At 38.1% G+C, this 271,434-nt stretch overlaps 1 protein-coding gene and 1 long non-coding RNA gene across 3 annotated transcripts; both read left to right on the top strand.

Moving 5' to 3' along the window:
* The first annotated feature begins 23,047 nt into the window (after nt 1-23,047).
* LOC103564133 (uncharacterized) lies at nt 23,048-50,445 on the top strand. Its single transcript, XR_011526197.1, has 4 exons — nt 23,048-23,329; nt 33,443-33,512; nt 44,677-44,834; nt 45,989-50,445. It is a non-coding gene; the product is annotated as an uncharacterized lncRNA (long non-coding RNA).
* Nucleotides 50,446-65,981: 15,536 nt separating this feature from the next.
* Nucleotides 65,982-244,958, top strand: TDRD15 (tudor domain containing 15). Of its 2 annotated transcripts, XM_070573196.1 has the most exons (6): nt 65,982-66,103; nt 71,656-71,760; nt 74,514-80,763; nt 84,952-85,006; nt 106,261-106,342; nt 238,825-244,958. In XM_070573196.1, exons 3-5 carry the CDS (start codon nt 74,517-74,519, stop codon nt 106,310-106,312), a joined length of 6,354 nt encoding a protein of 2,117 aa, XP_070429297.1. In that variant the 5' UTR covers nt 65,982-66,103; nt 71,656-71,760; nt 74,514-74,516; the 3' UTR covers nt 106,313-106,342; nt 238,825-244,958. The 2 variants fall into 2 exon arrangements, with proteins under 2 accessions (XP_070429297.1, XP_070429296.1); XM_070573195.1 differs by lacking the exon at nt 238,825-244,958 and having other exon boundaries at nt 106,261-107,246.
* The last annotated feature ends 26,476 nt before the right edge of the window (nt 244,959-271,434 follow it).

Below are 271,434 nucleotides of genomic sequence, written 5' to 3'. Positions count from 1 at the left end.
GGCGGCTTTCCCCGACAGGAACCAGCTCCTGGGTTCCTGCTGGGATGGAGAGGCCAGTGAGGAGGAACAGAGTAGTGGAGGGACACAGCATGTTTCTCCTCAACATCCCGGAACCTCCTCCAGGAAACCTTCCCTTCTCTTCTAGGTGCTGTCCATTTCCCACAGGAAACTTTGCCAAGGTGCCCTTCCTCTGCCCAGCTGTGGGAGGTCAGGCACAGAATAGGTATTTCAGCAATGCTGGTTTACAGACCCAGAAGCAGTCACAGAGGGTGACTGTCGGGATGGTGCTGTGATGGGATGGACAAACGTCTGAGATTGGCCTTGTCCCCAAGGCACCTCCACAGTCTGGTTGGGGAGATAAGATGCATAGACAGGAAGCTGCTGGTGAGCAATGAAGGCAGGCTGTAAGCAGCACTGAACTGTGTGGGGTATAGGAGGGGTGCAAAGGAAGGAGTGGGAATGGAGGGGCGCAGGAGCCATGAGGAGGGACTGCGGACTGATGGATACACCACGCGCCTGTTGCGGGTCAGTATTTATTGTTACAATTTGCTATTTAAAAGATATATCCAGATGTAACTACTTGTGAAGTCATCTAATTTTCTAGTGACAAGACTGATGGTTCCAGAAGAGTCATATTCTGAAATGGGGTGTAAAGACTCCTGTTCCCTCTGAGGAGATTGGCATAACCATGTTTGCCTTGCTCCCGGCACGTGGGCCTCCACACTTCTCCTCATTCATGTATTGTTTTCTTGAGCCAGGAACTCCCCATGCGCAGCTAAACTCCCTTCAGTAATTAGCTGCTTTTCATCCACGGTATATTAACATTGTTAAAGGTTGATATCACACAGGTCTCCACCCAAGCTGGCCGTGCCTACACCACTGAATAGTAAAAGGTCTGGAAAAAGTAATTGCCCTGAAATCCCATTTCTCTGAGCATTTTGTTTGAATCTTTTATGTGGACTGACTTTCCCTAGGAGGAGCAGCTGTTAGTATTTCAGGAAATGGTCTTGCTCCTGTGCATATTCACTTTAAGGGTGAGAATATTTAGGTATAAAGAAAAAAAAGGAGATGACTAACTTTAATTTACAATCACATATCCAGGCTTTCTCTGATGGATGACAGATGAAGTCAGAGTCCTATAGTCAGTGTCACTAGAGAACATAATTTTTAGGATTTGAAGATCAAAACCGATCTGATAACTTGCATGCAGGGAAGACTTATGAGGTGTTTGGATGCCCTCGAGCTGACTATTTCCATCTCTAAAGGAAAAGGCCTAAGACTCGGAAGAACTGGGGTCAGCTTCCCTTTCTTTCCTTGATTTCCTCTGGAAAGTCACCCCTGTGCTGGGCTTCCTTCAGCAGCGCTCATCCTCCGACAGGGTCAAGTACACAAGCACTGCAGAGCAAATGTTGAGTTGTTGAGTGACTTGAGTAGATTCACAGAAATACAGTAAGGATTAAGGTACAGATTTTTCTTAAACTATAAAATTCACTCAAGTCTTTCGTAAAGCTATTTGAAAATATAGCATTATTTATGACCACACATGTCACCCTTCATCCCTTTCCTTTAAGCAGAACATTTCTCAGCCCCCCCTCCCAAACAAATTCTAAGTTTCAAGGGACATTGACCAATTTTCAGAGAGACATCAAATAAAATCAGGAGTCAGAAAATTTTCTAGTATAAGCTACTCATTGAACAGAGAAAATATTGGTCCAGGGAGGTGAGCTGACGTAAAGGAAACCAGGTGAGTATTTGACTCAAGAAGACCCAGGACTGAATCCTAGCTGGGTTTCTTTTAGGTTTGTAACCGTGGGCAAGTGACTTCACCTTCTTAGGCCTCTGTTTCATCATCCCTAAAACAGGAATAAAAATATCTACCTCAGGGGCTGGCCCCGTGGCCGAGTGGTTAGTTCGCGCACTCCGCTGCAGGCGGCCCAGTGTTTCGATGGTTCGAATCCTGGGCGTGGACATGGCACTGCTCATCAGACCACGCTGAGGCAGCGTCCCACATGCCACAACTAGAAGGACCCACAACGAAGAATATACAACTATGTACTGGGGGGCTTTGGGGAGAAAAAGGAAAAATAAAATCTTTAAAAAAAAAATATCTACCTCATAGGACATTTATGTGAGAATTAAATGAAACAATTCTATAAATAATTGCATTGATAGAATGATACCTGGCAAAGAACAAAATGACACTCAATAAATGGTGACTTATTACGTGTGTGTTAGAGTGGAAGTGTATTTGTAGGGTACCCATTTGAGCTAGCTGACCACAAAGTATATATAAACAGAGGTTAATAGAACACAGGAAATCAGGCTGAGGAGAGAGCAGAAGCAAAGCTGGGCGTCAGGAGGTCCATGCATTGCTGTGACGGAGAATCCATTTGTCTCTGGTCTCCCAACATTTGTGGGCATTCGAAATCACTGTCCTTCTGAGGGATTGGAGGCCCTCCTACAGCAAGCATACTAGTGACTCTGGCTGAGACACATTCTGGTGTCACCAAGATTAGTCTCAGCTCATGGCTATGACTTATCAGCTCATGAATGCAAAGTCCCATCTGGTGAACCACAGTTGAGTAATCACAGAGCTCTGGGTACGCATTAGAAAGCCACCTGACTAGTGGAATTTCGAGGCATTAGATAATGCTGAATATTCCAGTTACAGTCTCTAGAAGTGAAACTATGCATTCGATTTATCTTCACGTGATCAGAAGAGTCCTGGCCAAGTTCAGGGAACTATGGATGTTATTAAAGACTGCTCACAAGCCAATATTCTGACTTCAGTAGGGTTCACATACTGAAATAGGTGTTCAGTACATAATTTGCTCAATATAAATGAGTGAATCTATGCCATTCAGTTATACCCCATTGCTTCCAGGATATTTATGTACAGTGACCATGATGCTAAATAAATCTTTTCAGTGACATAAAACAAGGAAATACAATCTGATACAAATTATTCCCGGCTATGCTGCTCAAAAATCTCATCTGGCAAGTAGGGACCAGTATTGACAATGATTAATTAGTCTATCTCTTTTCTGCCTATGACAGCATTATAATTGTAAATGATGCCCAGAAACTGGAAAGTAAACTTAGGAATTGTAGATGGAACCATGCCCAGTGTGGTCTTGGCATGCCGATGACAAAGCGTGCACGAGCACATGCACGCACACACACAGGTACGCACACACAAATGAGAAATGTCAAGAGAGAATAGTGCACTTAAGTGAATAATACAGGTGGAACACGATGGGGTGGGCCAGTGTCAGCCAAAGGAAGACATTACTGATGGGTGACTAACCTCCTGTGAGGAAGCAAAAAAAGAAAACTTTCCTACTCCGTCATTCTGCTATCCAAGAGATAAGGGCAGAATGTCGAGCAGCAGCTCTTCCCAGGGGAGAGAAGTCAGAAGTCAGCACTGTTCAACGTGCAGTGACGTTATATGCGTGTGAAATATCACTTCCTTGACTATGCAGATCTCATCCATCGACCCTTCAGGGCCTGCTTCAGCCCCACCTACTTCAAGGAGCCTTTCTCTGGGTCCAGCCAAGTTAGATCTCATGGTTTCTGACCCTGACCTCCTGTCAGTCAGTTTCTTACAGGGCACCTGATTATGAAGGGCCTTCATACAAACCTTCTATTATTGTCCTGCCTGGGCAAAAATTTTTCTCTGGTAATATGATTTAATTTTTCATGTGTTTATATATGACCTTGCCAACCAGAGAGATAAGCTTGGGGGGTAGGAACTGTGTGTAGTTTTCACCTTTGTATCCCTCTCCCTTCTCCCTCACCAACACTGCACACTAGGCTAGGCAGATAGTAGCTAAGGTGTAAATACCGTGATTATAATGTGAGATGGTCTTTGTGAGACAGGTTTTTTTTCCCGCACATGCACTTCATTTTTACTCTTGCATGCTGCTGCATATGTTTATACCTTAATTTAGAATGTACGGTGAATTTGAATCAGTATGAGAGAGAGGCAGGATCTATGAACCAGGAACATGGGACAGTCTCTGAGACTGTCAGTGTCAGTCCCTTTTCTGTGTGACGGGTGGGCAGGACTAGATGACCTCTTAGGCCCATTCCAGCTCTGACGAACTTGATTCTATGAAGACTTTGGAACTTAAAAAACCAATACATAAATTATGCTGGGCTCAAACCTCATTGTGGTTAGGAGCTGTGCCTGAGAATTCTGAATCATTGAGGAGAATGGCTTTCTGGGAGGCCACCTGCCTCTACAAAGACCTGTACTCATGCTGCCTAAGAAATATAACTCATCGCCCACTTTAAATAGATTTCCAAATAAGGAGAGGGTATGTCCTCCCAGAGGTACTGGGGAACTCTCAGGAAGTTCTTCCTCATGTCTAGCTTTAGGCTTCGTCCTTGCCTTGACCTCTAAGCTTGCTTAGATATGCCTTAGCTTTTCTTTGAAAGGCTTTTTGCTGGCTTTTGTTGGCTTCTCATTACTGATTTTTAAGTTTTCCTTATGTTCTCACAGGACTAAGGCTCAGAATGCGCTTCCTGTAGAAGCTAAGACCAGCACTGAGGATAAACAGACGTCTAGCTGGCTAAACAAGCCTTGCCATTCCCACACAACCATTGAGTCTCTTGAAGCATTTAGGGAGGCCCTGAGCACTCTGTCCTCTGAGAACTTACAGAAGAGGAGGAGAGCATGAATACACATCACAGTTAACAACAAGCGTATATAAAGTGCCCAGTGTGGGGTCTATCCAGCTAGATTGCAGTGGTCCGATAGAGGTCTGAGGGGTTCTGGAGGAGGTGAGAGTTGAGCTGGATCTTGGGTGATAGGCAGGATTTGGGTAATTGGAGTGGGTAGTGCCACTGAAAGAGCAAAGGCAGGAAGCTGAGAATATGTTTGACATGTCTGTCTGTAACCCAGGCAGCCAGTTGAGTCCATGGAGAAGGCTGGGAAAAGGGGGACAGGGTGATTGGGAGGGGGCATAGTTTTCTGTGCCCAGGCCAGGAACAGAGCTTTCTGGCTAATTCAATCTTTGACTTAACTGGGGGTTGCAATACAAATTACGTATTAGATACTTAGCATTAAATATACAGCCATGTGTCGCTTAACGAGGTATTTCTTAGAACGTATCCCCGTCGTTAGGCGATTTCATCATTGTACGAACATCATAGAGTGCACTTACACAAACCTACATGGTATAGCCTACTACACACCTAGGCTGTCTGATACTAATCTTAAGGGACCACTGTCGTATGTGCGGTCTGTCATTAACCGAAATGTCCTTATGCGGTACATGACTGTATAGTACATATGGCATTAAGACGCTAGATTGTATAGAACGCCATGAATATTGAGCTGAATTCTCCTTGTCCAGAGCTGTGAAGGGAAATGGAAGAACAGGGATTCATAGGCTGTTAGACATAGAGAGGATCTTAGAGACCGACTCTCAATAATATTCTCATTTTAGAGGGACACTGAGGCCTAGACAGCCTGAGGTGGTTTTTTTGTTCCTTTGATTTTTTTCCCCAAGACAAGGGCAGAGATAGCGCAAGAACTTGGATCTCCTAGTTTATAATCTAGACTATTCATTTTACTCTAATTGCACTAAATCTATGTTAATGACATAAAATTGCTTGGGAATTGCTTTATGAAGATGAATCTTTGATATCAGTGTATTTCCTTGTAATCTATTGCTCATTAAAAATGAAAAACTTAATTGATTTCTTGTGGGTTTGTATTCAGAATAAATATTGCTATGTAACTAATTATATAGAATCACAGAGATTCAGGGTCTCAAAGGGCCATTTAGGTTGTTGAATCCGACTCATTTCCCAATACGTGCCCCATCAATCTGAGAATACCTGGGCGCCCATTAGCAGGCTGCCTAACTGGCAGAATTTTATGAAATTAATAATGCTCTAGTCAGCATAGCAATTAAGAGTCTGTAAAAGGGAAACTTTCCCAGCCTATCTACAGATGGTCAGGTGGGTACTGTATATGGACAGCAAAGCTTTGTGTCATATCTCAGGTCTCTTCTGTTGCTGTCCGCTGTTCAGACACAGACCATCCATTATAAGAGAAGCCGGGAGATGTGCCAGTTTTGGGGTGGAACTTTCTTTGACACTGTCTTTACCTGCATTCTGAAGTCAAAACCAAATAATTGCCAGATTCCTGATGTTGTTTTCATCTATACATCCTTCCCTTTCTATCAGCCTTGGGAGAGGAGTCAGGCTGTCCCCAGAACCCAATCTGCTTTTGGTTACTTAGTCTCCAAAGCAGAATAGAAACATGTACTGTTTGGTATTAGCGGTTCCTTGTCTTTCTTTTCTTAATGGTGGCACTTAGCTTTTAATAAAGTTGTTTAAAAAATAATGGCCACTTTCAGCTGTCCTGAGATCCACCCTGGAAAGGGACTTCTTTTTTAACAGCTTTATTGAGATAAAATTCATACCATAAAATACTCCCATTTAAAGTGTATAATTCAGTGGTTTTAATATATTCACAGAATTGTAACCATTACCATAATCAATTGTCATTACCTCCAAAAGAAATCCTGTACCAAGTAGCTGTCACCCCCTACACTTCCCATCTTCCAGCCCTGGGTAGCCACTAATCTACTTTCTGTCTCTAGAGATTTGCCTGTTCTGGACATTTCATATAAATGGGGTCAGACAATGTGTGGTCTTTTGTGATAGGCTTTTTTACTTAGCATCCATGTTGTAGCATTTCATTCCTTTTTATTGCCAAACAATATTCCATAGTATGGATACATCACAGTTTATTTATCTAGTCATCAATTGATGGATATGTGTGTTGTTTTCCCTTAGTGGCTATTATGAGTAATGCTGCTATGAGCATTTATGTTCAAGTTTTTGCGTGGACATACATTTTCATTTCTCTTGGGTATATACCTAAGAGTGAAATTGCTGAGTCATATGGTAATTCTATGTTTAATCATTTTAGGAACTACCGGAATCTTTTCCAAAGTGGTTGCACCATTTTACATTCCCACCATCAGTGTATGAAGGTTCCAATCTCTCCTCATCCTTGCCAACATTTGTTACTACCTATCTTTTTGATTATAGCCATCCTAGGTGGTATGAAGTGGCATCTCATTGTGATTTTGATTGGCATTTCCTTGATGGCTAATGATGCTGAACATCTTTTTGTGTTCTTATTTGCAATTTATATATCTCCTTTGGAGAAATGTCTATTCAAATCCTGTGGTTTTTGAACTTTTTGATTGAGTTATTTTGACTTTTTATTATTAAATTGTAAGAGTTCTTTATATATTCTGGAACAAGTCTCTTAGCAGATATAGAATTTGCAAATATTGTCTCTCATTCTATGGGTTGTCTTTTTACTTTCTTGACGGTGTCCTTTGAAGTACAAAAGTTTTAAATTTTGATGAAGCCCAATTTATCTATTTTTTCTTTTGTTGCTTGTTCTTTTGGAGACATATCTAAGAAACATTGCCTAAATCAAGGTCAAGAAAATTTACTCCTATATATTCTTCTGGGTAGTTTATAGTTTTAAGTCTTATATTTATGTCTATTATCCATTTAGAGTTAAGTTTGTGTACAGAATGTTCCTTTTGAGCCTTGCTTTTAGAAATTTCTAGGTTCTGTGAGCCTGTACATGGCCCTGAGTAACCTCTTCTGTCTCCCTGGTAGTGGGGCGTGGCTTGTTCCCGATGAGGATGATATTAGTCCTCTTGCTCAACGAGCAGGATCATTCCCTTATCAGGTGCTGCTCGTCCCTGGTGCTTTCCAAGCAGTGACCAGTCACCTGGGGCTGAGAGCCACAGTCACTGAGGAGAGAGGCCCTGAGCCCTTGTCTTTTCAGAAGGAGAAAATCTCTTGAAGCTGAAATCTCAAGCTCCTTTTGGTGTCCATAATGCTCTTTTTCCTTCAGAAAGTATCCAGTGGTTAGAGAAAGAAAACTTTTCTATATTCAAAACAGCTCAACATAAGGAAACATACAAAACTAGTAATAAACAAATGAAATGACATCAGATACCTTAGAATGGTTGCTTTGAGAGTGAAGAGGAAAAGAACAGGAGTTGGAAGTGGGGATGGGGAATTAGAATGGGGAATAAAGAGACAAATAAATGAATCAAGTGAGACAGGGGCCTTCACAGACCAACGATGACAGAGTGCCAGGTGCTGTGGAGGGTGAGGAGTCATCTCTCTGCTTCTGAGTGGCAACAGAACAATAGCCACAGCATTATAAATATTTTTGAAAAACCTGATATTTATCAAGCACCAAAAATGTACCAATCATTGTGATAGTTAACTTTCATAAATTATCCCGTTTAATATTCAAAAGAAAAAACCTACAAAATATATATTTTAATCCCCATTCCTATAAATAATGAAGCCAGGGCTAAATTCTACATAACTCACCAAATTTTACTGCCTTCAATATGTAAGTACAGATACCCAAAAGGGGCGATTAAGAATGTGTGAGAAGATCAAATGAACAACATAAAGTTCATCTCTGTGACTCTATCAGGGGAAAGTTACCCTCTATCTGGGGAAATAAGCTCATGTCTCATTAACAAGAGCTGCAACTGCACAGTGCTTTAAGGTTTGTTCAGGGCTTTGGTACCTATTATTTCTTTTAATCAATCTAATAACCCTGTGAGTTTTATGTATACATCACAAGTGAGGCACCTGAGGCTCCCTAGAGTTAAATGACTTCCCAGGATCGCCTGGCATATAACTAGCTGAGCTAGAACTCAAATTCAAGTGTTCTGACTTCATATCCCAAGTAGTTTGGACTTCACCATCCTGAATCTCAATGAGAGGATTAGGACATCCAGGACTCTTAACGGCATTTACTAGAGCACAAGGCATGGGGCTTCTGAGCCTCAGCTAGCTGCGAGAGAGGCTTCTCAGAAAGGCAACATGAAAATGCCATAGCAATCCACTGCCAGAGGAGGAGATGGGTTTAGTAGCATTTCCTAGCGTATGCCTTTGATAACATCCAGATTTCTGATGAAATGTGCTTAGGGGAGAAACAGAGATGAGCTGAAACACCTGTTGTTGCAGCTCTTGGATGTGTTCTTAATATAAATGCTGTTTATCACAATTTTCCCCTTCTAAATGCCTCATGCATTTTCCCCAAGTAGGCAAACAAGAAGCTGGCTCTGACACCTCAATTCTTTTTCCGTATTCATCCTGTACATAATGGTTTTTGTGTGGTTAATCCTACTGGATTAACACTCTGGAATGTGAGGCACTGCATCATACCCAGAAAATACCTCCCAGAATGAGTCAGAATGAAAGGATGTGTCTGTCCTCTCATTCCAGACCAGATCTTAGGACTGGAGTCCCTTGGTGGAAAACACTGGCTGACAGCATTCTCTATAACTGGCTGACCCATAAGCTTAGCTAAAGTCCATCTATGTCACTTAATTTGGACAAGTCCAATATAAAATGGTAAATTGAGGCAATTAATTCAAATTAATCTATTTCTCTTAACTCTTACATCTTTTTTTACCTGAACATTTTAGTTGAAAATGGTGATGGATGTCTGAATTATCCAGATAATTACTTTATTTTCACTTGATTAATAACAGAGCTGTGTCTTCTTGTTAGAGGCCAGATGAGCTATTTGCTACCTTAATGCTCTGAGAAGCTACAACCTTTATGAAAAGAGCTGGGTAGGGAGGTGGGAGAGCCAGATAACTCAGCAGCTTCCAAGTCCATCCCACTGATGACCAGACCCCGATCTTTAGGGCAGATCGGTAGCTGCCCCTCTTTGACCTCTCTGATGCGTCCGTTCCTTCCTGGAATTCTTCCGTGGAAAGAGCGGAAGCTCTCCTGGTGGGACTTCCTTCTCCTCCGCTCTCCCATCTCACTTCCCTCCCTCTCGCTCTTGCTCTCACTCTCTCTCAGTGTGCTCACTCTCATACCCTAGTCACCAAACCTCAGACCTAATCTCCCCTTTCTCTTTTAAGGTTGTCTGTCCTATTCTTCCTCTTCCTTCACATTTTCTTTATCATCTCCACCATTTTGGTACCTCATTATCTCCGAGTTAATTTGTTTTTTGAGTTATTTTATGGGCCGTGATGCAGGCACATGTGGAATATGCCACAGTGACTCCCAGCATAGCCTGTGTATTAGTCTGTTGGGCTGCCATGACAAAGCACCACAGGGTGGGTGGCTTAAACAACACACATTTATTGTCTCACAACTCCAGAGGCTAGAAGTCTGAGATCAAGCAGGTTGGTTTCTATGGAGGCCTCTCTCCTTAGCTTGTGAATGGCCATCTTCTTGGCTGTGTCTTCACATGGTCTTCCCTCTGTGCATGTCTGTGTCCTAATCTCCTCTTCCTATGAGGGTACCAGTCACATTGGATTAGGGCCCACCCTAATGGCCTCGTTTTAATTTAATTATTGCTTTAAAGGCCATTCTCCAATACAGTCATATTCTGTAGTACTAGAGGTTAGGACTTCAACACATATCTTAGTCTGCTTGGGCTGCCATAAGAAGATACCGGAAAGTAGGTGCTTAGAAAACAGAAATTTATTTCTCACAGTCTGGAACCTGGAAGTCCAAAAGCAGGGTGCCAGCATGATTGAGTTCTGGTGAGAGCTGTCTTCCTGGCTTGCAGACATCTACTGCCTTCTCCCTGCGTCCTTACATGCAGGGGAGTGAGGGTGGGGGTTGGGGATGAGAGAGAGAAAGTACTCTCTTGTGTCTCTTCTTATAAGGGCACTAATCCCATTATGAGGGCCTCACCTGCATGACCTTGTCTAAATCTAATTACCTCCCAAAGGCCCTATCTTTAAATACCATCACACTGGGGATTAGGGCTTCAACATATGAATTGAGCCCATAATAGTCTGAATGGGGACTGCAAATGGAAGTACATGATCTCCTTGTAATGAGCAGTGATATAGACCCACACTTCCTGTGTTTCCTGAGAAAGGCTTTGAAAAGCTTCAAGAAGACCCTTTTAACTGACTAGCTGACTAGGGCCTACGGTCCAACTGGTCTTAAAACTGCTTCAGTGATTTAAGTGTGGCTTTCTCAGTGTCCACGTACTTCCTGAGATGGATTTTGGCCATAGTGATCGCTGCAGTGGAAGGATATTGTTGGCGATTGCCTCTGGGGATACTGCTGGGCATCACTGATGCACTCTGGGGGCCTCACAGCCATGAAATCCTGTGGCATTTATTCCAAGGGTAACACAAATCCAGAAAACAACTGGCCTGGGGCATTAAGACAGCCTGTCAACAACTGCAAAATAACCCAGGAAGAAGAATGATAAAGTTTGTTGACTTTTGCTCTTTAGGGGCTATTTTTCTCGTAGTAGAGTAAACTCATCTTTAGGGAATTAAAGCCAGATTTCCAGAGGGCTATGGACTCCCTTGTACCTGCAGACCAGCAATCCCCTTAGTTCAAGAGACAGTGCAGCCAGTGACCTTGGCCTAATCAGGAAGGGCAGATTAATGCTTTGATACTCTGAATACTGGGGTGGGAAACAGAAATAAAGGTGTCTCTTGCAGGAAAATAATAGGTACAAAAATCTACAAATTAGGAAAGATTCATTTACATGAGATATCGAGCCTTCTTCAAGAAAGTGCTGGAAGAAATATTTTTCTTTAGGAGATTTTTTAAAGTGACCCTATTGACATCAATCAGTCTACGAAGAAGGCACAGTGATAGTACATTTGGTAAAAATGATATCAAAATAAGACAAAAAACATTGTATTACTTGGCTGAGTAGTTTGACTGAACTCAACAGTAGTTTGATTCCATTATGGTCAGAGCATTTACGCTGTACAATTTCAATTATTTTAAATTTGTTGAGGTTTGTCTATGGCCCAGAATATTGTCTATATTGGTCATCGTTTTATGATCCCTTGAAAAAAATGTAATTCTACTGAGTTGGGTGTAGTTTTCTATAAATGTCAATTAGAGACTGTTGGTTGATGGTGTTGTTGAGTTCTTTCACATCCTTGCTGATTTCGTCTGTTGCTTCTATGAATTGCTGAGAAGGGAGTGTGGAAGCACATGACTATACATGAACCTGGGCCTCAATCACAGAAAAAATAAGGTTTCCTCCTGTCAGTCAGTTAATCAATCAGCAAAAGAGCATTTATTGATTACTTTCAGTATTCTCAGCCCTACGCTGTGTGATGAAAGAAAAAGGAGATATGGGCCTAGTTAAGAAAACGAGGTGTTTACATCATGTATGAAATCAGTGGGTATAGGCTCATTCTGATATGCTGGAATGTTTGTAGTTTCTCTTTCTGAAGATTTCCGTATATGTTCAATGAATTCATCTGGTTAGCCAGACTTGGTTCTAGTAACCACACGGACCAACAAGAAGGAAGGCAGGGCTTCCAAATGTTGGATGGTCTTGAGCAGCTACCTCTTGTTGTAGAACAAGCTGATCCCAGCAGACCCAGGAACCGTTCACCTTTCCCAGAGTTGGGTACTGATGCTTCCTCTGCTCACGTAGCTCTTCTGTTTAGAAAGGTGACTAGCAGAGTGGGTAAGTGAAGTGCACACGCTCCAAAGCCAGAAGCCTGGGCTTACACTGCAGCTCTGTCACTCACTGGCTGTGTGACAGGGGGCATGCTATTTAATCTCTTGTGCCTCTGTCTCTTTATCTGTAAAAGGAGGATCATAATAGACGGTTTCTACTTGATAAGGTTTTGTGATTATTAAATGAGTTAGTACAGATAAAGTACTTGGCACAGTTCTGGCGCATGGTAGATAGTCCATAAGTGCTAGTTATCCTCATTGGTCTGTCAGTATACCCTTTCACATTTAGTTCCCTTTCTTTTTCCAATTGTCTGATCTGATGTGCACACATAATGTCTACTTAAGACATTTTCCCAAGATGGATAGAAAGGTTTTTTCTGCAAGTTTGCACTCATAGAGGAAGTAAGACCTCTAAGAATAGCCAGACCATAAGACCAAATATTGTTACCTTAGGAGTGGCACAGCAAGGCTGGGGTCACATGAGGTGGTTAAGGGAGATAAACTGCTATGATCAAAGGCCAAAACCCCTGAGGGATTTTGCAAATAGTTCCTTTGGATGCCCTCTGAATGGCCAATCGACTTTTTTGTGGATACTTATGTTTTACTAAATATGTCTATAATATTTTCTTTACTAGTAGACTTTATCTTTTTATTTGAAGTAGAAACATTAACTTCTCATTTTATAAAAATCTGTTTCAGCTCCTTATCCAGTATCTTTATGTTTTTAATGAAGTTTCTGCAGAAATCTTGAAACTCTCATATTATTTTTTAGGTAGGCTGTCCTTTCTTTTATATTTATAAAAACAAAAAATTATTTTCCTACGTAATTTGTAAAAATATCATCATAAGTATTATCAAGTTTGCCACACAATGAAAATATCCACAGTTGGGCTGAACGGTGAGTTTTCCTTAGAACCTCCTGCACGCTGCGGCAGTGGATGCGGCCGCCTAGGTCTCTAGTCTCCAGTCGGAGGGGGACAGCGAACTCTCACAGTTAAGTTTGTTAGACAGTATTCTTATGTTACATAATTCAGAATCAGAATTCACGGTTTTGTGATTTTTTTACGTAAAATTAATCAACGTAGAATTAGAAGAGTCAGAGGAGAGGGAATAAGGAATCACAGAACCTTCGATGATCTAGTCATACCCCTATACTTTGTGGGGAGGTGAGAAGATCCTTAGAGACTAAGAGACTTGCCCAAGGTCTGAAAGTCCTTTTTTTCTCCTCATGACTGTATCTGGGAGAGTCACAACCTTATGAAGCTTTGGAACAACTGATTAGATTAGCGGAAAGTTAGATGCATTTTGTCACCTCTTATTAATCTTTCGTGAATCTAAAATTTTGGATTTTATTTCTTTATGCAACAAATCACAAAACCATAAAGACTAGTTCAGAATTCTTTTACATGAGAATACTCTCAATAGACTTAACGGTGAGAGTCCTAAGCGGGACAGAAATGACTCCCACTTGGAATAGCTTGGGTGACAGTTCATCCTCTTCTACGGTATAGTTATAACATAAGCCATTGACGGCCATATGATAGTCTTTGCACCCCATCTGCCTCATGAGGGTCTCTAACTTTGAAATTCTAATGATGATTTGTCCAAGTGATGCTTATCAACTTCTAGTTTAACATTAAAACATTTGTATATCTTGGGACTACTTGCTAGGCACACACTAGTGACTGTTACAAAACGCCCTGCTTTCCACGCCAACAGAAACATGGCAAAGTGTTTAAACAGTTAACAGAAAAGGACATCATTCCTAAACAGGTAAAAGATGCTCATTTTTTCTTATAATAAGAAAAATACAGTCACAATTATCCTGAGATTCATGTTTTTACCTGTCAGACTAGCAAAGATAAGACAATTTTGAAAACACATTGTCCTATTATTGATAGAGAAGCTGTAAATCTATCCAGCTTCTGTAGAGGACAAAACGGAAAGACCCAACAAAACACAAGATGTTATACCTTGAGGCCCAGAAATTCTATCTCTAAGCACTTATCTGAGATACAATATGTATCTCTTGATATATGCAATATATCTACACATATAAAGTGATGTGTGCAAAGATATCAAGACAGCATTGTTTGTAATAGCAAAGTTTGCAAACATCTTAAATGTCCATCCATACAAGACTAATTCAAATAAATTGTTGAACAGACATACAGTGAAAAACTATGCAGTTTTATATGTGCATTAACACGGAACAGTCTCCAAGATAGACTGTTATGTGAAAAGCAAATGAAAATAATGGTTATAGTGTGTTATCATTTGCATAAAACTATGTACACATGAAGATATACATGACAACTTACAAATGTGTGGTTGTATGTACTCTTTTTATTAGTCAGGGTTCTTCAGAGAAATTGAACCGACAGGAGATAAATATATGTAATATATATACATACATAATATATATATTTATTTCATTGTATATATATATATTATACATATTAAATCAGGTTTAAGTATTACCCATTAAAAAACAAATAAAATATAATTTTTAGAAAGTGGTAAAGAGTAAGATGGGGATGGTGTTGTCTGGAAGATGAAGAGGAGAGTACAAACATTGCTCAGATTTTATTCTTATGTTTAGAGAGACAAGGAGTAGAGCCTGCTTGTTCCAAGTAAGCCCCACTGTAATCAAGCACCTAGAAGTGTATATCTCATAGGCTCTTTTTTGATGCAAGAAGGCAAGAATGGTAGAAAAGTTTGTGGACCTACTAGTCATTCACACAGAATACCTGGCACAGAGTAAATGTTCAACAAATTTTTAGTGAATAAATAAACAGACAAGTGGATCCCTCTGCCCAGTTACAGCTGATGAAGCTCCTTTGAACTCCAACGAGACTGCAAGGTGAAATAAATAAACTTTCCCAGAGACTGCAAGGGCTCCTGGAAATTCCCTTGGTATTTGAATGGGCTTGCTTCTTCCAGGGCCTCCTCTTTCCCTCTCTTGTCTAGATATACAGATGGCCAACAGGCATATGAAAAGATATTCAACATTACTAATTATTAGGGGAATGCAAATAAAAACTACAATGACATATCACCTTAAACCTGTTAGAATGGTGATAATCAACAAGACAAAAAATAACGAATGTTGGAGAGGATGTGGAGAAAAGGGAACCCTCATACACAGCTGGTGGGAATGCAAAGTTGTGCAGCCACTATGGAAAATAGTATGGAGATTTCTCAAAAAATTAAAAACAGAAATACCATAAGATCCAGCTATCCCACTACTGGGTATTTATCCAAAGAACATGAAATCAACAATACAAAGATATCTGTGCACCCCTATGTTCCCGGCAGCATTATTCACAATAACCAAGATGTGGAAGCAACCCAAGTGTCCTTAAACTGATGAATGGATAAAGAAGTTGTGGTATATATACACAATGGAATACAACTCAGCCTAAAAAGACAAAATTGTTCCATTCTCAACAACATGGATGGAACTTGAGGGCATGATGTTAAGCGAAATAAGCCAGACAGAGAAAGACAAATATGGCATGATGTCACTCACATGGGTAAAGAGAACAGATTAGTGGTTACTAGAGGGGAAGGGGGTGGGGGGTGGGGCTAAAGGGATAAAGGGGCACATGTGTATGGTGACAGATAAAAATCAGACTGTTGGTGGTGAGCACAATACAGTCTATAAAGAAACTGATAAACAATAATGTACACCTGAAATTATACAATGTGATAAACCATTATGACCTCAATAAAAAAAAAGTGGATAGAAAAAAAGAACTTGTATCAAAGTCTGTCTTTTCTGTGGTGAGGATGCTGGGGTTAATATTTTCCCAGTGTTCCCTATTTCACTCTGGCACCCTGTCAATCACAAAACCTAGTCAAGTCTACTTTCTAAATATCTCCACCTGTTTTTCCACCCCTTCTCTACTGCCACTGATCTGGATATGTCTCCCCTGTATTTTTGCAATAGCCTCCTTGCACCCTGGCTACAGCCACACAAATCACTATGTGGTTCCCTGAATAGTTTAAGCTCTCTAATGACTCTGAGTCCTTGAAGATGCCTTTCTCCCCGCCTGGAATGCCCCCTTCCCATTAATTTGACAAACAACCTTAAAATTCTTTCTGTAGCCTTCCCTGATTTAATTGCTGTTTTCAATGCTAGGTGCTTAAATGTGCTTTGAATGTATTTTCATTATGGTAGTATCTGATTGTACTGTAATTGTCCATTTGGCTGCCCATTTCTCCATTACTCTAAGTATTTTAAGGGCAGAGGCCACTCCTTTTCATTTTTGTCATCTTAGTCCCAGGCACGTCAAAACTTCTCTGTTTGGATATTCCACAAACATCTCAAACATGACAGGTTTGTTGAATGAATGAATAAATGAATGAATTTTTTTTTAACAAGTTGGTTTTTTTTTGTTTTTTTTTTTAAGATTTTATTTTTTTCCTTTTTCTCCCCAAAGTCCCCCTGGTACATAGTTGTATATTCTTCGTTGTGGGTCCTTCTAGTTGTGGCATGTGGGACGCTGCCTCAGTGTGGTCTGATGAGCAGTGCCATGTCCGCGCCCAGGATTCGAACCAATGAAACACTGGGCCGCCTGCAGCGGAGCACGCAAACTTAACCACTCAGCCACGGGGCCAGCCCCGAAATGAATGAATTTTTAACAGATCTTTTCCATCTTCTATATCTGGAGTATGGGAAGGAACTATCTTCATCACCTTTGGTGGTAAATATTTAATCACGTGTCTTGATTGATGGAGATTTATAACTTATTAGTTCCCATCTATCATTCACGACTTGTCCCCTTTACAGGTCTCAGTTGCCTATAAGATGTGACAACTAAGACTGTTTTTCATCTAAGGCCGTTTCCATTGTTCCATGGAAAGACAGTCTTTTGAATTAAAGCACGGTGTTAACAGGAATGCTTCCTGGATGCACAGTTGGATTTGAACAAGACATTGGTATTTCAAGAGAGTGTTTTCTTTTTTATCTGGCAGGCATTTATTAACAAAGATAACTTATTTTGCAGAATTATTTACTGTCCACTTTTTTAAAGTTCTGTTTGCATACACACACACACACACACATCATTCACAAATCTCAAAACATTTAGTGAATAAAGAAAATCAACATTATCTTGATGCAATAGATGGTTTTTAGCAACTTCTACTATCTGTCTGGTCAGATTTATGGAGAATGTTCTTCCTTTGTGTCATGTGAAATTCCTCTGGCTCTACACTTTAAAAACATTGTTCTACTCTAAGCAAAAGAACGGAGTCCACTTTTTAATTCTTTTTTATGCTTCGGTAATGAGATGTAATTTTTACTGTAGTGAAATTTTTTGGGATTTAGAAAAATAAAGTAGTTTCGAATTGGAAATATAAATGCTTTGGTACATGGACCACCAGCTCACTTCTTAAGCAGAAGAACCTATCAATTCACACCAATGAAACATACAGCTGGGAAGGGAAGTATATATTTCTCATTTCTCAGCTATCTGAAAAACGTCACTGGGCCACGCTTAATCACCATTCCCATTATCATCTAAATATATATTTGAAATGCAGCATCATAAACTAAATGGGTATTTTTAAATTGTCATGTTAGATTTTCACTGGACATAAAGCTGCCTGATATTATTTTCTATTATTTTGGCAGCCAACCAGAGTTATTTTATATTACTTTTATACAATCTCCCAAATCAACATTACATAACTAAAGTCACGTGGTGTAGTTAACTGTTAACTTTCTCTACCCCTTATTATTTCATCAGTAATGACTCAGTTATAACAGAGATAGTTATTGATTTAGAATGTCAGAAAGAATGAACAGAGGATAACATAGGTTTTCTACAGCTTGAATTTTTCACTTGTTGTCAGACCCCTGCTTTTAAAAGTGGGTGAATTAATGTTGCTAGTATTAATTATCTGTAAGAAACTTATTACTCTAAATAATTAGGTATTTTCATATAAAGAGAAAGAAGCAATACCAATTTAGGTATGGAATTAACATTCTTTGAACTTAGGAAAGCTACAAGCTGTGAAATTAGGTCACAATTAATCTTCTGATAAAAACACCCGGATTTAGATTACGCAATTGTGTAAAAGTTATTTAACAATTTAGCAGGCAATTTCTGGAGGTAAGCTTCCCTCCAGATCCTCAGCAAAAAAGAAAAAAATAAAGGAAAAAAATGCATCTCTCACAACAAAAGCAAAGAAAAACAGCCCAATTTCAAAGAATAAAATTTAGATTTGCTTAGACTAAAATTTTTAAAAATCAGATTGTAAATACACAGTGCAATCAAATAACAATTAGCCAAACAGGACTCTGAATTGCAATAAGACAACTCATAAAGAAACATCATGGCCCAGCTGGATATGGTAAAGCCAACTAGTCCTTTCTCTCCATATTTTCGACAGCAGCAATCATAGTGAGAGACCCTCCCATGGGGCAATCTACACTCCTCACACGGATGACAGGAACAGCGGAACTGGCTGCATTGCACAACAAATTGACTACCTTCGATTGACTTGGTGTTGAACATGCTGCTACAGTAGGATAGAAACTGAAGTGTTTGCTCAAATGGTGTAGGGGTTAGTGACACATGACACTGCATTTCCAGGAAATGAGGGTCAGTCCTTACAGTTGGTCAAAGCACTTGTAATTGATCTTCCACAGGGTACATATTCCTGCTGAGGCAGTCACATCCTGATTACTAGAATCTGCTAACTGACCACTTATTAAGCAGCTGTTCGGGGAGTAAACCAGATCAAAGCCATATTCTGTTACTCAAAAGGCTTTTCCCCCCCATTTTATCCAGGATTACAGGGATACTCTCCATAATATGAGAATATATAAGAATTACAGTTGAGAAAACTAATCATTCTTTAAATTTTGGGGGCACATAACCCTGCCCTTTGATGATCTGATGAGCTAGTACCCTCCTACTATAAAAATCTACAGATGTCCAGCCAATTTTGCACAGAACTTTAAGAGGTTCTGAAGCCCCTGAAACCCATGGACCCCAACAAGTTAAGTTAGTTAAGATGTTTACTGTGACAAGTAAAGGGTCAGGTTCATGCTTTATTCATCTCTGTATCTCTACAGTTCCTAGTGTAGCAACTGGCCTGGAGTAGAGAATAAATAATTACCAGGGATTGGAGTTGATGTTCTCAGTCACAGGGAGCTCCAGAGCACAGGTAGGAAACCTCCTAGAAACTCAGTGCTCTAGCGTCTGTCATCTCTAGAGGTCTAGTGCCCTCCCACCACTGCTTCTTGTCTGTGTGTTCGGGAGAGAAATTGCAAGGGGCCGGGGAAGACTGGGTAGGACTGTGAGTGTTGGGAGTGGGTGACAATCAATCAAGTGACAACAGCCCCAGCCTGACCACACTGGACAAGTCATGAGTGAGGTCATTGCTGTCAGACTGACCCTGTTTTTGGCTCTTTTGCCCATGATATTAGAATATTACTGTCCTTCAATAAATAGCACAGTTAATTGCCTCTGTGAAGTTAATTGCTTCACCAAGCAATTGTCTTGGTGAAGACATCTCTGGAGTGAGCCAGAGAATCAATATGCTGAGTTACAAGTCCAGAATCAATTGTCTTAGGGAATTTGTGTTCTGGGAAAAATGCAGGAAATGACTGCAAACTTAGTCCATACTCCAGCCTTAGAACCAGGTCTTCCTCAGGGTATGGAGAAGATTATTGCTTTGTGTGTGAGTGTGTGTGTGTGTGTGTGTGTGTGTGTGATGGCGGGGGAGAGGGAACAGAGAAGGAGGTCCCAGAGCTATGGGCTCATCCATGCTTCAAGGGATGTTTTGAGTCTAGATTTCCTAAAGCACATGTGACCTGTGACACTACTTTGACTCTTGATCCAGAGCCTTCAGCATCATCCCAGAGACCCACCTTGCCTTAACAGTGCCTTACCAGTGGAGCCACACCAAGTCAGGCAGGCAGGATGTGTCATCGATAGCTCATCAGTGCAGAGATCAAGTTTCAGTGAGAATGCCCTGGCAGCAAAGGTTCACTTCAAGCACAGTACATCAAGAACAGCAATGTGACAAGTCTCAGATTACAGATTGTTCTACTGCCTGTCTCATCTTTTCCTGGCCTATAGTTACTGTGCACAGTGACTGGCTAGGGTCAGGGCTGAGGGGGAGATGATCCAACGGAGAGAAGGTCCAGGCTTTGCTTGTAGAGAGCTGGTAGTTCAGGTCAACTAGGCTAACAAGAGCCCACAGACATAGGAGATTGGCAAGATGTCTACCCTACTTGCATGGTGCCTCCTCTGTAAGCCCCTGTCTCTAGGGTTTACTCTCAATGGACCTACTGCAAATCCTCCCTAACATCTCAGCTGTACCTCCCCTTCTGTGGCCTCCTGTTACTGGAGAGTAATTATTACCCGGTGTGGCATTTAAATATTCTCAATATTCTCTGGTTGTTTTTGGTTGTTCTCCTCCTTAGTTAGGTCCTTGAGGGCAAGATGTCTGTAGGCACTGCCCCAGGGGACTGAGCAAGTGTAGAAATCAAGAAATACTGGATTGAATGAGTTAAGAATCTAACTATTAGAGAATTAACACAAATGAATTCAAATAATTTTATGAAAGTTGGAGTGGAGAGGGCACACAGTCTCCTCAGCGTTTTTCAGATTTTTTGAAAGTGACTCATACTAAGAAATTCTTTTCCCATCACAATATAGTCCATACAAATATATATTATAGAGACAAAAGTTACTTGAAACAAACTTTACATTTACTACATGTGGCACACTCTGATATTTTCTATTCTGTTCCATTTCATTAAAAAAAAATGCCAGTCACCACCCATTAAGTTGATTTCATGATCCACCAGTGGGTGCCAACTTGTTGTTTGCAAAACACTGGCTTGGATTTTGTTAAACCTGATAAGGAATTCTACCCTGCTTTGCATTCTTCTCTAAAAACCATAAAAATATTTTCTATTCATACATAATTTACATAATATCCAAAAGGAATCTTACAATAGTTCTGAATAAAGTTTCACTAGGTTTCACAGTTAATAAGTAGTGAAATTCAGAGCCATAACCAGTCTTAAGATTCCAAATCGAGGGCTATTTGCACTTTACCATTCTGCATTCATCATCTGATTTGTGCATGTCTAGACTCTCCAACTTTGTTATAAGTGTCAAAAGGACCAGGAATGCACCTAACTCCATGCTGGGTGCCCAGGAAGTGCCCAATGAATACCTGATGAGCAGAAGGATATAATAATGGAAAAGGAAGAGTATAATAAGGTTGGTCTGGTTTCGACAGCGTGTTCTGGGGTGTCTTTGTGCCAAAACCGTATGTAATGCTTTGTAATCATACTTTTTATGAGGGATGATTATATTTCATGTATGATATCATATCTGTGATATGCTATGAGCCATTGGTTGAGGGGTTGGCACTGGAAAAGTTTCCCAAGCTTGCAAGGGCTTCTTCAGTGAACAGATAGGAGGTACTGAGAGAGGGACACTATTTAGTTCTTACCAAAGAGAGAGCTCAAAGAGTTCCAGAAAGGCCAATAAAAGCACCAGACAGGATGGTTTTCGTTTCTGCTAGTTTTCCCAAATAGTTGGTTTTCGTAAGGCTATAATTTGTAGATCCGGCTTCTATCAGATCTTGGATCCATGATCAATGGTAAGCTATCAAGAATATGTCCCCAAATCTGCTATCTTGGGCCTCTCCAGCTAAATCCAATGTTCTTGGGGAAACACTAACATGCATCTGTCCTAAGGTATATACATGTGTGTATGGGGAGGTAGGGTAAGGACAGTTAAGACCAAACAGGCATTGAATAATTGTTTGTTGAATGAATGAATATGTGGTTGAAAAAAATCAAAATGTGAATATATGCTATACTTATGTATTTCATATACATATATATGTGTGTGTGTGTATTTTTATATGCAGTCATATGAGGCTCTTTTCCTGGATGACCTAGGATGGGGAAAGGTGACAATAACACAGTCCTGTGGCTACTTGGAAAGGAAAGGACAGATGGAGAGAAGAGTTGAGGGGAGAGAAGGGAAGTTAAGAATGGGAAAGAAGAATGAGAGGGAAATGTGGCTGGAATAGCAGGAAGAAGGCCCAGCAACACTGAATGTTGATCATAATCCTTGTTAGTTCTAGAATTATCTTTATCTTACCTGTTACCCTGTATACTTTGTTGGACTCAAAGTACATGTTTCATGTGATAGAAAGGCCCTTGTTTACTTATTCTTCCTGACTCAGTTTTAAAAGGCTGTTTACCCTTCTCAGTCTGTTTCTTGTAGTTGATATACTTCTGAGCTGAGGTAAGGGATGGGAGGAAGCAGTGTCATGGTGGCTTCCTAAACCCAGCTCACTTGTGTGGAAGAACTGAGAGAGGAAGTCTTCCCTAATAATTAATCAAACGGAACCCTCTCAATAGGAGGAAAACAGGTGATGTTGCAATGGCAGGGCTCACCTTTCAACCTCATGTTTGATAAGGTTTTGGGAAAAGAACAGCATTCTGTCCAAAAGTCAGGTCAAAAGCCTCTTCACATATTGATTTCCCAATCCCAGACCTGTAATATCAAATAAAACAAAGGCCCTTGCCCGAAATAAAGTTATTAGCAAATATCTCTTTGCTCTCCCAGAAACTGTGCTGTCTCACAACATCTTTCTGAATTATCACTTTATTTTTGAGACAAGAGTTTAATCTTTCAAACGAAGTGTATGCTGATGGAAGAGGCCAGTGGTTCTGTAGGCGGAAGAGAAGAGCAGTGCTACCCTTGTGCGTGGGAGAAACATTAAGATGAAGGAAACAGCTAGTGGAGCCAGACTGCCTGGATCTGAAATTGGTTCTGCCACCAGCTATGTAAGTTACACAACCTTTCTATGCCTCAAATGTGGAAGTGGGATAAACATTTTATCTCATACGAATAAATAAGTTAATACAGGCGATGCCCTTAAAACTGTGCCTGAAAATACCAGGCATTCAATAGTCCTAGGTATTAATAGAACACGAGAAAAGAAATTTTCATTTGCTAAATTCAAACTTTATTTTGATAGTTTTTCTTCTTCATTTTAATAAGGACTAATGGTTTCCAGAATGCTGGAATGACAGACCTGAAAGGAATGTTTATTTTACAGATATGTAAAAAGCCCAGAGAGTTGAGCTCTCCAAGGCCACACAGCTACGTAGTGGTAGATTCAAGACTAGAGACCAGGTTTCTTGATTCTAGACCATTCTCCACTGTACCACACTCCTTCCCTGGAGGAGGATGTGCAGGACCAAGGAAGTCCCGTCAGAGCAATAGTAACAACCAGACTGCAGTAGTTCCCCTAAAGGCTCCCTTGTCATTAGAAAGACAATCTTAAGCTGATTCACTCTTCATTCATTCAATCACTCACTCAATCTAACTGAGCCCTGTTAGGCTATCCATGGAAGGTACAGAAAAGTAAAACGCAGTCCTTGTTCTTAAAGGATTTCAATTGGAATTGGAGCAATGAGATAGGCAGAGATAAAATGATACAATAATACAATCATTTTTATAATGTGAAAAGTATTAGAGAGGTTAGCTGTCTTTTGCTATTTAACCAGTCAGAAGTCCAGTAAAAGAGTTTATGATAAGGTTAGTCATTTATGAATGACTAAAATAAATTAAAGCTAGCCCTCATGGCCTAGTGGTTAGGATTTGGTGTTCTCACTGCCATGGCCCAGGTTTGTTTCCTGGTTAGAGAACCACACCATCCATCTGTCAGTTGTCATACTGTGGTGGCTGTGTGTTGCTGTGACGCTGAAACCTGTGCTACTGGTATTTCGAGTACCAGCAGGATCTCCCATGGTGGACAGGTTTCAGTGGAGCTTCCAGACTAAGAGAGACTAGGAAGAAGGCCCTGGCCACTCACTTCTGAAAAATCAGCCATTAAAACCCTGTGATTGGAGTGGAGCATTTTCTGATATAGCTCTGGGAGACAAGAGGATCACGCAAAGAAGACCAGGCAGGGTTCCACTCTGCTGTACACAGTGTGGCTACGAGTCAGAATTGACTCAACGGCACTAACAACAAAAAATAAATGAAGCCAAGCAGGTCTGCAATGAGTTGAGCTGTGTTTAATGTTTGCTGTAGCTGTAGGTGCCAGAGGCTTCAAATGTCTGTAGTGTCTTTGTTTTTGTCTCCTCTGTTGTCTTTGGGTTTACCCGAGAACTCCTCCTTAGGCAGAGTTTGCATTTTACAGCTCCTTCAGCTGTAACCCACTGTTATATCAGAGCCTTGTTGGTGTGGCGATGCGGTGTCAAGGAGGGGAGGCATTCTATAATGTTATGGTTAAATCTCAGTGTTTTATTGTGCCTGCATCCCTGGGATAGGACCTCCACAAGTCTATCTTAGACCCCTCCCCACTTAGGCAGGACAGGAAAGGTAGACGGAGCTGGAGGCAGGGCAGTGTACTTTTCCCAAGTGGAATAAGGCTCTGGGAAAATCTTTCTCTTGGAGAGTAGGGCTTTGTGGTGGAGGATGCTCTGGACTTATTTCAAAATAAGAACTCTTCCCCACCAGCGTTCAGAGCCACAAGGATATCTTTCTTGGCTCTTCACTGTGAGAATCTGGTGGGGCTCCTGGAGATAAAGCCTACGAAAGCATGAGAGACTCCAAAAATCACAGACTCCAGGAGTCTCTCACGCACATGCTCATCCACACTCAGCTCTGGCAATTTGTCAAAATTCCCACATAAGTTTTCCTACCCAAGCATGGCTCCAGTGACTTCTACTGCAGCTACGCAGATCTCAGTGACTCTCTGGATTCTCTGTCTGTTCAGATTTGGGGATGGCTCTTTGCCCTGTAACCTCAGCTCCCTCATGAATCCCAGACAAGTCATCGATTTTCAGTTTGTTCAGCTTTTTCTTGTAAGATTGGGAGTGATGACTTCCAAGCTTTTTACATGCAGGGCTGAAACCTAAAGTTGCAACTTTATTTCCTGCATTTGGATATGCAGTTATACCAGCACCATTTGTTGAAAAGACTATACTTTCGCCATTGAATCTTTTGGCAACTGTTGTCAAAAATCATTTGACCGTAAATGTGGGAGTTCATTTCTGGACTTTAATTCTATTCTCAGTTGATCTATATGTCTACTCTTATGCCAGCACTACACTGTCTTGATTACAGTAGCTTTGTATTAAGTTTTGAAAATGGGGAAGTATGAGTCCTCCAAATTCATTATTCTTTTTCAAGGTGGTTTTGGTTATTCTGGTTCCTTTGCATTTCCATGTGAATTTTAGGATCAGCTTGTCATTTTCTGAAAAGAAGCCAGCAGGGATTTTGAAATGCGTTGTATTAAATCTTTAGATCAATTTGGGGGATTTTTCTCTCTTAGCAATATTAAGTCTTTCAATTCTTAAATATGGGATGTCTTTCCATTTATTCAGGTCTTCTTTCTTTCAATGATGTTTTATAATTTTAAGCATACAACCATCACACTTCTTTTGTTAAATTTATTCCCAAATATTTTCTTTCTTGAATGCTATTGTAAATGGAATTGTTCTCTAAATTTCATTTTTGGATTGTTCATCACTACTGTATAGAACTAAAATAATTGATTTTTCATGTTGACCTCGTATCCTGCAACCTTGCTGAACTTGTTTATAAGTGCTTATGATTTTCAGGTGCTTGTTTTAGGGTGGTCAGTTAAAACTTCTCTATGGTCCAGTGAAATTGGGATAAAGATGTACTCAAGATTTATCAATTAGAACCATCGTTGTACTAAGAAAGCACACTCTTAGTAATATAGCGATGATACGATGAACAGCTAGAATGAGTCATGGGGTCCAGAGGGTTTGTTTTTATTATGGGCCTGACACAAGCATGTTTTATAGGCTGAAGAGAAGGAGCCAGTGGGAAGAAAGTGTTTGATATTAGAAAACAGAAGAAGATGACTGATGAAGAAACTTCAGAAGATTCGGAAGGCAGTGAGTTAAGCACAGGCAGTGGCTTTGAGATACCTTAAGGTTTACTTTGTCTTCTTAGACTTTGGAAAAGGAGTCAAGTGTATAGCTATGAATGAGAATGTGGGCTAAAGTATACATGAAAACTGCTGACTAAAAGCAAGGAGCTGATGAGAGTAGCTTGATGATTTCAATTTCTCCATGACCTAGGAGTCCAGGTGATTCACTGAGGGGAGGGGTTTTGAGAAGAGGGGCGAGGATTTGGAATAATTGTTGAGACAGCTGGAGAGCAATCTGACTAAGGGCAAGTAAAAGGGTTAATAGGTATTGCTAAGGGTCAAATGGAAGCTGAAGTACAAAACATGGGTTGTCAAGTCTATTTGTAGGATGTTCTCTGGCAGCATTTAGTCACCTGTGCACAAGAATAAAGAGATACATAAGTAGTAATGTTAAATCATGGACTGGAGATTTACTATACAGGTGCTGTGGCACTGAAAGTATATTAACAAAAAAGCGTCAAAGATGCTGCTAAAGAATAATTGAGACAATCAATCATGTTATGACAGACTGGGTTGGCAAGGGAGCCTTGGAGGGTCCTCATAGGTTGGGAAAAAATGATGGAGTGAACGAACTGGAGGTCTCTCCGCAGTTGAAAAATAGGTAGAGCGGGAGCGAAGGCACAAGAGAGGTAGAAGGGTAAGATGTTAAGACGCATAGTGGGATAATGGAGTTCAAAATTTCTGATGTGGTATAGTTCCAAGTGATAAGAATCTAGGTGTGACTTGGCTAAAGTAGACTAGAAGTGAAAGCCACTGGAATTATGGAGGTCCAAGTCTGTGCTTCTGGATGGCTCATCTACGTGAACCTTGATATCACTCAGAATTATGATAGTAACTGGGGTAGAAAGAAAGATCCAGGTCCTATCATTGACAGTTAATGTTAATTAGCAGTTAATTAACGACAGTTAATTGTCAGTTAATGAGAAGGAGAACCTGGGAAGTCAGTAGATGACAGTAATAAAGTGAGGCAGAGGTTGGTATACCTGAATGACCCAACTTCATGGAATCAACAGCTTTTACCCAGCACACCTGAGGGTTAAAACACTCCCATTAATAACAGTGTCTCACTCTGCAATGGTTCTTAAGGTGGGAGGGCATCATAAGAGAATCTTTGGGATAAAGCAGGGAGTTGGCCTACATCCTTATTAGAAAAACTCAGCCTGATAATTCTGATGCGCTATTTCAAGGATGGGTATAGAAATCTAGGGAGAATTCCTGAGGGACATATGGCTTTTATCCTATCCATATTCCTTCTTGCTACTGAGGACTATATACAGACATGAATGTAGCTCTCTGACAGATTTTTCCAAGGAAAACACACATATTTTTCATAATTATGTTTAATTTGATGTGAAAGAATATAAATGCACATATTCATTTTTTTATAACTGAGATGTTATTTACAGTGAAATGAACAGATCTTAAACGTAGTTTGGTGAATTTTGACAAATGCATAAGCCCTCACTTCTGTCAAGCTATAGAGTATTCCCATTACTCCAGAAAGTCCCCTTGTGACCCTTCCCACTCAATGTCTGCCCTTCTTGAGGCAACCACAATCCTCATTTCTATCATCATAGATTAGTTTTGCCCGTTTTAGAACTTCATCTTAATGGAAACACAGTAGGTAATCTTTTATGTCTAGCTTCTTATGCTTAGCATAATAAGGTTTAAAGTCAGCATTTGGGGATTAAGGTAAGTCATTCTGATAGAAAATTGTGATTATTATTAGGTGACTGAGTTCAGACCAGAAGGCAGGCAGATGTGTAAAAGATCCCTGCTGTGTTTCCACCTCCTGGACAGTTTGCCAAGAAAGCCTAGGATGAATTTTAGGTCACTTGGCTTTGTGACTCCCTCACCCCCAACCCCTTCCCGAACTCTTTATTGTTTCTTAAATGGATGTGTGAGGAAACAGCTCCTTTGCACACCTCTGAGAGGGATAGTAAACTGGCCATGTGCTTGGTAGGATGATCCTGTTCCTGCCTCAGGGCTTAAAAAGAAAACCCTGGAATATATTTTCCGACCTGAAAATGAAATCCTAGCTTAAACATGAAATCCTGGAATAGATTTCTTAACAAGGGTTTCAATAGTAACCAAAGTCTGAGCATGTATCTTTTCCTTCCTTAAAATTTTGCTTCTATGTGTGGCGGTGCTATGGACTGAATATTTGTGTCCTCTGCAAATTCATATGTTGAAGCCTTAACCACCAATGGGATGGTCTTTGGAGGTGGAGTCTTTTGGAGGTAATTAGGGTTAGATGAGGTCATGAAGGTGAGGCCCCCATGATGAGATTAGTGCCCCATCTACACTACTGTGTTATGGCCACCCGAGCTAAGACGGGAGGTAATATGTATTAAGTACAGGAGGTAATATGTATTAAGTATGTACTAACTACGTGTGAGGTAGTGTGTCACATTTAATCTTTGCAACAAAACCAAGAGGTAGGTATTAATATCTCGATTTTGCCAGGGAGGAAAATAAAGCTCAGCTTCACACAGCTAGATGGTGATGGTAGATATCAAATTGCCCTCCACTCCAAAAAAGCTGCACCATTTATTCTCTCACTAACAATCCCCATACACTTAACGACCTCCATAACTAACCTTCAACCCTTTTTAAAATCCGTGATCTGTCTCACTGTAAGGTACCATTGCTTCCTTTTTTGAGCTAATGGTTGAAATTGGAGACAGCTTCTGAAATTGGTAAAATATTGGCTTCGATGCTTCCATCTCAGCATATACACATCTATGTGAAGATTCTTGGGGAAACAGAAGGGTGCTGGGTACCAGTACAGACAGGTAATAGTGCCTTAGGAATCAAGAGCAACGTTTAGGAGAGAGCTGGAGGGAGGGACATCCTAGTTCTACCCTGTTTATTGCTCACATTATTCTAAGGGGGCCCTGAGCCCAGTGGTGAGATTAGGAGAGCTGAAATTGCTTTGGAATTGAGTGATGTGTTCCTAGTACACTGTAAATTTTGACTGAAGTCTGCCTCTTGGGTGAGGAACTTAGGCTACTCAGAGCCCCACAAAATAGGGACCTAAAACAAACAAAAATACAACTGAAGGAATGACGGAACTAGGACCTCCTGGATCATCCTTCCCCTATTGTCTTCTCAATAAGGAAAGTAAGTAGCATCAGCCCGAGGCGGTGGGATAATGTCCTCATGCTGAAGGCTCTCTTGAATGGTAGCCTCCATGAACACAGGTCAAATATCAAGGTTACAGCTGGGAAGTAGCCGAGCTAGTATTTGAACCTGGTCTCTTTTTTTTCCCTTTCAGCTTTATTGAGTTATAATTGACAAAGTTGTAAGATATTTAAAGTGTACATCATAATGATTTGATATACATATACGTTGTGAAAGGATTCCTCCCAGCTAGTTAATTAACACATTCAGCACTTCACATATTTTTATATGTAATATATAATATGTTATATATATAAGATATGTGTGTTTAGTGAGATCATTTAAATTCTACTCTCAGCAAATTGCAATTATACAATACAGTGTTATCAACTATAGTCACCATGTTATACATTAGATCCTTATTTATTTTATAGCTGCAAGTTTGTACCCTTTTATCAACCTCTTCCTATTTCCCCCACCCCCCCAGAGGCAAACACTTTTCTAGTTACTGTTTCTATGAGCTTGACTTTTTTTTTTAGATTCCACATATAAGTGATACGATGCAATATTTGTCTTTCTCTGCCTAACTTACTTCACTTAGCATTATGCCCTCAAGTTCTATCCATGTTGCCACAAACAGCAGGATTTTCTCCTTTCTCATGGTTGAATAATATTCCATTGTATACATATATCCCATATCTTTTTATCCATTCATCTGCTGATGGACACTTAGGTTGTTTCCATGTCTTGGGACTGTGAATAACACTGCAATGAACACAAGAGTACAGATATCTCTTCAATATCCTGTTTTCATTTCCTTCAGATATATACTCAGAGCAGGATTGCTGGATCATATGGTAGTTCTATTTTTAATTTTTTGAGGAACCTCCATACTGTTTTCCATAGAGGCTGCACCAATTTACATTCTCACCAACCGTACACAAGGGTTCCCTTTTCCCCATATCCTTGCCAACGCTTATTTTTCGTCTTTTTGAGTATAGCCATTCTAACAGGTGTGAGATGATTTTATTGTGATTTTGATTTGTATTTCCCTGATGATTAGTGATGCTGAGCACTTTTTCATGTATCTGTTGGCCATTTGTATGTCTTCTTTGCAAAAATATCTATTCAGTTTCTCCTCCCATTTTTTAATCCGATTTTTTTTTTGCTATTGAGTTGTGTGAGTTCTTGTATATTTTGGATATTAACCCCCTATCAGATATATGGTTTGTAACTATTTTCTCCCATTCCGTAAGTTGCCTTTTCATTTTGTTGAATGTTTCTTTTGTTGTATAGAAGCTTTTTAGTTTGACGCAGTCCTATTTGTTTATTTTTCCTTTTGTTGCCTTTGCTTTTGTTGTCTAATTCAAAAGATCGTTGCCAAGATCAATGTCAAGGAGCTTACACCCTATGTTTTCTTCTAGGAGTTTTACAGTTTCAGGCCTCAAGTTTGTCTTCAATCCATTTTAAGCTGATTTTTGTGTATGGTGTAAGATAGGGGTCCAATTTCATTCTTTTGCATGAAGCTGTTCATTTTTCCCATCACCACTTATTGAAGAGACTATTCTTTTCTCATTATATATTCTTGGCTCCTTTGTCATAAATTGACTATATATGCATGAGTTTATTTCTGTGTTCTCTATTCTGTTTTGTTGATCCAAGTGCCTGTTTTTATGCCAATACCATACTGTTTTGATTGCTATAGCTTTGTTATGTATTTTGAAATCAGGAAGTATGATGCTAAGCCTGGTCTATTTGATTATAAAAACTGTGTCGTTCCTATTACGTAAGTTTTCTCCATTCTGGAGAATTGTTCAATAATGACAACAGTGACATTTTTCCTCTTATCATTCAATATAGAATGCTTTCAACTCTAAAGTATTTTTTTTGAGAAATAATGATAATAATAATCTTAATCTAAAAATCTAAAAATATTTCCTCAAAAATATAGAATGCTAAGAGAGGGAGATTAGTTGCTTTAAATTTTCACTATTCAGGATAAATGTGATTTGCTGACAAGTAAGTCTAAAGTTTGGTAACGTAATTCTAGACTTTTTGGGTTACGTGTGTGTGTGGTGGGCAGAGGGCAACAGTCCTCTGATGGCACATGTTCCTGAAAGACAGCCAGGAGATTTCTATTATGCATTGTTTAGTCAAAATCTTTTTGTTTGAATGTGTGAGCAATCAAGTTAGGCTAATTTAACTTAAAAAGAACTTTCTGGAAGAATGTAGGGTATTGCATGGGTTCCAGGACAAATTTAAACAATTAGTCTTTAGGTACTTTGGGATCTCAGTGTTAAGAGATCGCAGGCTTTCTCTTTAGCATTCTCCCATCAATGCAACTCAACCAAAAATTCCCAGTCCCTGTGTTTCTCAGATTGTGTAGAAAGAAAGATCAGTCTACCTTGGATCAAGCATTCACAGCTGAACCCTAATTATGAAAAGGAAGAGGCATATGATCTGTACTATATCTCTATAACTTGACCTTCTACTTCTAGATGTTCATTTCAGTCACAGATGCCAGAGCTGTTAGAGACCATCTAGTTCAACTCCATTTTTCAGATGATGAAACATGAGGGAAGTTAAACTACACAGTCAGTAGCAGAGGCAAGGCTACTGTAGTATAAATCAAGAGACTCCAAGCTGTATTTCCAATTCTGTCCCTTTTCCCCACATTTCCTTGGCTATCACCTTTGTCTTAGCTTTTACTACCTCAGATCTGACAGATTATGAGAGACTCCTAACTGGCCTTAAGGATCTCCTCAGCCTGATTGATCCTCAATCACCAAAATGGATTTCCCCAAAGCAATTATGGTTGTGCTATTCTTTTAATTCAACTCAGGATCTCTAGTGGTTACACATTGTCCATAGGCCAGATTCCTCATTATGAATGCTAGTTTGGGCACCCGGCAAGAGTCCATAAGAAAGTGGAGGGATTCTTGGGGCCTCATTTCTCTGAAAATAAGATTAAGGGATTAATTAAACACCAGATAATCTCTGAGGTCCCGTTTATGCTAACGTTTTCAAGACCCTATGCCATTTGGCTTCAAATTATCTTTCAAGAATCATCTTCTCTAACTTCTTGATATAAACTTATCTTTATTCTCTCACATGTTTATATATTTTTGATGTTAGAAATATATTTTTATAGCACTTCAGAAAACATAAAGCTCAATATTTAAAAGCTACGGAGCAATGAAACTTTTTTCCTCTCTTCAAATGAATTTATTAATTCAGCTCTTCATGTTTCATAAATTGTCATTGATTTGGTAATTTGATGAAAACATTTATATACAAATATTGCACTAAAGTATAAAATCTACGGACACAAAGAAGTTTATTCAGCCATATATGTAATCTTAGAATAAAATAGTCTGAATACAAACAAATAAATAAGACAGAAGAATACAATTTTAAAAAGCACTTATACTAAAGGAGTTTGATTATATATGCCCCCAGAGATAAAATTTCATTAGAACCACCTTCTCTCTATCCTATTTTGTATCTCATATAGTACTTTGCTTTTATGGTGGGAGTTTATCACTAAACTTAACATTTTTACGTCTTAATTACTTTATTGTCTTTTTTCAAAAAGATTTGACATACTGGAATAAAACCAGTCATTGCCAAGCTTTACAAAAATGTATATAAAATACTAAACTCTCGTAGGTTCTTCTGAATGGTGCTATCCTAGATAGCTGCTTTCTGTATAGTTATTCTTTTTAATGCCAACATTATTATTCACTTTGTCATTAAAAGGAAATCTTTATATAATGAGGACCTCCTCCTCAGATGATAATGAACATAGCTCAGTATTTTCCTTATGATTAAAGTTATCCCCAACCTTTTCCCTTTCTTTCAGAATCATTTACTGAGCAGACATTGAACAAACTGCTGGGGATGCTACTATACTGACTCTGTGTAGGACCTAAGTAAGTACAAGGGGACATGCTCAGGGCACATCTGGAATGGCAGGACACAAGTGGTTGAGCACTGCAGGCCTGGAGATGAAAAGGTGTTGCAAATGCATTGTAACTGATGTGTCTTCATATTTTTTCATTATCGTTCAATACATATCCTTTAAACTAAAGCTAATATCTCCCACTTATGTCCTGCTTTATTCATTACCAGATGTTCATTCTCTTTTAATTTTCAAAAACAAACCAAAAACAAACCTGCAAGATAAATGGGCCTGTAGTACACTTCTCATCTGTAGGTGAGGAACTCTAGGCCCTATAAAACTGAGTGAATGCCTGGACCCCACAACATGTGTCTGGTTGAAGTGAGGATGTATTTGTCTCCTAACTCCTAATTCAGTCTCCTTTCATTATCTTAACCTATTTTCCCACAAAATAAGAGAAGACAGTATTTCTGAGTAAGAATGGAAATTTGGTGAAAAGGAATACATCAGCTCACTTCAAAAAACATCTAGATCCTACAAGGTTGGCAAATCTCCACATGGGTGGGGCAGCTGGAGCACAGAGTCCCGACTCTCATCCTTGGAATCCACTTTCCCCTAAGGGATTTCTTAGTGCCTTGTTACACTGGCCCAGGCAGGCATCCATGTCACTTTCTTAACTCCCCACAGCACAGCTGAGAAATACTTTTTTCATTTTTTTTAAACAGTGATTGATGTATTCAGATTTTCTACTCCATCTTAGATCAACTGTAGTCATTTATATTGTGGGAAATGCATCCATTTCATCTAGTTTTAAAGTGGTTGTTACAGTATTCTCTTATAACTTTCCTTTATCTTTCACATATGTTTACTTATGACCTTTCACTCATTCCTAATGTCTTTTTCTGGCCTCTCTTTTTGCCTTGATTAATTTTGCCAATGGTTTTATTTTATTCAATTAACAACAGAAAGAACAATAGGGAGGGATTATTTGGGATAGATAAACTCCATCCATTAAATAAATTTTTATTATGCACTCTATGCCAGGCACTGATTTGGGGTTTAAATACTGCTGACTGGTGAGGTGACCCTATGACCTGATTTATGCCTATTTTCAGGTGTAATAATTAACAGCACTCCTTTTTACTCTCAGAAGTGTCCTAGATTGCAAAATAATTTGCATGATCAACCCACTGATGGGTCAAATAAAATTAAAGTTGAAATATACAAGTGGTGGCCTTAACAAGATAAGTTTTGGTGGACTATAGAAGATGGAAGTCTGACTGGAAGGGTTTAAAAAAAAATAGAGAACAACCGGAGACAGAATGTTCAATTATTGTGAAGAGTTTTGCCACAAGAGAGAGAAGAAATGAGACAGAAGGCAGAGGAAATGGAGTTGCTTGCTATTTCATCTATTTCTGCTTTAATCATTCCTGTTTCTTCCTTCCACTTTCTATGGGCTTATTTGGGTTATTGCCTAGCTTCTTAGGTTAATGTGTAACGCATTTGAAGTGATGTATATCTCTCCATGAACAAAATATATAGGTTCTGATATGGAATATGGAGTGCTTTCATTTTCATTCATTTCTAAATAATTTGAAACTTCAATTTTGACATTCTCTGCAAGCAATGAATTATTTAGAAGTGACTTAAAACTGTCTAGATGCCTGGATTCAACTTTTTCAAAAAATTTAATTTTAATATACTGTGATCCATTAAGTGGTCTATATATACATGTTTTTTAAATTTTTTGTAAAATCTTTCACCTTCTATAGGGGCAATTTTTGTAAATGTTGTCTGAGTAAATGAACAAATTGTGTGTTGTCTGTTGGGTGAGTTCTATGTATGTCTACTAGCATAAGCTAGTTAATTATATTATTTAAGTACTCTATATTTTTACTCACAGTACATCATAGTGGGAGACTAATGATGTGGATTCATTAATTTCCCTTTGCGATTTTTATCAATTTTTCATGTATTTCAAAATGTTATTTGGAGCATTTAAGTTGATGATTATTATTTCTGCTTGGTGAATTATTTAACAACGTGAAATGTCCTTTTTTGATACTTTTAATGTTTTTGACTTTCAATGCTATTTTGCCTGATATTGATGGTGCTGTTGCCAACTTTCCATTGGTACTTGCTAGGAATGCTTTCGAACTTTGAGTTATCACAGTTTTGGCTTTCTCTAGTGAGCTGCACATAGCTGGATTCTTAAAAATCCAACCTATTTTGTCCTTTATGAAACAAACTTATCTAATTCATATTTATTGTTATTTTTGATAAATTTAGACTTATTCCTATCATCGTATTTTGTGTTTTCAGTTTACCATCCTTTCTCTCATGCTCTTGTTTCCCCTTCTCAGCCTTTTGATGGATTAATGGAATTTTCTTTGTTCCTCTTTTCATTTATTGGTTTGAAAGCTGTACACATTCTGTTTTTATTCCTCTGGTGGTTACACTTAAATTTTTATCGTAAGTGGTTATATTTTTCTAACAGTATCCGAAGTTATTAACTATCCATTGATTTCTTTGATTAATCTTATAATGCTTTCATTTTCCTAAGACCTTCATCAGCACCCTGCTTCCATATTCCACATCCCATGTTGACATAATCTGAAATTTTGGCACCAGATTATTTCTAAAAAATAACTTTATAATCATATCTCATAGAAAAAACAGTTTCATTATTTTTTTGCTAACTATTGCAGCTCCTTGTTAAGTCCTGAATTCATTCTCTTTGTATATTCTCTAGTAGTTTTTTCAGATTTTGGAGAGGATCTATTGGCTTATTAAAACTCTGAATTCTTGGATTTTTGAAAAAAATCTTATTTCATCCTCACAATTCAATGATATTAAGGTTGAATGTAGGAATTTAGATTTGAACTTCTTTACCTTCAGCAAACTAAAGAAATTGCTCCAATGTCTATTTTCATCCAGCATCATTGATGAAACATCTAATGCCAAATCTGATTAGAATTACTTTGAATAGTCTTTCTCACCCTCTCTGGAAGCTTTAGCAGTTTCTCTATCCTTATAGCTTTTAGCATATTGACTATACACTTAATGTTCTGAATTTGCATTACCTTTGTATGGATGTGGGGCCTTTTGTCTTTGTTGTATGTTTATTTATTTATTTAAATCCCACTCTATAGTTGGTGGACCATTTCAATCTGAGGATTTATATGTTTCCTCAACTATAAAAAATTTCACGCTATTATTTCTTCAGATTTTATGTGCCTTCTATTCTCACTATTCTCTATTAGATAGATGCCATGATTTATAGAACTCTTACCTCTATAGAATTTCTTACCTTTGTGCATTCCTAGGCTGTCTTTCAAATATCTAATTTCCTTTTCGGCTGTGCCCATTTCACTTCACATCTGCTGAATTTTTCATTTCAATAATTACATTTTTTATTTCCAAGGTTTGTCCTTGGTTTGTTTTATAATAGACCATTCCTGATTCATTATTGTAACGTCATCCTATGTCTGAAGACACTAACTAAACTTGTTTTAAAGTCCTTTTCTTATCGCTCTGTTAAGTTTCTCATAGTTGGAATTCTTCTGTTGGGTTGTTGTCTATTTTTCATGGTGGCTGCATGCCAGATGGTAATTTTTGACTATAGGCTCATCTTTGTGGGTTGGCTTCTCTATTGAACCGATTATACTCCTATTATATTCCCACAGCCAGCCTTTGGGGTGGTGTAGAAATAGCTATTGAGGTTTGTGCTCTCCACTGTTTTCAGTGAGAATGAGGAAAAGGTGGGACATAGGCTGGGTGATATCTCAAAAGCCAGTGTCCTGGCCTTAGTCATTCCATTTGGGCATTGCTAGGCCCTGACTCTCCTTCAGCACAGCTCCTGCCCACAGACAGACCTGAATGGGTGGAGAGGAGGAGAGTGGGATACACATGGCATGACCAGTGTGGATATCCCTACTCACTTCCCTGCCATTTGCACCGAATCCCTCCTTTCTGCTCCTGGCTCCTACCACCTGTAGGCATGAGGAACTCAGTGATGCTCCCATCTTGTGTGGTAGTACTTCCCAAAAGGCTCCAGCACAAATTCCAGGTTGCGATTACCCTCTTCAAACTTATGCTGTGTACTTTTTGACTCTTAGAAATTTCTCATAATTTTGACTAGCCAAAAATTTCTCTTTGAATTCACAGAACAAAGTACGTATTCCAATACTTAAAAAAGAAATCTAAGGCTTAGAGTGGAAGGACAGAGGGAATTGGGGAAGGAGGGAACATTGCTTTGTACAATTAATTTACCATTTTGAAGGCATTTTTATTGTGGGTTTCCCTTTTTATTATTTATATTAGAGATATTAACTAATTGTTACCTATGTTGTAGATATTTTTTACGTCTTTTAATTTTATTTACAGTTCCTTCTGAGATACAAAATTTTACATTTTTATGAGGACCAATCTGTTCATTTTTTACTTTAAGATTTCTGGATATTGTATCATGCTCAGGAGGCCTTCCTAATCCATAATTAAAACCTATTTTCCTATAGTGCCTTCTAATATTTCATGGTTCGGTCTTTTGTGATTAGTTAGTTCATGTTTAGATATGGATCCATCAGGATTTTAATTTTATGTGTGGTGTGAGATTTCGTGTGTGTCCATTCTCCATTTTCCAAATGTAAGTTTGCATTGCCATTGTCCTTCCCTGCTCCACTAACTTGTTTTGGATGGGTGGGTGTACAGGAGCAGTTAACATTTTTTAATGTCTAGGTCATCAAACCATAAAAAAACTCATCAGAATTTAATGGATTGGACTGTACAGCTCTCAGAGTTCTTAATCTTTGAGATGAATGTGTTAACTGCATGGGATTTTGGGTCTTCTCTTTTGGGGAGGAGATGAATGTGAAGAAGGGAATACATGGATATCCCAGAGAAGCTAACTGTGGCAGAGAGCACTAATTGTCCACTGAACCAATTCTCCAAATTTCCCCTTGGACACGTAACGGGAGTCCATCTCTCTGCCTCCTCACTGTTAGGTATAGCCATGTGAACATGTTCTCCCCAGAGCAATGAGAACAATGTCCACGTCAGGCCCATAAAAAGCTCTCATTTGTGCTCCTTCATCCTCCTTTTTGAAGGCTGGATGTAGATGATGAGGTTCTAGGAGATGGGACCATGAGATGCAAGGATTTTGAATACTTGAAAGACGGACTGTAGGAAAGCTGCCTGCCGACCAGAAACACTCGCCTTGGACTAATACTTGAGTGAGAAATAAGCTTCTTTGATATTTGCCCCAACTGAGATAGGAGATTTAGGTTTCTGGTAGACATGCTGTATCAAGTTAGGGAAATTTTCTTCCATTCCTAACTTACTGAGAGTCTTTCTTGTTGTTTTCACTAGGAATGGGTGTTAAATTTTATGAGGAATTTTTGACATGGATCAAGGGTATCATAGAGATCTCTTTAAATCTCTCAATGTAATAAATTATAATTATTACATTAATAGATTCCTTAAAATAGAACTACATTTAAATAAGATCATGATATGGTATTCTTTTAATGCAATGCTGGACTTGACTTTGTTTATAATTTGTGTAAATTTCTCCAAATGCTTTATTGCTTTACAGTTTTTTAAAATTCTATATTTGTCCACTTTTGTCACTGAGTTTATGTTAGGTACAAATTGAGAAGCTTTTCAGCTTTTTCTTTGGTCTCGAGTAACTTATATACCACGAGTCATCAGGACCTGGTGCCTTTTGGAGGGACACATTTGTTACTATAGTTCTAATTTTCTCTATGGTTATTGATCTACTCAGTTCTCCACATTTTCTTGAATCCATTTTGGTAATTTCTTACAAATTCATCCTTTTTATTCAGATTTTATTTTTTTCCATATCATCAGTTATATTCCTTTTAAAATTCCTGATGTACACTATTCTTGATTACAGTTTCTAAAGGTTTATGTATTTTCAAAGAATGTGTTTTAACAATTTCAACATTTTCTAATTTATTTATTTTTGCTTTTATTTTTATTAATTCTTTTCTTCTACTTTCCTTGTTTTAATTTTGTTGTTCTTTTTCTAATATCTTGTGTGCTATTCATTTGTCTTCTTTTTTGTTGGTTTAATTAGAAAGGCATTTGGGGCTATGAAGTTTTCTATATTCCACAAGCACTGATTCACAATATTCTTGTATTATTTTCCAAATTATCTGTTAATACACAAAATTCTTCATTACATGACTTCTATAATAAGAACTGAAGTGTGTCTTATGCCAGTTACTTACAAGCAGAACATCTTTCCATTTCTCCACGGATTTTGGAGTGTTCTGGGCCATGCTTTACTTTTCGTGACTCCTATCAGGTGGATGAGTAAGGAGCCACGGCATGCCCACATTCCTCTGTAATGTGTTTGATATTCTTAAGGGATGATTTTACCCATGCATGTCTTTTTTAGAATTTTAATCTTACTGTGAACAAAAGGAACGTGAATCCTTATAGGTAATCTAGTTCTTTTTCAGTGCTAATTGGAAAAATGTCCAAACTGAACTATGTCTATATTAAAACTTTTTTTTTTTTTAAAGATTTTTTTTTTTATTTTTTTCCTTTTTCTCCCCAAAGCCCTCCGGTACATAGTTGTATATTCTTCGTTGTCGGTCCTTCTAGTTGTGGCATGTGGGACGCTGCCTCAGCGCGGTTTGATGAGCAGTGCCATGTCCGCACCCAGGATTCGAACCAACGAAACACTGGGCCGCCTGCAGCGGAGCGTGCGAACTTAACCGCTCGGCCACGGGACCAGCCCTATATTAAAACTTTTGAATTATAAAATTATCAAAAATATGAGATCCTGAAGCAATGAAAATTGGTACACTTCCGTCTTTAAGCATTTTAATGACTATATGTAAAAATGAAATATCTTATTAATATGACATGGTGATTTATGTTCCTTCATTATCTTTATCTTTGGAATTAGTTGCTTGATAGAAACTTAAGATGACCATAAAATAACCTTTGTATGATTTGCTATAGGGATTTAAAGATGCATTTGCTTTTGTCTTCTCTAATCATCTCATTATTAAAACCAAAGTTACATCTTTTTATGCCTAATGAATTCATTCTTAGGAGGTGATCAAATATTATCTCTGGACCACGTTATCACGGTTTAGAACATGGACTCTGGTGCCAATATTTATTAGCTCTGTGACATTTGGCAAGTATCTTAACTGTCTGTTCTTTAGTTTCCTCAAATGTAAAGTGGGGATAACCACAGTACCCACCTCATAGGATTTTCCCAAGGGTTAAGAGTTCAAAATGTAAAGTTCTTAGAAGAGTCCTGGGGACAATGCTGCTGCTGTGAATGTTAGCTATTTTTATTATAATCTAGACGCAATCACAGCTACCGCCATTGAAAATTTTTTTGCTGATTTGCTTCTCATTATTAGAGTGCCCTTTATGTATAAGGGATATGATATAATACATCATATACATATTATATAAATTGTTACAATGTTATCCCAAACCCAGTGATGAGGGTATTAGTACTCTCCATATGAGAAGCTAAGACAAGTGAAATAATTGTTCAAATTCATAAGGTAGTAAGTGACAGAACTGGGATTTGAATCCGCATCTGTTACTAGAGTCCATGCTCTTTCCATTATATCACTCAGCATGATGCCACAACTCTCTATAAAATCCACTACTGTAACCTCATTCTGCCATCACCAAACCAGAGCTTCATCTTTTTTGGTACACCGGCAAGATTGTACTTATAGCAGCAATGTGGTACCTCTGTACTGGGGTTAAACTGTAGGTATCTGATGACGTGAATGATTTACTGCTGCTTATCTCAGCTTACCTGAGATAATTTGTCAATCAATACCCGGCCTTTTGGTTTTCTCTATGTCATCCCTCCCAGTTACCAGTTTCACATGAGTGTTTACAAATGCCTATTTCTAACTCTCTGGGCAGTCTCTTGGCAGGAAGGTGATACACAAAATAAAATGCCTACAAATCAATATAATCAATATTGCACAAGATTCCTGGAGTTTAAGTAGGAATGGGAGGCAAATGGCCACTTTCCGAGGTGGGGAGAAGAGGGGTAGTTGCTGGGAACATTCTTCTGAGACCTGAAAATAATGGAGGTTTTGATTGTGCTCATTCAAAGACCTATGCCCCGTCTAGGTCTGGATGTTCATGAAGCCAGCATTCTCCGGTCACTCCAATCCAGCAGGCTCACTACTGCCTCCTCCCACCTCTTATAGTAGCCTTGAGTGATAAAGTACCTGCTTTTAGTCTGGATTGTTTTATGTATTGTCCAATCTATCCAACAAAATGGTAAATTCCATGTCTTGTCTTTTATCCTCTGCCAAGTAGGGACCATGTAGTGACCATTATCTTCATTTTTTCATTATGGTAAGATATACATAACATAAAATTTACCATTTTAAACCATTTTTAAATGTACAGTTCAGTAGTATGAAGCTCATTTACATTATTGTGAAACTTTCACCATCTCCAGAACTTTTTCATGATCCCAAACTGAAACTCTGTACCCATTAAGCAATAACTTCCCATTCCTCCCTCCCCTCAATCCCTGGCAATCACCATTCTACTTTCTGTTTCTATGAATTTGACTACTCTTATATAAGGAGAATCAATCACACACCTTTTGTCCTTTTGTGTCTAGCTTAGTTCATTTAGAATAATGTGTTCAAGCTTCATCCCTGTTGTAGCATGTGTCAGAACTTCATTCCTTTTTAAGGTAGAATAATATTCTATTGTGTGTATATACCACATTTTGCTTGTCCATCCATCCATAGATGGACATTTGGGTTGTTTCCACCTTTTGGCTATTATGAATAATGCTGCGGGGCCGGCCCCGTGGCTGAGTGGTTAAGTTCGCGCACTCCACTGCAGGCGGCCCAGTGTTTCGTCGGTTCGAATCCTGGGCGCAGACGTGGCACTGCTCATCCAGCCACGCTGAGGTGGCGTCCCACATGCCACAACTAGAAGGACCCACAACTAAGAATATAGAACTATGTACTGGGGGGCTTTGGGGGGGGGGAAGGAAAAAATAAAATCTTTAAAAAAAAATAATGCTGCTGCTATGAGTGTTGGTGTACAAAGTTGTGTTTGAATCCCTGCAATCAATTCTTTAGAGCACATACTCCAAGAGTGGAATTGCTGGGTCACATGGTAATTCTATGTTTAATTTTTTTGAGGAACCAATATACTATTTTCTACAGTGCTGCAATATTTTACATTCCCACCAGCAATGCACAAGGGTTCCACTTTCTCCATATCCTCCCAACACTTATTTACCATCATTCTTCTGACTTAATCCTCATTAAAAATGAATAATTACTACTCTAACTAGCTCTGCATTTCACAGTTGACAATTTTTTTTGCGTACGTTACCCCTTTTAACCTTCATAATAATCTTTGGTTTAAGAATTACATTTATATTACAAAGGAAGAAATTGAAGCTTAAAGGTGTTACATCATTTGCCCAAGATCACAGAGCTAATATATGGAAAAGTCAAATACATAACTTTACCCCTAGTTCTTTCTATTATTTGAAGAATTAAACAGTCTATGTTCTTCAAGATTCTTTCCTGCATCCTCTGTTCGCTCTAAATCATAACAAAAGGCAAGCTCATACATCGAGAACAGATTCCAGAAAAGGATACCTGCTGTTCTCTCATATCTCCCAAAGTATCAAAGAAAATAAATGGCTTAATAAGCAGCAGGAAGGATTTAGGTTCGATATTAACTGGGTGGCTGGTTTTGGTGAGACATTAGAAAAGATTACCAAAGGATATTTCGAGATGATTCAACTCTTGAAAAATACTATGGATTGGATTCCAACCCAGAACATGCCTGAGGGCACAGGAAGTAATTCAATGAATCTTTTGTTAATTTTTGAAAGCAGGGGATAAACTGGATGATGTCACTAGCTTCTTTGAGTTCTCTGAATCTATCACAAAGATTCTCCTGAATGGATCTGTACTACTCAAGAAAGTTGCTCTTTGGTATTTGGGGATGGATCTTGTTTTCTTGACCCCTTCATCCTTGATCTCTGGAGAATGCAGATCCCCCACTTGATTCCATTTTATACCCTCAGAGTTCACCAAGCATCAGGGGAGAGGTCAGAGATGACCTAACTCACCTGGGGTCCTGAGCCACTCCTTGGGCAGTTAACTTTTTATAGTATTGTTGATTTGGTTTCAATCTGCTCCCCAGGGAGATTTGAAGGAGTTGCAATTATGGCCTGAGATTAAAGGGGACAGCTTCAATTTCCAAACTTTATGGGTTGTCAGTGCTGTAGCATAAAGAAAGGACAAGGTAGCTGGTTTAAGACAGTAAGCCTAGAAGAAAATAACCTAGTGGGGAAACAAAATTATCTGGGTATTTATCTAGATGCTGCTACCAATCGGCTATCTGCCTTGGAGCAGCAGTCTGTAGGGTATTTAGAAGTTCATGTGATTTCACTCACGCTGGGCAGTCCCTCCCCTCTCCTGCAGAACTGTAAATTGTATACCTTTTAGTGACCCTGTAAGCAAGACTAATTCTGCTTCCTTGATGTGTTTAATATCCATGTGTTCTAGTTTCTTCTCCATTCAAAAGGAAGAATCATAACTTCCCACCTCCCTGTTGCCAGAAAGCTCAATAATAAACCTTTTTGAAAAGTAACATGCATTCCAAGCAATTTAGAGAACTTTTTGGGAGAATGTTGAAATAAGAAAAAACTATATTAGAAATTATTTAACAAAATGCTGGCTGAAAAATTAAGGTAATGTGCTATGCGAACAAAAGTGGTAATAAATGAGTAATGCACATCTGAAACTAAAAATGATAAAAAGAAGCAAATTACTACAAAAAAAAAAAGCAAAAGTACTGCCTTTCACCCACAGCCTCTTTCTTTCCTTTCTCATTCTTTGAAGTTCTCCAACAAGGGGGGCATACCCCTACGCTGTAAATGACCAGCAAAGAACTGGGTTTAGAGGGGCCATCGGGAAGCATCACTTTAGTGAACAGCCCAGCTTTTCCAACAGGCCAGCAGTGTTGACCTGGAGTAGTGATCCCACTGCTCCGGCCTGATGCACGACATTTAGAATGCAGAGATGGGGAGAGTACTCAGTGATGATCCCGTCCAGCCAACCCTGTCATTGTGCAAATGATGAAACTGAAGCCAGGAGGGGTGCCAATTATCATTCTTTTACATTTCACAGTTGGAAATTGAAGAATCCAACGGAAAGCAAGATGAAAAGGCAAGGGTGTACCTATTGATCCCAGATCCAGGGAGCCATCATTTGTCAGTAGACCTGCCTTCAGATGTCCCATAGGGTCTTCAGAGTTTACAGAACAACTTAAGATCACTCCAAACCAGGTATTGTCTCAATAAATACATGGAGTTAAGGCCAAAAGAACCTGGCTTAGCACTTAGCTGATTTCCATTCTCACCAGAACTCCCTTCTAAGCCTGGATAACGTCACATAATGTTAGAAACTACCCTACAAAGATCTGCTTCTTTACCTCTGCAGGGCAGCTGGAGGCTTAAATTGGCAGCCCTAATCAGAGCAAGAGCAACACAAATCCACAAACCTCAGTGACTCTGTTTTCACCCATTCTAGATTGCTTTCTCTCAAATTTAATTGCCCGAATTTTAGTGCCTGTGATAAGAACTCAGGTGTATTATCACACACCTCTGGAATCCCTCCACTGATTAAGGGCTGTGCCCTAGAAGTGACGACAGCAGGATTTGGCTAATAACAAGTGCAGAGTTTTCTCAGCACTGCCAGGATCTTCACAGAGAACGCCCGCTGTGCATACTCCACGGAGCTGGCTTGATTTCACCATTTTTAACACCCTATTGTGATATACTGTTCATCTCGAACAAAGTCCCTGTCCAAGCATGCTTTGATGTTTCATGTAATAAGCTGCAAAATTCAGGATTTAAATATCAAATGTGGAAATCCATATTTTTCTTTTTTATTCTGTCATTTTGTCTTTAATCACAAAAAAGCACGGTGAACAGAGTGGGGTGGGGTTGTGAGAATGTTTTTCTTTTTTAATACTTTTATATAACTTGAAAAATTTCCACAACGAAAATTTATTATATTTATGAACCAGAAAAATGTTTTAAAGAATCTCACCAGGTGTAGTAGGAATTCTTGGGCCTCTGAAGGGCTTTGTGACATTAGATCTTAGTAACTCCCTCACCTCGAAGATGAAGTGAGACACTATGACTTCCAGGTTGTTGGCTACATTGAGGTTTTATGACTCTATGAAAGATCGAAACTCATCATCATTAAAAATGGATTTGTAGGGCCTGGGGGATGTTTTTCATATTCGTTTTATTGTTAAAATGCCCAGATTTGGAGCTGGAACGCTCTGAGACGTCTCTACTTGAGGAGTTAAAGGGAAGGCAGGTGGTCCTCTAGGAGAGGGGGAGGGGGCTGTTATTAACACTCCTGTGATTTCTGCTTCTTTGGTGTTTTCCTCAGTGTGACTAACTGAAGTGCTCTTTGTTCTTTGTTCCAGAGTCAGAGACATCCCTGCCACGTAGCACATAGATTTATAACTCGGTGCAAAGGTTTCTACAAATACGATTTCTTCACTCCAAAGTCCATCTATGCATGCTCCCCAAAATAAAGAACAGTGTATTTCTGTCTGCTGGCCTCTAACCCCAGGACCCTGGGAGCAGGGGCAGGAGGAGTTCCAAAAAAGTCTTCTTATAGCTCTGGCAATAATGACTAGCTCAAACAGGCTGGCACTGCTGTCGAGACATCCAAGGACTTTTTTATTTATCACTCTCTTTTTTTTTTCCAACTGAGATAGAGTCCACACTGACACAAGCAGTCCAGAAAAAAGAAACTGTGTCTCTTGAAACTTTTACTTAGGTGGTGTAAATGGGAAGATCATAACCCAAAGATTTGGTGAAAATACACTTCCTATCCACACAATCCGTTATAATGTTGCAATTGAAAAGTTCTACTCAGAGAAAGAGAATGAGTTCAAACAAACAAACAAATAAAAAAACAGACAAGATCTGGGATTAGGTCTGATGATCTGGAACATAATAAATTTCTGATTCCATATCTGGGATCCGGGTTCATAGTCTGGGACATAAATCTGAATCTTCAGTGGCTGTATTACCCTGCCCCCCACCATCTCCTCCCATGAAGATAGGCAACAGTGAAGGTGCTTGAATTCTTTCAGGCCCCGTGAGTGTCACTGAGCAATTTTTTTCTTTAGCATCTCACATAAACACTGCTGAAATAACAGATAAACTTCACCTGGGTGCCTGACTAGGGGAGTGTAGTTCAAATATCTGAAGTCCACGTGACAATGCCATCTGAGGAAAACTTGACTTAAAGCCAATGTAATGATACTAAACCCACTCTTCTGAGCAATTTTGTATAAGGCATCCATTTGAGAGCTCAGCCCAAATACTAGTGGAACTCAGTATTATGTTACAATCTGACTTACCACAACGTCTTGCAGCAGAGTCCAGGCAGGTATGGTGTTAACCTTTGAATCATGTAATCTGGGCAGGAGCCAACCGGCCTATGGAACCCCTGAAAATGAAAAATTACCCTCCAGAGATGGGAAAGTGTGCGTGCCTTGGAAACTGTGATAAGAGGCTCTTGGAAACTGACAACCACATGAATGCCTACAATTTCTTCTCTATTGAGAAGTTCACTGTCTAGGGGGGAAAGCACATAAAAAATAACAATCATAAAAAAAATAATTTAAGTGCTATATTAAAGGTATGTTCAGGGTGCTGTCAGGACCCAGAAGAGGGACACCTCATCCAGCCAGACATTGAGGGCCAGGGAAGGCTGCCACTATGTCTAGTTATAAGAAATTCAGATACAGTTGGTGCATCTTGCCTTGAATGACACTTGTCTTCCAAATAAATCAAACTCTTCCCAGAACCCTTCCGCAAGACTTAACTCTTCTCATAAAAGCTCTATGTAGTTACTCACCTGCATCCTCAGTGAATGCAAGAAAGGTCAGAAACGTATCCATGTTCAGACACAGGCCAGTGTCATTGCTTTTTAACCCATGGTCCACTGCCCTGTCTACTGAATGAACTACTGAATTAATATTCTTCCCTACATGTTTTTCTTTAAAAAGCCTGTTCTTTCCTGTCTTCCAATCTGAGCCCCTACTTCTCTTTCCATTATTCTTAACACATCTCTATCTAACCACTTAGACAAACTGTTTAATTTCATATGACATTGTTTTTTCTGGAAGATAAAAGCATAATTGCCTTAGATAATCTTTTTTGTTACGTTATGCAAGATTTTACTTCACTTGATATTTGCTATTTTCCCTTCCTCATCTTCTGCTTACTTCCAGGAGGTCTCCTGAATAGTCTGTGCTCAAGCAGCACCAGCCTGGAAGTTATTTTCAGTATTCAGTCTCACTTTATAACTAAAAACCTAGAAAAATTTTCATTTCCTTTCAAGTTACCTGAGTTCAGTGAGCTGAGAATTGGAGAATGGGCTCTATGTGGGGCTGCTTGGAGGCCTCAAGGCCCTGAAAGTGAATGCCATCTTCTAATTGCCTGACAAAGCTGTTTATCTTCCACAGCTTAGCACTTTACATGCAGGACAGGGTCTGACCAGCCTGACTCATGACAAAATTAGGCTGGTTATTAGAAACCTCTTATCCTTTTATCCTTTCTTATTGGCAATGTTCATGTGTTCATTATGTCTCTGGACTAAAGAGGACAACGGAGCTCAGGAATTACAAGGATGGGCCCTTTCAATTGCAGGCTGGGGTTATGCCAAGAGTATCCTCTGAATGTATTCACTGTCCTACAGTGGGTCTCTTAGAGTGCCATGATTTGTTGTTGAATAAGGGCCATACTCAAGGATTTTCAGCCTGAATTTGGACACAATGCAGGGTCACTTCAATTATCTTGGAAATGAGAATGGTGGTAGCCAGTAAAGAGACTATTTTGGAATAAGATAATAACATTATCCAAAATCACTTCTAGTTTGAAAGTAAATATTATGAACCAATTGATATGATTATGCAGATTTTCTTGTTAGATTTGCTAATGTCGTGAATTATACCGACAGAATTTTTAATAGCTCTGTTGAGATATAATTCACATACCATACGATTCACCCAATTAAAACAGAAATTCAATAGTTTTTAGTATAATCACAGAGTTGCATAGCCAGCACCACAATCTAATTTTACAACATTTTTATTACACCAAAAAGAAATCCTGTATCCGTTAGCCATCACCACCCTATTTACCATTTCACCTCAGCCCTCAGCAACCACTAATCTATTTCCTGTCTCTATAGATTTGCCTATTATAGACATTTCATACACATGGAATCATATAATATGTGGTCTTTTGTGACTGGCTTCTTACATTTAGCACAATGTTTTTAAGGTTCATTCTGTTGTATCATGTATCAAGGCTTCATTCCTTCTTATTGCCAAAGAATATTCCACTGTATGGATATACCACATTTTATTCATTCATTCATCAGTTATTGGACATTTGGATTACTTCCACTTTTTGGCTATTATGAATAATGCAGCTGTGCACTAGACTGCTTTAATTCTGATAACCTGGATATCATGAGTAGTAAAAAAAATTTCCTGGACAACACTTCGAAAGCAAAATTGCAAGTAAATTTTCCATTAATCATAACATCCTAAGATTTTTTCCTGATTCAGACAAAGTGGTAGGTAGATTCGCTATTCTTGTAAATTATTTCTACATAGCATGTCTCAGAAGCACTTAGGGAGAAATGGTATAGATTTCAAAATTTAGCGTCCGATCTGAATCTTATAAATCTGGGCTGTCCAATGTGATGGCCATTCATTATACGTGGTGTTTACAATTAAATTACTTAAAATAAAATACTTAAAATTCAGGTTCTCAGTTGTACTAGCCACATTTCAAGTGCTCAATAGCCACATGTGGTTTGTGGCTATTGTATCGGATGTTTCCTTCATTGCAGAAAGTTCTATCAGACAGATTTGTTCTAAAGCAGAGGTTCTCATATGGTGGTGACTTAACCCCCCAGAGAAATGTGGCAACGTTTGGAGACATTTTGTTTTTTACAACTTGGGGAAGGGAAGAGACTACTGGTATCTAGTGGACAGAGGCCAGGAATGCTGCTAAACATCACATAATGTACCAGACAGCCTCCACAATAATTAGCCATCCAAAAATGTCAATAGTGCCAAGGTTGAGAAACCCTGTTCTAAAGCAATGATGTCCAAACTTGGCTAGCTTTTTATCAAAAAATCAAAAGAATCACCTGGTCAGCTTTTTAAAAATCCATATGCCTGAGTCCCACCCCTAAGTTTCTGATTAAAGAAGTACAAAGAGAATCCAGGGATCTGTGTTGTTCAAAAGCTTTCCAAGTGAATCTTCTGATTGGCCACATTCAAGAACTTTTGTGTGAAAGTAGACTGACTCTCAGCTCTTAATTCAGAAGAAAATCACCTGGTAAACATTAGCAGTACTCCCAGACTAGATTAACGGCTCCAAGGCCATTACCTCTTCTGTTTAATTTCTCCAATTACCTATCTCTCAATTAATGGGGTCATTAAGTACTTAAGACTTGCATTAATTTCCCTCCTCTTTTTTTAAATTCTTTCATTCTGCATAAATCCAGTTTGCAAATGATTACATCTTGTTAATCATTGTACACTTTCTGTTTACAAACAGAACAAATGACCTAGAAAATGTTTGGCAGCTGTCTTTGTTCACTGGCGTTTAATGGAAAATAGCTAAGCAAACTGTGCACTAGCCCTGTAGGTGGCACGGCATGACATATTATTGTCCATTCCTTTGCTACCGACTAACTTAATGTATGACAGTGAAATTCATTTTAAATGGTTTGACGTTGTGTACTTTAAGATCAATATAATTCTGCTGAACTTAGAAAAGTGTAAAAATAAATTAATTTTAGCTTTAAGACATTTTTTTCAATTTTCTACCATTCTGTAACAAATTACAAAAGGAAACAGTCCCTGCTCTTTAGAAACTTAAAAGGTAATAATGGCAAATAAGACATAAACACAAGTATTTATAAGAAAAGATGTTAAATATTCTAAGAGGATACAAATTTGAGAGGAAGAGATCCTTCTGGTTGGAGAGATCTGGGAAATTTTCACAGAAGTAGCAGCATCTTTAGCTTTCCTTTCTCTCATTCAATAAATATTTGCTGGTGCCTACCTCATGCTACGTCCACCATTTTAGGAGCTGGGGATAAGTAGGCACAGCCATCCCTCTATTCATGGAATTTCATTTCCTGGAGACTAATTAATCAGCCAAAAATTATTTATCACATGCCTACTGTGAGCCAAGCATACAGACTGGCAATGATGATTCAAAATAACCAGTGTTAAGATATGGGAAGGACATGGTCCCTTTAATTACTGGCTGGATTTTTATCTCATGAATCCGCCTTTCTAAGCACAGACATTTCTCTGACCTCATTTGCAAGGCCAGGGTCATAGAGCACTCACTCACACTTAGCAGTAATTTAATCATGACATTGAATTTAGCAGCCACTGTTTAGTAACATGTTGCAATCACCCAGTGGATGGCTAGTGTTAACTCTGGCATCCTCCAAGGAATCAGAAAGGACTGCAACTAAGACCCCCCTGACAGGATACTCAGTTTGTTAATACCTCTGAGGAAGGTTTCTGATAGAACTAATGAGTATTGACTCTTGTCTGTAAATCTGATAGTCTATTGTGAGATTATTCAGGAATATGATCACTATACGGTGCACTTTGTCATGTGAAGTTGATAGCATGGTTGGCTTTATTCAACCTCAAAATAATTTTAAATTACAAAACATTTTGAATGTACCAAAAGTACAGAAAATAACAGACACCTACATGTACTCGCCATAATGCCTAAAAGATAATAACATTTTGCTTTTTTTGCCTTCAGTTCTGTCTCTTTGTCATTTTCTCTGGGACACAATGAAATGAAATATTAAAGATACAGCTATAAAGTCCCCTTTGCACCACCCACCCCTCCAATTCCTTCAGACTTCCTTCCTCCCAGAGGAAACCAATATCTTGAAATTGTTTAACTGGCATTCTAATTCTCACGTATTAAACGAGAATTAAAAATGAATTTTTTAATTAAAAAATGAAATTTAAAATTTAAGTTAAAATTTTTTTCTATATATGTATGCATGCACAAACAATATATACTATTAGTTAACGTTTACATAAATGTACCATATTGTACAGATCCTTTTGCAACTTATTTTATTTCAAAGTTATATTTTCAAGATTTTTAGGTATATGTAGATTCATTCACTCATTTTCACTGCTTGGCAAGAGTCCCTCCATTCAACCTTATCTGTAGTTCAGGTCTCTTTTCCCTGTAACAGTGTTTATGGGCCATTCCTTTTCTTGATCAGTCCTGCAAGAGGTCTGTATACCTTATTAGTTTTTTCAAAGATGGACTTATTGTTTTTTCTATTTCATTCTTTTTTTTCTATTTATTTATTTGTTTTAAATTTTTTAAATATTTACTTTTTATTGACGTAACATTGGTTTATAACATTATATAAATTTCAGATGTACATCGTTATATTTCAGCTTCTGTACAGACTGCATCATGTTCACTACCAAAAGTCTAATTACCATTCATCACCATACACATACGCCCTTTACCCCTCTCACATTCCTCCCACCCCTTCCCCTCTGGTAACCACCAATCTATTCTCCTCATCTATGTGTTTGTTTATCTTCCACATATAAGTGAAATTATATGGAATTTGTCTTTCTCTGATTTATTTAGCTTAGCACAAAGCCCTCAAGGTCCATCCATGTTGTCACAAATGGCAAGATTTCATCTTTTTTTATGGTTGAGTAGTATTCTATTGTCTCTCTCTCTTTCTCTATGCCACATTGTCTTTATCAATTCATCTCCTGATGGGCACTTGTGTTGCTTTCAAGTCTTGGCTATTGTGAATAATGCTGCAGTGAACAAAGAGGTGCATACATCTTTTCAAATTAGTGTGTTCATGTTCTTTGGATAAATACCCAAAAGTGGAATAGTTGGATCATATGGTATTTCTATTTTTAATTTTTTGAGGAATCTCCATACTGTTTTCCATAATGGCTGCACCAGTTTGCAATCCCATCAGCAGTGTATGAGGGTTCCCTGGTATCCTTTCCAACCCTTATTTCTTGCCTTTTTAATAATAGCCATTCTAACGAGTGTGAGGTGATATCTCATTATAGTTTTGATTTGCATTTCCCTAATACACACAGGCCTACCAAAGGAACAAGAAAATCTCAAATAAACAATCATTAATTCTTGCTCTTTATTATTTTGAATGCCTAAAACATTCCATCTTTACTTTTTGTCAGTTTTATTGAGGTACAATTCACATACAATAAAATTCACTGATTTTAAACGTATGATTCAATGAGTTTTGACAAATGCATAGACTGGTATAACCACAAACACAAACAAGAAAATTTCTATCATCCCAAAAAGTTCCCTCACGCCCTTTTGCAGTCACTTCCCTCCCTCCTATCTGTAAGATCTGGCAACTACTAACCTGCTTTCTGTTATTATAGCTTTGCTTCTTTGAAAATTTCATATAAACAAACAGTATGTAATATTTTGTGTATAGCTACTTTGAGTTAGGATAATGTTGTTGAGACATATCCACGTTGTTACAAGTATCAGTAATTTATTTCTTTTTAGTATTCCATTGTCAAAAGTAACTCTATTCTGTTCCATGCATCTATGTGTCTACATCGATCCCTGTCTTGATTATGCAGCTTTACGGTTTGTCTTGAAATCTGACAGGTTAAACCTTCTCACTTTGTTCCTTGTTTTTTAAAAGCCTATTGTGATTTTGATTGGGATTCTGTTGAACCTATAGATCAATTTGAGGAGAACTGACATCTTAACAAAATCAGATCCATGGACTATCTCATCATTTATTTAGGTCTTTAATTTCTCTCAGAAATGTTTTGTAATTTCCAGTATACAGGTATTACATATATTTTGTTAAATTTATCTCTAAGTATTTCATAGTTTTGATGCTATTATAAATACTTTAAAAAATTTCAATTCTAATTGTTCAATGCTAACATACAGAATTGAGTTTTTTATGTTGACTGTGTATTCTGATATCTACCAAACTTACTTCTAAATTCTAATAGTTCATTTATGGATTCCCTAGGATTTTCCACATACAGGATCATGTTATCTGTGAACAAAGGCAGCTTTATGACTTCTTTTCTAATCTAGATGCATTCCTTTTGTTTGCTTTATTAAACGGGGTAGAACCTGCAGTAGAATGATGAATAAAAATGGGAAGAGTGAGCCTCTCTGCCCCTTTTTCTGATTTATGAGGAAGACATTCAGTCTTTTATCATCAAGTATGGTATTAGCTGTAGGACTATGTAGATGCTTTTTATCAAATTGAGGAAGTTCCCCTCTATACCTAGTTTGGAGTTTTCACCATGAAAGGGAGATGAATTTTGTCAGATGGATTTTCTGCCTTTATTAAGATGACTATATGGTTTTTCTACTTTAATTTATTAACTTGGTGAAGTACATTGACAGATTTTTAAATGTTAAACCAACTTTGCATTCCCAAGATGAATCCCACATGGCATTTTCCCTTTAGATATTTCTGGATTTGATAGGCTAACATTTTGTTAAGGACTTTTGCATTCATGATTATGAAGAACATTGATTTGTAGTTTTCTTCTAATGGCTTTATCTGGTTTTGGTACTGGGGTAATACTTGCCTCATAGAACAAGTTGTGAAGCATATCCTCCTCTTCTATTTTTAGGGAAATTTTACATAGGATTGGTATTATTTCTTACTAAAATGTTTGGTATCTATCATCCACCAGTGAAGACATTTGAACCTGAAGCTTTCTTTGTGGGAAAGTTTTTATATACAAATTCAACTTATTTAAATGGCCTAGGACTAGTCAGGCTATCAGTCTCTCTTGAATGATCTTTGGTAGTTTGTCTTTCAAGGAATTTGTCAGTTTCATCTAAATGGCATAAAAATGGCTCAAAATATTTCCTTATTACTATTTTAAAATGTGTACTATCTGTAGTGCTGCCCCCTCTCTCATTTGTGATATGTGTCTTCTTTCTTTTATACTTGATCAGTCTGACTAGAGTTTTGTCAATTTTATTGGTCTTTTTGATGAACCAGGTTTTGGTTCCATTTTTTCTTTTCTATTTTATTGATTTCTGCTCTGATTTTTATTATTTCCTTCCTTATGCCTGTGGGTTTAATTTACTCTTTTTTTAGTGTTTTAAAGTGAAAGTTTACAACATTGAGAGTATTTAGTAATATAAATTTCCCTCAAAGCACTGCTTTAGCTGTATCCCATAAATTTTGATATGCTGATTTTTAGTTTTAATTGGGTTCAACATATTTTCTAATTTCCCTTGTGATTTCTTTTTTAGCCCTCAGTTATTTTGAAATGTGTGTTTAATTTGCAAATACTTAAAGAGTTTTTCCAGATATCTGTTTGTTGATTTCTAATTTAATTCTATTGCAGTCATAACACATACTTTGTATGACTTGAATTCTTTTAAATTTATAGAGACTTGTTTTATGGTCCAGCATATGGCTTATCTTGGTAAATGTTTTGTGTGCACTTGAAAAGATGGGGTATTATGTTTTTAAGTGGAATTAAATGATAAATAGGTCAAGATGATTGATAATAGTAGTCAGGTGTTTTATACTTTTACTCATTTTCATTTTACTTGGTCTATTATTGTTAAAAATCTCCAACTATAACTATGGAATTGTCCATTTCTACTTTTATTTCTAACAGTTTTTGTTTCAGCTATTTTGAAACTCTGTTTATTTGCATACACGTGCACAGACTATGTCCTCTTAATGATTTGACCCTTGTATCATTATTCACTTACCGTCTTTATCTCTAGTAATGTTCCTTGCTCTGAAATCTAGTTCATTTGATATTACTTTGCCACTCCAGCTTTCTTTGGATTATGTAGGCATGGTATATATTTTTCCATCACTTTACTTTTAACTTATCTCTGTCTTTATATTTAAAGTGGGTTTCTCCTAGACAACATATTATTGATTCTTGCTTTTTTATCCAAAGTGACAACCTGTGCCTTTAATTGGAATGTTTTTGTTTTTGTGTGTGTGTGTGTGTGTGAGAGGAAGATTGGCCATGAACTAACATCTGTTGCAAATCTTCCTTTTTTGGTTGAGGAGATTGTTGCTGAGCTAACATCTGTGCCAATCTTCCTCTATTTTATGTGGGATGCCACCACAGTGTGATTTGACGAGTGGTGCTAGGTCTGTGCCCAGGATCCGAACCTGTAAATTCTGGGCTGCCAAAGTGGAGTGCAGGAACTTAACCACTAAGCCACTGGGCTGGCCCCTTTAATTGGAATGTTTAGACCATTTATATTTAATGTGCTTATTGAGATGGTTAGGTTTATAGCCACCATCTGCTATTTGTTTCTTATGTTCCATATCTTGATTTTTCTCCCTACGTTCCTGCTTTTTCTTTCATTTTCCTATTTACCTCAATTAGAATTTTTATAGTGTGGCAGATTAATTGCAAAAACATCTCTCATCTTTATGCTTCTCTCTGTCACACACTTTGCAAAGTGACTCTGCAGATCTGACCACCGAGTGGAGGAGTTAATTTCCTTTCTCCTTGAATCTGAGCTGGCCTTGTGATTCACTTTAGCCAACACAATTCTGTGGAATAATGATGTGCCCATTTTGAGCCTTGACCTGAAAAGGAGTGTGTGCTCCTACTCTCTCTGAGAACCTGCTATTGCCATGGATACAGGTCCACACTAGCCTGCTGTATGACGAAGAAGAGGTGTGGGAAGAGCTGAGCCAGCAAGCCAAAACCCCAAATATGTGAGCGAGCAAAGCTCACCCATAGATCACACCCCAGCTGACCCCATCCATGTGAGAGGGCCCACCGGAACTGCAGAGGTGATCTGCAGACTTGGGAATCAAATAAATGCTAATTTCTTTATGTGATTGCTTGTTATTCAGCATTATTGTGGCAACACACAACTGATACATATGATATATATATTTTCATCCTTTTAGTTTCAATCTTTGTATATGGTGCTGTTTTGGTGTGTGTTTTGTAAGTCTCATATAGCTAAATTTTATTTATTTTTTAAATATTGCCTATAGGGTCTGTACTTTTATATTTTAAGTTAATCAAGTTACTCTATTTACACTTATATTTTCTTTGCATATTGTCTAAAGCTAATCAATAGCTATAGACTTATCATACCAAATAAAATAATTTTTAATAGGTTTTAACTTCATCCTTATCCATGCCTCTCTTCTTCTCAATTATGTTGACATTGCTGATAGTTTCAATTCTACACAATCATTAAATTTGTTTAAATGGTATTCCACTTTTATTTTGAGGATTCCTCGCCTAATTACATATTATTTCTCAGATGTTACATCAGCAATTATTTAAATTTATGCTAATTACTCAATTAGAAAGATTCTTCTCCTTCTTATTTTGATCCTTCTGATATCAGGAATTCTGTTGGCAGATTCAAAGAGAGGGGAAATAAACTCCTCCACTCGATGGTCAAGTCTGCAGTCATTTTGGATTTTAAGCCTTCTACCATCTATCCACTCTCAGAAAAGGCTACTATGAAATCAGTAGTGTATCTTAAAATGGATGGTGTCTTAGAAGTGAGTTTGCTACATATACATTTTAATGTCAGCTTAGCTCACTTTGTACATTTATCCTTCATTAAGAAATATTTTTTAAAAAAGAATTATTTCAGTACCTGTGCACAGTACACTGTGCTAGGCACAGGAGACTCTAGCAGTGAGCAAGACAGATGCGATTCTTGTCCTTACCTAGCTTACGATAGGTTATAGTCCATAGTCACAAGGTCCTGTCAATGTGACATTCTAAACAATCTTGAATCTGACCCCTCTTCTTTCTGTTTCTTGGCTCTGCTCTAGCTCAAGCCCTTATCATGTGTCATATCTATTACTGCAAAAACCTCTCTCCCCACAAGTCCATTTTTCCACAGAACTCTGTGATTTGACTTCATCACTCCTTAAACTTAAAATGGCTCTGCCATCAGTTCTACGATGAACTTCACACTCTATAATACATCATGCTCTCTCCTCTGTAATCAGGTACCTGCTATCCCTAGGCTGCACCTCAGAACAAGCGTCTCAATTTACCCTCGTCTGCCACTGACCTGATTTTAGTTCTCTGCATTTGTGCTGTTTTTCTCTTCTTTGCCTTGATTTGTATTATCCTGACATGGCTCCTTGTCCTCTGTTTCTGTCTGGCCAACAACTCCTTATCCTTAAAGGCCTAATTCAGTGTCAGCTCCGCCAGAAAGCAGTCCCTAACCTTCTGGTGCCCTACCTCTGTGCAGAAAACCTAGATATGCCTTTAATATTAATCATGTTTTGTTACAAAGATCTGTTTGGGTGTCTGCATTCCTCACAGGCAGAGCTTCTTAAGAGGGGTTCCAACTATTGTTCACCTTATATTCCCCAGGACCTTAAATATTTCCAGGTATGTTTATACTTTATACATCTTTGCTGAAAGTATAAATGAAACAACAAATTGGAAGGTAGATTTCAAGAACCATGAAAGGTCTCAGATTTCACCCCCCTATAAGCTAACAAGTCAGCTTGCCACAGTGTCGTGGATACTGACAGGAGACATGAGACTCCTTGAGACAGACTTAAAAACTATTACTCACAGCAAAAGCAGTAGCTAGAGTGTCAGCATGATTGCACTGACTCCTTGAGCTCCAGTCCCACAGGGTGATGCAGGTGGTCTTAGACATACTGCACACATAGTGGGTTGTGTTACAGGAGAGAAACACCGAGCTTGGGAAAGCGCCCTCTTTACAGCAGCCTTGGTCTGGGAGGAGAGGTTACCACACCTCTCAAGGTTGCTCCTCCCTGTAACTGTGACCTTGAGAAATGTCCAGATAAAGAGTGGTCAGGGCCTTGCATTCTTGGCATAAACAGTAAGACATCTAGGAGTTTGAGTGTTTGGAATAGTGTTTCCCATCAGCAGAGAGGCAGCTAGATGCAGACACGATACCTTGAACTGTTATGACAGCAAAGCAATAAAAAGCAGACGCAAGAGCTCTAACTTTTAACTCGCTTGAGTCATTTAGTAAAGGGGTTGAGTCCCCTCCTTGACCTCCAGTCTACCAGGATGGAAACTCACAATGAAGACCTTGAATTATCCAGTAAAAGTTCAACCATTTAAGAAGACAGGAAGTGTACAATAATATAATAAATCTAATAGAAATTCTAGCCAAAACTGCTTAAAATAAAGATTTGGTTCTTCAGGAAATCAGGTTCAGAAATCTAGAAAGGTAAGTTATATGGGACCACTCAATCCTTGATAATGGACAAAAATGCTCAAAATCACTTATCGTGAGATTTAAGATAACGGTATATTGCTGAAGTTGATATGCATACATATTACTAATAACTTTATTTTCCACATACTTGCCAGATGCTTATGTATATCTTTTTGGCTACTGATTATTATATACTTCAAAAACATTTTTCATTTCATCCACCTTGATATTTTTAGAAGTTGCTAAGAATAGCAGTTAAGGTACTTGCTCTTCTGTTTCATCATCAATAATGTGACCCATGAGCAATGACTGTCTTGTACTTAAAGCGATTCCTTGTAAGAGATACTATAGCTCTAACACATGTGTTAGACATATAGTTTTTCAGCTTACATTAGTTTTCACAATTCAATTTCCGACTTCTAAAATAATTCTGCCCACAAAAACCACAAAAAATTTCAAGTGAGATTTTAGGTTCTGATATAAATAAATTTAGAAAGATGCTTACTTGTATTTTGTCTTATTGCTCCTCTGTTTCCCACTACACTATAAATCATAGAGCTCATAGGAAATATTAACTACATTTTAATTTTCACTTGAGAAATTCACCAATTCTATAAGTCCTGTTCTATGAATTATAGCTCACTTCCTATATGTTTAGAGAAAGAAATTGGCTGGCCACATATTTGTGGCTACTGTTATGAAAAAATGAACACTTTTACCTTATCACTTAGGTAGGAATATTTGGATGACATTTATGATTGCTTTTTAAATATCAAACAAGATACTTGAGGAAGCCAGACTTAAACTAGAGGAAGCCAGACTTAAACAAATTGAGTGGCAAGAAAACTTGAGTCAGCAGTGAGGAGGACTACAAGAGACCAAAGAAAGAAATAGGGAGAGGACATAGAAGGGCCAGCATAAGAAAAGGAAAGTCCCAGGAGAGAACATTTGCAAGGCTGGGGAAGCCAGGCTGAAGCTGAGGGACCAGAGACAGCCGCATGGGGAAGGGCCCTGGGGACTTCCAGGGGTGCTTCCGGTGAGGATCACATGAGTTAGGAACAATTAGGAAAGACTTTCTCTAAGGGATGTGTGCCAGAAAATGATAGAAAAGGAAGGTAGACTGGAGTTTAGGAGAAGGGGCGGAGTTGGGAGTTTCAGAAAATATTAGGAAAAAGGGGCTTGAAGGCAGTGAGGGAGGGCTGTGCTGGCAAGTGGGAATGGGAGCCAGAGCTATGATGGCAGGGCAAAGCCTGGGTCTTGGAGAAGGAACAGGACAGGAAGCTCCTAGTAGAGGATGGAAAAAAGAATGTGGGCTTGTAAGGGAAGTCAGAGCCTTCTAGATCCCTAGGAGGGAGGCCACCCTGGGCCAGGACAGTGTTTCTGGGATCTGGGAGGAGATAAAGGGAAATGGGAACAAACGATGCCCTTCCATGCACCACTTAAAATTGTCCCGTGTACCACATGTTGTGATATATATACCACATTTTTGGAAAACATTTCAACAAGATCATTTTTAAAAGTCATGGTAGTTCATGATATGATCTGAATCCCTTATTGTTGGACATATAAAATTATTTCTAGCCTACGTTATTATAAGCAATGCTGTACTGAATGTTCCTATAGTTAAATCTTTGCTCACAGCCACAATAATTTGCTTAAGAGAAATTAATTACTGGCGCTGGGATAGTGGTTTTGGAAAAGGGGAATGTCACAGCAAAGGATAAAACAATTTTAAGCCTTCAGATATGTAGTTTTCAAATTACCCAAATGAACACTTCTACTACAAGTAAATGGCAGTGTCTACTCCGCACTTCCTCATTAACACTGGGTATTATTTGAAAAAAAAAATGGTCAGGTTTAGTTGCATCATGAGTAGAAACAACAGCTTCCCTCAGGAAGGAACAGGATGACTGAAGATGTACAGGGTTCTAGAGGGAGATCATCACCAAGTTCCTGCTGCCTCCTGGTGGCACCTAAAAAACTGACAAGACAGAAAACCCAGCCAAACTGAAAAGAGACTATCTGAACAAGTCATAAATGTTCATTTATTTAGGGCTAAAGTTCTACAAAGTGGTTGGCAGAAACATAAAAAAAATGGACCTGAGTTTAGGATATTGGAAGATATGGGAACTAGAGGAAAAATAATCTTACTCACAAGTATAGCATGTGGTGTGACATGCATGATGCACTCAGAGATGATTTATTGAACTGAAATAGGAAAAGAAAATTAATTTTTAAATGGCGAGTTCTGAGGAGGGATCACATGCAGCTTCTTTGAAGAGGCCAGGGGAACTACTGTATTTTATTTATTTAATATCTATTCCTCCTACAAGACAGTGAAGACAATGAGACACACCGAGATTAAGCGACTTGCCCGGTGTCACAGAATAGTCTTCTAGGATAACCGTTTCACTGAAAAGAACACTCACTCTTAACAGTAGATATGTACTCGGGGTCGTGGACTGGTTTAGCGAAATAGGGTTATTTTTACTTTTGCATTGTTCCTGTGTGCAAAACACTGTGTTCCCTGTTAGGGATAAAGAGGGAAAGGAAAAGGGAGGGAGCTACAAAGGCAAATGACACAGCTGTGGCCCTAAAAGCAGTTTGATTCACTGCTGTTTTCCAGAGTTCCATCCTCTGCTCTGCTCACATGTTCCTGGTAACCTGCTCCCAGGGCTGCACACACCACTCGCACAGTAATGCACTGGCTCACTCCATCTTTCACTTAAAGATTCACTGAGGAAAAACAATACGTTCAGTATTGTTTCTATGAGATTTGATGTTGTAGGAGAAAGAGACATCAAATAGTCAAATATGTATATACATATTATGATAAAAGTCCAGGCTTCTCTGAGAAAATATAACTTAGTTCAGCAGTTCTTAAACTTTTTTGCTCTCGTATCCTTAACGCTCCATATCCCTAATGATTGATTGATTGATTGAAGACTTGACAAAATTCTTCAATCTTCTTTTTTTTATTGCTAAAATTAGAGACTACTTGACTTGAAGAAGGATTTCCTACCCAGCCATTGGAATAGTCTACTTTCTTAGTCTCTGGTAAATTTAGCAAAAGGGCCTTATCAAAAATTACCAAATTATATGTGTTATTCTTTCACTTAGGTGTGACTTACTTAGCAGATATACTCAGAAAATATACTTTCAATTTCAACATTCCTTTCGAAAGTTTCTTTTTTTCCATTGAGGTATTACATAAAGTGTATTCATCTTAAGTGTACAGATCAGTGAACTTTTAACACAAAGACTGGTAGAAATGAGTCTTCAATAACATTTATATTTTATGTTTTAGTTTCTGAAAAACCCTAGAGTTGAAGATTTGGTGACTTTCTGAAAACTTCACGCATGTAACATAATCACCAAAGTGAGTTTTCATTTTCAAATCATTTAGCTAAATCTGACTTATTTTCTGTCAGAACAAGTCTGATTTTATTTTTCATTTCAAATCAACATGTTAGTAAGTACCTCTATGAAAACCATCTTATTTCTGAATTCTAATTCTAAGATAGATTGTCAAATAAGGAAAAGATCCTTGCCATGAATTTGTAGCCTGGATGAACTAAGTACCTCTGCTTTAAATTTCTTACCTACATTTTTGGGTGTGCTCTAATGGAACTCTCCCTTGGGAACACTGTATTACTTTAAAATGTTAAGGAGATGGAAGAAAAAAATTAAAGTTTTTCTTAATCTTGCTAGGGTTGCCAGATAAAATACTGGATGCCCAGTTAAATGTGAGTTTCAGAAACAAATAATTTTTCAGTGTTTTCGTATATCTGGGGCATCCTTATATTAAAAAAAGCTGTTTTTTGCTTTGAAAGTCAAATTTAACTGGGTTTCTGTATTTTTGCTTGCTAAATCTGGCAATTCTACTCCAGTTTGACACTACATAACGTCTAATTAGTAACAACCCAACATGCACCAAAATACTCCATTTCTAATGCTTTGCCTTTCAGAGAAATATGAGTAATATAAGGAAAGACATAAAGGGAAGTTTCATTGATGCTAATATTTTGAACTACTGCCTATCTGTTTGGTATCTGAGGGCAATTTACACTCCAGGGCAAAGCACAACAATAAATAGAGGTAATAGAGACACGTCTTTATATTATAAAGTGGGAACAAGGTAAAAGAGAAAAGGAGAACCAAACATCTCCTTTGGCCTTGTGGGTAGCTTGGTTCTCGGGCAGATGAATATTAGTAAAGAGAACACACAAAAGGTGAGAATCTGGAAATCTATTCCTTTGAAACTATTATCCCTCTGCCTCCTTGGGAAGTCTTTGGGAATTTCTAAGCGTATAGTAATCCAGTTTGATGACTACTCACCAAGAATGTAGGGAAGCCTTTTCAAGAGGAAGTGGTGTTTAAGCTGAGAAAGGAAAGAGGAGTAGGAGGAAGTTAAGTACAAGGGGCACATGGTCCATGAGATGTTCACAGAAAATCCTCCCAGCAGATCTCAGGAAAAATCATAGAAGTTAGAAAGAAGAAGGTGATAATTCAAGCTAAAATGTCCCAAGGACCTTGTATTGTTTAGAAGGAGGGTAAAAATATTAACCTCAGAATTTGTTCAATTACATAAGTATTACAAATTGTAGGATGACCAACAAAAGATAGTACCAGAGTGAATAACTTCCCAAGTGGTAGAGAAGAAAATGGCATGTGGAAGTGGGGTGAGGTAGGGAAAGATAGGTTAAAAAAAATTTTAATCTCAAAGCATTAATGGAGAAACCTAGAAAAAGCAGCAAAAACCTAACACAAAATAAAGTGGTAGGAATGAATCACAAAATATCAGAAATCACAATCAACGTCAGTGGACCAAAGGTAAAAAGAAGCTTCTAAGGCTGAGTAAACAAACATCAAAGGAACAAACAAAAAACTAGTAAACAGGGGCCTGCCCGGTGGTGTAGTGGTTAAGTTTGTGCACTCTGCTTCAGTGGCCCAGGATTCGTGGGTTCGGCTTGCAGGCACAGACCTACACACCGCTCTCAAGCCATGCTGTGGTGGCATCCCACATACAAAATAGAGGAAGATTGGCACAGATATTAGCTCAGGGACAATCTTCCTCACACTCACACACAAAAAAAGAGGAAGATTGGCAACAGATGTTAGCTCAGGGCCAATCTTCCTTACCAAAAAGCCCCCAAAACTAGTAAACAAACATAGAGTCAGGTATTTATGAGAGACACACTTAAAACATAAGGAAACAGGAAGTTAGTAGGTAAAAGGATAGAAAAAGAAACCAAGGCAAATACCAACTAAACAAAAGTTGACATGGCTAAATCATTATCAGGCAAAATAGACTTGAAGGTAAAAATCTTCTGCACATGAAGGATATTACAAATGGATAAAATGGCAAATTCATCAGAAATAAATTTTAAACCTTTATGTACTTTACAAAATAGATTCAAAATATGGAAAGGAAAAATTGGCAGACCTACAAGAAGCTGACAAAAATCACTTTCTATACTTGAAACAGCTGACAAAAACATCAGTGAGCATATAAAACACTTGAACACAATTATCAACTTGATCTAATGGATATATAGTTTAAAAATGACCAGATACTAGGCCATGAAGTAAGTCTCAAGAAATTTGAAGTAACTGGTATCATACAGACCACATTCTCTGACCACAATACAATGAATGCAAGTAAGTTATAAATGGATATCAAAAAGCCAACAATACACTTCCACATATCGGGAATTTAAGAAAAATTATCTTTGACCAATGGACTACAAAAGAAATCTGAATAAGAATTAGAAAAGTTTAAAACTGAATGATAATGAAATTATGCCATAAAAACTTAAGGGATACAACTAAAGCAGTATTTACAGGAGAATTCATAGTTTAAGTACACTTTTTAGGAAACAAGAGGTTAAAAATAAAGACAGTAAACACTAAAAAACAGTTGAAAATGAATAATAAAACAAACTCAAAGAAATTTTAAAAAGGAAAGAATACAGATAAGGAAAGAAATATGAAATAGAGAACAATCAGAACAAGAAAAACTAATAGAGAAGACTAACAAGATTTGTCAAGAAAAGTGAGAAGATATAAACAAACAAAATACAGAATAAAGGAAGAAATGGTAACAGACACAGATTTTAAAATAATACACTTATGTTATTAAAACTATACATTAATAAGTTAAAAAACCTAGGGGAAATGGATAAAGTGATAGAAAAAATAAAATGACAAAATTCACATAAAAAATACAAAATTTGACTAGACCTGTGAGCATGAAAGAATTTCTATGGAAGTCAAAAATTTTGTATTCCCCATAATACCCACATCTAGTTGACTTTATAGCTGAGCTCCTTTTTCTTTCAAGGAACTGTTAATTACTGTGTGATATAAACTGCTACAAAATATAGAAAAATAGGGACAGTTCCACAGCTCATTTTATGAGGCTGGTGTAATTTTTTAATTAACTTTTACTTTTTTCCTTTGAAATAATTTCAAATTTACAGGAAAGGTACAGGAAGAGTAGAAAGAACATGCTTCCCTCCCAGCCCAGTACTTTGAGAGTAAAGTATTGACATCATACCCATTCATTCCCAATACTTTAGTGCCTGTTTCCTACAAGCAAGGACTTTTTCCTACATAACCCCAATATACCCATTGGGATCAGAAAATTAACACCATAAATTACTAGTATCTAACGCATAGATTCAATTCAAGTTTCTCCAAACTAGAGAAACAGAACTAAATGCACTAACATAACAAATACCTGATTAACAGGTGCACAATAAATGGTCATTACTTTCACTAACCTGAAAATTCACTGGAGGCTCCCAGGTTTCTATCATGGGCAGCCACAAGGTGAGTCTGTCTGCATGCTGTGCAACCCTTGCACAACCAGGATAAGTCGGGTGACCCCACCGCAATGTGCCACATCTACACCACAAGCTACATCTTCTATACCACCCTAGCCCTGCCCAGAGCCCCCCACAAAGCCCTAACCCAGGCCTTAACCTTTCCCTGAGAGATAAGGCCGTGAGGTAGCCCACCTGGAGCTTGCTCACCTGCAGCTTGGAGCTCAGATTGACCACCGCCCTGGGCCCAGGCAGCCTCGGTCCTGGGCTGGAGCAACTGCACCCACCTGCAAGCCTCCCTCTCAGCCCGCGGCCTCCATGCTCTGCGCATGCGCGCTGGGGGCCTACAAGGGGCGAGGACGGGCCTCAAGTTTGCTGCCATCTTGGACCGTGGCGGTCTTACTAGAGCTTCGAGAAGGACGGCCTGACCTGCGGTGGGCGCTGTGCGTAAGTCCAAGCTCTGCTTATTTACCGTCAGCCTGTTCTAGGCAGTATTGTTTTACTTGGCGGCCCCTCCACACCCCCTTTGGCCCTTCAACCGTCATGGCCTTGGCCTGACCGGGGTGGGCGCCAGCCGTGTGCCGTCTGCGGGGCGCTCCCCTCGGCGGCCCCGCCCCGCCTCTAACGGCGTCCCTCTTGGCCACCCGTGGGCCCGGCCGGCGTCCCTGCCCCGGGAGGTGCCGGTGGCTGGGCCACGGCCCGCGCTGCTGGCCGGGTCATTTTGCTTGTGGAGAGCAGGAGACATCAAGTCAGAGGATGGGAGGGCTCTTGCGCAGAAATTTACTTTTGCGGAGTCACTTAATTGTTGGAATACTTTTAATACACACTCAAAAATAACTGTATCGTTGGGAATTTTCAAAAAGAAATGCAAGCCCCCTTCTGTTTCCCCAATTCCGTCTCCCGATTTCTTCATCACACCTTCACCTGTTTGCGTACAAACACTTCGTTTACGTAAGTGGGATGTCATTTTAGTGTTTTATACACATTACTCCGGCTCCCCTGACAGCTGAACAGGATTCCTAACACTGCTTCATCAGAGCCAATAAAGATAGCGTTGGCTTACTGTTTTTTAGTAGTAATTAAAGGAATAACAGATGCTCTATAATTTATTCCACCGTTAGTAAACATTTAGGGGGTGTATATGTGTTTCACAGCTTTACTGAACTGTGAGGGACAGCAGATTGCACATGGAGTCTCCAATTTGATGATACTTGACATGTATACACCCATGAAACCACCACAATCAAGATAATCGACATATCCATCACTGCAAAAGTTTCTTCTGGTCCCCATTAGTTTGCATTTTCTAGAATTTTATATAAATGGAATACAGTGTCTATTCTCTCTCAGCTTTCTGTCGCTCAAAATAATTATCTTGATAGTCATCTGTGTTGTGGTGTGTATCAATACTTTGGTTCTTTTTATTGCTGATTAGTTTCCATTGTATGGCATACAACCTTTATATGGTTCCATTTTTACTTCAATAACAGACAAACTATGATTATTCAGATTTGGGTATTTTGCAGACATTTTCTTGAAATGACTGAAGCAAGTTTGACGCTTTAAGGAAAACACATGACAGTGATTGTTAATGACAAAATTCAAGCTTTAAAGCCAAAATTAGAAAGTTGGAAAACTTGTGGGCATCACTGCAAGCTTGATGGCTTTCCAATATTTATGAGTTTTCTGATGAGGTTCGTGGTGATATTAATTAATTTAATTTTGAGATGTTGGGTAACACAATATGTCAATATATGGAAGCTCAGCATTACTCTGAACCAGTATTTTCAAGTGAATAAATGTATCTTTAAAATCATTCATGTTAGAAATTTCAAAGTGCAAGATAGACCAAGGGATTTTAAGGTAACAGAGTAACAAAATTTCTTTTATGTCGTTTAATATTCCATATTGTAAATAAGTGCTAAGAAACCACCACTCATTGAATTTTTATGAATATTGAAGAATGTCCTCAGTTATATAAAAGCTATTAAAATAACCATCCCTTTTTTAACTGTATATCTATGTGTGGCCAGATTTTATTCATATACTTTACCCAATACAACCTATTGCAATGCACTGAATTCAGAACCAGCTATGATAATCCAGCTATTTTCTATGAAGCAGATACAGATATTTGCAAAAATTGTAAAACCATGTCATTCTTCTCACTAAATTTTTTGGTTTTGAAAATATTATCTTTCATGAAACTAAATTTAATGGGCTTGTTATTTTAAAATGAATTCCTAAATGTTTTAAAAATTTCAGTTTTTGTTTCTAATATAGTAAATGTTGACAGAAGTCACATAAACAAATGTTCTTTGGGTTCTCTCTTAGCTCGGGTTGCTATAACAAAATGCCGTAAACTGGATGGCCTATAAACAACAGAAACTTATTTCTCACGGTTCTGCAGGCTGGAAAGTTTAAGATCAAGGTGTTGCAGATCTGGTGTCTGCTGTTTCCTGGCTTATAGATGCCTGTTTTCTCATTGTATCCTCATAAGGCAGAGAGTAGAGAGAAGCAAGTTCTCTTGTGACTCTTTTTGTTAAATTAATTTTTATTTATGTATTTATTTTGAGGAAGATTAGCCCTGAGCTAACATCTGCTGCCAGTCCTCCTTTTTGCTGAGGAACACTGGCCCTGAGCTAACATCTGTGCCCATCTTCCTCTACTTTCTATGTGGGACGCCTACCACAGCATGGTGTGCCAAGCGGTGCCCTGTCCGCACCCGGGATCTGAACCTGTGAATCCCGGGCCACTGAAGCAGAATGTGCGCACTTAACCTGAGCCACCCCTCTCAAAAGGAGCCGGCCCCTTTTGTGACTCTTATAAGGGCACTATTCACATTCATGGGGGCTCCACCCTCATGACCTCTTCTAATCCTAATGATCTCCCAAAAGCTTTACCTCCTAATATCATCACACTGGGAGGTAGAGTTTCAACATATGAATTTGGAGGGGGGACACAGAAACTCAGTGCATGACAGGATCATCATTATTTTTTATGGGTATAAAAGGGTCCTGAGACCAAATATTTGAGACCCCAGTTTAACAGAACTTTTTTGGCGCTGGAGAGAGGTTAGGGAGGGGCCTAGAGACTACTAAATTAGAGGAAGTTTGCAGTTTTAAACAGAGTGGTCAGGGAATGGTTTACCAAGAAGGAAATGTTGTGACAAAAACTTGGAGGTGAGGGAGCAAGCTGTGCTCTGAAAGCAAGAAGCCCAGGGCACGGAGGCAAGAAGTTCAAGGAATGGCAAGGCACTGTAGCTGTGGTGTAATGAGTGTAATAGGAATAAGATAAGAAAAAACTTGGGGGGTCCTGGTGGTAGTGGTTGGATCTTGTAGGACTTCATAAACCGCTGATGGCTTTAGTTTTTGGTCTGAGTGAAATTAAGACCTACTGAATTTTTGGAATGAGTAGTGCATGTTGTGTCCTTTTAAAAAGATCATTCTGGTTACAGTGCTGAGAATAGTCATGAGTGGGGTAGGGTTGAAGACAGAAGCAGGAAGACAAGTTAGGAATCTATATTACAGTTGACAGAGGAAGGTAATTTGGACCAGAATTGTAGCAGCAGAGATGAAAGAAAGTGTCACATTTTTTTATATGCTCCGAAGATGAACCCAGTAGGATTTCTTGATGGATTGTGTGTAGGAGCAAAAAGGTGGAGTCAAGGATAACTGAGGATATTTGACCGTAGCAAATCTTTTATGTGGTAGATCATATTGATTGTAATTTTGTCAAAGCTTCATTTTTTTTTTGCTTGTGATTTTAAAAGTTTTAATATTTGTCTTTTTTTGTAGCCTCTAGGCTTTGCTCTTAAAGTCGTCTTTAATGTAAGATTAGTAAAAAAAAAATTCTCATATTTCCTCCTAATTCTTTTAGGTAGTTAAAAAAAAATTAGTTCTTTTATGTGCCTGGTATTTGTTTTTGTTTTCAGTCAAGCTGAGTTTCTCAGCTTCTGCACTGATGACATTTTGGGCCGGGTAATTCGTTTTTGTTGGAGGCTCCTCTGTGCCCTGTAGGATTTTTAGCAGCATCTCTGGCCTCTACCTACTACATGCCAGTAGCAACCCTTGCCCCCACTCCAGCCCAGTTATAAAAAGCAAATGTATCTCCAGACATTGCCACGTTCCCTGTGGGACAAAATAGTCCTTGGTTGAGGACTACTTCAATAAAGTATGTTAAAAAAAACCCTGAAGCCCTGACTTTGAAATATGCAGATTAAAAAACACTATTTTATTTTCACCACATCAGTGTCCTTAAAAACCTGAATCTAGAAACCACTCTGAATATAGGGAAAAGATAGGAGGAGGAAAACCATGGTGCAGACGCTTAACTTGAATCAGAGTATTATGGAACATGGTATCCTTGCCGGAGTTCTGGTCAGTTTCACTACAACTGTCTTAAATTTTGTTAAAGAAAGAATTAATAAGCTGATTCTATCCCAGAAGGATGCTTTCCCTATTTTTGTTTGTGGATGTGTCTCTTTCATTTTTGTCTTAGTTATTGCCCGTGATTGTGTGGTTTAGGTTGAAAGAGCAGTGTGAAACAGTGAGAATAATGTCCATAGAGAGCTTGACTGAATCAGAAAACCTAAATGCAATCCCTTTAACCTTCAATTTATTGATATAAAAAAGGAAAATCTTATTGTGAAGATCAGTTAAACGAATGTACTGAAAACCTTTTAAAAATATTTAAAGCATTATATGGGGCTCTTAATATAAGGAGCTATTACTTTATCTGCTTTAAAATTTGACTAAATCTATTAAAACTTGAAAAATTGTGATTCTAGACCGGTACCCTTTAATACCATAGTCATTTGTCATACATAGCTTTTGAGCACTTGAAATGTGATTATTCTGAATTGAGATGTACTAAGTGTAAAATACTAGATTTTTAAGACTTATATTAAAGTCAAATATATTAATATTTTTATATTGATTACATGTTGAAACGATAATAGTTTGGGTATATTGAGTTAAAATACATTGTCAAAATTAATTTCATTTGCCTTTTTAACGTTGCTACTAGAAAATTAAAAAATTTAAATTTTAAAATTACATATCTGACTCAACTATATTTCTGTTGGACCCCACTGGTCTAAACTTATTAGATGTGAATTCATAGAAGACAAATCCAAAAACAGTAAAAGTGACACCATATATAATATGTATTCTATAGAATCAGGGTTTTCGTGTCAATTTTAATAGTGTTTGTAGACTGTGTCTTCTGCTAACCTTAGGGGAATTGTGATGCTGTGAATTTTTTATTTAATTTTATTCAGAAGTTTTTAAACTTTTGAGTTTAATTTTTTAAAATACATGCAGTTATGCACTGCTTAATGACAGAGATGCATTCTGAGAAATGCATCATTAGGCAGTTTTGTCATTGTGTGAACATCATAGAGTGTACTTACAAAAACCAGATGGTTTAGCCTACTGCACACCTAGACTATATGGTACTAATCTTATGGGACCACTGGAATATATGTGGTCTGTTGTTGACCAAAGTGTTATGTGGTGCATGACTGTAGTCTTTTTGTTTTTTTAAAAAAAAGAAATAAAACATTCAAATATGTTGTACTAAATTTAGGAGAGAAGAGCACTAATTAGTGCCATCAGATTAACTTATTGATTAAGTTGTGCCTCTACCATATCTTTATTTGAACCTATCTGTATCTGATCCTGTGTAATTGTGGAACTATTGCATATGTCTGAGCCTGATTTTCCCAATACTGTAATACAGTAATAAGGCAAATTATATGATAAAGCTGCTGTAAGACTGTGTTCATCAGAATTGTTTTATTATTCTCATTTACTGGCTTTATGATAAGTAAATTGTCTAAATTTATGGAATTATTAGAATACCACTTATGAATCCAATTTATAGATGTTTTATGTTTTCTATTTACTTTTTGCATCTTATATTAGTTTAAGAAGGGTTTCTGCTACAAAAACGTGGTTTGAAAAAGCCTAATTTAATTCAGCCCTCTCATTTTACAGATTTAGAATCTGATTCTAAGAAAAAACAGTTCCCCAAATTTCACACAGTTAATTGAGTCTCAAGTAGAACCAAGTTTCCTGATGTCCTAATCTTGTGTACACAGAGTAAGTACTTTTTTGAATATAGTAGTCTAAGGAATATAATATTGAGTAAAGGTTGTTGGATCTAGAACATCTTAATTTAAATTATGTCTTTAAATAATATAATTGTACATTGGATAAAATAATTGATTTGGTTTTAAATTCTGTTTGTTGTTTCTCTAATTTTCACCATATTACAGTTTAATCTTCAGATACACAAGGGCAGGAGCTTTATCCATGACACTGGGAACTTTCTTCATGATCCTATTGAGCAAGCTTTGGAGAGGCAGGTGAAGGAGGCTGATTGACATCCATGCAATAGGTTATTCTGTCTGCCTGATTAAGAATCTTTTCCACAGTGAAGCCCTTTCATGAGCAACACATGGGACCTACAAATTTTCTTTTTATGTGTCAATTCTTAGAGGCTCATCCATATTTCTCTTCTTCACACTTCTTTGTAATAAATTTTCCAGTCTTGCTTCTTCTGAATTACTGATCATCCTGAAGACACTAGTAGCTATTGTCCACTAATATGCATAGATTCTTAACTCAAACAATTTCTTCTTCAGGCAGTGTAGAGGTACTGATAGGTCTGTCAACAGTGAATATTTTCTTTTGTTTCTCAGGCAAGACCTCCCCTGGGTTGGGGTACAAAGTCTCAGCAGTCTATTTCTGGATGTCACTATCACTAGGTGAGAGCATGAGCAAACCAGTCTAGATTTTTTTTCTCTTTCTGCTGTGAAACTCCCCATGAGTTCATTTGTATTGTTGAGGGAGGGAGAGCAGTATGGAGGAGTAGGCTTCTGGTAGCTTGAGTGACTGATCATGCAGCTTCCTTGTGTCTTTGGACTTTCTTTGGTTTATATTGTGTGTATCACCTTCATTTAATGGAGTCCTTTTGGCTACATATGCTTTTTTATGCCTGAAAAGAGTAGCATGGTTCCTGACAGACTTATATATCTTTTTCCTTTTCCCATTTACTTGTGTAAGTGGTTGCGTGACCCTTTGGGTGAATGCCAGGAAGAACGTTCTTGGTATAATCCAGCACAAGATTCTTTCTCAAGAGTCCTATAAGGAATTATAGGTCTGTAAATTGACTAAAGTCTGGGAATTGGGTAAAGGCCTGTGCCATTAAATAATGGTGGCTTAAGAAAGCCTTCCTGTCTTAAAGTTTCTTGGTTTATTCTAATGAAAGTCTTTAGTGTGTTCACTATTGATTTTGTTCTTAGAGACTACAGGATCAAGTAAGCATAGCCCAGAATCTCTCTAGATCAGACCATGCTGATTACCACAGCAAATTAATTATCTAGGAGGAAATAAAAACCATAATCAGTACCCAGATGTCCCTAAATCTTATCTCTTTCTCTAGCTTTCCAGTGGCCTGTTTCAGTTTGTGGACTTGGGTCTTAAGTCTTAGAATGGGCTTCTGTTCTGTTGTTTTATCTTTTTCTGAGATAACATTTATACTTTGATATGATTATATATTCCTCTCCTCCGTGCTCTTCTTTTATCTTTTATCTTTTTCCTCTGAGTTTTGGGGTATTCTCTCAAAATTTTCTTCTACTTGATTTATCTTTATTTTGTGTTGACTTTCCCCATTGTGGTTTGAAATTTCTTATGTATGTATCCTAATCTTACTACTTAGTCATATAAAAATACATTATTCTCTTTGACTTTTTTGAAAACAAGAATCAGACTTTTGAGAAACGATTCTTTGCTGTTTCCTTCAATACATTTATTCCTGAGGGGAGCATTTTCTTGGTTTCTTTTAAGTGATCCCTTCATTTAAATTTTTTTTTCTTAGATCCAGTGTTTCTCTCTTTCATTCTCATCAGAAATTGATATATTTGTCAACTGTTAACTCAGAGTCAAGCAGGAGTTGCGTAGTGTCTTATTACCAGTTGGTTCTTGCTTGAATTTGGGGAATATTTTATACTACTTGAATATTTACCATACCAGTTTTAGAATCCTGACAATCTAGAGAAGATTAGCTGGAGCCATAGTTACAGTAGAGAGGTTTGCCTCTGTGCTAAAGATTTCTTCTCCTTTCCCCTTCCCTCCACACTTTTTGTGGCCAGCCATGCCAGTGACAAGGCCTGGATGTAGCTAACCTGCCTCAGGGTCTTTCTGTGCCTGGCTTTTCTTAGTGGTGTTCAGGACTCAGCCTGTTGCCTTCAAGCAAAGAAGAATCCTGGAGTTGTACAATGAAGCTAATAGAGTCCAAATATTGCTAAATTGACACCGAGTGGAGAGTGCAAACCGTGTGTCCCTGGTTGGTTCACCCTCTGCCCTTGCCTCTAGCACCCACCCTTTTGAGTTATGGGTTGCTGGAGGGAGTCTGCATGAAGGAAAGCAGTTTTCTCACAAGAGGAGAAGGAGGTCTCCAGTGGGCTTTATTTGGCTTCCTTCTGTTATGCCACATGTGTCCAATATCTAGTAGAAATTTGTTGGTTTCTGGAAAAGGAAGATTGCTCTTCTCTGTTTTCCATGATTAAATATGTTCTCCCTGTTTTTTTGTTTTTTATGATTTCTTGGCTTTTTCAATTGAGTTTTTTTGAAAGTGTGGAAGGCAGTGAACAGTTAGATGCATTTTGTTTATTTTGCTGTCATCTTGTCCAGTTTATAGAATTTTTACCAACGTGTTCAATTTGATAAATACAGACATAGAATTATTTTTAAGGTTTATTTTTCCATATCAAATTATATAAGGCTAGTTTCACTTAATTCCGACAGCTCTCTGTCCAGAAACTAATTAGTACTTATTATTTGCTTTTTAGAGAATGGATTCTACATCTCTATTATCAACATTTTTAGATGTGGATCTGACAATATCACATATAGAATGTTTTCCCAAGGACATTGTGGTGAAATTTCAAGGCAGAAATAATATTGAATGTGAGTTTGACTACCATATATTGCAGAGGGAAATACAGCATATTCCAAAAGTAAAAAATAATGTGGACATTGATGAATTTTGTTTGGTAGAAGAAAGAGTATCTGGAGAATGGCAGAGAGGAAGAGTTGTGGAAAAGAAAAACGAACTCTATACAGTGCTTCTTATAGATCATGGAGAAGAACTAAGAGTTGATAGTACACAAGTTGCTTCAGCCTGTGGCAACTTATTTGAACTACCACCACGGGTAGTATGTGGTGTTTTTGCCAACATACTACCAATTGGGGAAAAATGGTCTCCTAAGGCTTTGAATTATTTCAAGTCATTAGTAGGACTACAAGTGAAAGGTTGTGTACAAGCTATTTTGCCTCTTCAAATGATTCTTCTTGAAGTGCCAAAGATTATATCCCAGGTTCTTGAATTACAATTTGGAAGACTTATTGATGGGGATTCATTTCGTCTTATTGTGGATATGTTAAAAGAATTCCCACAGCCAATGCCAGATTTATTACAACATAAAAGACCTGAATTATCATTAAGTAATAATGATACTTTACTTGATATTCAACATGTTCTGGATAATTTACAGCCACCTTTGTCAGCAGGCAGTACTGAAAGTGTAAAAATATCATCTGCATTGAGCCCAAGTAAATTTTATTGTCAATTAATTAAAAGGATTCCAGAATTAGAAAACTTGACAGTATGTATGACTTTGCATTATGATATTATCAGTCAAGAAAGTGGTCCCATGTGTGATAATTTTGGGCTACTTTGTGTTGCCAAAAGGAGAAATGGACAGTGGCATAGAGGAATTCTTCAGCAACTCTTGCCCAATAATCAAGTTAAAATTTGGTTTATGGATTATGGCAGTAGTGAGGCTGTACCCTCAATTCATGTAAAGAAACTTAAACAAGATTTTATTTTAGTACCATTATTTTCATTCCCATGTTCTCTGACATATTTACACAGTCCAGATAGAGATGTAAGAAAATTTCAGCTGAATGTATTTAAACAAGCCTTGTTAGGACAGATAGTATATGCGCACATTGATTGGTTCAATAAGGATGAGCATTTGTATTATGTGACATTACAAACTCAGGAGTCTAAAATTAATTCTGAGTGTCTGCTGAAGACTGTAGGCACACAGGTACTTTGTCCAGTGTCTGATTCAAAAATCTCTAATACATTGAGAGAGACTAGTGCTTCTGATCTGAACAGCTTTGCAGTTGAGAGTTTTATTGGAAATATTGAACGATCAGTAGACTCTCTGAATGAAAAAGACACTTTGAAAGTAGATTTTCCTGTTAAAACTGTAGGAATGGAGATACAGGCTGCCTACATAGCTTTTGTAGCATATGTATTAAACCCATCAAATTTCTGGGTACGCACAAATGAACATCAGAATGAATTTCAAGATATAATGAAAAATATAAACAAATTTTATGATTTGTGTGAAAATGATGAACTGATTCTGAGAAATCCAGAACCTGGTTTATTTTGTTGTGCTAGATACAGCAAGGACAGACGTTTTTACAGAGCTGTCATCACAGAAATTAATGGATATAAAATTGATGTTTATTTTTTGGATTATGGAAATACTGATTCCATATCATTTTTTGATGTAAAAATTTTGCTTCCAGAGTTCTGTGAGTTGCCTGCCTTAGCCATGTGCTGTTCACTTGCACACATATTTCCTGTTGAAGACTTATGGGTGAAGGCAGCAACTGATTTTTTTAAAAAAATTGTCCTGAACAAAGCAATTTTGCTTCAAGTTATCGCAAAAAAAGATGACAAGTACACTGTAACTATTCAGAGTATTGAAGCCTCAGAAAATATTGATGTTGTTTCTCTTATGTTACAAGCTGGATATGCAGAGTATTGGGAAGTAGAACCAGAATATTATTCAGAATCTGTAAGTGAATGTCCAATGTTAAATTTAAAATCTAAAAACAAAGTTACTATTAAAAAAGTCATATCTGCCCTTCTTGAAGGACCTAAGCCTAAAAAATACCATTCAAGTAAGCGAAAAGAAAGTAACTTATCTTTGTTAAAGTCCCCAGCTGTTAAATTCTCAGATTTAAAAAATCCTTCCACCTTGTCTGTGGGATCTGAGTCACCACGGCCTTATAAAGAATATATGTTTAAACCAGGAACAGTCCTTGAAGTTAAATGTTCTTTTTATTATGGCCCAGATGACTTTTCATGCCAACTCCAATGTAAGTCAGAAGACCTAAAATTACTAATGGAACAAATTCAGAATTATTACAACATTCATTCTGATGCTTATCAGACTGGACAGATCGCTTGTGTTGCTAAGTATTCCAAAGATGGGAGGTGGTATAGAGCGGCTGTTTTGACTCAAGTATCAGAAAAAGAAGTTGATGTAGTATTTGTTGATTACGGTTACCAGGAAAGAGTTTTAATTAAAGATGTTTGTAGCATTAACCCACATTTTCTTTTTTTAGAAGGCCAAGCCTTCAGATGTAGTCTTAATCATTTAGTTGAACCCGTTAGTTGTAAATTAGTCAGTTGGACAAGAGAAGCATGCAGAGACTTTGGGAATTTTATTTCTTCGTCTAGAGGGTTATTGACTTGTGTCATCTATGCCTTAGTTCTTATACATCCAAACTATTTATATAATTTAGTGGATTTACAATCTCCATTTACTAGTGCAAAAGAATTTCTTATTAACCATGGCTCTGCACAGTATAGCATATTATCACAGCCGTTCCCATCTTCAGTTAGTCTTTACAGTTACTGTTATTCTTCCTTTAATATAAAAATTGGAAGTGAAGAAGAAATATATATCTCTCACATATATAGTCCCAAAAAGTTTTATTGCCAGCTTAGTAGAAATAATAAAGACCTGAAGATGATAGAAACAAAAATCACAGAGATTAGTAACCTCAGAAGTTATCCAAAATATGATTCTAGTAAAATGAGATTGTGCATATCTAAATACATAGAGGATGGTCTCTCTTATAGAGCTTTAGCAATGCCAACAGATTCGTTATCTAACTTTCTGGTCTATTTTGTGGACTTTGGAAATAAGCAATTAGTAGAAGAAAGTATGTTGGGGGCTATTTCAGATCAGTTTCCAGAGTTGCTGTTTACACCTATGCAGGCTATTAAGTGTTTTTTGTCAGATCTTAGAGATGTAGATATTCCAGCAGAAATCAGTAGCTGGTTTGAAGATAATTTCTTGGGAAAACCATTAAAGGCAGTAGTATTGTCCAGGGAGTCAGATGGCCAGCTTGGTATAGAATTGTATGATGGATATCAACATATAAATCAAAAAATTAAAACGTTGCTTAATGCATATGGAAAAAAACATTGTGACCAAGCACACTGTGTGGAAAAGGGTCATAAAATAAATGAGAATAAGAGACTTTCTGTTTCCCTGAAAGGCAAAATAGAAAACGACTATCACCCTAATATAAGTAAAACTAGTCTGGTAACATATTCTGAAAGCAAAATAGATCAATTAATGAATCCCAAAAGTGTGTCTGCCAGGCTTTTGAGACCATCAGTTTGTTATAAAATTGAACCTGTGTCAAAAAACAAAGTGAAGAAGCCTTTGAATGATGGATTTAAGAATAGAGGTATGAAAATTGTCCCTGGATCTGCACATATTGTTGATAAAAGTGTCGTGGGTCAGAAATCAGTAAGGGTTGTATCACAGTCTTTTATCAGAGAACTAAATCAAGCAGCCTCACAAAACCCATGTAATCTTACCAGACCACAGATCAAAGACCTTCCTCAACCCAAAATTTACTTGAATGCCAAAGTTAAAGGATATGTTTCTAATATCAGTAATCCAGCAAGCTTCCATATTCAGCTTGCTGAGAATGAAAATGTAATCATCAGACTTGCAGATACTCTAAATGAAAGAAGAGCAAGTATAGTGAGAGAGAGACAATCAGTTAAACCTGTGGTGGGAGATCTTGTAGTTGCAGAATACTCTGGTGACAAAGCCATTTACAGAGCAGTTATTAAGAAAATTTTGCCAAGAAATTCTTTTGAAGTGGAATTTATTGACTATGGTAACACTGCAGTAGTAAACACATCTAAAATTTATGAACTTAAGAGGGAATTCTTAACGATTCCTCAGCTAGGAATCCATTCTTTTCTTAGTGGAGTAAAATGGAACGAGCCTGATGAAGTTTGGGACAGCAAAACTGTGAATTATTTTGCTTCAACAGTAATTAACAAAACAATTTCTTGTGAATTTTTGAAAAAGCATGAGCAGAAATGGGAAGTAAATATAACTTGTGATGAAAAATGTGTCATTAACGAACTACTAAAATGGACAGCATGTTCAAAACTACATAAAACAGTATTGCCAATGCCTCAGGTTCTCTCTCCAAAAAGCCCTGGTGGTGATAACGAAATGAAGAAAGGAAGATCAAATGGATGTGAAGGTTCTACAGTTCTTCAGTCGTCCTACCAACAGCTGGGTAACATTCCTTTTGAAGAGTTAAAACCTGGGCAACTTGAAAAGGCTGAAATACTTTATGTTTCAGAAAGTGGGACATTTTATGTGAAGTTATCTAAAAATAAAAAGATTTTATCAGATTTAACAGTATTAATTAGGGAAGAAGTGAAAAAACCTTTTTTATCAATGGAAAATATTGAAAGAGGCTTGGAATGCTTGGCAAAATCTAAAAAAACTTTGACGTGGTATCGCTCAAAAGTAGAAAAAAACTGTGTTGATGAGAAAGTGCTTGTTTTTTTAGTGGATTGTGGTAGGTTTGAAATAGTACCTTTATGTAATACCAAGGTGCTTAGTAGTGAAATCAGAAATATTCCAAGACAAGCTGTGCCTTGTAAATGGATTTGGTTTGAAAATTTTAGGAACATGCCATTTGAGTCTTTTGTGTGTTTATTTGCTCATATGGAAATAAACATCCTTTTCCTGAAATATTTAGACTCTGTCTGGGAAGTAGAAATTTTGGTAGATGGCCTGTTACTTTTGGAATATTTCAACACAGTTCATTTTGAAGAAAACAAACTTAGATCTTCACAAATTTTCAACGTGGAATCTAAGACTCCGATGTCATCATATACAGTAAGATCATTTACTTGGGCACAACTCCAAAATGGTAGACAGTATTCTGGTATTGCCACTGCTGTTTCTGATCCATCAGATTTTTGTGTTCAGTTAGAAGATTTCTTTGACACAATGAAATCTCTCTTTGTTTTGCTGTCTGATCTACCAGAAAACTTACAAACAGTGCCTCAGGAGCACATAATTCCTGGTTCTAGTTGTTTGTTCAGATATAAATTGGAGGACCAGTGGAACAGAGTAGAAATTTCTAAAGTCTCTGATCAGTCTTTACTTCTTCTATTGATTGACTATGGATTTTCTGTTTATGTGCCTTATTCAAATATAAAAAATCTTAAAGTCGTCCCTGAAGAACTTATGAATTTGCCGAGGCTGAGTTATCCTTGTATCTTATATGGTATCTTACCTGCTAAAGGGAAATATTGGAATGAAGAAGCCAAAAGTTTTTTTCAAGATTTCCTAAGTAAACCAGGCTTAGTCTTTCAGTGTAAGGAATACCGTTTTGAAACAAAACTGAAAGTAGATGTCATTCATGAGAAAAACAATTTGGCAGATATGTTAGTTGCATCTGGTCACGCAGTGTATTCTAAAGAGTCAGATCATCTTGATGCAGTTACTCATAGGTCTACTAAAATCTGGTATAAATTACAGAGTGAGCCTGCTTTCCCAGTATTAGATCAAAATTGTTATAAAAGAGAAGATATAAATTGTGCATGTACTGAGAAACAAAAGCTAAAAAAGAAGAAACCTATAAAGAGGAAAGATGTCTGTAAGAACTTCTTAAGAAAAAGCTGTATTAGTAAAAGATTACAATCTAGAAATTTAACACTGAAGAAGAAGCTTGATAGTGGAAAACATAATCCTCAAAGTACCATTACATTTGATACACGTGCAGCAGCTTCATTTTTGGAACTATCTAATGGTTTGAAGAATAACATCAATTACATTACAAGTGCTTTCGAAAAACTAGTAACTGAAGGAATAGAGGAAAATAACACAGTGGACTTGAGAACAGCAGTAAAAGCGCTACATGTTAATGAAAAAATTGTATCAGAAGAACGCTTAAAAGGTAAGTAATCATTTTTAAAAAGATTGTTTTTCGCAGATTCTACTTTTGATTCTTTAAAAGTTTACTATGTACTAAAATTATCCAAATTGAAAATATACTGCAGTATAACTTACTAGAAAATCTGAAACAATGAGTAAACTGGGACTGATCACTTGAATTATAAAATGATGCTCACTGCGTTTACCTTGTGTGAATGATGACCTTTGAGACTGTAATGCTAGTAGAAGATTTTAACCACATGTGCATGCACACATGCATGACATTTTACAAATAGTTTCAAGGGTTTCACAAAACTCCCAAAGGTCCATAGATCTCAGGTTAATACATCTTGCTGCTCTTTGTGAGCTTCCTGGGCTCATTTTGAAGAATCAGTTTTCTGTTATTTATGTTATCAGGTGAAATATATCTTTATCTAGGTTTTTCTGAGTGTGCTTCTACCTTATTGCTAGTGTAGTTAAATTTATAGAATAAACTGACTGGAGCATATTTCCTCCTAAAAATTTAGATGTCAAACTGATTCTAAAATATTAAGATTTTAGTATTTTATGTGCTATAGTATCTGATTTTGCTTATGCAAATTATACTTATTTTCTGTATGGATTAGTTACTGAGGATTTTGTAGGCTATAAAGAATTTTCTCTGCTTAATGAATATTCTGACTTTATAAATTTTTGTATGTTATTCCATATTATAACTATTGTCATAAGAGGTTACATTCTTTCAATGAGTGGAAGTGCCTTGTTTTTATTGATGTATTTTAGAGTTTTTCATTTGAATTCATCTTTAGGTGCTTTATAGTGAATTGCTAAGTGCTTTAAAATTGGCTCTTTTTTCTTCTTATTTTTGAGTCGTCTTTTATTATTGTAGTAGTTATGGTAGAGTGCTTACTACGTTCCAGGTACTGTGCTAAGAGTTTTGTATGTATTATCTTATTTAAAGCTTACCCCAACTCTATAAAGTAGGTTAATATTAGGTTTAAATGGAGTCTAATACTAGTACTGTGCTTCTTTGCCTGAGTTCTAAATCACTTTAGAGAGAGAGACAAGGAGAAATACAGTTGGTGAGCAAATATCATGTTTATTAAAAAAAATAAAAAACAGGGCCTGGCCCTGTGGCCTAGTGGCTAAGTTGGGGCATTCTGCTTTGGTGGCTTGGGTTTGGTTCCTGGGCACAGACCTACACCAGTCATTGCCGACCATGCTGTGGCAGTGACCCACATATAAAATAGAGGAAGATTGACACAGATGTTAGCTCAGGGCGAATCTTCCTCAGGAAAAAAAAATCAAAAACAATATTGATAAATGTGTCTTATAAACATGGGCAAATGAGTTTACCAATACTGAATCAATTATTTAGACTACGCACACATGCAGGGAGGAGAGCTTCTCCATATGGGGAGCCTACCCATGTAAAACTTACAGCTTAAGGCAGTTATCTCCAAAAAGAAGGGAAATAGGAAGAAGAGGCTGATCGAACATATCCTTTCTCCTTCTAAATAGACCAATCAGATTGCCCCTACTCCTGGTGTGTGAGTAGGGGGGCAGAGAGTCCAGAGGAGTTATGCTAGTAGAGTGCCTCCCGCATGAATACTTTCACATGGAAGGGAACAACAGGAATGGGAGGAAGTACCACCCTCCCAAAGTTGTTATCACTATTTTATGATGGGGTGCAGGGGAATTAAGTAAATTGCCCATGGATATAAAGCTGGTGAGTAAGGAACTGAGATTTTAAACTCAGATGTCTCCAACTCCAAAGTCTGCTTTGTTCATTATTTATGCTACCTTTTGAAAGGTAGGTAAATTATTTGAGGAAGAGTTTTCTGTAACCCTTGGCCATCAGACCATACATTTTGGCACTCATATAATATCTTTTATTTTTCCTTTACCTGTGTATATTTCTGCCGCCTTTGTTTTTCCCATCAAATTCTTTTGTAACCCACTCTTGGCCCCTACCTCCATCTCACGTCCTGCATTCCCAGCACACAGTGAATCAATAGTGAATTAAAGTGAAAGTGGCTGTTAACAAAAGCAGTTAGAGCACCAAACATTAAATTACACTCCTGAAAAAAAAATTGAAGTCCTACTTAAGGAAAAATCATAACTTTGAAACAAATATAAGAAACATGGTCTCGTGGACTAAGAATAGACTGGTATACTTGTTATAATCATAGTTTTAAAACAAAGTAAAAAAACACCACCTTAAAACTAGTTTAATTGCCTTGAATACTATCCAAGCTCTTGCCATCTCTCTTACTCATCTAAGGGCAGTAGTGACCACTGCTGCTGCTGTTATTGCCTGCAGGTACTCTGAAACTAGGGCACAGTGGTTTTAGTACTTCTTGGTTGAAGACATTAATACTTGAAACTCTCATGCTTATTTAAAAAGTTGGAGATAGAGCTCTAACAACAGTGCTTTTCAACCTAGGCTTTGCATTGGAATTAAGAAAAGAAGCTTTAAAAAATTCTGATGCCTGGACCTGTCTTTTAGAGATTCTGTTTTAATTGGTCAGGCTATGGCCTCACCATTAGGATTTTAAAGATCTCAGGGGATTCTAATATACAGCCAAGTTGAGAGCCCCTGTTCTAGAGAGTATGGTGGGTAACTTCCTCAATTTTTTTTTTGAGAGAAAATAATAGTTCTGAACTTTATCTGTGAAAACTCTTAGAATCTGTCCCTCCTGTCCAGACTGTACATAACAAGTCAGAGTAATTTTGTGCTAAGTTTAATTCGGAGTACATATAATAGTAAAAATGTCACCATGTTGGAAATGGCCTAGAGGTATAATACATTTATATTATCTTTCCTAGGAATTATTTTAATTATAAAAGTTCCGTCCCTTTACGTTTAGAAGATTGGCTTAACTTTTCCATAGTTTTAGCCTACTAAAACGTATCAATATGTATTCAAGGTGATTGTTTTATTTGCAGACTGTTTTCTTCAAAATAAAAATTACTAGTCTTTTTCTAGGATGTTTTTGCAGGAATTTTTTCCTTTTTTTGGTTGGTTACTTGCTCACTCATTTATTCTTGCCTGGAAGTCTTTGAATAGATCATTATGGGAACTAGAGAATGTAACAAGCCAAAGCATGAAAATGGCTAGTCACTTTGGTAACAAGGCAGTGCTTGATGCTATGTGCTACCTTCCTACAGTTTATTTAACTAGAAGACGTCTTTGAAAGAAATCTGGAATGGTGACCCAGTTTTAGAGTAGAATTTTGTCTGAGATTTTAAATTTGAGGTTAATATCTGGACATCTGAAGGGGAATTGCTGACAGGCATGCAGAATGTCCGACTGAATTTTGAAAATACAAGACTAGTAAATGATACAGATTTATGAATCACTTGCATTGGAACTAGCATGGTAGTTAAAAGTGGGCATTGTGGCCCTATTCCCTGAGTTTGAATTCCTGCTTTATCCCTTATTAATTGTGAAACTGTGGGTAAGCTTTTCTAACCTATCTGTGCCTCAGTTTCTTCATCTGTAGAATGGAGATCATAATAACTACTCCTTTTGCTGGTTGTGAGGATTAAATAAGTTAGCATGTAAAGCATTTTCACTTACTTGGTACATAGTAAATGCTCACTAACTGTTAGAAATATCCGTAATTAACCTAGTAAAGCCACTATATTTGTTGTGAAAATATTTTGTAAAACAGTAACTTAAAAAAATTCTGATGCTGCCTTGCAAGAAACTGAAATATTTAGGACAATGTATACATACATACATAATATACACATATTTGCAGTTTAATGGTTAAATTTCTATTTTGAGGATAGGATTCATGATTAAGATTTATCTAATTTTATTAATATTTAATTTTAAAAATTTATTTAATTTTTATTTTTAATTTTAGTTTTTATTTAAGATTAATCATAGTTCTAAAAAACACTAGAGTAAGTTATATATATATTTTCCAATGTGGGCATATATTACTAATTGTTTAAGAAAAGGTGTTTTTATTTGTACGATACGTATAATTATATGTATATATTATATATGTAATTTGTTTATGCCTTATTTTGTTCCTTCTTTACCTGTTATATTGTGGCTTTTAGGAATTTTACGTAAGAAGAAATTCTGTTTTTATTAGGAATTTTCAAAATAAAGTCTTGAGTAACTCTTAGTAAGATCTGTAATGCTTTGAAAATTGTATTACAACATACTCATTATTTTCTGCTTGTTTTTCAGTAGAGGGAGACGAAAGCTCAGATCGTTTGTGCATCAGTTTGGCAACAAATGATACGTAAGATACTCAGTAGTTACTGTTTTGTTTTAGGTGCTCCAGATCTATTGTAAAAGTGGTAAGCATAGGACGACTTCTAATATTAAAGCACGTTGAAGGATTCCGGATTGTTCAGATGATTGCCTCTAGGAGACAATGATTAGAATGTTAGAGAAATTTTATGTTACCAAGAATTTTGATGATTTGATTTCAGTAAGATTACTTAGGAAATGTGGTTTACTCCTGAAGTATCTTGAAAACATTTTATTTGATAAACTGTGATTTGCATGTGGTTTGACAGTCATGAGATGGTGTCATTTTACCGTTACCGTCTGACGTTTTTCGGATGTCTCTCCTGACTACAGCCTTGGTTTCAGTTGCTACTTCATAGAGTCATGATTGCAGTCATGTGTAATATAGGACAGTTAATGAGTCCATGTTTCTGGAAAATATAGCTGCTTATGGGACTGACGTTAATTAAAAGGATATAGAAGAGAGGTCAGACTTAATCCCATCCTTCCCTCTCTTTAGCTCATGCATGGTATTTTTCTTTATTTTGTAGTTATATCTATTTTAAATTTGGTTTTATATTTTTGGTTTTTTATTAGTGTGGATATTTGTGACATTCAAGGACACTACTACCTACTAGTGGGGTAGATATTTTGTTAGTGTGTTTGTCAGTGAAAATTCCTGTGATTTGGAATTTATTTTGCAAGTATACAATTATTAAGCAAATTCAGAGTATTGTTTTGGTGCAAAGATAGAACTATAAAATTATACCAGTGGACTTAAGAGTCAGTGTTAGCCAAATAGTTTTGAAGAACTAGAGATTTGGTGATTTAAAAGTATTTGGGAAAATTTAGACATTTCCTAAGCTACCTAGGGACAATCTAGTTTACCATCTGTATGTATTTTTTGAATATGCTGATATTGTTGTCATTTTTTTGAGGTTAGGAAATAATTTCTAGAAATATTGTTGTTCGTGAATATGAATGAGTTTAAATTTGGTATCGTAAAGATTATTGAAGGCAAGGAAATGTTATGTATATTTTTTACATCACAAGTTAATCTCTAGTTTGTGGTTATTTGAGAACATAGAATTTAACACTTATTCTTTGTAAACTAATTTATTTGAATAATTTTGTGTCATTTTCCCCCAAACCTTACCAGATCTTAAAGATTTTTTTCTACAGTTTATAAAGGTGCTTTTATTGGAAAAATAATTCACTTAACACCAACTTCCATGACTGTTGTGTTACTAGGTAGCTTTTGTTGTTTTGTTTTGATATCATAAAATATGGCAAAGTTAATGATGTGGTTAGTTAAAAAAACAATGAATTTGAATTTCAGAGTAAAATAAAGTAATAATATTGGTTTTTTTGGTACCAGTTTTGTCAGAAGGGGCCTCATACCACTTCAGTATTTCAGAGTTCTTTTAACTTCAGTTACATGTCTTGATGCATAGTATTTTATGTTTGGAAATGATAGAAATAGACAAACTTCAGCAATTTGTTTACAGCATTTAAATTACTAAATACTGTAGGGAATGATATTTTTACAAGTCTACATTTCACTTAGTTCCTAATTGATTTTTTTTCTGTTTGGACAGAAGTCTAATACAGAAAGCAGCGGAAAATATGATTAAAATTAGGTTTTCTTCTTTTAAGATAAATAGTGCTTAAATTAAAACTAACTTTTGTTCTTATTTTTTATTTTGAAGCTACATTACTTACTTTTTGCCCTACATTAGCTGTTTTATTACACTGTAAAATTACAAGATGGAGGATGTTAGTAATAGCATAATTTTATTCAGAGTCCTTTCAAATAAAAAACAAAAAATAGCCCTTTCATTTTAGAATTTATATTTTCTTAGGCTTAAGTTTTATTATATTTTGCAGATAAAAGAGTCAATATTAGAATAATGCTTTTTTCCACTCTACAACATTTGTATTAAGTTAGTAGCATGTGTTATTTTATAAATGTTGGCAACAGACTTGATTGAAAATTTGAGGAGCAGAGAACATTTAATTTCTTAGATTAAAATATTTCAAAGTTTAGGCTTGTTAAATTTTACATTTTAAGTGTTCGTTTCTTTCTAATTTTGCTTTATTGATATAAATTAAGGAATATTTTTCAAACTTGTAAAATGGTTTATAAAAATGGAAAAATATAACTCATTAGAAAATTATAATTATTATTTGTTTTTTAAGAATATTCACATGTACTTTTCAAGGCTATATATTGATATGAAATAAAAATACTCATCTGAAACTGTTATATAAACACAAATTATTCAGCTGTTTGTATTTTTCTGGCATGATCACTTTGATTCTAAATTCTTCTGTTGTGAAATGCTGAGTTCGTTAAATTTTAGTGTTTGATTTTTTATTTTTACTTTTTTATCTGTGTATTAATATAACTTTTTCTGGTTTTAATAAGAATATTGAACTCTAATGTCACTTAAAACTTGTTTTGTCATATTGTTGCTGAATTTGTGTACACCCAAGGGAAATTATTTTTGTTTTATATATTGAATGTTTTGAGTTAAAAATTTTTCACAATAAAATATTTTAAGTGTAATTCCCTAAAGTCTGAAAGTGTGTGTGTGTATGTATGTGCTTTATAAGGGTAATATAACGTTAAAAAAATCATACCATGTGCAGGTTATGATGAAAATTTAGTTCGCTTTAAAATTTCCTTCACTAAAGATAGTCTTTAGTCAACTTAAACACTTACTACAATTTTTATCTTATGTTTAAAAGTATTTCTACTTATTCTCAAAACGTAATTTTTAAAAAAATTTTCATCTTTTCCCTTTTAAAGAATGCTGGATTTTTAAAAATTACAAATCTATTTATTTATTGGGTCTACAGTTATATAATTTTCATCCTTTTTCAAAAGTCTCCAACATTATATTTGTTTTTTTCTATTATTGACTAGAATTTAATATTTAAATTGTATTTAAAGTGTATTTAAGATTCTAGTAGTTCCAGTTTGGCTATGATACATCTTAGGGTGAATGCTAAGTAACAATTTTAATGTATTTCCTTAGTTTTCTCATACTTTCTTATCATAAAGTGATGAGTTATTGATTTGCTTTTGTTATCATAATGCTTTTCCATAGCACAATATTTGTTTATCTTTATGTCCTTGAACATGCTGACATCTCTGAGTACCTTCTCCTTATTATGAAGTCATCATCCTTTATCATCTTGTCACATTCTCCTGTATGGTGCATTCATATTCATTCACAAATGTTTTGGAAGTCACTGTATTAGATATAGGAGATAGAAAAATGAGTAAGTCTAATTATGATTCTTAAGATATTTCCATTACAGTGGTGGAAACAAATTAATAAGAAATTATAATAAAGAATGGTATGTAATAAAGGCATATAATAAGTGTTTTAGGACCAGAGGACAGTGTGCTTAGCTTTCTGGGATTGAAGAATCACTTGAAAAAGATTTATAAAAATATGACCTGTGAGCCTGATTCTTGAAAGATATGTGGTATAGTTTACCAGGGCATTTAGGCAAACATACAAAGAAGGAAATTATAGAAAGCATGGTACAACCACGCAAAGTTGACTCATTACAAATACACTACTTTTGTCTGAAAAATATTACCTCTCTATTTATGAATAGTAGTTTCAGTAAATAATTAGCAGTTGATAGCTTTTTTGTCTCACTATTTGAAGATTTTGTTCCACTCTCTTTTTGACTTCCGCTTTTGATGCTGAGAGGTCTGCTCTCTGTTTAGTGGTTATCCTTTTTAGGGAAGTGGTCTTTTCTCTCTGGGTCCTTTACATTTTCACTTTGTATTTGGTGTTCCACACATACAACATCATTTATTAATATTAATCATTATTTATTTTTCTTTGTCCTGTTTGGGATACTTTGGCATTCCTAAATCTAACGATTGGTATCTTTTTGTGAATTCTGGAAAATTCTCAGTCGTTATATCATCTTTGAATGTGGATTCTTGTCCATTGTATTTTTCTTTTTTGCAACTGATTTGACATATGTGAGTTTTTATTGTTATTTTATGACTGTTAACATTTTCCGTGTATTAGTCTCTTGAGGTTGCATTCTGGATAGTATCTTTAAATTTGTCTTCCAAAGAAATTCCTTTCTTCAAGTAAACTCTAGCACTTGTTTATCTCTGTGGAATAACACCTTCTTGTGGTTTCTGAAGATTTCTTTTACTTTCCTCCATGTATTTAAAAAAGATATTTTCACATTTTATTAAGCATTTTAAGTACGTTATATCTGGAGGATTTTTCTGGAATCTTAGCCTTCCATGGTGCTGAAAATGGAAATTCATGGTAGATATTACTTCTAAAATTAGAGACTATTTTATACCTGTAGAGGAGTGAACCTTTTTTACTGACTTTGCATGTTTGTTACCTTTCTGTGATAACGTGGTAGACAGAATAATGGTCCCTCCCCTAAGGCTTCCATGTCCTAATTCCTGAAACCTGTGAATATGTCACCTCGCATAGCAACAGAGAATTTGAAGATAGGATTAAGTTAAGAATTTTGCAGTGGGGAGATTATCTGGCTTTTCTGGATAGACCCAAAGTAATCACAAGGGTCCTTAATAAAAGAGAGGCAGGACATTATAGTCAGAGAAGGAGATGCAGTGATGGAAATAGAGTTCAGAGTGATGCAGGATCCTGAGCCAAGGATTGCAGGATGCCTCTAGAAGCTGGAAAGGCAAAGAAATTCTCCCTAGAATTTCCAGAAGTAATGTACCCTGCTGACGCATTTTAGACTTCTGACCTCTAAAACTTAAAGATGATAAATTGTTTTGTCTTGAGCCACTAAGTTGTAATAGGATAGTTTTAATGATAGGAAACTAATACAGGTACTGTACAGAAAAATGATTATAGGTTTGTAGGTATCGACTGGCTTTCCTACAAAGTATATGTCTCCTGTACACATCAAGATTAAAGGCGGCTGTTTGGTGGTAGTATGTCCTGACTCGATTTTTCGATATGCGCTTTTTGATTCAGTGAGAGTGTGGAGAAGAGACAGAGCTCTTGTCAGAGTTCTGGAACTTGGGCTTTGAAACCCAACTATCTGAAATATAAAATTCTTATCTGAAGAGGAGGGCCTTGAATGATTTTTTTTTCCTTCTTCTGTCCCTCTCAGAACATGTGAGAGTGAATAGGTTTAAAAGAGGCAGGATCATTTTGGCCTCTGGTGACAGTCCTTTAGCCTGATTTTCCTTGTTAGAGTTGTCATAAAATTAGGTATATAAATCCTCAGTCCATGTTTTTCCTCCCTTAGTAATGCCTTTATCTAGTTATTTTCAGTGTTTTCACCTGGTAAGGAGACCATTCAAGACATAAACTAGCAACGACTGCCAGAAAGTTACCAACTGGCAAATAAATCTGCTCAATAAGAAAAGATCAACAAATTTCTGGTCCAGGTCCATTTTTGATCTTTGGTCAAGATCCAAAAATATTTCTCAGTCAGTGTCGAAAATGAGAGTCCAGGGTGGAATTGGAATTGGTGATACTGGCTGCTTGACGGTGATTCAGGTTGGCAAGGTTGGTTTAAGTCCTCGTATATCCCTGAAGAGGTAGTGCTTTGCTATGGTTTATAACAATGTCATCTTTTTTTATGAATGTCTTGTAAGTGAATGGCCTTCAGGGATAGTGGAAAAATTTTGTCTCTGTCATGGCTCAAGGTGATATGAGAGTAAATTGCCAGGAGAATCTGGTTAGTGGTCTAGCATAAAATGTAAGGAGAGCTCAACAAACTAGGAATAGAGGAAATTTCCTCAAATACAGAGCATTTATGAAAAAGTCCAAAGATAATGTCGTTTATAATGGTGAAAGACTGAATGCTTTCCTTCTAAGGTCAGGAAAAGCACAAGGATATTTGCTTTCACTACTTAATTTAACATTGTACTGGAGGTTCAGTCCCAGGCTAATTAGACAACTAAAAGAAATAAAAGGCATCCAGATTGGAAAGGAAGAAGTAAAAGTCTGTTCACAGGTGACATGATCTTATATACAAGGAAACAAAAATCAGTTCTATATACTAGCAATGAATACTCCAGTAATGAAATTAAAATCCATTTATAATAGCATCAAAAAGAATAGGAATAAATTTAACAAAAGTGTAATACTTGTACACTGAAAGTGCAAAATATTATTGAATGAAATTAAAGAGAAATAAATGGAAAATTCATCCATGTTCATGGATCAGAAAAATTTAATAAATGGAAAAGACATCCCATGTTAATGGATCAGCAAATTTAATTTTGCTAAGATAGCAGTATTCTCCAACCAGTTATACAGATTCAGTGCAATCACTACCAAAATCCCAGGTGGGTATTTTTCAGAAATTGACAAACTGTAAAATTCATGTGGAAATGCCAGGGAGCAAGAACAGCCAAACAATAAGGAAAAAGGAGAATGATGTTGGGATACTCACGCTTCCTGATATCAAGACTTAACCATAAAGCTACAGTAGTCAACAAAATGTTGTATTGCCATAAGACTAAACATATAGATCAATGGAATAGAATTGGATCTAGAAATGAACTCTTATATTTATAATTTATTAAAACAAATTTTTTTGCTTTTTTTTTTTTTGGTTTTGTGAGGAAGATTGACCCTGAGCTAACATCTGTTGCCAATTCTCCTCTTTTTTTTTCTTTTCCTCCCCAAAGCCCCAGTGTATAGTTGTATATCGTAGTTGTAGGTCATTCTAGCTCTTCTGTGTGGGATGCTGCCACAGCATGGCCTGATGGGCAGCACTAGGTCTGTGCCCAGGATCCAAACTGGTGAAGCCCAGGCTGCTGAAGCAGAGTGCATGAACTTAACCTCTCAGCCATGGGGCCAGCCCTCTGATTAATTGATTTTTGATAAGGATGCCAAGACAATTCATTGGGGAGAGAATAGTCCTTTCCACAAATCATGCTGGGATAAACTGGATATCCACATCCAAAAGAATGAAATTGGACTCCCTGCCTCACACCCTACATGCAAATATGTACATGTAAGAGCTAAAACTAAAAGACTATTAGAGAAAATATAGGTGTAAATTTTTGTGAACTTAGATTAGGCAGTGGTTTCTTAGACATGTTAAAAGCACAAGTAACAAAAGGAAGAAAATAGATAAATTGAACTTCTCAAAGTTTAATACTGTTGTGTTAAAATACACCATCAAGAAAGTGAGAAGACAACCCACAGAATGGGAGAAAAATATTTGCAAATCATATATTGGATGAGGGACTTATAACCAGAGTATATAAAGAACTTTTACAAGTCAACAATAAAAAGACAACCCAATTATAAAATGGTCGAAGGATTTGAACAGACATTTCTCCAAAGAAGATACACAGTAACCACACAAAAAGATCCTTATCATTTGTAACTATAGAAATGCAAATCAAACCCACAATGAAATGCTGTTTTATATCCAGTGAGGTGGCTAAAAGAAAAAGGACAGATGATAACAGGCATTGGCGAGGATATGGAGAAATTAAAGCTCATTCCTTGGTAGTTGGATCGTAAAATGGTACAGCTATTTTGGAAAACAGTTTGGCAGTTCCTCAAGATGTTAAACAGATTTGCTCTATGACCCAGCAATTCTACTCTTATGTATATAACCAAGAGAATTAAAAAAATACATCCATACAAAATAGTGTGCAGGAAAATTCATGGCAGCATTATTCATAATAGCCCCAATGTGGAAACAGCCCAAATATTCATGAGCTGAAGAATTAATAAACAAAATGAGTATATTCATGCAATGGAATATTTACTCAGCAATAGAGAGGAATGAAATATTGATACATGCTACAACTTGAATGAATCCTGAAAATAGTGTTAAATGAAAGAAATCAGTCAGAAAAGGACATATATTGTGTGATTATATTTATATAAAATGTCTAGGTTAGGCAAATCCATGGAGACACAGAAGGTTAACTTAGTGGTTGCCAAGGCTGAGGGGAGCTGAGAAGATAGGAAGTGACTACTACTGGGTATGGAGTTTTTCTTTGGGATGATGAAAATGTTCTGAAGTTAGATGGTTGCACAACTCTGAATATACTGAAATCCTTTACAGTATGCTTTAAAAAGGTGAATTTTATGACAACTGAATGATATTGGTAAAGCTGCTTAAAAATTACATGCATGAAGCTTATGTATAGCTTATGAAGTCAGTAAGCTATCCCTTGAGACTATTTAAAGAAGAAAAGAGAAATGTAGTGAAGAATTCTGATATCTAGTGCAGGGATTTAAAGGGAATGGAATCTCAAATCTCAAAGTAAAAAAAAAAAACAACAAAAGGAAAGAGAGACCTAGGAAGGGGAAAATAGTCTCCTTAGCCCAGAACATGTCATCATTAACTATCGGTGTGTAACACATTTTTAAACCCTTATTATTTTTAAATATAGCGTACATAAAGAAAAATGCACAAAACAAAGATATACTATTGCTGGAGGGTTTATTTCTGATTGAACACCCGTGTAAACGCTACATGATTCAAGAATAGAACATTGCCAAGACTCCAGAAGCTCTTTTCCTGTCTTCAAATATTTATGCCAGCCTTGGTGGTCTAGTGATTAAGATTCAGCACTCTCACCACTGTGACCCGGGTTGTTTGCTAGTCAGGGAACCACACCACCTGTTTTTTGGTTGTTATACTATGGCAGCTGCATGTTGCTGTGATGCTGAAAGCTCTGCCACTGGTGTTTCAAATAGCAGCAGCGTCACCTGTGGTGGACAGGTTTCAGCCAAGCTTCTAGACTAAGACAGACTAGGAAGAAGGATCTGACCACCACTTCCAAAAAAAATGGGCCATGAAAATCCTATGAATAGCAGCAAAACATTGTCTGATATAGCACCAAAAGGTGAGAGGATGGTGCAAAAATACTGGACAGAGTTCTGCTGTTCACTACACAGGGTCTCTAGGAGATGGAATCGACTGGACAGCTCCAACAACAACAAATATTTATTTATGCCCTCCTCTCCAAGGAACTATCTTGACTTTTGTGGTACTACCTTTTCTCCTCTTGTGTTTTCAAAATAGTTTTACCACCTAATCTTGCCAACAACAAAGAAATAGTTGTTTTTTTTTCTTTTAATGATTATATATGGAACTGATGGTATGCTTTTATATCTGGTTCTTTTTTGCACTATTTTTTAAGCATATGTGATATTCATCCTTTTTTTATGTGTAGTTGTGGTTTGCTTATTTTCATTTCTGAATAATATTTCATTGTATAATATCAGAATTTATTCATTCTACTCTTGATGACTTTTTTTTTCCAGTTTTCAACTATTGCAAATAATACTTGTATGAAATACTGTGTGCCATTTCATGAACATATATATGCATTTCTGTTTGGTGTGTGCTGAAATTTCTGGGCCTGTACACTAGTGTGGCTAAGGACAGGAGTAGTATGACACCCACTGGGTGGGTAATTCTCTTCACCTGGTTGCTGAGTGTATCTTCTGTGGTGGATGCCTTATGATGAGCATTAGCATGAATCACCAAGATTCACATGGCCGTTACAACTGGCCCATCCATATGCCTCTTCTCCAGATTTTCTTGTCTTCATCTTTGAGACTTGCTCCTTCTGAGCCCCAATCAACCAACCTAGCCAGTTACCACTATATGGAAGTGTGTATATATACTAACCTTAGGTTTCTTCTGTTTCTATTCAAAAAGGATGTAGGCTCTGCCCAAAGGGAGAGTTTCTTCCTACCATGGTTCTTGAAAGATGTCCCTCAATGGGGATGTGGTTTAGCTGTGGTTCGTGTTGGCTTCCAATGACATATTGAGTTGACTGTTTTATGAGTTTGGCTTGATTTTTAAAAAATTCTCTGTCAACTGGTCATAGGAAACCTTCCCATGAAGAAGACAAAGAGAGGCATGTGATTTTTGAGTGTTAAATCAACCTTGCATTCCTGTGATAAGTCCCCCTTAGGCATGTTTGTTGTGTAACCCTTTTAAGGTCTTGCTATGTTTGGTGCTCATGTTTTTTTAAGGAATTTTGTTTGTGAGGAATATTGGTCTATAGGTTTTTTTTTCTTATGATGTCTTGTCTGGATTTGGTATCAGGGTAACACAATGAGTTGGGAAATATCTCCTCTGTTGTCCAAAAAATTTTATGTGGGATTGGTTTTGTGTCTTCCTTAAAAATTTGATAGAATTCACCAGTAAAGTAATCTGGGCATGGACTTTTCTCTGTGGGAATATTGTTAATTTTATGACTTCAGTTTCTTTGCTTGTTATAGATGTGTTCAGATTTTTTATTTCTTCTGGGTCAGTTTTGGTTGTGTCATTTTAGGAATTTGTCCATTTCGCTTAAATTGGCTAATTTGTTTATGTAAAGTTACTTTTAATATCCCTTAAAATTCTTGGATTTCTTTAGTGTCAGTAATGATGTTTCTAGTTTCATTCCTTATTTTGATAATTTGCCTTTTTTTCAATTTTTTAAAACTGGTAAATGCACAAAAAATTTACCTTCTTAACCATTTTTAAGCGTACAGTTCAGTGGTATTAAGTACATTCACATTGTTGTGCAGCCATAACCACCATCCATCTCCAGAACTCTTTTTATCTTGCAAAACTGAAACTGTATACCCATTAAACACTAACTCTCCATTCCACCCTCCCTACAGTCCCTGGCAACCACCATTCAATTTTTATTTTTATGACTTTGTCTCCTCTAGGTACCTCACATGAGTGAAATCATATAGTATTTGTCCTTTTGTGACCAGCTTATTTCACTTAGCAGACTGTCGTCAAGGTTCATCAGATAACATGTGTCAGAGTTTCCTTCCTTTTTAAGGCTGAATAATCTTTGGGTCTAAAGTGAGTCTGTTGTAGACAGCCTATATTTGCATCATGTTTTCTTTTTTTTTCTGCTTTATCTCCCCAAATCTCCCCAGTTCATAGTTGTATATCTTAGTTGCAGGTCCTTCTAGTTGTGGCATGTGGGACACCGCCTCAACGTGGGCTGACGTGGGGTGCCACGTCCACGCCCAGGATCTGAACCGGTGAAACTGTGGGCTGCCGCAGTGGAGCACGCGAACTTGACCACGGGGCTGGCCCCTGCATCATGTTTTTAAATCTTTTCTTCCAGTTTCTGTATTTTTATTGGAGAGTTTAATCCATTTACGCTTAATCGCTTGTAAGAAAGAACTTCTTTCATGTTGCTATTTGTTTTCTATATGCCTTACTGCTCCCCCTGCCTTTTCCTGCATTACTTTTGTCTTCAGTTCATTTTTTTATAGTGAAAAATTTTAATTCTTATTTCTTTTTGTGTGTCTTCTATAGCTCTTTTCTCTGTAGTTACCATGGGGATTACATTAATATCCTAAAGTTACACAACTAATTTGAATTTATGCCAGCTTAACTTTAATAACACATAAAAATCCTGCTCCTATACAGCTCCATCTCCATCCTTTTTCAGTTATTGATGTCACAAAATTATATCTTTACACATTGTATGTCCAAAAACATAGACTAATAATTGTACTTTTAAGTGTTAGTCTTTAAATCATGTACAAAACAAAACGTGGATTTACAAACCAAAGTTACTATAATACTAGCTTATAAACTGTGTTGTTTTAATGCATTAGTCTTTTAAATCATGTAGAAGACAAAAAGTTACAAACCAAAGTTACAATAATACTAGCTTCTATTATTTCTCATGTATTTACTGTTACTAAGATGTTTATTTTTTTGTATGGCTTCAAGTTATTGGCTAGTGTCCTTTTATTTAAACTTGAAGGATTCCCTATAGCATTTCTTGTAGGACTGGTTTAGTTGAAACAAACTCCCTCAGTTTTTGTTTATCTGGGAATGCCTTAATTTCTCCCTTACTTTTGAAGGACAGTTTTGCTAGATATAGCATTTTTGACAGCTTTTTTTCTTTCAGCACTTTAAATGTATCAGCCCACTGCCTTCTGGCCTCCAAGGTTTCTAATAAGCAGTCTGCTGAGAATCCTATTGAAGATCCCCAGTATGTGATGAGTTGCTTCTCTTGCTGCTTTTGAGATTCTTTGTCTTTTGACAGTTTGATTACAATGTGCCTTAGTGTAGATCTCTTTGAATTCATCCTAAATAGAGTGTTGAGCTTCTTGGATGTTTATATTTATGTATTTCATCAAATTTTGGAAGTTTGGCCAATTATTTCTTCAAATAAACTCTGTTCTCCACTTGGACTCCCACAATGCATCTGTTGGCACTCTTGTTGATGTCCTATAGGTTCCTTAAGCTTTGTTCACTTTTCTTGTCTGTTTTCTTTCTCTTCCTTAGCCTTGATCATTTCAATTGTCCTATCTTCAAGTTCACTGATTCTTTCTTCTGCCTGCTCAAATGTGTGTTTGAATCCCTCTAGTGAATTTTTCATTTCAGTTATTATATTTTTCAGCTCCAGAATTTATTTTTCATGTGTTTTTATGTTTTCTGTCTCTTTATTGTTATTTCCATTTTGTTCATACATTATTTTCTTGACTTTCTCCACATCTTGCTTTAATTGTTTTAGCATCTTTAAGATAGTTGTTAAAAGTCTTTATTAGGTCCACCAAGTGGTCTTTTTCAGGGGTGGTTTCTGTTGATTTATTTTTTTTCTTTGGATGGGCCATGCTTTCTTGTTTTTTTGTATGCTTTGTGATTTTTTTGTTAAAAACTGGACATTTGAATCTTTTAATACAGTAACTCTGGAAATCAGATTCTCCCCCTTACCCAGAGTTGGCTTGTTGTTGTTGTTGTTTTGGGCTCTTTCTGTGTGCAATATCAGCCTGAGATATAAACTTCAGGTTTTCTCAGGTCTTTTCTGAGCCTGCACCATTCCCTGGGCATGTATGACAGGTTTTTAAACTCCCCTATATATGTGGCTGCTTGTGAATGTCCTAGTCCCTAAATATTTGGCTCCCAAAAGGAGAAAAAGAGAAAAGGGAGGAATAAAAGAACATAAAAAAGCTCCGGCCCTTTAAATATGGTAGTCCCTTCAGTTGGAGGGGAAGGGGCTTGTAACAATGGCTTCCCAATTCTGTGTCTGCACCTCCATGATTAGAAACAGGAATCAGTGATTAGAGCACAAATCTCTGATATTTGGAGGACGTGGTCCTCATTGCCCACCCTGGCTCCTGCAAGCTGTGTGTAAGTTGTACCAGAAAATGTGTAAAGCTGCCTGCCAAGGGACTGGGAGGTGGAGGATGGGTAGCTGCTACTATGCTAAGAGCTGAAGTTGACTGCAGTTCACCATCCAACCCTTCCTTTGGTGGTTGTGGGCATTCAGTAGACTCCAGGGTTTCAAAAGAGTTACATCAGGTAGAACTGGCCAGTATACTTGTTGTCTAGGTGGGGAGAGGGATTTGCAGTTCTTCCTACTATACCATCTTCCCAGAATCCTCTCTCTGATTTCATTCTTCTTGGTTGTGCTAATGATTTATCAATTATTGATCTTTTCGAAGAAATATTTCATTGTTTTTTCTATTGTTTTTCCACTACTTCATTATTTTTGCTTTGATTTTTACTGTTTCCCTCCTTCTCTTACTGTTTTTGATTTGCTTTTCTTTTTCTAGCTTCTTGAGGTGGAGAATTAGATTATTTATTCTTTCGGTACTAGAAGTGATGTAAATTTCTTGTTAAGCATTCTTCACCTACATCCCATAAATTTTGATGTGTATTTGTTTTCATTATTTTATTTATTTATTTATTTTTGTGGTGAAGATTGGCCCTGAGCTAACATCTGTGCCAATCTTCCTCTTTTTGCTTGACGAAGATTGTCACTGAATCAACATCTGTGCCAGTCTTCCTCCATTTTATGTGGGATGCCATCACAGTGTGGCTTGATGAGCAGTGCTAGGTCTGTGCTTAGGATCCGAACCTGTGAACCCCTGGCCACCGAAGTGGAGCAGGTGAACTTAACCACTATGCCACTGGGCTGGCCCCTGTTTTCATTATTTAAGTTATTTTTAATATTCCTTTATTTTTTATTAATTTGGATCTTTAATAAGAATGAATTTTCTCAGCTATTTTTCTGTGAAGATTTTTTTTTGCCATTGTTTTTGAAAATAACTTTAATGAGGCATATTTTCATATTATATAATATACTCTTTTCAAGTGTACAATTCAATGATTTTTTTGGTAATTTTAATGTTTTGAATTGTCACCACAAATAACTTTTACAACATTTTTATTATCCAGTATCATTCCTGCTGCATGTTTCCTGTTAAGCCCCGTATCCTTTTCCCACCCGCACTCCCTGTTTCAGGCAAACACTAATTTCCGTCCTTATAACTTCTCTTTTTTGAACATTTTGTGTAAATGGAAGCATACAGTATGTGGTCTCTTGTGTCTGGCTTCTTTCACTGAACAAAATGTTTTCGAGGTTCATCCATGTCATAGCATGTATCAGTAGTTCTTTTTTGTTTTTAATTGCTGAATAGTGTTCTGTTGAGTGAATATACTACTTTTATGTTGTTCCTAGGTTTTGGCAATTATGATTAATGCTGCTAAAAACATATGTATACAAGCCCTTATGTGAATATATATGTTCATTTCTCTTGGATATATACCTAAGAGTGGAATTACTGGGTCATATGGTAAATTCATGTTTAACATTTAAAAAATTACCAAACTGTTTTCCGAAGTGACGGCACAATTTTTACATTCCTACAGGCCATATATAAATGTTCCTGATTCTCTACATCTTTGTCAATATTGTTTATATTATTATAATTTTTTTACTATTGCTGTTCTAGTGGATGTGAAATTCTATCTTCTGGTTTTAATTTATGTTTCACTAATGACTGATGATATTGAGCATCTTTTCATGTACTTATTAGCCATTTGTATATCTTCTTTGAATAAAAATGTTCAAAATTTCTCACCATTTAAATTTTTTTTTGTCTTTTTATTGAGTTACAAGAGTTCTTCATATATTCTGCATACAAGCTCCTTATCCTGTGTATGTTTTACAAATATTTTCCCCCATTTGGTGTGTTGTCTTTTCACTTTCGTGATGAGGTCTTTTTGAAGCACAGCTGTTTTTAATTTTGATGGAGTCCAGTATATAGATTTTTTCTTTTTTCACTTTTGCTTTTTGTGTCTTATATATAGGAAATCATTGCCTAATCCAAGATCATGAATATTTACCTTAAAAAATTTAAGGTAAATTTTTTCCTATGAGTTTTATAATTTAGCTCTTATATTTATGTTTTGATCTGTTTTGAGTTAATTTTTGTATGTCTTGTGAGGTGGGATCTGACTTCATCTTTTGCAGTTTTTACAGCACCATTTATTAAAAGAGACTATTATTTGTCCATTGATTTGTCATGGAATCTTTGTCAGAATCAATTGACCAAAAATGTAAGGATTTATTTGTGGACTCTTAATTCTTTTCCACTGATCTGTATGACTAGCCCCATTCCAGTACCTCACTGTTTTGGTTACTTTAGCTTTGGAGTATTTTGAAATCAAAGTATAGGTTCTCATATTTCTTCTTTTTCAAAATTATTTTGGCTCTTTTGGGCCCATTACATTTCTGTATGAATTTGAGAAACATCTTGTAAATTTCTACGAAAAAGACAACAAGGAGTTAATTATAGCAATTGATTGAATCCATATATCAATTTAGGGAGAGTTGCTATTTTAATAAAATTGAGTCTTCTGATCCATGAAGAGGGAATATCTCTCCTTTTATTGATCTTTAATTTCTCTCAGCAATGTTTGTAGTTTTTAGTGCACAAGTTTTGAACTTCTTTTATTGTATTTCTTTCCAAATATTTTCTTTTGATGCTATTGTAAAAGATATTGTGTTCTTGGTTTCATTTTCCAGTTGTTCATTGTTATCTATGGGAATACAATTGATTTTGAATTTTGATCTTGTGTCCTGTGATCTTGCTGTACTTTTTCATTAGTTCTAATTTTTGTGTATGTATGTGTGCATTCCTTTGGATTTTTTGCATAGACGATCATGTTATATGCAAAGAAATAAAATTTTGTCTTTCCATTCCAATTTGGATGACTTTGTTTTTTTTTCTTGCCAGGTTGCAATAATTAGAACCTCCAATATAATGTTGAAAAAAAAGTGGTGAGAATGGACATCCATGCCTTGTCTGTATATTAGGGAAAGGGTCTTCTGTCTTTCGTTATTTAAGTATAATGGTATTTTAAGCTTTTTTTACATTATTTATTTAGTACAGTATTTAACTTATTTAATACATTTTTAAATTTAATTTATTGAATTTAGTAAATTTAATAAATAAAATAATTGATTTCATAACTTTAATTAATGATTTAATACATTATTAAGTATAACTCTCAGAACTAAGACCATCATCCCCTAGTTTTTCATTAATTGTTAACCTTTGGACATAGAAGACAATCACTTGGATTCTGGGCATATGCTTTTTTGGGGCTCTTGTTTAATATCTACCCTATTTCTCCAGTATAAGCTGGATCAAGCACACTAACTGGTGTAGCAGCTCTCTTCTTCTTTACCTATTCAGTCGGTGGCATGAGGAATGCAAAGTGGCCAGGTGGCAGTTTCACCTGTCAATTCAGTACAACATTTGTTGAGTTTCCTGATGGAAGCATTCTTCCTTTGAAAATCAGGACCTTTAAACCAGCAGAACCTAGAGTTGTAGAAATGGGAAGTGTGGGGGACTGGAATTGGCCACCCCAAGATATGTCTCTTTGGCATGAGGATTATCTTGGGCTGGTTACTTTTAAAAAAACTGCAGACAGGAAACAAACCCTGAAAAGTAGAGTTTACTTACCCTTTGTTAAGAGACATTTACATTGTAAAGGAAATCTCCATCTGTAAAGGTGTCTCCCTCTCTGTACCAGGAAGAAGCGGGGGATGACCTTATCTCTAGAAACTCTTATCAATGTGGAAGGCAAGAACTTAAATCTGCATAATAATCTTACTCCTGTTTACTGTACTTGTCTGGTAACATCCTCTAACTGACTCCCCCCGCCCCCAACATCCTCCTTTGTCTTTAGCTGAAGATGATATTTAAGCTGGTGGCTTTGGCCATTTTGGTGAGTTGCTCAGGTTGCCTGAGCCTCTCCCATGTATACATGTAATAAAGCTTTGTTTAATTTTCTCCTGTTATTCTGTCTCATGTGAATTTAATTAGTTCTCTGGTCAGAAGAACCCAGAGAGGGTAGAGGAAATGTCTTCCTCCCCTACAGAAGCATAAAATTTTCTTGCTGGTAATAGAATTTCCTAAGCTACTAAAGAGACATTCAGGAATTGGGCTGTAAGGTTGGGCTGTAATACCACATCCATTTACTTTTGAATCATTTCAGTCTGTCTTGTAGAACTCTCTCTAAATCAGTCCTGAAGTTCTTCTTCCTCAATCTCTGTTCATAGGGAATCCCCTTGAGTCCGGGTATGTATTGAAAGAAGGAAAGCAGTGCAACAGCAGTGTATGTCATGGGTGCCAAACAATTTATATACACAATATACATGCCTTCAGGACCTGTTGGATCCTGGTCTTATATGCAGTAATTGCACTTGATGAAGCTGTCGTGCTTGTCAAACTATGGCGTTGTGAGTCAGATACTCATTTTGTAATGGGCAGCTCAGGTTGTGTGGTAACTTGGTTGTCCACAGTCAAATGGTCTGGGTATTTCTCTTTCCCCTGTACACAGACATCCTGGTAAATAAATAGCTTTGAGTCTCTCTGAGCAAGCTAGGAGAAACACTTTCAGCAGAAACTTTTGGCAGTGTAGCAGGGCCTTTTCTCAAGAGGACCCAGTGTCACCTTCATTCATTATGTTCTCAGTTTGTGATCTCCGGTGTCGGAATTGGATGAGGAACAGTGACTCTATTATGGTGATTTAGGCAGCTCTCTATTTACCTCACTTAGTGTTTTTTGCAGCTCAAATATAAATCAAAGGAAACTTTAGTAGACTGCCTTCTATTTTACCTGTAGGAATATCATGATCAATGAATCACTGCCACATAGTTATGTGCGTCTGACCATTTTAATTGTTGTTCTTGTCTCCCCATTATAGGATGGGTGTCTTGTCATTGATGGTTAAGAGACTCCTCTTGGTTTCTGTCACTCTGGGATCCCATCATTCTTACTGATTACAGTGAGCCTGTACAAGGGCAGCATATTTTACTATCGTTCCTGTCATGCTGATAATAGTCACTACAGAGCCTTTACCAATGTATTTCTCAAATCAGTGGTGAAGGGAATGTTCTCTGGATCCTCCTGGGGGACGTAGGGAATCAGTAAGCATGTTACATAATATACTTGCACTCCTATCTCCCTGTGGCTTTGGATTTCTTCTTTAACAGGGATTTTCAAACTTTTGCACGTATCTCCTGGAGGACTTGTTGAAACATAGATATCTGGGTCCTAGTGCCAGTTTCTGTTTTAGTAGCTCTGGAGCTGGCCTGGGAATTTTAATTTTTAACAATCCTCCAGTGCTGCTGGTGCTGGTCTGGAGACTACTTTTTGAGACCCATTGTTCTATATTATGCCAAGGGAATTCTGGGCATCTTGATTTTAATGTAGGACACCATTGTGTCCACATTTTACTCAACCAACTGAACAAGCTGTTAGAACCATTCTCAGTTACTTGATATAACGTTGCAGCAGTTACACAGGACCAGATAAATGAAAGTGCTCACAAGATTTTTGTACATTTGTGCAATACTTTAATAGAAGTAAAGGATACAGTATGGCAGAAGAAAGAAAGCACAGGCAAACGGGTGAAAGACTTTTCTTTCAGTCACCTGGGACATGCTTCATATTTAGATTGTGAAAAATGAAAATACATGTGAGATTCCTTTGACTCAGGGGAGCCACATGCTCATCTGAGAAAGGATCTGTCATATCCCTGTGGTTATCTTTTATAGATCTATGTTTTGTTTCAATGATGCAAAAATAATGTTTTTTCTTAATGTTCACTTTTCCCTTTGCTGTGTTGGTTTTGTTCTCTGTATTTCATGTTAGAGATTTTCCTCAAATACCTTTTTTGTCCACTTGTGTTGATTAGTGAAGGGAGTAAAACAATGATGGTGACTTCTCTCTTCATGGGGTGATAAGGACAAAGCATTTTGTTATTGTTGGTTCTCTTTGATCTGTTTCCTCTGTTAACAATCCTCTTATCCCCTGCTGGATGGATATAAGCCAGCTTCCCAATTTGGGAACTGAATTAGGAAATAGGTTGAAACTGTTACTATTCAATTCTAAGTAGAATTCTAAGTATAGAATTTCACTTTTTCTCCAAATTTTGAGCACAGTATACTACCCATGCCCTCTGTTGTACTTAGTGTCACCAAATTAGGAGCCTGTCTTATTTCTAGTGTAATTTCTCTAGAGCAGTGGATCACAAGCTTTTGATCTCCAAGTTCCTTTGATAATCTTAAAAACTTTTGGGGATCCCAAAGAGCTTTTGTTTATGTGAAATATATCTCTCAAAATACACTGTGTTAGAAAATAAAATTGAAGATTTAGAAAAGTTCACTATAAAATAATTATATTTTAACAGTTTTATAGTTAACACATTTTATGAACAATGATTACATTTCTAAAGCAAAAAAGTGAGAAGAATGGCATTGTTTTAAATTTTTCTAAATCTCTCTAGTGTCTGGCTTAGTAGAAGACAGCTGGATTCTCATATCTGCTTCTGTGTTCCATCTGTTTCTATATCACATGTCATGTAGTTCCTGGAAAACTCCATGCCATACTCATGAGAGAATGAGAGTGGAAAGGGCAAATCATGTCTTGGTGTTATTATGAAAATATTCTTACCTCACTGACTCCCTTGAAGGGTTTCAGGGCCCCACTGGTAGTACCCAGACCACAGTTTAAGAACTCCTACTCTAGAGTAATCTATCTTTTACTGAGTAGTGGAGAGAGAATTACCTAGGCATTTGGAGTTGAGCTGGAGTCATTGGACTAATTTCTTCTATATCAGAATCTCAATAAATCCTGTTTTCTTTTGAGCCTCATCCTCAAACAACTCACCTCCTCTGCATAGCAATAAAATCCCACTATAAGTTATGTGCTTAAAAATGCTATTTCAAATATGTGATGATTGGCTCTCATCCTTCACCAAGATTCTGTTTTCAAAGAACTTGGGCTAAATTTATTACCTTCCTAGCAGAGGGAGAGGAAACAGAGAGCAAGGGAAAGTTGAGGGGGGGTGGGCAGGCAAACTTACTAGGAATGGGATGGAGTATGTCTCTACTTCCGTGGTCATCTCCCAGCAAAATCTCCCCAGACAAGACCATTGGAATAGGTATCAACTAATTTTCTACCATTTCCGTTGCTGATCTTTTTTGTCCTTTTGGATTTTAGCTTTGTATTTTTTTCATCTTATTTCAATAGAGGTTTGAGAGGCAGCAAAGATAAATATATGTATTGCAGTTCTTTCTTCTATCATTATGCATGTTGACAATAGCAGTTTGGTCTCTCTCACTGCTTATTTCTTGATAAACTGGTGTAGAGGATTTTATTTTCCAAGAATGGCCACAGGGCTGTCTCCTGCCTCCATTATCTTCTTCAAAGAGTATAGAGAAGTGATGCTGTGTGACTGCCAAGGTTGGGCCGTATAAGGCTGTGTACCTCTAACTTGTTCACTGGAATACTTGTGCTTAATGCTGAACTTGCATGTAAGAAGTCCAGTTACCCTGAGATTGCCATGCTGTGAGGAAACCCAAGCCCTATGGAGAGGCTCTATTTAGGTTCTTTTTTGATAGTTCCAACCTATGACCATTTGAGTATCCCTAGATAAGACCTAGACATTGTGAAACAGAGGCAAGCCAACCCTGCTGTGTCCAGTCTGAATTTCTGACTCATAGAATTTGTGAGCATAATATCATTTTTATCACTAAGTTTTGGAATAAGTTATCTATGTTAATAATAACTGCAACAGATTTTTGTACCAGAAGTGATATGCTGCCATAATTTTTGGACTCAGCAGTGGGCAGACACTGGAAGGGCCTTCCAGAGAGGTAACCTGACAGGCCTCAAGGAAGCTGTCAATGAGGACTTTGAGGAAGTTGAGGAAAATGTTGGCGGTAGGAGGAGAGGAGACTGGAGACCTTTGTTATATATAGTAAAGGGAATTTAGCAAAATTGCCTCAGCTGTAATATGGAAAATTGAAAATGTACCTAATGAACTGAGGAATCAGGCTAAAAAGATTACCAAGTGATTAATATATGCCTCCTGGTTCTCCTTTTTTTCTGAGAATGCCTATAGAAGTAATTTTATGCTTGTCCCACAGTAGTTGTGTGTGGGCTAACATACCACTTTGTTTCATAGGTCTTCAGATCAAGAGGAGCTGTACTTGAGGAACCACTTCTGGGGAGCCTAATCTGCATTTGGACCTGATTTAGATATTGAGGTCTGAGACTGTCCCAATGCCATAATGGAATGAAACTTTGAAAGTCTTGGGGGAGGGTGTAGTATATTCAGCATGTGGGAATGTTGTGAATTGTTGTGGCACACTGTGTTACATTGTGTTATCCAAAGATTGTCGCAGTAATATTTCCCATCTGACATGCACTTATCCAGTGTGACCTTGCCATTCTCTGTCTGAGGTGGAGTATAATTACCCTTCCCTTGGATCTGGGCAGGCTTGTGACATCTTTGACCAAAGCATAGGGTAGACGTGAAGCTGTGTGACCTTATAAGCTGGGTTATAAACTGATGCAGTTTTCACCTTATTTTCTGAAATGCTTGCACCTGGTGCCCTGCACCATCATACAGGAACTCCAACCACCACATCCAGGGCATGAGGAAACCAAGCCACATAGGGAGGCCATGTAGAAGGACTCCCGTCCACAGTTCTAGACCCCAGCCGTTTGAGTTATCCTTGCTGAGGCCATGGGCGTTATGCAGAGACAAGCCAACTCCACATGTGCATTATGTCCAAACTCCTAAATTGCAGGATCCATGAACTTAATAAAATACTTGTGGTTTATACACTAAGCTGTGAGGTAGTCAGTGAAACAACGGGATAACTTAAAAGCCACATTATAAGAATCATTAGACCTTTTGTTTTATAGTAAAAGTGAAGAGGCTGGGTAATGAGTAAAGTATGAATTTCAGTGGAAAAGTTTATACACACATTTTAGCTGTCTAATGGTTTATTTACTCATTTATTTGGTTTTAGGATACTGAGTTATGTGGCTATATCTGTGTTATAGGTAGTTGATGTGCCACTGTACTTTAGTTTGTACTGGTTAATTTGTAAACGTTCTATTTAATTTTGTTCTCCTACTTGATTAAAAACTCAAATATCATTATTCTTTCATTTTGCCTCCGTATTTTACACATAATAGATATGAGATAAATGCATATTGGTTGAATATTAAATTTTGTCATCTTTTCAGAAGGCATAATTCATGAGTTTTAAAAAATAATGTGAAAATGTTATAGATGACTTAGGAAATAGGGAGTTAGATATCAATATTAATGCCTTTATTAATAAGAGTTATAGTCTGTCTTTTAAGGAACTTCATTCCTGGTAATCTACACATCTAATTTGAATATTTTTATGAGGTAAAGATTATAGATAAAAGAAAATTTTTCTAGCAGTTAAGAAAAATGTTTTTATAATTTTTTGGAGGGTTTTACTGACATCTAGTGGCATTCAGTCCCATATGGTTTAAATTCCTGTAGCCTCTACTCATCTTTTCATGATTATCTTCTCTTAATTTTTAAGACTTTTTTAAAGGAAAAAGATATTTCAGGTACTTACAGTGACCAGTAGCATTTTTTGGAGGCTGCCTGATATTGTACCTCATATATGATTTAACGTGAATGAACAAATATGATCATGTCATTCATTCTTTAGTTTTTGCCTGCACTTTTTCTTTTCCTTCATTTGCTTGGATTTCCCTCCCTTTCTTTTTTTCCTATTCATTTGATTCTTCCACCCCTGCCATAAGGTAGGTCATGACAACAGCCAAGATTTTCTCCCTGTGCATGCAGTTCAGTGCATGATTGAATATAATTATGTAGATATATAAGTACAATGTACATATTTTTGTTATATGTTTTAGAAAAATAAGATCATATATCATTTTCTGCATTTTGCTTTTCTCACAGCATATCTTAGAAATCTAAGGTAAATAATGTAGTTCTATTTATTCTTTTAAATGTATGCATAATTTTTAACAGTATGAATGTATTTTAATTTTCAGCAACTTCTCTGTCTTTGTGGTTTATGCCACCTTGAATATAGCTGCAGTACACATCTGTGTATGTCTATCCTTATGTAGGGGTAACTGTGTTTCTCCAGGATAGATTTTTAGCAGTGATATTGCTGGGTAAAAAAATGTATTTTTTAATTTTGATAGATATTACCATATTGCTTTCAAAAATAATAGCTAAAATGTCAGTGAGCATCAGTACATCAGCTACATCACCATTAGTAGCTTCTTAAACATTTCTGCCTCTGTGAGGGGTATAAAGTGATTTATTATTTTAATTTTAATTTCCTGACTACTAGAGAATTTGAAAAACTTTTTATGTGTATATTGACTCTGAATTTATTCTTCTATGAATTTTCTTTTTTTTCCCCAGTAATTTTATTGAGATCATAATGGTTTATAACGTTGCATAATTTCAGGTTTACATTATTATTTATCAATTTCTGAATAGACTTCATTGTGCTCACCACCAGTAATCTAATTTTTGTCCGTCACCATAAGTATGTGCCCCTTTATACCTTGCCCCATCTCCCAAACCCATTCCCATCTGGTAACCACTAATCTGTTCTCTTTATCAATGTATTTGTTATCTTCCACATATGAGTGAAATCATGCAGTATTTGTCTTTGTCTGGCTTATTTTGCTTAACATCATACCCTCAAGATCCACCCATGTTATTGTGAATGGGATTATTTTCTCTTTTTTATGGCTGAGTAGTATTCCGCTGTATGTGTATACCACATCTTCTTTATCCATCCATCCATAGACGGGCACTTGGGTTGCTTCCATGTCTTGGCTATTGTAAATAATGCTGCAGTGAACATAGAGGTGCATAAATCTCTTTGGATCATTGATTTCAAGTTCTTTGGATAAATACCCAGTAGTGGGATAGCTGGATTGTAGGGTATTTCTATTTTTAATTTTTTGAGAAAAATCTCTGTGGTGTTTTCCATAGTGGCTGCACCAGTTTGCATTCCCACCAGCAGTGCATGAGGGTTGTCTTTCTCCACATCCTTTCCAACGTTTGTTGTTCTTTGTCTTGTTAATTATAGCCCTTCTGACAGGTGTAAGGTGATATGGTGATATGGTGATATCTCATTGGAGGGTTTTTCTTTTTCGTGAAGAAGATTGGCCCTGAGCTAACATCTGTTGCCAATCTTCCTCTTTTTTTTTTTTTCCCTCCCTAAAAGCCCCAGTACATAGTTGTATATCTTGGTTGTAAGTCCTTCTAGTTCTTCTATATGGCATGCCACCACAGTGTGGCTTGATGAGCAGTGTGTAGGTTTGTGCCCAGGGTCTGAACCAGCAAACCCTGGGCTCCCCAAGTGGAGAGTGTGAACTTAACCACTATGCCACTGGGCCGGCCCCTCGTTGTAGTTTTGATTTGTGTTTCCCTAATAATTAGTGATGTTGAGCATTGTTTCATGTGTCTGTTGGCCATCTGTGTATCTTCTTTGGAAAAACGTTCATATCCTCTGCTCATTTTTTGATTGGGTTGTTCGTTCTTTTTTGTTGTTGTTGAGCTAATTTTAATTTTTGCGCTTAGTATAAGATGGTAACCCTTTGTCATTCAACTTACAAATTTTTTGTATAGAAAAAAATATATTATAACAAAGTTTTAACTCTTCATGCAATTAAACCTATCTGTCTTTTGTTTTTGAGACTGAGTTTCCTAGATGTAATTAAATCGGTCTCCCTCACACATGGATTACATTCTTCCTTGTTCCTTCCCTCCCCTTTTTATTTTGTGAACTTTCTGTTGGCTGAGCTTTGCATTTAAGTCTTAATCCATCTGTAATTTAATTATTTTAATAAACTTTCTAAAATTGAAGGATAATATATACACAGTTAAGTGCAGTATTAAAGAATTATCGCAAAGTGAACAAAGTTGTGTAATCACCAGCCAGTCACTCAACAATTCCTGTCCCTTCTTAATTACTAAGCTGACTGTTGCCTTCCTGCTTCTCTTCTTATTTTTGCCTCCTAAGCTGGATCCCGCAACATTGTAGTTCAGTTTGTTGGTCATTGACCTTAATATAAATAAATTCATGTTATATGTATTTTTTTGTATTCAATATAATTCGCTATCGGATATCTTAACGTTTTGTTTGTTTTGTCTACCTGATGGTGTGTAGCAGTTCATTCATTCTGCTTCATATATGGTATTCCATTGTGTGAATATGTGACTCCTTATCCATTCTACTGTTGATGGATATTTGGGTTGCTTTCAGTTTATGGCTATGTGGAATAATGCTTCTATGAACGTTCTTGTACATTACTCTTGATGCATTTGTATGTACATTTCAGTTGGATATATATTTCAGAGAGAAATTGATGGCTCATAGAGCATATAGATGTCCAGCTTAAGTAGGTCATTAATTACTGCCCAAAATGTTTTCCAAAGTGGTAACACCTGTTTTACACTTCCACCAGTGGTGTAAGAGTTTCAGTTACTACGCATCTTCATCAACACTTAGCGTTGTCTGTCTTTTTTATCTTAGTCATTCTGATGGGTAGGTAGTGGTATCTCATTGTGGTTTTAGTTTGCATTTCTCTGATAACTAATGAAGTTGAACAACTTTCCGTGTTTATTGGTCACTTAATTCTTCTCTTATGAATTGCTCCTTCTTGGCCACTTTTCTATGAGGTAGATGTTTTCTTATTGATTATAAAAATTATTTATATATTCTGAATACATAAAGGCCCTTTGTTGCAAATATCTGTTCCACTTAGTGGTTTGCTTTTTTACTCTTAATGTGGTAGTTTATTATAGTTATATTTTTTATTAACAGAAACTCTAAATTTTAATTTGTTCAATTTATGCATTTATTTTTCTTTATGTTTGGTGCTTTTTGTGTCCTATTGAAATCTTTACATGCCTCAGGTTCATGAAAAAAGTTTCCTAGAAGAATTTTACTTTGCTTTCAAGTTCAATGTACAATTCAGTTAAAGTTAATTTTTGTATAAGATATGAGAAATGGGTCAATATTCACTTTTTACATATAGATAATTCAGTTGACTCAGTTGCATTTATTGAAAAAGACGTTTACTTGCCCCACTGCACTGTTGTATCCCCTTGGACATAAATCAAGGGTTTATATAAACATGGGTTGGTTTCTGGACATTCTCTTTCTCTCATTGGCCATACCATACTGTCTTAATTACTCTAGCTTTATACTAAGTCTTGATATCTGTCAGTATAAGTCCACTAGCCTTTTTGTTGTTAAGATTGCCTTAGCTCTTTTTGCCTTTTGCATTTCCGTAAACATTTTAAAGTTAGCTTTTTAATTTTCTAAAAATTTTCTAAAAATATGCTGTTGTGATTTTCATTGAGATTTCATTGAGTCCATAGATCTTTAAAGAAGAATCTTTATAATATTGTGTTCCAGTCCATGAATATGATATGTTCTTACATTTACTTAGATCCTTTAAAATTCTTTAAAAAATACTTTATAATTTTCAATATAGAAATATTGTACATCTTTAATTAGATATATCCTTGGTATTTGATGTTTTAGATGCTATTGTTTATGGTATAATTTTTAAAATTTTATTTTTAGTTCATTTTACATTTTTATATTGATTTGGTTTCTAGTGATCTTGCTACCTTTGTTCATTGATTTCTAATAAAGTTGCTTCTGAAAAATAAGTTTATTTTCTTCCTTTTTCATTCTTATATCCTTACATTTTTTTCTTTAATGCATTTGATTTCTGTAAGTGTGGAATAGAAGTAGTGATTGTGAGCATCCTTGTGTCATTCCCAATCTTGGAAAAAACTTTTAGTATTTCAGCATTCACCAAAAATCCAAAAACAGGTTTTGGATTTTTTCCTCTATAATCATTATAAAGATTTGCCTACACCTTTTCTTTCTTTGAATAACCTTAGAGGTTTGATGTTAAGGTTAAATTGGTCTCATAAATTGGAAAATATGTTTTCATTTCTATTCTCTGAAAGACTTTGTATAAGATTTGTGTTACACTTTCGCTGCATATTTGGAAGAATTCACCAGTGAAGCCGTATGAAACTGAAGATTTCTTTGTAGGGAAATTTAAAAATAGAGATTTCATTTTAAAAAATAACAGGATCATTCAGATTCTCATTGTGTCAGATTTGATAAACAGTTTTCTCCAGTTTTTGCAAATTTTCAAATTTATTGGTATAACTTTGTTCATAATGTTATCATCATCTTTTAAATGATTGTAGGATCTTTGTGGTCTTTTTAAATATTTTCTGATGTTGGCTGTTTCTTTTTGTGATAGAGATTATGAGTGTTTGGGAGGAAGACTACTGAGGTAAATTGTCATTTTCATCATGTTATATCAAGGGTACATGCTATTAATATGACTTATCACTAATGATGTAAAGTTTGTTCACTTGGCTGAGGCAGTGTTCATCAGATTTCTTCTGTGTAAAGTTGTTCTTTTCCCCCCCTTTCCATATTCTTTACAAGGAAGTCACTATGTGCATCCAATACTTAATGGGTGAGAAGTTATGCCCCACCTCTGAGGAAGGAGTACCTAGATAAGTTAGTTGAGATTCTTCTGTACAAGATATTTGTCTATTCTCTTCTGTTTAATTATTTGATCATTTATTTGTATCAGTATGGACTCATGGATATTTATTTGATACTTTAGGTTATAATCCAGTACTGTGTACTTTATTTTATTACTCAGATTGTTCCAGCTTTGGACATTGGGAGCTCTTTCAGTTGTCATGTGTTTCTTTGACATAATCCCATTGTTTGTTTTTGAGCACTTTTTTTGCTTTTTGGCACTACGAGATGCTCTGAGTGCATCTTTTATATTCCCTGCCTTAACCATTTCTCCAAAGAGCTCTAGTTTCTTTTATTTGAGAATGTTGTATTAGACATCAAGATTTGGGTGCTGGGTGAGTACATTATTTTTATGTCATTAAATTCTGCTCTTATTTATATTCCTTTTTATAAAGAAGGGTTTAATTTGCTGTTATTTTACTAACTTCTTGAGATGGATATATGTTATTTTCAATATCATTCAGTTTAAAATGTTTTCTACTTTCGATTTCCATTTCTTTTTCAAACCATAAATTATTTAGAAATGTATTACTTAATTTCTAAACATTTGGGCATTTTCAAATTAGTTTTTCTGTTATTTATTTCTAGCTTAATTCTGTAGTGGTCAGAGAACATGCTTTAATAATTTATAGTCTTTCAAGTTTGTTAAGACTTGCTTTATGAACCACATATAATCAATTTTGTTAATCTTGTATGTGCACTTAAAAAACTATGTACTATATGATTGTCGAGTGCAGTGTTCCAAATGTGTCATTTAGGTCATTTTTGTTAATTGTGCTGTTTGGATGTTTTACATCCTTACGAATTTTCTCTATTCGGGTTTTTATATTAGAGAGAGAGATGAGATTCTCTCACTTTGATAGTGGATTTGTCTACTTCACTTTTTAGTTACCATTATGTTTACATATTTTGAAGATATGTCATTAGGTGCATACACATTTGTATCTACCTGGTGGTTTCACCCCATTGTCATTTTAAAAGACTCCTTTTTACCTCTGGGAGTGCTTCTTGCCTTAATGCTAGCTTTGTCTGATATTATTATAACCACACCAGCTTTTGGCTTTTGTTTGGTGAGTGTTTGGAAGATTTTCCATGTTATGCTTTTTCTCTCCTTTTACTTTCAAACTTACTTCGTCCTATTTAAGGTATGTCATATGCAATTTGTAGTTATTTTCTTCCTGTCTGACTATATTTTTCTTTTAAATGGAGTATTTATTCCATTGACATTTACATAATTAGGGATATATTTGTTTTGGTTTATATATACTATTTGTTTTCTATTTGTCCTACCTGTTTTCTTTGAATCAGTTTATTTTTTTATTACATTTTTCTCTGTATTAGTTTGTTATAATTATTTCACAGTTCCTTTGTTACCCAGAGATTATCAAATGTATCCTTGATTTAGTAAGAGTCTAAATTAAATTATTTTTCTACATCCTAGGCAATGATAGGGTCTTAGAACACTTTATCTCCATTTACTACTTCTTGCTTTTTGTGTTATTGCTGTCATGCATTTTAATCTCATGAAAAATTGTTTTGATGGTGTTAAACAATTACTTACCCACATATCTACCATTTCATTTGGTCTTCATTTCTTCCTATGTTGGTGTTTCCTTCTGGGATCTTTTTCCTTCTTTCTGAAGAACTCATTTAGAATTTCCTTTAACACATAGCATTTTTGTCTGTAAATGTATTTTGCCTTCAATTTTGAAGGGAATTTTCATTGGTATAGAATTTTAGAATAGTTATTTTGTAACTATAGAATAGAATTTTAATTTTAGTGGAATTTTAGAATAGTTATTTTTTTCAAACTTTTGAAGATATTTTTCCATTATCTTGAGACTTCTTTTTATTGAGCAGTTAGCTGTAAGTATTATTGGTTTTCCTTTCAAAGCAATGTGCTTTTTTTCTCTTTGGCTGTGTTTAAGAATTTTTTATTTATCTTTTCTTTCAAAAGTTTTTCTGTGATGTGCCTGGAACATTTTTTTGTGGTCTGTAATTACCTTGTTTGGGATCTGTACCTCTTTTTCAATCCTTAGCTAGATTTTTGGCGGTCAGTTTTAGTAAATTATCAGTCACTATATCTTTAAAATTTTTTTGGCCCTTTGTCTCTCTGCTTCCCTTCTGGGATTGCGACTATGCTCATGTTAGAGGTTTTCGCTTTGTCACATATGTCCCATGGCATTTTCTTTGTTTTTCATCTTTTTCACTTTCTGTGCTTCAGTCTGCATACTTTTTACTGACATATCTTCTGGTTTGCTAATCCTTTCTTTAGCTATGTCCAACCTAACATTACATCACGTGTTGAGTTCTTAAATAGTGTATTGCATTTTCAGTTCTATTATTTTCATTTGAGTTTTTTCATTTTTTCCCATTCTATGTTAAAATTAATGCTTTGAACATGATAATCAGTTACTTTATAATCTATACTTAATAACTCCTTTTTCAGATTTGCCTCTGAGCCTGTTTTGTTTGTTGTTTTCTGTTGGTTTTCAGTCAGTGCTGTCTTCTAGTTTACTTTTGACTTACTATATGGAAATTATGGATGCTACCTTCTTTCAGATGATTTTCTTTTGTTTCTGGTAGGCAGAGAAGCCAGTGGCAGATCACCTCAATCTAGTCAGGCACTGAGGTGTTTTGAACATAGGCTACAGTTGTTTTGAGGGTTCAGTCTTACTAGTTCATTCTTCTTAATTGTAGCTCTCTGGGTCCCTGCCCTGTTGGGGGACCCTAAGCTTCAATATATCTCCCCGCCCCATTGCTGAAAGCTCTTGGACTCTCAGTTGCTGCTTTTGGCAACTGGCTGTCTCTTCTGGGTAAAGTTATACCAAGTTCCAGGCTCTTTGTTGTTGTCCTTTCTGTTTTCCTGGACTTTGGCTCTGCACGTTTTACTGCTTTGGTTGCTCTCTGATAGCTTCAAACAAATGTATCTGATATTTTGTTCATGTTCTCTAGATTTTCTTAGTATGACCCTTGATTCAAATCAACTTGGAATGCTACTACCAGCTATAATTTATTTTTACCTTTGGTATAAATAAGGGATACAATTTTAATTTTTTTTGCAGCTTGAAGGCGGAGTTTGCCAGGAGAGTTTATTAAATAATCCATTCTTTTCTTATAGAATTCAACTACGTTCTTTGCAGAGAATTCAACTTTGTAGAGAATTCAACTTTTTATAGAATTCAACTACAACCATTGCAATATATTAAATCATATATTCTGGAATCTGTTTTTGGATTTCTCTTCTGCTCCATTAATCTATTTATTGCTAAACAAATACCATTTATTTTTCATGGTTTTATAATGTGTTCTGATTTTCAGTAAGGCAAGTTCTTTGCCTCTGTATTATTCTTCCTCGTACGTTTCTCGAGTATTTATTCTTCCATGTAAACTTTAAGATCATGTTGTCCATTTTAAGAAAAAACCTTTTGGTGTTTTCATAAAAATTATATTGAATTTAGATCATATTTTGGAGTACTCAATATTTTTATGAAATTAAGTTATCTCTTCCATGAACATGGAAGCTTTTTTGGATTTTCTTAGTAGGAGGCTAAGCAAGCTAGACTGCTATTTCTTTTTGTATTATCAGATCTTAAATTATGTCTTTAAATGTGATTTCAACCTTATATTTATGTAGATCCTATATTGTTTTTGTTAAATATATTTTAACTATTGAAATGCAATCTTTTTCTTATTTCTACTTCCAGGTGTTTTTTGTGGGATTAAAGGATCTGTTGATTTTTTTTGGTATATTTTGTGTTCTGTTTTATTAGTGTATCAAATTATTTTGTTGATAATTTTTCTTGGTTATAAAATTATGTCACGAATAAAAGAAATATTTTAAAATAATCTTTAAATTTCTTTTCTTATAGCATGTGTTAAAATTTCCAAGAAAATTGTAAATAATATTAACTGTGAACACCCTTCTAGTTACTGATTTAAATTGAAAAGGATTTAATTTTAACATACAGGATGATATTTACTGTTTTCTTTTGGTTTTTTTTTTTGGTAAGGGGGATTGTCCCTGAGCTAACATCTGTTGCCAATCTTTCTCTTTTTGCTTGAGGGAGATTGTCCCTAACCTAATACCTGTGCCTGTATTCCTCTATTTTGTATGTGGGACACCGTCACAGCATGGCTTGATGAGCGGTATGTAAGTCCACACCCCAGATCTGAACCTGAGAACCCTGGGCTGCCAAAGTGGAGTGCGCAAACTTAACCACTATATCACTGGGCTGGCCCCTGCTATTGGTTTTTTAATACATAGTTTTTATTTATATTTAGTTTGTTTCTACTTATATTTTACTTAGAATTTTTATTGTGAAAGGCTACTGAATAATATTAAATACCTTTTCAGCACCTATTGATGTAGTCACACTGTCTTCCTCCTTTAATTTGTTGATGTGACCATTTATATTGATAGGTTTCCTGATTTTGAATCATCTTTACATGCCTGAAATAAATTCTGCTTGGTTAATTAGGTAAACCTCAGCTGTGGTGCCATATGGTCCAGCCTTTTAAAGTAAATGTTAAATATAACATACATAAAAGAGAATGTTTTACAGTTATATACAGTTTAAATAACTAATATAGAATAAAGTGAATGTCACCTTCTAAGACCAAGAAGTAGAACATTATTATATCACAGAAGCCTCCTAGGTGCCCTTTTCTCCAAAACAGAACCATTTTTCTAAATTTTGTGTTTATAATTAATTATGAAAATAATTTGTTTTTACCACCTACGTTTACATCTCTAAATAATACATTTTTAAATTGTATCTTATTAACCTTGTAAAATGGAATCCTACTCTGTTATTCTTCTGGCTTGTTTGGTCATTGTTAGGTTTTTTGAGGTTTATCCACTCTGATACATTTGATGGCTCGTTCATTTTCATGCTGTATAATATCATACTATATGGATATACCACAATTTTTCTGCCCCATTTTGTTTGTGGGCATTTGTGTTGTTTCTGGTTTTGGTATTCTACAAATAATGATGCTGTAACACGTTTTGTGTATATCTCTGATGGCCATGTGCAAGAGTGTGTCTTGGGTGTGTTCCTGGGACTACAGCTGCTAAGCCATATGGTGTGGCCATGCATAATTTTATTAGTTACTGCCAGACAGTTTTGCAGATTTTCAAAATTATACTCACACTAGTAGTTTATGAAAATTGCCATTTCTCCACATCCTCACCAACACTTAATACTGTTTGGCATTTAAATGTTTACTAATTTGGGAGTAAAATGAATCTCATTATAGTTGTTTAAACTTTTTATTTTGAAATAATTTTAAAAATTAAAGAAGTATTATAGGAATAAAATTGTTCCTCTTAACTCTTCACCCAGATTTCCTAGTTCACCATGTTTGCCCTATTCTCTCTCCCTCTGAGTCTGTATGTATTTGTGTGTGCAGTCCTGTGCTGCATAATGACGTTTCAGTCAATGATAAACTGCCTATATGACAGTGGTCCCTGCAGATTAGTACCTTATAGCCTAGGTCTGTAGTGGACTATACCATCTAGGTTTGTATAAGCACATTCTGTGGTTCGCAAAATGACAAAATTAACTAATGATGCATTTCTCAGAAGATATTCCTGCTGTTAAGCGACACATCACTGTATATGTATGTGCGTGTGTGTATATAGTATGTGTGTATATATATATATATACACACACACACAGAAATGATTAGCTTCTGGTTATGCATTTTGCCATGAATTCCATAGGAATGACACTCTGTTCTTGTCTACTTATATCAGGAGGTGCACAATATTACTTTGTCCCATTACTGATGATGTTGACTTGTATCATTTTCTTAGAATGGTGTCTTCCAGGTTTATTTATAATAAGTTTAATGCTTATTGATTAATGCATAATTAAAAACTATTTTGTGAGGCTGTATATAAATAGCCTCTTCCTCAAACATTCACCTGCTGGTTTTAGCATCTTTAATGATTCTTGTCTAATCAAATACTACTTTAATGGTTGCCAAATGATGATTTTCTAATTCCATCATTCCTTCTACATACACAAATTTATTTATTTACTTATTCATTCCTTCATTCATTTACTTAGATCAGTAATTACTCATGGATTTTTCTTTCATTACTACCGTTAGGCATTTTGATGCCTAAGTTGTCACAGGATTGGCCAGTGTGAACCCCTTCAAGCTAATTTTTCTATTTTGATATGTCCCCATAATTATTTGAACCCTTCCTTACTTTAGGGTACCCCAGCCTTGGAATCAGCCTTTTCTCCAAGGAGCCCTGCTATTTGTTAGTGAAAAATAATAGCTATAAACTGAGATCTGGGCCTTGGTGTGTTCATTTATATTATTGCCTTTCTTCTATACTCTCTCAGTGGACAGAGTTATAAATATAAATATATATATAAAAAATATATATTCCTTGCTTATTACATATATACATATGTCAGTCTACATATACATTTATATTTATTTCCACATAGATTCATCTCTATATATTAAAAGTCATAAGTTTATACCGAACTCCAATTCTAGGCTTCCCCTTTTTCATATTTATGATTCTCCATCAGTGAGAAACCTGGCTCCCGTAATCCTCAATGTATTTACTTATTTGTTCAATCCCATTTTAAGTAACAATCCCCTGACCAGCAGGCCCTCTTTAGCATTTCAGTTCTTCAGACGTGGTGTCCACAAGACCTAATTCTCCTGTGTCTTTTCACTGTGGCTGTGTTCCCACTGTGGTTTTAATGGGCATTTCTTAGATTACAGATTATTCAGAGTTTTAATTTATTGGCCATTTATGCTACCACTTTTGTAAGATTCCTATTCCTTCCCCCCCCCCCACCTTTTATTGGATTGTTGTCATTTTCTTATTGATTTTGTATATAATACTTTCTCCTTAATTTGCGTTGCAGTTGTTTTCTAGATTCATTGGTGTTCTTGAATCTGTAAATTGATGTCATTCATAAATCTGGAAAATTCTTGCCATAATCTATTTCAGTATTTCTTTTGCTCCATTCTCTATTCCTTTGGGAACTTCTTTTAGATGTAAATTCAATGTTCTCATTTTAGAACCTATTTCTTTTAAACTGCCTTCTTTACTTTTCATTTCTTTGTCTCCGTTCTGGATAATTTCTATCAGTCTGTCTTTTTGCTCACCAGTTCTTTCTTCAGATGTTAAAACCAAGCCATTCAGCTTTTGTCTCCTGTTTAAGAACTATTTGACTACTGTAGGGGAGGCAGACATTTCATTTACCCACTCTGGGTTCTTCTGGCTGGAGAATGAATTAAATTCACATGAGACAGAATAACAGGAGAAAATTAAACAAAGCTTTATAATATGTATACATGGGAGAGGCTCAGGCAACCTGAGCAACTCACCAAAATAGCCAAAGCCACCACCTTAAATATCATCTTCAGCTAAAGACAAAGGAGGATGTTGGGGGTGGGAGAAGTCAGTTACAGGATGTTACCAGACAAGTACAGTAAACAGGAGTGAGATTATTATGCAGATTTAAGTCCTTGCCTTCCGCATTGATTGAGAGTTTCCAGAGATAAGGTCATCTCCCCTTCTTCCTGGTACAGAGAGGCAGACACCTTTACAGATGGAGATTTCCTTTACAATGTAAATGTCTCTTAACAAAGGGTAAGTAAACTCTACTTTTCAGGGTTTGTTTCCTGTCTGTAGTTTTTTTAAAAGTAACCAGCCCAAGATAATCCTCATGCCAAAGAGGCATATCTTGGGGTGGCCAATTCCAGTCCCCCACACTACTCTATTACCACAAAGGTAATCTAGAGTTTGTTTCTAAAATCCTTGTTGTGCTACCTTTCACATTTATGTCTGAAATAAATTTTTTAGTATGCTGTGAGGTAGAGTTCAAGATAGATATTTTTGTGTATGGATAGTCACTTGACCAGTGCTATTTATTGAAAAGCACATCTTTTTTCTATTCCATTATAATAAATGCAGTCAGCTGACTGTATACTTGTGGGTCTGTTACTGAGCTCTCTATTGTCTTTCATTCGTCAGTTCATCTTCTTGCCAATACCAGATTGAATTAACCACTCTAGCTTTGTACTAGATCTCAATAAATAGTATAAAACTGGAGGCAGTTTTGTTCTTCAGGATTGCTTTGGCTCTTGTTGGATCCATTGTGATGTTTATTTCTAGGATTACTACTAGGTTCTGTTTAAAACCAGCTTACTATTTATTCTTATTTTTTGAGATTCTCTTTTTTTCCTTTTGCTCTCTGTCACATCTGACCCCATCTCTCACCATTTCCATTTCTCTCCTTGTCTTTCTCTCTCCTGGTTTCTCTCTCTATCCCTCCACCATCTTTCCCCCATCTACCCTTTTTTCCTCTCCTTTTTCCATAAATAACGCTTCAATGAATATTTTCTTACATGTTCCAGGGAAGGATCTTTGTCATAATTTTTAATATATATAAATGAATGGAATTTCTGAGAAAGAGAATACATATATTTATGTTTACTGACAGGTGTTATATTGCTTTGCAGAATGGCTGCACAAGTCTGTGCTCCTACCAGCAGTGAATGATCATTTCTCTATCTTTACATTCCCACTAATACATGACATTGCCCAACTTTCATTTTGTTAGTATTAATGGCATTATAGTAATAAAATGTTTTAATTTTATTTCTCTTATTACTACTTTTGAGGATATTTTTTATGCTTGTTAACCTGTATATATCCTTTTCCTATTTTACTATTTCATGTCTCCCCCATCCCTCTGCCCCCTTATTGATTTGCTTGAGTTCCTTGTATATTCTGGGTCAAAAATATCCAGTAGAACTTTCTGTCATGATAGAAATATGTTATTCTGGTATGTCCAGTACAGGGACCAGTAGCCACATGTAGCTATTGAGCATAGTAACTATTGGCTACCATGACTGAGGAATTGACTTTTTAATTTTAATTGATTTAAATTTAAATCGTCACATGTAGATAGTGGCTCATGCACTGGATAGTGCAGCTCTAGATCTTACTTCTTTGTCATTTTGGGGCACTGCAAATATCTTCTTATCAGTGGTGTCGTACTTTGTACAAAAATGCTTAATTTTTATGTAACAGTATATAATATTTTGCTTTATGGTTTATGCTTTAGAATTTTCATCATGCATATCTCCTTTAGTCCTTTGGTTAAGATTCTCTAGTGTATTCACACGTGAATGGAATTGCAGGACCATGGAGTATGGGCATACTTAATTTCAGAAAACATTGCCAGATTGCTCTCCAAATGGCTGCACCAGTATATACTCTCTCAGGGAAAGTTCCTTTCTTCGTCTCTTTGCAAGCCCCTGACATTATTTGACTTCCTAATTTTTGTTGTAAATGTACTCTGGCTTCTCCCTCTTTTTTATATAGAGGGCATAGTGATGGATATTTGCAGTGATAGCTCAAAGTCCTCAAAAATGTTTGCATTTTGTTTTTTATATCCCATTTTAGATAGATTTTTGTTGGGAAACTGAGGTAACTTGGATGTTTTAGGCAGGCACAAAAGAAACAAGAAAAGTTTTATTACGAGACTTTGGAACAGTAAGCTTTCATGTGAATTATTTCTGGACTGTGTGAATCAGGAATTCAACAAACAAATATTGTACTGCCTGATTGCTCTATGTTTGTTCTCCAGACTAAACCCATGATGATAAGGTTCCCTAATCCCATGCTAGAGTTACCTGCCCACCTATAAAAAACTGTCCTCCCTTACACTCTGAATATTACCCTCAACTGAAGGTAGAGGCTCTATTCCTTATAAGGGGCCAAGAATCTTTATAAAGTTAACTGTTTACTCAGCAAACATTTATTAATTGAAATCCTGCCCCATCTCCACCCTAGACAGTTCTCAGACTCAAATGTAATTTATTTGTTGATATAACTGATTCTATGTTTATTTCTTGAGGATAGAGAATATCACCTCAATTTTTAATGCTTAGTATAGGGCTCAGTATATATTAAACATTCAACAAATATGTGTTGATCTAAACATATACCATTCAGCAGAAATTATATTAGCCACAATATATCTATCATTCTTTTGTTTTTCAGCTTTGAGTATACTTTTTTGTCTAATTATTTTATTGAAGTCTTCTCTTCGTCAGCAAACTTGACCTACCTTATCTCCTAAGAAGAAAGCATCACATGGTGTGCTTAGATTTTTAGTGTGTAGAGTACAGCCTTTAATCATTCATTAACTGATAATATTATTTTATCAGCACATAAAGTTTACATCGTGAGTTTTACAGCAGCCAGCTAGAGCAACAAATGTGGCCAAGTTCAGAAATGTCATTCTCAAGTCATTTAAAACGTTACTTATCTGCAATGTGTTTTTACTTGACTGTTTTACGTAATTGAGATGTTAATAATGTGATTTAATATTTGGAGTAGTTTTCCTGAATATGAAATAAAATTATTAAATGTAATTTGTTTTTGAAAAAAATGACATTGTTTTGTTCTTCCATAATTTGGCTTTCTGGTCATATCCCCACCATTGTCTTTCTGGCCTTTGTCACTTTATGTACTTCCTAGTTATCATCACTGATTCTCTTCTCCTACTGTCCCGCTCAGTCTTATATATTGCTTGTTTTCTGTTATTTTTTATTAATTTGTCTTGTCACTCTACTACTAGAACTGAAAACTTCTGTACAGTGACTGAAACTTTTAATTTCTTTATACACCACATTGCCTGGGATATTATGGTCAACGCGTAGGCGGAGCTTTGAAACTAATCAATTATAAAATTTACCCACCCATTCAGAATTATTCTGCCATAAATTTGCCATATATTCAGCTCGTTCTGGTAGATTGTATTGAGTGAGCCATTTCCCTTTTCCTATTGATCAACAACGGAAATTAGAAAACACTTGTTTGCGGTTTATATCTCCATTTCTTACATTTCCCTTGAATTACAGTACCATATGTTCTACTCTGCCCTTGAAATATTTAACTGGATGCCTAATAGCCAATTTCAACTTAACATATCTAAAATTAAATTCTTATTTTTCCTTCCCAAACCTGCTCTTTCCCAGTGTTCTTCATCTTAGTAATTGGCTTCCTATTCACCTGGTTTTCATGACGTTATCCTTGATTGCTCTTTTTCTTTCATAACTCACTAATATCCCTCTTGGCACCACCTTTAAAACATATCTCTCTTGCCTTTTACTCCCTGCACTGCTACCATTAGAGTCTAAGCCACCACGATTTCTTACCTGGATTACTGCAGCAGACTTTTAACTGGTCTCCCTGCTGCCTCTTTTGCCCTCCCTCCACACATACCCAGTCTTTTCTTCTCATAGCTGTCTGAATGAGCCTATTAAACCCCAAATCTGTTTATGTCCAAAACCTCCAATGACTTCCTCGCACATTTAGAATAAATGCAAAGTCCTTATGTAGCCTATAAGGCCCCACATGATCTGACTCCTCACTACCTCCCTCATCTTCTTCCACTTTTCTCTTCACTCACTATTCTCCAGCCACACTGTTCCACTTAACAGTTGTGTTTCTGCCTCAAGCGCTTTGTATGTACTATTCCTTAGCCTAAAATGCTTCTTCCTTAGGAATGCATAAAATTTTCACTTTATTCAAATTTCTTATTTAACTATTACTTTATTATAGAGGCCAGTCCTGACTATTCTCTATAAAGTAACATATTCTCACTTCTATAACTCTCTATCCTTTCCTTATTGTACTTTATTGTTCTTCATAACATTGATGACAAACTGATGTTATATATTTATTTGGTTATTTTTATCTTTCTCTCACTAGAATGTAAGCTCTTTGAAGGGTAGAAATTTACTTGTCTTGTTCACTGTAACTCCTGCACTTGGGGCAATTGTTGATATATAATATGTGCCCAATAAATATTTGCTGAGTAATGAATAAATAAATGAAATTTCTGACTGTGACAGAATTTCTCTCTGCTGTCAATTCAGAGCATATCTGCTTTTTTGTTCTTCTTGCATGAGATTCTGCTCTGCAATCCTGTGTTGCTTAATGACAGGGACATGTTCTGGAAAATGCACCATTAGGTAATTTCATTGTTGTGTGAACATCATAGAGTGTGCTGAAGGGGAACAACCTCTCCAAAATGTGTCTCTTTAATATGAGGATTATTTTAGGTTGATTATTTTTGAGAAGCAAAAGACTCTCCAGAAAGTTTTTCTTGTTACCTCCCCCTTAACTGCCTAAAAGAATTCAGATAAAAACTCTGTCTCAGGAAGAGAGCTGTCATCTTAGCATAACATGAACTAGGTGGTAGACAGGGAAGAATCTACAAGAACCTGTTTGTTGGGCTCCCCTTTGTGTTCTTCTGTTTCTGTGTGGCCAAACACTTGTTTTCCAAAAGTTTGCTCCTTTTCACCTGCCTGTGAATTTCCTTCCTTCCCTTTCAAGTCCCTGCCTCTTCCCACCCACACTATCTTCTTTTGTCTTTAGCTGAGGATAATATTTAAAGTGAGGGCTTCAGCCATTTTGGTGAATTACTTGGTTTTCCTGGGTTTCTCCCCTGTGTACATGTTATTAAACTTTTGCTTTTCTCCTATTATTCTGTCTCATGTCAATTTAATTCTTAAACCAGGCAGAAGAACCTCGAAGGGTAGAGGAAAATTTCTCCCTCCCCTATCATACTTACACAAACCTAAATGGTATAGCCTACAACATATGTAGTCTATATGGTACTAATCTTATGGGACTGCCATTGTATACATGGTCTGTTGTTGACTGAAATGTTGTTATGTGGTGCACGACTGTATTCTTAAGAATGCTGGACTTTAATTTCTGTGTATGCCTTTAATTTGTGCATTATCCAACTTATAGTCTTCTGAATTATTGATTAAATGAGTTTGTTCATTCTTTGTAGGATAATGCATCATGTCTTTTATCTTTTGTAATTCACTCTCAGGAAGATAGACCGAAAAATAATGAGATCCTTTAGAATTTAAAAGTAGAAATTTTGGCCACCAGATGGAGACCCAATACTGACTTTTTATGCTAGGCTGACTGAGAAGTAATCATAAAAATAAAAAATGCTTAGACCAAATGCTTTAATTTCTTCCCTCCTATTTTGTATATTTCTAATAATTTTTACTCTTTAGAGATATTCTTATCTATATTCAGGAAGGTTTGGTGTGGTTAGCATGTTGTAGTAAAAAGGAATCATAGAATATGATTATTTTCATTCAAAGATCCATAAAAAGATCAGGGTACTTGGCTAATTCTCAGTAAGAGTGAAAGAGCACAGGCTGTTGAAGAAAGTCAAAATGTGTGAATAATGCTGAATGATAGGATTTTAGGAGTAAGGGATTTGTATTATTGGGAAAAAGGGCTAGTCATAGGAGAATTTAAAAGGGAAAATAACTCATGATACAATAGGTGTAACTAAAGAGTGCTTTCCTGGTACAGTGGAGTAGAGAGGCAAGGAAGGTCACAAAGTATGAGGCTTCCAGAGATTTGTCAGTGACAAAAGGCTCTGAGTGATTTTCTAACTGGCTGGGCAGGTTGGATTCTGCTTGTTCTTTCCTTGATGAATGGAGAAAGTGGGTGATTTTATCACTTTATCGCTTTTATTTTTGGTATCATTTTTCCATAGTGTCATGCAATTTGGAGACTGCATGTGTCACATATGAGATACCTAAAGCAATAGATGTTTTCCCCAAAGGTCTTAGCAAGTATGATTTTCTCATGCCTGAAAGAAAAAAGACCCAGGAAGAGAAATAATTTTTCTATTTTCCCTCAATGGGTTTCATTTACTTTGCTACCAGAGATGGCAAAGAAAGAAAGGTGGAAGGAAGGAAGGAAAGAAATAAAGGGAAACAAAGAAAGAGTCTTTTTATGTCAATCGTAGGAGGAAAAAAATATTTCATGGCCTATATGCTTTTCGACCTGAACATTAGAGGGAAAATTTGCCTTTTGTTTCACTGTCACCTCACGGAGAGGTTGATGAATTCTGCTCTAGTTTTCTTTTACCCCCACAAATGCCAGTCACCTTTTAAATGATCTCTCTTGCCTCTAGTCTCTCTTCTGTCTCATTGGCCTTCTATAATCCTGTCAGACTAACGTGACTAAACCAGAGATGACCTGCCTAAGTCTGTCAAAGACTGCCTTCAGTGCAGGGTAAAATCCAGACTCTTTAGCATGGTGAGGTCTCCCATAACCTGACCCTGCCTGCATTCTGGACTCAATGGCTCAGCTCAGGTGTAACTTTTGAAGCCTTCCTTCCTTTTTCTGAACAAAAGTGACATTGCCCCCTCTTTTATGTTCTCATGTTTTTGTTTGTATTATTATTACACTTATCACTTACATCGTATTTAACTTTATTGATTTTGATCTTGCATAGATTTTGAGTTCCTTGAGGTCTGGAATCCTATCTTATTTCCCAAGATCTTTAATGCCAAAATGAGGGCAATTAGTAAATCTGTAAATTTTTTGTTCAACCTTTCAGTTTTCTTTTTGTGGAAGCATGTAGAATCATTCATGTCCTGCAGGCCATACTAAAGACTTTAGATAGCTAATTTGATTTTTTAAATTCTCTTCTAATGCCCGAAACCAAAATAGCTTCTTTAGCAAAATGACAAACCAAAGAGGGCATTATCATTTTAATTTCTTAAAATGTAATTGGTTGCTTTTATATTACATGATGGATAATATTTAATAAAATTTGTAGCTCTTTTGAAAGTTATATGCAAATTGGACACCAATAAAGTCAATTCATACCTTCATAGGATTAACAAAGTTGAAGAATTAGTCCCTATGTGCGCCTTCCCTCTCAAAAATACCTACACAGAACACACAGAAAACAGCAATATACACACTAAAGTATAGTGAGACTCTATTAGTATATCCAGTATTGAAGAGTGCTTTAGGATTCATTCATTTATTCATTTATCAAAAGTCTGTTGAGTACCTATTATGTGTCAGGCACCATTCTAGGTTCTGGAGAACATCTCTAAATAAAGTGGTTAACTTTTAACACTCATGGAGCTTGCCATTTTATGAGGAAGATAGACAATGAGAAGTAAACAATGAATGAGCAACATGATTTTGAATAATTGTGGTTGCTCTTAGGAAAATCAGACAGAGAAATAGTTTATAGAATAGGTGGAAGGTCAAGGAACGCTTTTGCTTTTATTTTCTCATTTAAAAGATTGTGTAAGCAATGATGATAGATTTTAGTGGTAGTGGTAAATATCAGAAAAAAAGTATATGTACGTAGGATATATTTTGTAGGTTGAGGCACCAAGACTCGCTGATGGATTTGATGTGAGAGGTAAAGAAGAATCAAGGATGATTTTAAGTTTATTCTTTCTTTTGCTTGAGTACCTACAGACTTTAGAAAACTAGTTTGATTTTGAAATTCTTGCCTGAATGTAGGAGTTGACTGAGCTGAGAGGACATTCTTAGAGATATAGAGTGAAAAGGAGTGGAAGACCCAAAGTACTCCTCAGCCCTAAATCCCTTGCTTACTCTTCAGACCGTTTTCTGCCTCTTCCATAGGCAATGTTGTATCTTTTTGACATTATCAAATAATGTTGTAAATCTTGACATCTTAACCCTAAAAACCATTGCCATCTAAACCTGAAAATGAACTGACTAATGAGAGAATATGCTGTTAGAATATGCTAGATATTTTCTGTTTTTCCCTCCAGTTTTACTCTTCACTATTTTTCAACCCACTCTCTTTCCCAGAAAATTACTTTTGTGGACTGCATCAATAGGCTGTCTTACCCTCTGGCTTTTGTGTAGGTTTGGTCAATGGGATGCACTGGCAAGAGATTAGAAGGTAGGAAGAGAGTGAGATTGGTGTGTTTATTTACTTTCTTCCCTCACTATCTTGCCACAAGTTGTCTGTGTCCACCTACTGAAGGCTGCTGCAACTGATTGGTCTGTTTCCACAGTTACTCTCTTTGGGTTCCAGTGAACAGTCTGTCTCCTTGTTGGTTCAGCGTTAGGGGGCTTCTTGGTTTTGCTAGTCCCAGGGTAATACACCATTCTTTGTTGATTTCCTTAACTCTTTAAATAAACCTTTATTTAAGTCTCCTCAAAAACCTCTAACTGTGCCATTTGTTTCCTTCTGGACTCTGACTGAACACAGCGTCCTTATGTGAAAGCCAGAGAAGCTGACACTGGCTGACTAAGCAATAAAGGAGTTAATTATAAAGGGTATTAGATATCTAATAGAGTTATCCAAAATCATATTGCCTAATTTGCCTGATTGGTAGAAAACTACCAATGTTGTTCTTGTCTGCATGTAACCCTAGATGAAATTGTTGCTGCAGTCATTGTTTCCCACCAATGCTATTTCTGCATGAGAACAGAACCTTATGATCAAGAAATAGCCACTCCTGCCACATATGTCCACCCAAAAACTGAAGTTTCATGCACAGCTGGTTTTCTTATATTGCTTTCTTCTGATTGATCAAAAATACGATAGGCCCCTTCTGTTCTTTGATTACCTAATATCAATAAACACTTATGTTCCATACCTAAATTCTCAAAGGACGCAGATATGCTTTCTTAATGTAATGCAACTATAATTAAAAAATATAATGAATACACGCTCATAATATCCTTAAAAGGGGCAAGCCGAAGTCTCCTAAGTTAATTCATTCAGCTCTGAGTCTGGCATCTCTGAGTGATGTCCATTTCTTTCCTAGTTGTATCATAATTCTGTTTTGACATTTTATAATATAAGGACTAGAATGTTAAATTAACCATTATCAAAACACCATAGATAAAAATACTAGTGAAACTGGAGGGGGCAAAGAAATCAGATAAAATACATAAATATGTTAATGACAAAGCAAGGAAGAAAATATGGCTAGATGATACAGTTCTTGTTTCTTCAACTAGTTATAAGTCCATAGCAATATAAAAAAACCAGCTGTGCATGAAACTTCAGTTTTTGGGTGGACATAAGTGGCAGGAGTGGCTATTTGTTGATCATAACTATGGACTTCTTTTTTTTACCATGAATATCATGTTTTCCTTGCTCTTAGCCAGTACCTCAGCTGGATGATTTCCTTATATGGTAGGGGATACAAACCGTTGTTTCCGAGGCACCTGAGCATTTGTGGTTTTGCCTGAATAGCATTGCTCTAGTCTTTTTAGACAGTACTAGGAGGCACTCCAGGGAAGCTCGAGTTCTATTCATTGTTCTTCTGTCCCAGTTGTGTAGAAGCACCCATATTTTTCATTGAAAATTAGGAACAACCACTCTAGCCAACACCATTATAACCCCACTCCCCATCTTTAAAAAACCTTTTAATTCAATGGTTCTAGGAGTATTGGGTATCTGAAATGGTCAGGTAGCAGGCTCCCTCAGTTTCTAATTCAATAGTAGACTGTGTCCCCTAATAAAACCATCCTCTTGGGTAATGAGAACCTCTAAACCAGAAAAGCCCAGAGTAATAGGGATGGGACACAAATGTTTAATAAGTCATTAGTTGTAACAGTGAGATGTGACTTCCACCATTTAGTTCTTGGAACTTTTTATTCTGGCTGTGGGAAATATGGCACCAATATAGATGGCTAGTTCAGAGCATATTCTGTATCCCTAGTACTGCATCACAACCTCACAAGGTATTGTCTTTTGGCTAGAATGAGAAGTAGGTCTTCAGTAAATGAATTCACCATTTTTTATGAGCAGTTGCATTTATGGGATAAGTTACCTGTTAAGACCATGAATCCTGTGAACAATAGCAACTACTCTTACTTCTTTCACTTTAAAATGAGTTCATTGTTAGAAACAAGATGTGTGGAAGATTATGAAATAAATTACTTATTTGGTAAGAACACAGATGATAGAGTTGATGGCAGAAGAATGGAAAACAGGGAAAACAAATTCAAATCCAGAGGAAGTGTCTCTTGGTATGGACAAATTACTAGTCTTCCATGATGGGAGATTTCAATGTAGTTAAACTGTCACCAGGTGGCTGATTGGTCCCCTGAGATATAATGCCTTCTTGGAAGTTTGGTGTCAGTCTCTGTTGCTTGCAAATTTTTTTCTCAGTAATAAGATCATCCTGGGTGAGGTGAAGTACGTACTGCTGAATTTTTGCAAATCTCTGTTTTTGCCATTGTGGCCATTTTGTTCATAAATTTATTAAGAAAGTACTGGATTGTCTGGGAAAGGAAGTTGACTGACATTCGCAAGTTGCAGTGTCTTTTCTACATTGTTGTGCAGAGGTGGCATCCTGGTGATCATCATCACATGGGACACGAATATTTTCAAATCCTTTGCTCACTCTGGGAGATCTGTCCATGTGCTTCTTTTTCAGTACTCTTCATGTCTAATTCTTTAGTCATCTTATTTCAAAGATTTTGATCATCCATGTGGACATTTTACATTTCTCACTGGTGGGATTTTACATCCTCCTTGTTCTCTGCAAGGCTACTTGAGTTAAGTTTGCTGCAGCAATCTGATCTTTCTCAGTTAGGTGGTCACTGGGAACTTTCCATGAGGCCCTAGATATGGATTAAGGGGGAGGTGGCGGTGCAGCATACAGTGTGCACTGCCTCCAGAATCTAAAGAAGCCCTCCAAGCAGTATACTTTTTTCTTGGCAGTGGAGACAAAAGATATGGAAATTTGCCTTTTGCTTTGTAGGGAATATCCCAGCATACCTCAGATCACTGGAGTCCAGAATCTTCACTGAGGTTTCAGGCCTCAATGTGTTCATGGAATTTATCTTGGAGTCCTTGCTACTCGTGTCTTAGCAAGCTATCTAGTTTACCTGATGCTTCTTCCTCTCTAGATTCCGTCACTGTGATTCTATTAGTATAGTGCCCCAGAGTCATGTTCTGTGGAATAGGAAAAGAATCAAGTTCCACATAGATTACATTGTTTTACAGAGCCAGAGTTGGCCTACTCTGAGGCAAAATAGTGAAAGTTACTACTGTCACTGCTAAGTGAGAGCAAGCTGCTTTGAGTATTCTTTTGTCTGTTGGAGGGTAGAAAAAGAATCTGCCGGAGCAGTAGCTGCTTGCCAGGTGCTAGGAGTTGGGTTGATTTACTTTAGTGAAGAAGCCACATCTTTATCAGCAGCTTCAATTGGTATAATCACTTGATTAGGCTGTCCTTCTTTAAGACAGATCTTGGAATTACACAGGGATGTGTTAGGAATCCTTCCCTCAGCAACTTTCAGGAATTTGCTGGTGGCGCTAATCTCTGTAATTCTCCAGAGATATCTGGTGTTCCTATAAATATACTATTTAGGTAGGGAGACAGCACTGCAGAGACTTTCACTAGGTCCTTCCTACAATAGAAGACTTCATAAGAGTTAATGTGAGGAGTCTTCTATTTTCTAGTATGTCTGTTCCAACTTTATATTAGGGACCTGGAGAAATGACCATAGGATGAGTCCATGGTCACACTGAGCTGTCTGCAAGACTGATTTATTTCTGAATTCCATTTATCTTTGACTAGTTGACCACACTGGCTTTCTGGGGTAATAGCTTTTAACGTTAATTCAAAGCTAATGTGCAGCAGTGCTTCAAAGATCTAAGTAGTTCCTTACCCCCAATGCCTCGTGTCCCCTTCGGGAAAATGAGGAGGATTTATGGAATGTACTTCAGGTAGCTAACCACCTCTTTATTTAAGGGACTAATTCAGATTTAAGGATTATGTGAAGGGCTCTTACTCTGTTTTAGTAGCTCATGTCAGGTATGTTCACCAGACCCAGAGGTTTTTGAACTATACAAATCACTTAGAATCTTAGAAGGCTGCTTATTCATCTCAGTCCTCTCATCAATTATCTAATACTAAAAGTCACCACTACTCAGAACATCCTGACTACCACTCTGACAATAACTATGTCCTCTTTTCTTTGAGTGGTTGAGTTAGCTTCTAGGCTTATACCATCCTGAGATCTGATCAATCCAATTGAAATCATGGTATCTATGTCACCTGTGATATCACCAGCATTCTTGATCTGCAGAGAACAAACACTATGACACTTTTCAAAGATGCTTCCATTCCCCTCAGCCAATATATTTCTAAATTCATTGGTTAAATATCTTCTAGGTTCTCATGGGGGACATAAGAGGATAGGTAAGTAGATCATTTTTAATGAATGAACTCCAGCATTCCTATTGCCCCAAGATTTTGGATTCTTTCCTATGTATTATACCAGGAATTCTCTGGCATTTCAACTTCATTAATGTAGTTATGTTGAGAGGTAGGTTTTTTTGTTTTTTTGTTTTTTTTTTTTTTGAGAGTAGAGGGGGCTCTACCAGTACAGTTAGGTGAAAGCCACTTATAAATAGAGGGTACCCAGAGTACTGTGAAAATAGGTGGTGTTGGGGGTGGTTCTAGAGTGTTACACACTGGACAAATATTCAGTAGCCAAAATAGAGTCTCAGCTTCTGGCTGTCATTCTTTCTTTAGACTATGTGAAATTGTTAAGAAATAAATATTTAATCAAGCCAAATTGAACGTTTTTAATGACAGCCATTTAAAAATCACTGGATTTGGATGAAGTCTGAAGTTACTTCTAGGTTATTTTTTATTATTAAAAATGATTATAAAAATAAATGAAACTGTTCATTTGAGTTGATCTGCAACTCAGTTTTTTAACCTATTGTGTTGTGGACATCTTTCCAAGTCAGTGGATGAAATGGAATTGTAAGGCTTCATGGGAATAGATAAAGGTCTTGGTCTTTGACAGAAGGAAGGTTAACTCCTCCACACCCTGAAAGCTGATGCAGTCTTTGGCCACTTCTGAACTTTGTTTCCCTGACTATATTTCTATTTTGCAACCCATCCTACTTCTGTTAATTATTGTGGACTTACATTTGTTTGTTTGTTTGTTTGTTTTAATGACTGGCAGTATAAATCTTATTTCACTTTTTATGGAAAATTTTTACGCTTATTATTACCTATTTATGCTTCCAGATTAAATTTAGAACTTGATTTATTTTAAAAAAATTGAAATCCTAATTGAGATTGTTAATTTCAGAAATTTATATGGGGATAGTTTTCATTTTCTCTCTCTTTTGTGGCCATCAGGTAGAAAGAATTGAATTTATATTACTTCTCAGTTCATAGCATGTTATTATTCTCAATCCATGCCTTACCTTCTCTTTGATTTCATGGGTTTTTGTTTTTTCCTTCCTTCCTTCCTTGTTGCTACTCTCCTGATAGGAATCCATCCTAATATGTTTGAAATATGTCCTCAAATGCATATGTATCCTTGTATATTTCTAGTGACATTGTGAGTGTATGTGTTTTAATTTACATAAATAAGACTGTACTGTAGATACTTCGTACTTTTTCACTCATGACAATGCCTTTGGGATCTATCCATGTTGCTATATGTACATGTAGTTTGTCATAGTTAATTGTAGAACATCTAGTTTTAACTGCTGGATAGCATTTTATTTTATGCATCCATTACAGTTTACTTCTTCATTTCCCTACTTGTGGCTACTCAGCCTCCATTTTCTGCTATCTAAAGTACACTGCAGTGAACAACCATGTATTTGTCCCTTCTTGGAACTCTGTGAGCAAGAACTTGTCTGTAATACATCGTCACACATGGAATGATTAGGTCATAGGTCAAATACATACTTCCTAATTGTTTTGGCGTAACATCTATCAGCAGTACTTGGGGCCTCAACTTCTAACAGCTTTGCCAACACTTGGTATTTGCCTCCTTTGAAATTTTTGTAAGTCTAACTGTATAAATTGGTATCTCATTGTTGGAATTTGCATTTCTCTGGTTACTAGTGAGTTTGAGTCTCTCTTCATTTGTTAGCCATTCTTGCTTTCTTGTTTCAGGGAATTGTTTATTATTTTTGCCCATCTTTAAATTTTCCTCTTTTTTACATGGTGTGTAAAATCCCCCCTATATTCTAGATATTAATACATTATTGATTTTAGATGCTTCAGTTATCTTCTCTCAGTCAGTTAATGTTGTTTATGGTTTTCTTTGTGGAATAGAGTCTGATGCATCATTTTTTCTGAAATGTGTGATTTGTACTTTTTGAATCTTATTTAAGAAATCTGTAGCATTAGTTCATGTAGATATTTATTAACATTTTCTTCTTTTGAAATTCTTATGTTTCACATTTTTATTTTTGCCCTTCACATTTGGATCTTTGATCCTTCTGAAGTTCAGATTATAATATAATGTAGGGACTTCTTTCTTTATATGTTTTCTCCTTTAATTTCTCTACTCTTTTTTGGTTGTACCAATTTATATTCCCATTAACCTTTTATCCTGCACCGTGGCCTACATTTGGTATTATTTTTAACATTTTTTTGTCAGTTCACTAGATGATAAATGATGCTTTGTTGCAGTTAAACATTTTTCCTCTGTTTATTAGGCATTTCTAATTCTTTTGAGTGTGTGTGATTTACCATTCACTTCTTTTTCCGATCTTGGTTAAAATGTCACTACTCAGTGAGGCCTATGTGACTATCCTATTTTAAAATTGTAACCCCATCCATTCCTGATCCTTCTTAAACTACTCTGTTTTTAGTTTCTTCCATAGTGCCAATCACCTTCTAATATATAATTTATTATATTTACTGTTTATTGTCCATCTCTCATGGACATCTCTATAGAATGTCAGCTCCGTAAGGCAAGGATTATTGTCTGTTTTGTACATTGGTATGCCTAAAACAGTGCCTGGCAAATAGTAGGTACTTGTTACAAGCTACCTTCTCCCCACTCTTCCCCTATTCATGTGTTGAAGTCCCCAGTATATCGGAATGTGACTGTGTGACTGTATTTGGTGAGAGGGTCTTTAAAGAGGTAATTAAGTTAAAGTGAGGTCATTAGGGTGGCCCTAACTCAATATGACTGGTGTTCTTATGAGAAGAAGGAATTTGGAAACAGATGTCCATACAGAGGAAAGCCTATATGAAGACACAGGGAGAAGACAGCCATCTACAAGAGAAGGAGAGAAGCCTCAGAAGAAGCCAGCCCTGCCAACACCTTGATTTTGGACTTCTAGCCTCCAGAATTGTGAGAAAATAAGTTTCTCTTGTTTAAGCCACCCATTCTGTGGTACTTTGTTATGGAAGCCCTAGGAAACTATGACAGTGCTCAATATATATTTGTTGAGGTGAATTATGTATTTTTCTATTGGAATGTTTGTCTTCTGTTTTTTAGGAGCTCTTTATGTTGTAAGAATATTTACTTTCTCTTTCTCATGTTGAAAACTGTTTTCCTAGTTTCTTTCTTGCCGTTAAGCTTTGTTTACATTTGATTACTTTTTAACTTTGTTTATAGTGAGGTTTTAAAGTTGTTGTACACGCATTCTTAATATCAATGTAGTCAAATCAATCATTTCTTAATATACTTTGAGTTATTTCTGGGATTTTTAATGTATTCATTTCCAATATCTGTTTATTCTGGTGGTAGTATCATACTTTTTAATTATCATAAATTTATGGTATGTTTTAATATCCTTCTCTATTATTTTCTTCTTTATAGATGTAGTATTTTCAAATTTGCGTGAGAACACTAAGTTAAGATTTAATATTGTCTTGATTTCTGCTGCAAATCTGCTTCATAAAAGTGTATTTATTTTAATTCCTTTAGATTGATCATTTTCTTTTAAACTACAGAATTCTCTCATACGGCTGCCTTTAAAAAACATTTACTGTTGTTTCTCCTGTTATTAATGGTTGTGTTTGGGGTGGGGGAAGTATATATTTGTCCAATATTGGAAGTTATATAATTTCTTATTAGTGAGAAAGAAAAAATTAGAATTGCTTTAATTTTATTACCTAGATTAGAGGTCTAGCTGATTTAAAGGTGTGAGGAAAGAGAAGGCAGCAGCCTCTTGGCACTAGTCTCACCATTACACTGATGGACATCTTTTCAGAGTATTTGTTTTTACTTTTTAATGCAGCCCAAATAGTTAGACACTTAGAGACTAGTGTGAGGCAAGTGAGTGGCCTTTTGGGCTTGCAGGACCCAGAGAATCGGTGCCTCCTAGGAGCTTCTCTTGCCTCACTCTTGGCTCTTCTAAGGGTGGGCTGGGTGTGAGTATCAAAGGCCACACTTGTGTGCACAGGAATAGGTGCCTTTCCTTGGAGCTGCTGACGGAAATTGGTTTTGGAACTGTCAGTGGAGATTTTGCTTGGGATATCAGTACCATCCGTTTACTTGCAAGTTAGGAATTTCCTTTACATATAATAGTTTAAAATTTGCCTTTTCTTTATTCTGGTCTCTCTTGTGGTAATGTTTGACGGAAATTTCTGGTATGTGGTGTATGCCCCTCCCTCCTTCTGAAATAGGAGGAATCCGTTTACATTTAGTCATTTCAATTTCAAAAAGAAAGAGTTAAATATATTTGATAATTTTATGATCTTGAAGGCTACGATTAGTACTTTGGTGTATTTTCTCCCAATCTTTTTCAAAATATATATTCTATAGGTAGCTGAAATCAAAATTTCATACAATTTAATTTTCCACTTTTTTCACCCAGCATTATGTCAGAACATTTTCCCAACTGTAGGGCCTGGGCTTTGCTTGCTCAGCAGAAACCCCCAGGCCCACTGCAACCATGTGTCCTTCTGGCTCCCTTCTGGGCAGGCAGCCCAGCTACCGGGATTTGTAACGATTTGGGCCTGGCCAGCCTGGATCCTCCCTTATCCCATGAGAAAAACAGTGTGTCTTACGGGGACACAGAGCCCCTCCCTGTGAGCTGCTGTTCCTGGGAACGCTGGTTGTACCAAGGATAGCCCTTTGGCCAGCATGCAGCCTTTGTTCCTCTGCTTACTTAAGCAAGCTTCTCCTAGGGGGAGGTTGCGGACGTAAGCATACTTCTGTCCAGCCAGCTGCCACTGGACATGCTCCTGTAAGTAGGACCCAGTAACCCTATATGTCTCATTCGCGGTCTCTGGGTTGTTTCTTCGGTCTCTTGGTGCGATATCCTGCCTCCCTAGCCCAGCTGGGCCTGTGGCAGAACACCAACTTTTGGGAAACATATTTTTAATGGCTGCACAATACTCCAGTAAACAGATAATATTGTTTTGCCCTGCCATTTAAATTCTGATTGTTTCTGTGTAAGAGATCTTATAGGCTTATTGATCATTTAATTTGCTTTAAATGTATATCTACTCTACGTAACACTGTGTGTTTTATATCCCTGGTGATGGTGGTAGGGACATGTGTAAGTGAGAGTTTGAATTATAAATGATAATGAAATGCATACAAAATGCTTTTGGAACACTGAGGAGGGAATAATTTATTTGGACTTGGTATTTGGGGGTATGGCTTTACTGATGAGTAGCATTTAAAAGTCTTGAAGGCTTAGTAGAATTTTCACCGAGTAAGGAAGAAAGAACATTCAAGGCAGAAGAAACAGCATAAATAAAGGCATGAGTAGAAAAAACATGGAATTCAATGCTGACCTGTTTTTCTGTGCTTATGGCAATCCACTGATAGTCTAGACTATATCCTAGCAAATACTTAACTATATCCATTTTTGGATCCTTATAGATGCTAAAAAAATCAAGTCAATTATGTTATTTGTATATTATGTCTACATATTTCCTCTTCTCTCCTTTCTCTGATGGCAGCTGTGAAAAATAAAATGGTTAGGCAACTGGTTCAATATGTGTCTTTTGTCCTCTTGTAGTCTGAGTTTAAATTCATTAGCCTTATAAGGAACTGTTTTGGGAAAAGGCAATAGCCATAGAGAGATAGGAATCAACCTGAAAATGTCTGCAAATTCCTGTGTGGAAATGAATGGATAGGTTTTCAAGAAATAATTGTGTTTTTAGCTAATGTGAAAACTAGAATATAACATAGACTAAAATCATTTTTTGATCTTTCTTCCTTACTTGCGTACACTTCCCTTAACATTGAGAAGATTCAAGAACTGATGAGAGTAAGAATTCTGAGAACAAAGAACTTATACATATTGTAAGCTTTAAGTGGACATTTTATATGTGTTTTAATGTTACCAGAATATATATTATGGGTGGAAATCACCAACTCTGGAAACAAGGATTTTTATCAAATTAGTAAAAGGGCAGTGAGATTTGTTAAGGCCAGAGATGTGATGGTTAGATAATATTATAAGTCTATGGAGAGCACTAATTGTAGCAAGAGATTAAAGTCTCTGTTGAAGTCACTTACAGCTCTGAAGATTTGTTGAAGTAAATCAGAACAGTGCTCCATGTCAGCGCGATGAATGAATGGCATTTGCTCCTGCTTTCTGTCTTGAGTGTTTCAACAATTGTCCTGAGAACATTGTGGCTGTGGTTATCATACTCAGGAAGATTAAGAGCTTTGCACCTCCAATGGCAAAGCTACAATTACCCAATGGTGGAAGACACTGCAGATTAAGTACAGCAAAAGGGAGATCTGCATTATCTTAATTTATCCAAGCCACCAACCTATTAAAGCTACGTAATAAAATAATTCTGAACTTTACCCAACACAAAACTTTATGGCAGTCATCTTTTAATTTGAAAATTAGTAAGTAGCCTTTCTGGTATAACCATGGATGCCTCCACCCCACCCCAACTCTTTTTTTACTCAAAGTTACTTTAGAAGGGAGATGCTTTCTAGAGTTAGATATAAGTACATTGCCTTTTAGATGAATTCCATCCACTTTCTGGTAGAGTGAATAAGAATACTTTTCCTAGAGGCTGGCCCCGTGGCCGAGTGGTTAAGTTCACGCGCTCCGCTGCAGGCGGCCCAGTGTTTCGTTGGTTCGGGTCCTGGGCGCGGACATGGCACTGCTCATTAAACCACGCTGAGGCAGCGTCCCACATGCCACAACTAGAAGGACCCACAATGAAGAATATACAGCTATGTACCAGAGTGGCTTTGGAGAGAAAAAGGAAAAAACAAAACAAAACAATACTTTTCCTATACTCAGGGAAATATAAGACTGTTGAAAACCACACTTTGAAATTAAGGTGCTGGTGATGCAGATGTTAGGTATTCTTTGATTTTGAGCTTTGTAGTTCAAAAAATCTTGTGTCAAGATTTTAGGATCAGACGTGTAAAATGGCAGTCAACTTGAGAGACATGGGGAGTGTTCCGCCACAAGCCCAGCTGGGCTAGGACGGTGGGATATTGTGCCAAGAGACCAAAGAAACGACCCGGAGACTGCAAATGAGACTTAGAGGTTTACTGGGACTTACTTACGGGGAGAGTGTCCAGTGGCAGCCAGCTGGACAGAAGTATGCGTATGCTGGCAACTGCCCCCTAAGAGAAGCTTGCTTAAGTAGGCAGAGGAACAAAGGCTGCATGCTTGCCAAAGGGCTGTCCTTGGTACAACCAGCATTCCCAGGAACAGTAGCTCACGTGGAGGGGCTCTGCGTCCCTGTAAGACACGCTGTTCTTCTCGCAGGATAAGGGAGGATCCGGGGTGGCCAGGCTCAAATCATTACAAATCCCGGTAGCTGGGCTGCCTGCCCAGAAGGGAGCCAGAAGGACACATGGTTGCAGTGGGCCTGGGGGTTTCTGCTGAGCAAGCAAGGCCCAGGCCCTACAGGGAGAATGGATTTTTTTTTAAAAGGGAATTTTGGATAAAATTTATATGAAATTTTTATTTTAAGGACTTATTTAGGATTAATGATATTTTTTTTGCTTTTTCTCCCCAAATCCCTCCAGTACATAGTTGCATATTTTAGCTGTGGGTCCTTCTAGTTGTGGCATGTGGGATGCTGCCTCAGCATGGCCTGATGAGCGGCGCCATGTCCACGCCCAGGATCTGAACTGCTGAAACCCTGGGCCACTGAAGTGGAGCACGCAAACTTAACCACTTGGCCACGGGGCCAGCCCCTAAGTTTAATGATGTTTATGAATTTGTGAGCACAAATATACTTCATGTTAGAACATGGCTTATAAAATTATCATTTTTTAATGTATGGAGATGTAAAGTCCTATAGAAAAATACCTCATATTCTTTGTATTGTTTCTAACTTCATATTTTTTCCAACTTGGGGAAATATTACTTCTCTTAAAATATATATAAAACCCAAATGTTTTCCATGACTTTTATATAGTACAGCTTTCTAAAGGTAGTAACCCATTCTTAGTAAAACAAACCCCAGAACTTAAAACAAAAAAAAGAAAAAACTTGAAAGAAAAATCTTGGATATGGAGGTGTGGTGGGGATTATTTTTATTGTTCCTAATTTCGTCTCTAAAATTTTTTCCCTTGGGATTCTCTCACTTGGGTACTTCCACCATGCTGGTTATAAAGTGTCTTCAGGGCCACATCAAGACTTTAGAGGCCCTAAATACTGAAAAAATAATTGTAGGGGCGATGGTACATGGAGAGTTTTATGTCATTATTAAAAACACTGAAGAGAGAGAGAGTAAAGGTGTCTATTTTTATTTTTCTAATGATGACCACTTCAGTGCTCTCCACACACCCAGGTGTGTGTGTGTATATATATATGTATGTATGCATATATGTATGTAATGTTTCATATGTATATATAAAACATAAAATGTATTTAAAATATTTTTGATGCCCTTGCTTTCATTTGCTTAATATAGCACTGGCTGCCTCATTAGAACTCAAGCATAAGATGTTTTTTTCACGTAACTCCTTCTGCCTAAAACTTTCTCGGAGACGTTATGGCCAATACCACACTGATAGCCTTTAAGCTGAAATCAGCCCACTGTACCTATATATAATATATTATACACACACACGCACAGTAGTACAGCTTCATTTGATGTGTCTGTTAGGGTCTCCAGTGTTTTAAAACTGTAAAACTAGTGTTGCAGCAATATAATAGGAATAGATTGGAGGGAGAGAAAAAAAAATTGGTTGTTACCTCTCTACTTTGGAAACATGAAGATTTTACTTGAAATGCCCACCTTGTTTCCTTGCATTAAATTACTACCAGCAAGTGAAATTTGTTACCTGTGTAAATAGACTACACTTGTCTCAAATACCATGATTCCAAAAAAGATCTTGTTCTCGAATCATTTCCCTCAGGGACTCAGAATTGATTCATTCTACAGATATTTTGGTGTGTCTGCTGGATGCAAATCATTCCATAAATATTTATGCAAGATCTGTGTTTGGAACACAAATGAATAATATCATTCCTGACCTCAAGAAGTTTATTTCTGATAGGGGAGATGAGAAAATTAGAGTTATCTATAATAAAAGGTGGGCTACAGTAAGTTCTGCATTAATGTCCATTTAATATTTAAGGAGTAGAGCAGAGTAGGATTTAGTGTCACAAATGTATTTTAATTTTAGCTCAGACCAACAAAGACATTTTATTTTTCATTCTTGTGCTTCATGGGCATGGAGGTAAATTTATTTCCGGAAAGAACACTGTCACTTTGCCATTAAGCAACAAAGCAATTAGATGAAGAGTTTGAAATTCTTCTGTGTACTTTGCCATATAGGAAGTTATCTTGCTCTTCCCACTCAAAGAATGAAAGCAAACAAACAAAGGATAACACCTGCTAATTTCACCTCTAATTGTGTTTTCTTTCATCCTGGACCCCAAGGACCAGATTTAGTCAACAGCTGTGCACCATGTGTGCCCAGAATCTGTAGAAATTTGTGCCATGGATCTGCAGAGCACACTCTAATTCTCGCCGCCCCCCCCCCCCCACTCACCCCATGGAATAGCCATGATTGAGTTTAGTGTATTTTTTCCATTTTAGTGTTTGAGTATGCATGATGAGAAATAATACATACATGCATGCATATATATAAAAATGATCTTTTAAAGCACAATGGAAATACTATCATGTCCATTTCTTAATATTTGGCAGCTACAAAGGTATGTGAAGAGTTGCCCTCCCTGTGGCCTACTTTTTCATGGAGAGAGGAAGAGGTCTAGCTGCTTTCACAGTGATTAATCTGCAGACTTTAACTAGGGAATCATATGCTGTGGAGTCTTTATGACCGTGTTGGGGATGTGGAAACTTCATTTTTGCAAGCAGCACTTTGCTGAGGAAAATAGAGCTATGCAAGGGTCACAATTTGAGTAGTCATATTTCTTGGATATTTTAGGTGGTATGTGCTAGAGCTGGTATTTAGGTGTTCCTCATAAAGGATTTAAAATGTTATCGGCTTTGATACTGTGAATCCTCTTGTTTCACATGGAGGTACAGAGCTGACTTGTCAACTTAATGTGCAGTAAAAGAGAAACATAACCTTTCTAAAGATTCTGTGGTGAGTTCATCCTTATTTGAGATTCTGCCTTGCTGGAGGCTCCCAGTTCTGTTCAGGTGCTTGGGTAAAGTGCTGGGCCACAGCACTTTTGCTAGATTATGATTGAGTTTATTTGTCTTGTTTTAAATGTGCCTTATTTTAAGACAGCCTACATTCTTTTTTTTTTTTTTTTTTTTGGCGAGGGAGATTGGCCCTGAGCTAACATCTGTTGCCAGTCTTCCACTTTTTGCTTGAGGAAGACTCATCCTAGGCTAACATCTGTGCCTATCTTCCTCTACTTTGTATGTGCGATGCCACCACAGCATGGCTTAATGAGCAGCATGTAGGTCCATACCTGGGATCTGAACCAGTGACCCCTGGTTCGCCAAAGCAGAGTGCATGAACTTGACCATGCCACCAGGCTGGCGCCAGCCTACATTCTTTTTAAACAATGCCCCAACACCAAGTAAATCAAGGAATTAAAAAAATGAGAACTCAAGATAACGTCAGTCCAGTTTTTCAAAGTCCTGATGTGGTGGTGGTGAAAAAAAGCAGTCGCCACTTATGATAAGTGACCAATTAAAAGTAAATGGCTAGGGGCTGGCACAGTGGTGCAGTGGTTAAGTTCGCATGTTCTGCTTTAGTGGCCTGGGGTTCGCCAGTTCGGATCCTGGGTGCAGACCTACGTACTGCTTGTCAAGCCATGCTGTGGCAGGTGTCCCACATATAAAGTAAAGGAAGATATTAGCTCAGGGCCAGCCTTCCTCAGCAAAAAAGAGGAGGATTAGTGGCAGAGGTTAGCTCAGGGCTAATCTTCCTCAGAGGAAAAAAAAAAGTAAATAGCTAAATTGCTTAACATTGTCCTGTTTTAAAATCACTTTTATAAATTCATGAATGGGATCATATTATCATCCTGGTAATCCAGCAGACACACTATGCTATATGGATTCATATTTTCACCAAGAAAGAACTTGAACTCTTTCAAGAGGTTTTGAAATTAGTAAGAAAATAGTTGATTTGTTCTACAGTAGAATCATAAAAGGTTTTAACCTTTTTAGTTTTTATTATTCATTCTTACCTTTGATTGATGTTATGTAGTCTTTGAGGCACTTTTTGTAAGATTCATTTTTGAGCTTGTTTCTTGTAATTGATACTTCACGACTATATCAACACTAGTGATTACTGCAGTATATACTTCTTTTCCTTCTGGACTTTCAGCAGAGGCATCCAGACCAATGAGCGAGACATCATTGTTACCCTCTGTCCTGCTGATCATCTTCCCAGCCTGGCAAGGCACAGCCCATTAGTGATCTCATGAGGAATGTTAGAGATTATTTCCATAGATAATCATGAGGCTGGTGAAGGGAAACAACAGGACACAAATTCTGTAGATATTTTCCTTGATATAAATTATATAAAAATAAAAGTTGTAATAGATGTGAAGCCTCCTGACTTTATTAATCAGACATTTCTAAACTTCATAATAAAATTAATGGATTTGAATTTTGATGAGAGTATGGCCTACTCAATTACATGTGGTAATGAAGATTATCAATACGAGGAGGAGTATTTTGGTTGAGGTTTCCACTCGACTTACACATGAATCATTGGTACACTTCTATTTCTTCTCAGCCCTTAAAATTCCACAAGGCATGCGTTGTTCAGGAAGCTACTCTTTAAATTGCCCATGGTAGCCAAAATGTTGGAATATCCTCTGGGCCGCTACACTGTCTATGTTCGTGATTTGGAAGACTTCATATCCTTGATGAAATAGAATTCGTAGCAGTGTAGTTAGAGAAATCCTGTGCCTAGTGATGTTGTTACCTGTGCATGTCCCTATTTACATTTAGGTGTTGTCATGTTGTAGAGTGTTTCACATAGACCATATTATTGGATTGTTAGCACCTGTCAGTTGCTTACTTCTTTTCTGTGATAACTTTAATACCAATTTAGAGGAGAAAAAAAGTCTGACCCTAACATATTGGCATTGATTTAGATTATATTTACTGTTATTTCCATGTTAATGCTTTCAAATATCACTACATTTGTTAACAAAATAGAAGTTTTTATATCTTTTCTATTTTGCCTTTTGCTTCAACCCTTTTCTATTTGCTGATGTCATTATTCTCAGAAGGTTAAGGGCAGTTCTGTAGAACTTCTTTTTGTATTCTTTGTCGAGGGAATGCCTTTTGATAAACAGATGTATCTAGGAGTTTTCCTGTGTCAAATTTAGTGATCAGCCTGTTAGAGTAGGATACACTTTCATAGTTGTGGAGAAGTGAACATGCTGACTTCACTTCTCAGATTCTCTTGAAAAACAGGTAGTTATAAACAGAAAACCATATTGAATATTTCAACATTTGTTTTTTGATTCATAGAGTTTTATGGCTAATATAAAAATTAAACTTCAATCTTCACTGTTCAAACATTTGATTTCCTTTTTCCTTGTTTATTTTTTGTTATTGAGTAGATGGGTTGGGTTGGGGGAGAATAAAAATGTACTCATATAGGAAGAGATTCTGAATAAAGAATGTTGTCAGCACTGAATCTCTTATCCAGCTTTGAGCTTTCAACAGTCACCGTTTATTTCAGTTGTACGTTGTTTAGTTAAAATGTGGTAGCTCTCTCTGCGGGAAGAGAAAACATCTTGTGAGGCCTGTGCTATTTTGTCAGACTGTTTGTAGCAGAAGTTTATGATATGTCTAGAGAAAGAAAAAAGTTCTGCTAGCCTTAGCTTTGCTTAATTATGGGTATATTTTGACGTTTTTCCTGAAAGTTGCTAGTTCCTGTTAAGGAATTTCAGGATTTAAAAAATCAGATTTGTTGTTTAAATAATTGAAAAACAGATGGATTTTTCCTGTGTTTTAACTAATAGCAATAAAAAAAATACTCATGCCTTTGATTTGAGAAACAAAGCATCACCAATACCTTTGAAAGTCTCTGTGTGCCTCACTCCAATTAATTATTTCATCTTCCTCCCTTTTAACATAACCACATTCCTGATTTTAGTGATTATCATTCTAATGATTTTCTGTATAGTTTTTACCACATTTGTGTCTGATCCAAAAATATACTGGAAGTTTGCATTTTTCAGTTTTTATATAAATGACTTGTTTTTTCACTGACTAGTGTATTATAGAAGTTCATCCATTTTAATGAATGTAGCTGTACTTAATTTGTTTCCCCATATTGATAGTTTGTGTTTCTGTATTTATTTGTCTTACTAGATGGTTATCAACTTTATTGATCTTTTCAATTCAACCGATCACCTTTCGATTTCCTTGATTTTCTCCATTGCTTTTGGGTTTTCAACTTTATTGATTTTTGCCCTTTGTTATTTCTTTTTTGTGCCTGCTTTGCTTTTATTTTTCTAGTTTTTAGTATAAAGATTCAGGTAACTGATTTGAAACCTCTTCTTTTTTTCATATGAGCATGTAATGCTATTTATTATCCTCTAAGACCTGCTTTGTCTGTGTCCCATATGTTCTTTTACATTGTGTTTTTATTTCATTTAACTAAGCATATTTTCTGATTTTCTTTGTGATTTCCTATTTGATCCCTGGTTATGTAGAAATATATTTTTAATTTATACGTATTTCAAATTTTTCCAGATATCTTTCTGTTATTGATTTATAATTTAATTTCTTTGTGACCAGAGAATACACTTTGATGATTTGAGTTCTTTTAAATTTGTTGAGGTTTGTTTTATTGGCTAGAATATGTTCTGTCTTGGTCAGTGTTCATGTCTACTTAAAGAAACTTTGTATTCTGCTCTTGGGTGGAATGTGCTATAAATGTCACCTAGGCTAAGTTGTCAACTAGGTTAGGTCTCCTTTATCCTTAACTGATGTTTTATTTCCTGTCTTTATTGATTATTAGAGAGAACTATTGAAGTTTTCAACTACAGTTGTGAATTTTTCTCTTTTTTTAGTTCTGTTGTTTTTGTTTTATGTGTTTTGAAGCTCTGTTCTCAGGTATGTAGACATTCAGGATTGTTATATCCTCTTGATGAATTATCCCTATTAAAATAATGTAATCCATCTCTTACACCTGGTAGTATTGCTTTATATCAGGTCTACTTCGTCTTCTAGAATGACTCTTGCTTTCTTTTGGCTAGCATTTCTCAGTATATCTTTTACCATACTTGTACTTTAAAATTCTCTGTGTCTTTATAATTAAAGTTGATTTCTAGTAGACAAAATATAGTTTGGTCTTGCTTTTTTATCCAATCTTTCAATCTGTGTCTTTATTAGAATTGTTTAAACCATCTATACTTAATGTATTTTTTATATGGTAGAATTTAAAAGCTACCATTTTGCTAGTTTTTCACTTAATACCATCTCTTCTTTGTTCCTTTTTTCCTTTTTTTCTGTCTTCTCTTGGATTAATTCTATGTTCATTAAGAATCCAATTTACTTTCACTATTGGCTTATTAGTTATATCTTTTTGTTTAAGTGGTTGCTCTAGGGTTTGCAATACATATTTTTCATATTCCTCTTTTATGTAGTATTTTTAGTGGAAAGAACTGTTTGGATTTTATCAAATTTTTTTTGGTATATATTGATATGATTATATTGTGTGCTTTTTTGTTAAGAAAATTAATTTGATAATTTTTGTAAAACTGAACTTTATCATATTATATGTATCCTTTTGCAACTTGCTTCTTACATTCAGTATTTTGTTTCTGAATTTTAACCAACTTGATAGATGAAGATGAGATTTATTCATTTCAATGACTTCATAGTTCATATTCAAAATGTGAATAAAGCACAGTTTATATATCTGATTCTCTACTTTTGGACAGTTAGTTCTTATTTTTGCTATTATAATCGGTGCTGCAATGAATGTTTTTGTATGTGTCTCCTTATATTTATTACTTTGTTGACTAGAAGTGAAAATAGTGGGTAGCTTCATTCTCTAAATGTCAACTACGTCAAGTTTTTCAAGTCTTCCAAATGCTACTGATTTTCTGTCTACAGTCCTAAACATTTATGTCCTTAATAAGAAAGTTTCATAATAAATGAAGGAAAAGACTGACAGAACTACAAAAGAGAAATAATGCACAATCATAATAGGATATTTCAGTACCCCAATGTTAGTAAGGATATAGAAGACCTGAGAATACAACCAACCAACTTGACCTAGACACTTACAGAATACTTCATCCAAGAACTGCAGAATATATCTTCTGAAGTGCACATGGGATAGTCACCAAGACAGACTATATTCTGGGCCATAGGAAAATCTCATATTTGCAAGAATTAAAATCATGCTAAGTTTGTTCTCTGACTACACTGAAATGAAACTAGCAATCAGTAACAGACATCTGGAAAAATTTCCAAAATTTTAAAAATTAAACAATACAATCCATAGGTCAAAAAGGAAATTACATGGAATGTTTAAAAATATTTTCCCTTAAATGAAAACAAAAGTATAACATATCAAAATTTGTGGGATGCAGGGGCCAGCCTGGTGGCACAGTGGTTAAGTTTGCATGTTCTGCTTCAGTGGCCTGGGGTTCACTGGTTCGGATCCTGGGTGCAGACCTATGCACTGCTTGTCAAGCCATGCTGTGGCAGGCGTCCCGCATATAAAGTAGAGGAAGATGGGCACAGATGTTAGCTCAGGGCCAGTCTTCTTCAACAAAAAGAAGAGGATTGATGGCAGATGTTAGCTCAGGGCTAATCTTCCTCAAAAAAAGAAAAAAAAAAATTGTGGGATGCAGCTTAGAGCACTTCTTAGGGGAAATCCATAACATTAAGTATTTGTCTTAGAAAAGAATAAGCATCTCAAATCAGTGATTTAAGATCTATGTTAAGAAAAAAAAAAGAACAAATATAACCCAAAGCTAGTAGAAGTAAGAAAATAATGTAAATTCAGAAATAAATGAAATTAGAATCAAAAACAATAGAGAAAATCAATAAAAAAGACTAAGAAAAAAGTATAGAGAAGATACTTTTACCTATATCAGGAGTTAAAAGAGGAACACCAGTATAGATCTTTCAAATAGTGAAAAGACAATAAATCAGTATTATGAAAAACTGCATGCCTATAAATTTGGTAATTTAGATGAAATTGACAAATTCCTTGAAAGACACACACTACAGAAACACCTTCAGGAAGAAATAGATAAGCTGAATTGTTTATCCATTAAAGAAAGTGAATTCATAGTTAAATGCATTCTAATAATGAAAACTCCCCACCCAGACAATTTCACTGGTAAATTCTGTGAAACGCTTAGGGCAGAAATAATATGAATTCCATGTAAATTTCTCCACAGAAAAAAACTTCCCAACTCAGTTTTCAGAGGTAAGCATTACCTTGATGCTAAAACCAAAGACGTTACAAGATAAAACTATAGACCAACGTCCCTCATGTATGTGCTTGAAATTATCATCAAAATGTGTACTGTCATTTTAGCAAGTGTCTGCTGTCATTCTCCCAAAGTATGTACTGTCATCCTGGGAAGGATTTGAGGGATGTAAATTTAAACGAGATTTTTTAGCATCACACATGTTAAATTTGTTTTGCTCTATTTAAAGCCTGTCTCAGATTTTGACATTTGGACTTTCAATTAAAGTCAGACCTTTTGTTAAGTTTGAGTTGATTAACCTTTTGCAGTAGATAACTTTCCCTTCAATAGTGCCAAGAGATTCTCTGAGGAAAGAATCTATGAATACTTATTTTTAGTCATAATACTACAGTTCATCAGTTTTTATTTTACATGAGATTAAAGTATTAACTATCAAGAAAAATTAAGCTTACTTTAAAGTTTTTTCTTTTAACAAAAACAGTAAGAGTCAAATTTTTTGGCATTGCATGTAGAGAACTTGAAACACTGAGACATTTATCTGAGACAGTGTAAAGTGTTAGCTCCTTCAGTTGGGGTTTAGGTATAATTCAGTCTGACCCTACACTTAGTTTATAATAATGTGCTGTGTCAGGTCATGCAAATGTATTCTGATTTTAGACGTGACACTGAAGTATGGAGTGTAGTTGACTTTTCAGTTTGGCTCATAGTTACAATTATATTCGTCACAACTCCAACCAATAAAGTGCATCTGTTACTGATCACCCACTTTGCCCAGGACTGGGAGGGGTTCCCAATATGTGAGAGTTTCAGTGTTAAAACTGGGAAACACCTGAGTAAACTGGGAAGAGTTTGTCATCCATATTCTAAGTTTTTTTTGTTTTTGATGTCCCTTGCAATGATTAACATACTTTCTTCTATGTAGTAGATGAGAAACAAATAATATCTGAATCACTGAATACATAGCTTTATCCTCAAGATTTTTCAAATGTAATAGAAAATCACTTTCATATTGCTTGTGACATGCCTTTAAGTTGCTAAAAAAATGTCTCCAGGAACCACTTGTACATGCTTGTAGATACCACTGTGACCATGTAGTTGTCCTGATGTGAACATACTGTATGCCATAGTTTCTGGGGCAGGAAAACATAAAACATTTAATCTTGAAATATTGTTTTCCCTTATTTTTCTTTTCTGGGAAGAAAATGATACCAAGAGAATTTTTAGCCATTAAAAAAGAACAGAGAAGTCTGTGTACATGGAAGATATCAATGCTAGCTTTATTTACCATGTGCTAGAACACTCGATCATGTATAGTGACTACCCATTAAATTACCTATGAAAAATAGCTCTAGCCCATGTGAAAGATGTTTCTTTTGCTTTTCCTTTTATGAAAATCTCTACTTTTGGTAGATTTCCTAGTATTTTTGTTCTTCTTCTTCTAGTCCTTTAATCCAGTGATGGCTGGAGAAACAGGAAAGGGGCTGATGAGTCAGGAATGAGGCAGAAAGAAGCAGGAATGAGGAAGCATGAGTAAACACAGGAGACTTGACACTAACAGGAAATTAATAAGTGATTCAATCCAAAGATTGAATTCAGTCCCCCATCAACTCAGGTGTCGACTTTCTATTCTACTTCCCTCTTTAGGTGGGCAAAAACCTGGTGGGTATTATGGTATGGGTAAAGAAAACATTCTTAACAACTCGAGAGCAGGCCTACCTCTATAGGCTTCACAAGAGTTAGCTTTCACCTTTCCTTAGCTCAGGGCTCATTTCCCAGAGTGATATCTACATGTTTTATAGCAAGTGAGACAACATGGATATAAAACTTTATTTTTTACCTCCATTAACCTGGCCTGACTCAACAAGAGAAGCAAGAGGTCATTCATACCTGAAATCCTCTCAAGTGCTCAAGCCCAAGGTAATCCTTTTATGTATAACTCAAAATCTTCTACCTTATGGTCTTGTTTTTTTGCTGTACAATCCGTTCCAGTCATACCCAAGCTTTCCACTAAGGTGGAGTTAACCAGACCAAATGTAACCCTGCCCCGAATCAATGTTTGCTTTATTTGCATGTAGTTTATTCTCATTATAATTCCATTATATAAGGCAAGGAGTCCTGTTGCTAGGATAACTAGAAGTGGAATATGCACATTTCTCCTGTGTTAGGTTCTTCTTTGATGGGTTCCTACTGTGATCTTGACTTCGCTTCCTTATGTGGTTTAAAGAGGGCAAACCAGACCCTCCTTATTGGTACTGTCCATTGCCTGTAAAGTACTTTATAGATCACAGTAAAATGATAAGGCATGACCTCTCCTGTTAATTAACTTAAAATCTTCATTCATGGCTTCAAGAATAATACAAAAGAATCAGATCAAAATTAAGAGGTAAACTGTAATTTTTTATTGGGTTCATATTGGTTTATAACATTAAATAAATTTCAAGTGTACATCACTATATTTCTGCTTCTGTATAGACTGCATACTGTTCACCACCAAAAGTCTGATTGCCATCCATCACCATACGCATGTGCCCTTTTACCCCTTTCACCCTTCCCCTGCCGCCTTCTTCCCTGGTAACCACCAATCTGTTCTATCTTTGTGTTTGTTTATCTTTCACATATGAATGAAGTCATATGGTACTTTTCTTTCTCCGTCTGACTTATTTCACTTAACATAATACCCTCAAAGTCCATCTATGTTGTTGAAAATGGCAAGGTTCCATTTTTTTTATGGATGAGTTGTATTCTGTTGTGTGTATATACACACCACATCTTCTTTATCCATTCATCTGTTGATGGACACTTAGTTTGCTTCCAAGTCTGGCTGTTGTGAATAATGCTGCAGTGAACATAGAAGTGCATATATCTTTTCAAATTAGTGTTTGCATGTTCTTTGGATAAATACCCAGAAGTGGAATAGCTGGATTATATGGTAGTTCTATTCTTAATTTTTTGAGGAATCTCCGTACTGTTTTCTTTTCTTTTTTTTTTCTGTTTTTACATCCCAAATCCTCCTAGTACATAGTTGTATATTTTAGCTGTGGGTCCTTCTAGTTGTGGCATGTGGGACACCACCTCAACATGGCCTAATGAGCGGTGCCATGTCCACACCCAGGATCCGAACTGGCGAAACCCTGGGCCGCTAAAGCGGAGCACACGAACTTAACCACTCGGCATAGGGCTGGCCTGACTATACTGCTTTCTGTGGTAGCTGTACCAATTTACATTCCCAGCAGCAGTGTACGACGGTTCTTTTTTTTCCCCACCTCCTCTCCAATACTTTTTATATCTTGTCTTTTTAATAATGGCCATTTTGACAGGTATGAAGTGATATCTCATTGTAGTTTGGATTTGTATTTCCTTAATAATTAGTAACGTTGAACGTTTTTTCACGTGCCTGTTGACCATCTGTATATCTTCTTTGGAAAGATCTCTGTTCATACCTTCTGCCCATTTTTTGATCCAGTTGTTTGTTTTTTTGTTGAGTTGTGTAAGTTCTTTATATATTTTGGATGTACCTTATCAGATATATGATTTGAAAATATCCTAGTTGTTTGTCTTTTAATTTTGCTGATGGTTTCCTTTGCTGTGCAGAAGCTTTTTAGTTGAATGTAGTCCCATCTGTTTATTTTTTCTTTTGTTTCCCTTGCTTGGGGAGACATGATTTCAAAAAGACACTTCTAAGACAGATGTCAGAGAGCCTACTGCGTATGTTTTCCTCTAGGAGTTTTATGGTTCCAGGTCTTACATCCAAGTCTTTAATACATTTCACGTTAATTTTTGTTTGTGGTGTAAGATAATGGTCTACTTTCATTTTTTTGCACGTAGCTGTCCAGTTTTCCAGCACCGTTTATTGAAGAGACGGACAGTCCTTTTCCATTGTATGTTCTTCTCTCCTTTGTTCAAAATTAACTGTCCATAGGTGTGTGGGCTTATTTCTGGGCTCTCAGTTCTGTTCCATTCATCTGGCTCTGTTTTTCTGCCAGTACTGTCCTCTTTTGATTACTATAGCTATGTAGTATATTTTGAAATCAGGGAGTGTGATACTTCTAGCTTTGTTCTTTTTTCTCAAGGTTGTTTTGACTATTTGGAGTCTTTTGTTGTTTCATACAAATTTTAAGATTCTTTGTTCTATTTCTGTGAAAAATATCATTGGGATTCTGATTGGATTTGCATTGAATCTGTAGATTGCTTTAGGTAATATTAATATTTTAACTATGTTAATTCTTCCAATGCATGAGCACAGAACATCTTTCCATTTCTTTGTGTCATCTGTGATTTCTTTCAAGAATGTTTTATAGTTTTCACCGTACAAGTCTTTCACCTCTTTGGTTAAATTTATTCCCTTGTGTGTTTTTGTTGTGATTATAAATGGGATTGTATTCTTGATTTCTCATTCTGTGTTGTTAGTGTATAGAAATGGGACTGATTTTTTTATGTGGATTTTGTACCCTGCAACTTTATTGTATTTTAAAATTATTTGTAATAGTTCTTTGGTGGATTCATTAGGGCTTTCTATGTATGGAATTGTGTGTTATCTGCAAATAGTGACAGTTTTACTTCTTCCTATCCAATTTGGATCCCTTTTATTTATTTTTCTTGCCTAATTGCTCTGGCTAGGGCTTCCAACACTGTGTTGAATAAGAGTGGCAAGAGTGGGCATCCTTGTCTTGTTCCTGCTCTTAGAGGAACATCATTCAGTTTTTCATTGTTGAGTATGAAGTTGGCTGTGGGTTTGTCATATATGGCCTTTATTATGCTGAGGAACGTTCCTTCCATACCCATTTTATTGAGAGGTTTTATCATAAATGGAGGTTGAATCTTGTGAAATGCTCTTTCTGCATCTATTGAGATGATCATGTGATTTTTATTCTTCATTTTGAATGTGGTGTGTCACATTGATTTTTGGATGTTGAATCTCCCCGTGTCCCTGGAATAAATCCCACTTGATTGTAGTACATGATCCTTTTAGTGTCTTGCTTTATTTAATTTTTTAATATTTTGTCGAAGATTTTTGCATCTGAGTTCATCAATGTTCAGTGTTTTAAGGAGATACAAATCATAAGAAAAGAATCTTGTATATTTATTCATGTAGTTACCAGTTCCACTGTTCTTCATTCCTTTGTGTAAGCCCATGTTTTCATCTATTATCCTTTTTCTTCTGCTTGAAGAAAAGGCCTTCTTCTTCTGCTTTTGTTGTTTATCATTTCTTGTGAGGCTACTGCTGATGAATTCTTTCACTTTTGTATGATTGAAAAATTATTTATTTCACCTTCATATTTGAAAGATACTTTTGCTGGATGTAGAATTATAGATTGACAGTTTTTTTTTTATTTCAGTACTTAAACATGTTGCTCCACTGTTTTCTCATTTGCAATGTTTCCAGCGAAAAATATGCTGTCACCATGATATTTGTTCCTCTGTACTTAATGTGTCTTCCTCCTGCACTCCTGCCCTATTTAAGATTTGCTCTTTATCACTGATTTTGGGCAATTTGACAATGATGTGCTATGGTATAGTTTTCTTCATATGTTTTATGTGCTTGGAGTTAGTTGAAATTGTTGGATCTATAGGTATATAGTTTTCATTATTTGGTAAATTTCTATTCATTGTTTCTTCACATATTTTTTTTTCTGTTCCCATTGCGGCTGGCCCCCCCGCCCCCAACACTGGGGGTGAAGTAAGCAATGGCTGGGGTAGAAATTTGCCATTACTTTGTTTGGCCCTTTAGTTCTGACCTAGGACCTCACCTATACTTTCTTGAATAAAAAATTATTTTTTAAATGACAGATCATTTACCAATATTACCAACTTCCAGTGCTGTTGTGACTTCCTTTCTTATTCTGAGATTTCTTGTGCATTTTGGTAGGTAGATCAGAGTAGATAAATTAAGTGCTGCTATCTGACTTACATTTTAACTTTTTGGTCTTAACTTAGAAGTAAATTTTTGTAATTTTTCCTGTGCTCTGATATTGTTTCATTAAAACTTAGGACTATCCCAGTTGTTACTTTCGATCCTTAATTCAAATAGGAGTTATTTGAATTAAGCCAAATGTGGAGCTAAATTTAGAAGGATAGAGTAGAGAAAGTTGGAATAGATCTGCTATCCATTGGATTCTAATGGTTTGCTTTTCTCTACTTTAAAATACGTGATTTAAACCCCATAAATATCTGTGCCTTCCAAGTTGCATGATAAAATTGAACTAAGTCCAGTAAACATTATCCTATAAGATACAATATGAATGGAGTATCAATTATTTAGAAGTGGGAATCACTAATATGTATATGATGATTTCTCAGTAACACTAACGATTTTAGAACTGTTTTCACATTAGATTAAAATAGTGATTTAGCTGCTTAGTAAATGATTAAATGCAGAGAGTGTTATGTAATCTGTTCACTAGGAGTTGGTAAATATTGCCAAGTACTAGTGATTCATTTCCTTAAGAAAAGGAGGGAGGATGAGACCGTAAGTTTCAGTTAAGGAGTTCCTGTCAGGATTGGACTTGGCACTGGTGCAGAGGCAGCAGAGTGAGGTGGGAAGAACATAGGCAGCTCTGCAGGTCTAGATTTGGATTCTAGTAGTTGTGCAATTGTGAACAACTTCACCTCTCTGAAAGCTGAGCTTTCCTTCTGTAAAATTCTCTAATTTATTTTCTAGAATTATCCTTATTATAAATAAATAGTCACATATATACGCAGTGCCTGCCTATGTTATTGCCTATGGGGGTTGAACTGGAATGTGTTTGGACATTGCTTTCTGTTGTGTCTAAGATGGCATTTTTTCTCAAGAAAACAATACTCTGTAGGGAAGGACTGGGAAAAAATTAGTATCATCTTTGTTGCAGGATTTTTGAGGGGAAGATGAGGCAGCCTTTTATTATGGTTAATTTTAAAAATTCCTATTATTTGCTTCAGTTATGAAGAAATCCAGGGGGAAAACCTAGAAAGAAAATGCCTAACCATTAGGTTTGTACAAACGTAGTATGGAAACTGAGAACAACTTGTTTTGTTGTTAAACCCATCTTAAACTAGAGAACTCAGGGTTTTCTCAAATAGTATCAGAATGAGGAAGGGGATTGATGTTCTTTTTTGGGTTCAATGGCTGTATCTTTTATTTAACATTTAGAAAGTCAGTGGACCCAGGTTAGATAACTTGTGTTCAGGAATTAATAGAAGACAGTGGAAATAATCTGAAATCAAGATATAGAAGAACCAGTTTCAAATACATTTTTGTTTTTTAGCAAAACAACAACAAAACTTAACAACAAAAGCTAGGTGATAGTGGCCACAGCCTGGGATAGGGGCTGCAAGAAGGCGGAATCAGAAAAATATAGTGGTTTGAAGTCTTGTCAAGGTAATAAATAAGGAATCTGTACTTTCAGAGGAGACCCATAATCTCATGTTTTATTATTGGTATTGTGTCGCTCCCAAAGACTGTAATTGTTGCTTTGGTACTAAAATCACATAGTCTGTATAGTGGTTGACACTATTGTGCGTGCTAATTTCTTGTGCATAATAGGCATTTAATTCTTTCTTTTAATGACTATTCATTGGATACTTATTATGAGTTAGGGACTGAAGATATAGCAGTATATAGACAGACAAAAATCCCTGCCCTCATGGAGCTTATATTATAGTGAGGGAAGGCAGACAATAAACAAATTTTTTGTCCTTGTATATTCTATTTTTATCCTTGTATATTTGTCCATCAATAGATGAATGGTTAAAGAAGATGTGGTGTATACACACACACACACACACAAACACGGCCATGTTACTCAGCCATAAAAACAATGAGATTCTGCCATTTGTGACAACATGGATGGACTTAGAGGGTATTATGCTAAATGAAAGAAATAAGACAGAGAAATACAAATATCATATGATTTCACTTATGTGTGGAATCTAAAAAATGAAACAAGTGAACAAACAAAACAGAAACAAACTCATAGATTCTAAGAAAAAACTAGTGGTCCCCAGAGGGGAGGAAGTGAGGTGATGGGTGAATGGGTGAAGGGGATTAAGAGATGCAAACTTCCAGTTATAAAATAAATAAATCATGGGAATGTAATGTACAGCATCGGGAATATAGTCAATAATATTATAATAACCTTGTATTGTGACAGATGGTTACTAGACTTGTCATGGTGATTATTTCATTTTGTAATGTATATAAATGTTGAATTACTATGTTGTACACTTGAAACTAATATGATATTGTATATCAGCTATACGCCAATAAAAGATTTAAAAAATAAGCAAATTAAGAAAATATTTACTATGTTGGAAGATAATAAATGATATAGGGGAAAATAAAGCAGGAAAGAGGGATAGGATATGGGTGTGTGGAGGGTGTTCCTTGAAAAGGTCGTATTTGATCAGATGCCTGGAGGAGGGCTGTGAGTTAGTCATGGTGAGTGTCTAGAGGAGGAGCAGTCTTGCAGATAGAGGAACCAGCAAGTGTAAAGGCTTTGTATGGGCTTTTTAGTGGCGTCTTCAATTTGGAGAACAGCAAGGAAGCCAGCATTCCTGGAGCAGAGTTAGTGAGGGGATGAGAGGAGATGTCAGAGATCAGGGCGGGGCCAGATCATAAAGGCCTTATAAGCCATTGTTACTTGGAGTGAAATGGGAAGCTAATGCAGGGCTTTGAGAGAGGACTCATATGATCTAACATATTTTTAAAGATTTAGTGTCGCTTCTATGTTGAGAGTAAAATGTAAGGGGGCTAGAGAGGAAGCACAAAGACCAATAATCCATTAAATAGAACTAAGTTAGTGGGTTGCTCACTTGCTTCCTTACATGTGTTGTGCCAGGGAGAAAATTAGTAGTGAATACCTATTAAACCTCTGAGATTGGAAGGGTTGGCTTCCTTGAGGGAAATGCAGTTTCCTTTGGCAGATAAGGAAGTATTCCTAGGTGATGCAGAGGCATCCTTTCTCCTATTAGTGGTGACTTGGTGACAGGAAAGTGAACTTGCTGGCTCTGGCCCACCTGGATGTTTCAGATCTATTTCTGGAATGCAGGGTTTATGAGGTATATGTGGAGCTTCTTCCTTTTATTCCAGCTTAGAAGTTCCCTAATTGGGTTGAGTTCAGATTCTGTGTCATGATTCTGTTTTGCTGGGAGAAGCTAATAAAGAAGGAAACCATGTGTTCTTCGGCGTAGGACAAATGGAGTATAGTAATTAGGCAGGATTGTCCCTCCACTGGACAAAAGCCTTAAACAGCTCAGCAAACACCAAACAAAAACCTGACACATGCATACAGATGTAGATACCTGATGAAATCTTAGAAAATGTGTTCACATTTTTTCTCTGGCAGTGATATTCTTTTCACAAAGCATTCCATACTGCAATAGCTGTATCATTAGCCTGATAATCTCAAGTTTATTCTCTCTTACCTTTTACATTGTTTGCTCTATAGCATTGGTTTAGAGCAGAAAGCTGAGCTTAAAGAGATTGGTCTAAGAAATTGCAGGTTAGGTAAGACAGGAGAATAAAGGAATGCCTTTGGAAAAGAAATGTAGTTAAATCCAAATAGAGCAAGGGTCTTTGGATAAATGGATGTTTGTTGAGTAGATGGTAACTAATTTCCATGTGTCCCACCCTGTGCTAGGTATGAGGGGAGTCAACATAGTGCCTGCTCCAGAGGTGTGAATATTTGTTAGGAGAGATGATTACATGGACATATCACACAGTTAATGCTATCAGAAACAAGTTATAAGATTCAGATTTTTAAAGATAGCGGGAGTTGAGAGGATGAGAAGATGCTGGGATATAAGGCAGGGAGGCTCTGTCCATATTGTTATCTTTTACTTGGGATGAAATATTTTAATAAAGGAAAATTTTGGATTTTTGTGCCTTTTTGCAAATGAAAAACTGTTGACAAAATAATATATAATAAAGTGGAAAGACATCATCGTGAATAAAACTGTGACTTTTAGTTACATAATATTTGAGATATTTCCACCTACCTTTTAAGAAAAATGTTATTAATAAACAATAATCTATAGTTATTTTATAGATAGTGTTGAGGACCAGGAATAGTCCTAAATGGTTAAAAGATAATTGGCCATAATATTGACAACTTTCTGTCCAACCTATGGGTGGCATGAGCGGGAAGATTGTTAATGGGACTTTTCCATAGTAATTTGCCATATACCTTTACAGTGAAAACCAGAGATAAATAATAAAAACAAAACAATTCAAAATATCCATAACTTCATGGCTTATAATACTAACTGCTAATATCTGATGAGCCCATTAGAGCATTTTGTTTCATAATATTCTGCACATATAATTTTGTTTTCTATTTCTCAATCACATAGTTCATATATATCAGGGTGTTATTTTGCTGTCTCAATATGCTATAACTTCTTTAATCATTCTGTGCTAATGAGAATTTGATTGGTGTATCATGTAGCATAACACTAGTTGTTATAATAAATCACAAAATTTCAGTGAGTTAACCCAGTGAAATTTTATTTCTTGCTCATGTAAAGGCACAATGCAAGTGATCATAGTTTCCAGGTGGCTTTCTTCCATCTGGTAATTCAGGGACCCGGGCTTTTTCCATCAGAGGCCATACCATCCTCTAAGGTCTCAAAGTCCTCTGCGTTTAGTCAGCAGATAGGGAAAGAAAGAGTGAAGGATAGATAGTTCCTGCATAGGCAGCCACTTCTCAGCTGCAACACACTTCTGTGGAGAAAAAGCACTCATTTTTGGTGAACAAGTAGCTGATCTTGCTATATATGATTTCTAATTTTTGTCAGTTGCCAATAGCAGTACTTTTAAATAGCTTTGAAGAAATAGTTTTCTTTTCTATTTGAGATTAATTTACTTGGGATATATTTCTTTAAGTGAGTGTACTGGATGTAAGTTTTAATTGTAAAATAGCAGTGAACTATGTTTTTAAAAATAAATACATTAAAATCCTAATTCATATACCTGTAAAGTTATTGCATGTCAGCCACCTCCAATTCATTATTATTCAGGCTTGACTGAAGAATATTTTTGCTCTCTTGCATCCAGGATAATGAATGCCATGAGAACAACAAACATATTTATATTGTCATATTTAACAAAAGAAAACTCTGTTGCTATTATATTTTGTTCAACACAAAGCATGAGTTAACTAACAAAACATATATGTACTGTTAGACTAAATTATTTAAAAAATATATGTGATTTGAAAAGAAAATTAGAACATATGTCTAATAGTCTCCATATTCTTTTTGTTTATAGACAGGAAAATAAAGATGATTTCAAACTTAATTTAGAATGAATCTGCTCCAAAGCAGGAAATGTTCTTTCTGCATACACGTTGTAAGTTTCCACTTTTAAAAGGTAATCATTTTCATAACTTTAGACGAAACAGGACGTGAGTGAAATTGAGCAGGTCACTAATATGTCTTTTTTAAAAAAATTTTAAATATCCCTGGAAATTGAAACAAGATTGATGATGGGTTCTATTTTGTGTGAACTAAAATAATAAAACAAAAAAATTACGTTGCTCCATAGAGAAAATTAATAGGTTTGTGTAAGAAACAATGATGTAGAAAAAATTGCTACTATAATAATTTTAGGGGGGAAAACCCCCTAAACATCTCAAATATTTAAAGAACTCATTCTAATTTATGAAATTCTTTCTCTACTTCCACCAGCTATATGGGTTCAAGAACTACAAGTGGAAAACTCATGGGAAAACGTTCTCATTTGTTAGTTATGCAGTGTTTTTGATGAATTAGCAAAACCCCACAAAGTTGGTAGGACCCAGAGAACTCAGAGACACTTTTGACTTAATAGGGTTGTTGTGGAGAAGTATTGTCTGAAGACGTTCCCACCACCCAGCCAAGTGCCTGGTGCACGGTATTCTATGTGTGAACGTTTGGACCTTAGCCCCATCTCCCCACAGAGTCTGCGGGTTCCTGAGGGCCGTCACAAGGCAATCAAGAATCCATCATGGCTGTTTTCTGCACGACTTGACATGGTGTGTGATGCAGTTGAGCCCTTCCAGGCTTCTCTCCCTCTGCCCAGGCTGCTGCTCCTCTGCTGAGATAGCCTGATCTGGGACTACCGCTTCATGTAGGTCATTATCTGTGCCTTCCTTATACTTCCTCATTTTTTCCCCCTCCAATGACACTTTTACAAACTGTACTATTTCTTTGCTCCTTAAATGTTATAGCATTCTTCTTTAAGTTACAGCATCTTTTTGTATGTATTATGTGGTGGAACTTTGTTTTGTGCACTCGTTCTTTTCTTTTTAAATTGAGGTAACATTGGTTTATAATGTTATATAAATTTCAGGTGTACACCATTATATTTCAGTTTCTGTTTAGACTACGTTGTCTTCACCACCCAAAATCTAATTACCATCCATGGCTGTACACATGTGCCCTTTTATTCCTTTTGCCCTCACCCTTCCCTCCTTCCCCTCTGATAACCACCAATCTATTCTCTATATTTTTGTGTTTGTTGTTGTTTTTATCTTCCACATATGAGTGAAATCATATGGTATTTGGCTTTCCCTGTCTGACTTACTTCACTTAGCATAATACCCTCAAGTTTCATCCATGTTGTTACAAATGGCAAAATTTCATCTTTTTTTATGGCCGAGTGGTATTCCACTATATATCTATATCTATCTATCTACACACACACACACACACATCTTCTTTATCTCTTTCTCAGTTGATGGACATTTAGGTTGTTTCCAAATCTTGGCTATTGTGAATAATGCTACAGTGAACATAGGGGTGCATATATTGAATTAGTGTTTTTCGTGTTCTTTGGATAAATACCCAGAAGTGGAATACCTGGCTCATATGGTAGTTCTGTTCTTAATTTTTTGAGGAATCTCCATAGGATTTTCCATAATGGCTACACCAGTTTACATTCCCACCAGTAATGTATGGGGGTTCCTTTTCTTCACATCATCTCTGACACTTGTGATTTCTTGTCTTTTTAAAAATAGCCATTCTAACAGGCATGAGCTGATATCTCATTGTAGTTTTGATTTTCATTTCCTTAATAATTAGTAGGGAAGAATGTCTTTTCATGTGCCTGTTGACCATCTGTATATCTTCTTTGGAAAATATGTGTTCAGGTTCTCTGCCCAATTTGTTTTTTGGAGTGAGGAAGATTGGCCCTGAACCAACATCTGTTGCCAGTGGTCCTCTTTTTGCTTGAGGAAGATTGCTGCTGAGCTAACATCTGAACCAATCTTCTTCTATTTTGTGTGGGATGCCACCACAGGCTGGCTCAATAAGCGGTGGTAGGTCCACGCCCACGATCCGAACCCAGAAACCCCGGGCTGCTGAAGCAGAACATGTGAACTCAACCACTATGCCACCGGGCCAGGCCCATCTCTGCTCATTTTTTGATTGAGTTGTTTGTTTTTTTGCTGTTGACTTGTATGAGTTCTTTATATATTTTGGATATTAACCCCTTATCAAATATATGATTTGTAAGTGTCTTCTCCCAATTGTTAGGTTGTCTTTTCATTTTGCTGATGGTTTCCTTTGCCGTGCAGAAGCTTTTTAGTTTGTAGTCCCATTTGTTTATATTTTCTTTTGTTTCCCTTGCCTGGGGAGACACAATTTCAAAAAGATACTGCCAAGACAGATGTCAAAGAGCCCACTGCCTCTGTTTTCTTCTAGGAGTTTTATGGCTTCAGGTCTTACATTCAAGTCTTTCATCCATCTTAAGTTAATTTTTGGGCGTGGTGTGAGATAAGTCTACTTTCATTTTTTTGCATGTGGCTGTCTAGTTTTCCCAACACCCTTTATTGAAGAGACTTTCCTTTCTCCATTGTATATTCTTGGCTCCCTTGTTGAAAGTTAGCTGTGTGGGTTTATTTCTGGGCCCTCAATTCTGTTCTGTTGATCTGTGTGTCTGTTTTTCTGCCAGTACCGTGCTGTTTTGATTATTATAGCTATGAAGTATATTTTGAAATGAGGGAGTGTGATACCTCCAGCTTTGTTCTTTTTTCCCAGGATTAGTTTGGCTATTTGGGGTCTTTTTTTGTTCCATATAAATTTTAGGATTCTTTGTTTTATTTCTGTGAAAAATGTTGTTGGGACTTTGATGGGGATTGCATTGACTCCTTAGATTGCTTTATGATGTATGGACAATTTAATTATGTTAATTCTTCTAATCCATGAGCATGGAATATCTTTCCATTTCTTTGTGTCTTCTTCAGTTTCTTTCAACAGTGTTTTATAGTTTTCAGTGTATAGGTCTTTCAACTCTTTGGTTAAATTTATTCCTAGATTTTTTATTCTTTTTGTTGTGATTATAAGTGAAATTATATTCTTGATTTCTCTTTCTTATTTGTTATATGTGTAGAGAAACACAACTGATTTTTGTATGTTGATTTTGTACCCTGCAACTTTATATATTCTTTTATTACTTCTAATAGTATTTTGGTGAGTTCTATAGGGTTTTCTGTATATCAAGTTATGTCATCTGCAAATAGTGACAGTTTTACTTCTTCCTTTCCAATTTGGATCCCTTTTCTTTCTTTTTCTTGCTTAAATTGCTCTGGCTAGGACTTCCAATACTGTGTTAAATAAGAGTAGACTTCCTTGTTTTGTTCCTGTTCTTAGAGCAATAGCTTTCAGTTTTTCACCATTGAGTATGATGTTGATTGTGGGTTTCTCATATATGGCTTTTATTGTGTTGAGGTACTTTCCCTCCATATCCATTTTATCCAGAGTTTTTGTCATAAATAGATGCTCTTTCTCATCCAGTGCTTTCTCTGCATCTATTGTGATGATCATATGATTTTTATTTTTCATTTTATTAATGTGGTGTATCATATTAATTGATTTGCGGATGTTGAAACATCCTTGCATCCCTGGAATAAATCCCTCTTGATCATAGTGTATGATCCTTTTAATGTAATATTGTATTCAATTTGCTGATATTTTGTTGAGGAATTTTTCATCTATGTTCATTAGTGATATTGGCCTGTAAGTTTCTTTTTTTGTGTTGTCCTTGTCTGGTTTGGTATCAGGATAATTTTGACCTCATAGAATGAGTTAGGAAGTGTCCCCTCCTCGTTAATTTTTTGGAAGAGTTTGAGAAGGGTAGATATTAAATCTTCTTTGAATGTTGAGCAGAATTCACTGGGGAAGCCATCTTGTCTTGGACTTTTGTTTTGGGGAAGTTTTTGATTACTGTTTTGATCTCCTTACTAGTGATCAGTCTATTTAGATTCTCTATCTCTTCTTGATTCAGTTTTAGAAGGTTGTATAATTCTAAGAATTTATCCAGATTCTCTATCTCTTCTTGATTCAGTTTTAGAAGGTTGTATAATTCTAAGAATTTATCCAATCTTGCTAAATTATCCAATTTGTTGCCATGTAGTTTTTCATAGTATTCTCTTATAATTCTTTGTGTTTCTGTGGTATCCTTTGTAATTTATCCTCTTCGTTTATGATTTTATTTATTTGAGCCTTTTCTCTTTTTTGTTTGGTGAGTCTGGCTAAAGGTTGTCAATTTTGTTTATCTTTTCAAAGAACCAGCTCGTAGTTTCATTGATATTTTCTATTGTCTTTTTAGTCTCTATTTCATTATTTCTGCTCTGATTTTTGTTATTTCCTTCCTTCTATTGATTGTAGGCTTCATTTGTTCTTCTTTTTCTAGTTCCTCTATGTGTATTGTTAGATCGTTTATTTGCAGTTTTTCTTGTTTCTTGAAGTACGTCTTTATTGCTCTATACTGCCCTCTTACTACCCCTTTTGCTGTATCCTATAGATTTTGGTATGTCATATTTTCATTTTTATTTGTCTCAGGTATTCTTTTACTTCTATTTTTATTTCTTTGTTGACCCAGTAGTTATTCAGTAGTACTTTGTTTAGTCTCCACATATTTGTGACTTTTCCAGTTTTGTTCTTGTAGTTGATTTCTAGTTTCATACCCTTGTGGTCAGAAAAGATGCTTGATATAATTTCAGTCTTCTTAAATTTATTGATACTTATTTGTTTCCCAGTGTATGGTCTGTCTTTGAGAATGTTCCATCTGCACTTGAGAAAAATGTGTATTCTGTTGTTTTTGGATGAAATGTTCTATATATATCTATTAAGTTCATCTGGTCTAAGTTGTCATTTAAGGCCAGTGTTTCCTTATCGATCTTCTGCCTGGATGATTTACTGTTATTATGTTACTGTCAATTTCTCCTTTTATGTCTGTTAATATTTGCTTTATGTGTTTAGGTATTCTTATGTTGGGCACATAGACATTTTCAAGTGTTATATCCTCTTGTTGGCTTGTTCTCTTTATCATTATGTTATGCCTTTCTTTGTCTCTTGTTACAGTTTTTGTTTTAAAGTCTATTTTTTCTGATATAAGTCTTGTTACCCAGCTTTCTTTTTATTTTTATTTGCATGGGATATCTTTTTTTATCCTTTCACTTTCAGTTTGTGAGTGTCTTTAGGTCTGAAGTGTGTCTCTTGTATACGGGATTTTATATCGGTTTTGTATTTTTATCCTTTCAGCCACCCTGTGTCTTTTGATTGGAGCTTTTAGTCCATTTACAGTTAAAATAACTATTGATAAGTATGTACTTATTGCCATTTTGTTACTTTTTTTCTGGATTTTTTTGTGGTTCTTCTTTTGTTCCCTTCCCTTGTAATTTAATGGCTTTCTTTAGTGTTATGTTTGGGTTCGTTTCTCTTTGTTTTTTGAGTATTTATCATAGTTTTTTGGTTTGTGATTACTATGAAGTTCATGTATAATAACCTATGTAAATAGCAATCTGTATTAAGTTGATGTTCTCTTAAGTTTGCCCTCTTACTAAAAGTCCTACCCTTTTATTCCCCTTTCTACATTTCGATATCATGTTTTACCTCTTTTATTTTTGTGTATCCCTTAACCTCTTATCATAGATATACGTGATTTTAGTACTTTTGTCTTTTGACTTTCATACTGGCCTTATATGTCATTGATGTACTACCTTTACTGTATATTTGCCTTTACCAGTAATATTTTTTCTTTGATAATTTTCTTATTCCTATGTATGGCCTTTTCTTTCCCACTTAAATAAGTTCCTTTAACATTTCTGGTAAGTCCAGTTTAATGGTAATGAACTCCTCTAGTTTTTGCTTGTTTGGAAAACTCTTTATCTTTCCTTCTATTCTGAATGTTAACCTTGCCAGGTAGAGTAATTTTGGTTGTTGGTTTTTTTACTTTCAGCACTTTGTGTATATCATGCCACTCGCTTTTAACCTGTAAGGTTTTTGTTGAGAAGTAGCTAATAGCCTTATGAGGTTTCATTTGTATATGACTTGTTGCTTTTCTCTTGAAGCTTTTAGAATTCTCTTTTTATTTAATTCTTGACATTTCACTTGTAATGTGTCTTGGTGTGAGCCACTTTGGGTTCTTGTTTGGTACCCTCTGAGCTTCCTGTACTTGGATGTCTGTTTCCTTCTCAGGTTAGGGAAGTTTTCAGCTATTATTTATTTTTTTTGAAATAAGTTATCTGCCCTTTTTTTCTCTCTCTTCTCCTTCTGGGCTACCTATGATGTGGATGTTAGTACACTTGATGTGGTCCTAGAGGTCACTTAGACTGTCCTTGTCCTTTTTAATTCTTTTTTCTGTTCAACTTGGATGATTTCCTCTACTCTTTCATCCAGATTGCTAGTCTGTTCTTCTGTGTCATCTATTCTGCTCGAGTCCCTCTAGTGAACTTTTCATTTCAGTTATTGTATTCTTCAGCTCTGGTTGGTTTGTTTTATATTTTCCAGTTCTTTGTTGAAGTTGTCACTGCATTCATTTATTCTTCTCCCCAAATTGGTGAACATCCTTATGATTCTTAGTTTATACTCTTTATCAGGTAGATTGTTTACCTGTTTCATTTAATTCTTTTTCTGAGGAGTTGTCCTATTCCCTTATTTGGAACATACTCCTTTGTATCCTCATTTTACCTACTTCTTTGTGCTTATTTCTGTGTATTAAGTAGATCAGTTTTGTCTCCCAAGCTTGGAAATGTGAGCTCACTGGTGAGCAGAGCCAGTCCCTGGGCTGGGCTGCCTGCTTCCTGGCCGCACTTGATAACCTTGGGTGCTCTAGTTGGTGGGGCAGACCCCTGTGCTAATAGGCTAGAGGGAGGATTCTAATGGTACCTGCCATCATTGTAAGAGATGACTTATGGGGCCCAGCAGCATAACCTGCTCTTATCACCCTTGCCAAATGCTCCAGGAATGTCCCCTGTGGGCTCTGTGTGCCCTTTTGTTGTGGCAGAGTTGCTGTTGCTATGGGTTCATGGGGAAACCTAGGCTGGTGCCTGGGCCAGCTGGTTGTAAGGCTTATTTACTTGTGGCTGCTACAGGCATTTTATTGGGTGGGGCAAGCCCCCAGCATGGCTGGCTGTGAGGTCTAACAGCACAGAACTATTGCAGTTTTGTTGGTAAGTGAGCCAGTCCCCTAGTGTGGCTGGTTGCTAGGCTTGGGGCACACAATTGCTGCAGGCCTCTGGTGTGGCTGCCTGCTGGGTTCAGCTGCCTCTGCATTGGTGGGTGGGGTAGGTTTCAGGTGAGGTTAGCTGCGTGGTGTGTGGCTGTTGTCAGCTTGCTTTTGGGCTTTTGGGTGGGGCAGGCCTTTGGCAAGATCTGGCTGTGCTGCCTTGTGGTGCACAGCTGCCTTGAGAGCACAGATGGGTGGGGCAGTCCCAGGAGTAGCAGCACTCAATCGTTTCAGGCACTGGAAGGTGGGGCAGATCCCCTGTGTGGCTGTTTGCAATGGCCATCTGCATACTACAGCTGGGTTCTTTCAAAAATCTGATTATGCCCATCCCTGCTTGAAAATTCTGCAACCCCTTCACACTGCTTTCAAGTCCAAACTTCTTAATATAATTTGTAAGGTCCTCAGTGTCTGGCCTCCTGTCTTACCCTGTTGCCTTCATCTCTTCCCTCTTCCTCCAAACCAGTTTGATGACCTCGTGACACAGTCTGGGTTAGGATCCCTTCTTTGTGTCCTGCTTTCCTTTTTGATATCGTTTGTTACAAGGACTTGTGATTGTTTATGTGGCTGCATTCCCCCACCAGACTGTAAGATGCCCTAGCTCGGAGACTCTCCCTTCTTCACTACCTTCTTGCCAACCAAGCACAGTGAGTGGCACATTGTACACGGTCCACAAGCAGTTAGTGAAGCTCCTTTTGGTAGGCCAGAGCCCAATACCTTGTAAAATCAAGCATATAGTCATTAGCTTCTATTTGGAAGCTGTAATGGAAATATCAGAAGCTTTAATCATGTAGAAAACAAGAAAAACTAGCACTAGCAGTAATTGCCTCCTGTTTCTTATATTCCATTAGTGAAATATAGGTTGCATGATAAAAGTAGTTATTATATCACATAAATTGCAACATCTGTCTCACTTTAGCCATCCTTCAGTTGAAATTTCTTGCAGATCAGTCTGTATTTTGTATTAAAGAGAAAACAAAAAATTAAGAACAAGTTACTTATTTAAACTGAAGAGACTGATTTCAAAGAAATGATGTTACAAATTTAGCAAGAAGTAAAACATCAGATTACCTATCAATTTACCTTAACAGATTAAAATATGCCCAGGATGTGACTTCTCAATATAAAGGTCAAGTATCATAGGAATAGTTTGCAGAGTGTTCATGAGAATCTGACCAGAAATTAAAACCACCTTTTTCAAATAGAAAAATGCAAACTGCTGCTGTGGGGCAGGGGATGAGAGCCACTGTCCATGTACAAGTGAGGTGAGACTCTGTTTACGGAGAGTGGAAGAATATAATGCAAAGGTTAGTGATCTTCTTTGTCTCCAGGCAGAAACCTTGTAAATGAATGGTGCCTCAGTTTTTCTTTGTATGTCTCAGGTCTGCTGCAAGTGTAAGTGAAGGACAGTTGGGAAGAAGGCTCAGAATATTGATTAATCTAGAATGCAGATTAAGAAAACCCAGGAAAATATAATTTCAGTTTCAAACATACCTGGATTGGGGAATAGTTGTAAGATCTGTTGCAACATAATGCTTTTAAAATAATGATAAGGGTATTTGAATTCAGTTTCCATTTAAATGTAAAGAACTTCCCTTTGGGTTAAAGTGATGTAGGTTGCATTGAAAGTAAAAAGAGGTTGAAAAGTCTTGTGTGATGCAACAGTTAAATCCTAGAGCCCTTGCTTGTATAGTAAGTGCATGCTTGTATAGTAAGCCCTTGCTTGTATAGTAATTATAAATAATACCCTGTCCTGAGTCACATAAAGCTGAAGAATGTAGAATAGAGGAGGAAATGAGATGAAGTATGAAAAGTTATCTTGGTCACAGAGGAAAGATCTGAATAGCCTCCAGGTTCCACTTTCTCTCCCTCCCTTCCTTTCACATTTTCCTTTTGGACTCACTTGATTACTTGTGAGGTGTACACACACTCAGGTAGAACCTTTGCCATCTCCAGGATACTTCAATCAGAGATAATAATATTTCAAAACTCTTGCCCATACTTATGTAAACTTTGAAAGCCCTGTATAGGATATGTCAGTATCATGATGCCAATTTGATGGATGAAGAGAAGAGCTCAGGAAGGCTACCATGACTTGCCTAAGGTCACTTGGTGATTTAAGTCAGAGTGGGGATTGCAGCCAAAATTTCCTATCCTCCTGCTTTGTGAAGCAACACACTTGTGGAATATGTGGCCATTATGTAGTAGATGACAGTAGGGACTGGTACTTTTATTCAGAAACCCAGAATCCCAGGCAGGGTTTTAGATGGCTTTTGGTTGATTAAAAAACAGGGAAAATGATCTGAACAATTTGTTTGCCTTTATTTTCTGATATTTTGAGAGAGATTTTGTTGTTCTACCTAAGCAGACTTTTTTCCATCATGAATGATGCTGCTCACAATAAGACTAAAATCTTCATTAAGCTGAAAAAAAAAAAAGAATACAACAGAATAGCTAACATTTCACAGAAGCAGTTGTAGAGAATACATTAAAGTTAATGGGTATTAGGCTACTTAAATTATTTACAAGACTTAAAAATTTTAAATATTTGTCTGGAAATATAAGCTAGTTCTTGTCCACATTCTGATCAACCTTCTGGACTATAGAGTGGTTGGCCAGGTTCTCTGGGTTTGAGCTCAGGTAAAATGAATGGGCTCTAGCACAGTGCCAGATGACTATATGTGGATTTCAGCCTTGTCTCCTGCCGCACCCTGCACCCCTTTTCTCCTAAAAGTCACCAATTCTAGACCATTCTAACCTCATTCTGGGGATTGAAGGCCTCATATCTCCTGTAGGTATTTTCCTCTACTAATGTAACTCAGTGGAGAAGGCAATGCTGAAGTCAAGAGAATGATTCTTTAGTGGTGGGGTCTCAGGCAGTGTTATACCTAGATTTATAATCCACCCTCCTGCCAGGTTGAAGGCACATCAAGTTTGCCCTTATCTTTTCTGTTTGATTTGCTTTGGGAGGAATTGTCACACCTGTCGTTCCTGTCTGTGTCAGTTAGATGCAGCCAAGATCACACTTTAAAATCCTCCTGAAGAGTAAGGTATAGAGGAAAAGGGCTTATCTGGGGAGCAAGAGACTATTCTTGTTGCATTTATATTAATAATTCAGTGTGTGGCTTTAAGGAAGTCTAATCTTCTTTCTGGATGCTGGTTTCTACATCTGCAAGATGAGTTTTGGCCCATGGTAGAAAAGGATTGTTGAATTAGGTTCATTCTGTCTAGCTCTGGTATAGAAACACAGGACTTTATTAAGATGTATTTCAAACATACAACGTTTTATGCTTGAGGATAATCAACAAACATTGGCCAGTAGTAAAAATTTTTCACCTTTGCTTCTGATTTTAAAGTAATAAAACGTTCTGCATGAAGTTGAAGCCTACTGCATATCACACCTAATCCTGTTCTCATCTTCTTTTCCTCCTTTTCCTATAGTAATTACTATTCTGAACTTTGTGTTTAATATGACCATACATGGTTTCATGCATGTCAACATATGTAGGTATCTGTAAACAATACAGAGGATTATTTTAAACATTTAAAAATTTTATATAAATGACATAATATTGACATACCATTCTGCAACTTGCTTTTTGCTCTTCATTATGTTCTTGCATGTATTTTGATATTTTATTGTAGAGCTAGTTTATTTTAACTACTGTAATACTTCATTGTATAAATGTACCACAATTTATATAACCTTCTCTTATTGATACACATTTTCATTGTTTTTAATTTTTCACTACTCCACAACTAATATTTCAATAAACATTCTTCTATAAACTCATCTTCTAGTGCATTTAAGTGTATGTGTATAGTGTATAAACCTGGAAGTGGAAATTAAATCATAGGTCATGTACATCATTAGCTTTACCAGATATGCCTAGCACTCAAAGTAGCTAATCATTGAAACTCTGACCAATAGCATATGAGGTTTCTAGTTGCTTTACTTTATTGCCAACACTTGACATTGGCTTTAGAGGTTTTGTCAATCTGATGTATTTAAAGGGGTTTCTTATTGTTATAATTCACATTTCCCAAATTATTACTGAGGTTGAGCCCATTTTCATATTTTTATTGATCTTTGGATTTTCTGTTCTGAAGCAAGTCTATTTGTGTTTTCTACTATTTTTTTCCACTGGGTTGTTTTGCATTTTTTATGTTGATATGTATGGGCTCTTTATATATTGTGGATATGTATTTTACAGTAGCATGTATTGGAATCTTCGCCTACTCTGTAGCTTCTCTTAATTTCTGTGAAGTTTATGTTTTTAATTTAAACAAATCAAATTAAGTTTGATTGATTTAATTGCAACAGATTGTATTTTCCAAAGATAGCCAGAATGGAATTTCCTGTCCAACGTATTCTTCTAAAACTTTGTTCCTCCCTCATGTAGGGATGGAATCTATGTCTCTTGCACCTAAAATTGGGAGGGACTTTGTGACTCCCTTGACAATAGAGTTTGGCAGAAATAATGTTATATGACCTCAAAAGCCAAGTCACAAAAAATGCCATTCACTTCTGCCAGGTTATCTTGAGATGCTTTCTCTTGGAAACCAGCTATCATGCTGTAAAGAAGTACAGACAGGCTGTGGGGAGGCTCAGAAGGTGAACAACCGAGGCCCCTGGCCCACAGCCCTGGCTCTCAGTTGACAGCTAGCACCAATTTTCCAGCCATGTGAGTGAGCCATCTTAAAAGTGGGTCCTTTATTTTTCCCCAGCTTTATTGAGGTATAATTGACAAATAAAAATTGTATATATTTAAGGTATAGAGCTGATGTTTGATATATGTGTATGTTGTGAAATGATTACCACAATCAAGCTGTCACCCTCAAGGAGATGTCTGTATTCCCATGTTCATTGTACCATTATTCATAATAGCGAAGATATGGGAAAAACCTAAGCATCCATCGATGGATGAATGGATAAAGAAATGTGATACACACACACACACGCAGAGGAATATTATTGTCTTTTTTTTTTTTTAAGATTGGCCCTGAGCTAGCATCTGTTGCCAATCTCTTTTTTTGTTTTTCTTTTTCTTCTCCCCAAAGCCCCCCAGTACATAGTTGTTTATTCTAGTTGTAGGTCCTTTAGTTCTGCTATGTGGGATGCTGCCTCAGCATGCCTTGACAAGCAGTGCTAGGTCTGTGCCCAGGATCCAAACTGGTGAAACCCTGGGCTGCAGAAGCAGAGCGCACGAAATTAACCACTCAGCTACGGGGCCAGCCCCTATCCTTCAGTCTTAAGGAAGAAAATCTTGCCATTTGCAACGACATGGATGGACCTGGAGGACGTTATGTTAAATAAAGTAAGCCAGACACAGAAAGACAAATGCTATAGGATCTCACTATGTGGAATCTAAAAAAGTCAGTCATAAAAGCAGAGAATAGAATGGTGATTACCAGGGCCTTGGGGGTAGTGAAATGATCAAAGGGTACAAAATTTCAGTTATGCAGGATGAATAAGTTCTGGAGATCTAATGTATAGCATGGTGACTATAGTTAATAATACTGTATTGTACACTTGAAATTTGCTAAGAGAACATATCATGTATTCTCACCACACACACACTCACAAACACACAAACACAATCAAAAGTGGGTCCTTTACCCTTGGTCAAGCAGCGCCAGATGTAGAGAAGAGAAAAGCCATCCCCGTCAAGCCTCGCACAAATTGCAGATCTGTGAGCATGATAAGCCGTTAAATTTGGGGAGTGGTTTGTTAAACAATTACAAATAACTGATGTAATTTGATGTGTCAATCTTATTCTTTACTGTTTATTTGTGTGTGCATGTTGTTCTTAAATATATTCTTTTCTGTATCAAGACTAAAAAGGTATGGATCTTTTTATCTAAAAGTTTTAGTTTTGCTGTTGTCTTTTTGGTTTATCTAAGATTGATTGATAATATGTATTGTCAAGTGGGATTCTTTTTTCCCCTACAGATAAACGATTTTTCCAACACAGTTTATTAGCAAGTCTGTCTATAGATTTGAATGCTACCTCTGTTCTGTATACATTTCCATATGCTTGTGAGTCTATTTCTGAGTTCCTTATACTTTCCCTCAGTTTGTCGGCTTATTCCTATGCCGATATCACATTGTCTCATTTGCTGCAGTTTTAGAGGCAGTCTTCACATCTGTCAGAACATATTTCCCTATTTGGTCTTTTTACTCACAATTGTCATGACAACTTCTGGCCTTTTGTTCTTCAATATAAATTTTAATATTAGCTTGTCCAGTTCTATAAAATTCTTTGTTGTTATTTATAAATTAATTTGGAGAGAATTGTGTATGACTATGCCTCCTATGAATTTTTTTATTATAAACGGCAAAAGGATGGACATACAGATCTGTAAAAGAGAATACATAATCCAGGGATATATTCACACCTATGTAAAAATTACCCGTTCTAATTGTTGCCAGTATAAAGGAGTGCATTTGTCCTTTATTTCAGTATGTTTTACATGCAATAAAATACACCTATTTTAAATGTGCAGTTTGTTGAGTTCTGACAAATGTATACATGCCTGTAACACACATTTCAATTAGAACATTATTTTCATCTCAGAAAGTCCCCTCACATGCTTTCTAAATAATTCTTTCCCATCCAAAGACACCCACTGTTCTGTTATCTATCTATAGTAATCTCCTAATCTTCATGTAAAGGAAATAATTCAATATGTATATTTTTTGAGTCTAGTTTCTTTTGGTCATTATAACTTCTGTGAGACTCATCCATTTTGTTGCAGATAACAATGGATTTTTCCATTTAATTACTGAGAATTATTGCGTGGTATAAGTATACCACAATTTACCATTCTCCTGTTGATAGAAACCTAGGTTATTTCCAACTTTTGACTGTTATAAATAAACTTACTAATATTCTTGTAAAAGTCTTTATGTGGACATGTGTTTTCATTTCTCTTGAGGAAATATGTGAAATGAAACTTCTGGGTTATAGGGTAGACACATATTTAACTTTTAAGAAACTGCCAAACTGTTTTCCAAGATGTTTTTACTATTTAAATGTCCACCAGCAATGCATGAGGGTTTCAGTTTCTACACATATTCACCAACATTTGTGTTGTTAATCTTTTAATTTTCACCATTCTGGTGAGTGTGTGGTAATATCTAGTTATAGTTTTAATTTGTATTTGTCTTATTACTAGTCACGTTGAACATCTTTTCATGTGCTTATTCACCATTCATGTATCTTGTTTTGTTAAGTGTCTCTTCCAATGTTTGCCCATTTTTAAACTTTGAGTCGTTTGTCTTCTTGTTCTTGAATTGTAGGATCTTTAAAAATATATTCTGGATATCATTTATTGCAATAATTTGCTATTTTGTTTTTTCAATGGTGTCTTTCAAAGAGCGGATCTTAAACACCTGGTGAAATCCAAGTTATTGTTCTTTTTTTTTATGTCTGTTACTTTGACATGCTTTCTAAGGAATATTTTTTTATTAGACTTTATTTTTTAGACTGGTTTTAAATTCATAGCAAAATTGAGAGGAAGGTACAGAGAGTTCCCCTATACCACTCACCCCACACATGCATAGCTTCCTCCATTATCAACGTCCCCCACCAGAGTGGTACATTTATTACAATTGATGAACCTACATTGACACATCATAATCACCCAAAGTCCATAGTTTACATTAGTGTGCACTCTTGGTGTTATACATTCTATGAGTTTGGACAATTGTATAATGACATGTACCCATCATTGTAGTATCACTGTATCTAAGGAACCATTGCCGACTCCAACATGATGAATATTTTTTCCATATATTTTCTTCAGTAACTTTTAAAGTTTTAGCCTTTACATTTAGGTCTACGACCCATTACAAATCATTTATTGTGTATGTGGTGAGGTAAGAGTCAAGGTTCATATTTGTTCCAAATGAATATCTAGTTTTTCCAGCACCATTTGTTGAAAAGATTGTCCTTTCAGATTACATGACCCTGGCACCTTTGGCAAAACTCAATTGAGCGTATATATTGTGAATATATGTGTAGACTCTGTATTCTATTCTATAGATCTGTATGTCCATCCTCATGCCCCTACCACACTATCTTGATTCTTGTAACTTGGTGATGTCTTGATATAAGATAGTGGCAGTCTTCCACCTTTGCTCTTCTTCTGAAAAATTGTTTAATTATTCTGGCTTCTGTGTATTTTGATGTAAATGTAAGAATCAGCTTGTCAGCTTCTGATCCCATTCAAAATCTGAAACCAGCTTTTTCCTGCATTTTGTCTAGCTGTTTTTTGATTATAGTGAGTGAAAATTCTGTGCTATCCCCAGAATGAAGGTATGGTGGTTAAATTTTATGTGTCAGCTAGGCTAGACTGCGGTGCCCAGTTGTTTGGTGTGACACTAGTGTGGATATTACTCTGAAGGTATTTTGTAGATGTGAAAAACATCTACAATCAGTTGACTTTTAAGTAAAGGAGATTACCCTCAAGAATGTGGGTGGACCTTATTCAATTAATGGAAGGTCTTCAAAGGAAAACTTGAAATTTCCCAAAGAAGAAATTCTGCCTCAAGACTATAATGTAGAAATCCTGTCTGAATTTCTACCCTCCTAATCTGTCCTACAGTTTTCAAACTTCAGAACCCTAACTGATACAGAAGGGTAAAAACATTCTAGCTTTTTAGTTACTTGCATCTCATAGTAAATTTTTCCATTGACTTAATATAAATGTGGCATAAGTCTGAGAGAAGGGAAAAGATAAGCTTTTATAAAGGAGAAAAGTAAGAAAACTTCATTGGAATTCCCCAGAAAGGGCAGCTCCTTGGTATAGGGAGCTATGGTTAGAACAACTGTGAAAATCCAGCTTCTCAGCAGTCTGCATTTTACTAAGCATTTCCACATAACTGATCTTGCTTTCTTTTTATGTATCCATGCCAACTCTGTCAGAGGCCCTAGTGCTTGAAACCCAGATGACTTCAGTGAACTCGTGGTTTAGTGAGATAGTCACACACACAGTAGCATGAAATGAGTGCCATATTAGGGCTAAGTAAAGGTTGCTGTGGGAATACTTGAGGCATAGATTGTCCTTTAGTTAAGCACATGAAGTGCTATTAGTGGTAAGAGATATTAAAGAAATCAAGGAGCTGAGAAGATGGTGGGGAGCCTCAGCTTTTCCCCTGCCAATGGCTAATAGGACCAGGCCTTGGATATGCTGCAGAGCTCTCTGAAGGATGAGCCATGTACCAGGGAAACCCTCTACTACCTCACTTCTCAAGTGTAGAATATTCTTGACTGCTAAGAGTCTTACAGTGAAAAGGTCCAAGATATTTATTTCCTGGAGAAATACCCCTTGCTTATACGTGGACATGCAAAAAAGCCATGCCTACATACATATATAAATATTTTACATAGCAGAACTGATCTGCCACAACCAGGAAATTCTACTAGAAAAATCTCACGATTAGGTTCTCAATATCAGCATCTTCTGACAGCCCTTCCCCATGGGTGAATGACTAGGCTTTGGGGTCTGTATCCCTGTGTTTTAGGGATGTGCTGTGTGCTCTGAGGGCTAGTGCAAGCTAGCTGTGCAAGATCTTTGAATCAATTTCAAACTTGCCTGTCATCCCTGATGTAAAGATGATACCCATCCTCAAAAAGAATTTTACAAGCAAGAAGGAGACTTTCACTGGTCCTCTAGTGGCACAGTTTCTGAATTTCGTATTTTTAAATTAGTGAGAAGTGGTAATAAGGAGCATGAAGGATACCTATTACTTCCAGGCCCAGAAGTGTGGAGGATGTGGGAAAGTAATAGCTAAGTGAGTAAATAAAGTAAGTAAGCAGGCAGTAGGAGAACAGTGCGCTTTCCAGGGTAAGAGAGCAAGAAGGCATGGGGTTTTGAGATAAGTGTACACCCATGAAACCATCACTGAAATCTGTACTGATCTCCAAACTCCTCAAGTTGTATACATTAAATATGTGCAGCTTTTGCATGTCAATCTTACCTCATTAAAGTGGTTGAAAAACATAAAGAGAAGACATAGGGAACGTTCACTGAAAGGGTTGAGGATATCAGGGATTTTGTTGATGGTAGACCATGAGTTCCAGAGGGCCGAGTGTAAGGGAGTTGACGAGTGGAATATGGGGTCAGATTAGAGGATTTAAAGAGAAGGGAGGGTGTGGAGATTTTGACCATTTACCTAGTTGCCCAGGCCAACTCTTGGAAACATCCTGTCCATCAGCAAATATTGTTGGTTGTAACTTTAACATAGATGCCAAATCTCACTTCTTATTACTTCCACTGCTACCATCTTACTCTGAGCTGATTTTTCCCCTTGGTTGGACTTCTAACTGGCCTCCCTTTTTCTACTCTTGCTTCCCTCCTTCTTATTCGCCACACAGCAGCCAGAGTAGTTTTTAAAGAAATATCAGATTATATCATTCTCTTGCTCAGAAGCCTCCAGGGTATTCTCATCATGTTTAGCACAAATTCAGATCCTTACCAAGACTTATACAGTCTTATGTACTTTGGCCCATAGCCTCATTTCCTACCATTCTGTTCATTTCATACTGCCAGCAGCCATACCAAATGCTGCATGTGCTCCTGTCTTGGGCCTTTGCCTTTACTATTCCCTCTACCTGAAATGGTCTTTCTCCAGATGTTCATGTAGCTCCTTCATTTCAGTAATTTTGTTCAAATGCCATCTTACCTGAGAGGCCATCTATGACCACACAGTATAAAATGGCACCTTCTTACCATTCTCTCTTTATTTTGCTTGTTCTTCATAGCACTTAACACCGTGTATATTTGTCTGTATACTGACTATTACCCTGACTCTCCTCCTACCCCATGAAAGTTCTGTGCTGAGTTTGTTTGCCACTAAATTCTCCTGCAATAAATATTTCTTGAAGAAGTGAATGATTGAATCTATATTTGATAGTATTTCCTAACATTTACATTTTAATTCCATTTGCCTCTTCTCTCATGTCAGGAAGTTCTGTATGGAGTCCTGTTATTTCTTTGCTTGAGACTGTTTCCTCCTTCATTTTTTTGACTGATATTCAAGTCTATCTGTGATCTGACATCATCCTGTGTATCAATTTTTATCTTTCGTTACTCCTCAATCAGAAGCTACTGCTCCATATTTGCCTTTTTTCTTTTTGCTGCTATAACTTTGCATGTCTTTGTCCCTACTTATCCTTTCCTAAAGCTGTGTAGAGCTTGAAGGCTGTGCCATAAAACTTGTCACTAGGTCATGTGCTTTCCCCTATTTGTTGCAGATAAAAAGTAGGCAATAGGGAGATTATTGGATACTTCAGGAGAATCTTCAAGTGAGGAATGTCACAAGTCTGTCAATGCTAGTGCTCAAGACTAGTCTTTCCAGTAGGATTTTTAACTATGTGGAGTGCAGATTTTTATGTGGTAGGTTTTCCTAGAGTAGAAGTCACCTGCATTTAATTTTTATTTTAGAGACTTTCTCTCATTTTGCTCAATATTTGGATGCTTATTAGATGGGAGGAATAAAAGCATTACAAGGTGGGCCTCACTTTGGATTGTATAGAACTGCCAAAAACCCCAACACTATTCCCCTAGATACTGATAATATTTCCCATAAGCCTCATTTTTCTAGGAAGACTGAGCAAGCTAGTCAGATCTTACTCTAACTTTTGCCTCCTATAAATCTGTAAGAACTCTATAATCTTAACTATCATCATTGTTATTATGATCATCTGTACTTGAAAGTGTAGATCCCATTATGACCCCACTCTGGTGGGGAAGAATTCTATTCATTTTGGGGGTCACAAATATTTTAATTATTAGGGAACCTGTCTTTAACCAGGTGTCATATTTTAACAAAGCTGTCATCCAGTAACGTGAAACAAATGTCAACGTAGAATTAGTTTTATAATTAATTGTTCCATCTTTGGTGTCAAATGGATATAATAATTTAATGGTAATAATTAGACTTTCTTATAATTAGCTTAAAAATGAAGAATACATTTAGAGCTGTGCAAAGAATTCTGGGAGTTGATTTTTGATTTACATATTCTCTATAGAGAAGACTACTGGAAAGATGTCAGTTCTGGCCAAAATAGTCTATAAACTTAATGCTGATTCAATACAAATTGCAAGTTTAAAAAATATTGATAAATTGATTCTTGCTTTCATCTTGAAGAAAAAAGTGAATAATGATGGCCAGAAAATTTCAGAAAAAAATTGGGGGCATACGCCCTACTAGATATCAAAGTATGCTATGAAGTAAATGTAATGGGAATAATGTGGTACTGGCAAAGGAATAGGTAGATAAATGAAAGAGAAGATAAATGTTAGAGTTTTATATGATGGAGTCAGCACTTCTAATCAGTGGAGAAAATCTTGATTATTCAGTCAGTGATCTTGGAACAATTGGCCTGAATTAGCAAGAAATTTAAGTTGGATCTCTGTCTCACATTTTATACATTAAGAAAACCCAGCTGGATTAAAGATTAAATGTTTCTTTAAAAAATATACTATTACAAGAAAATTTCCTTGTAATCTTTCAGTGGAAAAGACTTTTCATTGCTTACCATGGCCAGAAACCACAAATGGAAAGAACAAAAATTCAACTTCATAAAGTTTAGAATTTCTGTATGACAAACTATAATATTCATTCATTCAACCAATCAACCAATATTTATTGTGTAGCTACTACATGCAAGGCATAAATGGGAAGAATATATAGTTAATATGGCATACAACAAGTTGACATTTTAAACGTATGAGGAATTCTTACAAATAAATGGAAAAAAGATGAAACAACTTGAGGAAATGGGAAAAATACATGAAAAGGTAATTTATCAAAGTACAAAAAGCCAATAAACAAATGAAAAAATAAAAAGCTCCATAATCAAAGATGTAATTTAAAACAGTGAGTTATAGCTTTTCACTTATTAATAAAGGTTTAAAGATAATATCCATTATTGGTAAGGGTATAAGCAAACAGGCATCTCAACTTCTCTTGTGAAAATGTAAATTGTACGGTTTTTGGAAGACAATTTGGCAATGTGTAATAATGTTTAAAATGTGCATAACTTTTCACCCAGCATTCTATTTCTAGAAATGAATCCTAAAGAAATAACTGTACAAGTGTGCAGAGATTTATGCAAAAGGCTTTTATTTGTAGCAGTGCTTATACTAACTAAAAGTGAAAATAACCTAAACATCTATCTATAAGGATTGGTTAAATAAATTGTGTTATATCCATACCATTAAATTCTGTGAAACTGTCCAAAAATATGGTAGTTATTTGTGCAGCTACATGTAAACATGCCCACAATATATTGTTATATTAAGAAAGTCAGTTTTACAGTATGTAGAGAATGACTTTATTTTTAAAGTATATACATGTAGATATTCAAAAATATATTTGTACATAGTAATACACAGAAGTGGGATAAAAGGGTTGATGATTATCTTTGAGGGATGAGATTTCAGTAGATTTATGTTTCCTTTATATTTGTCACTGTCTTTTGGATTTATTAAAATAAACAACATTTGTTGCTTTTATAATAAAAAGGAATATTCTCATTTGAAAAAATTAAATCAGAAAACCATAAAAATAATCCATAAAAATTATTTGAAGGTCACAACTCTCTTCTGCATACATTTTCCATGAGGATTTATAGGATTTTTCATCCCAACTTTTTGTTACACTGAGAAATTTGCTTTGTCAGTTCTCAGCAATCATTTTGGTGGGCATTTCTGTAGGGTCAGACCCTGAGATTCACAAAGATGACTAGGATATGATGCCTAACCCTAAGGAGCTTGACATCTTTTATATAACATGATCAGTTTGATGCAGTAGGAAGAGCCTTGAGCTGGAGAAGACTGTTGATTCAGCGGCAATAGCACCTACGGGGAGTCCTTAAGAAATGTATTTGAGGGCACCCAAAAGATCCATAATAAAAAGGTTCACAACAGAGTGCAGCCCACTGCCTGTCTTTGGCCATCCTAGCCTAGAAGCATGTCCTTCTTTCATAGAAGGGACCAGAGTTAGGTGACATTTCCCTGAATGCACTGATTGCCTAGTGGCTCTCTTGGTTCGGTATGTTCAGATCAGCTCTTAAATCCCCTCTTCTGTTATCACCTCATTCTTTGGCTCTCCCATTTCCTAAAAAAAATAAAAAGTTGCCGTGAAAACACTGGATAGTGGCAGGCCAATTCTTTTGGCCTGTAGGAAAGTGGACAATTTATCTGAGCATCAGTTTCCTCCAGGGATGGGCTAGCTTTGTTCCTGGGTAGATTGACCAGAGTTCTGGTTCTTGAACCCATGCTGCAAACCCCACTTTTGTGATTCCCCTGGGATCAGAAACTCTCCTGCCTCCTGCCTTTATTGGATAGTATAAAGTTCATCTGGTTTCCTGTGATAAGCAGAGCCTTTCATGCTAGTTTGCTGTGGCCTAAGAGCCTGACATTACTTGATAGAACTCACATCAGTAAGAGTACAAATGTGTCAACCCAGAGAGGCATGATTACACTTTAGCTTTGTTCTTTTGGGTCTCCATATATCCTGTGGGGGGGGAGGGGGTAAGCCATTCATACAGATGACTGAGTGTGCAGTACAGAATGAAGAACAAGCAGGGGGCTATGGAGGCTCAGAGGAAGGAGAATTACATCCCACTAGAGAGACATAGGATGATTAAAGGAACAGGTAGCATATAGGATGTATAAGATTTCAGTGAACGACAGTGATAGGGAAAATGTGAAGAATGCCTTAGATGTCCCCTTCCTGTAGGGGTCGGATGGCCTCTGGGATGCAAGGTCTGCATCTTTGCGGTACTTGAGATTTATGTGTCACTAGAAGGTACCTGAAAACATATGATTGTTCTTTAAAGGGTTTTTTGGGCAGAGGAACATGAAGGGGGTTATGTAGAACCTGAGAAGTGCACATCATTGGGGTCTGAAAAATAGCTAAGTTTATGATGCCTCCTTGTCAATAGTAACAAGAAAAGAGAAGGTCATAGGACTTTCAGGGACCTTAACAAGATATCAGAAACAACAGGATCATTGCCTGAGTAATCTGAGATTCTACTTGAATCTTTCCCACAGATGCTTCAAATATTTTTTTCTCAAACCATGACCTCTTCCTAGAATGCCCTTCACTGCCCGTCTGTTTATATCAGGTCCATTCTTCAGTGCCCAAAGTATATCTTCCATGATGTCTTCACTGATTCCTCACAGAAATGATGTACTCATTCTATGAACTCTTGTAGCTTTTTATATTTCTTTTATGTATAGCACTAATTACACACTACTTTGTGTACTCTTGATAGTATATGTTCCGGGTCCCCTATGAGAATGTAAACTCTGGTCCCATAACTTAGTAAGCACCATGCTCGATACAATTAACTATGCAATTTGTTGAATGAGTGATGAGTGAATGAATATTCAGACAGATTTTTGTCTAGATCACTGGTTGTGTTACTACCTTTTAAGGGGTGTTTTGGAAATTTATGGGGGGCACTTTGGTTTATCATAATGATTTGGGGAAATCACTGACATGTACTGGACATGAACCAGGCATCCTAGATGTTCTGCACTATGTAGTACAGTCCTGCACAGTGAATAATCCTGTGTTCCACATGATTTTTGAATGACCCACCAGATATTCAGGTAGGTGAAAAACATGTTCATAATTAGTGAGCCTGGAAGCAAACTCCATTCTATGTATAAACACAAAGTTTATTTTTTCACCATTTTGCTATACAATGAATTTTCCAAGAATGCAACCACTATGTAAATTTAGAGAAAGTTGTATTCTTTTTTATTTGAAATTTTACCAAGTGTTGGTTCACCGTTTTGGAAAATCACATCACTGACAGCAGTGCTGCTTGTAGTATCTGAATCACCAATACAATACACTGGCATAGATTTTTACTTGTAGAGGTTGCGTTTATAAGGCACCCGTCTGGCTGCTTTGTGTGTGCTTGGATAGGCATGCCCAAGCACTGAGTTATTAAAATACTTATTTTATTATAAATTACTATCTTTTTATTTATATTTTATATCACCAATAGGACATTATTTTAAAATCGTGCAGAGGAAGTCTATATTGCCTTTGAATTTCATTTCGGGCTATTAAAGGTAGCATTAGGTCTGATAAGGTTGAAAATTGCAGATCAGATTATCAGGTTTTCTAGCTATTAACCATGGAAAACTTGGGTACCTTGCTGCAGTCCCAGAAATGTTGTCAAAGGTGTTCTCAATGAAAATAAACTCAATTCACACCTATGGCCTCAGTTAAAAGCTAACATTTCAGAATAGCTTGATAGATATCTGGGAAGTTGTCTGCAATATAATCATTGGAAGTTACATAGTAAGTTGAAATTTTCCAAAGTTGTTAAGATGACCAAATCATTTAATCCAAGTCATTCCACCCTTTAAGCTCTATCTGCTCTCTTTTTCGGGGCCTCCCTCATGATTCCTGCAGCACTGGTAAGCTTATCATCTATTAGGATGGTAGTTCTCACACTTTGGTGTGCATCAGAGTCAATAGAAAGCTAACTAAAATACAGATTATGGAGCCGTGTCCCCGAGTTTCTGACTCAGTATGTCTGAGGTTGAGTTTGAGATTTTGCAATTTTAACAAGTTCTCAGGTGGTGCTGCCGTTGCTGCTCAGGAGCTCACACACTGATAACCACTTAGGAGATGCTAGAAATTAATATATATTTATTTGCTCCTGCCTTATTCCAATATGGACGTAAAGTAGGTAATATATTTTTGAAGGAGGAGAACAAAGAAGAAAAACATGGAACCAACCATGAGTCTAATACAAAATGTAAATCCAAGGATCTCATAAATTTGCTGAGGGGAGGGGTGTGTACAAATATAGTACTAAGTTTTTTTTTTTTTAATCCCTCTTCCTGTTTTAAACACCCCTTCTTTTTTTTCTTTTCTTTCTTTTTTTCTTTTTGAGGAAGATTAGCCATGAGTTAACATCTGCTGCCAATCCTCCTCTTTTTGCTGAGGAAGACTGGCCCTGAGCTAACATTCGTGCCCATTTTCCTCTACTTTACATGTGGGATGCCTGCCACAGCATGGCTTGACAAGTCGTGTGTAGGCCTGCACCTGGGATCTGAACCTGCGAACCCCAGGTCGCCGAAGCAGAACATACAAACTTAACCACTACACCACTGGGCTGGCCTGTGCTAAGTTTTTAAAAAGTTTCCACTCCCAGAAATGCTGCACGATTTTAAAATAGGAATCATCTAAGGCACCTGGAAAAGGACCATTAGACTCTTCAGATCTTCTGTTTGGGACAGAATTCCCATGGCCTGCCTGAGGAGGGGGCAAGTCTGGTGCTTCATTATAATACATTTTAAAAAGATAAACACACACAGACACACACACACATACACATGCACACATGTATGGGATGGATTAACAGATCCACCATGTGCTTCAATTCAGACAGTTGTGTCATAGCCATTTAATTTTAAGTAAATGGCTATAATTAGAAGCCCGTACAAAATTTTTGACTGTTCCATCAATGTCGTTCACTTTTTACTTGTAGATATTTGACTGCAAAACAAACTGGATGGTAATTGGAGGAAACTGCCAGATTAAACATTTTTCCCAAAGGAAAAGGACAGAATTCCATTTTTTATTGTCCTTTATAAAAATCAGGTCTATGGGGCTGGCCCCGTGGCCGAGTGGTTAAGTTTGCGCGCTCCGCTGCAGGCGGCCCAGTGTTTCATTAGTTCGAATCCTGGGCGCGGACATGGCACTGCTCATCAGACCACGCTGAGGCAGCGTCCCACATGCCACAACTAGAAGAACCCACAACGAAGAATACACAACTATGTACCGGGGGGCTTTGGGGATAAAAAGGAAAAAATAAAATCTTTAAAAAAAAAAAAAAAAAAATCAGGTCTAACAGTCACAATGAATCCTTCACACATGACCAAGCTATTCTTTGTTTCTCATCGTCTCCTACAGCGTTTATCCTAAGGTTCTTCCATGTGTATAATTTCCCAGAAAATTTAGTACTTAATATTCTGATGGTTTCCACTACATGTTTTGTCTCCCTACTGAGACAGTAAGTGATTCAAGGGCAAAGTCTTTGCCTTACACCATTTTTTTAATCTTCCAATGCTGAGCCCACACAAGGTGCTAAATAAATAGAGCAGTAGTTCTTCATGTGGGGCGGAGGTGAGGGATCACATCAGAATCACATAGGGAGCTTTGAAAAATCGAGGCACACACAGAAAGACCCATATAATTCTTAAGGTATCAGATTTTAAATTTTTATTCATATTATTTATATTTCCAATGGTAATTTTGGCATGCCTTTTCAAGATCTAGTATCTTAAATATAGGAACTTGGCATATAAAGGCAGCTCCACAAAACCAATAGGTAAGTGATGGATTATTTTGTAGCAAATAATAGGAATACTGGCTCACTTATTTGGAGGGGGAAAAAGCTGAATCCCTCAATTAAATCATGTAGATTCATTTATTTAACTGAATTCCACACCATATGCCAAGCACTCTTCTAGATTTTGAGGAAACAAGACTGAGCAAAAGAGACAGTGAGGTGCTGGTCTCATGAAGCTTTCATCTTAGTGGGGTTCTATGGACAATTAACTTTCACATACACATATATATGTGTATTTATATATATATATATATATATATATATATATATACACACACACACACACATACATATTATTTCAGTTTTCCCTAGTGAGAATGCTATAAAGAAAATGAAAGCAAGATAAGGGAATGCGGGGAATGTTCTTTTAGATAGGGAAAGCCTATCTGAGAAGGTGACACCTGGGCAGAAATTTTAACAAAAGGCAGAAGTGGGGCATGAAGCAATCTGAGAAAAGGGCATTCTGGGTGAAGGAGGACATTCTGGGTGGAGGAAACAAGTGACTGTAAAAGTCTTCAGGCAGAAAGGAGCTTGCTTGGCTCTTTGAGGAACAACACAAAGGCCAGGGCTTGGAACAGAATGAGTGAGTGGGAGTGTATTAGGAGAGTGGTGGGGGAGGGATGTGTCTTTGTCCTTGATGGTTGAGAGTGGAAGTTGGAGAGTGAGCTGGAGAAAGGTGAGGGACTAACAAAATCCAGAAATGGAGACAGAGACTTCTCCAGATGTGTGAGTGGCACATCTAACCCATCATAGGAAGGCCACTAGACTCCATTAGCAGATGTTAATTCTCATGCCTCAGACTTGAAGCTGAGTGATATGACTAATGGTATTGAGCAGGGTGTGGTGAGTGCTGCTAAGCATGGAGAGATCTTGGTGGCTGTCTTTGGGCTGCTGTAACAAAATACCACAGATTAGGTGGCTTATAAACAACAGAAATTTAGTTCTCACAGCTCTAGAGGCTAGAAGTCTGAGATCAGTGTGCCAATGGTCTGGTGAGGCCCCCTTCCAGGTTGCAGACTTTTCATTATATCCTCACATGGAAGCATGGGCTAGGGAGCTCTGTGGGGTCTTTTAGAATAGCACTAATCCTATTCATGGGGCTACACTCTCATGATCTAATCACCTCCCAAAGATCCCGCCTACTAATTTTGTCATCTTTGGGGGTTAGGGTTTCAACCTATGAATTTTAGGGAACACAAACATTCATACCATAGCAGTGTTCAAAATAGATAAGCGAAAAATAGTTCCTCACAGTGGGCACTGTGTAAGCTGATGTGTCTTGGGAAAACAACTCTGGGTATGGCAGAGATTGGCTTATATGAGGACCAGAGTGTTTCCCAGGACACTCTCTGCACAGGAGTATGGATCATCTTCCCCTTGGTGAAAGTTCCACTGGGGTAGAGTGTGGAATAATGGGGTTCTGAAAACCCCTCACCGCTTTTATTCCTGCCTCTTTCTTGGAAGTGTTTCTTTCAGTACAATTAAGTGTGAAAATTATGCTTGGATTGGCATCCCATATAGGCAAGATTTTAAAGACTTGAGAGACCTAAGCCTACTTAGATGCTATAGGTCTACTCCCACACTTGTAGGAATAGGCTCATTCAATTGTAGATTATAGGTGCTGGTAAGTCTGAAATTTGTAGGGTGGGCTAGTGGGCTGGAAGTTCAGGTGAGAAATGATGTTGCTGTCTTTTGTCCTAATTTTCCAGGCAACATGCTGGAAACTCAGGCAGGGTTTCTATGTTTCAGTCTTTTTTTAAAAAAAATTTTATTTATCTGTTTGTCTGTCTATCTGTCATCTATTTATCTATCTATTTCTCTGTGTCTTTAACATTTATACTCATTTTTCCAGCTTTACTGAGGTATAATTGAAAAACATTGTATATATTTAAAGTATACAATGCGATGATTTGATATATGTATATGCTGTGAAATGATTATCATAGTCCAGTTAATTAATACATCCATCATCTCAATGGTTACCTTTTTTTTCCCCCCTGTGGTAAGAATGCTTGAGATCTACTTACTCAGCAAATTTCAAGTATACAGTGCAGTCTATGTTGTGGTCTTGAGGAGAATTCCTTCTACTTAGGGAACTTCAGTCTTTGCCTGTAAGGCCTTCACTGGTTAGATGAGGCCCATCCACATTATGGAGGGTAAGCTGATGATTTACTTAAAGTTTACTGATTTTCCCAATTATTTACTTGTTATTTACTCATTTAGTCATTCACTGGTTTACTGATTTTCTTATTCAAAGTCTATATCTAAGAAATGCCTTTACAGAAGTATCTAGACTGGTGTTTGACCAAACTACTGGGCACCATAGCTTAGCCAAGTTGATACATAAAGTTAACCATTACAGAGCACTAAACTGCCTTATATATTAAAATGAACTAGGTCTTCCTTGGGTATAGAGATGGTTCTTTGGATGTGCAGTATTAAGAAAGTAGTTCAGACCATCATCTCTGGTGTCGGACTCCTAGGTTTTGAATCTCACCTTTACCACTTAACCAGTTAGCTAAACCTTGGATAATTTACTTAATATATTTGTGCTTTAGCTACCCCATCTATAAAATATGAATATAATATTATTCATCTCAGTAGGCTATTAGGAGTATTAAATGAATTAATGCAGATAAAGGGCCTAAAACAGTGTCACATTGAAGTGATCAGTAAATGTGAGCTATAGTTATGAACATAATTATCATTATTAGATGGTTTTAGGGACAAGGACTGGGGGCCCAGGAATTAGGCAAAGACAAATCAGTGGAAGGAAATCTGATATGAGCAAGGGTAGACCTCAGCAACAGGGCCAGGACTCAGGAGAGAAAGGGTTAGTGAAGGTACGGAATGGGTTATAGCTAGTCCATTTTAGGAATGTTTAGGTTTTCTTTTTCAGTACTATAATTTCTTATGATATCTCTTCAAGTGTTCAGGAAAGTCGGTTAAATCCTACAATCTAGTGTCAGTCATGGTTTGCAGTTGCCTTGGGGACTAGCAGCAACCACATGTTTGTGTTCGCAAGGAAGTGGTGTGGTAGGAAAACAAAATAGGGACTCTGATTATTTTATGTGAATATTAAAGGAAAGAATGACTCTGGAATTGGAACATTCGGGGACATTTCCGTTATATACACATAAGCCATTGCTTTCCATCTGATATCTTGTGCACCAAGCAAGCTCACTGCTCACTGTGTGCATTGTTGGCCTATTTCTGTCTCTTGCTTTGTGTAGATGAAAACATTCCCTTTGGATAGTTTTACTTAGAACATAGATAGGCATAATGATAGAAGTAAAGAGGGGGAGAGATTAAAAGCAGGTGCTTGGAATGCTATCTTGAAGCTCTGGTCAGGCTAAAGTTGGTAGAGACAAGTGGTTCTAAAAAGTGGCCAAATGACCTTGAGCACATAGTGATGAGGCCCTGGAGCAAAGTGGGTAAACTTTAATTACTTTCCTTAATTTCCCACCCCACCCTGGGGAATTCCAGGCTCAGCCTTAGCACTGGGAAAGGCCAAATTGACATTGGTCAGACTTGAGCACCTTGCAAACAGCTATCACAAGCCAAGTCACTGGTGCCTGGCAAGGAAATTAGCATTTATCGCATTTCAGTAAAAATGATGTGGCCCAGTTAAATTAGATTTCCTTTCATTTACAATAGACTTAAAATCTTATTTAGCTATAATCCAGCCATTGTAAAATTGGTTACAAGGATCCTAATTTTCTGAGATATTGAAGCCTCCCTATTCTATCAGAGCATCTTGATTTTATCCATTTTCATCCATCGTTAAATTTCTTATGGCTGAGAATGCCAGAGGCGACCTACCTTTCCAATTCGCTGCTGCATTCAGCAGTAACTGGATTGAGATCAGAAACATTTATTTTATTCAATGCCTTATCTGCTCTTTTCCACTATTTTAAACACTACTGAGGGTCAAACTGAAAATCCTTCTCTGATTCTAACTGTAATCAAGCAGGAAATGGTTTTATTTTATATTAAACTAATATCAAGCCTAGGAAGACAGCATCATTTCATATAGTGGAATTGACTGGCCCATTCTGCCATTGCTGAAAATTTACAGTTTGCATATCTTAGCACAAAACCTATGCTTATGTGACATTTTACTTAAAATTCTCCAAGCCTTCTTTGTACTCAAATTGATGTCTCTCTCATTTGGGAGCCAGCTCAGGGTTTGCCACCTTTAGGAACCTACAGTTGCAGGTGCTCTCTCTCCTTCATGTGAATTCCTGCTGCTCTGAAAGTCTGTGTTACCTGTCCAGTCTATTCATCCACAGTATGATGTCCTTAGCTTACTTCTGTGTGTCTTGCCTCCCCATCCAAGTAGGGCACTTGTGAAGCCTGAAACTATGGCTCAAATGGCTCCTTGTGCATGCAGTGGTCTGGCTTTTCTGGGTTCCTGACATTAGGATCCTTAAAATGTTAGTTAGATAATCCTATGAGAAGCTTGTTGCTCCCTCCTTCCCTCCAGTTTTCTCTGGGCCTTAGTAACTTCCAGGGAGATGTCAGTAGGCTCAATAGTGCAAGGTGTGAGGTACTGTGTGATCTGGGAGGCGGGGATGGGGTGGAGGGGGAACAGCTGTGTCTCATAGGCCATGCTGGGCTCACTGGTTTCCCAGCCACTGCAGCTTCCTTCTGTGTAGAGCAGGGGTTGACTCTGCCGTGATTACTCACTGTTCCTCCTCCCTGCCCACCCTGCATGGTGACCGCTTAAGGCTTTCCCCTGGGGCCATCTGCAAAGAGATGGGAAGGGTAGGATTGGAGCATTTTGGGTGAACTTGGCTTGCTCTTGTTCATAGCTGGAGACAGGGCAGCAGGCAGTATTCATGATCCTGACCTTGGTGGTCGATACTCTCACATGACCTGGGGAGCTGGCATACACCAAAGTATGATGCCACCAATAGCTGCGCATCACTGAGGCAAGGCTAACTGAATACATGCTTTGAGTCCTGCTCTGTTGGAGGTGCTAGGGTTGAGAGTACAGAAACTTGTCCAATATGAACCCTGCATTTGAGTTGCTGAACTCTCTACCTGGAAGGACTGAAACTGAGCCCAGTGCCAGGCCACATATCTCCTGGGTCCCAAAATTCAAAGAAGAGAAAATCTCTGTGGTCTGTAGTGGGATAGGGAGATGGACACAGGAGCATCAGAGAAAATGGAACTTTATCTGTTTATTATTCAGTAAACCTAATGAACCTCCCATCAGCCAGAATATACAAAACTGAAAATGTTCTTTCCTTGAGGGAGAGGAAGCAAGGGACAGTAACAATGTGGTGTGGCACGAGTTGTGCTGTGGATGTCACGAGAGCTGTGTGAGCCCCAGGCAGCTGCAGTTCGTCAGCCAAGACTTCCTGGAGCTGAAGAAGCAGAGGGCATGAAAAAGACTGAGAAAATGCCTTGCTTTTTCAAACTTATTAAGAAGAATATCAGCCAGAGTGCCAACAGAAAGAACTGTTCATTGTTCCAGAAAGTTTGGGTCAAGTGTTTTGTCTCTTTTTAAAACTTTGTTTCCCATAGTCAAATAGCCTATTATGATGACTTTATAAAGAAAGGATCTTCTGGGTCTCTCTCTGGCCTTGGTCACATTTTATCGCAGAAAATACACTGAAGGAGAAGTTAGGAGCCTAGACTGCTCCCAGTTTCTTCCCCAATTACGTGGGAGCTGGGCAGCTATGGTTGCAGCCCTGTGCCAGGTGTCCCCTTCAGGCAGGGCCCATACCTCCTTCCTTCCTTTCCATGTGTCTGTCCTACTAGATGGCACATAGGGTATGGAATGAGCTAGGAAGAGGGAGCCATCCGCTGGAGGCAGTCCTGACCTGGCCTGGGATCTGGGCCCCCCTTTTTTGTTGTCCTTGTCTACTGACGAGCTCCTGGGTCCTGCTCAGGAAGACTTGTCATTTCACATTCCATCAATAAGCAGCCCCATTCTCCAACATTAGCTAATAATGTTGTGTCAGCAGGATTAACATCAGACGGCAGAGAGAGTGGTCTCAAGATAGCTTTATTGCTCTAGCTACCCTTGGAGTTTGTCTACAAGAGGAACACTAGGATTCTGAATGCATTGAATGTGGGGCCTCCTTCTGAGTAATCCAACAGGACTGGAAGGGAGGCCCTCAGAGAGGATCAGGGCTCTATCTGGCCTAGCCATTCAAACTCTTCTCTCTTCTACGTTCCCTATTCTTATAGGAGTTGGCTCCCTAAGCTCTGAAGGGCAGGGGCAACCTGGCCAGGAAGCTGTGGTATAGCTGAGGAAAGTGACAGTGTATTTCTTCTTCAGTGGCAGTATGACTGAGGCAACTCCCTCTGCATTAGTTGTGTGGGCCAGAGGCACTGTTACTAATCGGTCAGCATAGGGTGAGCAGCCCTCTTGCTCCTAGCCTACCATAGAACTGCCTGCTGAGAAGGGGTCTGGGGAAGCCATAGTGAACCACTAAGGATAAGGGAGCTCACAGTCAGACTCAAGGGAGAATTTCTCCCCTTTTGGTCCAAGCTTTCCTCCCTTGACTTCTTGCCACTGAGGTTTACTGAAACTCGGATATGCCATTCTGAAGATAGGCCATTAAAGATAAGGTAAGATTTGAAGTCATGGGCCAAGGACTCTTGAGTTTGTTCTCCCAGGGACACTGAAAGCTTAGTTCTGCACAAAGCTCTTGCCTAATTTTCACTGTAGCCCTCTTGCAGTTTTCATGGCGGTAATTTACAAATGGTAGAACTGAAACCCTAGAATTGGAATTAACCACTTGGACGTTAACAGAAGACCTTGGGTCCAACACGATGACCTCTGTCTCATTTATCTGTATATTTCTGCCACCTGTCAGGCCATGTGCTATGTAACCTTGAGAAAATTATCTTATCTATTAGAACCTTATATGTAAAGTGGGGTGATCAATGCCAATCTCACAGGGTCTGCAGAAGAGTATATCAGAATAGAGTATTTTGCCTGGTGCCTCTTAAAATGGCAGTTATTATTGTAAGACTTTTATCTTGAAGACTAAGTGACTATAGCTACTCCTGAGGGCCAGGATACCACAGCCTTTGAGGGTAGTGGTAGAGGGTGGGTAAGGAGGCCTGGCACCATGCTATTTGACCCTATTATTCTACTCTTTCTGGTTGACAGACTTGCTTCAGAGATGATTCAGCTTAGTCCAGCACCAAGGCTGCTGGGATTCTGGATTGTATTCTACTGGGGCTTGCAACAAAGTCAGGGAGACACAATGAAGGATGTTTCCCTTTGTGTATACAGCTGCTTCCTGGTTACAGTGGGCCATTGTTGTGCTAAGCCACACTGGAAGGGAAGTGTAACTGATTGGCCAATTGATTGTGTCTCATGTTCTGGCCTCAGAGGTCCTGCTCTGTCAAGGTCTTCTGAGGTTTTGGGAAGTTGTCTCAAACAGTAGTTATTACTGATAGTAGATGGATTGTTGATCTTAACTCTTTTCTCCTTCCCTGTAATGGAATAATACCTTCATGAGATTTGCCATGTGACTTTGGTATACCTCCCATTAGAGTAGGAGTCTATGTCCCATTGATGTTGAGCATGGCTTTAACCAATAGGATGTTAGTATATATGATGTGAGCAGAGACTTTGAATGTGCTAGGGTTGTTTGGCCTGGCCTTTTGTGTTTCTGCTATCTGCCATGGAATAACATGCTCTGGATAGCTTCTGGTCCACAAAGAATTATGAGATACATACATACCTGAACTCTATGCTTAGTCCAGATCCAAGCCTAATGGAGCCCAATTGAGATCAGCTGAATTCCAGCCTACTCACAGACCGATGAAGGAGAAAAATGAATGTTTGTTCTTATAAGCCAATGAGATTTGGGGATTTTTTGTTATGTAGCATTGTTTTGAATAGCTGACTAATGCACTGACACATGGATCCTCTAGTAAAGAAAGGATCAGCAGCAGAATGCAGATTAGCTGATGTAATCCTCTTGGAGAGGGACTGAGAATTTTCAGAACTAGAATGCTCAATTATCTTTTCCCCTTGAGGAGACTATAGTGAGCACTGGTTGGGCATGGTTTTTCCCCTTTCTGCTTCCAGTACCCAACTTAATGCCCTGCTCAGAGTAGAGAGTTGATAAATTGAATGGAATGAATTGAAACATAGCCAGGTTAGGGAGGGTTTATTTCTGAAAATAAGGCTTTCTGTAGGAGCATCCAAGATGAAAATCAGAGAAGAGGCCATGATAAGGGCGGGCCTAGCCCACCCAGGGCAAGGCCAACTCCAAGAGAAATTTTAGAAATGCCCTGAGCCTTTGAACAACATTGATAGCTTCTGTTCTTTGAGAGTTGCTAGACAATACACTTAGAAACGTATCATTTTCTGTCTCAGTCTGGACTGCTGTAGTAGAATATCATAAACAGAGTAGTTTAAACAACAGGAATTTATTTCTTACAGTTCTGGAGGCTGGAGAGTCCGAGATCAGGATGCCAGCAAGGTTGAGTTCTGGTGAGAATTCTCTTCCTGGTTTGCATATGTACATCTTCTCGGTGTCCACATGGGTAAGAGCAGAGAGAAAGGAAGCAAGCTCTTTCCTGTCTCTTCTTATAAGGCTCCACCCGCATGACCTAATTACCTCTCAAAGGCCCCACCTGCAGATACTATCACATGGGAGATTAGAGTTTCAACATTTGAATTTTGAGGGGACACAAACCTTCAGTCTCTAGCATTTTCTCTTCTATTTTTTTTTTTTTTTTGAGGAAGATTAGCCCTGAGCTAGCTACTGCCAGTCCTCCTCTTTTTTGGTGAGGAAGCCTGGCCCTGAGCTAACATCCGTGCCCATCTTCCTCCACTTTATATGTAGGACGCTTGCCACAGCATGGCTTGCCAAGTGGTGCCATGTCAGCACCCGGGATTCGAACTGGCGAGCTTCAGGCCACCGAGAAGTGGAACGTGGGAACTTAACTGCTATGCCACCAGGCCGGCCCCTTCTCTTCTAGAAACAACTCTTGACTATGCAATTAAATGACCTCCCCCCTCCTTCTTCTGTGCTCTGTCCCCACTTCCCCCTCCCCGCAAAAATATCAGGTACCAACAAAGACTGGTTGTCAGCTGATCCACACTAACCTGATTTCATATAGATGTGAGAAATAAGGCTTCTCAGAGATACTTGTATTTTTAAAACGAATTCTAGGAGTCGCAAAAGACTTCTCTAAGCAAAGAGATGAATTACCAGTAACAGACTGTCAAAAACTGTGTCCGGCTATCAGGCTTTTTGGGTGGGAAAGTTCTGTGTGTTCCCGCTACCTCTTTACCCTGATCCCTCTATATAGATTCCCTAAATCCTTTTGTATTAGGGTGAGACCTGCTCATCTGCTTCTATGGCTCCTTTTCCTCTGTGTTTGGAATGACACAGGGAGGCAGACAATGAATTGTAAAAACTGTTTCTATTTAAAATTTAAAATTGCTGAGGGGTCTCAGGGCACACATGTTTTTAAGAGTGCCTGGTTGTGCTGACATCTGGTGTTGCAAGGTAAGGTGATGCCTGGGGACTTCTTTAGGAGGTGGGACTGTGGAGACTGCTTCCTGCCACTTCATCAAGCAGCCAGTCCTGAGGTCTGGATGGACATCATCCCATCCCCTTCCTCTGGCCGGCCCCTTGGAAGGACTGGACTTTTAGGTTATTGTTTCCAGGTAAAGGCCAACTGGAATTAACGAAGGACCAGCATTTAAAAACAACTGTGTTACTTTCCATTAGTGCAGGAAAGCAGCAGAAGAGTGGGAACATTAGATGGCAAGAGCCTAAGATTTGGAGTCTGAGGGCTGGAAGCTCAGTGTTCTCATCTGGGAATCATAGGAAATAAAAGCTTGTCTCACAGGGTTGTTGTGAGGATCAAGTGAGATACAGTATGTGAAAGCCCTCTGAGGGACAGAATTCTGTATAAATATTAGTTGTTAATGGAGTTATTACAGAGATTAATATAATGTATTAAGGCTGATGAAGTTTACTTCACCTTCCTTCCGCCAGATGGAGTGTCATGAAGCAAAGTAGTAGTCAAGCAGAAATGCTCTGGTACCGGACAGCCTGATCCTAATCCCAGCTGCATCGTCTACTTTCTCTCTGTGGTGGTGATCAGATTTAAGTGAGTCGATACCTAAAATGAATACCTGAGTTTTAATACAAAAAAGTATTTAAACAGTGCATGGCAGACAGTAATCTTTCAAGAGATGCCAACTATTTTTTTAACTTATTACTTTGAAATAACCATAAATTTGCAGGAAGTTGCAAAGAAATGTATAGGGAGGTCTTGTGTGCTCTTCACCCAGTCTCCCCCAAAGCTGACAACTTGCAAAACCCAGGTTCAGTATCAATACCAGGATATTGACGTTGGTACAATCTACAGAGCTGGTTCAGATTTTACCAGTTTCACCTGGACCCGTTTCTGTGTGTGTAGGTCCATGCATATCCTTATGTGACCACCACCACAGTCAAGATACAGAACTATACAATCACCATAAGGCTCTCTCTCACCACCCCTTTATAGCTACACCAGACAACCGTTTTTAATTCGTTGAGTAGTCATGAAACAATTCTCAGTAGAAGTATATTTTTATAGTAAGAAATGCCTGACACTAAATTTGTGAAATTGTAAGCTTCCTGTCTTTGAAAGCATTCTTTTTTTAAAGATTTTGTTTTTCCTTTTTCTCCCCAAAGCCCCCCGGTACATAGCTGTATATTTTTAGTTGTGGGTCCATGTGGGACGCCGCCTCAGCATGGCTTGAGTGGTGCCATGTCCGCGCCCAGGATCGGTACTAGCAAAACCCTGGGCTGCTGAAGCAGAGCGCATGAACCCAACCACTCAGCCACAGGGCCGGCCCCCTGAAAGCATTCTAATAGAAGCTGTTCTTTATCAGGGATTCTTTAAAGTGGTAATAATAGGAGAGGGAGGGGGATGGGGGAAATTGAACTCTGAGGTCCCAACTCTAAGCTTCTAGAATTATACAGGGACGTACCCTAAAGGAGATGAGGTTTCAAATGCACCTTGAGGAACAGGAAGGCAAAGGGGAGAGGGGAGAATATACCAGGTGAGTCAAGGGAGAGCCAGCTTTTCTCTATTCCCTGACACTGGCTGATAAAGGTATACTTTTGGGCTAAAAGATTAGGTTTCTCTGAAAAAAGCTTTCTGGGCCATATGGAGCCCAAGCATTAGGCTTCTTTATCTCTATTCTGGGCCAGGGAGTTAATAGGTGGGCTGCCCAGGAGTCAAGGTATCTGCCAAGTGGCCAACACCTAGAGAGGCGTCCCAGGTGAAGGCATCCTTCTTGCTCTTCTGGGCTGTCATGCCACAGTCCATGTCCCCCAGTCAGTCTGCATGGAGTGGTCCCATAATTGTTTCTTCTTTATAACCCAGACTAGTTTTTGAAAAGGAAATATGAGCAGGCCCAATGGGTCTGCTTCTTGTAGCACCCTCTATGACATTGTTCTTTCCCCAGAATGCATTTGTTTGTTCTTTTTCAGGGGACCTCAGCAGGTAATTTAAAAGACTAACAAACTTTGGCATAGATCACTTTAAGAGCCAGAGAGCTGGCTGGAATATTAATGAAGTCGTTTAGTGATAGAGTTGCTTCCTGATGCAGGAGCATATCAAAGAGGTTAGGTCCATGAGTGTTGCTCTGCAGAGCCCCATCTCTATTATCTCGCTCTTAATTACTTCATTAAAATTCAGCAGAGAAGCTGCCCAAATCCAGTAAGCACGCCCAAGGCTTGCTGGGTGATTTCCCTGCCTCTGGCCATACGTGATTTTTAGTTCTTTGGGTCTCCAGAGATGGGAGGCCAGATCTTAGGCAGACGGATCTGCTGCTGCTGGCTATGTTAACTCACAGTGCTGGGCCAGCTGCCTGCCTTCTGCACAGCTGGGTTTCTGCTCCCTTTCCCACAGGTCCCAGGACCCCTTGCTTATCCTGTGTCCTTCGGGAAGGAGTTGCCCGACAGAAGTGTTTTCTGGATCACAGAAGTCTCTTGGGTTAAACATACATGCTTTCTGGAACTCTTTGGAAGAGATAGATTGCCCCCTGCCCTTCTTTCTTAAAACAGCAGTCAGGACACCGTTTCAGCTTGAGTGGCTCATCTCGAGGAAGAAGTGGACACAGTGGGCTATGAATGAAAACACTTTGGCTCTATCCCTAGTTTTCTGGCCTCCTTGGGCCTCAGTTTTCCTATCTGTATAATGAAGCTGTTGAGTGACGTGGTCCCTCCTTAGATCTAAATTCTCTTGGTCTTTAGGAGGCTTCGTTTTCTCCTAGGGCTATAATATAGCGACACCTTCTGGCTTGAAACTGCACCAGTCAGCTTCTATCTAAATTGTCCCTTTTGGCTCTTACTTCTAAATGCTGTTCCTTTCAGTGATAGCCCCCCTCACTGCCTTTTAAACTAACCCCGGGATCAGGAAAATTGCCTGAAGTATCCTTATGTTTAAGCATAATTTTTAGCCCACCAGGGAATGACATGAAGGTGGTACTACCTCTTCTTCAGAGTCCAGTGAGTACATGGGCTTTCTGATGGCTATTTTTAGATCCAGAGGGCCTTTTAATTTCTCTGGGTTTCTGTCTGTGCTCCAAAGGAGTGGATGTTTTAGAAACACACCGAGTCAGCAAAAGACAATGCATCTAAACATGTCTACCACTTACTGGAAGCATCATGAGATTATCAGTAAAAGTTGTAGAGTTTCATCTGTCTTTTCTTATGCTCCTTCTGCTTTCCTGTGTTTATTTCACTTTTTTCTAATCACTGTATCTGTCAAAGGTCCATCAGGGAAGAACAAGGAGAGTTCAGAATCTCCTGGGTTGTGGCTACTGGAGCCTCCACGAGGCCCACCAAGGAGATCTTGATGTGACAGAAAGCTTCATGGAAGGCTCAGCACTAGGCAGGCTCAGGCAGAGAGTGCAGGGTCCATCCCCCAAACAGGAGGTCAGGGAGGAGCACAGGCTTTTAAAGAACAATTAAGGAGAAGAGCTTGTGCTGCAGTTGGAACAAGTCATACAAGTGAGCCAGACTGAGATTTCTGACAGACAGAAAAAAAAAAAACAAAACAGAAAAACAACCAACCAAGTGTACATCATCTTCTGAGTATTTACAAGGTAACAAGAGCCTTTGACGGGTCCTAGTCCTCCTTGCTTTCTGTCTCCCCAGTAAGAAGAGAGTCTGGGACCCTTTCCAGCCCCAGCCCTTGGGCTTCCTGGGGGGCATTTCTAAATCCAGGAAGTATAGGTGATATTTGAGGACTTAGTATTTGGCAAGTAATTGGCTACAGAGCCACATCTTGCCTCTGGTCTCAGAAAATGCTGGATAGAGAAAGAGTTGCTGGCATTGGATAGCATGACATTACTCAGAGAACTTCTTTATGTTTCTTTTTCTTTGTTTGGTGGTTAAAACTTTGGGGAAAGAATGATCTTTTGATAATATTTCTTTCTCCTGAATTTATTCCTCACGTGAAATGATCATATTTCCCACAGTTTTATTTGAACTCTCAGATTTATTTTTAAAAAGTAATTTGCCTTGTTTCTCTGTCTGGCTCAATGTCTTTCTGTCTCTTTGGTAGTAGAGCACATATACCGTTTGGTAAAAGATGGTCTCTATACTGTGTGATTGGTCTTAAGGACATGTGGCATTGAATTACTGCCTGGGACCTCTATTATTTTAGCTGTAATGGTCCCACAATAAAGGGCCTGGACTTGGTATGAGTTTGGGCAAGTCATGTCACCTTTGCAAAGCCTTGGTGTCCCTGTGTGTTAAATAACTGTTAAATGGAAATGCTATCTACCTTGTCTGCTTTGGAGACTAGCTATGAGTATCAGATGAACTATAGTCTGTGAAAGAGTCTTGAAAGTTGTAAAAGTCTGAAAAGTGATATGATAGTAAATTTTATGTGTCAACTTGACTGGGCCATAAGGATGCCCAGATTAAACATTATTTCTGAATGTGTCTGTGAGGGTGTTTCTGGATGAGATTAGCATTTGAATTGGTGGACTCGAAAAGTAGATTGCTCTCCACAATATAGATGAGCATCATAAAATCCATTGAGGGCCTAAATAGAACAAAGAGCAGAGGAAGGGAGGATTCTTTCCCCTTCCTGTCTGACTGCATGAACTGGGACATTGGTTTTCTCCTGCCTTCAGACAGATTTACACCATCAGCCCTTCTCAGGCCTTCAGACTCAGACTAAATTACCCCACTGACTTTCCTTGGTCTCTAGCTTGCAGATAGCAGATTTTGGGACTTCTCACCCTCCGTAGCATGGTGGAGCAACTCCTCATAATCAGTCTCTCTCTCTCTCTCTTTCTTTCTCTTATATATTTTATATATATATATATATATACACATATATATATACACACATACACTGTTAGTTCTGTTTCTCTGGAGAACCCTTACTAATACAGGTCAGTATATAATGCTTGACCCTTCCCAGGGCTTCTTGGAAGTGCAATTACTCTAAGAGGCAGTGCTAACTGAAGCTCAGAAGCTTGTAACTCACTTCTCTAAGTAGAAAACATTTTTGGGGGGTTCAGGGTTATTTCTGGTTCTGATATACTCAATCTAGTACAATACATTTCAGCTCTTTATGGAATACCTACTATATGCCAAGCTCTATGCTAAGCAAAGATGAGGTGATATGGCATAGAGATGAGTCACATAGAAATTCTGTCCCCCAGGGTCACATTCTGGCTCTGATGGGGCCTATTATGGCTTACCTGACCTTCATAATTGGCAAAGCCACATGTACTTGAGCCCAGGTCCTTAGGAAAGGAGTGCCTGTGGCAAGAATTAAAGTCCTAACACTTTATTTGGGAGGTGCAAGCCCAAGGTGATAAGAGTGAAGGCCGTAAGGGAGAAGTGAGGCAAGGAAAGATGTAAAAGTAGTGCAATGTGACGTGTAACTGTGCTGGCCAGAGGTTTATGGTAAGCATTATAGGGACACCTTAGAGTCTCAACAGGCACGTTTACGTGGCACACTGGACGTCTTGGGAAGGTTTGCAAGGAAAAAACACACTTTGAAGCAATTTACATTGAGGAGAAGAGAGAGTATTTATCTGTCCAGTTTCCTTCTATTTCTCTTTCTCTTTGGTCAAGGCTACATCCAGAGGGATTTGACCCAATTGCACTTTCACATTGTTCATCTCACCCCTAGTGGATGTTCAGAAAGCTGGATCCCAGGCCCCATGGTGTTGTACTTCATACAAGGGCAGAAGTGAGGGGGCAGCTTGGCACAGGTGGGGTCCAACCAAGAGAAAGAAAGAGACATTTGAGGGTGTCTGAAACGGTATACGCCAACCCTGTTCTTCTCAAAGTTAGGAGAACTTGAAATCCACTGGAGTGAGGGGGTGGATATGGCTCAACTTCTAAATTCCTTCCTTCATCTCCATCTGCTGGAAATGATTGCATCCTGCTGACAGGCGGCTAAGCTCAGAATCCTCATCCAGGGGCTTAACCATAACAGAAAGGCTTCTGTTGCCCCACCTTGGCCTCCCCTGGGGACCCAATCCAGCTTTATCCTTTCCACAATCCCTTACGAGAGGCCAGATTCTTATTAAGAAACACTATGGATTTTTAGAGTAAAAAATCTATAGAGAGACTTCAGAAACAGTCTGGAGAGATTATAAAGAAATGTGGGCCAGTTTTCCAAGGAGATTTTATAGAATATTCAATAGCACTCATGTCATAAAAGGCCTATGGAGGTTTCCAAAGCTGAGGTTGGCCCTGAATTATGATTCCCTGATGCAGAGCCCAGCAAAAGGTCACAGCATAACAGATTAGGGCTTGATTCTGTGGCGCTTGTAAAAATAGAGCCACCTCACTAAAATGCAGTGCGGATATTAATTTCCAGGGCTGAAGTTCAATTTAACAGAAAGACAGAGTAGAAAATAGAGCTGTCTTTTCAATCCCAATGGTCATAATAGAACCCCACCCTGTACCTCTCTGGAAACTGTCTCCCCGCTCCCAGACATTCTAAAACGTGCCTTGTGCTTTTCTCTTGATGATAACTAGAGCTGGGTAGCTGTAGGGACAGCAATTACTGTCCACAGATGAGGAACCTGAGGCATTTGGAGGTTAATCTACTCTCTCACGGGCACAGAACAAGACAGAGGATGAACCAGTTTGCAGTTACTATAATTCTACTCCCAACTGGGAGCAGATGAACACATTTACATTTAAATTTTATACGAGAAGGAAGGGTATTAACATGTATCCCTACTGTGTATTATGCCCTGTATGAAGGGCCTGAAATACGTCCTTTCACTCAGTTTTACAGTAAATTTGATAGATAAATATTCTCTCCATTAATTAGGAAACTGAGGCTCAGGGATGCAAGAAAATTTGTCCAAGTAAATCACATAACTCTTAAGAGATCTGGAGCTGAGGAGAACTGGTGTCACATGGCCTGACTGGTGTAGATTCCCTCTTCTCTTGACCCCATGGATGTCTGTTCTGTTTCTCAGCTAGACTGCAACCTGTGCTAGATTATGAACTGTGGCCCGGCTCTTCTCCCCTTCAGTACCCAGCTCAGGGCAGGGCTCTCAAGGCTGCTGAGAGCAGGTGAGTTGGTGGGAACTCATGAGATTTCTGGGGTGGTGGGAGGATCTGGCCCATTATTCTTTGAAGCTCGTCTGGAACTTTAACTGGAACTTTCACTCCTTACCCTAAGACTCAGTGAAATGTCAGTATCTGCACAAATAGGGAGAACCTAAGTGTGAATTAGTCTAGTTAAATGAGAATGGGAGCATGAGGACAGAGACATTTGAAGGTTAGACAAGGGATCTCAGTTTATGGGGTGCAGAATGATGAATGGAGAGGTCCTGAGATGTCACCATTTTTAAGGTGGACTCAAAGTAGGCACTTAGTCAACATCTTCTGGGCCCATGACAGTTTCTTCCTTGGATTTTCACCATTACTCAACAATGGCTACTAGCCTGGGGTGGAGCCCAGCAGCTTGGCTAGCCCCCATGCTCAGTGGTGGTAGGAGGTTCTCAGCTGTGTTACGGTCCAAGGCACTCCAGCAGATTTTGCCCAAACAGGTGTTCTATGTAGAGCCTGGTGCCAGGTGCTCTTTCCAGAGAGGAACAGAGGTACAGGCTGACTCTGGGGCTGTGGGTCATGTATGGGCTTTGGGCTCAGCCCCATCTAGGACTGAATTGAGGGAGGCACTAGTGAGAAAATGCACGTGAATGCACCACAGAAATAGAATGTGCTCTCATTCTCTGCCTCTCCTGCTGCCTTGATTTACCAGCCACCCTCCTGGTCCCTCTCATGAGCCAACAGGAGGATGAAGGCATTCTCCTGTTGCCACGGCAGTGATGACTGTGGTGAACTAATGAGGGCATTATCTGAGGCAGTGATAGCCATATGACCATGATCATGGCCTGGGATTACAAAAGGAACTCAGGTTTGGCTATGGTCTGTGACACTTGTTGCTATAATCTATATCACACTGAGAAAGGATCTCATTAGCATCTGAGGAAATATTCCTTCCTGGCCCTTTTCTCTTCTAATAGTGAGCAGTTTTAATTGCATTCAATCACCTTTTTCAATGACCTTGATGTCATCTAACCGTTTTCTTATCTTCCAACTATTCTGAGACTGTATTTACGCCTTTCGGCTGCACCTAGTGGGTGTAAAATGGTTACACACAGGACTCTGAGCGGGGGAGTAGATTGATGTTTAATGGCATTATGCAGGAAGTGTCATGGCCTCCATATTTGTGCACAATGGAGAATCTATTTTCAGCTCACACCCCATCTGCAAGTTACTTTTCTAGGCAAAAAGAGCAGAATTTACCCACCCACTTCCTATTACCACAGTATGACCAAAACACAGAGCTAGCTAGGGAGAACAAAAGATTTGGATCAGAGTGGTTGGCTTTCAAATTTCAGTGTGTGTCACACCTCCAATACCTGGGAGGTGTGTTAAAATGCAGGTGCTTGAACCCTATCCTTGGAGATTCTGGTTTAGTAGAACTGAAGTAGGCACCACGCACCTGCATTTTTAACAGCTTCTTCAGGCCATTTCTGATCGTGGACCACACTTTTAGAACCACTGGATTCAAAATATGAATCAGAGGCATATAGCTGTAGCACTCTACACATGGAGAGAGAAGCCTTTCCTGGGTAACAGTTAATTAGCAGCCGGTGGATGTAAACCTCTTCAATGAGACAGCGATAAAGCCTTAAAGTTCGGGTGACCATATGCCCTGTTTTGTCTGAGGTCATGGTTGTTGTAGATCAATTAATACCTGTTAATTATTTTTAGTGCCTCCTCTTCCCCTCAGAAAATTGGGTTTGGACGATAAATTACATAGTTACCCTATTTTAAATGAACTTTGAGCAAGCTTTATACAGGAAAGAGACATTTCTCCTGCAAATATATAAGCTCTGGAGATGAGTTAATCATCTCCCCAACCAGTGTCCTTGGAATCCGAGGGTGGGAGGAATGAGCACATCATGTTTGCTGACTGATCCCTTCTAATGTCCCCAGCTAAGGGATCACCCCAGGAAGGTTAAAAAGCCTCTGATCTTATTGAGGTTTCTATGGCATAAATGATTCAAAAAGACCACAGGCGTGTTTCCAGAAGCATAACAATCTTATTAAAATCATGGCTTACTCTCAATAAATTCAAATCTATTTGCATCCAACTTACTACATATGGTGGCAACAGAAAACCTTTATTTTTTCTAATCTCAACAATCTTCTCTCTTGTTCAACATTCAGATTTTATTTCCACAAACACAGAACTGCATTCTACATTTGAGGATGTCATTTAAGGCCAAGAAACTCCAATAAAAAAGCATTTATCAGCAGTAAAGTTTGTTTGAGGATTACCCACTGCGAATAAAGCCAAGCTCCCCTTTTAAACTGAAGCATGCTATTTCGGGAATGTGACCCCTTTCATGAATAAATGACATGGTGACATTTACAGATAAAGCAAGATTTAACTGCTATGAAAGGAGGTGACAAATGTCAGGATGTCAATAATGATCTGTGAACATAATGGTTTCTTGCCTGAGTGCTGAACAGATACATAATGTAACTACTGCCTGCCAGCATTCTGCAGAGAATGAACCCCGCAGTCTGGAAACAGTCAAGAAGGCTCCCAGAACAAGGAGAGCCACGAGTCTGGGGTGGTGGGTACATGAGGTGGGGGTCTGAGTGCAATCTGACTAATAAGTGAGGATATTAATTCTTTCATATTGCTCTCATGTTTGCACTCCAGGAAGGATAAAGTTTTTCTATCATCTATGGCTAAATGTTGTCTGTCAGAGGAGGATTCAGATGTTGTGAAAATAGCTTTCTGATTATGCCTTCGTTTTCCTGAACAGTCAAGGTTTAGAGAAAATGTGAGGAAAAAGTGTGTGCTGTCGCTCGCATAGTAAGGCCAAGGCCACGACCAGGAGGTGGAGGCATAGAAGCCCACACCAAGGTCACCTCTTACTTGGCATGGGGCTAGCCAGCTGTCTCAGCATCACGTGACCAGAGTCGCAAAGCACGCTAACCAGAGTGCAGATGGCTTAGCTGGACTGTCCTCACACCTACAAAGCCCCTTTCCTCTGGGCCGTCTCTCTTGCCTTGCATTCAGGGCACTCTTCCCTCCTGATTCTGCTCCTACATCTTTGAAGCTGTTTTTTGCTTTCATTTACTGGCCTTTTATCTCCTCCCTTAAAATTAGATGCCCTTGGGCAGTGGTAAATGTTTAACAAACAGCTCTCGGAAAACAAGCCTGTTAGTTTGCAGCTTTCTGTGGTGTAAATACTGCCCCCTATAGCCAATTTTAAACTGTTTTTCAGCATAAAGTCACTGAACAGAGTTAGGAAGACATGCACACAATTGCTCCAGCCAACTTCAGTACCCCACAGGGATCTCCAGAGTCCTATTTCCTTTTCTACATTCATTCCCTACCTCAGTTACTGCTCTCTTCCCCCAGGTGGAACTATCATTTTCATGCAAAGAGCCCCCAGTGTATACTTCCAGCCTGGGTGTATCTCCTCAGCTCTGGCCCCATATGTCTAGTCCAAAAGACACTTTCTCTGCTTCCATCTTTGCAATTGTCTTGCCTGATCCCCTCCTTTCTCTCTCATCTCCTATGGCAAGGTCAGTACTGACCTTTCCTGCTCTGAGATGCTTTCTGGGTCTGGTTCATGGTCTCCGGATCTATAGGGCACCTCCACTACTCCTAGGTCTGGCAATGTTTTCTTATAACATGTTAGAGTTTATAAGTGTTCAGCTGTTACCTCATTTAGCAATAAAAAGAGAGGAAACAGAGGCTCTGAGATGTTAATTGGCTTGCAGAAGCCTTATAGTACATTGGATCCAAGTTGTGACTAGCACCCAGGTTTCTTGATTCCCAGTGCCTTTTCCTGTGTAGCACTCTATTTTCCATTACTCCTAAAGGCCAAGGCCCACCTAAAATCTCCATCTCCTCAGCTCCTATGCCCCGCAGCCCAACTCCCTGCCCCCTAGCGATCCCTTGGCCTTCCTCTGAGTTCCTGTGACAGGGCCACTTCAGTGGTGAGGGGAGCAGAAGTTGTTGACACTTGTCATTCTGGAGCCTCTAGTGCCATATGGTGGCACGTTTTGCTCAGCCTTCCTTCAGCCCCTGGGTACAGATGTGATTTTCTTGACAAATGCCATGGTTCTGTCCCCTGTGGCTGCCGGAAAAGCTGTGAACTTTAAGAACAAGAGCGGGTCAGGAAGCGAGGTTGTCATAACCAGCACTGACAGGCCACCAGCCTCCATCAGCGGTGTTGAGCAATGCTTTGGGTTTCTGCTTCTGCTGGGGGAAGTTTTCTCCATATGGGCAGGTCTTTCCAAGACAAGTAAGGGGACAACATTCCGTCTCTTTCTGTAGCTTGTGGGTCTGGATTATGTGCCCTGCCTTCTGTCTGTGAGCAGTGCCATGCTCAGTTACATCGTAAGGTGAAGCCAGAAGCCTTCCCAGGCCCAGAATCTGAGAGGCTGGATCTGAGTGGACAGGATTCAGTTCAGGGAAGGGAGAAGTTTATGTTGGCTGGAAGAGTCAACAGTGATTTTCTGCATGAGGAAGGGTGTGAGCAGAGCTTTGAAAGACAGACAAGATTTGTTGTGGAAAGACAGGACAGTTGGGAGAGGAAGGCTGCAGTAAAGAAGAGGTTCCAAAGAAGGAAGGAGCAGTTCTCCTCCTCTCAAATCCATCTCCCATCTTCTTGCTGTTGCTAGTGAGAGCTCAGGCTGAGAAAACAGGCCCTCTAGGGAAGAGGGCACTAAAGTGTAAATGACTGAAGACCTTTTCCTGAAAGGGGGAGCCGAAGGGGCCCCCTACAGAAAATACTCCTGGCACTGTGAAGGCCACAGTGTGAGGTGGGTCCAGGTCACAGGGTCAGGGCATCCATCCACCACTCACTCCCCATGTGCAGCCTGTGACCTCTGGCAGCAGAGAGGCCCCTGCCTTGGTATTTCTGAGACGTCGGTGGGGCCACTGTGGGCAGCACGGGTACAGGCTGGGGACTCTGCACCTCCTTACTGGGTTCTGAGACAATTAGGAGTCTGACTGACATTTCTTTTCTCAACACTAACGCACTTCCCTCCTGCTTTGCTCTTACAAGCTGACAAGATTTCAACCCAAGGCAGGAGACTCACAATGCCGTCATAAAGTACATGTGGAGGAGAGCTGAGAGGTAAATGCATTTCACTGGAATTCAATTTTGTCTGGAAGTTTCTCTGTGGTTGGAAGTTTCCTTGAAAACTTGGTGATTAAGATGTCAGTAGTAGGAAGGGTTTGCTGCTGCCTTCCTGCTGCCCGGCCCTGTCTGCTCTGACAGTCTTCTTCCTTAGGCCTCTGCACCGAGTAGGGCAAAGAAAGGACAGAGGACATTGAAGGGTGGTCACTGGCTGAGGAAAGGGCCCTGCAGTGCTTGGTGATGTGTGCCCTGGCCACTTGTGCTGGAGGTTTTATTCTCTCTCCCTCTACACATAGCAGATCCTAGACAGTTATGTGGCTAAAAAATACACACAAACACAACATTCTGTCATCTAGGAGTGGCCACAGAATCTGTCTTTGAAGGAGCAGCGTCTGTGGCCTAGGAAACTTTTTAGTGAGCTCTTTGGTTATGCAAAAGCAAGGCCAGAACCTAAGCTGGAGGAAGAGAGTGACAAAGGAGGACACTGAAGGGGCTGTGCCCCACTGTAGTCAGAGCAAGAGCTCTGGGAGAGAGACTCTGAGGTGAACTGTTTTGTTTGGGCTCGTGGAGTTGTGGAAAATAGGCAGTGGGACTCCTGATTTGGGGAGTGAGGAGAGAACCCTAGTGAACTGCCATCATCTGAGAGCGTCCCCAGCAACATGGTGGAGTATGTGGGTGTATATGTCAGTATGTGTGTGAGGGTCTGTGTTGCCTGACGAGTGATCTGCCCTCTGCCGCAGAACTGCATTGTTGACAGGCACCATGAGCTGTGGGTTCTGATGTTCAACTTTGAGTCTTTCCTTTTCGGCACTGTGATCCCTTAGTTCATCCTCAGACGGCACTGAAGTTCTGAATTCTACAGCTGCGTGTCAGCCTTGGTGTGGGGAATGACAGGAGAGGTAGTGCCCCCATGTGGGGAGAAGCAGAGCAGAGGGCACAGGGAGGGGCTTCAAAGGCTTGAGGTTAGCAGGAAGGCGCTCAGGGCGTCTGTCTGGAGGGAGCAGTGAGGAGTAGCCCTCTCAGGCTCCTACTACTCGCCTTTTCTGAGGTTCACAGCAATGCTAAGATAGGGGACCTGCTAATCATTTAGATAGAAAAGGCGTTGATGACCCTGAAAGATAGGAAAATTAGGAATACTTGCATTTACCTATGTATTCCCTCTTTTAGCACATTATATGTTTAGATACCTGTTGAACACTGTTTTGGGTTCAGACTCTCTCAAGGATGCAGAGAAGAAAAAGACCCAGTATCTGTTCTCAAGACTCTTTCTCTGCCTAGTGGTTTATCATCATCATCATAATAATAACTATAATTATTACTACTACTATTACAGCAGAGTCTTAAATGATTTAGGAAATTTGCAAACTTTAAGGGGAAGGCTAGCTCTGCCCAGACCTGGCCACAGCTACTGGGTGACACTCTGGTCTTGTACTCCTGTTCCCAGTCAGCTGTGGGCTGTGGGGTCCTGATGAGAAAGGACAGAGTTCTCAGGAGCAAGGGGAAATAGCACTTGCTCTTATTATGCTGAAATAATTTTATTTTGAGAACTTCACAGAGTTAAGAGCAATGTGAATATAAACTAGAGTTGGCATTTTGAAGACAGTCTCAACTTTCTGGCCAAACCATGCCTTTGAGAACTTTAATGTCTCTCTTTTCATGTTCTTTGATTTTGTAGTCAGTTTCTGGCCCATTGGACTGCCGGTTCAGAAACCTTCTCCAGAGAGTGGAGCATGGGTCTGAGCACCCAGCAGGTCCCAGCCCACCTTGGCTGAATTAAATAAAGGGTACAGAGCCTACTTCAGAGGGATATCCTCTCTCTTCCATGCAGCTTGAAATTACCAGCCATTGGTCTTCACGGTCCCCTGAGCAGGAGTTTTGGGTTGGCAGCCTTGATTTTCCCTTTCTGTCTTAATTGTCAGGGCTGCCATAACAAAACACTACAGACTGTGTGGCTTAAACGACAGAAATTTATTTCTCACAGTTCTGGAGGCTGGAAGTTCTAGATAAAGGTGCCAGCCAATTCACTTCCTGGTGAGAGCCCTCTTCCTGGGTTACAGAGTGCAGTCTTCTTGCTGTGTCCTTACCTGGTGGAAAGAGAGAGAGTTAGCTCTTTTGTGTCTCTTCTTATAAGTGTACAAATCCTATCATGGGTGCCCGCCCTCATGACCAAAGGCTCCATCTTGAAAGACTGTCACACTGGGGATTAGGGCTTAAACATACGGATTTTGGAGGGACACAAACAAGCAGTACATATCACTCTATCTGCCCTCTTACCCCTGCCTTTGGGCCTCCTTGATTTCCTCACCTGGAGGCAAATAGGAACCACATTTTCCCTCCCAGAATCCTGTGTTCTGGAAGGGCTCTAGTGCTGTTCCCTCACATTACAAGACAATGGCCTTTCTGCTCTAGGAGCTGTGTTCTCAGCCTGATTGTTCTGGAGAGGGAACTGATGGTTCCTAGAAATGAAGTTCTCAGCTTCAGCTTATGTGTCTGAAATTTTTATTCTTTGGTCAGTTTGATTTAAAGCCAGACACTGCTGGGTGGCCTTCTGCCTCAGCCCCCTGGGATCGGTCGCCAGAGGGGATCCCATGGCTGCTGCTGCTGCAACAGTAGGCATCCCTGATATTCCTGATAAAACCATGGCCGGGGAATGTTGTAGGAATCAGCAGCTTTTCACTCTCAGAGCTTTATCCTAGTGAAACATCAGGGTTGTAATGATTCAGACAGCGTGGGGGAAATTAGGATGAAACCAAAGCTTTATTTTAATGTATCTATGGAAATAAATGTGGTATGTGCCACTGATTTTGGAAGAAATGTGCACGTCTGTGCATGTGTCTGTGTGTAGGCCCATGTGTGTATGAGTCTGTGTTAAAACGCACTTAACAATGTAGTTAGGAGATTGGTGCTTCAAAACAGAAATCTAAAAGAAAACACTGAGCGACAGCTTGTGCACTTGTCGTTGAAAATATTTTCTTAACTACCATAATGGGAAAATAGCAATAAATCATAAAATTCAGTTTCCCTTTGACCAGTCCTTCAACTCACCCCAAGGTCTGCTTCCTGCCTGTCCTGTCTCACCATCCTGGTCACTGACATTCACGTGTGTGGAGCCACAGACACAGGCAGAAAGAACAGGGCTGGTCCAGGGGGTGGTGGCCATGGCTTTGCTTCACTGGGGATTGTAGTCAGAAGAACTGCTCTCTGTGACTTTTAAACTTCCAGGATGAAGGGCATGATGCCAATTTTCAGGTGTGGCATTTCTGTGAATGAGCCAAAAGCAGTTGGGGAGCTATAAACATATGCATATTACGGAGCAGTATGTAGCAGCCAGGCCTCAAAGGCTGATGTTTTCTCATATCCCACAGTTTTATGACCCCATACCTTTAAATATTCATTTCCATTGCTCTACATGAGGACATAAAGTCAGATTGTGCTTCCACGAGTCCTAGTGGGTGCTGATCCTTGCAGTCCTAACAGCAGCTTCCTTGAGAGAGGAGAATTGCCTCCCTCCCTGACCTGACCCATGAGACAGTGACAGCTCCGGGCCAAAAGAGCTGGCCTGATGGTCAGAGTTCCCAGTATCCTCTGCCAAGGGTCACCTCAGGGCACTCTTTTCTTTCTATTTTCTTCTGGTGTCAGACCTGGTTACTGCATTATTTGTGTGTGTCTGTGGGTAACACACCGGGGAGGAGTTACTCACCTCTCCCTTTAACCTGGGGCCTGCCAGAGCTCCTGAAACACAGCTGCTGGTCAATACTTATTTGTTGAACTAATGAATGATTCCCCCATGTAAGAGTTGCTTCTTCATTGACTATGGCTTTCACAAATGAATAACACTGGGCTGTAGATAAAATATGCTGTGGGAAGACCAAGTAATGAGGCCACACTGTCAGGTGAAGTGACAAAGTTAGTCTTTCACTTCTTTGCCATTTGATTTACTGGAGGTGAGGCCTGTGATTTAGAGACATGGCATCAAGTCTCCTGATGACACCAGCCAGGCCAGGCTTCCCTGACTGAGCTTCAGTTGCAGCTAAAGATCCTCTTTGGCATGTGGTCTTCAGCTATCAGTGAATCTATTGGCTGAAGAGAATTACTTGGCTGCTAAAACTGCTTGTAATTTAAAGCAGAGTGACATAAGCCAAATGCAGCTTTTTTTCCCCTCTATGGAGTACCCCAATTCTTCAATTTCTTGGTACTTGGACACATTATAGAATTGCTGATCAAGCTGAATCATTTCGGGTATGTACACAATCACTGTTACTAGGCAGGTGTCAGTCACTAGAGTGATCAGGAAATCTGGATCTGGGGCAGGATCCACAGCATCCCACAGCAAACATTCAACCATTTTGTTTCTATGTTTGATTTTCTTAGAATGACATCACTGCACAGTTCATCTGAGGTCAAATTAGTGGAAGGTAGTCATTGAATGAAGAAAGACGCTCAAATTTGGGGCCATAGAATGCTGAAATGTATTATTATAACACAGCATGACAGAATACCTGTCCATCCCAGCATTTCATAGACATTTATTATATATTTATTATATACTACATTTCTTTATAGGAGCCAGACACGGCACACTGGACAAACAAATGGTCCCCACCCCAGCATGACTGCTGGGTTTCATTGTAACAAAATGACACAGAGTGAGAGGCAGGGATGTGGTCAACAGGCCCCGTGTCCAGGCATTTCCTATGAAATGTGAAGAGTCTCACTACAGCCATCAAAGCCACGCTTCAACCTTACTTTGCGTCTCAGCCTATAATTTAGGGAATCACGTCTCCTCCCACATCCTTCTGTGCCTTCTTCTCTTCTCAGTGTTGATACCAGCTGCATGACTGCAACTCCAGCATTGAAGGTTACAAAGCACTTCCTCATCCCACAGTGACCTTGGGTCTCACACCACCCCTGTGAGGTGGGCTAGGCAACTATTGCCCTCCATTTATAAAGATCTAGAAACTAAGGCTCAGAGAGGTCAAGTGGCTTGTTCAGAACCATCTAGCTGATTGGAGACAGGCTGGCACCAGAATGCAGGATTTCTGAATTATAATCCAGTGCTCTCTAGGCTGCTCAGCATGCTGCTACCCTAAGCCAAGAATTGTCTTTCTAAAAAGGAACGTCAAGTTTTCTCCAATGGTGCTTGCTCCTAACAAGTCCTTTCAGTTGTTATCTTCAAAATTTCTGAAGTAGACTCTGGTTTTATCCCTGTACACTCTCCAGCCTCTGGGCTCCATTTCTGGGTGCTGACCTGATGCATTCCACGGATGAGATTATTCCTGATCCTTTTTGCTCTCTGCCCCTCCATGTGTCCTTTGAGAGGAGCTTCGAAATATCCAGACCTGGGCCATAAGTGTGTGTGGGTTGTGATAGCTGGCTCCTCCTTGGAGAGAGGATTATAGGGCAGAACCTGGGTGAATGCACCTGTGCAGGGCTTGGCACACAGCAGGGACTCAATAAACATTAGTTCAGTTAAAACTTTAGAGTCCAAGCAGTGATAGAAGGTGAAGAATGGGTGAGAGGGTGAGTTAAGGGCATTTGCCTTTGGGGTCCCCTGTCTCTCTCTCCTGGCAACTCCCCCAGTGCTCCTGATGCTCACTCTCAGAGGATTTGTGCTTTTCCAAACGTTCTCAGAAAAGGCCAGAGATTCATCACTTTTTATAAATGACTGGTGCTGGCTTTCGGGTAGACTTTGGGGATGGGAAGAAGTAAAGCCCAGATAAAGGGAGGAAGCTCTGCTGACAGGATTCTTGACACTGGCCAGCATGTGGGGCCAAGGGTGGGACCAGGGGAAAGACCCTTTGGATTTTCACTTCCACGTCAACTGCCTAGGGGTGCTACACTTTGAGGAGTGATTAAAGTTTTCCTGCAGTGCCTGGGATCTGGCACTTAGAAAAGATTTTAGGGGCCCGCCCTGTGGCCGAGTGGTTAAGCTTGCGCCCTCTCCTGCGGCGGCCCAGGGTTTTGCTAGTTTGGATCCTGAACACGGACATGGCACCACTAGTCAGGCCACGTTGAGGCTGCGTCCCACATGTCACAACTAGAAGGACCTGCAACTGAGATATACAACTATGTACCAGGGGGATTTTGGGAGATAAAGCAGAAAAAAAAAAAATTGGCAACAGTTGTTAGCTCAGGTGCCAATCTTTAAAAAAAAAAAGAAGGGAAAATATTTTAGGTGCTGCAGCATTGCACCAGTAAGCTGTGCTTTCGACTTAGTTCTGGGCATATTGCAATCCCTTTCCTTCTAGAGCCAACTGAATTAATTGAGAAAGGAAGAGAGCCCCAGTGACTTGTGCTCTGACAAGTCCTTGGTCTCTTTGAGCTCTGGTGACAGGCAGCCAGACTTCAAAGGCCCTCCATGCCCTCCTCCTTTTACCCTGCCTGTCAAGACAGGCTGCAGAGGAGCGAATGCTGGGGCTGGGGGAGGGCGGCCAGGGAGTAGGTCTCCCTGACACTTGTCCTTCCCTCACTGCCGACAGCTAACTGAAGCCTGGCTCTGTAGCCTGCTGCCATGGCCCTCCAACCTCTCACACCAGGGAGACAGCTCGGCCTCTAAATTTAGCAAGAGGACGGGGAAGGGAGGTCAGCATGTCCAGGGTGAGGGCTGAAGGTGGATGAAGAATAAAAGAGACAGTGAACAAGCGGGGGCATGAGAAAGAGAAGAGTGAGTGAGGGGAAGGGCTTCTGGTCAGAGTAGCTGTACAGACTAAGAGAGAGGAGTCTCTTTTAAAGAGTTTGTATAGAGTGTGAATCTTTCACCATTAGTACCACAGAGCATCACTAATGTGTGCTAATGGAAACGGTCAGTTTGCATTTGTGAGGATGCTGAAGTAGAGCTCTCTTAGTGCAGCCTAGCCTGTTTAAGCAGTTAAATCTACTGTAACTGAGAGGGGACCAATGACATTTCGTCCAGCACAAGGCAAGGCAGTGGAGGGGGTACTTATTAAGCACCTATTAGGAGCCAGGACTGGAATTTGCACGTTCCATTACTTAGCTCACTTAATCCTTACCGTGGTTGGGTGTGATAGCCTTTAGGGTAATTTTCTTTTTTGAATTATGAATTAAGCTGAGGCTTGACTTGTAGACTTTAAGTGACTAGTCTAGGATTTGGCTAGATCTGTCTGATCATAAACCCATGCTCTTTACACTCCTCTAACCAATGAATGTGAATACTCGGAAACCCCTCCCACCACAATGCTTCTCTAGGGCTCTAACCTCTTCTTTCACAAAGGTCACATTTCTAATGTGCTTTTTAGTGGATATGGCAACAATTTGTCCTTTTAATTCTCTGACAATTTTGTTTATACTATTGCTTAACTTAGCAAACCATGTCTGTCTTGAAGGGGGCTCAGATGTGGTTCAGGAAGCTTTTGTCGTCAGATCAGAGCCTCAGAGTTGAAAGTGTGAATCAAAGGACCTGTGGGGCTGGCTGGAGCTATGAAAGCTTAATAATTTTGGTTACCAGTGCATGCCTGCACAAAAGAATTTTGGTAAATATCCTGACAATCTCAACGGAAACTTTTGGTCATTTGGATGGAAACATGTCCCTAAGTAGACAGAAATACCACATTTAGCAAGGGAACAAGTACAGCATGGAAAAAATATACATCCTCTGAATCCTACAATTCTCCAAGGAAGGCTTTTTTTTTTCCTAATGACTAAATGACAAAATTCAGAAGGTTATTCTGAAGTATGTTTATTTATCATTGGGCTATCGCCACTTGTTGCTTGGCAACTGAGTCTGAACAGTCATCAGTGAGAGGACCGGTGTTTCCAGGTTCTGTGTCTGGCTCGGCCAGCATCGATGTGGAGCTTGGCACTGGACAGGAGGTACTCTGCTGGCCTCTGCTTCATCCCAGAAACTTGCTTAACAAACATTAGGCACTTCTACACCTGCCTTCTGGACCAAGTAGGGAGATGAATGAAGGAAGGACTGTCCTAAAAGGATCGTACATTTTTTTTTAAAGCCAACCTCTTAATGAATCCTGGAAGTAGTTTTAAAAAGGGAAAGAATGGAGCAAGCCTCTGAAAGGAGAGAGAGAGAGAGAGAGTGTTATATGCGTGTGTGTGTGTGTGTGTGTGTGCATTTGGAGGAGGAGAGGGAGGGGAAACATGAGGTCCTTCCTGGGCAGTGGAGAAAGAGAAAGGTTTGAAAGCTTGCTGGTTCTCTCGGCAGCCACCATCTTGTCAACCACATATGCTGCCGTGCAGGTCACTCTGCCGGTAAGGAGCCTGGCCACCATCCATTCTGTATCATGCTTTCTCTGCAGTCCACATGATCACTGCAGCTCCCTCAAGTGCCCAGGGCTGGCTGGGAAGGTGGGTTGTTTGCTTTCTAACAGGCCAGGTTCTGCTTCTCTCACTTCAACTCGTAGGTGAGATGCTGACCTCCAGAGTTCCTGGAACATAGGATTCTCTGCTCTGAGCACGGATGCATCCATGTGAGCAGTACAGGCCTATTTGTTGTACAAGAAGTGACTGCTGCATTATGAAATACGGCTCATTTCTAGCTAATGTGCGTTGTTTCCCCTGCAGCTCTTTTTATGTTAAAGCCTGTTTCTCCCAGTGTTATCTGATGGTTTCCTAGGAGATGCCCTCACCGGCCAAGCTCTCCGCTGATGCTGGAGTTGGATATTATCTATAAGCACTAAATATCTGCTTTGTTCACTCAGCACTGCTCTGCCCTTTCTCCCTGGGTTGGTGGCTAGTTTCTCTCAAGGGTCCCTAATGGCTGTGCAGAGCGAGGGAAAGGCTAAATGTATCTGCCTTCCCACATCTTCCACAGCTATGGAGCTGGGTTCCCAGTCTGCTCTGATGAAGTTACTCACTGGTAATTTTCCATTTTAAGCTACTGTAAAGATATTGGTGGTAGCTGTAGATTTTCCAAATTGAAACAAAGTTGGTGCACAAAAACATTTCCAGATTTCATATGAAGGAGAACAGAGACCCTTTCCTTAGAAGGGTAGGTTTTTTATTCTTTTTATACCTCAGCTTCTAGGTCTGTATAATGGACCTCTGTGGTAACATCTAGAAGCATCAGCAACAGCTGCTGGAAACTTCAAGTAGGGAGTTTTACTTCCTGGTTCTTAGTCTTCTCTGACAGAAAGTTCCAAATATAGCTCCAGGCTGGCTTTCCATAATGTGATGAGAAGACAGGGCGTCCCTGAAGTTTGAGGGAGCCTGCTGTCACCGTGGGAAGAGGGCTTGACAACTTGGGCAGTATCCACGCAAAGATACAATTTCTAATCTGTCAAAATTGTTTTTTTCTTAGAAGCTCTGATTATATTAACACATTATCTCATCTGATTGTCTCTCTTAGAAATTTTCTTCTTACAGCGGTAACCAAAGCCATCAAATTATATTGAGATCAGAAATAAATACATCCTCTAGGAAAAAAAGGTATGCGTATATATTATTTCTGGAACTGAATTTAAAGGTAAATCACAGATATCATGGTTTAGCCCTACATTTCTGAAACGAGAAGTGGTAGAAGATGACAAACAGGAATTGAAAAGAAACAAGAACTGTTAGAAGAAAATGTGATATCAATGAGCACCTGAGAGTAAAATGCAGTTCAACTCATTTCTTATGTGGTACAAGAACAGGAAATAAAAGAAAGATGGAAGACCATTATTTGATTAAGTGAAGCAAATAATCCCAAGAGACTGAATGAGTCAGTGTTTACTCCTAAAAGAAAACCTTCTCCTTATGTCCTCCCTTTCCCAGCCCTGTCTTGGCTGGAGAGCCATGAAAGGACGTGTGTTTAGTTGAGTTCATGACAGACCCCACCAAAACAGGATGAGCACAACTGCTTTAACAAGTGACAAAGGCTGTGCCTATAGTGCAGCTGTTTGCGAATTGAACTATACCATCTAGGCTCTGACAACTTCATTTATCAATTCTTTAACCATAGATCTTTGTCTCTGGGTGGACCAGCTGTGTGGTCAAAGCTGAAGATGATATCATGACATCATGGGTAACAAGCTGAAGCCATTTCTCATGCCCCAAACAAGGCTACACAAAGTGCTACCAGGAGACTTCACCTGACCATCCTCAAATTTCTGGAACCTTCTAGCTATTGGGAAAGGTGTGACTTCTGGGGCCTCTGGGGTACCATCCAAACTTGTTTGATTGGGACCCACAGTAAAAAACTTTTGATGGTGCCAACTAGTGCACATATACTATACATAGATAGATAGATAGTGCACATATATATATAGATAAATGAAATATTTCATAAAACAGTACTTCATCTCACTATGTGGGATGCACTGATATTTTTCATTCCATTCCATTGCAGATAATTGATTATAACTCTTTAAGTTAATTTTAGTACTCTGAGACTGATCTAGAACAAGGTGTAGGGCAGATAAGGGGCACCTTGGGACCATGTCTTCAATGTTGTCATTATTTCTGCAGGCCTGGAAGAGGACAGTCTCATGTGGCAGCCCTTAGCCTACTTGAATGAAATCTGACAAATATTGTAAAAATACAGTCCATTTAAAAACTTCAGTGGATCTTCGTTTTGTTTCAGCATAATGGATTGAATCAAATACAAGTTATTTGCAGTGAACTTTCATAATATAGGTATTATATTAATTTAGTAAAAAAATTAGCCATTTTCTTTACATTTGTTTTGGGAGGGGAATAGTAGTAAAGGGTGTTAATATTTATTGAACCCTTAGATGTGCACAGTATATTACACATGTTATCTTATTTAATCCTCAGGGTCACCCTGAAGGGAAGGTTATTATTATCATCATTTTACAGATAAGGAAACTGCGGTACAGAAGAGTTTAAGTGGCATGCCTAACTCCATGTAACTCATCAGTGAGGAAGCCAAGATTCATATGTGGGTCTCTTTCAGTATAAAGCAGGTGCTGCTTCACCTATACTCTGCTACCTTCCATATAAGCCTCAACGTGAGCTCTGGCTTTATTAGGTTGGCAAGCATAGACTACAGACATTTCTCTAAGAAGTCATTTGGTTGCTCCTGGGTTCAGAGATATCCTAAAAGTAACTGAAACAAGGGAATTTTTACTCCATCATTACACATTCCTGGGCAGGAGATCCTGTTTCTGGCCCTTACTTAGAACAACAAGTTGAATTTGCAGTCAGACTAGTGATATTGTCAAAATTTTTCAAACACAAAAACCTATGACTGATTGTATACACTTGGGATCGAAATTACATTGCTCTTTCAAAGAGCAGCCTACAATGGCCTACCAAGAGGCCAAGCCAGTTCTGGGGGCTGTTGGCTAGAGGATTTGATTGTTGGTCAGAGGACACCAAATAAGAGATGGGATGGTGTTGTGGGAGGGAGGGCTGGCTCTGGACATCAGAGCTGTGAGTTCCAACATAGAATGGGCCGCTGTGCTGCTGTGCAAATTTGCAAAAACTACTTAATCCCCATGAGCCTGTTTCCTTGTTCGAAAATGATGTAAATTATGGCATCTACTTAAAGAATTGTTGTCTGAGGATTATATAAGTAAAGCACATAGTAATATTGTTAGATTTTATCACTGTTGTTATTATTACTTGTCACTCAAAGCATTCAGCTTTGCTGTCCTCAATTCTCAGCACTTGCATTAATGTCCAATTTCAAGTGCTGGGTAGAACTGAAGCCTTTGTACCTGCCTCCAGAGAGGGCTATTTATTTTTCATCAGTGCCTGCCAGGAACACACAACATCACCATTTGCCTATCCAAAGGTACCTGATTCTTCAGTGTTTTATGTTACTAAAAAAGGGTCTACTTTGAAAACAGTGAGGCCTTTAGGAGAAATTAGGTCTCGCCCTGAACTCAAATCTTTTAGAAATTTCAATTTACTCTGCTCTCCTCTCTGCCCTGCTTATCTAGGAGAAGAGGCACATTGTGGCTTTTGACTCAATAATGGGACTCATATTAATAGGAAAGAAAGTTCAGAAGCAGAGAGAAAACTCTGGTGGAACAGAAGAAAAGCTAAATGGATTTTTCAAAAATGTCCTGCAAACTCCTTTGAATTGATGAAGGCACAGTTGAGAATGCCTCCCAACATGTAGGCTTGAGGGACTGTTTTGCTTTATAAAGCCTCAGAGAAGTTCCTCTGGCAGAATTACCCCAAGTTGAGTAGAAATGGATCAAGGAATGAACAAAAGGCTTTAACTAAGCAGTGAGGGCAGATAAAAGCCCAGGTCCTCGATTTGGAGTTTCTGCAGGGTCAGGCCTCTCCCTGGTTCTATTGCTGGTTCCACGGTTGAAACCAGAGGAGATAGCTGGAGAGTTATGTTGTCCCGGACCAGTCACTTATGCAAGAGGATCACGATTGAGAAGAGGCTCAGTAGCATTTGAGGAAAACAAGTCAGAAGTGGATGTCTTAGGTGGGAAAGTACTGAGAAGCATTAATGCTGAGAGGGACAGTAGGTTATAAATTAGAATGAGGCTCTAAACTAGAAAGTGCTCTTCTCTGGGATTGACTAGCCTGTAAAACAGTCTGGGGGTGGGTGGTGAGCAGTGAGGCTTTCTGATAGCTGGAGTTGTCTGAGAAATATGGACTGTCCCTCAGGGGGCCGCAGCCTGCTCAAAAGGTTTGTCATGATCCAAATGCTCCTCAGTTCTTGGAAGGACAGTGGTGCCCAAAGGCTAGACCACCATTCTGAATCTTTCCTTGAGGCCACTAACCCATTAACAAAGAATTGTTCTGTCATTGGTCAAGATAAGGCAGTGGTTCCTAGCTGCTGGTCCTGTCCTAACACTGGTGGAGAGCCAATAAAAAAATAAGTCATCTTACATTTCCAGGTTGTGCCTTTTGCTTCAGGCTCCACCCTTGTCATGGGGCAACTGTAGGCAGCAATTGGCTCCTAATGTGACATGCTGGGTTTAGGGAACCAATTCTCCATTCCTCCGTGAGTGTTACAGAATTCATAGAAACCCAAGGAAGATGCCTGTCCCCCTGTACATTTTATCCAGGGTCATGATCTTCAAATATATCCTATCTGCTCAGTCCTGTCTCCCTTCTTAACATACACTGGTAAAAGGTTTGGACTCTGGTTCCCTCTAGCCTACCTCCTCACCTCAGCTCTCCCTTTCTACCTCAGACTTCAGAGTCCACTCCTATCCCCTGTTTCTCAATTTCCTATCTAATCCTGCTACCGAAAATCCATATACAAGTCTTCCTCATGAAGGTAAATGACTGACATCATTTAAAAGCATGGCCTTTTCTTGACGATATTTGCAGTTGAGCAGAGTGACAGTGTCACTCACAGACCAATTTTTTTATTCTTTTCTGTACCTCCTACTTCATGGTTTCTGTTTACCACTTTGTTTCTACAAACACACCTCCATCCTCTACTTCCACCAAAACTGATTGCCATCTTCTTCACTTATTAATTAATCACCTGAACCATTTTTTTTTGTCCTTGCTTTTCATCTCTTCTTTGGTTTCAACAACTGTCTGATATCCCAGTGTTGGAACTGTTTCCTTTTCCCCAGTCCCTAAAATCTTCCCATAGGTATCACAATATCCAGATCTTCGCTGTCACTAGACAAACCTAAACACTTGAACCTAGGTTAGGATTTTCCAGCCACAATCTATATACCTTGCCCTTCTTCCCCACTTCCATACCCAACTGAACTTTCCTCTGCCTTTATTGGGCTTCTCAGTAGCTTCCACTCTTCAAATAAAATTGAATCAACTTTGAGTTTGCCTGAATCCTGCATTGCCTGAGTTCCATCACCATTCATGTCAAAGATTCTCATATCAATATCCAAGACTCTTATGTACCCTTATCTTCCTCTGAGTCTGCCATGCCATCTTCTTCCTTAAATACTACCATCCTTATGAAGCTGACAAAACAAGGGCAGTGAACCAAGCAGGTCTGCAAGGAAAGCTTGGATTTGGGGAAGCTATGGGTCTTTTGAGAAATTGGGTGGCATGATCCCACCTGTCTAGTGTTTTGTCTTTTAATCTTTCCAATCCAAGACACCTCTATCACTTGTGGAGACTCTAAGCAGGGATTAACTGTGACTGCCACCTGGAAAGGTTGAGAGATTTAAGTGCCCCAACTCACAAAGAGGCAGCTCAAGTGAAATAAACATTGTGACATTTAAGAAGCAAAAAGAGCATTTACTTTGGGCTGGATGTGACATTGCATATCACCATAATGGACTGCTCTGTGCCAACTGCAAAGTCCCAGGTGATAAGTTATAGCCAGTGACAGAGCAGGCCTTGAGTCCACAGACCTATTCCTTTGGAGCCTGGTACCTGAGTTTCTTGCACTTTATATGTAATTCCTTCCTCTTGTATTTCATGTAATGTATTCTTCACAGTGAGGCCAACAGGACAGTGAGTCTGCTATGGAGGTGTCTTCAGCTCTTTTGGAAACCCCAGTGAGCTTCTAGCTTCAGGGCATGACTTTCCTTGTGGATTCTCATGCCATAGTCTTCTGGGAAATTCAGAATGATCTCCCTATTCTAAGATGGTCAGTATTCACCTAAATTCAACTTGATATTTAGTCCTCATTTATGAAGCATGTGCTAAATTTAAAGCACTGTGCTCAGTTATTTGGATATATAGAGGAAAAAAAGACATGGATGCTGTCATCAAGAAATAATTTAACCTAGTGAACTAGAGATTTATGTGCACATACCTATAAACAGTGAAAAGTGTATTGAGGAAAGCTTCTTAGAGGAGCTGGCATTTGAGCTGTGCCTTGAAGAACACATATTTCTAGATGAGCAGAGATGAGGAGGGAGCAGAGAAAGGAGAGGGATTGGAGGAGGAGGTAACAGAGTGAGAAAAGAGCAATGGGTAGGACTATGAGGGCAAGACTTTGTGGAGTATATATGTTTGAGGTTTGGGGGGAGAGTGAGGTGAGGCATCAAAGGGGTTGAATAGGCCTCAAATTTAATGTTCACTCAATACATACCAAGAGTTGTGCAAAGCACAGGTTAGCCTCTGAGAAAGGAAAGAAGGATACAACAGCTATCCCTGCATGGCCAGGAAGTCAAAGCCACGCAAATCCAGGGGCTGCTTTCAGAGCTATAAGTGTACCCAGACCTGTCCATGGCCATGGATTTTTCATTGCTTGGGTTCTCTGTTACCATCTCTCTTTCTCTTGGCATTCTGAATGCTCACCCTCAGTCTTTTCTTCATTTGTTGAACCCTGATGATGTGGACCATCTGATCCTTCCTAGTCCCCAATTCTTGCATAGGTTGTTGACTCTGATCAACTTTACTGCATCTAGTTCTCTGCCATGTGAGTGGTGACCTAATCCTTCTTTGCTCTGGCAGCCCTGAGTGAAGTTTGTCTTCATATAAATACAGACATATTTTGCCTTGGTAATTCTTGCTTCTGCTGCATGTTTTTCCCTCCAGGCACTTACTTTTTTGTCATGTAGGCACCCAGTTTCAATGCCTGGGGTGGCTTTCAGTGTTATGGATACACCAGGAAAAAAAAACAACACAAGAACTGTCACAATCAAGAGTTCCGACTTCAATGAGTAATGAAGTTGCATGAATTCCAACTCGTGGTTCCAAAGGATTTCCATAAGCCTCTTGATTTCCAAATGAGAAAATCATGATAAGCAGTTAATTAGCTCTTTAAGCAAAGGCAAGCCGTCTCAGACACTGCTGTGCACTCCACACTCTTGGGAGAGGGAGGCCAGTACCACATCCTGACAAACATGCAGTGCAAGCATGAAAATGGAGTTCATATAAATTCAAGTAATGTCCTTTGACTTTTCATTAAGCCAGGCATGTCCCAGTTACCCCTTGGGGACTTTCTTAACGTTATCATGGCAACATACAATTAAGTCAGATTACATTTTTTTATATGCAGGGAGAGGTGCTAAGATACCATTCTAAATTATTCAGCAGTTCACTTTTCACAAAACAACCCCAGATATAACTTTAAGATGTGCAATATTAAAAAATACCAGATAATTTGATATTGCTATATCATGTAAAGAAGCCTTTTTTCCTTTCCCCAGGGAGAACAAAAGACTTAATCGAACTCCACAAGCATAGCTGTGCTTATCACAGCTTACCGTATTACTCTGATTTATGTGGCAGATTGTGAACTCCTTGAGAATTAACAGAAGTTTCTTCCTCAGGGCCAGAATATTCTTATTTCAGCATTGTAAAGCCAGGGACAGCTTTGAAAAGGAGCTAAATCATTTTTCTCTTTCTCCCCCTGACACCCCACACCTCCTATGTGTGGTGTATGTAGATTTGATCCTTAGTTATCATGTCACGGTTCCTAAGGAGTCTTAAGGAGACTGATTATATAAAGGCACCTTTAGAAGGGCATCATCTTAGTGAGCCTTAAAGGCTCCTCTTAGTCTTCAGAACAAGACCCCTGTATCAAAGGAGGAAGAATGAATTGGGGTGCTGAGTTATACAGCTAGAGGCCAACCCAAGTGGGATAGGACTTAGTGTGGGGAAACACTCTTTTATGGGTCACTGGTGCTCCTATGCATCTTGCTAAATATGCCAAGATTGGAAGGTCCTGACCACTCTTTATCTGGACAATTTTTCAAGGTTTGTTTGTAGCAAATAACTTGAGGGATGAGGTAACATCTCCTCCAAGATAGAGAGCAGGTCTCTTTACACACTGCTATAGAGCGATGGCTTCCTTAGGTTCAGTATTCCTTACTTGTAATGCAACCTCCTTCCTGCGCATCCATCTAGGTTCACCTGCACTGCCCCTCAGGGAACTGGGGCCAGTGACCCTGCTGAGGCTTGGCTAATGCTTTTGAGTAACAAAGGCTTTTATCTCTGACTCAAGAAAGCATCCATGAAATTCTGGCAAGTTAACTTGTTAGCTTGCAAGTAGGGTAACATAGCAGACCCTTTATAGACCTTGATAGTTAATATGTAATGCTTGTGGTTGCTTTCTCCTTCCCCTGTCTGATCTGAAGATATAGTTCTTCTTGTTGGAGATACCCTTTTCTACTGCACAGAGTCCTCATATTTAAGCCAAAATCTGAGTAGAAGCCTTCTTTCTTAAGATCTCAAGAAGCGTAGACTGTCATGACTTCTAAGAGGTAAGATACCATGCATAAATCCCTATTGTGCCAAGCCTCTCTATAACTGATGTACTTGATAAGTCTTGACTTATTAACCCTTTGTGGGCAAGATAGGCAGAATCTTTGATGTGTGGTAAGTGGTTGCTGCCTGGGTCTTACATGTTTAATTTTATGTCATCATACGTCAGGGAGAAGTTAAGGTTTATTACTTAAATGCCCATTTCTAGTCCATGTCCCAAAATTCAGATTTAGGGTACACTGGAAGCTGTGTCTTTGGAAGTTGCTTTGATGGTGGGGCCCCAGACACTAATTTGTAGGTCATTGCTGTTGTTTCACAGGTGCCTGTGGAGGCACAAAGGGGTAAGCTGATGGGCAATTGCAGCTCTCCCTTCTAGTTCTGAGACTTCTCTCCTGTCTAGCAGGCAACAGTCATGTTGTGTTTGTTTGGAGAAAAAACATGGTTCCTTTCCACCTGGGCATACCCTTCTCAAGCTGAAATGGCTGCTCTTATTGCTGTGTCCTACTTCTGAGGGGCCAGCCTGGCCAAGGAGTAAATGACAAAGAAAACCACCAGCATCTCAACGACCACCACTCAAGCAACAGTTCTTCTTATGGTAATTGTCTTCTATGTTCTGGGTTCCTTAAATCTATGATCTTTGAAATTCATAGCAACCACAAGAAGGGATATTATACTACTCACTTTACACCCAAGGAAACAGGAACTAACTCAACATGATCACATAGCTTCTGAGCACCAAGCTAGGATTATAACCCAGAGCCGTCTGAGTTCAAAACCTTTCCATCTTTTGCTGGTGCCTCTCTAATCCTACTTTCTTTGTAAAGGCTCAGCAAGATGAGATGTGGTCTGTGAAATTCATAAAGACCATCATACCTAGTTCAAACACCTCTGAAGAATCCCTATCACTTACAGAATGAAGTCCAATTGTTCTGCCTTTCAGTCACTTCCTCTTCCCAGTTACATTGCCTGCTATTCACCCCCAAACAGACCTTAAACCTTAGCCAAATGTAAATATTCATAATTCCCTGTAGTGTCATCAATTTTTCTCACTCTGTGCTTTTGATCAGGCAGCCCTAGCTTCAAACAGCCCACTGTTTTCTCTAACAACTACCTAAAATCCTCCCCATCTTTAAAGATCTGAAATCAGATATCACCTCCATGAAGCCATTCCTGATTCCCAAAACTTAATGTGAACTTTCCCTCTTTTTGACATGGCAATTCTATTTCGATCCTTTAAAGCCCTGATTACACATTGCCGTAGTACACCCATCTGCTTATAGAAGAGCAAGTTGTCCCAGAAGCCCAGATCTTTCTTGTGCTTTGGATCCATATATCCTGCTGCCTACTAAATATTTCCCCTTGGGAATTCCATAGGTGTCTCAACCTCAGTGCAGCTGGAACTGAACTCCTAATGTCGTTCACAAACTTCTGCCTCCCCCTATCTCCGTAAATGACCCTCCTTCACCCATTTGCTCAAGCCAGAAATATGGGTATCATCACTGACCCTTTTTTCTCTATCATTTGTCGCATCCAGTCAATCATTTAATCCTATTGCATCTATTGCCTAAATATGTCTCAAATCTAATATATTATGTCCATTTCCACTGTAATTTCCCAAGTCCAGGTGACCATCATTTGCCAACCAGATTACCATAGCAGCTGTCCTTCTAATTAACCTCCAAACTTTCAGGTTTCCTTCATCCAAACTGACTCTCACTGCTCGAGTCTGAGGGAGGCTTTAAAAATGCAAATCTGACATGTTACTCTCCTGCTCAGAAGACTCTCCTGCTCAGAAATTGCCCTTAGGATAAAATCTAAACAAATGGTTTATGTGCCTTTTCTTTGGGTGCCTCTTTTATACCTCTCTAGCCATATCTTTCACAGTTTCTCCCTCTTGCCCTTTATGCTTTGGCCGTTCTACACCCAATTCGGTTCCTCAGATAAGCACTGTTCCTTCCCACATATTGTTTTCTTTACCTCTAAGGATATGCTCCTTCTGCCCCTTCCCCAGTGCATACGTTTTTGCCTGGCTCCTCCTCTGCTCTATCCCAGGTTAGATATAACTTCTGAGAAGCTTTCTCTGACCTTATAAAGACTGAATTTGGTGTTCTCCAATGTCCTCTATAACTCTCTCTACTCCCTAATCACAGCAAAGTGTTAGAATTGCTGCTTTCATGGCCTATCTCCCTCACTATACTGATTAGAACATATCCATTAAAACTTGGATATCCATGGAATTCTTTCCTGCAAAATATTTGGGGCTCCATAGAATTATGAACCTCTATGGAGCCTGGCGCATAGGAGGTGTACTAAATACTTGTCTTTTGTTTATTTGAGAAGAAAACAGGTATTTCCAATGTTAAGTGTTTGCAACTAATCACATAGATTATTAGAGATATTCTTGAGTCTTTTGATTTCCATGTTTTCTTTTTTTTTTGGTTGTTAAATTAATACTGTCTTGGTGGCAAGCAAGGGTTAATAGCTATTTAAGGACCCAGGGAAAGTACGAAAGAACATGTCTCTGTTCACAATGACATTAATTTATAAGGAAGGGTTGGAGGAGCAAGCCAATCAAATACTGGTTGCCAAATTACCATATATCACACAATTTACGAGGCAGTCAAAAGTGTTATTAAATTAGAGACCAGAACAACCTTCTTAATTCATCCTTATGACAGTGATTGTAATGACTCTAAGAACCTGGTTTAACCTGAGTTCATTTTATGAAAGGTCTTTCATTTTTAAACATTACATTTATTGAATTTTAAAGAAAGCTTGCCTTAAAATGCATACAGTTAAAACATAATAAAAATGCCTCAATAATCAATCTACATTCACTACCTGAGGGATACAGTGGATTCCGTTTTTCAAAAATCTGGTGTTGATGTATTTTTTTCTTTTTCTCTGTAAAACAGAATCGTTAATCTTCAGATTTCACCAAAGTAGTCCTGCTATTTTTTTTTTTTTTTCCTGTTTTATGCTCTTATGCCCCGGCATCTTTCAGTAGATTCTAGTTTTTCTATTCTGATAACTCTGGCCAATAGTGGGCCCCTCCTTAATCCTTCTGCTTTGCAGGTGAAGCCAATGCTATACAATCCAAGAAGAGCCTTGGTCAGGGATGAGGGCTTACTATTATCAGTGTTTTGGGTCTCACTGATCCCAGGCCTTATGGACTCATGTGAAAATCACAAGTACAGCATCACTTTTACCTCCATTGTTGGCTCCTAAGGGTCTGGGACACTGTTGGATGAAGTAAACTTGCATGGCTCCCTACTCCAACCTCCAGCCCCCAGCTCTAAGCACGAAGTGGTTGCTCAATAACTCTTATGGCATGAGTAAGGAAATACTTTTATTTTTTTATTTCTTGACTTTTATGATCCACTAGTTTATGCTCTCAATTCAAGATGGACACAGATAAGAACAACCTATGGCACATTCTTTTCATTGGGGCTGTCCTGCCCAGGGCGTTGTCATATTTGGGTAGAGTCAGTAGGGCAGGATGCAGCTCTGCCAAAGCTCATTAAATGGCAGTGAGAACAGCATCTTGGTGTGCTGTGTGCCCTGGCCTTAGTTCTCAGAGCAGTTGGCTCTCTTAGTGGCATCCAGTCAACCAATGGTGGCAGAGTTTCTTCCACTGTGATGGGGTAGCTTTTTGTCTTCTGCAAAAGCTGGACACCCTGGAGAACAAAGTAGCTTCCAGGATCTCGGATGAGCCTCTCTCCTAAAAGGGCACATTTCTAATGGCCCTCAAGTTGGGCCATGGGTCCTGAGGGGGCCTGGTACCAACTAGGTTAGATTGTGGCCATGTGATTGATAAGCGTTAAATAAACATGGAGAAACCAAGCGTATGCCCAGTGCATAAGAAACACCTAATAATTGTCACTACCCTTTCCTACTGTTCTTTCACCCACTTCTGGATCCATGCCACTTTGTTCCCTTGGAGATGTCACTTGGCTTTTGGTTGGGGGGATGGGGAAAGCAGGGAACCAAGAAAGAGTCCAAAATTGTGATGTGTGAGCTGACCCTTGAAGACTGAATAAGAATTATTCATACAAACAAGATTATAAAGATGTTTTAGGTAGAAGCAGCTACTTAAACCAAGACAAAGAGATGAGAAATAACAAGAAGCGTATGGAGAATTCCATGGTAGTCAGTGTGAGGCAGGACTGGCTAGAATTGAGGGAAGAGAGTTAGGTCTAAATTATTGAGGACCTGGAAGGTGGTGCCAAAATCATGGACTTTGTTATTAAGTCAATGAGGAGACACTGGAGGGTTTAAGTGGTTGTGGGTAATATGGTCAGACCTTCATTTTTGAAATTTCACTCGCTCTGGCCACGATATGGAGGATGAATTTGAAAGCGGGATTCTGAGGAGTTAGTTTAGGAAGCTGATGAAGAAAGGTTGTTAAGAGACTCTGAGGCCTGAACTAGAGCAATGGGATGGAGAGGAAGAGATGCTGCTTCCGCTCTGCCACAAGCTCTTCTGCTCTGTAATTTGGCATTTCTACTGAGGTGTTTGTGATTTCATTCCAGGATAGATTGACCTCTCTCTTTCTCAACAGTGATCAAAGCTTTTTGATAAAAAGTAAACGTTAATGGTAGAATTTCAGGAATCAATAGTGATTACAGCAGCAGTTTCAGGAGAGGACAGGCCTTTTAGGGTCCCCAACATCATACTGTGTTGTTGGTTGCCCTGGTTATTAAGACCTTTCATGGCTCTGATCCAGGGTGACTTTCAGGGCTGATCTGTAGGTGCTCTGTCTCTCTGCTTCACCCCGTGCAGCATGTCTCACATCTCCAGCTAGACTTACAGCACATAGAGAGGCACCAGAGAGCCACTAGAATTTAGTCTACTATCTTCCTTATGAGGAATAGATGCACACTGTTGTTCTCTGCTTTCACTAGGAGGAGTAAGGACACATAAAATTTGCTTGTTGTGTAGCCCCATGTTTAGAGTCATGTTAGATTCTTCCTAAAATTTTAGAATCTATGCCCAGCGATTTCTTCTTATACCCCAATGTGAAAATCTCTCCACAAATATCCCTGCTAATATCTAGCATATGCTTGAATATGTCCATCGACAAGGAACTCGTTATCTTTCATGAAAGAACTTTCTATATTAGAATAATGTCTCTACCTATATTGTTAAAAAAATCTCTCTCTTTGTACCTTCCATGCATTGGATTTTATTCTATTTTCTGAACCTCCTAGAACATGACAGAACTGAAGATAATCACTGTCAATCTTCATGTCTTGCAGAGACTTCTCTTCTTGAAGGTGAGCATCCTCCATACCTGAGATTATTTCCAAAATTATGTGGTTTCTCATCTCTATACAATTTTCGTCTTCCTTTGATATACTTCTTTTTAGTGTGGGCCCACAGCTGACTCTAGCTAGGGAAGTTAGCATTCTTCTACATAATTGGGTAAACCTAGTGGGGATTATCTGACAGTGATCTGAGAGCAAAACTCTGAGGGAAAGAAGCACAGGATAGGAATAGGGGCAGAGGCAGACAGGGAGGAGGAGTCAGCATTCAGGACTGTCTCTTCCACTGCAGATGGGCTTCTGCAATGTAGCAATCGGGGGAGAGAGCAGGCTTGTGGTTAATTGCAGGCTGCCATAATCCCAGCTTTGTAACTTGTTTGATAAGAGGCACCCAAATATAAAACCTAAAGGAAAGCTTCTGAGGGGTGTGACTTGGGTTATGACATCATCCCTGAGCCAATCATTGTGACTCAAGGGATGGGGGCATCACAGTAGATGACACCTGTGTTGTCTGACTTTCCTGTAGATGAGGAGAGGGAGGCATGGGAAGCATTGTGGTTTGGAGCTCTGACAGAGTGATCTGGAGTAGGGAAGAGGCAGTCCTCAAAAGGAAGGTAGCGTTGTTTCCAGGAGAAGGGGGAAATTATGCTGAGTAGTTAAAAATCAAGTGATGTCCCCTACAGAAATTGTTTGAGGAAGAAACAGAAGTGGAGAGAGTGAGTGAAGGGAGCGCAAAATAAACTTATCCTTAAGCATCACAATTTAGCAAAGTCGTTGGAAGAGCCTAGTTTCCAAATGCCAAAGGTCTGTCCTTTCTAAACTTTTACTCTCTACTTGAAGAATGGCATCCATGTGGCACTGGGGTATGTTTCCTGAACAGCTTGTGTAAAAGCAGGCCGCTGGGAGTCCAAGGCTCTGTCCAGGATTAGATAACAGGACATTCTGGCTCTGTCCACCGGCGCCCAGATGGTGCCCCCTCTCCCTCCTGTTATGGAACTGCAGAGTAGGGATCACGTTGACAAGCTACTGAGACGATTCCCAACACTGTCTTCTAGACAGAAGCTGGAGGAGATGCTGAAGATCTGGTCCTGGCTCTGGGACCCTGGATTTTCATCCACCTTGAAAAATTCTCCTTGATTTCAGTTCACCTTAACATACCTAGAGTTTGACCTTATAACTGAATGACCACTTCAAGGCAGTAAGCAAATATCTATCTAATGTAATGTTTTGAAAAGTTGTTTCAGCCTCTTTAAGCTTAACGCCTGCCTGTACTTTATCGTAATGATTTTCTCAATACCTCATCTCCCCAGAGCATTCGTGCATTGTAAGTACCTTCTGTTTGCTGCTTAAGCTATTTATTAATCACATTCTTTCCTATTCAGCCCTAACCAGGAGGAATGACAATTTCAGACATTTCTCAGTTACCTACTGTAAATTGGCCCAATTACTATATGATCTTATAGACTATTCCTTGGGGTGTTTCACCCACTTCAGTGCTGTAATTGGTTTGCTAAGAAGGAGAAGGGAAAAAAAAAAACCCTGCATCTTAATGCTGTGCTATGGGTTTTGTTGGAGCCGAAGTTTTCTCTTAAATGGTTAAAGGAGTTTTAGGTGTATATCATTATTGCAGGAATCACGTTTAATGAACACATAAATGCTCACCACAATTTTAGTGAGAATATCCCATTTTCGACATTTATAAACCTAAAAATTGAGGCTCTTTGTCTTCCCACGCTGGGTAAGCTGTGGGATTGAAAATCTAAATTGGATGCAGTAACCATTCACTAAAGATTGGAAAATATTCCCCTCACAATCAGGGCACATGGGCATCATTTATTTTGTCTTTCTAGAAATTCCTCTAAGGCTGCTAGATGCCCAATATCCCTGCCTCTCCAACAAAAGGAGAAGCCATTTTTAAGCTTCATCACTTGGAGCATTGAGGGAACATAGTGCCCTTACAAGATGCTGGAGGCTGAGCTTCAGGGACATGTGGATGGAGGGCAGGAAGAAGAGTGTGGGTGTAAGCTTCATCAAGCAGATGAGTCCTTGGATTGTGTCCTGGGGTGGTCCTGACCACTGACTGTTCCAGGAACGAGGACACTGTGTCCCGTGGCTTTGGGACCTGGATTTTATATCGTTGGGCCATTTTTGGAAAAGAAAATTAGAAGTTGGAGATGGTACTATGTGAGAGAGTTAAGGTAGCTTTCCACTTGTCTCATTAATACTTCCAGCTTCCTTCCAAACTCAGTTCAGGTTTCATGCTGTCCAGAAAGTCATTTCTGAACTCTAGGCTGAATTAGTGACCCTGATCTAAGCTTTCAGCACCGTATGCCTCTTGGCACCTATGACATTGCATATAAATGATCTGCTTACGTCTGATCTCCTTTCCAAGGCAGGGACTCTGTCTTATTATCCTGTGAGTCCCTGGCACATGGCGCAGGACCTGGAAAGTGGGTACTTACTGCATGCCTGTGGAATCTGATGTGGGTTCAGGGCTTGGTATCCAGGGGAGCACTCTCAGCAGAACCGCAGTGAGGTTTTCATAGTCATAGACTACATGGGCTAGAGTGCAACTAATTTCTTTTCAGGTGATATTTTCTTTCTGGGTCTTTGGTATGAAGTGCAACAAAGAAGAAGGAGTGCTGTTTTGGAACATGGGCCCAGCCTGCTGCACTAGGCTTGGGTGGGCAGCCATAGCATAAGCAGGAGTGTGTGCTGGGCTTATGGCAGCAGAAAGGTCTCCTGGATGGGGCAAAGGGAAGGCAGACTGGTAGCCGGGAGCTCAGACAAAGCCCTGCTCATCAACAATCGAAGAGCTGCTGCTCCTAGGTTTGGCTTGGGGACATTGAGAGCCTCATTGTAATCTGCAGGAGCTTTGCTGCCTCCCCAGGTTATTTGGGGGCATCCCTTTATTCTTAATGTTGGAATAGGTCCCATGGAGAGACAGCTCATAGTCATTTCCTCCTTTATTAGATCATGTGGTCTTTTGGGCATTGCTATAAATGTGGAGGGATGGGTAACTAGTTGACCTTCTAAGGCTCCAATGCCAGGGTTAGAATGCCAAGTCTTTTCCTTAAAGTTGCCACTGTAATTGGCCTCATCTATTAAATGTACTGTATCATCCTTCACTACCATACATTTAATTATGCATTGTGGATGAGTTTAGATAACTTTTGCTTCTAAAAGCCTACTCCAAGTCTTCCAGCATTACTAATAGAAATCCCAAGGAATAAAGCCTATATTAAAATAGGAAATAAAAAATGCATAAACCTCACCAAGCCAATGTGATAGAAATCGTGCCAAAAACATAAAAAAGCATATGCATAATATTTTATTAAACTTAAGAAACACACATAAATTCCTCTGTGGGATCCAAGTATATTAGTAATAGACATACCATAAAACTCAGTTACTCAACAGTCATAAAAGACAGCACAGACCAAGAAAATGCTGCCATTTTAAAGGAAACATTTCAAAACGAATGAAGAAAGACATTTACTATATAATTGCAACTGGGAAAATGACAATGATGTAGTCAGTGGCCATGAGTCATTTCTGGGCATTCCAGATCTACTGGCAGCCAGAAGGTGCTGTGTTACTCAGGGTTTTCCAGAGAAACAGAGCCAATGAGATAGGTATATCTATACATCTCTATCTGTCTATCTATCTGTCTATCTATCTATCTATTCATCCATCCATATACTTATCTATCTCATTGTGTGTGTATACATATAAAAATAAATAGTATACTATATATATAAAGATATATATACGTTGTGTGTGTATATATATATATATATATATTTAGAGAGAGAGAGATAGAGATATATAAGAAATGGCTCATATGATTATGGAGGCTGCAAAGTCCCAAGATCTGCAATCAGCAAGCTGGAGATCCAGGAGAGTTGATGCTGTAAGTTCCAGTCTGAGTTTGAGTCCAAGATTGAAGGCAGGAGACTGATGTCCCTGCTTGAAGACAGTCAGGCAGAGAGAGAGAGAATTCTTTCTTTCTTAGCCTTTTTATTCTATTCAAGCCTTCAACGGATTGGATGAGCCCAACACATTGAGGAGGGCAATCTGCTTTACTCAGTCTACCAATTCAAATGTTACTCTCATCCAGAAACACCTTCAACCTTCACAGACACAATTAGAAATAATGTTTAACCAAATATCTTGGCACCCTGTATCCCCATTAAGGTGACACATGAAATTAACCATCACAGGTACTGTGCCCTGGAGTGCTCCAGTATAGAAAGGACCATCTGATTTTACAGGGTGGGTGTGTGATGTCTGTACGATACCACAATATTCAAAAATTAGATTAGAACTTTTGGGGCTGAACATAAGGTATTCATGTGACATTCGTGGCTTAATTTATCAGTATGCAGTTTTCTTCTGTCCAATATTTTGCACTTAAGTAGTTCTTCTAGATGCTTGGATATGATTTGTATTAAAATGCATTTAAAAAGACAGATGAATTGATATTGGAAGAAGGAATTTGATTCTATTGTAGACTATTGCTTTTTTCTAGGAGAAAGAGACTGAGTTAGCAAATGGAACCTGGATCCCTAAGAACCTCCTGATTCTCTGTTCCTGACCAACTCATAGAGTTACTATGAGCCTTCCGTGCTACTGTACTTGTGTACAAATTTGGAATATGAGGAGCCAATTTAGTTGGATAGGTTTTGCAGGGAATAATTACTCTTTCTTTCATCATCTTCGTCTGCCGAGCCAGAGGTATTATGGCCTAGGCCTGAGGACTAACTTTGCAGGTTGGAGGATTGAGCTTAAAAAGCAAGAATTGTGTGAGGAGAGTGGTTCTTTCCTTGTCTTATTCCACCAGAAATGCTTCTCAGAAGATGAGTCTAGATGGCTTAAGTGGCATAATGGCATTTGTATAACAAGACTCCACTAGGATAGAGTAAAGGAAGCCAGAAAATCAGCAATTTTATTCTCATGAAGCAGGGCATGTTTCTTAAACTTGGGTGCCCATAGCCCTGGGAATATTGCAAGATACAGAATAAACACAGTGTCTTCTTGAAGCACCAATTCTGTCTAATAATTTTTGGGGAAAATGATTTTATATTCAAACAGATGCTTCACTGAGTATAATACAAAATGAACAAAAATTTAAAAAATTGCAACATATGAGTTCAAAGAAGTTTTATGCTTGTTGTCAGCTGTTAGGTGTTATAACCCCTTTCCTTGGAGTATGTGTATACCTTCTTCTTTAATTAAAAAGATTTAGTTGGAAAAGATTGAGAGTTCTGGCAAAGACCATTTGCAGGTAACAGACTCTTATCAAGTCTCTTACTTGGTTTCTAGACTCAAACGTTTTGTTGATTTTGCTGTCTGATCCTGAGCAGTACACCGGCCCTCTCTTTACCTGTACCTCATTTATAAAGCTGAAATAAACTTTTGTTTGTCTAAACACTTCAGGCTGAACCAAATGATCTCTTGAACCTCTTTGAGCTCTTGGCGCTTCAATTTTCACTGGGCTTGAGAAGAGGGAAGAGCTCTTATGACATTTGAGGTAGGATCCATTTTTCTACCCCATTCAACCTTTTCAATTGCCCTGCACCTCTAGATCACAGCCTCAGGGAACCATCTTTGAAACGCCCCAAAAGAAGCTGGAACTCACTGCTGGCACAGAGCTTTTCCCTATCTCCCTTGTCATTGTATGCACATTTCTCTCTCATTGGAAAAGAGTGATGGCAACCACCCAGCAGGTGACGAGCTCCAGTCAGCCTAGTGGGGGTAGCTGTGGAAGCATGCACCTTATTAAACATAACCTGTGACAGATTGAAGTGCTGTGAACACTAGCTAAATGGTTTGGCAAAGATACAAATCCTTTTGCCAAGCAAAGTCTAGAAACTACAAATCTCAAATCCTTTATAGAACAGCTTTATACTGAGGACCTAGCTGATTTGGAGATTATAAAATGTATCACACCACTGACAGATTTTTCAGATATTTGCACAGAAAATGGATTCTTTTTAGGATTACAAGGCATCTTTGTTTTGGGAAAATCAAATGTGAGTGGAAATTTACTAAAATGTAAGAAAGACACATGTGGGTTGTTTAGGATAGTCTACTTGTGAATGCAGCTGGCAGTTTCCCACCCAGATGTAGAACTGTAGGAGCCCCTGAAGGGTCAGCTCTGTAGGCTCCTGTTTCCAGAGTAGGATAAATGTAGGATATAGACTTTACATTCTCTAACTGTTATGGTGAGGTCTTTTATGCTAAGGTGGTGACTTGGAGGTCCCAGCCTTCCTCAAGAGATAAACATCCACCGCTTCTGTATTCTGGGCCAAGTCATTATATAGTGCTGGGCCCAACTCCAGCCGTTGTCATTAGTGTCCCAGGGAGACCGCCTTTGCCTTAACTAAAAGCCTCTTCATTTATTCACTTGGTTATCCAATAAATACTTTTGAACACGTACCATGAGATCTGAAAACCTAATTCTTCCCTCTTACTCCTACAAGTAAATTTAACATACCTATTGGCATCTGTTGGTTTGAGAACCAGGGAATGTTCAGTTCCCTGACACCTTACTAGATATCACCCTATGACATCCTATGACATACTATTATAACACCCTACCACTTCCCCTATAATAGCACTTATCATACTATACTGTAGCTTCTTATTTAATTACCTGTCATCCATACTAGCCTGGAAACTCTATGAGGGCAATGATTATGTCTCCTTTCTTCATTGCTGTATCCCTCAAGTTTATAAACATTTCTGGGTACATAACAAGCACCCAGCAAATACTTATTGATTAAAACAATATATACTTTATTGTCTTTGACCTTCTGATCAATTCTAGCAAAGATATAGCAGAATTCTCCAATGATACTCATCCCATCTTCCTTGACTCCTCAATATTTTATAGATAGAGTGTAAATCAGAGGGCAAGGGTCAAGTTAGATCTACTGAGAATGTATGTTTGGCTACTACCCAGCATGAGATGTGATGTCAGGGAATTAATTTGACTTCAAATGACAGCGAGACAAAAAACAAATACAACTTATAAGTGTGCTGTTTTGAGACTCAGTAAATAACAATCCAAAGGCTTTAATATTTTAATGAAATAATACCCTTCTCAAGAAAGTTAGAGTCATTGATCAAATTCTAGAGTAAAGCCAGATATTTTTTGCTATTTCTTTTTCACTTTCGCACTTTCATTCAGATGATAGTAGATTTGGTAGAATGAGAAGAAATACTAAACATACAAAACAATTTTGTTCTAATAAATTCTTACTTAGGCTTGTGGTTTATTCCAGAGTGAAACTGTATCATCATCTTCCTGTGGAATATGGAACTGTATGGTCAAAACAACCAACTTTGCCTTTAGCAAATTCTTGTGGCCTGATGAAAATCTAAACAACGCAGTTTAGACCATTTTGTCTATACATACTGACTAGTTAGAAGCAAAATATATGGCACATACATTTTTATGAGCAATTTGCTGATAATTGTATTGTTTGAAAAATGTAGCTGAATTTGGGGAAATAATGAAAATTGTGGGACTTAAGGAAAAAAATGTTGAACCATTCTGCATTTGTCTAATGATTATGAAAATCCTTCCTCTTTTTTTCTATGCACAAGGCCTAATGGATCCAAGCTGAATAGATGATTGCGGCCTTTAAAGACTATTGTCTCAGTGGGAAACACACATATAAATCTGGAATTACAGTACATTGTACTCTGAGAGAGTTTTGTGCAAAGTATTGAGGGAACACAGAAGAGAACTGGACTTGTGTAAAAGCTGACATCTGAGCTAAGTCTTTGAAGCTGAGTGGGAAGTCTCCAGATAGAAAGGAAGGGACAGGATATTTTAAGCAGAAAGCAAAAAATATGCAGACTTGAAGTTATCAAAGAGCTTGGTGTACTGAGGGATGTCTAGGGGTGTGCTGCAGCTGGAGAGGAGTGGTGATCTCATGAAACTATTGAACAGTGAAATTTACAAGAGAGATGGAGGATAAGGTGAGAGAGGTGGTTTGCTCTGATCTGTGAGGGAACCTGAGTGCCAAGATCATGAGTAAAGTGGGCAGATGATAAGAGCAAAGATAGCATTGGGAGAAGATCATGTGGAGATAGCAATATTAAGGAATCCCGGCAATTCTAATTTAGATAACAAGACCTTTTATATGCTAAAGTAATGTTTGTGAAGGACACCACTGACAGGACAAGTTATCCTAATTAGGGGTCAGAAAGGCTTTCTGGAGGGGTTAATACCTGAAGGATAAATAGGAAGAGCCAGGGAAAATAAGGGAAGAAACTATTCCAGGAAGAGGAACCATTCTGTAGAAAGAGATGACTTAGGGAAGGGAAAAGGGAGGGCAGGGAAAGGAAGGAGAGGGAAAGAAAGGAATGAGAAGAGAAGGGAAGAGGAGGGAGGGGAAAAAAGAAGAGAGGGGAGGGGAGAGGGGAAAGAAGGAGAGGAGAGGAGACACCCAGAACTGAGAGTAGTTGAGTATAGCAGTCGGAGGAGTTGGAGGAGATGACCTTTGAGATGAAAGCAATAGCTAGATCAAGCAGGTCCTTGTGAGAATCTCAGGATGGGGGAACTGTTGAAATATTGAAAACGGAGGTGATGTGATCAGGTTGTAGTTAAGAAAGATGACCCCAAAGAGTTGATTGGAGAATCTGTGGGAAGCTAAGAGATCAATTAGTTAGCTGTTTCAGTAGTCTAGAAAAGAGGTGATTAGCTCTGTAGAGAAGAAAGTGAAGATAGGAGTGAGCCCATAGAGAGCAAGAGGTGCCAATGTCAAAGGGCAGACAAGCTTCATGGGGTTGAAGATTGGATGTGGGAGGGGTCTCTGTAAGATAGTGTAGTGCTCAGAAGGCAATGTCTAAATTATTTTTTTATTTCAGAAGTGCAGTGGTTCTTGGCGATGATAAATTGCCCACGATGTGGAGATGGGGAAGAGAAATGGAAGAGAAGGTGCCCAAATGAGAAGGACATGGACTGAGTGAGTATATTATTGGAAGGCCATCCATCTCGGCCTGGGATAGCTCTAGATAGAAAAGAGAACTGTGGGTGAGCTGCTGCAATCTTTATTGACTAAGACATAATATGGGAGTGGATAGATCATGATGAGGAGGAGCAGGAAATGGTCCTTAAATAAAATGACACCAGTCTAGAAGGAGCAGAGGGTTTTTACAAGAAAAGAGTGGAAAAATAGTCCAGAAATAGCACTGAGCAGCTAGTAGAGGATGTACAAGAATGATTTGTGTCAAATTAAGAGAGAGGCAGAAGTGATTCCTCAGAAAAAAGCCACATTTTACGTAAGACAAGAAAGTGAAAGTGGCTGTCATTGTAAATACCTAGACCATGTGGACCAGGATTGGGGTTCTGGAGAACACAGATTTAGTAAGGAAATGAAGAGATGCAGACTGGGTAACTAAAGTTAATCTGGATGTGAGGCTTTTGGGTTTTGATGGCTATAAGGTTTCCAAACTGCTGGAGGACAGAGTTGCTCAAGCTTTTAGAGAAGATTAGCTATATACTTTTATTAAATGTGAAAATAAGGGACTACCAGTTCCCCTAAGTAGATTTTGTATATTTAGAGCTGGAGACATAGCTTTGTGGTGCAGCCAGTTGGCTGTATATCTGAACACACATCAGGGATGCGAACCCATAGGGCATCTCTGGGGGCCTGTGTCCTGGGAACAAGCTGTTGTTTGTATTGCTGACCCCTCAAATTGGTGTATAATGATGATATATCTAGATATGATGTTGCAGTAGCCAGGAAAACTTGCCCCACAAAGATTTTTACTCCAGATCTTTTTCAGACACTTCCTCAGCAAAGATACATTTTCTCTTTTTATGCATTTAAAGGAATAAGCTCTAACCTTGAGGGAAGACAGAATCAAAGATCTGGCAACATTTATCATAAATAATGAATGAAAAAACATTAAAAAATTAATTGGGAAAAATTAAGTATCAGTGTAGTATTTGTGCAAATTGGCTCATGGGAGTTGTGGTAGGTTTGCCTTGCTGCTGAGCTGTCTGCATGAAATTCTCCTTCCATGGCACTCTCCAGGCTCTGCTTAGGTTCTCCTCCTCCCTTGCCAAGAGCTCCTTCTGTTTTCCTCCTCTGGTCCCTAAGTGAGTGTTCTTCAAACCTCAGCTCTCAAGCTTGAGAATGCTTTCAAAGGTTTGTCCTTCAGACTTTTACTATTTATTTCCAAATCTGTATAGCCCATTCCTTTCTCTGACCCAGAATCCAGACTCTTACTACTAGAAGCAAACATATAGAACACCTTTCTTGGAAAGCACAATATCATCTCAGCAAACTCATTTGGAATCTCAACTCATTATCTTTCTTCCCAAACTCCCATTCTCTCTCAGGGGTGCCATTATTATCCTGGACATTCAGGCCCCAAATATTTCTGTATCTCATTTGTACTGTTCCTAGGTCACACTAGTTTTTTCTTAGCAATCCTTTTTCGATTTGCTCTTTTCACTCTTCCTCTTTTGATTCCACTGCCATATGACCAGTTTCTAATTCCTTTTCCTTACTCTCAAATCTATCCTGCTCACAAAGCCAATCTTTTTAAAGCACTGAGTTAATTTGTCCCTACTGCATTAAAAAATCCATGGAATACTCTCCCTATGCCTCTCTGATATCTCAATTTTACATTCTTTCTTTTTTTTTTTTTAAAGATTGGCACCTGAGCTAACAACTGTTGCCAATCTTTTTGTTTTTTCTGCTTTTCCTCCCCAAATATCCACAATACATAGTTTTGTATATTTTTTTTTAGTTGTGGATCCTTCTAGTTGTGGCATGCGGGACACCACCTCAACATGGCCTAATGAGCAGTGCCATGTCAGCGCCCAGTATCCGAACCGGGGAAACCCTGGGCTGCCGAAGCAGAGCACATGAACTTAACCACTTGGCCACAGAGCCGGCCCCACAATTTTACATTCTAAGGCCCAGCTCGTACTCTGCCTCCTCTAGGAAGCAACAGTTTCCACCCAAAACTCCATATCTCCATCTTGGCATCTGCTTCCAAAGAACCCAACCTGTGAAAGTTGGTGCTGGAAGTGGTCCACAAAAGCAAATGATAAGATGAGGTTTGGGATCACTAGCCACCAAGCTGCAATAAAGACCCAATCACTGGTGCACAGACAACCCGTGGCAGTATTCCACTTGTTAAACTTACACTAGTGGTGAAATGATGATGGTGAACTGGTGGGAGGGAATGTACTAGCACACAGGATGTAACAAGCTTTTGAGAGCAATGTATGAAATGAGTAAATAGTCCATATAGGGTGGTAGGATTGGGTAGCTATTGCTAAATGCCACTGATGCTTTACAGGAAAATAATGAACAGCTTCAGGTAATAGAAAGCCAGGTATGAAAGCCAGAGGGCACCTTTGGTTGCATACAAAGAAGGTCTCCTTTCAAAACCAAGAACTGAGCTAGGACTTAATAGTGATAGCGGCTGAATTACAAGACTGTTAAATGCCCAACTGTGGCAGGTCTGCTTTGTTGAAGTCCACCTAGAACCAAGAATATTGCCTAAAGAGGTGGCTAAGTTCCTAGGAAGAAGGACCCTGTAATGCCATGGCATAAATGCACAGTAATGGTTGCCCCAGTCCTTCTCCAAAGAGAACTAAGGCCATTTATGTGGGTAAATATACTCTGGGGAAGGGGAATGCCAAGCCATTCCAGGGACTGTTGGGCACAGAATTTGAGTTGATATTGATACTCAGAAAGCCAAATTATATGGTCCTTTTGTTAGAGCAAGGGCTCATGGGGTCTTGTACAAGGTCTGGTGGTCATTGCCTCATCCTCAAATATACGTTTGAGTGGCCAGCCTGGTGGCACAGTGGTTAAGTTCAGCACGTTCCACTTTGGTGGCCTGGTGTTCGCTGGTTTGGATCGTGGGTGCAGACCTACGCATTGCTTCTCAAGCCATGCTGTGGCAGGCATCCCACATATAAAGTAGAGGAAGATGGGCACAGATGTTAGCTCAGGGCCAGTCTTCCTCAGCAAAAAAGAGGAGGAATGGCAGCAGATGTTAGTTCAGGGCTAACCTTCCTCAAAAAAACAAAAAATATATATACATTTGGGTTTGACATACTTGGCAGTTGGTACAACCACCATATTGGGTCATTAGTCTGTGGGGTCAAAGCTACCATACAGAAAACCTCTAACCTGCTCCTCACCCTTCTCCACCCCTGCAACCAAGATAGTGAATCAGAGCCAATATTGCATTCTAGAGGGGATGGTTGAGATTAGTGTCATATTTAAAGGACCTAAATGATACAAGTAGTGGTCTTCATCGTATTTCCATTTAATTCATGAGTCTAGTCTCTGCAAAAACTAGATGGAGCTTGGCAAAGCTTGACAAAGTCCTAGCCCCAATAACAACTGCCTTGCCAGATGTGTTTTCTTTGTTAGAGCAGATTAATATAGCAGCAGGTACATGGTACACAGCCATTGATTTGGTGACCAGCACTTTTCTATCACCATCACAAAGAAAGTTCAGAAAGAGCTCACATTCACATCATATGGAATGGATAATTGCATGCATTTATAATTTTGCTCCAGGGCTGTGCTAACTTTCCTGCTCTCTATCACAACATAGGCTGAGGAGCTCTAGACCAGTGCTGTCCAATGTACATAAAATGTGAGCCACATAGAATTTAAATTTTCTAATAGCCATATTAAAAAAGTAAAAGGAAACAGGTAAGTTAATTTTAATATATATTTTATTTAACCCAAGGTTTCCAAATATTATAATTTTAACACATAATCAATATAAAAATTATTAGTGAGATTTTTTTACAGTTTTCTGTACTTCTGTTGTGTTTTATGCTTACGGCATATCTCAATTAGATGTTACAGTTTCATGTGATATACTTGATCTCATAAAATTTACAGTTGAAAATTTTCACTGTAGATTCAGATGCCCAGGTTGTTCCAAACGCACTTAAAAGTTGACCAAAAACTGAATCAACTACTGAAAAGAATAATTTTCCTTTAATACCTGTATCCACATTGACAAAACTGATTTATCTTTCTTGAAGAATTGATTTGACTTTGCAGCAAATGTCTGTCAGTTTCGAAACTACAACTGTGAAAATGAAGTAAATTAATTCTTTTGTCAATCCAGTATTATTAAAATTGAATTCAAAGGGGTAGTACATAAGTTGAAAAACAACTCTAAATTATTAATATCAACAGGTGTTCTTCATATTTTTATTATGGTTTTTGCAATCAATTTACATAACACTGTCGATTACACTTAAAATTTCTATATTAATTCATGTTGGAAAACATGTAAAATCATTATTATTTATTTATATTACAAAAAGTTGCAATTTCAACATAAATTGCATGCACATGTAGCTAGGTCACAAATAAATGTTTCCTTTCCTCAGAGCTTCAAAGTTAGTTTATTCATATGCAGTGTGATATTAGTGAGAAAATGTAAATTACATTGCCATTTTTTGTCTTTGATTATTGAATATTTGGCAAGGATTCCTTTTTTTCTCAAGGAGTTTATAGTTTATTGGAATTGGGGTTTATAGTTCAGGAAATCTTTGTACAACTCTTTCATGACTCAGCCCATGAGGATAATTAAGTTCATTGTTTTCTATTTTTTTCAAAAGTTTGATAAAATGGTGATGATTTTTGTACATATATATAGTATGGTTTTAACAGTTATATCAGGGGTGCTTTTCTTTACAATTTGCTTCAGAAAACTAACCACAAATATTTCCAATATGTATCGTATAGTGGGATAAATCAGCAAGGGAAAAATCAATGTCTTGTTTTAAAATTCTGGAAGATCCAATTTGGACTTAACATAGTTGGAGCAATATCCATAGTCACAGAAGCTAATTTTTCATACCTATATAAAATTTTTCTTTGGCATATGTGAAACGTTTAAAATATCCATGCCATGAGTGTAATTTTTTAGGTTGCAAGTTGGTATTTTTTTATAAATTTGGAAGTCAGATTGAGACAAAATATACCAAAGTATTTATTGGGCCATGTCTCCTAATATTGCATGGCTCATCTAACGCTAATGAAAAGTGCTTGCAGTGTTTCAAATTTTGAATCAATTTTTGATAACTGTCGGAAAAGCTTATTATTCTAGTGATAATTGGTTGCTTAATTGATGATCTTTCACTTTTTGTGAAATAACTTTTTTATATTTTTCTTAATATTTCATAATAAACTTTCTATAACTGTAATTTTTTACCATTTCTACAACTAAAAACCATTTTCTATTTTGTGTGAGAATCCAAGACATTTTATAGCTGGCCAACCTTATAAGCTCAGATCCTGTTAAGACTAACAAAATTTTTGTTGGATATTTAGTTCTGATTTCAGGTAACTAATTTTGTTTATTCCTTTTTTGCTGCTGTGAGGAATCTTCTTATCAATTTTACTGTATATCATTGGCTGAAAACGTCTCCCTATTGCTCACCTATTATCTTAAAATTTTTCTTACAGAATGAACAAGCAACTTTTTTGTTTTTCTTTGCTGTAGCAAATTGCAATTGCCATTTATCATGAAATTTATGTTGTACTTTCTTGCAGTCTCTTTTTTTCTTTACCTTTCCAGTTATAGTACTGGCTTTTGCATTTTCACTCAGTCTGCAACAGTAATATGCCTTCATTTTGATTTTAAAAATTTATCCATATTTATTTCTTTAAACTAGAAAAATAGTTTAATTATATTACAATTAAAATCATAATAAACAATTTAATTACCAGTTACATTTTATATAGGTATCACTGTAATGTGTACTGATTACAGAAAATATTCAAATGAACACAACATTACACTCATGCCTGGAGAGTCATTTGTACTTAATCAGTTTGTTGACATCCACTAGATCCATGATGTGTTTCTGTGTAATACGAGGAATGATGCATGTCCCTGAAACATGCTGTGCAATATAACAATATTATATTACTCTATGCGATCTTTAACATGACATGTAATCCTACCAAAACAATAAAGTATGTTTAACAGAAAAAGTCCTTCACACTGTTTCAGTCTTTTAATTCAAAATGCATTAAAATGAAAAATTCAGTTTCTCAGTTGCACTAGCCACATTTCACATGGTCAATAGCTACATGTTGCTAGTGGCTACCATAAGCGACAACACAGATTTAGACCTTTTGGACATCTTACAGACCATCATATTCATTCTTGATTTAAGTGACATTATGTTGATTGAACTGGATGAGAAAGAAGTAGCTAGCACAGTAGTAAGACACATGTTCCAGGGAGTGGGAGAGAAACCCTGCAAATATTCAGGGGGCTACCATATTCATAAAATTTTTTGGAGCCAAGTGGTCAGAGGCATGGCATGGCATCCTTCCAAAAGGAAAAGAAAAAATTATTATGTCTTGTACTTTCTGACTTGAAGAAGGGAGCACAATAACAATGCCTGGTGGTACTCTTCAGTTCTATTGACAGCATGTTCTGCACACAGAGCTGTTACTCTGGCCCATATACTGAGTAATGCAAAAGTCTGCCAGCTTTGAGATGGCCCACCCAGAACAGGAAAAAGTTCTTCAGCCCTGCCATTTGGGTCATATGATCCAGTAGGCCCTATGGTGTTGGAGGTATTGGTGGGAAAAGATGCCATATGGGGTTTGTAACAATCTCCAGTGAGAGAATCACAACACAGGCTCGTGGGTTTCTGGAGTAAGGCCATGCAATCTTCAATGAAGAGTTGTATGCTTTAAAACAAGAAAAGCTCCCGGCTTAGTACTGGACCCTAGTAGAACCAGAATGCCTAACAATGGGATGCCAAGTGACCATGTGGCTGGAATTATCCATTATCAGCTGAGTGCTGACAGACCCACAGTTATAGGATGGGTAGACCCACACTCCATTGCAAGATGGAAGTGGTGTGTTTTAGGTTGCGCATGAGCAGGACCAGAGGGAACAAGCAAGTTCATGAGCAGGTTGCCCACACCCCCATGGCATCCACCACTGTTGCATTAATGGCCCTCCCTCAGCTCGTGCCTGTGGCTATATGGGGATCCCATACAAGCAGTTGGAGAGGGAACAAAAAGTCTGATCTCTGTTTACAAATGGGCGAACTCGTTATGTGGGTACAAGCCAAAATGGACAGAAGCTACATGATAGCCCCAATGCAGCCTTGAAAAACAGCAGTGAGACAAAATTCTCCTAGTTGTAGGAGTTTTGGATAATACACGTGGCCATCTATTTTGTATGAAAAAGAAATGGCCCTAAGGTTTAATATTATGGACTCATGGGCAGTGGTGAATGGAAACAGATTGAAAGATCAGGAACAAAGAAGTCTGGGTTAATGACAAGTGGATATATGAATGGGAGTTGTCATGATGTGTGAGTTGTCATGATGTGTGAAGATTTTTATAGTGTACATTAATGCCCAACAGAGAACATCCACCACAGAAGCAACACTAAACAAGCACATGGGCAAAATTACTCAGCCAGTTAATATTAGCCACCCTGTTGTCAACCAGACTGTCATCAGCCACCTCCATGTTGGCATGATGGACACATGAACGGAGTAGCTGCTGTAGCAAAGATGGAGGATACACACGGGTTCAACAGCATGAGTTCTGACTTACCAAGAGTGATCTATCTACAGCCACTGCCAACTGTCCAGCCTGCCAGCAACAGAGACCAATGCTGAACACTCAAATGAGTACCATTCCTTGAAAATGTCAAGTGGCCATTTGATGGCAATATGACAACATTGGGCCCCTTTCATCCAGAAGGCTAGAACTTCACTTTCACAAGAATAGGCACATATAACTTGCATAATACGCCCTTACTGCCTGCAGGGCTTCAGCCAGCACCACTATTCATGGGTTTTTGTAGACATAGATCCAACAATATGAATTCCAGTAGAGGGAGAGAGAGAGAAGAGATAAATATTGAGAATGCTGCATTCCCAGAATTGAAAGGAGTTCAGATGCCTGGAGAACAGGAGAAAAAGTTAGCAAAGTGGAGTTGGGAGATGAAATTGGAGAGGTCATCAAGGAGTAGATTATGAAAAGCCTTTGTAAGCCATACTAAGAAGTTTGGGCCATATGGATATGGGTAGTAAAGGAAGGGTTTTAAAAAGGCAAGTGACATAACCAAATTTGCCATGAACTCCTTATTATCTTGGAAATACTTCTCACCTTATTTGTTGAGAAGAGGAGGAATGTGAAGTTCTGGACTAAATTACAGTCTCACGTGAGCCAGGCTTCTGTCCTATTTATCATAGAAGAAAGCCCTCTCACGTTTATAATGAGACAATTGCCAAGATTATTTTTTTCCAAGTAACAAAAACATACAAATGGGGGGGTTGTTACCTGCTCATATTTGTAAAACCTAAGAACGGAATATAGAAATGCTCAAAGAGCATGTTTGAATATATTTCTCTGTAAAACATGACAGAAAGGAGTGATTATTTAAATTGGACAGGACTTTGCATTCCTGGCTCCTTGGTGGCAATGCTTTTTGTCTGAACTCTCTTACTAGAAAAATGTCACAAAGGATAAAAAATGAGTCCAATAAGTTTTATTCAATTTCAGAGTCTATTATATATTCTGTTTTACACAAAGCATGTAATTTTAAATTTCATAGATAGGCATACTGAGCATGTGCTTGGTAGATATACAGCTGTTTGTACGGGTGAAATTGAAACCCTCCAGGGAGGGTACATTAATAATTCCTTACTTGTAAGACAGAACAGCCGTCTCATATTCCAAACAAAGCCAGGCCAGCCAAAAGTGATTCATGGTCATTTATAAAAACTGATTACCAATCACCAGATCTTAAAGCCATGGCAACCTTTATTTTTCAGTCTCATAAACAGTAAAGCTCCCTTTTGTTAAACACGAGAGACCTTTTTCCCACAGAGGAGTTACTAAATGCAAAAGCTAATTTTCCACGTCTGGCAGCATGTATGAAAGCGGATGAATACATATATGATAAACATATGTTTCAGTAGAAAGAAAATATCAATGTGCATATATTTATGTAGGTTTTCTTTCACTGAGCTGTTGATCCAGTCCTTTGTTTTAGCGTCCCAAAGGCAAAATTTTTCCTGACGGGACAGTTTAAAATATTCACTTCATTAATCTTAGATAAAATCTATATTCATATTTAGTTTTAATGGTTCTTCTGAACAAGATATCAAAATAGTACTTTCTGTACTTAATAGTAGGAAACAAGAGATTCTAATAATTCCTGATTTGTAGCTTAATCTCAATGCTTGGTGAAGACATTAGATAAATCACTCATCAATTTTTGATCACCTAGGAGTCCCAAGGTATGGGATAGAACCAGCATGACTCTGTGACTAAGGGGTCCTGCTGGAGTCCCTTTTCCCTGTTTCAATGGTTGAGTGACAGCCAAGTAGATAAGAGAAAGTAACAAGGTCATTTCTCTCTTGGCCTTCATTTACTCTCTCAGTGTCTGTTGTGGGCTCCAGTGAGAGAGTAACTTCTCCAAGGTCAGCTTGAAATCCTGGAAGTGTGTTCACCCATCATGTAGTCAAAAGTGCTGGTGAAGTCATGTGAAATCCAACACTCAGTAAAGGGATAGACAGAGGGTGAGGAGATAGATAGCATAGGCAAATCTATGTTTATTTCCCATAATGTGCATAATCGCTCTTGCTTTTGGAGGAATTCCTTAAAACATTTCAATTCAGAGTGAGCCAAGGGAGTTTAAGAAACAATTAGTCCTGAATCAGATGATATTTTGGGCCATGTTTGACGGTGACGTGGCCACAGCTGAGCAACGGTTGAAATCATATTTACTTGCTGATGTCCACTGGTACCTTTGAGCCCTCATTTGATGAATAAGTAATCTCATGTTTTAGGCCACTTGGCTTCTCCTTCTCAAACTCTTGAGTCTTACTTTTGAGCACTGGCCCTTCCAGAGCCCTAGGACTTTCCTGACTAGGTCTTCATTAAAGGAGTTAGCTCCAGGTTCATTGTCTGTGGGCTCCTGCTTTGTTATGTCTTCCTTGTCCTTTGGCCAAGTGCTGCCCGTTAAAGTGATCCTGAGTTTGAGCCTTGTTTACTTCTATAATAGGATTGAGTCACTCTTGTTGCACATCTTGACTGGTGTTATCATTAATGGTATATTGACTACCTCAGTCAAAAGTGGCCGGGCTCCTGTTGTCTTGTCTGCTTGCTTGAGCATTTTTAGGTTAAACTTGAAAGAAGGATTAGTTGTGGGGGAAAAATTAGTTCAAAAATTCCAGTTCAGTTTTGGCCATAAGAACAATCTTTATTTCTTGTTCTGCACCAAATATATAATCCCTCCTGGGTCTCTTCTAAGCTGTGTAAGCAGATAATTTCCAGTTTTTCAATGGCATTTTTAATAGTTGCCTTCTGGAATTCAGCTTTCAAGGGATTTCCTGATAAGAGCTATGTAATCAGGATGGAATCTCTTATTAAAAGGACTTTCCTTTTCCAAAGCTTGAAGAAAGTCTGTTTCTCCCTTCTCAAATTATCAGGCTATCTATCAATAATTGAAGGTGAGATCGAAACTATGACCTTGGCAGGTAGTGCAGAAGATTTGCAGAAGTTGTTCGATAGTGTGAACTAGTTTTTAGATTATGTGTTTTTTAACTATATTAAAGGTAAACTTCTTTTGACACTCTTCAGGATCCTGGGAACAGGTTCTTTTATTCAAGAAACATTTCACTTCTTCAACAAACAGTACTATGGCAGTATAGGAAGAGAATGAACTGAGAAGTTTCCAGCTGCGCTTTCATACTGACTGTCCTTGGCATATTACCATAGAGGGGTCCATCTTTGGCCTAGTGTCTCACAGTTCTGAGCACACTTCCAAGTTTATCCCAGGCCTAGTGCATACAGAACTTCATCTGAATCATCTGGGGAGTGTACTAAAATACAGATTCCAGACTCCAAGCCAGATATATAGTCCATATCTATATGGAAGGACTTGGAATCTGTGTTTTAACAAGTTCCCTAGATGATACTTATGCAAGCTGCATCAGAAATTGTGGCCAGAATCCTGTCTCCTTAACTTGCTAACATGACCTTGGACAATCTATTTAACCTCTGAGTGCCTCTATTTTCTCATCTGTAAAATGGCAGGTATCAATAGTGTCTACCTCATGGGTAGTTGAAGGGATCATGTGAGTTGATACATGTAATTAATATATGTTAAGTGCTTAGACTAGTATTTAGGAAGTGCTATGTAACTATTTTCTATAGTAGTATTGCTAGTGGCCCTAGTGGTCTAGTGGTTAAGATTCAATCCTCTCACCACTGTGGCCTGGGAACCACATCATCCATCTGTTGGTTCCCATACTGTGGCTGCTATGCCACTGGTATTTAAAATGCCAGCAGGGTCACCCATACTGGACAGGGTTCAGCGGAACTTCCAGACTAAGACAGACTAGGAAGAAGAAACTGGCCGCTCACTTCCAAAAAAACCTGGCCATGAAAACCCTATGAATAGCTGCAGAGCATTGTCTGGTAGTGCCTGAAGGTGAGAGGTGCAAAAAGACCAGGCAGGTTCTGCTCTGTTGTATAGAGCGTTGCTAGGAGTTGGAATCCACTCAACAGCACTAAGAACAACAAATTTCTAGTAGCAGAAGACTTAGCCTATAAAGATTTCCCTATGGACTCCCAGTTGTGCCCAGTTTTAGGGCTAGCCAGTTATCATGAGGTAAGGTCTCTCATCTTGTGCTTGACTGGGTTAGGATAAGCAGAGGCCATGTTGTAAGCCTAGGGGGCTGAGAGAGCACAGGGCAGTAGACAGAATGTGGTGCTTGAGGCCAACTTCAGTTTGAGTCCTCCTAGTAGCCATGTGACCTAAGGCAGGAGCCTAGTTCCCTGGCCTGTTAAATGGAAGTAAGAAAATTAACATACACTCTGTTCATCTTTTAAGGCTTATGTTTTGAAACAGGTTGCTAAAATAAGACTTTTCCTGTTGACTAGGTTTTGATATTGTGTCCTGCAACTCGATAGAGAGGAGAGAGACCATGCTAAAGAGTGACTCCACAATGAACTGGCCATTCTTGGCCATCGCATTCCTCAAAGTTATATAATGGAAGGCAAAGGAAAGAATGGAGAGTGAAGAATTCTTTGGAGAAAGAGTGTTAGTATGCTGTGCATTGCCTCTCTCCTGTCTTCTTCTCCCCTCAAAGTCAAGTGGGCAGGGACTTCAGAGAATGATCCAGAAAGCTTAATATATGTCTCTTGAACTTGGGGAGGGAGAGGTGCTGGAATATGACGCAACTTGAGAAAGCCCTAGTGAGAGGCTGGCTGGAGTCCTTTGCCGTGACAGAGCAGAGACAGGGTTACAGTGGAATGAGCTGCCCTTCCACCACAGAGGGGCAAAGGGGCTTATTTACCGTGGGCTAGACGTAGACCCTGGGACAGAGGGGTCATGAGCCATCTTGCAAAAGCAGCCTGGGCATGAGGGCATCCTGTTAGGATGTGATATGAGCTCTGTAGAAAAATCCTGAGTGCACCATTAGCTGCAGAAGCTGTGGAGGATCATGAAGATCAGCTGGGGATGGCATCAGGGGATCTTCATTCAGAGCATGAGGGCTGGGAGTGGAACCTCCAAACATCCACAAAAGCACCCCAGTAGAGAAAGAATCGAGTGAACATTTGGACAACTGCTACAGCCAAGGGTACTAATACCAGATTATATACGTGTGCATGACAAGAGAGGCCTTTTCTTGTCTTTCTTATTGCTTCTCCCTTCCCTTTATCTGACTTTAGAGAGGCCAGAAATGGTCAGTAAAGGAAGATGTGAGGCAAAACCAAATCCAGATGGTCCATGCTCCCCCAATTCCTTTGTGTAGATTTTTGAGCCTGGGACAAACCCAAGCTTGGGGAGGGTTGATATTAAATGATGGTTTGAAACTTTAATATTGGACTGGCCTGGAGCTCTCAAAATCTTGAAGTGACTGTAAAAGCTATAGGAACTCTCTAGAATTTTATCCAATGACAGAGAAGACTGATTCTACAGAGTAGATTTGAAGAGTCAGCAATGAGACAAAATAAATATACTTTTGACTTGCATACTTTCACAAAACCAGTTAACCTTTGTAACGTTGCAAGAATCAAAGAAGCTAATGGGTGGGAAATTTCTTTGAATATTGTAAAGTGTACATATTTTGAAATATTGGTTATATATGCTTTTAGCTATTACTGAAAAAAAATAAAACAGAAAACACCTAGTAAACACCTACTCAATGTAAAGAAGGCCCTGTGTTAGATATTTAGAAAATATAGAGATAAGTATGACACTGCCCTGCCTGCAGAGTGACAGTTGCATACCTGACAGTTTCCTTACCCAGCCTTCTGCAATGCCAAATGAAGTCAGACAGCAAGGTAATGGGATCAAACGTGAAAATAAGCCACAGCAGCTAATTCCCTATAGAAGTGGTTCAAACTAAACATAACGATAGTTTGTCTTCTTGCTCCCTGTCGCTGAGCTCCTCAAGCCGGCATTTCTCTTATCTTCAAATACCTGCCTCTTTCTGAGAATCTGCCTCTTGCCCTGGGTTCCAGCGGCTGCTCAATGCTTGCTTCGTTGTTGCTCCACTGTTCTTTCTCCACTGTTCTTTCTCCATTTCCCACAGTGGTCTCCTCACAGCCTACTGCTCAGTTACTCTCTTTAACCTCAGGGAGAAGAATCTCCTTCCTTGTGCCACTGGAGTGTGGAACAGGAAAGAAGGAAGAGATGGCATAATTCAAACCAAATGGATTTTTTTGGACCACATCCAGTTCCCTTAGCCTATGGCACCTGGAATCACAACACTCAGTGGCCAACTCTGTGATGTCATTTTGGTCCCTCTTATAATCCAACATGTTCATAGATAATGCTGCACCTGATGCATAGTAGGAACTTAATATCCATGGAAAATGGATGTTTTTACTTATTGTATATAGTTTTCTGGATGAAGGCAGTGAAGCTAATCCTAGGTCTTTTCTAATCCAGGCTACAGTCAGATTTCTGTATCTTCTTAAAAATTGTATTTTGGATGATCAAGGGATCCAGAATGTTCATCTATTGCCATAGTGTCCATCTATAATATGGCAGTGCTAATATGGCAGTATATAGAAGGAGAATCCTGGCTGCACAAGAAAAATGCTTGTCTGGTCTGTGTCACTCAAGTGAGAGGATCACTTCAGTTTGGCAACCTGAAAAAAGCAGAAGAACAACAAAAACCCCACAAAAAACAAACAAACAAAATGTGGTTCCGTATTCCTCAAGTGGAGACCATCACTTTGCTGAGCTGAGTTCCACTTCACCGTTGTGTGTGGTTGGCCTCCTGCTGTAGTAGAGGGCCACTCTGGCCCAGAGATACAACTGCCTGTGATGGGGAGTAACCCTACTCTGATCCATGCAAATGGTCTTAATTACTGTATCTTTTGAACAGCTCCACTCCCTCTTGCAATATGCAAGCGAGACGTTCCTTTCCGTCTCTGGGGATTGGGATGCCTGGATGAGGAAGGAAAAGGACACCAGGAAATGACAGCTGAAAGCCAGATTGCAAAAGAGAGATAGGAAGCATCAAATACGGACATAAAAACCCGAAAAGAAACCAGTCTGCAGCTATTTATAGCACAAACAAATAGTTTGAAACCTTTCAATCTTCCTCCTCTATCAGGGCTCATTTAAAAAATACTCAATTTGGGTAACAAATGATTAAAAAAAGTTGGATTATTTTAGTAGAGATGGCTGTGAGGGTGTCATGCATTTTGAAAAATTTTCCATTCAGAACAGATGCACATTGAGGTGCAATTTTACTTTGTGATAGTAAACTTGTCTGGAATTCTGCATTTCGAGAAAATATCAATTAAGGATTAAGTTAATTGAACATCTATTGCTTATCTATTCTGTGTGAACCCTATAGAGACATTAAGACATAGTACCTGTCCTCAAGGTGTTTGTAGTTTTTAGTGGGTTACTCCAATGAGAATCATTTGCGTCTCACAAAAGGTGGATATTGATGCTTTCTCTTGGAGCTCTGATGGACCTTTTAGTGACTCTTGCCTTCTTCTTCACTCAAAAGATATGCTGCTGTGCAACTTGGGGTCATTTTATTACAATGTAGAGCTCATGATTCCAATCCTCAGAGCTGTAAAAATGAAGTCCACCCTGGGATCCAGGGAAAGGCTTGGGAAGGGTACCAGAATCATCCCCAACCTACTTAAAAAGGGTACATCACAGAGCATTATCCTGTAGGTCCCACATCAGTTCACAAAGCTCCAAGAAGCACCTTTAGCTTACAGGAGGCAGCATCTGTTGTGGAGACAGCCCACCTGTAAGGGATGGCCTGGCTAACAGTCTTGCCTCTAAAGCTATAGGCTTTGGGTGAGATGCTCCCTTTTGGGATCTCAGTTTCCCCATCTGAAAAACAAAAAGGCTGAACGCACACCTCTGCAGGGTTCTTCCTGGGATGACTTTTGGATTAGGCTCTTTCCTTTTGCTGTGCTATTGTAGTCTACAGCCAGGTCTGCTTCACTGACATCTGGAGTAAGCCCAATGAGGCAGTAAATACATGCACAAAGCTCTTTATATGGTAATAGGGTAGACCCTTGCTTGCTGAAGCTCCTGAACACCAACATCCTCAGCTTAAAACAGCATGAAAGGCAATGGCCTCTGAGTTCTGTATTTCTGACTCTCTGGTTCCCACTTTGGTGAGAATCAAAGTGAGGCACTGAGGAATATGTACATTCTTATATATCTTTGACCTTGAGTATATCCTTCATACTGCTTGTTGGTTGATTGGCAGCATTGGTGAAGATTTCTTAACCGAGATCCAGTTGACATTCTTGCCAAGACTTCACATCTGAACCAGCCTTTGTGTTCTTCCGTAGGACACATGCTGCTTGAATTTAAAAATTAGAACTTATTAAAAATTGTATTAATTCCCAGCCATTCCTTCAAAACAAAGAAATGACTGAATGAATAGTCATTAATTTATTTAATTCCTATTTGCTCAGGCTGGACATCTTAAGATGCCCTTACGTCAGCCTTCCACCCAGGGCCTAATACCTAATCAGTAACTAAGCCTGTTGATGCTTCTCCACACCATCCTTCCTCTCTGTGTCTACCTCCACTGCCCTAATTTAGGAGTGTATCGCAGTTGATCTTGGCTATTGCAATATCCTCCAAAATTGTCACCATGCCTTATCTTTCAACATTCCAAAATCCCATTCATCACACATGTTTATCTATATTAACTTCATAAATCTTAAACCCTCGTCATGGTTTTCCCCTATTCCAAAAGTTCAGCATTTTCTGTTGGTCCAAATTCCTCAGTCTCTCATTCAGGGCCCTCAAACCTCTTTTCTAGTGCTTCCTGATGCATTCCAACACAAAACCTAGGCCCCATCTTCACTAATTTCTTCAGTGAACCTCCAGGGAACTTTCATTTCCTTCCGTTACACATTTATGTACATGCCCTAAACCTCGCAGTATGCTGTAAGCAATTTGGGAGTAATATTCATGCTGACTCCATCTCCCACACAGCCCAGAGCGCGACGCAGACTGCTTTTCCATCAATGTTTATAGAAAAAACCAGTGAGTGTACCCTGTAAAGCCATTGCCATTTTTACCTTCGCCTCTTCTCTCACATAACGCTCTCTGCTTGGAATGCTCTTTTCTGTTCACTTTAAACTGTTTGCTAATTTTGGTGAGTTAAAGTTCATTTTCATCTATGATTTCCCATTCATTGGCGCAAAACTCTTCATAATCTCTTCTTATCTAATTAATATTTGTGGCATTTGTAATTAACTCTCCCTTTTCATTCTGAATATTGTTTATTCATGTGTTCTCTACCTTTTATCTTGATCAGTCTTGATGGAGGTTTGTTAATTTTATTACCCTTTGCAAAGAAGCAACTTTTGGCTTTTGTTTTTAGCTTCTCTATTGTATGTTGGTTTTTTATTTTATTAACTTCTTCTCGTATCTTTATTATTTCCCCCTTCTGCTTTCTTTGGGTTTAATTTACTATTCTCTCTCTTCCTCTCCCTCATTTTTTTTTTTAACTTTCTAAGACACATGCTCAGTTCAATAATTTTCAGCCTTTTTTCTTTTTCTAATATAAGCATTTGAAGTTATATGTTTCACTATCAATACTGTGTTAATTGTATTTCACAATGCAGGAAATTGTTACATAGCATTATTGTTTAGCTCTAGATATTTTCTAATTTATAGTGTGATTTCTTCTTTGATGTGGTGAGTGATTTAGGAGTGTGTTTTTAAATTTCCAAACATATGAAGTTTCTCCTAGTTATATTTTAGCTGCTATTTCTTACCTAACTTCTTTGTGCTCAGAGAACGTAGTGTGATACCAAATCCTTTGAAATTTGTTGAGACTTACTTTATGGCCCAATATATTGTCAATTTTGGTTGAAAAGCCTTTGTTGTCTTTAATTGTTGGGTGGAATTTTCTATAAATTCCTATTAGGTTATACAGTTAATAGTATGATTTCAATCAGTATTCTTAACGTTTTTTTTCCCCAGTTTGGGCTAAGGCATCAAGATAGCTATGTTAAAAAAACCTTCCATTAACATGGTAGTTTGTCTCTTTTTCTCTATAGCTATAACAATTTTTGCTTTAAATATTTTCAGGATATATTATTAGGGACATGCACATTAGAATTGATTACAACTTTCTGATAAATTGGACCTTTTAACATTATGTAGTGACTTTCTTTTTTTCTTTCTCTAGTTATGTTTTCCCCTGAGTCAATTTCATCTGATATTGATATAATCTTCTTAGTTTAATATTTACCTAGTATATCTTTCCATTCTTTTACTCTGATTCCTTTTTGTATCCTGTGTCTTAGATGTGTCTCTTATAACCAACACAGAGCTGGATTTATTTTTATCTTCAATCTTTATCTTTTAACTAGAACAGTTTATGCATCAATATGTATCATAATTACTAATATACATACACAATGTATTTATTTCTGTGCATATATTCATATATATGCATATATATACAATATATTCATTTTGTTTTCTAATTATAGCATCTTATCTTTTTTCTCTTTATCTGTTCTATATTGTTTCTCCTTTTTTACCTTATTTGTGAGTGATTTTATATTTTCTTATTACATTTTCTGTCTTATTTTATAAATTATGCACTCTATTTTTCTTCCTTTGGTGATTACCATAGAAATTTTAACGTACACACATTACTTGAAGTCTAGAGTTAATCAATATTTTGACCTTCATCTTCATCAATGACTCCTTACTTCACTGCTTTTATCCTTCTCCCACTTTTTTTTGTTAAAGTTTTGAGCTATAATTTGCATACTATACAATTTGTCCATTTAAAGTGTACAATTCAATGATTTTTTAGTATAGTCACAGAGCTGTGCAACCGTAACCAATATCTAATTTTAGAACATTTTTCTCACCTCCCCTAATAAAAACTCCATACCCCTTAGCAGTCACTCTCCATTTTGCCCCAATCCTCCAGCTCCTATCAACCACTAATTTATTTTCTGCCTCTATGGATTTGTCTATTCTAGATATTTCAAATAAATGGGTTATACAATATGTTGTCATTTGTGGCTAGCTTCTTTCACTTAGCATAATGCTTTCTAGATTTATCTGTGTTTTAAAATATGTCAATGCTTCACTTCTTTTTATAGCCAAATAATATTCCATTGTATTGATATACCTGGTATTCATGTTTATGAGGTTTGGTAAATACTTTTAAAGCTAAAGTTGGCTTCAGTGATCATTTTAAATTTGAAGGTTCCTTATTCTCTTATTCTCTGGTTTGAAATTATTTACTTTCTTGACTACTTATGCTAAATCAAGAAGTTAAAAGAATTAAAATCAGCCTTTTTAGATGTTTGTAGCAGGTGGTTCAATCTGGGTGCCATATTGCTGGACAAATTAACCATCCAAAGGTTCTCTTTTCTATGCATGGGCGAACTCTCCCATCCATCCTCCTCCACCAAATCAGACCTTCATTAAGAGGGTTTTTCTGATCTGCCAGTTTATTGAGGTCTCTCTTGCCTCAAATTCCTTCAACCCTATTTTTGGGTTCAGTACCTATGCCTCCTGACACAGATGGCCTTTTATTCAGTTACCACTTACTATGGGAAATGATGGGAAGCTCTGGGTGGGCATGTATGGTCCCTGATGTTTCTGTCTTTAGGAAGGCAGTCTGACTTATTATCGGGTGGGGCAAAGGGTGGACATTCAAGAAATAGCTATTCAATAAATACGTGAACAAAGTCAAAGGCTTCTATTTTCTTCCCTGACAATTGACTTTTCTGAGTGAAATTTCATTCATGAGGCTCCTGATGCATGCATAAAGTAGTTGAGATCAAGGTGCCAATACACTGCCCTGGGCACCTTTTCTGGGTCTGGCTTCTTGGTCTCAGGGACATGGGAGGGGGCCAAAGAGCAAACTCTCATTATTTATAGCCTCCACAGAGCATGTGAAAGGACACAGAACAAATCATCTTCCCTAGTCCAGCTCCATTGACACCTCAGACTCCTGAGAGTTGGGAGGCATTTGTTGCAATTTTGATTTCCCAAGTTGAGAGGGGGCTTAGATACATGTCTATCTTAAGCTCCTTATTGTCTTTCTGCATATTAAGTGGCAAAACCAAGGTCTCAATGGAACATATTCAAAAGGGAGCTCAAGAGAGGAATTTGGATCAGATCTGATTAAACCCTAATCTCCTTATTACCATATTGGCAGGAAAGCACTGACCAGCACCAGTGATAGGGCATTTTTCACAGAGCTGCTTATGTGACTTGGTCTGGTAGGCAGGATATCGTGACCCAGAAGGCGTTATACAGGCCTCACAGGTAGGAGAGAGCTTTCTCTGAATTTATAAATTCTAAATCTAGTTGGGACTGGAGACCCCTGAGGTTGAACAGATGGGGCTGTGGCTACTCAACTTCGGGCTAATAAGAAGTTAGCATTCCCAGATAGCAAAGAGCTTGGGAGGGACCTGATCCAGCCAGTTTAGGAGAGTTTAGAGAAAGATGAAGGAAGCAGTGAAGAATCATCGCCATGGTGCTTTCAGCTGCTTCATGAAACCAGAGCATTGCACTTATTCTTTCTTCCTGAAATAGCAGTTGGTTCATCAGGGATGTCTGATCTTGACACAGGTTGGAAATGTATATGTCTTTTTTAAAAGATCAAATAAATGGAGCAAAAATGAAAATATGGCACTGCAAGCCTAGCAATAACAGGGGAGGATTTCACATAAACCAAATCTAATTTATAGTTGGCACTTGCAAAGGGTTGTGGAGCCTTACAGATAATAGAGGTTTAATGGGTATTTGTTGAATTTAATGATTTGAATCATTTGCAGCAAAACAAATTCTACTTTGTCTGAATTGCTTAGATAGGTTTCCTCCTTGCTCCATTTAGCGCAGCAGGCAGGTAAGATTTTCCATGTGCAGTCGAACCACAGGATGAGGGACCCCGGCCCATTCGTATACCGTGCCCTAAGCTCTAGAGGCATGTAACAGTTGTACTGAAATAGAAAGACCTTGGCCTGAGTCCTGACTTTCTAATTTACCCATCAGTAAATATACAGAACTTGTTAGTGAGAAGTAACTTGTATGATGAAACAACACAGTATCTGGCACAGAGCAGACCTCAATAAATGTTACAAACATAAATTGTGATTTCCCCTTAACATAGTGTTGAGCAAAACATCAGTGATTCAGCCTCAGGGTGCCCCGCTAAATATCCAGGCCTTTTGAGAAAGGATTAAGAAGTCCTAATAGCCTAAAAGTGCTGTGATGGCATCTGAGATGGGTTTGCATTAATTATGAGAGGGGTTTATATCTGAATGGAAATCTAGATCATCAACTGAAGCTGATTCCTTTGCCATTGGAAGGACAGATAGCACACCAATAATCTGGAAGTAAGGTTAGGAGAGACACGTGGTGAGGAAGAAGACCGTATCAAATGCAAAACCCATACCAAAACTGCTTTCTGCAAGACTAAGAATATTATATTTTCTTATTACATTTTCTGTCTTATTTTATAAATTATGCACTCTATTTTTCTTCCTTTGGTGATTACCATAGAAATTTTAACGTACACACATTACTTGAAGTCTAGAGTTAATCAATATTTTGACCTTCATCTTCATCAGTGACTCCTTACGTCACTGCTTTTATCCTTCTCCTACTTTTTTTTTGTTAAAGTTTCGAGCTATAATTTGCATACTATACAATTTGTCCATTTAAAGTGTACAATTCAATGATTTTTTAGTATAGTCACAGAGCTGTACAACCATAACCAATATCTAATTTTAGAAGATTTTTCTCACCTCCCCTAATAAAAATTCCATACCCATTAGCAGTCACTCTCCATTTTGCCTCAATCCTCCAGCTCCTATCAACCACTAATTTATTTTCTGCCTCTATGGATTTGTCTATTCTAGATATTTCAAATAAATGGGTTATACCTCTTTTTCTCCATCTGCTCATAGCATATAAATCTCAGTTTTATTATATGGTTTAGTCAGAGAAGCAGACCAAGGGAGGGGCTCTATAACTAGTAAAGTTGGAGGGAGGGGTTGTGGTAAAGAGAGTGCACTTCAGGAGCTGACGTTTTTGATCTGCTGTTAAATGAGAATGTCTGGAAGTGGGGGCTCAGGTGGCAGGAGTGTGTGAAAGCTCTCCAGGTGAGTCTAATATGTAGTATGGTTGCAACCCACTGTTTCACATTATCCAAGAATATATTTTCCTTTAGGCAAGAGGTAGAATCAAATCATTTTGCAGTTCAGTATCTACCCTAGAAAGGTGATAATCAAAGCAGTGTTTCTCAAAATATTTCTTAAAAATACAGATAATGGACCCTCACCCAGGACATGCAAATCAGAATCTCTGGGAAGGTGAGGGTGGGGGCCGGGGGTGTTGGGGTTGGGTCTTGAAAATCTGCATTTTTAACAAGTTCCCTGGTTGCCTATTATGATCGCTTAAGTCTGAAAACTTATGTGGGTGGATTGCAACCCTAGCTACCTATTAGAATCTCCTGGCGAGCTTTGGAGAAAACCTGATGTCTGAACCCCTCCTCCTAGAGGTTTTCATTTAATTGGTCAGGCAGAGGCCCCAGGGATCAACAAGTTTAAAAGCTCCCCAATGAAGTCAATGTACTGCTGGGATTAAGAACCTCTGAACTAGAGGCTATGTGTGTTAGTAAACCAGTAAACTTAAAATGTGAGAGGAAAATTCCTCTAGCAACCATGTGGACAAAGAATCCACCCCTCTTGCTTATTGGTTACACAGATTTCCAATTGCAAGATTATTAAGCAAATTAGACAAATATGGAACAATGGTAAGTGCTGAAAATCTATGGCAAACTGATCTTTACTAGTATACCCAAGGATTAAACACTACATGCATTTCCATTAAAACAGGAACATGACAAGAATGTTCACTATTATTAAACATTTTTTCTGGAAGTTTTGACTAATTAAAAAAGGCAAGACAAAAAAAATAGAGGAAGAACTAGTGAAACAGGTTAGCAGAATTTTCATTTTCTGATGATAACAGTCTTTGCCTAGTGATCCTAATGTGTAATGAATAAGAATGCTTAGCAAGTTGATAAGATATAAAGCGAAAATTCAAAAAATACTACCTTTCCCATATTTTAACATTAAGCAATTAGGAAAAATAATAGAAGATGATGTCATTCATATTAGCAATTAAAATAAATCTTAACAAGAAATCAAAAGATCTATAAGAAAACCACAGGGGAAGGTGTCAAGATGGTGGTGTACGCAGACCCTGAACTCACCTTCTCCCATGGACACAACAAAGTTACAACTACTCTTGGAACAGTTACCCCTGAGAGAGAACTGAAAACTGGATAAAAAGAACCCCCACAAAAAGGGGCAGTGCTGACTGAGGTGGAAGAGGCATAAATTCCTTTCTGGAGAGAAAAAGCCACCTTTGAGCCATGGCAATTCATGGCCAGCCAGGAGCAATCTTAATATACGTAGCCTTTCCTGGAGGTGTGGGGGATCTGAGCAGGGGAGCATTACCACCATAAGCAGCTTTTGGACTCAGCACAACTGAAACAGGTATCATAGTATCTGTCTGTGCTGGCTGTTAACTACAATGAGGATTACCCCTAGAAAAGCCAGTGAACATAAGGGAAAAAAGCTTTCTGTTAACGGGCTCCCATGCAAATTCACTTATTTTGGAAAGCAACCTAAAATCACCAGAAAGAAAGGTGCACAGTCCTTTGGTGAAAAGAGACTCACCTGATAGGCTCTCAGTGCATTGCAGTGAGAAGTGAGACCTCCTCAGGGACTTAGACATTGGTGGAAGCCTTTATTGTGACCTAGTACAGGCAAGCTGACATAGATGCTGGCAAATGCCATTGGAGTTCTTCCCCTGGCCTGTTAGCACAGGGGTCTGCCCCACCCACTAGAGCACCAATTTAATCTAACTCAGGCAGCCTGTCCTAGGGTCTGGTCCCACCAAACAGCAAGCCCTGGGGAAAATTGTAGGCCTGCATGTGTGGGGTGCCTGGAACCTTTGCAGCCCAGTGAGTGGGCCCACCTCTGTGGGGAAAGGCATGCATGAGGAGAGAGCCTGTGTTGGTGGAGTGTGTAGGGCCTCTTCAATGGGGCGAATGGATCTGCTTCAGTGGGTTGAGGCATGCACATGGAGCAGGATTGTGTTGAAAGGGTATGTGGCCTTGAGGGTAGTGGGGCTTGTCAGCTGCAGCAGACTTTTGTTACTTAAACAGCCACATAGGGGATTGGCCCCACCTTCCAAAGCCTGAGGAAGTTGGGTGCTCCCATGCCTGGGGCTGGACCCACTCAGCTGCAGTCCAGGGAGAGCCAACAACAGCCTTGCAGGCCCAAGGCCTACAACAAATATAAGCCCCTGAGCCTAGAAACCAACCATGCTGGGAGCCTACTCACTTAAAAGAAAAACTGCAACAGGAATGTGCTATTAATTAGACATTGCAGCCAACTGTGCTGGGGTTCCCCATGCCCAGTAAAGTGAATTAAAGGTCTGTAGCAGCCACATGCAGCTGAGCATTACAACCAGCTGGCCAGGGGGATAGCCTAGCCTCACCAAGAACCTGCAATAAGAGCAACCCTGCCACAACAGAAGAACAAACATAGCACACATAGGGGACACTCCTGGAACATTTGAAACTGTTGATGACATGGAAGCACATTGCTGGGCCCTGTAAGGTATCTCTTACATAAGGCCACCTCTCCAAGATTGGAGACATAGTTGACCTACCTAATACATAATATAAGCACAGAGAAAGAGGCAAATTGAGGAGACAAAGGAATATCTTCCAACTAGAGGAATAGGATAAAACCCCAGAAAAAGAACTAAATGAAACAGAGATAAACAATCTGCCTGAGAAAGAGTACAAAGTAATAGTCATAAGGATGCTCAATCACCTTGGGAGAAGAACTCAGTGAGATGAACTCAGTGAGAACTTCAACAGAGAACTGGAAAATATAAGAAAGAACTAAACAAATGAAGAATACAATACTGGAAATGAAAAATTCACTAGAGGGATTCAATAGCAGAGCAGATGGTACAGAATAATGGATCAGCTAGCTAGATGAAAGTCTAGAGGGAATCACCCAAGCTGAAGAGATAAAAGAAAAAATAATTTAAAAGAACAAGGACAGTGTAAGGGACCTCCGGGACAACATCAAGTACACTAACATCCATATTATAGATGTCCCAGAAGGAGAAGAAAGAGACAAAGGGGCAAAGAATCTATTTGAAGAAATAATAGCTGAAAACTTTCCTAACCTAAGGTAGGAAACAGACATGTAGGTACAGGAAGCACAAAGAGCACCAAACAAGATAAACCCAAAGAAGCTTGCACCAAGACACATTATAATTAAAATATAAAGAATTAGGGGCCAGCTTGGTGGTGGTGTGGTTAAGTTTGGTATACTCCACTTTGGCAGCCTGGGTTTATGGGTTTGGATCCCGGGTGCAGACCTGCACCACTCTCAAGCCATGCTGTGGCAGCGACTCACATACAAAAAATAGAGGAAGATTGGCACAAGTGTTAGCACAGGGCCAATCTTCCTCAAGCAAAAAGGGGAAGATTGGCAACAGGTGTTAGCTCAGGGAAAATCTTCCTCATCAAAAGGAACAGGAATTAAAGATACAATCCTAAAAGCTGCAAGAGGAAGGCAATAGGTTACATACAAAGGAAACCCCATAAAGATATCAGCTGACTTCTCAGCAGAAGCCTTACAGGCTAGAAGGGAGTGGCATGATATATTTAAAGTGCTGAAAGGAGAAAACCTACAGCCAAGAATACTCTACCAGCAAGGTTATCATTCAGGATGGAGGAGAAATAAAAGAGTTTCCCAGACAAGCAAAAACTAAAGGAGTTTTTCACCAAGAAACCAGCCTTACAAGAAATGCTAAACGGACTCATTTAAGTGGAAAAGAAAAGACCACAAACAGGAATAAGAAAATTATCAAAAACAAACAAAAAGAAAAAAACAATAAAATCAGTTGTAAAGGCAAATGTACAGTAAAGGTAGCAGATCAACCACCTATGAAGCTAATATGAAGGCCAAAAGACAAGTACTAAAATTATCTATTTCTATGATAAGAGGTTAATGGATAGAGATGCACACAACAGACGTTAAATATGATATCAAAAACATAAAATGTGGGAGGAGGGGAGTAAGAGAGTAGAGCTTTTCACAAGACGACAAACTCACTAAAGATTACTGTTTATGTGGGTTATTATATATGAACCTCATGGTAATCACAAACCAGAAGCCTATAATAAATACACAAAAAATTAAGAGAAAGGAACCCAAACATAATACTAAAAATAGCTATAAAACCAAAAGGCAAGGGAGCAAGACAAGAAGAAAGGAACAGAGAAGACCTACTAAGAGACCCAGAAAAAAGGTAACAAAATGGAAATAAGTACATACTTATAAATAGCTACTTTAAATGTCATTGGACTAAATTATCCAATCAAAAGACATAGGGTGGCTGACTGAATAAAAAATCAAGACCCACGTACATGCTGCATACAAAAGACACACTTCAGACCTACAGACACTCACAAACTGAAAGAGAAGGGATGGAAAAAGATACTCCATGCAAATGGCAATGAAAAGAAAGCTGGGGTAGCAATACTTATATCAGACAAAATTTTAAAAGAAAAACTGTAACAGACAAAGAAGGACACTATGCAATGATAAAGGGAACAATCCAACAAAAGGATATCACACTTGTCAATATCTATGCACCCAACATAGGAGCACCTAAATATGTAAAGCAATTATTAATAGACATAAAGGAGAAATAGACAGCAACACAATAATGGTGGGGGACTTTAACACTCCACTTACACCAGTGGATAGATCATCCAAACAGAAGATCAATAAGGAAACACTTGCCTTAAATGACACATTAGACCAGATGGACTTAGTAGATGTATGCAGAACATTCCATCCAAAACCCACAGAATACACATTCTTTTCAAATGCACATGGAACATTCTCCAGGATAGGTCAAATATTATGCCACAAAACAAGTCTCAATAAATTTAACAAGATCAAAATAATGCCAAGCGTCTTTTCTTACCACAAGAGTATGAAACTAGAAATCAACTACAGGAAGAAAATGGGAAAAGCCACAAATATGTGGAGATTAAATAAAATTCTACTGCACAATGATATGCTACTGCAGAACGATTGTACCAATGAAGAAATCAAAGAAGAAATTAAAAAAAAACCTGGAGATAGACGACAATGAAAATACAACATGCCAAAATTTATGTGATACAGCAAAAGCAGTTCTAAGAGGGAAGTTTAGAGCAATACAAGCATACCTCAACAAACAAGAAAAATCCCAAATAAGCAATCTAACAGTGCACCTAAAGAAATAGGAAAAAGAAAAACAAAGCCCCAAATCGGTAGAAGGAAGGAAATAATAAAAACCAGAGCAGAAATAAATGCAATAGAGACTAAAAAAAAAAATAGAAAAAAATAATTAAACTAAGAGCTGTTTCCTTGAAAAGATAAATAAAATTGACAGACTTTTAGCTAGACTCACCACAAAAATGAGGGAACAAATAAATAAAACAAGAAATGAAAGAGGAGAAATTAGAATGGACACCTCAGAAATACAAAAGATTATAAAAGAATACTATGAAAAGCTATATGCCAACAAATTGGATAATCTAGAAGAAATGGATAACTTCTTAGAATCATACACCCTTCCAAAACTGAATCCAGAAGAAATAGAGAATTTGAATAGACCAATCACCAGTAAGAAGATTGAAACAGTAATCAAAAACCTCCCCCAAAATAAGAGTCCAGGGCAAGACTGCTTCCCTGGTGAATTCTACCAAATACTCAAAGAAGACATAATACTTATCCTTCTCCACCTATTCCAAAAAATTGAAGAGGAAGGGAAGCTTCCTAACTCATTCTATGAAGCCAACATTATCCTGATACCAAAACCAGACAAGGACAACACAAAAAAAGAAAATTACAGGCCAATATCACTGATGAATATCCATGCAAATATCCTCAACAAAATACTAGCAAATTGAATACAGTGATACATTAAAAAGATCATACACCATGATCAAGTGGGATTTATTCCAGGGGTTCAGGGATGGTTCCACATCCACAAGTCAATCAATGTGATACACCACATTAACAAAATGAAGAATAAAAATCACATAATCATCTCAATAGATTCAGAGAAAGCATTTGATAAGACACAGCATCCATTTATAATAAAAACCCTGAATAAAATGGGTATAGAAGCAAAGAATTTCAACATGATAAAGGCCGTATATGACAAACCCACAGCAAATATCATTCTCAGTGGAGAAAACTGAAAGCTATTTCTCTAAGACCAGGACCCAGACAAGAATGCCCACTTTCACCACTCTTATTTAACACAGTATTGGAAGCCCTAGCCAGAGCAATCAGGCAAGAAAAAGAAATAAAAGGGATCCAAATTGGGAAGGAAGAAGTAAAACTGTCACTATTGGCAGATGACATGATTTCTTTTTAAAGATTGGCACCTGAGCTAACAACTGTTGCCACTCTTTTTTTTTTCTCCCCCAATTCCCTCAGTACATAGTTGTCTATTTCAGTTGCGGGTCATTCTAGTTGTGGCATTTGGAAAGCCACCTCAGCGTGGCCTGATGAGCGGTGCCATGTCCATGCCTAGGATCCAAACTAGTGAAAGCTTAGGCCACCGAAGTGGAGAGCACAAACTTAACCATTCGGCCATGTGGCCGGCCCCATGACATGATTTTATATATAATAAACCCTAAAGAATCCACCAAAAAGCTTAGAAATAATAAATGAATATGGTAAAGTTGCAGGATACAAAATCAACATACAAAAATCAGTTGCATTTTTATACACTAAAAACAAAGTAGCAGAAAGGGAAATTAAGAGTACAATCCCATTTACAACGGCAACAAAAAGAATAAAATACCTAGGGATAAACTTAACCAAAGAGGTGAAAGACCTGTACAGTGAAAACTATAAAACATTGTTGAAAGAAATTTAAGATGACACAAAGAAATGGAAAGATATTTCATGCACTTGGATTGGAAAAGTTAACATAATTAAATGTCCCTACTTCCTAAAGCAATCTACAGATTCAATGCAATCCCTATCAAAGTTCCAACAACATTTTTCACAGAAATAGAATAAAGAATCCTAAAATTTATATGGAGCAACAAAAGACCCCAAGTAGCCAAAGAAATCCTGAGAAAAAAGAACAAAGCTGGAGGTATCACACTCCCTGATTTCAAAATATACTACAAAGCTATATTAATCAAAACAGCATGATACTGGCACAAAAATTGACACACAGATCAATGGAACAGAATCAAGACCCAGAAATAAACCCACACATCTATGGCCAGCTAATTTTCAACAAGGGAGCCAAGAAGGTACAATGGAGAAAGGAAAGTCTCTTCAAGAAATGGTGTTGGGAGAACTGGACAGCCCCATGCAAAAGAATGAAAGTAGACCATTATCTTACACCATATACAAAATTAACTCAAAATGGCTTAAAGACTTGAATGTAAAACCTGAGACCATGAAACTTCCAGAAGAAAACGTAGGCAGTACACTCTCTGACATTGGCCTTGGCAGCATATTTTCAAGTACCACTTCTGATCAGGCAAAGGAAACAAAAGAAAAAATAAACACATGGGACTGCATCAAACTACAATGCTTCTGCACAGCAAAGGAAACCATCAACACAACAAAAAGCCTCACAATTGGGAGAATATATTTGCAAACCATATATCTGATAAGGTTTAAAATCCAGAATATATAAAGAACTCATATATCTCAACAACAGAATAAACTAACAGCCCAACTGAAAAATGGGCAAAAGATCTGAGCAGACATTTCCCCAAAGAAGATACACAGATGGCCAACAGGCACATGAAAAGATATTCAGCACCACTATTATCAGGGAAATGTATATCAAAACTACAATGAGATATCTATCTCACACCCATCAGAAGGGCTATAATTAACAAGACAGGAAATAATAAGTGTTGGGAGAGGATGTGGAGGAGAGAGAACCCTTATACACTGCTGGTGGGAGTGCAAACGGGTGCAGCCACTATGGAAAAAAGTAGGGAGATTCTTCAAAAAATTAATAATAGAACTATCATATGATCCAGCTATTCCCCGGCTAGGTATTTATCCAAAGAACATGAAAACACGAATGTATAAAGATACATGTACCCCTATGTTCACTGCAGCATTATTCACAATAGCCAAGACTTGGAAGCAACCTAGGTGCCCATCAAGGGACGAATGGATAAAGAAGCTGTGGCATATATACGCAATGGAATACTACTCAGCCATAACAAAAAATGAAATCCTGCCATTTGTGACAACATAGGTGGAACTTAAGGGTATTCTGCTAAGAAAAATAAGTAAGAGGGAGAAAGTTAAATACCATATGATGTCACTCATTAGTAGAAGATAAAAGCAACAACAAACAAACACATAGAGACAGAGATTGGATTGGTGGTTACCAGAGGGGAAGGGGAGAGGGAGGAGGGCAAAAGGAATGATTAGGCAAGTGGGTGTGGTGATGGAGTGTAATTAGTCTCCGGGTGGTAATCTATACAAAAATCGAAATAGAATGATTTACACCTGAAATTTATGTAATGTTATAAACCAATGTTGCCACAATTAAAAAAAAAATCCTAAACAGTTATAATATATAAAGAAAAGACTGTCCACCAGCACCATAATAGGTAAAAAAGTGGAATACTAAACTGGTAAACATTTTTGTTTTATTTAATACACCACATATAAACACTCAGAAAAATATTTGTAGAAAATAGGACAAAATGTTCAAAGTGCACATGAGTGTGTGTATACGTGGAGATAAGGGGATATATATTATGGATATATATGTATGGATATATAATTAATAGATATACAATTGATTTGAAGTTACTCGTGTTCTTCTTTAAACTTTTCTGCTTTTAATTGTTTTTCTTTTTAATGAGCATCCACTGTTTTCATAGTCAGAAGAAAAAGACAAGCCTTAAAAATAAACATATTATTTAATAAAATTGTGAAAAAGTCAAGTGTGACTTGCTTTACCATTTATGAAAATGTACACAACTGAAAAATGCAGAGAGATGCCTTTCAAGAAGAAAAAGAGGTGTTGAAGATAGAAGAAGAAATGAAAACAACCAACAAAAAAGTATAAAATCTCCCTAGAATACACATAAATTCATGATATGATATTGATAGTATTTCAGATCCCTGAGAAAAATTAATTACTCAACCATTAGAATCAGCACAGTTGGTTAACTTTTGGAAAAATACTGAAGTAAATTTGTACCTCATGTAATATAACAAAATTAATTCTATTTCAGTTAAACATCCTCTTACAAATCAACAGAAAAAAGAGTACCTCAGTAGAAAATATGTGAAGTTTATGAACCATTAATAAGAGAAGTGTAAATAACCAATAAGAATGTGAAAAGTGTTCAACTTTGCTATATATCAAACAAAAAATTAAAAACTATATTTTTCATTTATTTACTTTGCAAACAGAAAAATTATGGAGAGGTTGTGGTAAACTGGCCTCTCTTCTACTCTACTGTTGAGAATGTAAATTCGTATAACCATTTTTGCAGGGCAATTTGGAAACATGTATTAAGAGAATCAAGCATATGTATTCTTAAAATGTACAGACTAGTGGTGGCCATGCTGTGGTGGTGACCCAGATACAAAGTAAAGGAACATGGGCACAGATGTTAACTCAGGGTGAATCTTTCTCAGCAAAAGTAAATAAATCAATTACTTTAAATATAAAGGCACAAATAGGTAAATAAGAGGATGAGAGAAGATATTGAAAAAAATGGACAGATAAGATTGGGCTCACTCAGATGTAGCAGATAAACACAGGGATAAAGAGAACAGATTAGTGGTTACCAGAGGGGAAGGGGGTCAGGGGGTGAACAAAAGGGGTAAAGGGGCACATATATATGCTAACAGATAAAAATTAGACTATTGGTGCTGAGTATGATGCAGTATATACAGAAACTGATAAATAATGAGGTACACTTGAAATTTCACAATGTTGTAAACCATTATGACCTCAATAAAATTTTTAAAATGTACAGAACCTTTCACTAAGTAATTCTATTTCTAGGAATTTTTCTTTAGGACATAATTAGAGATTTGTATAATGATTATTATATAAAGATGCTCAGCATAGCATTGTTTTTACAGTGAAAGTTAGAATCAACATAAATGCCCGTAACAGGGGATTGCTTAAATAAATTTTTGTTTAGCTATATACTGTAGTTCTATAAAACCTTAACAAACTATCTCTTTGAAGAAAAATGACACGGAGAAAGCATGTGGTGTAAAAAATGGACAGAAAAGACCACTAAAGTAATTTGTATATTGACTTCTGGGTAGAGGAAGTTTAAACCCACCCTACTCTGGCAGAATAATGAATATAATGGTCAAATCTGGGCATATTTTATTGAATACTATATTAGCAGGTGGAATAACTTTGTATAATTATAAGGTCATGTTCAGACGGGAATGACTCTTCTCTTGCTTTTGTCCTGCCAGAATTATAATGGCACGTTTTACCTTTGGCTGACCTCCTCTCTCTCCTCATAGAAGTGGAGAGAGCTGAAACAGTGGGCATGGAGGAAGGGCAGAGGCTACAGTCATTGGGGAAAATATTCTCTCCTACTATCTTTTTCTCCCAGTTATTTTCTCTGGGGCTGCTCGAGGAGGGTGTTGGACTCTCCTCCTTTGTATTACAGTGGTAAGAGGCAAGATCCCATTTTGAGTTTAGAAGGAACAGAGAGGGCAGGGTCTTTGGCCTGCAACTCAGGCCTCCTTAGCATAGTAAGAAGCAGCAATCCTCCTCTAGCTTATCAGAGTCACAGATTAGGGCTTGAGACCAAACGTCAGCTAAAACAGTTATTATCTGGCTATA

The sequence above is a fragment of the Equus przewalskii genome, chromosome 14 (assembly GCF_037783145.1).
Source record: "Equus przewalskii isolate Varuska chromosome 14, EquPr2, whole genome shotgun sequence".
NCBI lineage: Eukaryota > Metazoa > Chordata > Mammalia > Perissodactyla > Equidae > Equus > Equus przewalskii.
This window is presented reverse-complemented; position numbering and strand designations above follow the sequence as displayed.

Excerpts from the sequence above, each read along its gene's own strand:
- TDRD15 (XM_070573196.1), top strand. The coding sequence starts at position 74,517 with ATGGATTCTACATCTCTATTATCAACATTTTTAGATGTGGATCTGACA. Across the intron at positions 80,764-84,951 it reads ATCAGAAGAACGCTTAAAAG|TAGAGGGAGACGAAAGCTCA; the intron begins GTAAGTAATCAT and ends CTTGTTTTTCAG. Across the intron at positions 85,007-106,260 it reads AGTTTGGCAACAAATGATAC|GTCTTCAGATCAAGAGGAGC; the intron begins GTAAGATACTCA and ends TTTGTTTCATAG.